We start from the raw sequence: 288,358 nt of genomic DNA on the forward strand, positions 1-288,358 counted from the left end.
ATAATTAAAAATGAAGAGGCTGGACACACTGGAAAGAAATACACATCGCGAACAATATGTGGACACATCCACAGTAAACATATGTGTGCAAGTTTCTTCTTGGAAGAAAATATCGCAGGTATCATATACTGTTACACTGAATATATAAACCAGACCTATCCTACTCCATGTGAATCATGCATACGAAAAGGTGCATGCGACTTGTGCATATGGTGGTAAACACGGATTTGTCACTTTCTTACGTCAGGGCCGTGGATTCAGGAGAGGATCCCAAAGAGTCAGAAGCCAGTGAGTCATCTCTGCAAGACTCCCAGCCTTGCCTTGCAACATTCCTAAGACTCCTGAGATCCAAGTGACAGCCTAGGCCAGGGGTAGTCAAACTGCGGCCCTCCAGATGTCCATGGACTACAATTCCCATGAGCCCCTGCCAGCATTCGCTGGCAGGGGCTCCTGGGAATTGTAGTCCATGGACATCTGGAGGGTAGCAGTTTGACTACCCCTGGCCTAGGATCACAAAATCTGATGCCATCATCCGTGGTCTTTAGGTTACCGCAGGCCTCCTGGTTGCTTTCCCAATGCAGTGAATATCCTGGCTTCTGCAAAGTTTAACAAGCCCCATCGAGGCTGGAACAGATCTGTGACAACCGTGAGGCGAAGTGGGCATAGAAAAGGCTGTCCCCAGACATCTTTCTTCCTCACAGCTCTTTGTGCGCAGCCCAGCATGTGTCAAACAGATTTTAGAAATAATATGTTTATGGCTTCAGCAGAGAGGTCACAAAATAATTAGCTATCAAAGAAGGAAAAACAATGGGACAATCTGTTCGCCGTTTGGCAGAGTTGCCCAGTAAATACAAAATCTGAATGAACAGATCTTTGTTGCTGAAGATGTACTTCTTGTATATCCGGCTGTATCTGTGTGTACTTTGCGTCTAAGAAAACTAGCAAGGTAGTGCAGTTTTGTGGTAACAAAAACAGTTTTGCAATTTATATGAGTTGTATACATTAAGCAGTTTCCCCCTGGTTTCTCTTATTTTGTTTCACTTTGTCTTTCTTGGGGGGGTCCATAGTTTACCTAATCCTGGGAACAACTATTAGATCTGCTCAGAAGGAAGTTCCATGTAATTCAGTGGGGCTTTCTCTCAGAACAATGGCCCGAGGATTGCAACCTTGCAATGTGATCCTAGTCAGGTCTACTCAGCATCCCACTCAGGTCAGTCCAATGGGGTTTACTTCTAAGAAAGTCTTCTTAAGATTGCACAGTCCTGCTTTTGCTGAGGGGAAGACGCAAGGACTGAAAGGCACTGAAACTCCATTACTAGTGAAAGGAAATGTCATTCAGCAGCTCTTTATGTTTCTGCCATCTTCCTAACTCTGCCTGTTTTCCAGGTGGACTTTGCATCTTTAGAACAGGAAATCTCCTTTTAAAAAAGAAGCAGCAAAACCAGAAATCTTTAGGAGCTGTGCAAGCTTTCCTGCCCACCTGCAGAATCCCAGCACAGACTTGGCCCTTGTGTGTCCCCCAATAGTCATAATAATTTTAAATTGACTTGAGTTTCTACCAGCAGGTGTAATTTGCTGTTGCAGAAAATATTCAGGTAAGTTTAGGAGACCTATTTGAACTTCTCCATAGAATCTCCTTCAAGAAAAAGATTTTTCTCTCAGGAGAGATGGCAAGCATCCGACGGACAACCACACTGCTCCATGCCACCGAGGGCTGTTGTGTGGCTTCGACTCTTCTTTGTTGCCCTGCAATAACTTGGCATGCAGAGCCAGGAATGCCAGCTCACAGCAAAAGGATGTGCTTTCTTGCCCGGCTGAATGTGAACGTTGTCCCACTTTCAGCAGCTGTCAGGGAACTGGGTCAGAGGACTCCTCCTTCTAAAAGGAAGAATTACCAATCTCTCTGGCCATGGCTAAGAAGGAGGCTTATTTATCTGTGGTTTGTCAGAAAGGTTTCCTTTACATCTTGTTTCGGGGATGCATTTGCGGCCAGGCTGCAGCTAGTGGAGTGCAGCGGTGGTTAAACCCAAGACTCAGTTCCCAACCGTTGCCAGGCTTCCTGGGCAGGGCCGGTATATCCATGTAGTGCACATAGCATGTGCCGTAGACCCTGCCCTTCCCGCACAGTGCCTCCCCCTCCCCATCGGTCATGGCCACACCAGCTCCCCCCCTTCCCCCTTTAAAGGACAACCCTTCCCCCTCCGCCCCCAGTCTGGCTGCTCCGGCCACCATTGTACCCTGCTGAGGCCCCACAAATCCTTAAACTGGCTCTGGTGCTACGAGCCCCGCGAAGCCTTAAGCCACTCCTATTCCTGGGTCAGTGATGCCCGCTAACCAACACCACAGGATTGTTGTGAGGATGGAGGGGGGGGGGTGCTTCAATTTCCCGCTTCATTGCTTCAATCTCCTTGGCAGAAGGGTGGGATAAATATATAATAAATAGACAGCTCTCTTGGGAAGGTGTCCTCTCCGGCCCCTTTTCAACACTGTTCCTGAACACCGGAAGAGGGTTGATTTGAGCGAGGGACTGCCATGTCTTTGCCACCTTCTGGCTGGGTGTAAATGAAGGGAAATACATTCCGCTGTGCCAGCAAGTGGCAGCTCACGTACAGTGACTCGTAAGGCAGGGGTAGTCAAACTGCGGCCCTCCAGATGTCCATGGACTACAATTCCCAGGAGCCCCTGCCAGCGTTCGCTGGCAGGGGCTCCTGGGAATTGTAGTCCATGGACATCTGGAGGGCCGCGGTTTGACTACCCCTGCCATAAGGTTTTCAAGACAAAAGATGTCCAGCCATGGCCTGCCGTGGTCTTCCTTGTAGGTCTCCCATCAAATACTAGCCAGGGTCAACTCAACCCTGCGTAGCTTTTGGAGGGTCATGAGATGGGCCGGCCTGGGTCACTTAGAGGGTGGAGTAGTGATGAAGGAAGTACTTACACCCTTCTAATTGATCATACAGTCACTGGCCACTGGCTTCCGTTCCATATTGCAGACCAAGATCTGATCTCTCTTTTTGTATTAAGACACACTGTTTGCCTTCTAACTACAATGGAACATTGGGGGAATGGTTTATAGATGTGCTATGAAATTATGATTTATTCAAGGTGTGAAGTCTCAGGACAAGATAGTTGCCAGCTCAGCTAGTCACCTGCAGGGATGTTTCCACGCTTGGGTGGAGATGGATGGGGCCAGCAACTAGTCTCTTTAAATTATTTATTTTTATGGGAAAGTGTCTGCCATTTTATGGGAAAGTGTCTGCCATTAATTACTGACATAGACAGTTTTATTTCTCCAATGTAAACTGCAACTGAACTCAAAAGGACTGATTAGCTGTTTTAGCAAAGAATTGTCATATGACTTAATTTGGATATTATGACACAGTTTACTAATTTACCACAATTTGCTTTAACCTTATATCACCTTAGTGTGAGGAAGAGTGCTTGCACTCAAAAGCTCCTGCCTTGAATAAATCTTTGTTGGTCTTAAAGGTGCTCTTGGACTCTATTTTTGTTGTGCTACTTCAGACCAACACGGCTACCCATGTTTGACTAAGATTCTAGGCTGCTGTAACTTCACATCCTTGCTAGAACAATGTCTGAGATCTTGGTACAAGCGGGCAACAGGAGTTTATGATTGCTTAGTATAAATTTGAAGGATGAGTTCTGACCTCGTGATCCCGTGCCACATCAGAGCTATGAAGGCAAGGCTCCAGGGCTCCTACTGTGAAGGAGTCACGTTATTGCATTGGTCCAGGTATCTAAGCCAGCCCTATGAGGCAGATATAGGTAAAACAAGAGGTAAATGAATAAAACCCTATGTAACCCCCTATTCTTTGCACAGGTTTGATATGTTCCCTGAGACATTTGTTTTTGTTGAGGCTAAAGCTTTAAAGAAAACATTACAAAGTATTCCAGTCTGGCATGTACTTGGGTAACTCAAGATAGATTCAAATGGGTTGCCGTGTTGGTCTGAAGCAGCACAATAAAATCAGAGTCCAGTAGCACCTTTAAGACCAACAAAGATTTATTCACGGCATGAGCTCACACCTTGAATAAATCTTTGTTGGTCTCAAAGGTGCTACTGGACCCTGATTTTATTGGGTTACTCAAGTTAGGACTTTTGGCTGAGGGCCAACACAGGTCAGGGGAATGACACAGCCTTCCCTTAAATGTAGTCCACTCCAAAAAATGGCTAGCAAAGAAGGGATAACGTGTTCTAAGTGTGTTCAAGCTACCCAGCAAGCCAACTTCTCCAAAGTTCTCTATGAATGTTTGACCTTGGAGGCATTCTCCAAAATGAGTGCGTGAGGAGACAGGCTGGAGCCACAGGAAATACCAATGAGCATTTTCGGTCCTTTGTCCTGAGCAAACCGTTGACAGTCCAGAATTCCTCCCAGCAATAATGGAAAGGAGGAAAGGTCCATAAACAATGCCTGGGAATGGGACACACGGTATCAGACCAGGAAGTCTGACCGGCCCACTTGATGATGGAGGGCTAGAAGCTTCTTTGACATGCCTGATGAATGTTTGAAGGCCATCAATATCTAAATTGGGAGACTAATTTGCCCCCTGTAACCTCTAATGCAGCCTTTCTTAACTTTTTTACCCTTGAGAAACCCCTGAAACTTTCTTCAGGCTCTGAGAAACCTCAGAATATGGTTGAGAAGCAGAGCTGTGTACATGCCCACCCAGGGCCCCTCCCCTTTCCACCACCCCCAGGCCCATCAGTGGCCATTATGGGAGGGGGAGGCGTGTCAACATGACCATATATGGTCATATCTCCCAATACATGTTTAACAAAATTTTAAAAATATAAGCAATTAATTACCCCCCCCCCCCCAATTTGGGAAACCCTTCCAGGGCTGTCGAGAAACCCCTGGTGGAGAAAGCCGGGTCTAAGGTCAGGGCTCCCTCAAATGCCACTTTTGGCCACGCAAGCTGAGATGCTCTTTCTTCCTGCTGTGGCCTGCAACTCCCACTATGTTAGTGGATAAAGTAGGTGAAGATTTCTCCTCTTAGAAATGTCTCCTTCCTCCACATCCAGACACAGGAAAGAAACAGGGACAGCCCAGCATGTGGGAACTCTCTTCTGCAGCAGTCTCATCAGACTGCCCAAAACCTCACTCGCCCGGAAGGGAAAGCACATGTTCCATTCAAACTGATTTTGAGTGGCCAGGGAGAGGGTGGGGTGCTTCACACCTTGTCGCCGTTCCCCTTGGGCTAGCGATTGGCAGCAAATACGAAGACATAAAGCAAGTTCTCATTTGGCTGGGGAGGGAGGCTCTTGGTTTGTGTGGACTTTGCCAAGCCTTGTTGAATCCAAAATCTGGCTCCTGTTCAAGGTTTATTGCTGACCTTGCGGTTTATAAGCTTTTTCCTCTTTTGAAATTGTGAAGTCTGAAAACAACCCAACCCATCGTTTCTCGAGTGTCCCAAAAGACTGAAAGAAAGCAGAAGGCCCAGGCACTGCCGTTCTGTCTTATCTGCATTGTCCGGGTAGTAAAGCAGAGAAAGGTGTTTATTCATAAATGTTGTATTCTTATAGTCAGATACATTGCTAAATCAAATGACGGAACATGGAAAGCAATTCATAATAATTCCCCCCCTTGATATGTTCAGAGACAATTATGCTGTCACTTGTTTATAGTTATATAACACTTTTTAAAAACACAGGTATACAGAGTTCTGATTTCATATTACCAGCAAACGGAAAAATGCATGCTGTCGTTTTCTGTAAAAGTTGTACTTTACACAAGCAAGTGGAACAGCTATGCGGACTAGAAACACTCTATCACAAACTGTCAAAACAGACATAAAAAACACCCCCAGAACTGATAAATACCTGTACAAGAATGACAAAACTTATTGAAACTTATCTTTGAAAAAACTATTAAATATTTTAACCTGTAATTCCACCAGTTGAATGTTTAAAAACAGCTTTAGGAAAGGGCATACAGAATAAAAGGGGTTCTAATTATAAACTTTAGAGCAGGGGCAGTCAACCTGTGGTCCTCCAGATGTCCATGGACTACAATCCCCATGAGCCCCTGCCAGCATTGGCTGGCAGGGGCTCATGGGAATTGTAGTCCCTGGACATCTGGAGGACCACAGGTTGACTACCCCTGCTTTAGAGTATTTGTTTTGGCAGGACAGCGCTGGCTGGTCAGCAGGACCACTGAGGCTACATTCCTTTGCCCTGGTCAGGTCTCTGCTGGGTTTCATCTGCATTTGCCCTCCCCCCATAATAGTGTGAAACGCCAATTGAGTCTTCCTTTATTTAGGAAAAATTAACTTCACTTCAAAGATGCTTCAGTGTATTGTATTTATTGCTCTGTTTACTGAAGCAGTGGAGGCAAGGACCGAAGCGTTACCAGGGAGGGAGGGAGGGAATTAAGCAGTTTCTCTTTGAAAAAGAAGAGTTGGATATTTATATCCCCGCTTTTCACTGCCCAAAGGAGTTTCAAAGCGGTTTACAATCACCTTCCCTTTCTCTCACCACAACAGACACCCTGTGAGGTAGGTGGGGCTGAGAGAGCTCTGACAGAACTGTTATGTGAGAACAGCTCTAAAAGAACTGTTACTGGCTCAAGGTCACCCAGCTGGCTGCATGTGGAGGAGCAGGGAATCAAACTCAGCTCGCCAGATTAGAGACTCTTCACTGCTACGTCATGCTGGCTCTTCCTATTAAACCATTCTTTGTACAGTTCTAGTTGGGTTGTCTGAGAATGCAATTAAGAGTGGAGGAAGTGCTGTCCAGAGCATTCACCCAGAGAGCAATCGGCTTGCAGTCCGTGAAAGCAAGTGCCCATTTCGATGCAAAATGCAGAGGAACCCACCAAGTGCCTGCTGGGGGGGGGGGGGGTCACTACCAGGAGGCAGTTTGGGTTGGTCTGGCGGGTTCCGAGTCGCCCAGGCCTGGGCTGCACCTTGGCCCTCACAGAAGCAGCGGTAGCCCTTCCCAAGTGCCTGCCCCGGTCAGATCAATTCCAGCAGAGCTCTGGCATAGCTTTAGCTCCCCACTGCAAAGACCTGCAGCTTACCCTCATCAGATCCAACCCCAGATCTGACTCCAGCAACCAAGAGAATCCCACGGATTGCGAGGGCTGCACGAGCCTCAAAGAGGGGGGCGTTCTGAGGACCCTTGAATATTCACCCCAAAGGGCCAGTGCTGCCTGCAGCTCAGAGGCAGCTGGGAAGGAGCACAGAGCATGGGCTGTGAGCCTCGGCACCTGAGGCATACGTGTGCTTTGGAATTCTTTGGCCCCAAGAGAGCCCCGATACATACCCGGACTCTGTAAGAGCAAGAAAAGCCCTTTCCGCAGTCTTCGATCCCCAGGGCCCAACAAAATATTTTGCTAACATAAACACTGCCATGCCTAACAACCAGCCAGGGGTTTGTGCAATCTCACAGGTAGGGTGATAATGTCCACCTGTCCTGGTCCCTGGCAGCCTCTGGCATCCAGTGGTATTCTGCCTCTGGACATGGAGGCTTAGCTTATCTGTCATGACTTTTAACTGTTGATTGACGTGTCCTCCACACCTCTGCGGAAGGCATCAGACCCTAAGGGCCATCCACACACTGGGCGGCACTGAATTCCTTGCCATAGGTTGAGGACGGGGAATGAAATCAGAATCATGTCCTAATCCTTTCCATGCTCCTCGGGAGTAAGCGCCGTTGCACACAGCGAAACTTACTTCTGCGTAAACATTCTTGGACTGCACTGCATGGATTCATTTAAAAACGTTGCGAGAAGTAAGGATTTTTGGTTTTACCAGTTTAGACTTCTTGTCATGCCAGGGTCCTTTGATGTTCTTCTTACAGTCACACCCTTCAAAGTCCGCTGAAGCCAAGAGGCTTAGAAGGTTGTGATCCTGCTCAGGGCTGCAAAGGGAGGAGAAGATGCAGTTTTCCTTTCTGCAAGTAGATCACATTCTGCTCCTTGGACCTCAGCAGCCATGACTGAGAGACGTGCCCACTTTATCTGCTATTCAGGGAAAGGATGTTTCTCCTCTGCATGACCTTGCGAGGTGGTGGGAAAGGAAGCACGGCATGGCCCTAGCAGGGCTCCCATTCATTTCAATAAAACTTTTGCAAGAGGACATCCTGGCAGGTTATAGTACTAAATTTTAGTTCCTCATCCCTCCTGCTCTCGTAATCAAATAACAAATTCACTACAAAGAGGTGTGGGTGGGCGGGAAACAATTCACGACTGGTGAGAATTGTAAAGGACTATTATTTCCAGCAAAAAATCACTATGAAACTACAAGTCCCAGAATGGAAAAACTGCTGACACTCATCGCAAACCATCTTTGGGATAAAAAAGCTGTTTCATTCATTCTCACTTGCTTCCCACTTGTGTTGTGCAAAAGAGACGGGGTTCTTGTGCTTGCGGATGAATGACAAATGCCACCCCAAAGCATCCAGGACTATTTGGACATATAGAGACGCCCCACCACATGGGAGGGGGGGGGCAGCCCAAGAAATTCCAAGAGGAAGGGGCTGCTGTGAATTGGGAAGAGATGGTGGGCGCAGGGAATCTGTGTGTCAAGCTTTAGGAAGGAGGGCACGTTCCCAGTAGCTGGCCACAGGCGTGTACAAATATGCAGGCCAAGGAAAAGATGGAGAGAATGAAAATACCCTGTTCAGAACTGGGAGGAGAGCATGAGCCAGTGGGCCTCTCTGCTCCGCTACAGTCCCATCCGGATAATGGCAAGGAAGCAGCACGCAGATGTGGTTTCCTCAGGTGGCCAGAAGCCCCTGGGAGACGGTTCCCCTGCAGGGAGCCCCCGACACTGTCCCTGGTACCTGCAAAGTGGATTTCAGGAAGTGGGAGAGGCCATGTTGGGCTTCCCCCCCCTTTTTGCCCAGCAGGCCTTCTGACTGGCCACTGGAGATTTGATTGGCTGTGCAGATTTTTAACAACATTGCTTTGGCAGCTGCCGCCACCAGAGAGCAAGGATCTGCACTGTGGGGCTTCAAGGTAACCCGTGGCTTCCATTTTGTGGCTACACCTGCCACGCCACGTCAGAATTCCAAATGTGTCTGCAGGCTCGAAACACCTAGAGATCCCGGAACGAGGGAGAGGTGGGCACAGCCGGCACACAGCTGCTCCTGACCTCCTCAGACCCCTTCCACCTTTCTTGTGTGTTTTTAAAGTGGGATAGCAGCCCTATTCGCAAGGGGTGCCTTTAAAACCAGACTTCCTTAACCTTTTCACCACTGAGAAACCCCTCAAACATTCTTCAGGTTTCAAGAAGGCCCAGAAGTGGCGTAATGGTGCAGAGTTATGGTTGGGAACCACTGCCGTGTTCAAGCCAACCCGGGGCCTCTCCCCTTCTCCCTCCCCTCCAGGCCAATGATTCGCCATTTGGGTGGGGTGGTAGGGTTGGGTGCTTCGGCCGAGGTGCGCCAAAGCGCCCAACCCTAGGGTGGGTCCACATGACCCTATATGATCATATCACCCCATAAACGTTTAACATATTTAACATATATTTATATATATAAATTAATCTCCACCCATTTGCGAAACCCTTCCAGGGCCATCCGGAACCCCAAGGGTTCATGAAACCCTGTCTTCAGCATACGCACTCAGAGCCAGCAGGCCTGGATAAGGATCGGGGTGGCCCAGGTTCAAGTCTTCCCTCTGCCACGGCACATGGCAGCCAAACTTGCCTCTTGGGGTTATTGTGAGGATCAAATGGGGGAGAGGAGGAGGAGGTAAGTCGCTCTGGGCAGGAAGGGGGAAACATAAATGAACTCACTAAATCAGGGGTAGTCAAACTGCGGCCCTCCAGATGTCCATGGACTACAATTTCCAGAAGCCCCTGCCAGCATTTGCTGGCAGGGGCTTCTGGGAATTGTAGTCCATGGACATCTGGAGGGCCGCAGTTTGACTACCCCTGCACTAAATAAAGGCTGAAATGAAGGAAACCGTGGGCTTCTGTTTAAGGGTTACCCCAATATTAAGAGCTAGTCCCACATTATTTCCTTTAATGTTTTGAACATGATACGCTAAGACTGAACTGGGATGACATCATTAATTTATTCTTTTTTAAAAATGGAGAGGAGCAGAAAGCACAGGGGAACAGCCAGGGATGCCACCCTCCAGGTGGGACTTGGGGAGCCCCAGAATGACAGCTCATCTCCAACGCTCAGAGATCAGTCCCCCTGGAGACAATGGGTGCCTTGGAGGGGGGGCTCCAGGGTAGTGTCCCCCACTGAAGTTCAGGGATGCCATTTTCCAGGTGGGGCCTGGGGATCCACCTGGATTCCATCTTCTTCAAAGGCTGCTTTGGAGGGGGGGGGGCTCTGTGGCATCGCACCCTGTCCTCCCCCAAATCTCCAACAATTTCCCATCCTGGGGAAACTCTACCCACCCCTCCCAATGGCCAGAGCAGACCTGGCCGTCCTAGAAAGAACTGTTCTAAAAACATATGCTGGCTTTGGCCAGTCCGCCTTTGTCAAAGCAAGGAAGGGCTGGGCAACTGGATCCGGGAGGGCCTGAGCCAGGGCTGCCTTGTGCTGTTTAGAAACAGGCCGTAAACTTGCCCTCGGGGCGCCCTGCAAGAGGTGTGCCAGCTCTAGGCTCTGTGCATGTGCATATCTTAGTATCTCAGTGTATGTGGCAAGTTGGCAGGGAGGCTGTCAAGGGCCCGATCCACCAGGAGCTTCTCCTGCACCAGGGCCACCGCTTGGCACCCTGCTCTGCCGCCCGTTAGCTGCCCAGAGCACGGAAGCTCCCAACACGTTAGGCTCCGATTCAGGAAAGTGAATCGACCAGTGGCTCGTTCGGAGCAAAGTTTTTATGGTGCTCCAGCAGACTTGTGAAGACAAGAATCAGCTTACGGGCGCTGCCAGAAAAAGGGCTGTGTGCCCTGATACAAAACTTACATTCTCCATGAAAAATAAATAGATCATTTTTGAGGTCCCTGCACACTTCCCTTACATTCAGAGGAGGAAAGGTCAACTACTGCAATAACACGAACACTAAAAAAGCTACAAACATGTCCTCAGTTGGATCTGATAATCTTATATATAGCCATCATGCCTCATTATTCTTCTTTACTTGATAGAGATATGAAGGCTATCATTTTTAACGCTTATAAAAGGTAAAGGTAAAGGTATCCCCTGTGCAAGCACCGAGTCATGTCTGACCCTTGGGGTGACGCCCTCCAGCGTTTTCATGGCAGACTCAATACGGGGTGGTTTGCCAGTGCCTTCCCCAGTCATGACCGTTTACCCCCCAGCAAGCTGGGTACTCAGTTTACCGACCTCGGAAGGATGGAAGGCTGAGTCAACCTTGAGCCGGCTGCTGGGATTGAACTCCCAACCTCATGGGCAAAGCTTTCAGACGGATGCCTTACCACTCTGCGCCACAAGAGGCTCATATTAACGCTTATAAACATGAACAATTGCCTTTTAACTCATCACCAGCCACCGCTAATTCCCCCCCCCCTTTCCAAATGGCAGCTGGGGGGGGGGGCTTCATATTCTACAAAGTATAAAGTACAAATCTGAATATAAATCTAGATTTTTACAAAATGAGGACAGAAATGTGCCCAGCAATCTACACACACAAACCTTTTCCTTTCTCGAAGACAGTCTGGTTTAAACGACTCACAGAAAAGTCACCTACCTGAACCAACGAACAATGCAATTTGCCAGCATAGTTTTCCTGTTAATAAAGAGGACATACCTAATTTTGCCCAGTGAACAGTCAGAATTCGAATTACTCAGAGGTAGTCAAACTGCGGCCCTCCAGATGTCCATGGACTACAATTCCCAGGAGCCCCCTGCCAGCATTCGCTGGCAGGGGGCTCCTGGGAATTGTAGTCCATGGACATCTGGAGGGCCGCAGTTTGACTACCCCTGAATCTGTGCTACTCAGGAATACTCAGAAATGCAAAAAGTATATACTGCAGATACACTGAGATTTCTGTGGTCAAAGTTTGAGTCCAGGGGCATACTGAAGACCAGCAAGGGATAAGCTTGTATGCATCTTGGTCTTCAAGGTGTCCCTGGACTCAAATTTTGTTCTGCTGCTTCAGAAACCGGTTCATGCCATGTGTTTGGCACCTTTTTGTCGACCCGAAGGCTACACCCCACCGTGCCAAAGCCTGAAACCAAACCTATTGCGGCAGCCAAAGCTTCTGCTCCGAGATCGAGAGACCAAAGGCCAAAGGAAGGGTCAAGGTCAACATTTCAGGGACCAGGCCCACTGTAGCAGGAGTCCACTACTATTATCAAGGGAATTCCCTTCTGCCCAATGAAAAACGGAGACGTGAAAACTTACAGGCTGTTAGACACACGAAACAGAAATTACTTGAGAGAAACCCTTGCAAATTGCACAGCCTAGTAGTGAAGAGAAAGAGTTGATGCTCCTTTGTCTTGTGTCCCTCCCTTCCGTTCAGCCATACCTTAAGCCTCCCTTCTTCCTAAGAGGCCTTCCACTGATGGAGGAGAGGTGGGAGCAGATCAGCCGTTTCCCTCCATATCCCCATGAGGCTTGTCAGCTCTGGGTTGGAGATTATTTGGGGGTCTTCGGGATGGAGCCTGAACAGCATGGGGATTGGGGGTGGCCGGGACTTCAGTGGGGTAGAGTGGCATCAAGGCCACCTTCCTAAGTGACCATTTCTCTCCAGGGGAACTGATCTCTGTCACCTGGAGATCTGTCATAAGTTCAGGAGATCTCCCGTTACCACCTGGAAGTTGGCAGTCCTAATTTGCACAAGAAGCAAGAGACATTTCAGGGGGTATTTTGGAAAGGCGGCCACAGAGGTTTTAAACCGCCCCCCCCCCCATTCTGTTAATTTGAACCATATAGCCTGGTTTAGATTGAACGGTGGATGAATCAAGTGTGCCACAAATGCTTCCCGGAGTTCATCTCAGCATCGGTTTGGGCAAACAGAGACATTGCTCATGTCTAGCAGGACACTGATGGGAATCCTCACTCGCCGGCCAAGAGTAAAGCTGGTTCACTGGACATAAGAGCAAGCAATAGATGTAAAGTAACTAGTTAGATTACAAATGATTCTAAAGTGGGTTTTTGAATCTCCAGGTGGGACTTGAATATCTCCCGCTATTACAATTGGCCACCAGATGACAGAGGTCAGAAGAAGAGGAGGAGTTGGTTCCTATATGCCGCTTTACCCGAAGGAGTCTCTAAGTGGCTTACAGTCGCCTTCCCTTCCTCTCCCACAAGACACCCTGTGAGGCAGGTGAGGCTGAGAGAGCCCTGATATTACTGAAGAAGAACAGCTGGTTCTTATATGTCGCTTTTCTCTACCTGAAGGAGTCTCAAATCGGCTTACAATCGTCTTCCCTTTCCTCTCCCCACAACAGACCCCCTGTGAGGTGGGTGAGGCTGAGAGAGCCCTGATATTCCTGCTCGGTCAGAACAGCTTTATCAGTGCTGTGACAAGCCCAAGGTCACCCAGCTGGCTGCATGTGGGAGAGGAGTGGGGAATCAAACCCAGCTCGCCAGATTAGAAGCCTGCACTCCTCACCACTACACCAAACTGGCTCTCAGTTTCCCTGGAGAGAATCCATGCTGTGGAGGGTGAACTCTCTGGCATTCTACACCTTGGAGACCCTTCCTCTCTTCAACAAATTCCACCCCAAATCTCCAACAATTCCCTAACCTAGAGATGGCAACTCTAGTGGTGCCAAACCATATTTTGGGCCTTAAGTCTGAAATAAACCTGTGCACTTGGTCCAGAATTTTGCAGGACATTTCAGAGTTCCAGGGACTGCATTTTCTGGAGTTTGTTGCTAAAACTACAATGACTATCAAGAGAATACAGAGTACTTTGCATTGTCTGCAGAGGAAAATGGAAATGTCCTGGGAATCTCCTGGAGTCATATCTGACCTCCGAACAACAGAGATCTGTTCTCCTGGAGAAAGCAGCTGTTTGGGGTGGGGGGTGAACTCTTTGCCACTGTCCCCTCCGCAGGCCCCCTGTCCTCCCCAAACCCTTCCTTTCCCAGGCTCTAACCCCAAATCTCCAGTTTTCCAACTATTATTAAAAGTTGGCAACATTATTAATAAGGGTCCCCCAAGGTGCTGTTTTTTTGGGGGGGGACAACTCTGTTTAGGATGGCACAGTGCATCGGTCAATCCGCTGGCCATTTCAGGGGCTTAGGCTACAACCCTGTTTATGGTTCAGGAGAAAACTCATGTTTACTGGATGGAATGTACAACAAGTGAACGGATACATGTATTGTACCGAGCAATGGGCTTGGCAGTATTTCAAAGAGCTTGTCACTATTTCCTACCCCTCATTGGGGTTTTGAAGCAGGGAGGGCCCCTTTTCCGTTGTCTGGCGAAGCCAAGGCCTCATGATTGTGAGCCCATCTAGAACCCAGATTAACTTTCTACAGAAACTACTTGGGAAAAGAATCCATTTGACCCTGTATTATTACTGGTTTTGGCTGGGTGTGTGTGTTATACCTGTGGAGATTGTTCGCTAGCATAGCTCACAGCACCGTAGCTTGGCAGGTGGCTTTCCTACAGTGCCCAAATCGCTGCTCACTAGCTTGCGGGGCAGTTCACACATCATCAGATCTACAGATAACATTTTAAAACATGCTTCAAATTGGCACACGTTTCCTGTTTCACCCAATCCAGAAGTTCAGCTCAGCATTTCTGGTAGTCTGGGCGACACACGGATCAGAAACATTACAAATAAAGCAAAACGTCTATACAAGTGCTAGCACATCTTCTTTGACAGATCCCATGCTTATTTACGCACATATCGCTTCTTTGTTTTGTAAACATATAGGACACCTCTCCAGAGTTCTGCTTGGCAATTCAGCTCTCCTGCCTCCCACCCCCACCCCCCCGCACAGAAAGCTGTCTCTTTGGTAGCTGCCAACACTGCCTTTCTCTCCCCTGCTCCACCACCCCCGCGATCTTGAATGCACTCTCCGGACAAAGAGAGGAGACAGTGCTGCACAACCTATACTCAGATCTGTTCCAAATTTGATTCTGCTGTAGAATTTCTTACAGGAGAGGAAGGCTTCCCAACAAAGAATCTCTGACGGCCAAGTTCTTTAGTTTCCTGTAACTGTTTGAAGTAAGAGCCAAGTTTTAAACACTGCCAAAATATTTGTGTGTGTATGTGCGTGCAAGTACGCAGGGATTTTTTTTAACACATCTGTTTCTGTGTTCAATGTCTTTACAGCTAGAATGGTTAACAAGGCCATTGAGTGGTGAAAAGAAACTTCAAAAACACATTTTGGGTACAAATGCCAGTGGCAGGCAACCTGTTGGGGAAATCATTTTTTTAAATTTAAATTTGGAAACCAAGGAAATCTGCCAATGGAAACAGCTGCAATCCAAATTCTAACTGTGATATTATGCTTATTTTGAGTTTTTAAAAAGTAAACACGTCAAGGGACCATTGACTCAAAACAACAAAACAGAATAGATTCAAATGGGTCATCGTGTTGGTCTGAAGTAGCACAATACAATCAGAGTCCAGGAGCATCTTTAAGACCAACAAAGATTTATTCAATATTTATTCAAGGAGTGAGCTTTCGAATGCAAGCACTCTGTGCTTGTACTTGAGAGCTCCCACCTTGAATAAATCTTTGTTGGTCTTAAAGGTGCTCCTGGACTCTGGTTTTATTGAACAAAGCAGAAGTATGTCCCCTTAACTGTGGAACTGAAGCTGGATCAATAGCTGTAGCTCCATAAGGCCCATTAATTTAAACGGGGTTTATACACATAGATCATCCAAGGATCCTGCCCCAAACAGTGGAAGACTACAAACCACTATGATAGGTTTCCCTGGTGTTCATGCAGTCATGGAGGGAGGATTTTAGAGTAATTCAGCTCCCAGTCTGCAGAAGCAGAGGGATTGATAAAATTCTTCTCACCTGTTGAAAGTATAAGACCAGCATTACCAAGCAGTCACATGCATGCCAAGCAGAGATGTCAAGCTGGTCTAGGTTGGTTCAACTAGAGCAGCGGTTCTCAACCTGGGGGTTGGGATCGACCCTTTCCCAGTGGTCACCGAGGCTGCTGCCGCACGTCTGCCACCATCATGGCGGTAGTGGCAGCGACCCAAAGGGGGTTGTGGCCTTAGGAAGGAGGAGAACCACTGGTCCAGAGGCACACAACATGCTAGGGGTCCTCTTTGTCCTGGGAGACACCAAAGATGTCTTCTTATCTGTTTTGATATAGTGTTTGGGTTGGGTCTGGCTGGCACGCAGGTACCCCCCAGATCGCCTCTCAGCAGCCCTGACACCATAACATACCACCCAGGAAGTGGTCACCTGTATTCACCCAGAGTCTGGAAATTTTGTTAAGATGTGGGTAGGGATGCAAGACACAGCAACCAACAGGTGGTGTACAAATGCATCATTGTGCACCTCGTTTATGGCTCAAATTCAAAATAATTTTAATAGTATAAAGCAGTGATCCCCAACCTTTTTATCACCAGGGACCGGTCAATGCTTGACAATTTTACTGAGGCCCGGGGGGGGGTAGTCTTTTTCCAAGGGACGTCGCCGCTGCCCGAGCCCCTGCTCCACTTGCTTTCCCGCTAGCTCCCCTGACTTTCTGCTGCCTGCTGGGGGGTGCTGCCAGCAGCAGCTGTGCAGTGCCACACTGAGGGGGAGCCCCAGCCATGGCGGCCACCAGAGAGCACCAAAGGTGAGCCAGCAGCAGAGTGGCAGGGCAGCCCCCGAGGCAGCAGCCGGGGAGGAGGACAAGGAGGAGCCGCGGACTGGTACCGACTCATCCACGGACCGGTCCTGGGGGTTGGGGACCACTGGTATAAAGCACAAAAAGGGTGATGCATGGGGAAACGATTTCTCTCTCTTACACACCTGCACACTTCATCATATGATGACTTCTACCTAGATCCATATTATGTACTCTACAACTTGAACTAAAAATCCCAGAGTCCAGCTCTGCAACAGACCTCAATGAGATCTGGAATGGAGAATATATGGGACAGGCCTGAATTTGGGGGTGCTTAACTATGGCCCCAGCCCAATCCTGATATGCGAAATCTGTATTTTTGGCATTTGAATGGTGGGCTCCCTTTCATGATGGGCTCTGACATCTCACACCTATAGTTCTAGCAATGTACATTCAGTGCTCAAGTACAACATTCCTAAAATATTTGATTCCCTCCAACATGAAAGATCCCTTTCAACGCAGTTAATCCCGTGTTGCACCATGGGGTAGATAAAGGCTATTTCGTAGAAATAGATCCAACTGGCTCCATTGGAGCTGCCCTACAAATACCTGGGGGAGAAAAATCAGGTTAGGTTCTGTGAGGAACCTGTTTTCCAAAGACCACCGACCGTACAGCCAAGGAAGCATTAACTGATCAAGTTAGGATGAACCCAATTTATTTCTAGAGGCTGCGGTCATTTGATTAAAAGAAGTGTTCAGAATAACCACTATTATTGATATGAATGGAAACCTCACTCAGGAGGTATGACGGTGGTGTCAAAAACTGTGGTTTTCAAACTGTCCTGTGGAACCTTGAGATTCTTCAGAAGCTTATAATGAATTACTTAATGAGAAACTTGGTATTACTGGCAGGCTGGCTTCCCTTCCCTTCCCTCCAGCCACCAATTTTCCTCTGCTTCCCAGAGCTGCAGAGGTGGTGGGGAGTCCTTGGGAACCCTCTCAGGTGAGGGCACAAACACCTCATCAGTTCCCACATGAATTCTGCAGCTCCCAGGGGTTGCTGGACAGATGTTCAAGGGTATATTGTGGAAAAAGGTTCTCTCAAGGCAGAACATTTGAGAACCACTGGCCTAAAACAATGGGGCAGACACATTAGAACTATTAGAACTATGTTTACAAAACAGTACCAGAGTATAGAACTTGGAAAAAGTCTAAGAGTGGTGTTTGGAAGAATTATTGCAATTCCTTGACATAGGAATGGTAACATAAACACCTGTGAGAGTATGACGGAGAGAAATCAACCCACTTGTCCTTTGTCTATTAAACTATGTCACCTACGAATGCTTGAGTCCTACCAAGGTGGCCACAGACCCATCACGTGTGCATCTGAGATGCAAGGAAAGCTCTGGAAACTACCAAGTAATCAAGCTGGCGTGATAAAGGGAGGTGACAGGTTGGCAAATTTTATTTCACACTATTTATCCAGATGAAATTAATTTTAAAGTAATCAGACTTAAAGGTGCAAACTGGTGGGTAGATAGATTTTCCCCTCAGAAATCTGCTTTCATCCCCAACACCTCTGACTGTGTGGGTCCTCTAGATATGACAAAAATAACTCCGATGTTGACGTCGCTGGAAATTCATTGTTACACTTCCAAACAAAACAGACATACAAGTAAAGCAGAAACACCCAGTGCTTAAATGTAACGGAGGTAGTCATGGTCCCATGACTTTGATTAACTGTGGAAATGGGAAAACGATTGGTGACTCTCCCCAAATTTCTCGTGTCTGCAGTATGAACAAGGCAAAATTATGACAAGATCCACAGGGGCACAGGACACTGAGTAGCAAATCTTTCATTGCTACTTTAGCTACTCAGTAGTCTCGTAGACATGGGCCATGGCTCTGGAATGCCCCAACCTCCAGGAGACCAGGGGATAATGCTAAGCAATTTTGGGACAGGCAACACAATCCCCCAGGAAGATTTCCTGAAAAGTGGCCTGTGAAGACGGCCTTCTTGGTGGATTCTGCCCATTCGGCTGCACAAGGGGGAAAAAATCCCTACCCAAGTCCAGTGTATCCTTTGCAGAGTGGCAAATTAGAACATCAGTAATAATATCTGTGCAAAATATGCCTTTCAGAAACCAGTGTCTACAACTAATGTTTTAAAAATAAAGTAACTCGACATGCCCTTCCCCCATCCCCAGTACACCAAGAGGCAGTGTCATGCGGCTGATGGAGTTTTAGTGTGACCCTGGACCACTTTGGTCCAGAGCCCGCCTGGTTCATTGGTCTTGGGCGTACCATTTTCTCTCTGCCTCCATTCCCAGCGGAAACATGGGAATATTAGTGACTCAACCTCATAAGATTGTCCTCATGGCAAAGAAGGTAAGGGTTGTAAAGTACTTTTCAAACTAAAAGTGCCACGGAAACTATTACTATTAAGAAACGGTAAGAGGTCAATCCAGGCTTTGTATCCAACCTTGCATCTCAAACTACAGAAAGTTAAAAAAAAACAGGACTCCACCTCCTCAGACTTCCATGGCTGGTAAGATGAAAACTATTGCTTGGAAATACAACAAACAACTTAGCCATCCACTCCTGATCTTAGGCATGAAACAGTGGCAGCGTTCACGTCTATAGGCTGCCTTTGCCGAGGGTTTCTGTTGAATCCCTCTGAGGGAGACGCTGTTTCCTGCAAGGAAGCCATTTTGTACTCCTATCTGCCATGTTTTCGTTCAACAAGCACAAGATCCACTCCAATACCAGGTACCTGGAATTGAGTTCCCACACCACCATTTCTGTCTTTTGAATCGTCCAATGAAATGGAGCACTCAGAAAGATAAGGAAGCTGCAAGAAAGGCTGTTGACCTCAGGTTGTGGGAGGAGAATGAAACAGATTCCTTCTGTTTTCCTCAAAAAAGCACCCGACAAAATATACCCTCTTCTTTGTAACCTAGCAATAGTCTCAGTTCATAAATTAGATAAGTCTCCCATTAAATAAGTTAAAAAAGAAGAAGAAGAAGAAGAAACGGTAGCAGTTCTGTTTCTCTGGCTCAGTGCCAGGTAGAAGCGAGTTCACTTAGACTCCAAGTCGCTGCTCACAATCTCTGAGTTTGTAAATCTTCATATCAGTGCAGGAGGTTTCCAGATATATTTTGTGTACGTGTGAAGGTTTCGGGAGAGGCTCGACCCAGACAGGAAGAGGGCTCGATGAGCAGCAAGGAGGGTGTCCTTCACAGCCTTCCCGGGGCACCCCCAGGCTGCTGGGAGATGCCCAACACTGTTCCTATTGCACAAGTAACGAGGGAAGATGCCTCTCAGCAGTCTCGTCCGCCCAATCAGTGATCTCTGCACATGGGCAAGTTCACAAACGTGAAGACGTTGAATTCCGTCAAGATGGAGAAACACAAAAAGATTCCGTAAAGGAAAAGGCACACGCCCCCCAGCTTCTTGTCCAGCTTCCACTTGTTCAAGTGAACACCAAACACCTACAAACACACAGGAAGAAATGTTGGTCAAGAAGAAGAGTTGATTTTGATACTATGCCTTTCCCCGACTTCAGGAGTCTTGGAACAGTTTACAATTGCCTGCCTCTCTTCTCCCCACAACACTGACCTCATGAGGTAGGCAGGGCTGAGAGAGTTCTGAGAGAATTGTGGCTGGCCCAAGGTTACCCAACAGGCTTAATGTGGAGGAAGAAGGGGGAATCCAGCCCACTTCTCCAGATCAGTGACCACTGTTCTTAACCTGGCAGCATAAACATACACCCTAAGCACGAACTGGCCTGGATTCATCTGGGGCCCCTCACAAAAAGGTCTGGTCACCATTTGGCTCAAGCAGTCACCCTGGAGGCCTTCAAGGGTGATCACCCAAGAATCACTGAACACATTTTTTGGCAGAAGATTGGCACTGAGGGCAGGTCTACCCCACCTTTTACATCAGGGTCTCACTTAATGTTTTACTTGGGTTAGGTTAACCCAGGGGTGGCCAAACTGTGGCTCTCCAGATGCCCATGGACTACAGTTACTTGGCATGACAATGCTAGGGTTCTTGCAGTTTGTTGGTGGCCCCACCTAGGCTTTGATCTTTGGCACGGGGTTACGAGTGGGTCTGGTTGCAGCCAATGCTGTGCCATGATCAGACCACTATGCCCTAAAGACCTGGCTCTATAGGCAGAAGGCTCATTTATGTCTGCCTATAGAGACGTCTCTTGTGGCTCAGGGCAGTTCACAGAGAACATGAAATCCAAGATGACAGATACCACACAAACTCAGCAACTGCATCAACATCAACAGCATTGAACATTTAATCATTCACTATTTAGCTATTAACATTTGGACCATAACCCAGCAGATTGGTCAGACTGAAATTGCGCAACGTGTCCAGTGGGCATATCTGATAGGAGGGGGTCCTGAAGGGCCCAACAGGTGTCGGTTCACTGGCTTCAACCAATTGGTTGGCAGCGGGGCCCAAATCTCCTCTGGGAGCTCATTCCACAAGGTGAGGGCCAGGACTGAGAACAACCTGGCCCTGGTCGAGGCCAAATGTGCTTCCTTGGGGAAAGGGACCACCAGCCAGTTGGAGTTGGCTGAATGTAATGTTCTTTGAAGGGCATATGCAGAGAGGTGGTCCCTCAGGTATGCTGGGCTCAGACTGCATATGGCCTTCAGGGTAATTACCAAGACCTTAGGCTTGATCTGAGATTCAACTGGTAACCAGGGCAGCTGTTGGAGCATGGACTGAATGTGGGCCCTCCAAGGTGTTCTCGTGAGAACCCTGGCTGCTGCATTCTGAACCAGTTGTATCTTCCAGAGCAGGGATAAGGGCAAGCATACATAGAGCAAGTTGCAGAAATCCAATCTAGAGATGACTGTTGCAAGGATCACTGTGGCTAGGCTATCCAGGGCTAAGTAGGGGTGAATAGTTTGGCTTGGCAAAGGTGGAAAAATGCCAGCCATGCTACTCTTGTGACCTGCGCTTCCATATAGAGGGAGGTGTTCAGGATCATGCCCAGGTTCCTGGCAGAGTGAGCCTCTCACAGGTGCCAGCTTGGTGTAGTGGTTAAGAGTGGCGGCTTCTAATCTGGCGAGCCAGGTTTGATTCCCTGCTCCTCCCCCACATGCAACCATCTGGGTGACCTTGGGCTCGCCACGGCACTGATAAAACTGTTCTGACCAAGCAGTAATATCAGGGCTCTCTCAACCTCACCTCCCTCGAAGGGTGTCTGTTGTGGGGAGAGGAAGGGAAGGCGAAGGTAAGCCGCTTTGAGACTCCTTCGGGTTGAGAAAAATTCTAGTGAGAGTTTGATTATCACAGGGTATGGGGAACATATACCTGCTGTCGGACTCCATAGTCCAGACCCCCCCCACGCACACACACACACACACACACACACACACACTCCCCCCTTGCCTCTCCCACCTACTTCTCCATCCTGGTCCCTCCCCTCTCATGCCAGCTCAGCTGGCATTTCTCCATTTTTGCCAAGCCAGACTACTAGTGCCCTATTTGGCACCGGAAGAACTAACCACAGTGATCCATATGACAGTAATCTCCAGACTGGACTTCTGTAACTATGTAAGCCTTCCCTTATCCCTGATCCAGAAACTGCAACTGATGTGGCAGCCCGGGTTCTGACTAGGACCCCTTGGAGGACCCACATTCAACCTGTGCTCCAGCACCTGCACTGGCTACCAATTGTATTCCAGGTCAAGTTTAAGGTGTTGGTTTTGACCTTTAAAGCCATATGTGGCCCAGGCCCTGTGTACCTATGGCCCACCTCTCCAAATATGTCCCCAGAAGAGCCCTGCACTCAGCTAATACCAACAAACTAGTGGTCCCTGGCCCCAAGGAAATGTTGCTGGCCTCAACCAGAACCAGGGTCTTCTCAGCTCTGGATCTTGCCTGGTGGAATGAGCTCCTAAAAAACATCAGGGCCCTGTGGGAACTCACTGCGTCAAGCAAAGCTCTGGTTGAGGCAAGAAAAAGCCACAGCTTCAAACTGTCCTGCCTCCTGCCCCCACCCTGGGTTCTGGTTCCATGCCTACAGAGAAACTTTAGGATTTTAGAACCAATTTAGAAATGCTTAACGGTGTTTTTAAGTGTATTATTGAGTACATGTTGCTCACCTCCCAGAGTCCAATCTGGTGGAGAGGGAGGTCTATCATCATCAATTTAAATAAATAGATAAAATTTAAAAAGCTGCCCTGAGTCCCTGACAGCTTGGTCACCCCTGGGTTAACAGAATGCAACTGAAACATTTAGAAAACCACATATAGACTATAAAGCTCTGCACATATTTCTAGTTCTGGCTTTGGGTTTTTAGCAGAGTTAGGATTCTACCCCTGCTGCGAAAAAAAGTGATGTTCTATCGCAACATCAACTTTTACACAAACTGGATCAAATGAAGACCACAGGCTTTTCCGCATTCCTGTTCTCCTTGCTTGCAAATTCAGAGTTTATTTACTTTACCACACTTGTTATGCTCTCTCTAGTGGTTGATTCAATATTACACCCCATTATGTCTGGCATATCTCCTTGCAGATTTAAGCAGCAGGTTTTTATGCCAGTCACGAAGTGATGTAATATCGAATCAACCACTAGAGGGATCGAAACACATGTGGAATACCCCCCCTGAAACAGGATTGCAAGCGAGGAAAATGGGAATGCAGTAAAGCCCAGCATGTGATTTGTTGTAAAGTAGTAATCCTATTTGTTTGTTGCAGCAAACATCCGGTGGCACCTTAAAGACTACCAAGGTTTATTTCAATATGGGATTCTGTGAGTCACAACTCACTTCCTGGTTTACACATATGCAATTAGCTTCCAGAATAAAAGAAGGAAAATGAGGCTGCAGGATTATAAGAGAACATACAGAATTTGAGAAACAAATATTACAGGATAACACACCTCTTGGGCTGAATATATAAATGTCAGGTACTGAAATAGAGCAGGTGAAAACTTGTATGATAAAATGGATGCAAGATTTTGGTGTGACTACGCTGTTTGATGAGTGAGAACATCTATGATGTAAGAATTTAAAGTTAAAATGTCAAATGCTACATGAAAACTGATATTTAACACTTAATCTCTGGAATAACTAGTCAATCAGATGGAATGTGTTGGGAGATGCTATGATTCTACTGGGTCTTTTTTTCTCCATGTGGTGGTCTTGTAAAGTTATTAAAAATTCAAGATAAAAGTGCATAAAAATGACAGGCTATTTATAAATTCAAGTTTTCCTTAGATCCAAAAATTATGCTGGATTTCCCCTGCAGACCTACCAGAACAAGTCAGAGATCTTTTCTGTCCTGCAACCACCACTGCCCGACTCCAAACTGCACCCCGAGGGAAGCAGCAAGAATCTCCTAGAGTAGACTCATGGACTGAGAAAGTTAGAGAACTCGCTGTCATGTCTAAACGGTTTAATTTAATCAACCGGACACCACCCGAAGAATTTAATGTTGGGATTGTTATATGAATGCCCTGTAACTTTCTTTTCTCTGTAATAATCTTTCTAATATGGTTTAAAAATGAAACATATGTATAAACCAGGGGTAGTCAAACTGCGGCCCTCCAGATGTCCATGGACTACAATTCCCATGAGCCCCTGCCAGCGTTTGCTGGTGGGGCTCATGGGAATTGTAGTCCATGGACATCTGGAGGGCCGCAGTTTGACTACCCCTGGTATAAACACTCGCCTCTTCAGGTGGCTAACATTTGATTGGACCACTTGTTCATCTCATCAAAGCAACAAACATCAGGATGGTTTACTTACAGTGACAAAAACTGATGCCAGCAGCAAGCCCACAGAATAGATGAGTCCCCGACTGTTCAATCGAATCTGAAAAGTTCATGGAAACAGTTTCTGAGTTACCAACTTATTTCCAAGTGACAGCACTTATAATCTGTAGAAATCTGTATCCAGAAAAAATTAAATTATGTGGGAAATGACACATCATAGCCTTTTCAAGCAAAGAGAACATTTGGTTCTCTTTTGCCCACAGCATGCTGGGTACCCCTCCTCCCCTGGTTCTGTCTGTAGTAACCTGCCTTGCATTTAACCTACACAAAAAGAATAAGAAAAATGAAATGCCACCTCTGTCTGCAAGGACAGTTTGTAGGAAAGAAGAAATATGCCATCTTCTTGTTCAAGCAGGACAACGGGATCCCTAGCCCCATGCTCAGCTCCTGGCACAAGCCTGTACTAGATTTCTGGGGGGAGGGGGTTAGTGGGTTGTAGACCGCCATGGTTTTTAAAAAGGTTTTAGGAGTCTGTTATTGAATATGGATGGAGGTCCGGAATTGTTTTCATGGGGTTTTAATGGAGCTTTTAATATGGATGCAAGGGTGGTTGGTGCAAGGCTGGCTCCTCCTGGGAAGAGGAGCACAACAAACCCATGGGACCCAACCTGCATGCTTGACAGAAAACAGCTACTTGGGGTGGGGGGAATGCCGACTGCGTTCAGTCAGAGCAGCCTTTCTCACCTTTTTTTATCGTCGAGAAACCCCTGAGGCATTCTTCAGGCTTTGAGAAATCCCAGAAGAGGCGCAATCGTGCAGAACAGGGTTGGGAAGCAGAGCTGTGGACACGCCCACCCAAGGCCCCTCCCCTTCCCACTCCCTCCAGGCCCATCATTGGCCATTTTGGGAGCGATGGGTGGGTTGACATGACCATATATGATCATATCATCTGATAAATGGTTAACAACTTTTAAAAATATATAACAAATGAATTAACTCCCACCCATTTGGGAAACCCTTCCAGGGCCATCAAGAAACCCCAGGGTTTCACAACCCCTGGTTGAGAAAGCCTGAGTTAGAGACAGGGACAGCTGAAATGGGCTGAGGACAGCTGCCCTCCCACTCGTGCCCATGATCCGAAGGAGCTTTGAAAGGAGACCCACTCCGTTGCTGGTTAGACTCTGCCTACGGTTGTCTCAGGTAAATCAGCTCAGTGGGGCTTTACACTGTCCCAAAATCCTGCCCAACTCAACTGACTGGAGATGACGGTGGAATCAACCCATTTGCTCCATTCCTGCCAAGCAGCCAGTCAATTTATACGAAACACAAACTTTCTTCTGACACATTCAGAAAGGGCACAATCTAAAGTTGTCGTGTGTGTGTGTCTTTGGGGTTTGTTTTGTTTAGCGTGTGAGAATATTTTTAATGGCTAGCTGCCCTTTGGTCAGGAGGCGCAGAGAACTAGCCGGGCAGTGTTCTTTCTCCAGAGGTGATGGGACGGCTTCCAGGGCCTGGTCTGACAGATGTACGGGCAGAAGAGAGAGGAAGCATTTGTCCATCACCAGAAAGTAACTGTGAGGAGGAAAGTTCATGCGCCCCCTCAACAATGCTGCCCTTGTTTCTTCAACAGCTGGACTGTTCTGTAAATTTGTCTTTAACCTAATGAGCAATTCAAATCAGAATTTTCTGCATCGAAGCAAGTTTATTGAGTTGCCAGCCCAGGGAATAATGCTCCACACACAGCACATCAGCAGCAGTTCCACTCATTGTTCAGTTAAGTTTGAAAAACGGCAAACTCTAAGAACAGCCACAAATTTGAAATTAAAATAATCCTTTTTTTTTTTTGCCTCACACACAAAAAATTGCCCAGCAACCACATCTGTCCCCAACTGGTGGGTCATCACCCCATGTGAGGCCATTTGTACTATCAGACTCTATATTTTGGTCAGGGTTTCTGGTTTTGTTTTGTTTTTTAAAGAGGCCGAGACATACAGAGAAAAGGAGGAAGATTCTCTTTCCAGGATGGCTTAGGGCAGGGGGAGTCAAACTGCGGCCCTCCAGATGTCCGTGGACTACAATTCCCAGGAGCCCCTGCCAGCGAATGCATTCGCTGGCAGGGGCTTCTGGGAATTGTAGTCCACGGACATCTGGAGGGCCGCAGTTTGACTACCCCTGGCTTAGGGCCAAAGGAATGTTTCGCCTGATGCATGCCAGGACCCGGGCCCTGTCTCACAGGAGAACAGGGCATCTTTCTCCAACAGTGCTCTGTTGTTCCGTTCAACTCTGGAGCATTGGGGGAGGGGGGGAGGCCTTCCAGTCTCCACCTGCAGAAGTTTTTACCAGCCGAAATGACTGCAGGGTGCCATATCCCCTTTTCTGGCTCCGTGTGTCCTAGGAAAGTATACAGCCTTGCCGAACACCCACCTGTATCTAAGACAAATAGATAATATTCCTGTTCTTTCCTATCACAACTAGATGTCACTCATACGAGTTCTAAAGCAGGTCCAGTACTATTAAGTTATTTTGTGGATTTCCTTGAAATATTGGCTATTTTTAACAGAGAGGCCGTGGGTGTTAAAGTAGATGAATTGGGTGAACTCAGAGAACAAACAAAAAGGGCCTCATTTCCCTGGGGAAAATTCTCCAGGGAGAAAATTTGCTGGGACGATTGGCAACAATAGATCTGAAGCTCTGGAATGCACTTTGTTGAAGAGCTGAAGGGCCTGCAACAGGCATCCCAGCTGTATTTCCTGGAACAAAGACAAGATTTCATTGGGCAAAAGCTTTTGTTGGCAAGCACCACCCAGTGTTCATCCAGCTGACCAACAGAGAGGCAATTCTCCTCCATTCAGGTGACAGTTGTGCCACGTTGTAGGCAGAGTCAGGAAAAGGAAAGAGAGCAATCCAAATGACAGTTGAAAAACAGAGGCCTTTTATGCCCTGGTGCTTCCTTTCGTTTTTGATGTGCATTCCCAAACAGGTGTACTTTTCCCTTCTGTTTGCCAGCTGACTTTCACTTTCCAGGTGTGTCAAGCCTCCTTTACCTTCTGGCTTTTGTGCTGTTCACCACTCAGTTCATTTTCTGTTCCTGTGTCTCCAGGTTCTTTGAGAGCACTATTGCGGCGGTTTTCCTCCTTGCTTCACTCCCAATGCAAAAGTGTTTTGAAAGCACTTTGAATGCTGGCAGGGGCTCATGGGAATTGTAGTCCATGGACATCTGGAGGGCCACAGTTTGACTATCCCTGGCCCACATGGTGCAGCATGATATGTCGCTCCTTATCGATCGGTTTCAGGCAGAGTGCCTTTTTTGAAATTGTTAGGATTCTTCCAGCTGCATTTAGTATCAGGTGGCCATCTTGCAGAATGCTCACTGCTTCTCCTGCCTTCACTACTGTTAGGCATTTAAAGTTTCTTTAAAAAAAATACAAGCTCAGAAGAATTCTATTGACTTAGCACAGTATCATTAAGTTCCCCAACCAACCCCAAAAATAATGCAGGAGGGATCCAGAGGCACCTGAGTTGTACAGAAAGACTCTTGGTGGGCTTCCTCTTTGTTCACTGAGGACTGGCCCACCTGGGGTGACCTCCAGCCAAGGTCTATCTTAGAAGCTGGTGGCTCTCCTACGCCATTCCTCAGGCCATCTCCTACACCATCCCTCTTCAACTGGGGTGGCCAAAACTGAACACAGTAGTCCAAGTGAGGCCAAAGAATGAAACAAACAAACAAAAAAGTGGTTTACACATAAGGATGCACATTCAGGATTGAATCTTGGCCCTGGACAGAATGGTGGTTCTTGGTTCCTTTGTGTTTTGATGGTAAGCTCCACGTCTGAAACTATTATATATTGTTGGGAGCTTGTTAGGAGCTTCACGTTTTATGATTCTTATGCCACCGACCAGGGCTGATTCTGTACTTTGTTTATTCTGTTGTGGATCCTGCTGAATTCAGCTTGATTTGAACTCGGGTCTTCTTCTACCCGCCCCCCCCAATTGAAACAGAAAAGTGTTCTGCATGCTGGGCCCGACCCCCTAACCGGAGAGGTGTGTTGCTTGCCAGGGGCGAAAATTAAAGATGTTTCAGAAAGGCTGCCCAAACTCCTCAAATCTACGGATCGCTACCCATTTGTGATGGTCCATGTGGGAACGAATGACATGTCCCTGAATACCATCGCTCCTATTAAAAAAGACTATCAAGATCTGGGGAGGAAGCTCAAGCAAATGGGGGCACAAGTGGTATTCTCTTCAATCTTGCCTGTCAAGGGAAGAGGAATGCGTCGGGAGAGGAAGATAATGGAGGTGAATCACTGGCTGCGTAGTTGGTGCCGGCAGGAGAGATTTGGTTTCTGGGACCATGGGATAGGCTTTCTTGAGGAAGGCCTACTAGCACCTGATGGACTGCACTTATCGAAACTGGGGAAGAATGTGTTTGGCAGGAACCTGGGGAGATTCATCAGGAGAGCTTTAAACTAAAGCCACTAGGGGAAGGAGACGATCAACATAGGGAGTATATGGAAGGAAAACTATCGGAGGCAGCCCAACCGGCAAGGCCAGCTCATAGGGAACCAAAAGTAAAAGGATTCAGATGTCTTTATACTAACGCCCGAAGCATGGGCAATAAAAAGGAAGAGCTGGAACTTCTCATGCTGATGGCAAGGTATGATCTAGTAGGCATCACAGAAACTTGGTGGAATGATTCTCATGACTGGAATGTAATGGTGGATGGATATGAACTGTTCAGAAAAAACAGAATAGATCGAAGAGGTGGAGGAGTGGCACTGTATGTGAAGAAAGGGCTTACCTGTCAGGAAATTCTAGTGAAGCAGAGCATATCTACAGTGGAAAGCATCTGGGTGAAAATAAGCAAGGGGAAAACAAACAGTGTGGTGGTTGGTGTCTGCTACCGACCGCCTGACCAACGAGAGGATGTGGATGCTGCACTTTGTGAGCAGCTTGAGAAAATATCCAAACGGCAGGACCTTGTCATCATGGGTGACTTCAATTTCCCAGATGTGTGCTGGGAAACAAACTCTGCGAAGCGTCCTCAGTCATGCAAGTTTCTGACCTGCCTGGCTGACAATTTCATTTATCAAATGGTAGATGAACCCACAAGAGGTTCAGCCATACTGGACTTAATACTGACCAACAGGCAAGAGTTGGTGGATGAGGTGAAGGAGGTGGGGACCCTAGGGGGAAGTGACCATGTCCTCATAGAATTCCTTTTGAGATGGGGAGCCAAGGAAGCTTGTAGCCAGACGCGGATGTTGGATTTTCGTAGGGCAAACTTTAATAAACTCAGAGACATGATGAGTGTCATACCATGGACGAGAATGCTGGAAGGGAAGGGAGCATGTGAAGGGTGGGCGCTACTCAAACAAGAGCTATTGCATGCTCAATCAATGACTATTCCAGAAATACGAAAACACTGCAGGAGCTCTAAGAAGCCTATTTGGATGAACAGAGAACTTCAAGAGGAACTAAGAAAGAAAAGGAAAATGTTCAGGAAATGGAGGGAAGGACAGAGCTCTAAAGAAGAGTACCTACAGGTTACTAGGCACTGTAGATCAATCATCAGAAAGGCCAAAGCTGAGAGTGAGCTAAGATTGGCCAGGGAAGCCCACTGTAACAAGAAAAGATTTTTCAGTTACGTGAGGAGCAAACGTAAAGTAAAGGAGGCAATAGGCCCGCTGTTGGGTGCGGATGGACAAACTCTAACGAAAGATGCAGAGAAAGCAGAAAGGCTTAGTGCCTATTTTACATCTGTTTTTTCCCACAGGTCAAAGTGTTTAGGCACATCTAGAGATGGCTGTAGCCAAAGGATAGTGTCTGGGTGTCAGGTTAACATGGATAGAGAGGTTGTCGAGAGGCATTTAGCTGCACTGGATGAGTTCAAATCCCCTGGTCCAGATGAAATGCACCCGAGAGTACTCAAAGAACTTTCCAGAGAACTTGCACAGCCCTTGTCCATCATCTTCGGAACCTCTTTAAGGACTGGAGATGTCCCGGAGGACTGGAAAAGAGCAAACGTTATTCCGATCTTCAAAAAAGGGAGGAAGGATGACCCGGGAAACTACAGACCAGTGAGTCTGACCTCCGTTGTGGGGAAGATAATGGAACAGATATTAAAGGGAGTGATCTGCAAACATCTGGTGGATAATTTGGTGATCCAAGGAAGTCAGCATGGATTTGTCTCCAACAGGTCCTGCCAGACCAACCTAGTTTCCTTTTTTGACCAAGTAACAGGTTTGCTGGATCGAGGAAATTCGGTTGATGTCATTTACTTGGATTTTAGTAAAGCTTTTGACAAGGTTCCCCATGATGTTCTGATGGATAAGTTGAAGGACTGCAATCTGGATTTTCAGATAGTTAGGTGGATAGGGAATTGGTTAGAGAACCGCACTCAAAGAGTTGTTGTCAATGGTGTTTCATCAGACTGGAGAGAGGTGAGTAGCGGGGTACCTCAGGGCTCGGTGCTCGGCCCGGTACTTTTTAACATATTTATTAATGATCTAGATGAGGGGGTGGAGGGACTACTCATCAAGTTTGCAGATGACACCAAATTGGGAGGACTGGCAAATACTCCGGAAGATAGAGACAGAGTTCAACGAGATCTGAACACAATGGAAAAATGGGCAAATGAGAACAAGATGCAATTTAATAAAGATAAGTGTAAAGTTCTGCATCTGGGTCAGAAAAATGAAAAGCATGCCTACTGGATGGGGGATATGCTTCTAGGTAGCACTGTGTGTGAACGAGACCTTGGGGTACTTGTGGATTGTAAACTAAACATGAGCAGGCAGTGTGATGCAGCGGTAAAAAAGGCAAATGCCATTTTGGGCTGTATCAACAGAGGCATCACATCAAAATCACAAGATGTCATAGTCCCATTGTATACGGCACTGGTCAGACCACACCTGGAGTACTGTGTGCAGTTCTGGAGGCCTCACTTCAAGAAGGACATCGATAAAATTGAAAGGGTACAGAGGAGAGCAACGAAGATGATCTGGGGCCAAGGGACCAAGCCCTATGAAGATAGGTTGAGGGACTTGGGAATGTTCAGCCTGGAGAAAAGGAGGTTGAGAGGGGACATGATAGCCCTCTTTAAGTATTTGAAAGGTTGTCACTTGGAGGAGGGCAGGATGCTGTTTCTGCTGGCTGCAGAGGAAAGGACACGCAATAATGGGTTTAAACTTCAAGTACAACGATATAGGCTAGATATCAGGAAAAAGTTTTTCACAGTCAGAGTAGTTCAGCAGTGGAATAGGCTGCCTAAGGAGGTGGTGAGCGCCCCCTCACTGGAAGTCTTCAAGCAAAGGTTGGATACATACTTTTCTTGGATGCTTTAGGATGCTTAGGGCTAATCCTGCGTTGAGCAGGGGGGTTGGACTAGATGGCCTGTATGGCCCCTTCCAACTCTATGATTCTGTGATTCTGTGATTAGGGAAGCTCAGAAGGAGAGGGGGGAGCCAAGCACTCTTTCTATTCTTGAATGGGGGTGGGGGGGAGAGGATTGGACAAAGCAGAGGAGGGGGAATACATCCAAGAGGAAAATCTCTGCCGAGAGAAGTTAGGGCTTCTGGAGCCTCTGCTGAGAGAAGTTAGAGTTCCCCTTTGAGGGAAACTCTAGCCTGGGAACGAGGAAGCCTTTGAACAGATGTCCTGGCCAATCAGGGCTTTTCTACAGCATTGGAGGCTCGAGGCAGCTAGTTAGTTCGGGACAAGCAGAGAGCTTTCAAATATCTTGGATTATATCCACTCCAGAATATTGCGGGGAAAAGGTTGGGTCACTCTGGATCAATCCTGCCTGTTGCAGAGGGAAAATTTAAATCGCCCAAAATCAAAATGGAAATCACATTGCGTGTAGATGGCAGGGACTGAATCGACCTGGGATTGGAATAAAATCTCCATGCAAATTCAGCCCAGGTCTCATTGTAATGCTGTATACGTCTGCATATAGCTTATTTGGCCAATGAAGACCCTCTGGGATGCCATGCATTTGTTCTATGATCATACCATGTGCTACCACTGAGAATGTACGTACAATATCGCACGGACTGTGTCTTAAGTTTTAATGTCATTTAAAATCATCTTAATGTGCATTTCAGTACCCAGCACCTGAGTACCCAGCTTGCTGGGGGGTAAACGGTAATGACTGGGGAAGGCACTGGCAAACCACCCCGTATTGAGTCTGCCATCAAAACGCTAGAGGGCGTCACCCCAAGGGTCAGACATGACCCGGTGCTTGCACAGGAGGGGATACCTTTACCTTTACCTAATGTGCACTTAATAGTAAATATTTGTATTTTAATATCTATTTGCTGCACCACCTTTGGGTTCCTGACTTGTTTTCTTGGATTGGGATTTTGCTCCCGTTTTGTTTTTCATCGTGCTCAGAGTGGTGAGCAAGAGTGATTTGGGAGTCACAGCTGGGACTGTGGGCAGCCCACTCTGGCCTGTTGGTGTGGGGCAACTTTCTCAGCAAGTGGAGCCGATCTCCCTGTGATGCTTGTTAAATCCATGGGTTCAAGGAAGCCAGGATGCTGGGAGTTCCATCAGCTCTTTATTGTGATCTCAGCAGGATGTTACAAGAGGCAAAACTAAACTGAGAAAAACCCACCAACGGCCACAACTTACATACACATCCAGAACAAAAAGATCTCTCCACCCAGTAATCTCATTGGTCCTAAGCGGAGACCTCTCATTGGCCGTTTATTTATTTGATTTTTTACCCGCCACTCCCAAAGGCTTGTGGGTTACAAGTGTCTGTATAAAACCCCCGATAAAATACCCCATTAAAACCACAGACATAAATAATAAAAAACTCTGGCATTTCTGTTAACTCTGGTATTTCATTGGGTACACAACAGCGGTAATCCTTGATCCCCATTGATTGTTCTTACAATCCCCAGTTGGGATTAAGCTCCTGATTGGGTGCCTCACGATCCCTGCTCAGATCTCAACCTCTGGTCCTCTGGGGCTCTGCATACACAACAGTGCCCCCCAATGAAACTTGACCTATTCCAGACCTGACTCCTGACAGTCAGCAGCAGAGGAGAAAGAAAGCCAGAACAAGATGGTCTCACAGACTGAAGCCACTGCGGCTGCTCTCCTTCTGATAAACGAGGCAAAGATTTCTGCTTCAGAGAGGGGGGGTAAAAAATTGGAGGCCCATCCCACTCTTTGCAGCTGAGAAAGCAACTCCCAGTCCTTGTGTGAATTACAGTTCTGATTGGGAAAAAAGGCATGGCCAGAGCTTTGAGCTACACAAAGTCTCTGCAGGGAGCTTCCTCAAAGGGCGGGTGATTCATGCATCAGGAGCCCTTGAATGCTCCAGCCATGCCCCATGCAGAAATATGTCAGAATATATCTTTAATTAATGGAGCAGAGCAGGAGCTATTATCAGCCCCTTGGAGAATGTGGAGGTGGATCAAGGAAAGAGTCAGAAAGCAAGAGAAGCCAAAGAGTGAAGTCCTGGAGTTCGAGGAAACAAGGGGGGGGGGTGAGGAACAGGAGGGCGTTTACCAGCCTCCTTCTGAGACGTTGGGCTGCAACCCAGGAAGGCCCTGTGGTGAAGTGGAAGGGGCATGTGAAAGTCCCACCTCCAGTAGGCGCATAGTGCATCATTACATACAACTCCTCCCTGTCATTTTTGCTTTATTGAGCCCACATGGTTTCACATAATTATGAGTGAGCGCATAATGCTTTTAAGTACCAAGCTTGAGCCCATGTTGTACTTTTAATGATATTATGCATTTCTCAGCACTGAGTATTCAGAGGCACTGCTATCAGCTGTGCACTCTGCTGGATATGCTGCACAGCTCGACTTTGCCCACACCATTATTTGGTCATACACAAAATCCATTCACCTTCAGTTTCCAGTTCGTGCCATTAATCCCATGCCTCACTGCTTGCCACACAACAGGGCAGCCTTACTGACTGGAGCTGGGCAGCCTTGTTGGAAAGAAGACCCCCCCCAACCCCCCTCAGACCACTTCACTGCACAGAGTTAGCATTTTGCACTCAAAACTGACCTTGCAGGCCAATCCTGACCCTTCCTGAGCTAGGGGGGAAATGCTCACTGCCTGACCATTTCAGCGTCCCAAGGGACTGTGCGCAGCCAGAGTGCTGGGTTTTTAGCCAAATCAGATGTGCCAGACGACTTCTGCGTCTGGAGATTCCACCTTAACTTTCAGGCATGCCCAATTGGATCAGGACCATATTGCTTGAGCCTTCCCATTGTTCTACTTGAAATGATCCTGGGGATCTGTTATCAATTTTTAGAGATTACAACCAAAAAACACATACACCCCCCAGCTTTGATCATGTGTCAGTCAAATGCCTTGAACAAACAGAGACGGCTACAGCATGACAACATCTGCTTCCCTTTGGACCGAGAGAACAGCAACAAGCAAGTCGCGTAAGCAGCTGTGGTGGGGGTTGGGCTTCCAAGGCAAGAGACATTCAGAGGAGGTTTGCCATTGCCTTCCTCTGAGCAGCAACCCTGGGCTTCCTTGGTGGTCTCCCATCTCAAGAGGAACCAGGGTTCACCCTGCTCCGCTTCCGAGATTCGACAAGATCAGGGTAGCATGGGTCATCCAGGTTAGGCTGACAACTTAGCGGGATAAAAAGGCTTTCCCCCAGGGTTTTCGTCCCTCTTCCCTCGCTTCATTGCCAGGCTTTTCCAATTGCTCCCACCCAGTTGTGGAACTGTCTTATAGGTTTGGCCCTAGCACGGATTAAGCCTGCAAGTCTGATCTGTTGCATCCAGCTTCTTCTTAATGGGAACAGATTTTACATTATGATATGGAATTGATTTTAATAAATGGGCCCGTAGTTTTTGGAACGTATGGTTCCTGAGACTGTACTTCTTTGTATAGGTTTAATGTATATTTGTTATTCAGAATACATTGGTCTATTTAACAAAACTGTCTAGTTCAAGCTTTGTCAACCAAAGATTCATGAAACCCTGGTGTTTTTTGATGGTCTTGGAATGGTTTCCTGAATGGGTGGGAGTTAATTATTTTTGATACATTGTTTTACATTTGTTAAACATTTATTGGGTGATATGATCATATATAGAGCCTCTTGTGATCCAGAGTGGTGAGGCAGCAGACATGCAGTTTGAAGCTCTGCCCATGAGGCTGGGAGTTCAATCCCAGCAGTTGGCTCAAGGTTGACTCAGCCTTCCATCCTTCTGAGGTCGGTAAAATGAGTACCCAGCTTGCTGGGGGGTAAATGGTAATGACTGGGGAAGGCACTGGCAAACCACCCCGTATTGTGTCTGCCATGAAAATGTCACCCCAAGGGTCAGACATGACCCGGTGCTTGCACAGGGGATACCTTTACCTCTATGATCATATATGGTTATGTCAAACACACCCCCTCCCAAAATGGCCAGGAGGGGGTGGGAAGGGGAAGTGCAAGAGTGGGTGTGTGCACAGCTATGCTCCCTAACCATATTCTGCATGATTGGGCCACTTCATAGAATCATGGAATCATAGAATCATAGAATCATAGAGTTGGAAGGGGCCATACAGGCCATCTAGTCCAACCCCCTGCTCTATGCACTTCTACACTTCTGGGGTTTGAATCACAGAATCATAGAGTTAGAAGGGCTGTCTAGTCTAACCCCCTGCTAAGTGCAGGATCAGCCTAAAGCATTCAGAATAAGTCTCTGTCCAGCCAACCCAGTGGGATGAGTCTTTTGAACAGACCTCCCCAAACCTGAGAGCCAAAGGCCACATATATATAATATAATTTAAAGGTAAGACTTGGTCCTTTAGTATAATTTTTATAATTTTTATAAGTTTTACGATCATAGCCAAAAAGCTGGCTTTTGATTTATATATATATTAAAGAAACAATGACTGTATGTTTACAAAAATTATAGGAGGTATGTACTATTGTAGACTAGAATAATGACTATGTTCAGTTAAATATGTTCTCTTCTGTTTTGTAAAAATGGTTGATAAGCCTGTATTAATTGTATGCTTTTGTATTTTAGAAGGACAACCACTGAGGAAAACAAAATTGAAAACGGTTTAATCTAGAGGCCGTTCTGGTTGTGCTTATACACAGAAATATATAAGAAGAGATAAGAAACGTTTATTTGTATTTATTGTGGAATTGTTTAATATAGCCCGGGATAGGTTCTGTTTTCTGTTACAATAATTTTGAACCGTCCCTTTCTTTTCGTGGTGTACTGCTTAAAGACTGCCAGTGAGGGGGAGCTCACCACCTCCTTAAGCAGTTGATCTTGAAGCCTGAAGAATATTTCAGGGGTTTCTCAATGGTAAAAGAGTTGAGAAAGGCTGGCCTAGTTCATAAGCTTGCATACTGTTCCCACTTTTATGAAAACTGGTTCCAGTAATTGACTTTATCTTACCGAGTACATATTTCTGATGTACTTGCCTGAGTCCTCAGCAACATCCAAAGTCTTCCTCCAGCCTGAGGAGCCCTTAAGTGGCTCTACCACCACATCAGGCTGGAGGAAGATGGTGGTGGTGGCTGGCAGCACGATACAGGACACTGCCTTGAAACGAGGGAGGGTATCCTTACAAGTAACCCAGAATTCCCTAGGTCTCTTCACAAGGACATCCCTCAAAAGGAAAGGAATGAAAAGCAATCAACGATAACCATGAAAAGAGTTTTAAAAGGGCATCTGAGAAAGAAAAGTTCCGGTAAGCACACAACTTACATAGGAGCCATAGTTTACCGCGAGGGTCTGTAGGGACCACGGAAGGCCAAGGCCAATCAGAATGTCAAAAACATTGCTGCCAATGGAGTTCGACACAGCCATGTCTCCCATGCCTGCAGAAACCAGAAATCACAATTATTTCCAGAGGGACTATGCAGTCCCAAACCAGATTGTTCTTGTCACAGTTACTACTGACACATGCTCTGTAAATGCATGCGCTCTCTCTCTTACATCATCATCATCATCATCATCATCATCATCATCATCATCACCACCAATCCTTCCCAGGCCAGGGCAAGTAACGTCAACTTAAACATTCCATAAAACAAAGTCCATAAAAGAAATACACACACAATATGCATAATTTAGATTTTAAAATTTTGTTTAAGGCTGCCTCCTCTTTACAATTAAAATAAGTTTTAGGTGAGCTGATCACTGTTTGGGCGGATTAATTGGATGGATGGGCTAAGCGTGGCCTGCCTTCCAACTTCAAGTGCATTTGCTTGGATCAATCACAATATTCACGCAATATTCCTGACACCCATAACCTGGCTCCTCTGCACACACACACAAGTACCATGGACAAAACATTCCATACCAGTCCAATTTGCTTATAGACATCAATGCTTTAGACCTACAATTTTATTTCAGTAAAAATATCCATGGCAGAGGCTACAGATTTTGATCATCACACCAAAGAAATACAAAGATTCCAAGGCCTATTGAGTTTCAGGTCCAGTCGGAAAGCACCAAAGTGCATCAAATCCAATCTTAGGCCACAAAACTCAATAAAAAAGAGAAGAGGTATTTAGGAGGCCCAGGGATGGAACAAATAACTGAACAGAAGTTAGTCTGATCAAATTCCCCCCCCCCCAATTGCCCTATTTATCAAAGAAGATCAGCATGAACTGCAAGTCTTGTTATCTGTGGTTGTGCACTATGTGGGTCCTTTACACATATGTCAGGAGCAAATATCTTCTTATTCATTCATATAACCTTCTGCCCTTGGTCGAAAGAGCAGGCAGCGGGCGCGAAGAGGAGGGGCCGCTGTGGCTGCGATGCCGGCCGACTTGGGCTTCGGTGATCACGGAGGCAGCTGAACCGCACCGAAGCACACAACCCTACTCTGCATCTCTAAGCAAGCCCAATGTCAGGTCAAGTAACTACTGAGCAGGTCACAGGATGGGAATGCTTGTTCTCCCAGGTGACTTAACCTACCTTGTCTTGCTACAATAAGGCTTGCCATGCAGTCTGGTACGCTGGTTCCAGCTGCCAGAAAGGTGATTCCCATGATCACATCTGGAATGCCCAACGTGTAGCCAATGATGGTGACCTAAGGAAATGAAATCTGGCTCATTAAGGGTGTAGTAGACTAAAGGCTCTCCCTACAGGAGCTAAGCGCTTGCTTTCTACTGGTGGGGGACAAGCACCTCCAGCTCCCTACAGATTTGGGGGAACAGTTTGGGGGGGGGAAGGAAGCTCAGTAGAAACGTCTTAAATTTGAGGCAGAATTAAAATTTTTGTGGCAGAAGATACACAGTCCCAAAACGTCAAGCCAACTCAGTCCTGAAACTTCAGTTTCAAGGCTTGTGCATGTGGGCCCAAATGCAGCGGCTCTAGAGCTCAAGAGAGGCAGCAGATTGGGGGCAAGTGTTCCCATGGAGTCTTCATAATCAGTTCGTGGAATGTGGTGCCACTAAATAAGGTGACAGGTTTTCAAAGGGGGAGTGAGACCAATTCATGGATCAATCCATGGCAATAAGACTCAATATCTAAACAGAATTTCAGCACTTTGACTACTAAAATTCTGCCACGGTCTACTAAAGGCAGAGGTGAAAAACAACGGAAGAGGATCCTATCCATGATCAAATGCTGGCAGGGGCTCATGGGGATTGTAGTCCATGGACATCTGGAGGACCACAGGTTGACTACCCCTGTTCTAGAGGCCTATGGCTGGCCATGGTTGGGAACTGGAAGCTGGCCTAGATGGACTTGTATTATGATTTAGAACAGGGTTTCTCAACAAGGTTTTTGTTGACAGCCCTGGAAAGGTTTCCCAAATGGATGGGAATTAAAAATCTGTTAGACATTTATTTACTGGGGCATATACAGTCAATGTTGACCTGCCTGCCCCCCCCCCCCAATGGCCAAGGAGGGGGTCCAGGTTGACATATACAAAGCTATACTTCTCAACCCTATTCTGCATGATCGTGCCATTTTGGGGGTTTCTCGAAGCCTGAAGAATGTTTCAGGGATTTCTCAGTGGTAAAAAAGTGGAGAAAGGCTAGTTTAAAAGAACTCTTGGAAGAAAAGGATATTTATGAAGCTCAACAGCTCTCCAACGACCCACCAGGTCCAATACGTACCATCCAGACCATCACATAGGAAAAGGCTGCAATCCAGATGGTAGAGGAAGCAAAGGTGACCAAGAACCATTTCTCCCAGCGGGGCTTACTACAGTTGGGGACCGTGAAGTACATAAGGAGACACAGCGGCCAGGAAAACAGCCATTTGGCAATTTCCATCTTTCCTGCTACAAAAACAGAGGAAGAAGATAAGCTGGCTTTCCTCACACCCTGCTTTCGTTGAGAAGGCAAAATTAAGACACCATGAGAAGAAGACATAAAGGCCAGATAGGCCAGAAATGCTGTTCTGAGGAATCCCGACCAGGGTTGGGCACTTCCGTCCTGCTTGACAGTCTCATGCTCGAGTTTAGAGCTGAGGGTCACTGGCCCAAGAGGGTATTAGGGTTGTGCGCTTCAGCTGCCGAAGCAGCCATTCCAGCCCGAAGCATCCAGCGCTGCAGTGCCGGGGGTTGGGGGGGGGGGGGTGGCGTCAGCACATTGCAGCTGTAACTAGCAGTCTAGGAGCATCATTTTGGGTAGCTACTGGCTCCTTGGAGCATTCATGTATTACAGCAGCAGGTACCATGGTGTGGCTCCTCTCCCCCACAGTTCTGCCTTATATTGGGAAAACTTCATCCTGGTGCAACTATAGGATCAAGGGGAAAGTAGAATAAAAGAGCCTCTATCTGGAGAACCAGGTTTGATTCCCCACTCCTCCTCCACGTGGAGCCAGCTGGGGGACCTTGGGCCAGTCACGGTTCTCTCTGAGCTCTCTCAGCCTCACCTACCTTACGGTGTCTCTTGTGGGGAGAGGAAGGGAAGGTGAATGTAAGCCACTTTGAGACTCCTTGGGGTAGGAAAAAGTGGGGCACAAAGAGAAATAGCTTTCACTCATTGTTCCGTGCAATGGTTCACCAAATTATGTGTCACTCTGCCCTAATGTGCTTGCACTCCTTCCACCCCCCCCCCCCCCCCCGTGGCACTCTAAGAACCATGATTTAAATCATGAGATCCCAGTGGGTGTAGACATTGTCAGGATAAGGTTTAATCCTGTCATCATTTTCCTTGCGGTTGCCTGTGGGCCTTGGATTGGGGACGGCCTGTGTGGGCCTGGAATATTTTTCATTCTCCCAGGAAGTCTTGCCTACTTGGCATCCCTGCTGCAATTGTGCCTTTTCCCAGGAGGGGAAACGGGTGGTAGATGCTCCGGATATCTCGTCTCAGCTCTAGGCCTAGAGAGATATCTGTGCTTCCGAGGCTGTTAGGCGTGCGGGAAAGAGGTTTTTGCTTTTAATATCAATTTCTCAGCATTTATATTGCTTTGTGTTATTTGTGTTATTGTTCCACAGGTTCCACCTGTAACCCTTTGTAGTTCTTTAAGGTTAGGAATATTTAGCATCTTGCATTCAGCTGTTTGTGCTTTGATTTCCTTGTGGAAGGCAGTGGCTATTTACTTATGTAAATACGGCAATGGTTAAGTTGCACTTACAAGATGGGTGCATGTCTTTATAGTCATATTTCTTTATATATTCATAGCCATGCATATAGTCATGTATGCCGTGCTTTTAGTTCTCAGGTAGAAGGCACTGCATTCCATCAGCTGGTTGCCATGGGGATGGCAAGGCCTGCTCTCTCCGCAAGGCCTGGGTTTGGGTGCGGCATGTTGGGAGCCTGATAAGGCCTGGGGCTCAGCCTGAGAACTGGGGGGTGGTCTCCACCATGGAAATTGCCCACCCAGGTACCACCTAGTTTGTGACGTATAGGGTTGGGCGATTTGGCGCGCTTCAGCTGCTTCGGCAATCACGGAGGCCCGAGGCAGCCAGCAGCGCGGTCTGGAGGGGAGGGGAGGGGCAGTGCCAGTGCCGGCCCCCCCTTCTGTGCCGCAGTGCTGGGCACCTCGGGCTTCCGTGATCGCTGAAGCAGCCAAACTGCCCTGAAACGCCCAGCCCCAGTGACGTATGACTGACATTTACACCTGTCATATGATGTCACCAATGGGCTGGCCTAGAAAACTGATTTAGTACCTGGCTTGTTTAGAAAAACTGTCTTCGTCAATGGCCTGACAGAGGCTACAGCAGGCTGTCTCAACCAGGGCATCAGGAAACCCTGGGGTTTCTTGAGGGCCCTGGACGGGCTTCCCAAATTGATAGGAGTTAATTAATTTTTAATATATTTTTAAAATTGTTAAACATATATGGCCATGTCAACCTGTGTCCCCCCCCCCCCCCCGCTCTGAAAGTGGCCAATGACGGGCCTGGAGTGGGAAGGGGAGGGGGCCCAGGTAGACATGTCCACAGCTATGCATCTTAATTATATTCTGCACAATTGGGCCCTTCTGGGGTTTCTTGAAGCCTGAAGAATGTTTCAGGGAATTCTCAAAAAGCTGAGAAAGGCTGGGTTACAGTGTCAAACCAGAACATTGGTTCTCAACTTATATACAATCATGAACTATGGATCTTCGCAACATTGGTTAGTTTTGGTTTAATTTCTGTGAAAGAACACTTGCATAATTTTCGGGTTGGGGGTCACCACAATATGAGGAACTGTATTAAAGGGTTGCTGCATTAGGAAGGTTGAGAACCACTGAACTAGAAAGTCGGTTCAAATCCTCACTCTGAGTGGGAAGTTTGCTAGGCCAAGAACACACTCTGAGGCACCCACCTCACAGGGTTGTTGTGAGGATAAAACAGAGGAGACGAGAATGGAGAGGATCCCCAGTGGTCAGAAGAGCAGGGGAAACATGAAGTAAATAAATAATACTCTCTAAAGGCCAATTTAAATATTCTTTCCCTTTATAAAAGAGCTGGATTTTTTGTACCCCGCTCTTTGCTACACAAAGAAATCTCAAAGCTACTTAGAATCCCCTTCCTTTCCTCGCCCTACAACAGACGCCCTGTGAGGTAGGTAGAGCTGGGAGAGCTCTGAGAGAACTGGGACTGTCCCAAGGTCAACAGCTGGCTTCATGTGGAGGAATGAGGAATCAAACCTGGTTCTCCAGATTAGGGGCTGCTGCTCTTAACCACAACACTAAGCTGGCTGTTATTATTCAGGTACCTCCTAAACCAAAATGCAGTCCAGTTTCTTGTTCTGCAACAAAAACACAGAACTTAAAGTACACAGAGCCTTTCTGCAAATAGATGTTTCTAAGACACCAAACTTGGCATTTTAGAGCCTTTGCCTCTGGACCCGAAGCCTCGCCCTTCCACCAGGGCTCATAACCAGCTGCCAACCACAGTCTGCAAACCTGGTTTGGAGGGGAAGCTTCGGGAATGTTTGAAAGAGCATGACTTAAACAATGTGCACCGTACATGGTGGATCAAAGGGTGTGAAAGGGCCACTGTCTTCTTCCTCTTCCTCCTCCTCTTCGTCATTCTCGTTGTTTTCATTGTCATCGTTCTCGTTCTCCGTTTCGTTCCCGGCTTCAGCTGCCGCCTCGTCTCTTCTGGTCCCGCTCGGGCCTCTGTCGGCAGGATTGCTGGGCCCAGACCCGTTCTCTACGGTCCGCCTTATGCCGATAGGAATCTTGATGGCCACCTCAGACTCCCCGTTGGTGTACACTCTGCTGTTTATCAGTCTTTGCCTCTGGGGGGGTGGGGAAGGAAGAATGGCAAAGCACAGGGATGCTGATTTTGAAATAATCATCATAGAAGCAAAATGGGGGGGGAGCTATGTAGAAATAAATGCCCTACTTAATCCCCCCTCCCCTGCAATGGCCATAGTGACTTCTTCATGAGGAGATGGGCTGCCTTTTGTTTGTGGGGGGGGGGGCAGGTTTTAAGCAGAGGCTAGATGGCTGTCTGACAGCAATGCTGTTTCTGTGGATGTAGGCGGACTGTGAGGGGGAGGACGGGAAGGGATGAGTTAGGGCTCGGCTCTTGCATGGGAATACTGGTCACCACTTTGGGGTCAGGAAGGAATTTCCCTCCAGGCCTAATTGGCCTGAGGATCCTGGAGTTTTTCGCCTTTCTCTGAGCATAGAACAAGGGTCAGTGGAGGAGTGAGTGGGAGGTAGCTGTGAATTTCCTGCATTGTGCTTGGGGTTGGACTAGTTGACCCCTGAGATCACTTCCAGCTCTTTGTTTAGATGTTTCTAATGTGATGCACTTCTTGGCCCTTGCGTTGCATGCCAATCACTGTGCGCAGGACACTCCTACTATGCTCCCATGCCAATCTGCCACGAGAAGGATTCTGTCCACCTTACATGACAGGAAAGAGCCACTGCCAGTGTGTGGGACAAACATGCTCATCCCTCATCCCCATAGCCAAGTGGTTGCTCTTGGCTCCTCTGTCCCTAGCAGATGAAGACTGCCACCAAACTGCTTCCAGTTTCCAGAAGATAAGCCCAAGCCAATGAGGGGACGGACGGAGCCCATAGTCTGAGATCAAAGTACAGAACGCACCTCGTTGATCAGCATGCGGCTGGCCATGGAGAGCCGGGTCCTGGGAGGAAAGTGACTCGTTATCATGATCCGGAGCCCAGCCTCTGAAAAGGAAAGCTGGTGCGGATACGCAGACAGCAATTCATCCACCATGATTACGGAAGCTTTACGATGGAAATTGCCTGTAAACAATTAACAGAGAAAGAAGGAAAGTGTTTGGGCATCATCTCTTATTTGAAGGGTTCCAACTTGTATGGGGAAAGGGGTGCTGTCAAGTCACAGCCAACATGGCCCGCAAGGGTTATCAAGGCAAGAGACAGGCACAGGTAGTTTCCCATAAGCTTGGCGTCCGAGATCTAATGAGACTGGGCAACCTGGGCCAATTAGATCCCCTCAAATGGCTTCCCCTAAAAGCCAATTCCAATCATTTCTTCCTAGAAACACTTTAAGGCTTGCTAGATCTGAAATGCTTCAATATAGAAGAAAGATGCTTCAATATAGTCTTTTATCACTGCTTTTCCCCCTTTAATTAACTGCTTCATTTATTAACTCATCTTTAATGGACTCTGACTCAACAGGTTCTGCACACTTTGAAGCCTGCAGTCAAACCTTGAAATGCCCACTTGACTCCGGAGCAGAAGACATGAAACCTGAAAGCAACCCTGCCTCTCTCATGCCAAACAAGTATCGTAAAAGCAAAGTTGGATTGTGGCTTAAAAAGTGGCTTGAAAATGTCTTCATAAGTTTGGGCAAACTGGACACTGAAGTCGTGCTGTTTGTTATATTACAATCATCATTACTAGCTACATTCTTCCAACAGCAATGGTTAGAGTTGTCAATTCCAAGTAGTGAAATTTCTAGGGATTTTGGAGGCTGAGCCTGGGAAGAAAGTGGGTCTTGGGAGCAGCCTCAGAGGGATAGAACATCCTAAAGTTCAAAGCAGCCATCTCCTCCAGGGGAACTGATCTCTGTCATCTGGAGATGAGCCAGGGGATCTCCAGGTCCCACCTGGAGGCTGGCATCCCTATTCACATTTGGTGTTTTGAAGCACATTCAATATTAACAGCAACTCAGTTTCCAAAACATGAAGAAGCTTCATATTCTTCCTACATCAATCTAGTCCAGCATTCCCTTTCAAGGGCTTCTGACCAGAGGTCCCCAGAAAGTCCACACCACCACATGAACGCAGCCCCAACTGTTGCCCCTGTCCTCTCAACTGTTTTATGATGTGACATATGCATGTATGTATGTGCATGCAAGTTGCAGTCATCTTGCTTCCACCCCAGCAAAGGGTTTTCAAGGGAAAGGAGCAGAGGCTGTTCTTCAAGGGAGATTCACAACAAGACCCTACTCTAAAAGAAAGTGTCCCTGTAATTCTGGCTGCATCAAAACCATCCTACATTGTCCACTCTATGCTATTATTCAATTCAATTTTTTTCCAAACAACAATGACTTGATAATGAGATGAAGATTATTTTCCTATCAGGAAACAAAAATTTTCAAGTTATTGATTCAGTTGCCAAGTTTGTACAGCTTGCTATGAGGTCTCCTAACTGTAAAACAATTTTCAATATAATGTATTTTTTCTTCTTCTGCCATCTTTCTTTATATGCCAATAAAGGTCTTCTGATTCCAATAGGAGCAAAAGTGGCCAGTCGTCGCCGTTACCTTTCTTGGCAGAGTCTTCCTTGATAGATGGCCATCCCTGCTTAGCTTCCAAGAGCTGATGAGATCAGACTCTGCTCTGCTACTTTCCCTCTTATTCCATGGAGTCCTGCCTCTGAATGCACTGGCTTTATTTAACCCCTGAAGCATTCATGTCCTGGGAACCTCTCTATTTCCTCATATCCCCCCCCCCCAGTAAAGCCAACTAAATCAATAGCCATGATCCTATCTTGTGCCAGCAAATCCCATAAGTTAATTATGCTTTGGGTATTTCTTTCCTTTGGCCTGAATCTGTTGGCTGATCTACTTGGCTGTGTGTGGCCCTGAGTTCTAGTGATATGGGAGATGGCGCAAAAGTTCTGTCATGCTTCCCACAACATTCATAATCGCTGATCATATTCTCCTAAACATTTGTAAGATCGCGAAAGTAAAGAAACCTGGACTTTCATAAAAGCTTGGGAGCGAGAGCTAGGGAGGGACATTCTTGCTACCACTATATTGAGAATGCACATGTCTTTTTCGGATGTGTTGCAGGTTGTTCTCAAGAGTCTAGCATTTTTTTAAAGGGGAAATCCACTTTTGTGGATTCCCCGAAAAGCGCTACAATGAAGCGATTTTTGCGGGAGTATTACAGGAGTGTTGCAGATTGTGTATGATGTCGTGTGTAATGTTAAAAAAATAGCATTACACAATGGTAAGACTTCAGCAACATTAACGCTGTGCAGAATGGACCATGCAATGCACTGACTCTTGAGACACTTAGGTGACACTCTAGCTGTCCTGCTGGCTGTTCTACCTTTTTCTCTGCTCTCCTTACAACGCATAGTACTTCATTTACTGAGGATTTTGGAACACATGTGCTGGTTTCCCACTCCTTCGTTCTAAACAGATACTGTTGAATATTGTATGTAACTTTATGCATACCTGGATACTGTTCATGAATTGCCTTCTGTTTGTATATATTTAATATACTCATTGATTTTCTGAATTCTTGGCTCTCCATTGTACAAGAGCATTTGCCTCATTATATTCAAACATTAACAAGGACGGACTCATTGTCACTGACGAAAGCCAAACTGAAAACGGAAAACAAATGAATCTAGAGACCGTTTTGGCAGAGTCAAAGTCTAAATAAAGGTGTTTATATTTATACAGTGGTCTTGCCTTCACTTTTTCTGTCCCATATACTGCGTATCCCCTTCTTCTTCTCACTCAAATCTCCAACTCAGCCTTTCTTAACTTTTCTACTGTTGAGAAATCCCTAAAACATTCTTCAGGTTTTGAGAAACCCCAGAGGTCATGTGATAGTGCAGAATATGGTTGGGAAGCAGAGCGGTGGATATGCCTACCCAGGGCCCCTCCCCTTCCCACCTCCTCCAGGCCCATCATTGGCCATTTTGGAAGGGAGGGTGGGTTGACATGACCATATACAACCATATCACCCAATAAATGTTTAACACATTTAAAAACTGTATAAAATTAACTGTCACCCATTTGGGAAACCCTTCCAGGGCCACCAGGAAACCTCAGGGTTTCGTGAAACCCTGGTTGAGAAAGGCTGCTCTGACTAATCAGGGCAAACACATTGCCACAGAGATCTGAAGTGGCCACAACATTAAATAGTCCTGCCTGGGAACCCAAATGTCTATGCATATGGCATGTTTGTTAGCCATACTTAATATACATGCTGAAGGAAAATCTGGAACAACAGTGGTCTACATGTTGCGACTGTGTTTCCCTTAGTCAATCTTTTCTGCGTTCTCATTTTCCTCATTTCTGTGTTCCTGATGCTTCAGGGGTTTCCCCCTGATCTGCTCATGTAGTCAATGCGCTATCATATTGCTTTATGTCTAGCATAAAAACCTGCCATTTAAACCTGCAAGGGGATATGTGGGACATACAACAGAACAATACTGAATTGACCACTAGAGGGAGTAAAACACAAGAAGGACAGACACCCCCACGCCAGAAGCAACAGGAACACGCAAGCAAGGAAAATCAGAATGTGGGAAAGCCTGAAACCATGCTCACACTAGCTGACTACTTCAGCAGCTGTTCTTGAGACTTGGGAGAAGATGAGATTGAAAGGCAACATGATTGCTCTCTTGAAGTATTTGAAAGGTTGTCACTTAGAGGAGGGCAGGCAGCGGTTTCTGTTGGCAGCAGGGGACAGGACCTCAGTAAGGGCTTTAAACTACGTATAGAATGGTACTGGCTAGATATCAGGGGGGAAATTCATGGTCAGATTAGTTCAGCAGTGGAATGGGCTGCCCAAGGAGGTGGTGAGCTCCCCCTCACTGGCAATCTTCAAGCAGCAGCTGGATACTTATCCTGGATTCTTCAGGCCGATCCTGCATTGAGCAGGGGATGGACTAGAATAGATGACTTGAATGTCCTCTTCCCACTCTTGGATACTATGAGTTTAGTTCAGCAGTGGAATGGGCTGCCTGAAGAGGTGGTAAGCTCCCCCTCCCTGTCAGTCTTCCAATTAGCATCTGGACAGATCCTTATCTTGGATGCTTGAGGCTACTCCTGCTTTGAGTAGAGGGTTGGACTAGATGGCCTGTAGGTCCCCTTCCAGCTCTATAATTCTACACTGGGAATGACTCAAAATGTCTTGGGGGGGGGGAAATCTGTCTGTGGTGGGACAGTGATAAGTATCTGTATGAAAGTCTGACACTAGCCCCACTGAAGCTGTGCTGTATTAAATTTTGTTGTGTGTGAAGGAGCCTTCATGGATAGTGGACATTGCAAAAATCGTGTTGGTCATCTTAAGGATCTACCACTGATGCAGATTGGCTGCACAACATAAGATACTATCATTGTAATCTATCTTTGCCTGGAATTATATTTCTTGTTGCTTTATGTAATTTCACATTATATGCCAATAAAAGTAGCTAAATCTCTAAATTAAATTCTAGACCAGGGGTGGCCAAACTGTGGCTCTCCAGATCTCCATGGACTACAATCCCCATGAGCCCCTGCCAGCATCCTCATGGGAATTGTAGTCCATAGAAGTCTGGAGAGCCACAGTTTGGCCACCCTTGTTCTAGACCAGGGGTATTCAAACTGCAGCCCTCCAGATGTCCATGGACTACAATTCCCATGAGCCCCGCCAGCAAACGTTGGCAGGGGCTCATGGGAATTGTAGTCCGTGGACATCTGGAGGGCCACAGTTTGAATACCCCTGGTCTAGACAGACAGCTACTGGAGTGGGGGAAACATATACTGCATCACATCATCAGCCTATGAGATGAAGCAGAATTTGACCAATCTATATGAGCAAATTGTGTTGTTGTGCTTCCTCAGACAGGAATGATGAAGACTGCACAAGTCTCTGCTGCACTCACAAAAATAATACCCATTTAAACCACTCAGCCTGACAACGGCCGTGCTTTTTTCCCTCTCCTGACTTCACCCTTGCAGACAGCTGGAATTAGTTCACCGGTTGGCAGTAAGGATGGAATGTTTGAGCGGCATTATTTTTGTCAAGGAGAATGTCAGGAACGTAATGGTATTGGCTGGGCTAGTTGGCACACCGCTGACACCAGATGAAAACTTAGGTATTGTTGTTATTATTAAAAGGGAGCTGAAAGAGGCTTTGCTCTCAATGACACGTACCTGCCATTCCTCTGCTTCACCATCACCTCTGGCCAAAAAGACCCCATACGTGTTATTGTGGGTTTGGTTGTTTTTGAAAGATGGGAAACCTTACAAAATCCATTTGCCCCTGTCCAAAGCGGAATGAGTATGTGCACCATTAACGACGATCCCTGTTTCAAACTGTTTCTAGATCTCTGGAACAACTGGCTGGAGAATGGCTCCAATCCCAAATCTCTAGGCCAGGACTTCTCAACCAGGGTGTTGTGAAACCCTGGGGTTTCCTGACAGCCCTGGAAGGGTTTCCTGCATGGGTGGGAGTTAATTAATCTTAAATTGATTTTTAAAATTTGTTAAACATTTATCTGGTGATATGACCATATATGGTCATTGACCTGACCCCCCCCCCCAAATGACCAATGATGGGCCTGGAGGGGGTGGGAAGAGGAGGGGTGCCAGGTGGGTGTGTCCGCAGCGATGCTCCCCAACCATATTCTGAATGATCACGCCACTTCTGGGGTTTCTAGAAGCCTGGAGAATTTCTCAACCATCAAAAAGTTGAGCAAGGCTGCTGTAATCTGTTTTCCTTCACGTAATGGTCCACTCACTTACTCTCTGTCTATTCCATCTCCCACTTTACTATCCACAACCCCGTTCTCCACCTTCCACTTCACTTATTCTCTACTTCTTCTACCTAGCTGGAATCACTTCTCCCCTTCCCTAAACTGATCTTGCTCTCCTTCCTGCCCCCCCCCACAGTAATATTCCTTCAAACACTTCCAAATATAAATAAATATATTTGCAGAAAATTTAGCCACTGCGTTCCCTTAGGGGTGTAGATCCACTCTGCAGATCCACTCTGATCTCCTGCAGGAGTCTCAGAGGTCGCTATCCCTCAGGTTCAGGAGTGGGGAGGACAATACCCATTCCAATTTTAGGGGAGCAACAAAACCAAACCAGAATCCAGTGGCACCTTTAAGACCAACACAGATTTATTCAAGGCGTGAGCTTTCGCGAAAGCTCACGCCTTGAATAAATCTTTGTTGGTCTTAAAGGTGCCACTGGACTCTGGTTTTGTTTTGTTGTGCTGTTTCAGACCAACACGGCTACCCACTGGAATCTAGGGGAGGTTAATTTACATGCTGGTTCTCCTTTCCTCCCAGGAGGGTAGGGTTGCGCACCACCATTCAGTTTGGTGTAGTGGTTAGGAGTGCGGACTTCTAATCTGGCATGCCAGGTTCGATTCTGTGCTCCCCCACATGCAACCAGCTGGGTGACCTTGGGCTCGCCACAGCACTGATAAAACTGTTCTGACCGAGCAGTGATATCAGGGCTCTCTCAGCCTCACCCACCCCACAGGGTGTCTGTTGTGGGGAGAGGAATGGGAAGGCGACTGTAAGCCGCTTTGAGCCTCCTTCGGGTAGGGAAAAGCGGCATATAAGAACCAACTCTTCTTCTTCTTCTTGTTCATTCTTCTTCATATGCTGGACAGTAAAAGTGAACATGGAATAATTAATCAGGTTCTGCTATATGGCAGTGGCAGCAGCATTGGTGTGGAGGTATTGGAAGACAAGCAACCTTGACCTCAGCTGCTGGCAATGTGCTGCAGCCACAATCACATGTGACCATCTCAATTTAGGAACTGTTTCTATGCTAAGGTACAAAGGCAGAACAAATTCAGCAGTGTATTTAACTCCGAGGTGAAGTGGAGAACATCTCTGCCTGGCATCGCTTTGAATGTCATCCCAATCATATTTGAACAGTTTCAGCATAAGGAGAGGTTGTCTTTGAGTTAAGCTTTTTTTTTTACATAATCCCAGATGTCTCACTTTAGCATCCACACCATCTTGACCAGTTGCATTCTTTTGCTGAAGACGCAGTAAGCACATTGACTCATCAAAATCTATATATATATACTAGGGGCCAAGCCCGTTGCATTCAGGAATACAAAGGGCACTAAATTGAGGGGTGGGGATGGAAGAACTCTGAGGACGGCCTCTTCCTCCCCCAGGACCTGGAAAGGCTGCAGGCAGCTGTTAGGGAACTCACTGGCAGAGGCAGCTCTTACGCAGCAGGGATCTGCAGCCTTTGCAGGAAGTGGAAGGAGGAGGGGGTGGTCAGGGGTGGGGGATGGAAGACAATTGGCTGGCTGCTGGACAGAGAGGCAAGCTGGTTGGAGGAGGGAGGCATTCAGGGGAAAGGACAGCCGTTCTGAGTGGGTGTTAAGCGCTGAGTGGCATGAGACACGCTCCTCCTCCAAGGCCTTACCAAAAATATATTATATGGAACAGATTATATATATGGTCTTTCTAAGGGTTTGAAAGTTTTCCACTTGTGCAGGTCTATGCACCTTCCTGCCAGCAGCCTGAGATTGTGAGAGGCCACTCATGACTCTTGTCAGTGGCTCCACTTCTGCATTCATGCAGTGATCAAAATCTTTATTATTAAGATCACTTGGGGGTCAAGAGAATTGGGTCAAAAAGCTAGAGTGCTTCTACCAGAGACCTGCAAATAAGCTGCATGAATTACTGGAACAGCTACCTTTCTTTAGCAAGACCACCGTAGCATCACAATTACTGTTGTCATCAATCTCGGTGTTGTTGGCTAATCCGTTCACCAGATTTGTAGCATTCTTTGTTCTTCTTTCGAAGAGGTGCTGTAAGCAGGAATTAAACCTATGCAAAGGGAACATAATTTTATTGGAACAGCTGACCCCACAGAGTCATCTTGATAGCCCTTCCTTCATCAAGTTGGTGCCTGACACCTTAAAGAACACAACCATTATCAGCAGTAAACTTCTAACAACAATAGTAATGTGTCATTTGGCCCTCTGAAATGTATGCAACGTGATATTGTTTAACAGTTATCTACGTGCAAAGAAAGACATCACATTTTAAGGGTCTGCAGAGGTACTTTCACTGCTCTGAAAACACATCTCTTTTAACAGATACAAGCTCTAGTCAAACTGCAGCCCTCCAGATGTCCATGGACTACAATTCCCATGAGCCCCTGCCAGCATTTGCTGGCAGGGGCTCATGGGAATTGTAGTCCATGGACATCTGGAGAGTGGCAGTTTGACTACCCCTGCTCTAGAAGAAAGAAAGAACAGTTCTGGAAGGCTCCCGCCCATAGGAGGGGTCAACCACTGGATGTGTCTATTGGCTTGGATCTGTGACATCACCAACATATCTTCTCCCACAATCCATGCACCAATCTGCAACTGTTATGTTGTTGCAGGACAGGGGAAGAGAGAAGAGAATAAGGGCTGCTGGTGTGAACAGCAGTAGGGAGGGGTAACCGGTCTCAGGAATCCAGCAAGGGATGGACAAAGAGAATGGTGCTGTGTGAATATGGCCCCATGAGCACCCTACCTCCAGCAACTGATGGTGTAAACCAGGGGTAGTCAAACTGCGGCCCTCCAGATGTCCATGGACTACAATTCCCAGGAGCCCCTGCCAGCAAATGCTGGCAGGGGCTCCTGGGAATTGTAGTCCATGGACATCTGGAGGACCGCAGTTTGACTACCCCTGGTGTAAACTATCAACGATGAAGAAGATTCCTTCCATGGGGGACTGACCTTCCACCAACTTCAAGAATGTTAAGCCTCTCCTGCTCTACTATGCTCTGACTTACTTTATAGTCTTGTAAGTTCTGTCACGTCCTAGATGATGTATGGCGACACCCCTCTCTAAGAGCATTAAGATAGAGCAACCAAAATTAAGATCTAAGAGCATTAAGATAGAGCAACCGGCCTGGTGAGATCAGGGCCCGCTGGGACTTCAAAGCCATTCCGAAGGGCCTGCAGGACGGAGCTGTTCCACCAGGCCTATGGTTGAGGCCAGGAAATAACATCAAAAAGACCCCCCCCCCCCCGGCCGTATTTCCTAGTGTGGCACTTTAGACCATCTTCCATTGCAGCTGTTGGGAGCAGCAGGATGTGATGGAGCAAGCAAGTTCCCTGGGGGTTCTGCAGTCACCTGGGCAAAACAGTGCCAAGGGACCCGAGTCCTGAGGAGGGCTTCCTAGCTGTCAGAATCCTGCTCCTGCCTGTTTCCCACCAAGGCAGCATGTCTGTCCAAGTCACTGAAGCCAACCGGGGGGGGGGGGGGTTTCTCTGAGGTCATATTATCAGCTTCTTGTCCCACGGTGTGACCTGGCGCTGAGTACGGAGCTACTGCAACTTTACCTGGTCTAAAAGTCTTCTAGGGAAAGGACATATGCCATCTCCTCTTTCCCCACATATCTCCTCTGGAGTTTGCCTTTTAAGAAACATGTCTCAAATATGCTGCTTTCTAGAGCCTCTTGTGGCGCAGAGTGGTAAGGCAGCGACATGCTGTCTGAATCTGTCTGCCCATGAGGTTGGGAGTTCAATCCCAGCAGCTGGCTCAAGGTTGACTCAGCCTTCCATCCTTGCGAGGTCGGTAAAATGAGTACACAGCTTGCTGGGGGGTAAACGGTAATGACTGGGGAAGGCACTGGCAAACCACCCTGCATTGAGTCTGCCATGAAAACGCTAGAGGGCGTCACCCCAAGGGTCAGACATGACTCGGTGCTTGCACAGGGGATACCTTTACCTTTATGCTGCTTTCTTCTGCTCTTCAGTCCTGTCCCTCCCTCCCCCCCCACCCACCTTGGGACTTTTGATCTGCCAAGCACAGATCACTGCAAGCAAATGGGCATCCTGACTTCTTGGTCCACCAGAAAGTTCTAAATCAGCATTAACACTCTGAATGGTCAACAGACACGGATCCGTTGTACTTACTTCATGATGATAATGTAGACAGCGTACATCATCACGAGAACCAAGGACTCCCACCTGCAACCAAACCAGGAAGGAAAGCAAGCCAAGTAAGCCAGTTGATCTCTGCCCAGGGTTGCCTCCTCCCCTAAAGCCCAGACCCAGGTTCAAGGGGCAGACCCTGAAAGCTACGTGTGGCGGCCAGCTAAGGTTGCCCCCAAAACTCCATTTCTGTGGCTCGTTCTCAGGGTGTCAGGGTGAGGCCCCAGGGCCATCAGTCAGCCCTCAGACCTCTACTGAGACTTCTCCATGCACTGTGGAGATGGGAAGCACTAATTCTGTCCTCTTTACGTTAAGCATAACATTCATTCCGCTGCTGCTGTTGGTTTTTTAAAAATGTTTTAGGTATGGTTAGATTCTGTACATGACTATACATAACCACAGTGGTTTACGGAAATACTACCCTTATTACTTTGGTTCATCTTGTCAACTTGGCAGTGGTGCTCCAGGATCTCCTGCACATTGCTTGACCCTTTTACCCGGAGAGGCTGAGGACTGAACCTGGGACCTTTGGCAAGAGAAGTGGATGCTCTGTCACTGAGCCACAGCCTTTCCCCACAGTGGAGCCCAGTGGGGAGGAGGAGGAGACTGCTGTGGTGCCTACATGGGGTGGGAGTGGACATCTATTGGGTCAGAGGAGAAGCCTGGCTGTGACCGATGCCTCATGGGTACAGCCTGATGCTGGCTGAAGCCTCGTGGACAAGGGTGGTGGGTGCAAAGTGAACAGAAGTTCTCAAGTTGAATAGTTAAGAGCTGCCTCTTGACCATGGCCTCCCCTTCCTTCCTGATGACTTTCGAAGGGAGCGAAGATCCTGAAACTGGAGGTTAGGCCCTGAGAACTGGAAACCCTCTGATGCTTCCTGCATTCAATTAATCCGGACGGAAGCTTCAAGCCATAGCGGGACTCTATGGAGTCACTGCTATTCATACCATCCCCATCAAGGCCAGTTCTCTTCTGAGCTCACCAGGATTCCTAAACTGATCTAATCCCTCATTGCGTCCATACCTACGTGCATAAAGAGATACTAAGGGCTTAACTGGACAAGATGCGAGAGACCTGTGATTGGGTCTCTCATCTTTAATTTATTTTCCTAGTATCTGTAAAGAAAGGACAATCTGGGGCTCATTCCGCACACACAGGATAATGCACTTTTAATGTGCTTTGGCAGCTGGATTTTCCTGTGCAGAACAGGAAAATCTACTTCTAAAGTGCATTGAAAGTGCATTATCTATTGTGTGCAGAATAGGCCTGGGTCAAGGCTGAGGGGCAGAAGCTCTGCGGGGAGGATTAACTCTTTGCCTCTGTGCTGTTGCCTGGCCAGAAGTCCCCTTACTCTGCAGAACCTCTCTGGCCCCACGGGGCAAGGGGAACCCGTCATCTACCAAAGCTAACCTGCATCCCCTTTCGTCTCCCAGAAATTCCTCTCTTTTCTTTGCTGCTGTTCTCTAAATGAGACTTGAGTAGGGCCCTTGCCTGGATCCCAAGGAGGATTTCCATAGGCAGAGTTCAGCGTAGAACTTCACAGGAAGTGCTTCTGTTCAAGGAAATCTTTGGTGGAGCCAAGCAAATTGTTTTTCAGAGACTGAAGGCTGGGCAGCAGCGAGAGTGGTACCCCCGCATACCGGCCCATGCCCTCCCTTCCCCCCACCCCTCTGTCTTCTCTACTCAAACAGGCTGAAGTCTGACCTGCTGAAGCCCAGATCCACAGGGAAGTCAAAGGGCCTTGCAACTAGACAGGGCTGGTCATCGATCCTGACACTTGTGGAGTTGCAGCTAAGATGACTTCCCACAGGGAGGCTATTTTAAGTGACTTCCCTGCAGAGACTGTAACGTGCCGTCCTGCTGTTAAACCCACAATAACAGCCATAAGAATATATGCCAGTCTTTTCATTCTGACAGCTTCCTTTGCTAACGTTCACTGCTGTGGCCTTCGAAGCACGCTCTTTCACAAAAGGGCCGCTGTGTTCATAACACACAGCTTGCTTTAACAAGCCCAGCACCTCCAGAGAGGCCTGCATGCGTGGGCAGAACTCGCTGACTAGAAAGGGATCGAAAAGTGTATATTCCTCCTCCACAAAAGTTTAGAAACGTCGCCCTCCTAATTAGGGATCCCCACAGAGAAATGCATTGGACCCCGAGCTGCTTAGCAAAGCTTTTGTTTCCCAGCAGTGGTACGCATACTTACCAGGAAACCTTTTCATCATAAATAAACTGTGGAGAAAAGGTAGAAAGACATGTTATCACGCGAGGTTGCCCAGGAAGCATCCCCCCCTCATCACAACTGGCTTCCCAGTACAGTCACCACCCTGCCCCATGTTTCACCCACATTGTGAGACCCCGGTTCTCCTTTTTGACACAGGTCATGTGTGCATAATCAGTGCATAGATCCTTTTATCATAGGATAAAGTAACAAACAGACAATTCCCAGAAAACAAGAAACAAGAAAGACTGGCCGGAGGAGCAAAACATGAATCTGCCATTCAATTTCAGCCCAGGCCAACACTTGCTCTCTTGTTTTAACATAGATCCATCTGCAGCTGTGGAAAAGAACCCCCGAAACGTTCTTCAGGCTTTGAGAAGCCCTAAATGTGGCGTGATCAGGCAGAATATGGTTGGGAAGCAGAGCTGTGGACATGCCCACCCAGAGACCCTCCCCTTCCCACCCCCATCATTGGCCATTTTGGGAGGGGGGCAGGTTGAGAAGACCAGGTTGACAAGATCACCCGATAAATGTTTAACACATTTTAAACAATATATCAAAAATAATTAACTCCCACCCATTTGGGAAACTCTTTCAGGGCTGTGAAGAAACGTCCGGGCTTCATGACACCCTGGTTGAGAAAGGCTGCTGTAGGTGACACAGCTCCGTGTGGAATCAGTCCATGTCAGGGCTCAGAAGCATTCTGCCACCCACTGCCTCAGCTCTCCACCGAACTATGCTGCGTTAGTCAAATGACTGTAACTTCATGGTGTGTGTGAAATGCTCAATCGCAGAACGGCTCAGGTTATAATGGAACAGCTACAACTCATGGACAGCCTGCACCGTGTTCCCTGAGGAACGCTCGCTCAGGGCCAGGAGTAAAGGTGCAGCTCTGCTCTGGGAAATACCTGCAGACTTTGGGGGTGGGGCTGGGACTGGGCGGGATTTTCGGTGGGGAAGGACTTCCGTGTTGCATAATGCTATAGAGTCCACCCTCCAAAGCAGCCATTTTCTCCAGGGGATCCCCAGGTCCTTAACCAAGTATCTAAATGCTCCCCCAAATTAAAAAGCAAACACTTAGGTTTGATTTCTCCTTAGAGCAGTGGTCCCCAACCTTTTTATCACTGGGGACCGGTCAAAGCTTGACAATTTTACTGAGGCCCGGGGGGGGGGTAGACTTTTGTTGAGGGACATCGCTGCCGCTGCCCGAGCCCCTGCTCCACTTGCTTTCCCACCGGCACCCCTGACTTCCCGCCGCCCACTGGGGGGGTGCTGCCAGCAGCAGCTGTGCAGTGCCATACCGAGGGGGGGCCCCAGCCATGGCGGCCGCTGGAGAACACCAAAGGTGAGCCGGCAGCAGAGTGGCAGGGCAGCCCCCGAGGCAGCAGCCGGGGAGGAGGACGAGGAGGAGCCGTGGTCCGGTACCGACTGATCCACAGACCGGTCCTGGTCCCTAGACCAGGGTTTGGGGACCACTGCCTTTGAGGGTCCAGGGTATTTTTTTAAAACCCTCTACTCAATGCAGGATCAGCCTAAAACATTCAGGATAAGTTCAGCCGCTGCTTGAAGACTGCTAGTGAGGGGGAGCTTACCACCTCCTTAGGCAGCCTATTCCACTACTGAACTACTCTGACTGTGAACTCAGCCTCCCCCCCCCCCCCCCTATCTAGCCGGTACTGTTCTACATGCAGTTTGAAGCCGTTATTGTGGGTCCTTTCCTCTGCAGCCAACGGAAAAAGCATCCTGCCCTCCTCCAAGTGATAACCTTTCAGGGACTTCAGGAGAGCAGTCCTGTCCCCTCTCAGCCTCCTCTTCTCCTGGCTGAACATTCCCTCAGCCTTTCCTCGTGGGGCTTGGTCTCCTGGCCTCAGGTCATTCTTGTTGCTCTGCTTTGCACCCACTCCTTTTTGTCCATATCCTTTTTGAAGTGGCCCTCCAGACCTATATATAGTATTCCAGGTGCGGTCTGACCAATGTTGTATACAGCAGGACTATGACATCTTGTGATTTTGATGTGATGCCTCTTCTGATACAGCCCAAAACTGTATTCACCTTTTTTATTGCCGCATCATACTATCAGCTCATGTTTAGCATACAGTCCACAAGTACCCCAAGATCTCGTTCACACACACTGCTACCTGGAAGTGTATCTCTCATCCAGCATGCATATTTTGTGATCCAGATGGAGAACTCTGCACTTAATCTTATTGAGTTGCATCTTGTTCTCATTTGCCCACTTTTCCAGCATGCTCAGATCTTGCTGAACGCCCTCTCCATCTTCTGGGGTGTTTGCTACTCCTCCCAATTTGATGTCATCTGCAAGTTTACGGAATGGTCCCTCCACCCCTCATCCAGATAACTGATAAAAAGTTGAAATACTTTAGGCTGATTCTGCATTGAGCAGGGGGTTGGACTAGGTGGCCTCTACGGCCCCTCCCCGCTCTGATTCTATGCAATGTACCAGACCAAGTAGCAAGTCCTGTGGCACCCCGCTGCTCACCTCCCTCCAATCCGATGAAGCTCCACTGACAACTATTCTTTGGGTACGGTTTTCTAGCCAGTTCCCTATCCGCCCAACCATCCAGAAATCCAGACCGCAGTCCTCCGGTTTACCCATCAGAATATCATGGGGAGCCTTGTCAAATGCCTTTCTGAAATCCAGGTAAACAACATGCCCTGAGTTTCCACCATCTAACAGGCCTGTCACTCGGTCAAAGAAGGAAGCCAGGTTGGTCTGGCAATCAAAAGTGCTTCCTCCCTCTTGCCCTCTGGAATGGCAAGTCCCGAATTAGTCAGCCTCAATTCTGTCCTGCTCAGCTGCAGTGCATCAAAGTCACCACTAGTCTGCGCTCACATCCTGTGCCTCAACTTGCCTTTCCTTTCCGATTCCACCCCACCAGCTGCTTCGGCCAGGATGGCTGCAAGAACTGCGCTGGGGAGATATGCGCTGTCACGCTTTCAGCAGGCCACGGCTTTGACGGTCATAAAAACAAAGCCCCAGCCATCTGCACTGGAACTGGCTTCCCTGCCAGCTCTTGGCGGATTCCCACAACTACAAGCCTTATGCTACAAGTAAAGTTTCCGCATTCCACTGCCAGGCCAGGCAGGAAGCGTGCGGCTCTTCCCCGAGGTTCGCCCTCCCCACCACCACCCCGGTGAGCTAGCGACTGGCGGGCTGCTGCATGCCGGGTTGTGAGCAGCGGTGTCCGAATCGGCCGTTCCAGGCAGACGCAGCCAGCACCACACCACAGGGGGGGGAAGCGCGGGTGCCGGTGCGTAACTCAGTGTACACACGCAGGCACAGATGCGCCTCCCCTACCCCCGCGGTGTTGGCTGTGCCGGCCTGGAACAACCAATTCGGACGCCGCTGCGCACAACCCATACAGCGAGGTGCTCTCCAATCCTTCAGGAAGCCCATCATGGAAGACTTATTTCTTTTTTAAAATGTATTTTAAAATAGGGAATATGAATGTTTTTTTAAACTTTAGATTTCTGTTCCGCCCTTTCCTGCAGGAATTGAACACGACAGCTGTAGGACACCCGGCCTCTCTGTAGGCATCAAGAACTACAATTAAAAAGCAGAAGGGGGGAGGGGGCATAGCTCCAGTGGGTGCTCAGTGAGCTGAAGTATTCTGTGGTCATTAAGTACCCCAAGTACCCCAAGATCCCTTTCTCTCTAGAGCAGGAGCGACAAAAACTGTGTCTCTCCAGATGCCTCTGTGTGCCGGCAGGGGCTCATGGTAGTCATAGTTCATGGACATCTGGAGAGCCACACTTTGGTCACCCCTACTCTAGACTCTCTGCCCAAATGAAGTCAGAACAGCCTTTGGCTCTTCAGCATTTTCCCTTGGTCTGTTCAGACATCTTTCTGTCCCCAATAATTGCTCATGGCCAAATGAGTGGTCGCCATTCGGTTCACAATCCAGCCAGGATCACACGGATGTGCTGATGGTAGAATTGGGTATCTATGCATTTGTTTGTTTATTACATTTGTGTACCACCCTCTCCTAAGGTTCGCTTGGTATATTATGTTCTGAATCCATAAGCGCCACAGAAAACCCACTGGGTAACTATAAAAAACTCTCAAATGGGACCGGCCGCCTCAGTCTCCCCTAAGCTTTGCCCAGCTGGCCAGTGCCTCCAGCAGTTCCATCCGGCCTACAAAACCGCCAGCACCACTATGCAGTACTCCCCCCTCCCTGGGGCACCACTATGCAGTACTCCCCCCTCCCTGGGGGCTGTATCCAGCCAGCAGTGGTATGGGCCAAAGAGGGGTGTGCCAGGCCTCTCCCCTCCCATGCTGCTGAGGGCCAGGAGTGAGCCCAGTCCATTCCAGGGTGGTATCCCTCCTCACTGCATCACCCCAAAGAGTTACTTGGATGGGACGGGCAGAGCGCAAGCCCAACCGCAAAGAATCCTGTGAGGACCAAGAAATATCTGAACCAGAGCCTTGATGTTCATCACAGCCCCAGTGACCGCTGGACGGAGCACCAGAGATGGCTGTTGACACAGTGGCTGCTGCTGTCAAACATTCTGCTGGTTTCAAGGCAGAGTGGGTTTCCTGAGGTGCCTTTGCTAACTCTGTAGGCTGTACTCTCGACAAAGGAACATAATGGCTCCTTTTTTCAAGTATGAGAACCGCTCCCATAGGATCAAGCACTGATTTTTCCCGCCTGTTTCCAAGCAATTTTATTGCATAATGTAAGACTCTTAATCGGACACAATGGAGGGATGGGGGCACCCACTTAGGGAGTCCCTAGATGTAGACCCCTTGGACCAATCATTTTAAAATTTGGAGGCAGGACAGGGAAGAGCCTCCCGGAGCTACCCTGAAAGTTTGGAGGCTGTACCTCACCCCTCTCCCAGGCCCCTGGAAAGGCAGGAATGACAATATTCCTATTATATTCTATGGCACCATTGACTTCCATGGGTGCTGAAGCTGAAGTGGTTGAATCGGGCCCCTGCAAAAGCCTATTCATGATCCCATAAGGGGTGGCATTCAAAAGCACTATGCATATATGATTCCATGCATAGGCACTGCAACGAAGTATAATTTAAAAAAATTAGTGGGCATCTTTAAACTGGAGAAAGGGGATTGGTTGACTGAATTGATTGACAGGCAGAAGCACAATGTGTATAAGGCGTGTTACTGTCTTCCACCTCTCCCAGCAGCAGGTGTGGAGGGTGAGATGCACAAAAAGAAGGCAGACAAAGGCAAGACAGCAAAAAGGTGAGGAGGGACTGGGAGGAGTGATATTATTTAACACTTTGCCATTCCACGGGCGTGATGCTATTTTTACTAATGTGTGGAAATGCCCTAAAAGTTTGACTATACTTTATCCAGGTTTAAAATCCCATAAGCCATACTCCAAAAACATTTCAGAATGAAAAACAACAGCAAAGAAGTATTTTGCCACATCAACCGTAGATGCTTTATGAAAGCCACCCAGAAAATTCTCCTATTAAAGTTTAACTTATGGGTGTCAGAACTGGCTAAATTGCTTAAGAACCATTTTACGAGAAATTTTTTCCTGGCAACAGTGTGGTATCAAATGTTTTTCTTTTAAAAAATCCAGAAAAAAATCTGGAAATGCAATATAATTTGATAAAGGAGACACAATTACTGAAATGTACCTCATGCAACAAGAAAAGCAATACAGGACACAGGAAAGTGGTCCCTCCAAAGTTCTTGCACCTTTCTTGAATGAAGAAACATTCAGTGGCAACTAACCCTACGGCTTCCCCACAGAGGTTTTTCTCTGCTTTGGCATCTAAATCACAGTAATTGGGGGGGGGGGGGGAAGCATACAGCCTTGTATTCTATTTGTTTTCTAATTGCCCCCTCCCTGATTCCAGCACACTCTTCTCCAAGCCATTGGGCTACAAAAAGATCCCATTCCAAGTCATGCCAGGTGGACACAAAGGAGGGCATGTTCAAAGGGCCCTCCCCCCCCAGCACCGTTTTGCTTCCTTTGGCCCTCTGGGGTCACCGTTCTCTCCCCTGCAGCACAGTTGTCATATGTAATTTACCACATTTTTAAAGCCTTCCATAAAGCTTCTAGTGGTGCAATGGGGGGAAATGCAGGGGAAATGGTGACTGCCAGAGGAAAGCATGCAAAAAACTCATCCGCATGTGCTTTGTTGCCAGTGCATAAGCCCCTGCTGTCACAGCAGAAACAGAAGCAAAGCAGAGAATCCCAGCTGTATGGGTGCAGCCTAATTTTCAACTCCTTTGGGAATGGAAATCAAAGTCAGAACAAAAGAAATAAAATTTGAAAGTGTAATGTGCAAACAACATTTGTTAAACAAGTGGCTGGGTGTTACAGCCACCCCCTGCCAAAAACCAGCAGGCAGTACACTGTTGTGGAATGCCCACCGTTTATTTACTCGATGAAGAGTTTATCCCAGGAAAGCAATGTCTGAACACTCACCAAAATTAGTGCAATGACAGACAAGGTATAGTAGACGGAATCCCTCAGGAGGCACCAGGAGGAAAGGACAACGACCTAAGAAAACAAGCCAGAAGCAAATGAACAGGACCCGGTTCCGTTTCTAGATTCATATTTGTCTAAAGATCAGTGAATTCTGTCCGGTTATCCTGATAGAGTAGAAGAAACACTTTTCCACAGACATAAAAATTTGCAGTTTTTGTTTTCCTTTAATAGTTTTCAACCTGCATCTTTATAAATGAGTAAATGTACATTCCGCTCTAAATGCTTTAAACATCTGTTCCCAAGCATCAGAATAAACAGAAAACTAAAGAAAGAAAAGGTTGAAAGAAAATTTAACAGTTTTGCAGGGGAAGCTGCAAACCAATAGGGGGAGGGGAGGGGAAATGAATGGGAAATGAGAGCCAAAGGTTAAGACAGGGGTAGTCAAACTGGGGCCCTCCAGATGTCCATGGACTACAATTCCCAGGAGCCCCCTGCCAGCGAATGCTGGCAGGGGGCTCCTGGGAATTGTAGTCCATGGACATCTGGAGGGCCCCAGTTTGACTGCCCCTGGGTTAAGACATGCCAGGTTGGATCCTAAGAACCATAAATGGGCGGAGTTAATGGGACATCTCTCCCCCCTCTCCCTTCTCCTGCAGCCCCCTTAAACTGGGTGACAGACAGATGGTCAGGATGGGACGTATTGTTTCAAAAGGAAACGGCTCTCTTTCCCTCCTTTTGGGATCTTCTCCAAATGGACCACAAGCTCACACAAGAGTGTGTATCTGCAAACTAGGACAGCTTTGGACAAGTTCCCCATCTCGTTCCAGCCCTCCGTGCTCTAGTTCCCTTGACAGTTTTTCAGGACAAGCAGGAGGAGAGATGATAATCAGGGCCTAACTTCCCATTCACAGTTCACTGGCTCCAGCCCATTACGCAGCCTCCTTACTGACAAAGGGTACTGAAGGAACAAGTGTAGATTTTGTAGGGAAGCAGGGCCAGCATTAGACCTTTTGACAATCCTTTGGGCAACAGCAACCTGCTGGCAGTGCCCACCTGTCCTCAGACACTGTTTTTCAGTGGATGAATCACAGTCTCTGCAGGGCAGGCACTTTCAATGTCAAGGAGTTGCCCATACAACCTAGGCCAGCCTTTTCCAACTCTTTCACCACTGAGAAACCCCTGAAATATTCTTCAGGCTCCGAGAAACCTCAAGAAGCCCTAGTGGTGGGATGGTGCAGAATATGGTTGGGAAGCATAGTTATATACATGCCCACGCACAGCCCATATACAAGCCCATTTTCGGAGGAGACGTGGGTCGACATAACCATATCTGGTCACATCATCCAAAAAATGTTTAACAAATGTTAAAAATATATAAAAATTAATTAACTTCCACTCATTCAGGAAACTCTGGTTGAGACAGCCGGGTCTAGGCAACCCAAATTTGATAGAAAACAAACAGGAAACCCTATCTTCATTAAAAAAAGGCAGAATGTAGCCATGTTAGTTACTGCCTGTGGGGATCTGATCTGAGAAGGGTCCCAAATAGTTTGCCAAAATATAAATTACTGAACAAACAATGTTCTTGGGGAACATTCAAGCCAAGTAATAAGCAGGGAGAAATCATTAAAAAGTTTTAACTTGAGTGAAGCTGTGAACCTGTGCCCCCCCCCCAATCACACATTCACACACAACAACTTGCAAGACATATATTTACTATCAGACAGTGGTACAGATTCTTCAGCAATTTCAACAATTTCCATGAGGGTCCCCCCCATTGGCATTGGTACCAGCTATTGGCTGTGACCATGAGCAACCCTCTCCACCCCTAAGCCCTCTGGCAGATGAACAGATCTCAGGAAAGGGAGAGGATGAGTCTAATTTTGGAGAAACACAACAACATCAAGAATGCCTTGCCCCCTCCAAGTGTCTTGATAGAGAGCCAGTTTGGGGCAGTGTTTAGGAGTGCGGACTTCTAATCTGGGGAGCCCGGTTTGATTCTGCACTCCCCCACATGCAGCCAGCTGGGTGACCTTGGGCTCGCCACGGCACTGATAAAGCTGTTCTGACCGAGCAGGAATCTCAGGGCTCTCTCAGCCTCATCCACCTCACAGGGTGTCTGTTGTGGGGAGAGGAAAGGGAAGACGACTATAAGACACTTTGAGACTCCTTCGGGGAGAGAAAAGCAGCATTTAAGAACCAACTCTTCTTCTTCTTCTTCTTCTTCAAACCACAAGCATCTGAATTCTCAGAAAGAACTGGGAGGGGGGGGGTGAGTTCTCACTGTAGGCATAACATGAGAAATCCCTTTCCGAGTTCTTTAAGTAGAATAGACAATATGAAAATTGAGAAATGGTTGGCTGCCAGACCTCCTGATATGTATTTTTTTAAAGTCTGCCCATCTGTTAGCTGGTATAATTGAGTCAATTGGGGTGGGATCTGTCATTTGTAGTTATCCTCCAAAATAAAGATCTTTGGCAGTTGAATCAGACTTCCCCAGCGCTCTTTCAGATGCTCCCTTTTCTTTGGGGTGACCAACTTTTTATACTCCTTTTTTTGAACCATAACCTCATTTTAAACCCCCCCTTACATATGTAGGTACATTGGTAAAACTTCCATATTGCTATGGCACATTCTTTATAGCACCTTTAAGACCAACAAAGATTTGTTCAAGGTGTGAGCTTTGGAGTGCCTGCACATTCTTTATCAAACCAAGGTTTTGAGTGCCAGTCAGAGCTCATCTTATCTCCCCTTCACTCAGTTAGACTGGTTCATTTCAGAAAAAGGAAAACTTAACGTCTACCTGTACTGAGGGAAAGAGTCCACTGTTAGGCAGGTTGCTAAATGTTGTGCCACTGCATATGGAGCACGCTTAAAGATAATTAGTGGTCTAAAATGGATTTCCATTATTTAAAGGGGAGAGCCTCTTGTGACACAGAGTGGTAAGGCAGCAGACATGCAGTCTGAAAGCTCTGCCCATGAGGCTAATTGTTTGTTTGTTTGTTTGTTTGTTTATTATTCTATTTCTATACTGCCGCTTGCCTTAGCCTCACGGCGGTTTACACATAGAATTCTAAAACAATAAAACCCCAATAAAATCCCCATTAAAATAACAATCACAATGGCGACCATAATCGCCATCCTTGTTCAGGGTGGGGCTCTAGAGCCGGGCTGAGATGAATTTGGGAAACAGTTGGAAAACCCTTCCCCCTTTAAATAATGGAAATAAAGGTAAAGGTAAAGGTATCCCCTGTGCAAGCACCGGGTCATGTCTGACCCCTGGGGTGACACCCTCTAGCGTTTTCATGGCAGACTCAATACGGGGTGTTTTGCCAGTGCCTTCCCCAGTCATTACCGTTTACCCCCCAGCAAGCTGGGGACTCATTTTACCGACCTCGGAAGGATGGAAGGCTGAGTCAACCTTGAGCCAGCTGCTGGGATTGAACTCCCAGCCTCATGGGCAGAGCTTTCAGACTGCATGTCTACTGCCTTACCACTCTGCGCCACAAGAGGCTCTCTCTTTATAGATGTACCTAATGCCTAAAGCTTTTAGTAAATGTCTAATCAAACTGATGTTAAATGTTGGACATGTCAAGAAGCTATTGGTTGGTTTGTTTTTTTTCCATACATGGTGGCACTGGAAACTGATTACAAGATTTTGGATAAAAGTACATGATAAATTGCAGACCATGTTCTAATGTAAATTTCCATGGTTAACCACAGACCACTGGAAGATCTTCAAAAACACGGACAAATATTTGAATTATCTGTAACCTTCTTTTTCTGTGACTGTCTGTAACTTTACTATTACTATGTGAAAAATAAAATAAATGGTTTTATACTTTTTAAAATGTTTCAGTCTATTAATAATCTATGCATGTACATTATGCTCTGCCTAACAGCTTAGTGTAGTGTAGTGATTAGGAGCACTGATTTCTAATCTGGTGAGCCGGGTTTGATTCCCCCGCTCCTCTTCCACATGCAACCAGCTGGGTGACCTTGGGCTGGCCACATCACTGATAAAAACTGTTCTGACCGAGCAGGAATATCAGGGCTCTCTCAGCCTCACCCACCCCACAGGGTGTCTGTTATGAGGAGAGGAAAGGGAAGGCAAATGTAAGGCACTTTGAAACTTCTTCTGGTAGAGAAAAGCGAAATATAAGTACCAACTTCTTCTTCTAAATGCTGTATTAAATAAATTCTGATTCAGTTGGCTGCCAGAAAGAGAAGGCCTGTTCTGGTACATGGGTAACGAAAACTGTGGATTGGAATGGTTGAAGAACACTTCTAAGTCTTGATCTCATACAGGATTGACAACTCCATCTTGGAAAGGTGCTGGAAATTTTGGTGGTGGATGGAGCTTGGAGAAGGAGCTCAGTGGGTATAGGATTCCTTTCTGTTCTCCAAAGCTGCCATTTCCTCCTCTGAAGCTGCCAATCTCAGCACATTGTGTAAGGCAAAGGGCACCTATGCAGGCACATGCCCCATTCCCCCGCCTAACCCACCAGCTGCACTCCTGCCCAGCAGTACCAGGAAAGGATGTGCAGGTGGCACCCAGCGACAGCAGAGCCGGAATGGCAATGGCACTGCCAGCTACAGGTACCACCCAGCACTACTGGGAAAAGTGTGCGCTGGCCAAGTATGTGGCTGTGAGCACAGGCTGTAGGAAGGACGTCGAGGCAGGTGGGGCATGTGGGTGGGCTGGAAAGAAAGCACCAGTGGAGGTCCTGGGCATGGTGAATCCTGGAGCTGTGAACAGCACCCTCCAGACCAAGGTCTAAGTCAGTGGTAGTCAACCTGTGGTCCTCCAGATGTTCATGGACTACAATTCCCACGAGCCCCTGCCAGCATTCGCTGGCAGGGGCTCATGGGAATTGTAGTCCATGGACATCTGGAGGACCACAGGTTGACTACCCCTGGTCTAAGTCACAGCCCCAGGCTTGCAAGGCTCCACTGATCCCGCCTTTTACAAGGGAGAAATCAGCCTCTAGGCTACGTCTCCGACCACACCAGAGGCTATATCGATAACTATTCTGCATGAGTCACAGACAAGAAATAAAAGCCCAACATTCAAAGCCATTTGCCAGGGCAGAATCTCATATGAACAATCATCTTAACGGCGGACCAGGGCTGGGCCAATTGGAATTACTTTTAGTCGGCAATCGGAGTGACTTACAGTTGGTAACATTGAAGCTTAAAAGATTAAGATGCATGCAAGCTAAACGACAGGAAAAGGCTGCATTAAAAATGTATCCGATCATTGCAATAAACAAATGGCTATCTTTCTTCAGAGTTACAGAGAAAGGGGGGAGGGAATAACAGAGGAATAATATAGAAAAAAGTAAATTAAGCACCACTTAGGAAAGGGAACTCATGCTGATGCAGAGTGTGCAGAAACATGTTTTGGAATCTGACTTCTTTAAATCAACCGAACAGAGGCAGGTGGGATGGTCACACCACATCCTGTGTTAAGTCCTGACTTATGGCAACCTTACATACTCTAAAACAGTGGTCCACAACCTTTTTAAGGCTGCGGGCCGGCGGTGGTGGGGAGGGCGACCTTGCGGCTGCGCATGCTGTGCAATGCGCGGCTGCAAACGTGCGCATGCGGCACTTCCGCGCATGCATGAAACTGACACACATGTGCGTTTGCGGCCACACATGGCACAAACGCGCATGCGCAGCCCTGCTTCCCTCCCCCCTCAAAAAGAAGCTTCTTACTGCAGGGGGGGGCGGGGAGAGGGAGCCGCGGCCCGGTGGTTGGGGATCACTGCTCTAAAACATCCCCTTGTCAACAGCCTTGCTCAGAGCTTGCCAACAGAGGCCCATGGCTTCCTCAGTTGAGTCAATTCATCTCATGCAGGGTCGTCTTCTTTTCCTGCGGTCTTCAGTTTTTTCCAGCATTACTGTCCTTTCCAGCGACTCTTTTCTTCTCATCATGAGGCAAAATACAATAACCTCAGTTTAGTTCATTTAGCTTCTAGGGAGCAAGCATGATTCCCTCCTCTCAAAAAGATATAAAAGCTCTGACTTTGCCAAGCCAAAACGTGCATCTGATCAGGATCCATTCAGGTCAACGTTCACGCTGCTGGCTGGTCATGTCGCCTCTCTGCCTCCCCGCTCTTCAGGACTGGTAAATGTACTTATTATAATCCTTTTCCCCCTTTGAATTTCCTATCCAATCGACTGTTAGTGTGCCTGATATATGTTTGTCTATTTCTTTTTAATTATTTTCTTACAAATAAAGACTGCTCGTTATTTTTCTATAACTATCTGTTGTTTGCCTTGAGTTCCAAAGAGTTCAGTTGCCTTGTAAACACTGGCAAACAATCCATTTGCTATGTTACCAACCTCTCGCAAGCCATTCCCCACTCTATAAATATACACATATCTTGGACATGTGTGTGTTTTTGGTAACAATGTCCTCCAGCGCCTTGCTTCCTTTGAATCAAGTTTCTTATTCTCAGCTTTCTTCACTAACCAACTTTCACAAATATACATAATTATTAGGAAGTACTGTTGTGTGGATGAGTGGCAAAGCCCGCTACCGGGCCACTTTGTCTCTGGAGGGGCTGCCTGTGGCCCGGCTGAGACATCTCTGCTGCTATGGCCGGCCTCCCTCAGTGCTCCCTTTGGTGAAGGGTTACCTGGGAGGCCAGCCTGGGAGGCCAGGATGCAGCCAAAGGCAGGTTGCCTGGGGAGAGCAGTGCGTTTGCATAGCCCTCTCTCAGCATGGTGGATAATCCACCAATAGAAAAAAGGCAGACTGGTTTTGGCAGCAGTTTGTTGGGCATATCCCCCAGACGCCGCCCACCAGCCCAATGCCTCCTATTTTAAGGAGTGCCTCGTGGGGCCACATAGACAGCTTTTATTGTGGGGGGAAATTAGCTTGATTTTAGTTGCCAGTGACACAGCCTTAAGAATCTTTTTCTAGCTCCTTCTAGCCCTTCCCAGTTTCAATTTCCTTCTGATTTCTCAGTTGCAACCTCCTTTTTGGTTGATGATGGAGCCAAGAAACAGAAAACCTTGAACAATTCCCATTTCTTCACCGTCAGCCTTAAAGTCCTGTAACCCTCCCCCCAGCAGTCATTCCTTTTGTCTTCTTGATGTTCAGCTGTAATCCTGTTTTGACCTTCCTGTACTGGGGTGGGGGGCAGATGACAAATCTGGACATGTCTTCACCCAGCCTTAATGGTGCTGTGCCAACCATAGGTGGCTTGGTCCCAACATGAAGAGTGAACGGTGCTTCTGTGGCCCTGTGTTGACAAACACAGAAGTGCTCAACAGCACAGCACACACATGCTGTGTGTCCACCTCCAGCCCCTCCACAACTTGCTGTGCTTCGTTTTCACATTTGGTGCTTTAATTCATTTATTTTACATATATTATTGGATTTATATCCCATCCTGTCTTCGGAAACTCCGGGCAGATTACATATTTCAGTTAATATAAATCCCTGTAAAACTCATAAAATTAATAACAGTTAAAACGATTCTATAATCTGTTTTTAAAAAATCAAAAAAACTAAATTTTACCGAACCCGAAAGTGCAGAACGAAAGTGCCCACTGTTCAGCCAGCCACTTTCTCTTTTCGAATTCATGCAAAATGCAGTGAATCAAATTTCCTGAGAGGGTCTCCACCCCTGCCCCCGGCCCACAGGCCGACGCTACAAAATAGACAGTCTTTAAAATCTGTCCACACTCCCGGCATAGCTGGCTCACGGTGATTTACAAATTCATATACATCTCCTAAAACATTTTGGGAGGGGAGGGCAGGTTGACATGACCATATATGGCCATATAACCTCGCAAGTGCTTAACATATTTTAAAAATATATTAAAAATTAATTAACTCCCACTCCTTTCAGGAAACCCTTCCAGGGCCATCAAGAAACGCCAGGGCTTCACGAAAACCTGTTTGGAAAGCCTGATTTAAACACTTGACAAATTGCTGTACGCATTCGGGGAGCTTAGTGCAGAAAAAGGCACCCCATGAGTGAAAATAACCCACTCAGTGGGTTGGGCGCTTCGTCATCCGAAGTGGCCGTTCGTGCCTGAAGCAGGCAGCACGAACGGCCACTTCAGATGACAAAGCGGCCAACCCACTAAGTGCATTGCATTTCTCACTGCAGAGGCCTGCTGGGAACTCCTTTGTGGAGTCACACGAGGGGGTTCCCTTTCCCCAAACTGGGACGGCAAGAGGAAGAGGCTGGTGGCCTCATCTTTAAGGCAGACACTCCTGAGACCATGGGGAATGCAGCTTCCAGGCTCCCTCCTTTCAACGGAAGATGTTCTGAGACTACATTTCCCATTCTCTGGCAAGGAGGGGAGAACTGCACCTTCAGGAGGAAGCTCTCTATGGAGCTTCAAGTGCTGCCCAACCCCATGCATCAGTTTTGAGAAAGGGGAGGGCCAGTAGAGGGGCAGTCTGGCAGGCAGGAGGCATCCTGACACCAGGCCTTACAAGCGGCCAGGGATGGCCTCAGTAGTTAATTGGGGTTGACTTGCAGGAGTGGTGGTGATGATGGTGGGGGTGGATTTGAACTAGACAACTGATTTCCAAACTCCCTCGCATTCAGCATGTTTGTCTATTAATATTTATTAAACGTGAAAGTCTGTTTTCCCTGTCCTGTCGGGCCAGTTTCCAGTCCTCCCGTCTCCCCCCAGTTCTGAACTCCGGCTGTTCTCAACTCCGTTGGCCTCCCTCATATTTATTAAAAGTAAGAGCCTCTTTCTCTTGGTGTATAAAACACATACCTGCCTTTGAGCGGAAAAGTCAGGTTTGTGTAATTAACCGTCTATTTGAGTGCCCAAAATAAATCAAATGTCGGCAAGATTACGGCACGCTGACGGGAAAACTGGTCTTGCGTAATTCCTGTGATTATGCCTGTTTGGTCGTAACAGTGCAGTGGACAGATGGCGTGGAGGAGATCAAAAGCCGGCTTCCTTGAGCTCTTTTCCTCTCGCTGAGGCCCGATTACTGTCCCTGTGAGTTTTATGTAAGAATTCCAGGGTAATGCGGCCGCTTTATTAACTGGTTATGTGACTCTCCGCACACACATTGAACGAACCCAGAACCAGAGAGGCAGCTTCAGTGGGGAAAAAAGGCTCTGTTTAGAGGAGAAGACATTTGTCAGGTACGAAGAGGAGTCACATGGGAATTCTTCACCCACAGCCTTCCTCGGAGGCTAGAAACTGGGATGGCAGGTGTCCATTCTCTCCCCTCCAAGGCTGGCTTCACAGCCGTGCCTCTCCCGGCACCACCCTTCAGTCTGGCTGCCTGGCTCATCCTCATCCTTCAAAGTGCCACGTGCAGGTTTATTCCGCTATGCAGTTCCTCATTAAAATCAAAACAAATGCTTTGAAATTGTGTGCAATGCTGTTCTTGGGCTTGGAGAAGGGGATGCTGGAAGGCCAAGCTGTTGAGGCCTGTTTCTGCAGCAAAGATGTCGGACTGCCTTTTCTGGAGCATGGCTCTGGAGAGAGCCATGCAAGGCAATTTAAACTGCATACCGATGAGCTCTGCATCTTCCCGCCTGGAGCGCTTCCACTGACACGCACCCCTGGCTCCAGGGTGACAGCTGAAAGTTGCCTTTTCCCTGGGCTGCAGGTGTGCTGCCTGCTTGGCTTAGCGTCCTGTCCTCCCAGTGCCTGCGTGCTTATCGCCCTTTAAAAGGTTGTTCATGGAGACACTATTATTTTAAAGGGGCTTTTCTTCTCCCATCATTTTAGCACTCTGAAAACCAGCAAGGAAGGGGGAGAGGGTCTTGTGGCCAATGAAAGGCTAAGCCAGAGGGAACTGAACACAAGCCTCCTCTGAGACAAGGCCATGTGATATGGCAATGCATTTCGGGACTGGCAGAGAAAGGGACCCCCCCCATTCACACACACACACACACACACACACACACACACACACACACACACACACACACAATATCTCATTCCTGTCGCAACTAAAGTGAGGGCAGTTCCCCAGAAGGCTTGCAGCTGAAAATGCATGCACAGCCTTGGGCTGAGCATTTTAAGGTCATCGTTCAGCCGTTTCCACGAGACATCAGCGGCGTAATCCGAAGCGGAGCTGCACTCTTAGCATGGCCTAAGCACACCCTGCAGGGGAGGCCCTGGGTCCCTGCCTCACGGCATTTCCAAGCCACATTTCTTCATGTCTCTGAACAAGTCTTTATTTCTGGCAGTGCATACAAAATTATTCATTTATTATCACATTTATAGACTGCCCCTATCAGTCCTGCCATCACAGGCTGGTTTAGGGCAATCCGTAAATACAGTAAACTTTTAAAACCAATAAAACCATTATAATTTGAAAGCACAAGTGCTTTTTAAAATGACACAATTAATACTGCTTTGACATGGAGAACAACCAAACCTGTGGCTAAAACCACCAGTCTTCTGAGGAGCCAGGGGCACATGGTTCCAGGGGGGGAGCTGAAGTATGGTTTGTTTGCTTGCTTGTTTTTTTTAAACGTTGCTTCTGTCCTCCCTTTGTCCAAATCCTAGATACCAGACCAGTATTTTCCTTTTGGTCCTGTAAAGCCTAAAGATGGTTCTTCTGCCAATTTGCTGGACAGTGGAAAGACAGCCTTGGTGGGCAGCCACCAATTCAAATAGCAGTTTTGATACCCAGCCTTTCCACTGGGGCTTAAGATGGCATGCTATCTCCAAAATTAAAAACATATAAAAATAGAGTATAACTCCATGAGTCCTCTCCCCAGGAATATACATACGGAAGACTCCCCAAATAAAACAGCCTTACTGCGCTTCCTGAAAACGTCTAACGACAGTGTCTCCTTCAGTGTCCCGGCTGTTCAAGGCATGAGCCACTGCAGAGAAGGAACGGGCTATAGAAGAAGACAAGCTGGCAGCCTTACAGAGAAAGGTGATGGACAGTAGGTACAGGATGAACAAATGGAAACACCTTTTTAAACAGGGAGTGATTAAAATGTGGAATTCGCTGTCTGAGGATGCAATAATGGCCACAGGAATAAACAGCTTTAAAAGGAGATTTGATAGTTTCATGGAGGATAATTCTATCAGTTGCTTCTAGCTACGGTGGCTGACGGGAGCCTCCACATTCAGAGGCACTAAGCCTCTGAATCCAGAAGTCAGGAGGCAACATCAAGAGAGGATCTCAGTCTCTATGCCCTGTTGCTGGCCCTCCAGAGGGACTGGCTGGCCCCTGTGTGAGACAGGAGGCTGGACTGGAGGCACGCCTGGTCTGACCCAGCAGGGCTCTTCTGATGTTCTTATGAAGGCCTAGGCCTCTCTGCCCTGTTGTTGGCCCTCCAGAGGAACTGGTTGGCCCCTGTGTGAGACAGGAGGCTGGACTGGAGGCACGCCTGGTCTGACCCAGCAGGGCTCTTCTGATGTTCTTATGAAGGCCTTGGCCTCTCTGCCCTGTTGTTGGCCCTCCAGAGGAACTGGTTGGCCACTGAGTGAGACAGGATACTGGACTAGGTGGACTCCTGGTCTGACCCAGCAGGGCTCTTCTGATGTTCTTATGAAGGCCTTGGCCTCTCTGCCCTGTTGTTGGCCCTCCAGAGGAACTGGTTGGCCATTGAGTGAGACAGGATACTGGACTAGGTGGACCCCTGGTCTGACCCAGCAGGGCTCTTCTGATGTTCTTATGAAGGCCTCGGCCTCTCTGCCCTGCTGCTGGCCCTCCAGAGGAACTGGCTGGCCCCTGTGTGAGACAGGAGGCTGGACTGGATGGACCCCTGGTCTGACCCAGCAGGGCTCTCCTGATGTTCTTAGGAAGGCCTCGGCCTCCCTGCCCTGTTGCTGGCCCTGCAGAGGGACTGGCTGGCCCCTGTGTGAGGCAGGAGGCTGGACTGGATGGACCCCTGGTCTGACCCAGCAGGGCTCTTCTGATGTACTTAAGGTGGCAACCAGAAGGCCGCACTTGGAGTGTGGGGACATATGGGGAGATATAATGGGCCGTAGGCTGTGAGGGACTTTAAGATCATGACTTACACTTCTAATGGAATTCAGAAACAAACTGACAACAGCCATTTTAAAATAGAGAAGAAGAAGAAGAGCTGGGGGGTTTGTTCCTCACTTTTTACTACCTGAAGGAATCTCAAAGCAGTTTACTCACTTTCCCTTCCACTCCCAATAAACAACCTGTGAGGTAGGTGAGGCTGAGAGAGCTCTGAGAGAACGGGGACTGACCCAAGGTCACGCAGCTAGTTGCATGTGGAAGACGAGTGGGGAATCGAACCACTACATCAAGCTGGCTCTCAATAGGCAAGATATATTCTGGTTGGCCAGCCCCCAACCATTAATATGGTTCTCAGATTTACAACCACTTGCAGTTTCTGGTTTGTCTTCAAGGAGAGCCAAATGAAGAACATTTTACAGTAGTCCAACAGTAGTCTGAATATTGATTCAGCATAGCCAGGTCAGATGCGTCCAAAATATTCCCGGGAACTCACCAAATGGCTTTAAACAAGCCACTTTTTACTCAATAAAACCAGAGTCCAGTAGCACCTTTAAGACCAACAAAGATTTATTCAGGCCGTGCGCTTTCGTGCTACTTCAGACCAACATGGCTACCCATTTGAATCTATCTTTTTTTACTCAGCGGTAGATTCAGAAAATAAATAAATACGAAGCCAGTAGTGTAGTCATTTACAAGATAGTTGTGAACTGAGCGAGGGAGGGGATACTAAAATGCAGAGTGAGCTCACTGCAATGCAGGTATATCAATAATGACCCCCACTTCATGACAAGATGATTAAACGCTCCAAATAAGTGCTAATTCATTACTATCCCATCTATTCCAGCTCCTTACCTGTCCGGCAAACAGGCCGCAAACCCCGATGATGCAGAGGATGTTGAATACAGCAGAGCCAACTATGGTTCCGACCCCCACGTCTCCCTTTGTGATAAACACACCTGGAGGGGAAACAGAGGCTGTCAAATCCCACAGAACTTCCCACAGCGAAGACCAAAAAGTGTCTCTCACCTGCAGTCTATTCCCTTCCTTTTGGACTCCACACCATCCCCCCTCATTTGAATGGCTCATGAGTTTCTTCATCTACTTACCTTGTCAGGCAGGTGAGGCTGAGAGTCTATGTATGTCTGGTTAAAGACCACCCAGTGAGCTTCCATGGCAGGGTGGGGATTCGAACCTGGGGATCCCAAATCCTAATCTGACATTCTAACCCCAAAGTCACACTGGCTGGAAAGCTTTCTTTGAATTTCCCAGCACCAAATAGTTTCAGGGCAACTTAATCAGGCCAGATTCACCTGTAATCACCATTGCCTCCCGATGCTCATAAAAGAGGGTATGAAAGTGAAATTGGGGACAGAAGACATTTGTTGAAATGACTTGAATGAATATTTGCTGCAGATTCTCTGAAGGAAATTCCTTTGCCAAGAACAAACCTCTCAGTCTGGCATGGACCTAAAAGCGAACATCAAGGTTTGGTGCTGCTGGCCATTCCCATGACTCGGTCCATCTTTGCTGGGCAGGCTGTCCCGAATACGAACTTCATCACAGTCATGTTCCCTGCATAATGTGGGCTCCATCTTGCATGGGAAGGCTGTGCCAGCAAAGAATCCTCCTCAAGTGTCTTGAGCTTTGACCAGAGCAAGAATCCAGCAAATTCTAATTTTCAAGCAATACTGGAAAGTAATTAAATTCCCCTACAAGTAAATAATAGCACCTCTATCTATTACTGCTTTTGTGATATAAGGCGTAAATAAAAACCACAATTTTTACCACATTTTATAAGGTTACAGGATACGGCACTTTACCTAATCTAGATAATTCCCTGAAGTATATCAGACAATTATTGCATATTATTCTGCCTTTACAATAAGCCTTGTGAGTTTATTGTCGATATGATTTCTATCCAGTGTGACTGGATAACTTTGTGTTACTGCAAAGAAACATCTTTTAACGTTGTGAGTTCAGCAACTGCTCAATATGCACATGGTTTTATTTACAAATCTCACATTATCACCGTTTCATGAATTCTGTTCTCCTTGGCCCATTAGGCACGGGCCAGAATGCCCGCGTTGGCGGCAGCAGCGCTTCGGGAAAAACCCTCGATGACGCGTGGGCGCCTCCTGGCCCAGGGCTACCGAAGGCCCGTGTTGAGGAAACACGGGATCTTCCGTAGCTTCCTGGGTAAGCCGGGGCTGTGGCAGGCTGACGCTGTGCATAATTGCCAGTGCCAGGCCTGTCAGCCCAGCTCCAACCCTACGGTGTCCCTGTAGGGACACCACATGCCCCTGCAGGCTCTGTGGAGCCCCGGAGCTGGCAGGGGTGACCCCTGCCCCCCACCTGGGCATGCAGAAGGGGCCTGGGGCCCCCCACTCCCCCCCGGGCCGTCCAACCCTCCCCCCCTCACTGCTCTGGCTTACCTTCTGGCCCTGGTGTTCAGCGCACGCGCGCTCCACCAGGGCAGCCCAGCATGCCCCGCCCCCGTGCATACACGGGGAACAGCACAGTGCCAACATGCAGTAGCTGCCGCCGTGCATAAAAGGCCTTGTGGTAACAATCAAGCTCCTACATGAAGTAAAAAATGTTGAGCACTCCTAACACAAAACTCTCAGCCTTATATCTAGCTTAGTCTGAAGTAGCTTCTCTTCCTACATTTTGAGGCTTTCGTCCGTTTGCTATAGGAGTATGAGGCATTTCAACTCAGCTGAGCACATGTTGCAATGAAATCCCTCTACTAATAGGAGTTGTGGCGACTCCCCAATCTCTCTTTCTCAGCTTTGCTGCTTGAAATCCATCATGGAGATGCCAAGGACTGGACCAAGAACTTCAGAAATGCATCTAATGAGAGCTCACGGTGTGGTGGATTCTCCCATGCTCATGATCTGTGCCCAGTTGGGCTTTGCCCAATTTAAGAACCTTGCCATAGGTCTTGTCCAATTTCAGACCTAATAGATGATGGTACCCTCACTTAGAAGAATCACTGGGATGTCCAAAGGACTTCATGTTTCTTTATGAATTTGCCTGACATTCTCCAAAAGCCAGTCTGATGTAGTAATTTAGAGCAGCAGCCTCGAATCTGGAGAAGCAGGTTTGATTCCATGCTCCTCCATGTGCAGAGAGCTGGGTGACCTTGGGCCAGTACAGTTCTCTCAGAACTCTCTCACCTCCCTTGCAAGGTGCCTGTTGTAGGGAGAGGGAGGGAAGGCAATTGTACGCCGCTTTGAGCGGGGTACAATAAAACCACTCTTCTTCTTCCATCTCTCTCACCTTCAGAGGCCAGGTGACTGCCCTACCTGGAATAGAGTACTGAGTTTTTAAAAGTGTCTCTCATCCAGCTTTCTTCATTTACTTATCAAGCCCTGGGGTCTTTGCTGGAGAGTAACAGTACAAATATATGTGCTGGCACTTTAAGCTTTTCCCCGTGGCATCAGGACATGGCGGATGTAATTACCTATAACAGAGGTAAAGAGTTCTGGAGCAGAGCTGCCGGCTGCCATGAACGTTGCCCCTGCAACATCTTCGCTGAGATGCAAACGCTGTGAAGAGAAAGAGGGAGAGGGCCTTGAGTGGAAGCCAAATAGAAATCGTTTCAGAATCTCCTCCAAAGCACTAGAGCAGGGGTGGCCAAACTATGGCCCTCCATGAGCTAGCATGGGCTGATGGGAACTGTAGTCCATGGACACCTGGAGAGCCACAGTTTGGCCATCCCTGCATTAGAAGATATGGTTGGTACTGGGGCTGCAGCAGAACCCTCTCTTTACCCACCTCCAGTATTTCTACATCATCCCAAAGTAGGGAGAAATTTGGAGGAAAGAAATATGGAAGCTGTCTGGATGCCTCCCTGTATCCGGCTGCCCAGGTCCCAAATGTTGCGCACCAGGCTTTTAAAATCATTTTTGCCAGGTGCAACAGTGAGCACCCTATCCATTAGCATCCTTGTGACTGTGATCCATGCAAGAGTCATCTCCAGACTAGATTACTGCCACTAGTTTTATGTAGGGCTACCCTTGAACCTGCTCTGGAAGCCTCAACTGGTCCAGAATACTTTAAAACAAGTCCTAATCAGGACCCAGTGGAGAGCACACATTCAACCAGTGCTCTCCCAAGTGCCTTGGCTCCAGATTAGAGACCGGGTCAAGTTCAAGGATTTGGTCATCACCTTTAAAGCCCTAAATTGTCTGGAGCACTCATACCTGCTGGACTTCCTCTCTCTGCATGGGCCCCAAACAGCCTTAAGAGTAAAAATTGCTCTGGATCCCCAGCCCAAAGGATATTAGACTGGCCTTGACCATGGCCAGGACTTTTTTGGCCATGTCCACAGCCTGGTGGAATGCTCTTCTGAATGGGATCAGAGCCTTGCTGGACCTTAAATGGTTCCACAAGGCTTGCAAGATGGCGCTGTTCTGCCAGGCCTACAGATGAGGCCTGAAACAACGGCTGAATTCTGTTGGCCTCCCTGTCAGGATCCACCAAATCATACTCCAACTGAGGCTTTCTCAACCAGGATTTTATAAAACCCTGGGGTTTCTTGATGGCCCTGGAAGGGTTTCCTAAACGGGTGGGAGTTAATTAATTTTTTATATATTTTATAAATGTGTTAAAAATTTAATCAGGTGATATGACCATATAGAGTCATGTCGACCCACCCATCCCTCCCAAAATGGCCAGTGACGGTCCTGGAGGGGGTGGGAACAGGAGTGGCTCTGCTTCCCAACCATATTCTGCACGATCGGGCCACTTCAGGGGTTCCTTGAAGCCTGAGGAATGTTACAGGGGGTTCTCAACAGTCAAAAATTTGAGAAAGGATGCTCCAACTAAAAGGTTCTGTGTAAATTCTCCCCTTCCCATATAATGGAGCGAACTGGGCAAACTGCAGATTTAATGCTCTGTGTTTAATACTGTAATAATTTATTTAATTTAAATTTTTATTTTTATATTCTGTTTTTTATATGTAATTTTATCCTTCTTGTGATTCTCCCAGAGTCCTTAGAGAGAGGGTGGGAAAGAAATGTAAGCATAAATAAATAAAGTTGTGGCATGAGATCTTTGTTAGAGTTGCCAACTCTGGGTTTGAAAATTTGGGTCTGGAATGTGGGGAGGGCAGGATTTGGAAGGGGGAGAGACCTTGGCTTAACAGGATATAATTCCCTCCAAAGCAGTCTTTTCCTCCAAGTGAACTGTTCTCTGTAGTCTCTAGGCCCCAACTGGAGACTGGCAATCCTAATCTCCATCGTCTCTTGGAAGAGACCAACATGGCTACCCTCTGAATTTGGAATACTTCAGGCATCACAGCAGCTGTTTCCCCAAAGTCCTCCTCTGCCCCCTACCCAGCAATATCTGTGCACCGGAAGTTCAGAACTGGCTAATGAGTCCGTATCGCTGTCGTTCCCAAGAGCAGGCCGTGTTACTTGTGGCTCGGCCCCAGTCCAGGCAGAGGCTGCATGAATCTGTGGAACAGAAGGCTCCACAGACAAGGCCGGCTGAGCAGAAGGTGGGGATGATTCAAGAAGCGGCTGCTCCAGGTAAGCCCAGGTCATGCCAGCGAGGTCTGCAAACCCAGAGTTTAGACTGTGGACTTCAGGTACACCTCTGTGGCACAGATATTGACTAGTCCTGCTCTAGGGAATTATATCCTGTTAAGGTCTCTCCCCCTTCCAAATCCTGCTCCCCCCCCACATTCCAGCCCCAAATTTTCAAACCCAGAGTTGGCAACTCTAATAAAGATCTCATGCCACAACTTTAACTTATAATGTATAAGAATATACATTGCCACAATTTAGAGTCGGTACATAAGTTTAGTGTTCGCGTATAGCCCCCAAATGCTCAAAATTCAGCAAGTATATTCTTCCCAAAGAGTGGGTGAAATGACTTCATTGATCTACTGGCAGAGTCTGCCTGAGTTGACTTCCACTCTTTTGCTTACTTACAGATGGAGCAGGGTGAAGTTTCTTTCCTTTTCTCCTCTCTCTTTCAGACCCCTTAACAATGATTCAAAGGGGCTTTGATTCAGTCAGCTGGTCTTGTACGATTTGAATTTTTTTGAGCCTGTATTTTGTGTATTTGTGTATCATTTAGTTTTATTTATTTCCTGCATTTTCATTAGTCCATCAGGACCCCATTGGCTGGATCCTGAGGAATCCTTTACGCTAATGCGCATGCCTCCAGATAGCAGAAGAGCTTCTCCCACCAGGAAAAGCTGCCTTGTGGCCAAGGTTGTCAGTTCTGGGTTGGGAAATACCTGGAGATTTTGGAGTGGAACCTGGGGAGGCCAGGTACGGGGATAGGATGGGCCTCAGCAGAATCCACCATCCAAAAGAGCCATTTTCTCCCGGGGATCTCCCAGGTGCCACCTGGAGGTTGGCAGACCTGCTTATGGTACCACCTTAGTGGAACATATCCACAGGAGCCAGCCCTACCTCTCTGGTAGTTTATCAGGAGAAGTCAAAAGAATACTAGCTGTGAGTAGTCCCTTAAATTTAGGAAATAATTATTGCTGCTGTTATAAACATATATTTGGCTGCTGGTAATTACACCAACAACCAGGGCCATGTGGTTCCTCTTTATACAGATGTAATGTGATTTATGTTAAAAGTTTTAAAATACATTGTTTCAGAGTCCAAGCATCATACACCCAGTGGTTGCACACATAATTTCTGAACTTCCTAATTTACTTTTGACAGTGATGGTAGGAGTATAAAGCAGGAAGAGTTCAGATATTCAAGGAAGTTACACTTTGCCATCAGTTACAATATGTGGATACCAAAAACTGCATAGGACCTTTTATTGACCGAAATATCTCAAAACAGAGGGCAATCATTCAAGTTCTCTGTAACTCCACAAGGATGGGTGTGCATTTTGTTTAAAGACAGAGAGAAAGAGTTGGGAGACAGAAATAAATGTTTTAGGGCACTTCATAGAGGCTCTAGGTCTGAAGCTTGCAGAAGTGCATAGAAAACGGAGGCCTTTGCAGATGTGTATAGCTTTGATACACATTTTTTAAAGGGAACACGTCTAAGCTGCATCTGTATGGAATATGTGGGTTTCCCTGTTTATACAAAATGGTAGCCATGAACACTCTCCCGTAAAGCACCAAAATCAAACATCTTAAAAGAACCGTATTGCAAACGTAATTGGTTCAGAGGTGCTAAGTACAAAACTGGTTTCTCATCATCAATATGCTCTCACTTACAGCCAGTCAAGCAATTTAGACATCAAAGATGATGGAAAGTAAATTAAAGATCGCAGTTCTGGCACACTGAAATCTGTTACTAAATATGTAGATATGTAGGCACAAGTAGATACTTACCTCACAAATCTTTTCCAACGAAGGGACAAAGAAATCATCACAAACAATCGCCAAAGCATAGAACATGTAGACAGCCTGGAAAAACAGAATATATTCTATGTAGCAGGGCTAGTTTAAACAGGATAGTATCCTAATTCAATTATTTCAAACAATTCTAATGTTGCTGCTTCAGAGGACTCGAGACTCAATTGCCTGTTGGTTTTGAAGGGACAGCAAAGGAATATCTACCTACCCAGCACACTTAAACTGGGTCAGCAGCAATTCCTGCTTCCAACTGTACCATGGGCATTGTAGTTTTGCAATGGCTGCTAGAGACTTCTCATAGTCCTCACTCTCTGAAGGAAGCCATGGCAATTTGCTATCTGTTCCACATAATGTATTTCTGGTAAGGGCTTGGAGGAGGAGTGTGTCTCATGGCTCAAGTGCCACTCTGTGCTTAATGACCACATAGGGCGGCTGTCCCACCCCTGAGTGCCTCCTCCGCCAACTGGCTGCCTCCTCCTCCAATGGGCTGTCTGTCCAGCGGCCAGCCAATCACCTTCCATCCCCCACCTCTGACCACCCTCCTTCCACTTCCCTCCGAGGCTCAGAGGCTGCAGATTCCTGCCACATGAGAGCTGCTCCTGCCTGTGAGTTCTCTACCAGCTGCCTGCAACATTTCCAGGTCCTGGGGGGAGGGAGAGGCCATCCACAGAGTTCTTCCACCCCCCCCCCCCAAACTAGCACCCATTGTATTCCTGAATGCAACGGGCTTGGCCCATAGTAAAATTAATAAAGGTAGGCACACTGTAATTGTAGACACAACCTATTTAGTGTGAGCTACTGGAGAGGAAGGTATGGAGGCTCAAACGCACTAAAATCGCCTGCCTTGTCCCGCCCTTGCACCTGCCTCCCTCTCCCTTGTTCCCAGGGATGGGAATTTCTTTTTAGAAGGTCTAACATCCTGGAGCAACGAATAGGTGGACAAGTATGCAGGCGATGCCAGAAATAACCCCCCCCCCCCAAAGTTGTTACACAAACCATGCTTCTCTAAAGTCCTCCCCCCAAAAAAAGAATTCAGGAATGAGATTAATTTTTTTAATATCAAAACTTGTGATTCCATAAGGGGTGGCGTTCAAAAAGAACTATGCCTCTATGATTAGACGCGCAGGCATTTAAACTGAGAACTATACATTTTTAAATTAAAAAATTAGTGGGCATCATGGGTCCTTTAAACCAAGGCGAAAGGGGACTGGCTGCCTGGTTTGATGACAGGTGGACGAGAGTCATGTGTAAAGTGCGTTGTTCTCTTCTCCCATTTCCAGCAGGTGATGTGGAGGGTGAGAAGCGCGAAAAGGTGGCAGACAAGAGTGAGACAACAAAAAGGTAAGGAGGGGCTGGGAGGTGCGATAATGTTTAGCGCTGCCATTTAGCTGGCGTAATGCTATTTTTCCCGATGTGCGGAAATGCCCTTGGTTACATTGGGTAGAATAACAGAGCAGTCCGTGAGTGGTGGTAGCTCCGAGGTAAATGAGCCACACTAAATAAAATATTTGTTTCCTCTTAAAGACAGAGCTTATTTAGAAGCATAACATCATAATGGTTTCAGAAAGTTTATACCTTTAATGGTTTCTGATAGGTACAGTTCTTCTTTCTCTCAAGTTCCTTAAATAGACTGAGCCATAATGCTTAATTTCCTAAATTCCCACCTAGGCTCATAACGTCAACACAGAACCTTTTCACTATGGCAACATACATATAAAATCCCACATTAAATTAAACAATAGAAATAAAACACACAATCTTTTCCTATGAAAACACCACGATCATCAAGACCTGTCCTGGCTGTCTGCTACTGTGTTGCACCCCCCCATGAAAGCCATCTAGTAAGAATTTCCTACTAGGATCTAGGACAGAGTATCCAACCTTTGGCTCTCCAGGGGCTCATGGGAACTGTAGTCCATTTGGAGAGTCACAGTTTGTTCACCCCTGATCTAGGAGATTCAGATTTGAGTCCCCATTCTGGAGGGTTTTGGACCAGTCACCTATGTTCAGTGTAACTTACTTCACAGGTAGCTGAGAAGATACAATGGAGGAAAGGAGAATGGTGTAAGCTGCTTTGGGTATCCATGGAGGAGAAAAATTGGATACAAATGAAGTAAATATTTAACAAGTATTGCTGAAGATGGAAGGCAGAAAGGATAGGTTGGGTGGGTAAGAATGAGAGAAGGAAACAAGGATATAAGGCAGGATATAGAAGGGACAAGAGGAAAGGGATATGGAGAAACCTGAGATGTCTTCATAAGGCCTTGAGTGTTCCCCAGGACCTCCCTGCATAACTGGGCCTGGACTGAGAACTAGTAGCATGCAACTAAGCCAGAATTGCTTACCCCAAAAGACTACCAGTGTAGGGAAGAAAGGGAAGCTGAAGACCCTGGGGCAGATAAAGGAAGGTTGGCTGGTGGGTAGAAAGAGAAGAAGAAAGCAGGAAAACAGAGATGCCACTGCGGTTGCTAGGGAAGGGAAAGAGGAAATAACACAGACAGGTTAAATGAGGGTTGCCATGTTTTGGGTGGTGAGTGGAGATTTCCAGGAACTACAGCTGGTCCTCACACAGAGATCAGTTCCCTTGGAGAAAATGGCTGTGTTGAAAGGTGGACTGTATAAATTATACTCTGCTGAGGTCCCTCCTCAAGCCCCACCTTCCAAGACTCCACCCACCCACCCCCAAAACTCCAGATATTTCCTAACCCATAGCTGGCAACAAACCACATGACCTCTGCAAATCCTTGCGGTTCTTCATCTATCTGTAATCCTTATAAGGGATGTCTCTATGAAGATGAGAATTCCGCCGAATGATCCCTGGCAGATCAGGAAGGGTTGCGGGTAGAAAAGGGGTTGAATGCAGCGTTACCTGGGTAGGGGGTGTTACTAGGAATGGAGCCTGGTAGGTCACATGATCAGCATGGCTGATGGAGTTGACCCCAAAAGGAAAGGGGTGTGGCTCAGGGGGAGCACCTTTGCATGCAGAGGGTCCCAGGTTCAATCTCCAGCATCTCCAGCTAAAACACTAAGGTAACAGGTGATGTGAAAGTCCTCTGAGGATCAGGAAAGCCACTGCCAGTTGGAGGAGACAAGGCCAATTTTGATCTATCATAGAATCATAGAGATGGATGGGTCCTCCAGGGTCATCTAGTCCAACCCCTTGAGAAATGCAGGAAACTCACAACTACCTGCCCACCCACAGTGACTCCAATTCTATGACCAGATGATTCCCCCCCCCCCCCAAAAAAAAAAAAACAGAATCCCTGGCCGGTCTCTGTACCTTCCTTGGCTAAACTGTAGCAGAATCCTTGGGCAGTCTGTACCAGACTGTACCTTCCTTACAGTCTTTTATAGTTTGAAGAGTTGTCAGTCTGCCATTAAACTATGAAGAAATGCATTTGCATGTGAACATTATCTAGAAGCTTCCTGGCACTTGTGCAGCAAAGGTTGTGTTGGGGTCCACTGAGGAAGCATTCATGAGCGACACACAGGATTTACTGGTTCCTCCTTTGGATTTTGGAATTTCCAGTGGCCTTCCTACAGCCTGCTAACATATTAATGTATTGTTTGTGCTTTCAAAGCATTTGATAAAAACTTTTCTTCCCATTGTTCCTATTCTTTTTCTTTACACAGGGGATTTTGTTTTTTTTATATGCATCTACAGAATCAGCATTTCTGTCAGATGGCTTTCTAGCCGCTGCTTAAAAACTTCCAAAGAAGGAGATCTGACTCAGTAGAAGACAGCTTCATATGAGCTAACAGCAAAATCCCCGTTTGAGCCAAACAGACCATATCCTTGGTTTTGGTCTTGTCTCTCCAGAAGTCACTCCTTCCCTTCAAAATGCTGAAAAGCTGCTAAAATCCTGAAACTTCAGGCTCAGGGGAGACCCTCGACATCCCTCTGTTTACCTTCATGTGGGAGTAGCGCAAGTGTGATATCTGAGCACAGCAAATAAACCTTTTCCCTGTTCCACTAGCCAGGCAATAATGCCCGGTTGCCTCGTTACAGCTTAGAATGTTCCATTACGAAACCTGGCACCTAATAACCAGCAAACTCCACCGGGGTTGCAGCCCGTGAGATGACTTGCCAGTTCTCTCATACCAGGGAAGTCATCTGCTAGGAATTCTTCTCTCACTGGCAGAGAGGAAATGCTGAGCACTCTGGAGACACAAATCGAGGGCCAACACAAAGGGGCAAAAACAGCGTGCAGTACAGCCCTCCCTTGATGGTGTCACTGCAGGCTGCAGGTGGGAGCTGGCTGAACATCAACTTATTGTGGTTTGTAGAATCCTAGAGTGGGAAGGGGCCACACGAGACATCTAGTCCCACCCCCTGCTCAATGCTCCAGCATCCAGGATAAGGATCTGTCCAGCTGCTGCCAAAGACGGCCAGTGAGGGGGAGCTCACTTATGGCAGTCGATTCCACTGCTGAACTACTCTGACTGAAAAATTTTCCTTTGATATCTAGTCAATACCAATCTACACGTAGATTAAACCCATTACTGCGGGTCATATCCTCTACTGCCAATAGGAACCTTTCCCTGTCCTCCCTGCCCTCCTCCATGTGACAACCTTTCAAATACTTAAAAGACAGCAATCCTGTCCCCTCTCAGCCTCCTCTTCTCCAGGCTGATCATTCCCAAGTCCTCACAGGCTTGGTCCCCAGAGGACCTGGATCACTCTCGTCTCTCTCCTCTGCACCCCCTCAATTTTGTCTACTTCAGTTTGAAGTGAGGCCTCCAAAACTGCACACAGGACTCCAGGAGGAGTCTGACCAATGCGGTATACAGTGAGACTATGACATCTCGTGGTTTTGATGTGATGCCTTGTTTACTGCTACATCACACTGTTTGTTCATATTTAGCTTACAGTACTCCAAGAGCACATTCACACGTACTAGTGTCTCTCCCATCCAGCATGCATGCTTCTCATTTATCCAGCATTTGTCTCCCACCAGTATGTATTCGATCACTTCTTAGCCTGCTTTTAGCCCCAATGCTGACAAAACGTGAATTCTGAAAAATGTCAATACAATTTAAATAATTCATTTAAAATTCTTTTAAACAAACTGAATACACCATTAGGCCCATTATGCACGGAGTGGAAGGCCTGCATTCGAGGTGGAATGGTGGCGGCTAAAATCACCAATTATGCATGCTGCAGGTGGCAACTGGGCGCAGAGTCAGAGTATGCTGCCGAAAAAGCCACGTTAGCAAGATGCGGAAGAAAGTGAAGCTTCCTGGGATCAGGGTGCAACCAGAAGCAGCTCCAGAGTAGCAGCGTGCATAATCGGATACTCTGGGTTTTGCCGCCATTGCGTCCCGTCCCGTGCGTAAGCGGTTTGCTTCGCTTCTTCCTCCTCTGCGTTCTCCATGCCACCGTTTCAGCGGCCGTGCATAATAGTCTTTAAACAAGCAGAGGAAACAAAAGGGCCCCAAATAATCATGATTTCTAATAGTCCACTCAGGCCAAAGGTGGCAAGCCCTGCATGTTGTATGCATTTCTTCTCTAACAGCCTGTTTGGCATTGCTGCCAGAAACAATGCTGATTAGGTACCTGACTGTAATATTTTAATTTCATTTGGTAACATTGAATCTCCCAACAGCTGTGGTGATGCCAGAATAACTGGGGCTGAACTATCCTGAACATTTATTATTTGAATATGCAGCTATTTCGGGTGGAAGGGAAGCATTGATCTGGCATGGTCTCTCCATGTGGGTGTTCCTATATTAATTGGCACAAAACACGGGATGATTCTGCCAGTCACTCGGAAATTTAGCCTCTAGAGACTAAGGGGAAAGAAAGACTTCTGTGCATGCTGACAACCTTGTAAAAGATACCTCCGTAAGGGAAATTAGGACCGTTTTTCTTTTTTTAACCAGGGACACGCACCTGAAAATAGGACCAATCCCCAGCGAATAGGGACAGTTGGAGTGTGCAGACGTCACGACCGGGAGGAAGAACATCTCTGATGGAGGGGGCGGGCATTCTGCATCTCAGTGGTAGCCCTGAGAGGGGTGGTGGTGGTGGTGGTTCAGAGCCCTCCTGCGCTGAAGAGTCACTCTGGGACAGGGGTGGGCAAACTGCGGCCCTCCAGATGTCCATGGACTACAATTCCCATGAGCCCCTGGCGGGGGCTCATGGGAATTGTAGTCCATGGACATCTGGAGGGCCGCAGTTTGCCCACCCCTGCTCTGGGACACGAAGGCTTCAGTGCAGCTTTTTAAATAGGTGTGTTAATATTTCATTTTGTTTCCGGCTTTTAACACAGGGCTTCGCTGCTGCAGGAATGCTTATGCAAGCAGCCAAGCAGGGAAACGGCAAGTGAGGACGCGCCCCGAACACGACCTTGCGCTGCAGAAAATCACACAGCTCTGCACAAAAAGGCACATGAGATAAACCAGGGATTAATTAATTAGCAGCCTGTTGGTTGGGACCGAATCCTCGTCATTGCAGCTGCTTCATTACCTAGAGGGCGTGGGGAACCCCGTCAGTGAGTAAACTGTCCCACAAAAACCCAGGGCTATTTCCTTCAGCCAAGGGGAAAGAAAGGCTAATGGCAAGAACGCCCACGGCTCCCCCCCCCCTGTATTTTAAAATGGATTTTAATTAAATGGAGTTGCCCGGAAGACTGTGAAGCAGCCACATGCATCCGTTCCCTAGCAAATAGGCTCAAGGTGACAGAAGCCCCCCACGTGGCTCTTTGTACCTTATGGCCGCCACCTTCACAAATGTCACCAGGGGCCTTTATAAAACCTCCAGCGCGACGTGAACATGATGTATGCCAACCATTTCCTTTTCAAGCAACAATCTCTCAAAGGTGGCTAGTAATTAAATTAATGGGGTTATTCAGTTAGAGCAGGGGTAGTCAAACTTCGGCCCTCCAGATGTCCGTGGACTACAAGTTGTAGTTGTGAATTGTAGCCGTGCTTAATTAATTTGCGACCGGTCTCAGCACACACGGGTTTCAGAACAGGCATCTGCTGAGGCATCAGCCATTCTGCTTCTAGACCAGGGGTAGTCAAACTGCGGCCCTCCAGATGTCCATGGACTACAATTCCCAGTAGCCCCCTGCCAGCGAACGCTGGCAGGGGGCTCCTGGGAATTGTAGTCCATGGACATCTGGAGGGCCGCAGTTTGACTACCCCTGTTCTAGACCATGGTTGCGATTTCAATGGTTGGAACAGGGACTGGGGCCTCGGGGGAGGCGTAGCACTGATAAGAGCGTCAGATGAATGAAGCTGATCTTGCAGATCCCCTATCAGATCCAAACAGTGGCTCCAGGCAAAGTTCTTCAAAAAAGAGGGAACGCTGACTAAACTTTCAGGGTGAAGATGGGAAATGCTGGTTTGAAAGCAGTGGAACTCTTCTGCAACCATCCACCTGGCATTCAGTCAAAAGGAATCTGTCTTCTCCAGGTGGGGTTGCCAGGCAACCCTGGGGAGACTGGGGGGGGGGGAGGAAACCATGCATGCATCACTATCACTGAGACGGTAGAATTTTGTCAATCTCCAATGACTTGCAAGATCCTAGGTCAATGAGGATGTGGCTTCTGGGTTTTAGCAGAAGTGGTGATTACACATACATATCTCTCCCCTCCCATTTCCGCCTGCCATTCATTTGAGCAGCAAACTGCTGAGTAGTTGCTTCCTTTGTTGTTTAGCTCATCTGAGGAGTGGCACAGCAGGGGCCTGCCAGGAGATGGCGGAGGAGCTGGCTGGCTGTAGCAGGTGAGTTGTCCAGCCTCTCTCAAGGACTGAGTTCCTAAATCTAAAGCACAATATTGATTGCCAGGCCACTGCGATGTCATCGAGAAATGACTATTACAATCCATCCCCAGGTCAGTTTTGCACTTGAACAAAGCTTCCTTAAAAAGGTAATTCATAAAATAATTAATAACAGAGTCAGCTCTGGTAGCTTTAGTCAATGACCTCTGACTTAATCTGCACAAAAGGCCATGCTTCTTGGTTGCTCCTCCAGGATCCATCTGCAGCTTTTGATAATGTGGATCATGCCATGCTATTAAAGCATCCGGAGGCAGAAGCAGAGTTTAAATAATTCCTCACAGATATAATGGAAGAGCTTCTCCGTTAGCGTCCTGTAACGCTTTGCCATCAGCAGTCTTTGAGGGCTATTACAAGCACATCCCTTCCAAAGATTTATGTTGTCTTTGTGGTAGAGAGGTGATAAGAGATGATATCCTATGTGCTGCTGTTCCGTAACCAGTGCAAAAGAGTGAGAGATCATGTAACTCTTGGCTACAGTACCAGCTGATTACCCTTTTAACCTTGCTGGATAAATACAGACAAAAGCAATAACACCCCCTTCACTCACTAGATTATCTCCACTGAGCTAATAAGACGGCAGGGTCAAAAACAAGGGGGAAGCCAAGGTGAAGAAGGCTATCCTTACCGGACAGCCCTGACTTCAGCCACAGGCCTGGCGGAAGGCTGCCATTTTGCAGGCCCTGCAGAACTCTGACAGCACCATCAGGGCCCAGATTTTGACTGGCAGGTCATTCTGCCAGGTTGGGGTCAGCCAAACGCACTGGCAGCAAAATCCACACCTTTATCACTTCCTGGATAAAGAAGGTTTTTTTTTTTTTCCATCCTGAATCCAATAAGAATATCCTCCCATAAAAGAAGATCTCTCCTTTGTGAGGAAGACTCACCCGACACTCCAAGAGTACATCCGGACAGCCAGTGGGGTGTCAAGGATGAGGTCAACACATTATCTTTTGCAACCTCACTGGCGGAAATGGAAGCTACGCCTAGGTTAATGGATAACTATTTGGTTGAATGTTCTGTGCCTCCCTCCCCCATCTGGACTAAGGATGAGCACAGCTGTTCTCAAGAATCCCTTGACAACTCATCCCTTAGGAAGGTGGGTGATTGTTTATCAACTGGGGGACATCTTGTGAATGCAACAGGAATATGCAGAAGGAGGCATGGCTAGGGATACAAGCAGCTACCGTGCCAAGGAATGTATGGATGGTAGAGAATAAGGAAGCAAAACAACACCAGGAGGTTGGAGAAGTACCTCTGGCTCCTTCAGGCAGCTCAGTGTCCAAGCACTAATAGATACCTCCGGCATACAAATAAATACAGTGCATATCTGTTCCTCTGTTCCTTTCTCCCTATGGGGAGGAGAAGGGGTGCCCAGGTGACTTGAGCATTCTCCCGAGCATTTAAAGGCTGAATTGGCCCATCTGCCTAGAAAACATGCCTGTTAAATCAGCATTCATGTAGCTTTGGCTCAAGATCAATTCAAAATGGATTCAAACCCCTCAACAAAGACTGTGTTTCTGCAAATGACAACCTTTAATGTAGCGGCATGAGAACTAATAAGCAGAAGCACAACAGAAGACCATAACTCAGGGGTAGTCAAACTGCGGCCCTCCAGATGTCCATGGACTACAATTCCCATGAGCCCCTGCCAGCATTCGCTGGCAGGGGCACATGGGAATTGTAGTCCATGGACATCTGGAGGGCCACAGTTTGACTACCACTTGCTGCAAGAATCCAAGCAAACACGCTGATTCCAGTGAGAACTGCTAAATCCAAAACAGTCTGCTTAAGGTGGTGGGGCATTCCTTTCTGCTGAAAGACAAAAACTTTACTCTAAAAAACCCTGGCGGTATTTCAAGCAGAAAGCTTGCTGCTGATTCACGTTCTGGATTGGCTGATTGGTTTTTAAACCTTCTGATTAATTTTAAAGGCTGCTTCATATTTTCCCTTCTACACTCTCCGCCGCCCCGAGACCTTTTGTGGGAAAACGAACTAAGATCATTCTGAATAGTCCAAGCAGTAAATATACACTCCGTATAGAAGAAAATGGCGACTCACACAGAAAGCGTGCAAGAATACTGCTCCGTGCCACCGTTCCTCGTTTGTGAAGATGTCGCTCGGGAATTCATGGAGGGCTGAGGACAAACAGGAGAAGAGTCAACAACAACAACAACAACAACAACAACAACCACCTTTATTGGCATAAAAATAAGATAAATCAGAATACAGTCAATTAGTTGTTACGTTCACGCAGCTTAATTGCCATTTGTAAGAATTTAGTCACTTTATCAATTGTATCTGGGTCCTGATTGGAGAGAAGGAATTGTTCCTTACATTTATCAGAGTAGCCAATATATTTAACTAGGAGTGAACTTTAGCCCGAATGGCATTGTGTATGGGACAGTAAAAAAAGACACGCTGTATGGCTTCTATAGAACCTTGTTTACATGGGCAGTGTCTCTGTATGTAAGGAATCTTCTGAAATCTCCCCGCCATAACTGCTGATGGGAGGATGTTAAACCTGGCAAGCATAAAAGCCCTGAGTTGTTGGGAAATAACAAGGTGAGAGAAATAGAATGCTAATTTATCGGACTGTGGAGAAATACCTAAAAAAAGTGGAGAGCACGTTTTTCTAGCTGCTTCATTCAGCATTTGAAATTCAACATCTAATATTCTGTGTTTTAGAGAAGAGTCAAGCCACTGGAAACAGACCATTCACATCGTCAACACACCCTAATGAAATGAGCCAAGTGCGACTATAGGTCGGTGATCCCTGTGTGGTCCCCTGCTGTGGACACCATTCTGTTCTTTCTTCTTACTTTTAATTTACTTCGTCTCTCCACAGGCCATTTAAAGCCTTCAGTGTTCTGTTCCAAGATCAGGGCAGAATTGAGAGACCGTTTCCCTCACTAAACCCGTAGTAATAAAAAAGGTCTTGTGGCACTTTAAAGGCTAACCAGATTTATTCAGGTGGATCCAAAGGCACCTTTAAGATCAACAAAGTTTTATTCAAGGTGTGAGCTTTTGTGTGCTGCCTACTTCCTCAGACAATGGAGCAGGGATCACAAGAGTGCAGAATTAGAAGTGTCTCAGTGTATGAGCTCATGTTGTGATCACTGGTGTTGCTGGGTCCCAGGACAGTGTGTGCCGGTGAGACCCATCATGGGACAGCAGTTAGAACATCAGACTAGAATCTAGGAGAGAAAGTTAAGAGTAGCCCATGATACATACAAAGTATAACAAATTGAAAACCAAAATTGATTGTGTGAAACAAGGCCACAATGAATAAATTCTCACAATTATTTATGGTACAATTTTCCGATCTGATGCTGTGGAGATGGAAGTCCTGAATACATGGTAAAAATATAGGCTCCGCATATATTCATATTGGATGATGACCATTTGCTCTGCTGGAACGTCACCTCTTAAATAGGGCCGAATCCTGAGATAGCCCTCTGGGTCATGTTCTTTCTCAAGTGAGGCAGACTCAGTTACGAAGCAGGAAGGTTGGCTGTCCTGTATTTCCTATAAGGTAGCACTTCACCACCTCTGAACTGTTCCCAAGCCACCCAAGACCCAGAGGCAGTTTGGGAGTCTATCAGGGAGTTTAAAAGGTGCATCAGCCCTCTCCAGAGCAGAGACCTCAGCAAAAGACATGGGCAGAGTGACAAAGACGACAAGAAATGGACAAGTATTCAAGAAACGGACGAGTATTAAAAATATTTTGATTATTATTAAATGTGCACAAAAACAAGTTTAATGCTAACATTGAATGAAAATGTTCCTCTTTACAGGTTTATACAGGCTAATTCATGAATAGCAGGAGCAATTCACACACATTTAGAGTGAATCCTTTACTCTTGAATGGAGCTTGTTTCAATTTCTGTTCTTAGCAATCTTGAGCATGTTTACATTAAAGTAAGTACCATTTTATTCAACCATTTACTCTCAGGGAAGTGGTCTTAGGACTGCAGCCATACTATCATGTACCTTCTGACCGGTTTTGGAGATGGTTCGTCTTCCCTTCTGCTGTTTGTAGTTCTGCCAGCTGAATGTAGCATGCAATCCAGAGATAGGAGCCATACGCAGGCAAAATAGATCATAGAATCATAGAATCATAGAGTTGGAAGGGGCCATACAGGCCATGTAGTCCAGCCCCCTGCTCAACGCAGGATCCGCCCTAAGCATCCTAAAGCATCCAAGAAAAGTGTGTATCCAACCTTTGCTTGAAGACTGCCAGTGAGGGGGAGTTCACCACCTCCTTAGGCAGCCTATTCTACTGCTGAACTACTCTGACTGTGAATTTTTTTCCTTGATATCTAGCCTATATCGTTGTACTTGTAGTTTAAACCCATTACTGCATATCCTCTCCTCTGCAGCCAACAGAAACAGCATCCTGCCCTCCTCCAAGTGACAACCTTTCAAATACTTAAAGAGGGCTATCATGTCCCCTCTCAACCTCCTTTTCTCCAGGCTGAACATTCCCAAGTCCCTCAACCTATCTTCATAGGGCTTGGTCTTTGGCCCCAGATCATCTTCGTCGCTCTCCTCTGTACCCTTTCAATTTTATCTACGTTTCTACAAACCTCAGACCGCAGGTTTGCAGAAAAATCTGAAGTTAAAAAAATACATTTGGAAATTAGAACCCCCCAAATGATAAAAGGTGCTCCTGTAGCTTTAAGAAAGGGAAGCCCTCAGTGGCCTTGCTTGGCAACCACAGCAGTTCTAGAGTTCCTTCCTGACTTGGTTTCTTTCCAGGCTCTCAGGTCCTTCACATTGCCTGCTGCCAGATCTTCTAACTGGAAACGCTGGGGAATGAACCAGGGACCTTCTGCATGCCAAGCAGATGCTCTACCCCTGAGTCACTGCCCCTCTAAATGATAAAATATATTCATAGATAATAAATACAGCTGAAGATGGGGCAGATAAAAGGCAGATTGGTGAGTGGATGGGGAGAAGAAATCCAGTAAAAGTGAGGACATGAGGCAGACAGGAACAGTGAAGAGAAATGAGGTGCCCTTTGAAGTCCTTCCAGGTTCTCCAAGGGGCAACTGGGCCTGACTCGGTGGCCAGCAGCATGCAACTGAGTCACTGTTTTCCAAGGACAGAGGCTGACAGGGAAAGCTGAAGATGGGGAGGACATGCAAGCAGTCTGGCTGGTAGGCAGGAGGGAGAGGCAGACACAAGTGCCCTCAAGATGTAACTGACTTATGGCAATCCCAGCAAGCGGCTTTCCGTCTGAGCAACAAGCATAGGTGGTTTGCCAGTGCACTGGCAGGGGCTTGTGGGAATTGCAGTCTACGGACATCTGAAGAGCCACAGTTTGGCCACCCCTGCAAGGTTTGGGGGGAAGGGAAAAGGGATAGTGGGGAAAGGAGAAACAAAATGCCCCAAGTCCTTGCAGGTTCCCATTCGTTAGATTATATTATCCTCCTGTCACTACAGTTAAAGATAACGGTCAATCAGAAATCAACACAAATACTTTCACAACTCACAAAGATAATAAAATGCATTGATTGAATAAGAGGAAAAATGCTTTCTTTTTATTTCGAAAGCTATGGGCACAAAGACATTCCTAAGTGAAGCCAGAATTTTGATAAGAAAATCAGGAAATCATATCTCTGACTCCTTTCTTCCTTTCCTTTATAATGTTCTTTGGCTTTAAGCCTTAAAACATTATATCTTATCACATGTGAGAATCATAAGAGTTTATTCATTTTAATTTTATGTTGAGTTGCCAAGAGATAGGATGCCAGTGACCTAGTAGTATCTGCGTCCACATCCCGAAACAGAAAGGCTAGATCTTGATTTACATTTATAAACTTGTTCTTCTCCAGCAGTTGGTTTATCCATCTTCCTCTCTCCTCCTTGAAGCTGGAGCATTCAAAAACTAGGTGAGCCAGACTACCTCTCTTTCCCGTGTTACAAAAACGGCTCCATTTTGAAAAAGGGATTCCCAGATAGCAGCTTTTCATTTCCGGGGTCATAACAGCATTTGATCTGGCATCCAAAAAACCCCCTTGATATCGGTGTATGGTCATAGATTTTAAAGATGCTAGTAATATAGCAGGGGGTTCAATTCCATTAAATGCCAAAGAATATATCTGTCTTGCTTGTTGGTTTGTACTTCTAAAATCCAATATCACTAGTTCTTTTTTGACCTTCCAAAATGTTGTTCTTTCACTCTCCAATTAAGATAACAAAACTGGAGAAAAAACAAGTTGATTCAGTCTCTGGTTGACCAACTTTCCACATTGACTTTGAGAAGGATCATCTTTTAACCCACGTTCAGTTCTGTTGCTGAAGAGAATCTTGATTCTGAGCCTCAAAATGTCCAGCTAAGCAGCTGATTCCAAGAGAGAATTGCAGATTCCTGATGGGTGGCTATGTCAGATGTACATTTTGGTGACCTAGTGGTTTCCCTCAAACGTATCTGGATGAATGAATCAACAATCTCTGAGACACCTTCTACCCATACACCTGCTTCATAAGTATTGCTTGGTTTATTTTACCCCAGGAAATATTTTTTGGGGGTGGGGAAATGTGTCAGAGCATTTAGATATGGGGTTATTTTATTTGAAATAGATTGGAATTGATCTTCCAAAGGTACATTTGGGGTATATAACACGTTGAAATATCTAAAGACTTCTCCAATACTGGCATTGGCCAATTTCCAATCTTTTTCCTTCAGATGGCAACTTCTTGCAAAGAATACGGCTCCTGACTTGTCACCATTTCTAGCTGCAATGCCTCAGTTCTCCGGCTTCATAATTTCCACCACAAAATGCCTCTTCTTCTCTCATGGCAACCAATGGGCTCACGTCCCCAGTGGAGAAAAGGGACTTGAATGTAGAAAGGAAGCAACGGTGTTTTTGATCCACGGACAACAGCAGCCTTTTGATCACAAACGGTTTGATCCCGAGAGAACAGATTTCTGACTTTAAAAAAGAAAACGAGATCAAACGCCTCTGTGGTTTACCATCCTCTTTCCAGAAGTGGCCAGCTGGGCCCCTCTGGATGTTTTGAAGCAGAAGGGTCAAAGATTTTGCTATTGGTACTCTGCATCTGTAGCAGGCTTTCTCAACCAGGGCTTTGTGTAACCCTGGGGTTTCTTGACAGCTCTGGAAGGGTTTCTGGAAAGGATGCGAGTTCATTGAATTTTTCCGTATTTTAAAAACTTGTTAAACATTGATTGGATGATATGACTATATATGGTCATGTTGACCTGCTCCCCCCCCCCATGGCAAATGATAGGCCTGGAGGAGGTGGGAAGGGGAGGGGCCCCAGGTGGGCGTGTCCACAGCTCTGCTTCCCAACCATCTTCTGCACAGTCGTGCCACTTCTGGGGTTTCTCGAAGCAAGGCCTGAAGAATGTTTCAGGGGAAAGGCTGATCTATAGGGTCCAATGCCTCTCCATACCAGTTATCAGTCACTGAATTTATTTTATTACCTCATTTATGCCCTGACTTTCTCCCTTCCTCCTTTTTATCCTCAGGACAACCCTGTGAGGTAGGTTAGGCAGAGAGTGCATGAGAGTGCTGGTTCAGAGTGATCTGAACCAGTATCTTGCAGATCTTTGTCCAACACTCTAGCCCAGGGGTGGGCAATCTGTGGCCCTCCAGATGTCCATGGACTACAATTCCCATGAGCCCCTGCCACAGTTTGCCCTTCCCTGCTCTAGCCCCTACCCCTTCCCGACTGATGTATCCCATGAGTCAGTCTCCTCTGATGTCACCCGGTTTCAGACATGGCTGATGCATTGGGGGAATCACTGATGTGATCTGAACCTCATGCCACAGGAAGTGGTGGTGGCTACGAGCACAGACACCTTCAAGAGGGGGCTGGAGAAACACACGGAGCAAAGGTCCATCGGTGGCTCTTAGCCACAAGGTCTAGACTGAAAACTCTGACTGGGGCAGTGATGCTCTGTCTTCTTGGTGCTTGGCGGGGGGGGGGGGCACAGGGGGAAGGGCTTCTGGAGTTCTGGTCCCTCTGGTGGATCTCCTGATGGACCCTTGGGTTTGGCCACTGTGTGACTCAGAATGTTGGACTGGATGGGCCACTAGCCTGATCCAACATGGCTCCTCTTATGTTCTTACATTTAACTGGAGAATCCACTGTGCTATCCTAAACAGATTCAAAATGGTTTGGTCTGAAGTAGCACAATAAAATCAGAGTCCAGTAGGACCTTTAAGACCACTCGAAAGCTCACGCCTTGAATAAATCTTTGCTGGTCTTAAAGGTGCTACTGGACTCTGATTTTATTATCCTAAGCAGAGTTATGTCCTTCCGTGCCCACTGACTTCAGTGGCTTTAGAGAGGTATAACTCTGCACAGGCTTCCACTGCCAGAGCATTTGTGCTCTTGAGAAGGAGAGGGGGGGAAATTCTCTCTCTCAGCTTTTTCCGCACAATGCAAAACCTCTGTAAACATCTATCATATCCCTCCCGTCTGCTGTCATTTTAATACATCAGGGAAGGAAAGCAAACTCATGTGCCCTTCCTCATGGGGAAGGTGCTCCAGATCTTTACTATTTTGGTTGACCTTGCCCATTTTCATAGCAAAGGAAGTGCACGCCATTTGCTGGGAAATACAATATACTCAGATCAATGGTGAGACTGGCTTATACTTTATTAAACTGTTAATTCGTAAAATTACAAACTAGGCACAGAGGGCAATTGCGCAAGGCGACAGACCCAGCGTGTCCTCAGACTGTAATCTATACGGTAGAAAAACACATCCAACGGGTTTCCCGGGTTATGCAACGACAGGCAGGAGAGAAGGCTGTTTGTTAATCAAAAGACATCGGGTGTCGTCCAATCAAACCCTGTTACACGGAGGCAGTAAGTGGGCTCATGAGCACATCAAGGCTGACATCTGTTTCTGTGGTGAGCATGGCACGCAGGCACGAACGGCAGACTGACTCCAAAGCCAGGCACTTGGGAAGCCAATTCTCCCAGAATAACACAACGTGGGATTCTGCTGAGCCTCAAAACAAGCTGCAGGTCGAGATGCTCCCCAGCCCAAATAATCCCACATTGCAATTGTCCAGGCCAGGGGTAGTCAAACTGCAGCCCCCCAGATGTCCATGGACTACAATTCCCATGAGCCCCTGCCAGCGTTCGCTGGCAGGGGCTCATAGGAATTGTAGTCCTTGGACATCTGGAGGGCTGCAGTTTGACTACCCCTGGTCCAGGCTTTGTGCGCCAGCCAATTCAAGTGCAGATGTAATGTAACGGTTCTGTTTAAAGTACAGATTCCTCCAGACTCCCAGCCTCACTGGCAAAAGGTGCAACTCTGAGCCGTTCTCATTGGTTGCCGAGTGCCCACCTAAACCTACCCATGATGCTGCCCTACCAGCCTCACATCCTCAACCTAACCCCCTTCGCAGGGCTGTTGTGAGGGTACAACGGAGGAGTGTATGTCCCCAGTGGTGTAAAGCAGTGGTCCCCAACCCCCGGTCCGAGGACCATTACCGGTCCGTAGATCAGTCAGTACCGGGCCGCAGCTCCTCCTCGTCCTCTTCCCTGGCTGCTGCCTCAGGGGCTGCCCAGCCATTCTGCACTTTGGTGCTGTCTGGCAGCTGCCATGGCTGGGGCTCCCCCTCAACGTGGCACTGTGCAGCTGCTGCTGGCAGCACTTCCCAGTGGGTGGCGGGAAGTCAGGGGCGCCAGCGGGAAAGCAAGTGGAGCAGGGGCTCGGGCAGCAGTGATGTCCCTTGGCAAAAGACTACCCTCCCCCCAGGCCTCAGTAAAATTGTCAAGCGTTGACCAGTCCCTGGTGATAAAAAGGTTGGGGACCAATGAGTGTAAAGGGCCTTGCATGTTAGAAAGAAAGCAACAGTATTGCTGATCCACAGGAAGCAACAGCGTTTTGATCACAAGGGTTTTGATCCTGAGATAAGAGCTTGGTGTAGTGGTTAGGAGTGTGGACCTCTAATCTGGTGAGCTGGGTTTGATTCCCTGCTCCTCCTCCACATGCAGCCAGCTGGGCAACCTTGGGCTTGCCACAGCACTGAGAATGCTGTTCTGACCGAGCAGTGATGTCAGGGCTCTCTCAGCCTCCCCTCCCGCACAGGGTATCTGTTGTGGGGAGAGGAAAGGGACGGCAAATATAAGCCACTTTGAGACTCCTTCAGGTAGAGAAAAGCAGCATATAAGAACCAATCCTTCTTCTTCTTCTCCTCCTGCACTTTGTGTGTGTGAGGCCCCACCTTCTTTGGCAGCCATTTTGTGTTTGCGCCCACCACCCTGCATGAGAATTCCTAAGTATGGAGACCCTATAAAAAGGCATGTCTTGGTCCTGTAGCACAAGGTGATTGGCGCAGCACTCTGCTTGAGGGAAATTTCCACAGAAGGCACAGAGGTGATTTTGCCAGGAGCTGGCTTGGCATATAAATGAGGGAATTCAATCAGAGTTAAGTTCACCTGGCAATCAAGCTCCTGCTTGAGGTTCTCAGAAAGCCTAATCTGCTACGGGCTGAAGTGCCTCCTGAGCAACAGAACAGATTCCTGCACCCAGCCAGGAGAGAACTGACATGGAAGTACAGCTTTGCAAGGGGAAGGAACACCAGCAACGGTCCCAGAACGTTCCAGGGATGCTGTCCAGTTGCCAACTCTCATGTCCAGTCTATTTTATTTACTTTACAAGCATTAAAGCCCATTGTGTGCAAAAAAAAAAAAGGGCTCCAAGTAGTAATCAACCACCAAAGCCCTACACACACACACAGTGTCTTGAAGGCCTTCTGGAAGCCATCTGAATATCACAGATTCCCACTGGAAGCTGGTTTCACATCCTAAGGACAGCAACAGAGTGTGCTAGTTCAGCTATGGCTCAACTTAGTGCTAGACATGTGCATTCAACTTCCGTTGTGGTGGGGCAAAGAGATTCTCTGTTCTTGTCTTCCCCCCCCCCCTCACCGTTGGAAATAATGGCAGTTGGATGAGGGTACCCTCTTTGGGTGTTCACAGAATCGGATCCCCCTGGTACAATCTTTTTGAAACTTGGAGGTTCTTCTGAAGAGAGAAGTCGCCAAACAATAAATAAGCAGGTCCAGTACTTCCCGCCACCCTCCCACTCACCAAACCCCTCGCTCTTCCCTCACTCCCCCAGTCCTGCCACTGCTGCCGCTCAGAAGACTCCCCTGCCTCTCCCCCTCCCTTGTCCCTGTGTCGCACTGTTCTCCACGTGGCAGATGGCCCAACAAACAAAATAGTGGTCATTGGAAACTGCCCACTGAGAGGTCAACGTCTTGCTTGTGACAGGAAGTAATGGAGCTGGTGAGGGTAGCTCTATTTAGAGCCTGACACTGATTATCAACCAGGTTGACTGACGTAGTATCAGAAGTGTAGATTCCATGGACTACAATTCCCAAGAGCCCCCTGCCAGCATTCGCTGGCAGGGGGCTCTTGGGAATTGTAGTCCATGGACATCTGGAGGGCCGCAGTTTGACTACCCCTGATCTAGATAATCTACTCAGGAGCATCTGATGTTCTTTAGCCACAACCTGCTCAGCTGTGGTTTAACTAAGGTTGGGCGCTTTGGTATCTGAAGTGGCCATTTGCACCCAAAGCAGCCTTGGGGGGGGAGGTGTGAGTGCCGGTGTGCCGGTAGGCAAACGCACACAGAGACAGCCTGCATGTGTGTGCCTGCCAGTGTGCCAACGCCCAAGCCGAGCCTCCCCCCCCCCCCCCGCGTTGCAGCGTTGCCTGCTTCGGGTGTGAACGGCCACTTTGGACGCCGAAGTGCCCAACCCTAGGTTTAACCCTAACTGCTAAAAAGTAAATATGTACTGGAAATATTTATGGAGGCAGTGACATTATTGCAGGGTCAATTACATTGCTGTAGATAGTTGCTCAGAGAAACCTAAGAACGCCGAATAGGAGAGGTGGTCAGGGCCCAGGCTGAGGCATATTGCACCGGCCATCTCTGAGAGCCAGCTGTTCCATCTACATGCAACAATAAGTCCTTCTGAGCAGCCCTTTCTCTCCTGGCCTTTGATCCCCAGACTCAAGTTGCTAGGCAGAATGTTTGCCAAGCTTGGACTTGCCATCTGCCTGCTCAGACTGGGCCATTTGTCAGCCTCTGGGGACAGGTTTCAGACGTGGGCCTCCAGCTTGGCTCACCTGGCTTAACTTCCTGGAACTTGACTTGTCTGCCAAACTAGATCCTTGTGCCTACCACGGGGGTGCCACCACCATCATAAAGAGGTTTAAATATGCGGGGAGGCCGAATCTGGCCCTCAGTGTGGTGGCTTGTCCTTTTCCAGTGCCAAAACAGATCCCCACCACATTTTTAAACCACACAGAATGCCTGTGGAGTCCCCATGACAGACATGTGGAAAGCATCACGTGTAGTTCGGCCCTGAGTCTGCCTGGTCACTTGGAAAGAAAACAAGGACGGAGTTTCGGGGTGTGGCTGTGGAGGCCTGCTTTTAAACAACAGTGGAGCAAACAGGCAGACTAGCTGAAGTTCATCCCTACTTCACACCACTACACACTGTCCACTGATATCAGCATGTTTCTCCCAACCTAGCTCTGACTCCAAAAGTCAACTGAGTGCAGCTAGGTCAGGTGGGGGGCAGGTTCCATTCCTCTAGTTCTTGTGTTCTGCTTTAAAAATAGACTCTCCCCATGCTTGGAGATCCTGGGAAAGGAGAACAAGTTCACACATCAATGTTTCACTTCCCCCCACCAGCATGACAAGTGAACCTATTAAAAGCCTGTTCAACAGGGCTCCTTTCTCCTTTCAGTCTGAGACGTGGCAGAGAACATCTACAGGCGAGAAGTTCAGTCCCTGCAGATTTCATCCCACTTGGATGATGGGGGAAAGCCAGAATTTGCTTACCACTGAAAACAACAGAAGCATAGTGCCTTTGATCACTGTCACAGACAGTTTTATTTCTCCCTTGTTTGTGTGAACAACAACTGAATTTCAAGGGGATTGATTGGCTGTTTTGGCAAAGAATTATCATTGGCTGTATTTGGATTTGTGACACAGTTTGTAACAGAATTAATTTTGGCTATATAATCCCATAGTCTGACGAAGAGTGCTTGCACTCGAAAGCTCATGCCCTGAATAAACCTTTCTTGGTCTTAAAGGTGCTACTGGACTCTGATTTTATAGTGCTGGAGGGAATCTCGCCATCTAGTCCCACCCTCCCTGCACAATGCATGAAATCCACAAGTATCTTCCCTCCTCACACCCCAATGACCCCTGCTGTATGTCCAGAAGAAAGCAAAAAAAGCCTCTGGGACCCCTGGGACAATTTGGGACAAATTTCTTCCTGACCCCAAAGTGTGGATCGTCATTACCTTGGCCACATAAGAAAGAAGAGCAGGGTTTTACAGTCTGCTTTTCTCTAAGCAGCTTACCCCCTCCATCCCTTCCTCTCCCTACCCTTGTAAGATAGGTGAGGCAGAGAGAGATCTGAGAGCAGCGAGGCTGGCCCGAGGTCACCCAGCAAACCTCCTGTGGAGGAGGAGGGGGAATCAAGCTCCAGATCAGAGTTTGCCCTCTTGACCACATCACCAAGCTGGCCATGAGAGCCAAGCAGGGTGTTCATTCCTCCCTGCCCTCCTTCTCATGGACTGTCTAAATTTGCAGAATCAGCATGAATTAATAATGACAAATAAAAAATGACGAATGACTAATTAATTCTTTAAAGAAGGAGTGTTTCCCTCGATAAGAAATTAAACAGCCACATACCTCTGTAAATACTGAGGCTATTCAACTAGAGTCCCCTTTAATCTAAATCTAGAAGGGCTAAATTAATATCTGAAATTAAATTAGCACTTGAAGTAAAGGGCAGCCTGAGAAGGAGAGGCATCTCAGCAGCTCCCTTTCAGCTAGACCTCTTGCTAACTAGAGGCTGACTCAGTCGTCCTCCTGTACTGGTCAGTGTGATTGGCTCGTGTTTGAGTGTGTGTGTGTGTGTGTAGGAGCATGGAGTTTTGAGCCCCAGCTATTTACTTAGGGCTCCTAGGAGTACGCGATGCTCTCCAAGGTAGCAGGCTCTGCTCCAGCAATGACACATTTCGGCTCTAGTGGCAAAGTGTCTGGAATAAGGGAATAAACAGGCAAATTCAGCAGATATGCGAGTTCAGCAGCAGGGTGAAGAAGCCAGGGCACTAGTCTCTCCAAATCCCGAAAAGGGGAAGTACACATTGCACAAACAAATTTACATAAATAGAAAGTTTTATTAAGAAGGAAGATAAATAATAAAAACACTAAAAAAGTAAAAGGCAATTATGAAGGTAAGAATGCCAGCCATGGGTTGGGGGCTCTGCAGGGTATTGCACTGAGTGTATCATGTATGACCATTTGCTACCTAGACAAAAGTCACGGGCATGTGCTTGGTGCAAGAAGCTTCTGGTTCTCCAGTGAATAATTGTGCACCCTTGAGATCAAGGTGGCTGACCTGGAGAAGCAGAGATGTTCACTTTGGCACACGGGTAAGACTCTCATAGACAGTTAGATGTGTCCCACTCTGAGAATGTGTCCCACTCTGAGTGTCCCACTCACTGTCAGGGAGCAAGAGGGTCAAGGAGAAGCGGCACAATTTGCTGATGGTAAGAACCATTCTTCACTTGGTGAACAGGTATCCATTCACACCAAGGAACCATCCCTGGGCATGGAGAGAGAGAGGAGGTCTAAATAAGCTGATAGACAGCAGTCATGGTACATGTTGGCAGCAACGGTATGGGGAAGTGTGGTCCAGGAGGAAAAATTTAGACTGCTAGGAATGAGACTCAAGGACAGGATCTCCAGGTAGCCTTCTCAGAAGTGTTGCCTGTTCCACACATGGGGCCCACTAGGTAGGCACAACTAGGAGTCTCGATGCATGGATGTGGGAGTCTGATATGCACTGAGATGCTTTTTGGAACAAAAAAAAAAAAGACAGACTCCCCTTGTCCTGAGAAGGTCACATGAAAAAGACTGCAGGCTTAATGTATCTAGGGAATTACAGATGTTTATATGCAAATTATTATTATTATTATTATTATTATTATTATTATTATTATTATTATTATTACTATTACTATTATTATTATTATATTTCTAGCCCGCCACTCCCCCGAGGCTTGCGGCAGGTAGCAACATGTAAAACCCCCATAAAATCCCTAGTACAGGGGTAGTCAAACTGCGGCCCTCCAGATGTCCATGGACTACAATTCCCAGGAGCCCCTGCCAGCATTCGCTGGCAGGGGCTCCTGGGAATTGTAGTCCATGGACATCTGGAGGGCCGCAGTTTGACTACCCCTGCTCTAGTACATAAAACACCTAAAACAATCCCCAACCCCCCCCGACCCTCCCTACCTGATGGCGGCGGAACTATCCGAAAAACCAGGGGTCATTGCTGATGTAGATGTAAATTCCAGAAGTCTTTAAGGTAAAGCGGGGAGCTGAAATGATTAGGTCATTTCCACACAGCTGTGAAAATACGTTATGCCAGGCGAATGGCGTAACACTAAATATCATTGCGCCTCCCAGGCCCTCCTCACCGTTGTCCTGTCCCGCTCTTGTTGGCAGCTTTTTCGCACTCCTCTCCCTCCACATCGCCTGCTTGAAATAGCGGAAGAGAGCAACGCGGTTTATACACGACTCTCTGCAAGGATATTGGTTTTTATGTGCTAACTATCGCCCAGAAGGGCCATACATCCTCTTCATTTTATTTTATTGCTTATTATTTCAGATAATAGAACTGAATCGGGATTGTAGTGTAACTATGTATAGCAGGATGTGATGTAATTTAGAATGGGAGATAGAAATTTAATTCTCAGGTCTGGGGACAGAACTCTCCATGCTTGGATGGAGACAGATTGAGCATTGTCACGGGTTCTCTCTTAATGACTCCCAGGTTCCACAACAGGGAAGGCATCTGTCCCTTAGCCTGTGATCTTGTCATTTTCATTTCCTTTACAATGTTTCTTTTACCCAGAACTGAACCCAAACAAAAGATGACCTTATAAACTTAGCCTGTTATTCCTGTAAAGCCCTGTATCTGGTAAACATCTTCATTAAGCTGTGTACTAATCTAAGGCTGACTTTTTCCTTATAGATATGGTCTGGTAACTTTCATTTCATTGTCTGATGAAGCGTGCTGGGCACGTTAGAGCGTAAAACGTGAATAAACTTCACTGGTCTTAAAGGTGCCACTGGACTAAAAAGAATTTCTACTATTTCTGATCAACATGACTACCCACTTGAATCTCTCTGTGGGATACAGTGATTTGTAGTTGTTGTTAGCTGCGAAGTCATGTCTGACCCATCGCGACCCCATGGACAATGATCCTCCAGGCCTTCCTGTCCTCTACCATTCCATTTAAGTTTGCACTGACTGCTTCAGTGACTCCATCCAGCCCCCTCATTCTCTGTTGTCCCCTTATTCTTTTGCCCTCAATCGCTCCCAGCATTAGGCTCTTCTCCAGGGAGAACTTCCTTCTCATGAGGTGGCCAAAGTATTTAAGTTTCATCTTCAGGATCTGGCCTTCTAAGGAGCAGTCAGGGCTGATCTCCTCTAGGACTGACCGGTTTGTTCGCCTTGCAGTCCAAGGGACTCGCAAGAGTCTTCTCCAGCACCAGAGTTCAAAAGCCTCAATTCTTTGATGCTCGGCCTTCCTTATGGTCCAACTTTCACAGCCATACATTGCAACTGTGCAAAAAATCCACAGAACCACAGTATCAGCACACATGCATAAACTGGACCATTTTAAAAAGGGGCAATTTAAAAGGGTCAGTGAACTTGCTTTGGTGAAAGTGCATAATCCCCCCTAGATATACATTATATCAGAAGGATGGGGGGGAAGGGTCAGAGATGGAGTGTCTCTGTATGTCAGCGACAGTATGCAGTATAGTAAAACTGACAATATAAGAGAAACAGATTCCTTTACACAGAAATGCTATTTGTGGAAATATGCTGAAAAGGGAGTTTAACTCTGGGAGGTTGTTATTGCCCACCAGATTAAAGGTTTCAGGATTATTTAAAAACAGCAAAAGAATTAAGGAAAACAGCTAGAGAAAATAACTGTGTCAAAACGGCTGATTTTTAACTATCCTCACACTGATTGAACAGGTGTTCAAGTCAGAAGAAAGAGATTTAGTTTCTAGAAACTCTCAATTCCTGTGCCTTGGAGCAAATGGTCACCGATTCTACCGGGATGGGGTGGGGGAGGAGGGGAAGTGACTAGGGTTGTGCGCTTTGGATGCCGAAGCAGCCTGCGCCAGTGGTGTTGGCGGCGACCCAAAGGGGGTGGTAGGATTGCGCGCATGCTGGTGATCATGGAAGGCTGAGGTGGCCAGCGGTGCAGAGCCCCTCCCCTCCACACCACTGGCCGCCTCGGCCTTCCATGATTACCAGTGTGCGCACAACCCTATGACCCCCTTTGGGTTGCCGCCACCATCCTGGCCACAGGGGGTCGTGGCAGCAGAAGGGTTGAGAACTGCCGCTCCAGCCATTTACGTAGGGGGAAAAGGCAGTCTGGCCCATACTGACCCCCTCACACCATTTCCCCCTCATGTTTTGGGATCTACTTAGGCCCATGATCACAGCAAATCTCCCACAGCAAATTTCTTGTATGAAAGAGCTAGCTTCGTAAAGAAAATGCAAATTGCATGCCTCAAGGATTGCTAATTAGGCACCCCGGAGACAAAACCCAATTGGCTAAAGTTAATACTTAAATAACTGTCAGGTAGATAATAAAAAGTTAGGACTGGTTAGAAGGTAATTCCATCGAAGGCGGTAAGGAGATGTGTCCTCCAGTCAGTTCCCGCTCCAGCCCCCACACTTTGAAAAAACTGACTCGCAAACATTCTTGAAGGCGATGGACGCTGGCAGAAGCAGCTTTATGAGATTAAATTAACAGAAAAGACACACTAAACAGAAAAAATTGATTTGGTAATTAAAACAGACACGCAGTGATTAGAAGAGTTTCAGAAATTAAACCTGTTTGCAAGACCCGTTGCTCCAGTGTCATGAGCTATTCCCTGGATTCTGCTCTGTTTGGTTCCATTCTCCTTTGAAGTAATTTGAACCCAGCCCTTTTTTGATGCACATAAAATGGGTAAATTGTCAGAGTAAATATTACAACACATTCCACATGCCTATATTTGCTTGCATTTATGTTGGCTAGAGAGAGGCTTGGCCTGGAACGACTGGCTCTGGGACAAGGAAGGGGATCCAGAAACATGATCCAAGGTTTCCATGCTCCCTGCCAACCAATCCGATTCCAGGATATAGAAACAGACGTGTCTGAACAAAAAGAGCTACATAAATATTACCTCTCCACCACTGGAACAGATCAAAGTGTGTCATTCTTCCCTGTTATTAGGGAGGTCAGGGAGGGCAACGCTTTTAACATAAACCTGGAGTCGCTCAGCACATTTAAAAGGAATTACTCCACCGTGAAGAGAGACGCCTGTTACAGTTCATGGCTAGGACTGGAACCTGCGAGGTTTGCAAAGGCAGCCCTTTGCCATTTAGGGGGCCAATTATGCTGCCCTTTTAAAATCGTCTGCGCTCCTACAGGACTTATCGACTCCATTTAGGTACAAACTGCTCTGCTCACCCATATCCATACAAAGATGCCTCTACCACACAACTGGCTCGCACTGTTCTCCCCCCCCCCTCCCCGCTGCTGTGCTCTTACCCCAACGCTGTCACGGGTTCAGGGCCATTCTATATGCAGTGACATCCTCATGTCCGCCATGTCGCCATTTTAAAGGGGTTTCGAAAGGATGTGAAGGCCTGATCCTGAGATGCCCTTGTGCTCCCCTAGCCTCTGCCATGGCAGTGTTGGCACTTAGGGTTGGGTGGTTTGGCCGCCGAAGCAGCCGTTCCAGCCCGAAGCAGCCAGCGCCGTGGTGTGGGGGGCGGGAGGGGCGGCATGCCGCCCCTCCCGCCTCCCGCACCAGGGCGCTGGCTGCTTCGGGCTGGAACGGCTGCTTCGGCGGCCAAACCACCCAAACCTAATTCACAATTTGATGGTGAAAGGGGGGAAGGGCAAAAGCACCTCAGCCCACCACACTCCTGGCTCAATCAAGAACTGGTCATGATGGCATTTTTAAGTCACGTGGATATGGTGTTGGCATCTCCGTGGTGGACACGAAGACCAGCCCTGTTTCATTTGGCTCCCGAGCCCCCGTTCTTCAGCACCCACCGGTCAATGGACACAGACAGGGATCTGTAACTTCATGGTTCGTAACTTTGAATCTGCTACTCCCTGCCAAACATGCAACAGAATCATCAAACATCCACCAAACTGCGGGTCAAAACTGAGCACGTGAAAACAGCCCTCCTTAAAGTTATGCTTGATTCCTAGAGGCTTTGTGCCACATCTGGAGGGGGAAGCAATCTAGGGTCTCAGGTTTTGTTCTCAGGGCAAGGTGAGTAGTATAAAGTAGCCTTCCCCGCTGGTCATCCATTGCAGGTGGGGAGAAGGGGCTCCCTAACATCCAACCTCCCTCTCACTTGCCACTAGAAGAAGAAGAAGAAGAAGAAGAAGAAGAAGAAGAAGAAGAAGAAGAAGAAGAAGAAGAAGAAGAAGAAGAAGAAGAAGAAGAAGAAGAAGAAGCCGTGTGAATTACAAGTCACCAGAGTCCTGTGCCAGAAACCAACAGAAGAAAGAAATTGATTTACTTGCCTTGGGAGAAATGCCTAGGTACCTGTCTCTTCTGTTTCCAGAAAAAATAAATAACTCCATGTAAAGTAGGGGTCCAGACTCAATTACTGCTGGTTGTGAAGAAACCTTATAGAGAGCTGCAAGAAAACAGGCAGCAGACAGCTTCCCTCCCACTCATGGTAATGTCTGCACTGCAAAAGTAATTCAAATAAAAATTACTAGAGAGAAGGAGTGTCTCTATGCGGACCATGAAGCAGAACCAGGATGATCAAGACTTCCAATTGTAAGGGATTCAGCTTTCCAATTTAAAATCCTTCGGTGTTTCTTTCACGCTGTCACTTATGTAACTATTATTCTGTAATGTTGGGCCTGGCACATTTTCTTACACCAGCAAAACAATTTATGCTACGGGCACCCTCTTTGTTTCTGCTCGGTTGTGTCACAATGAAATCTGGATGGAGCCAGGTGAGATGCCAAAGCCTTCCTTGGGGCAAACCTGACGGACATCTGGTGCATCTGAATCTTGCAATCCTTTGCTTTTAACCAGTCAAATCAATCGGGAATGGAGCATATGGCCCCACACTGAAAAATGTTTAAGATTCAATCCTCAGTTTAAGAGCTGGCACAAAGCTAGGAAACCCTGTTCCAAAAATTGCTTCACTAGGGAAAAATATTTCTAACTATAGTGGGATAAATTGTGACACCCAACTGCATACAGTGAAAAGGAATGCCCAACCTGAAGCAGGGATGCTTTGCAGACGGAAAGCACAGAAGCCGAATGCACGGCGTACTGTTCATCTGTGGCCAAACATTTGAAATTAATTCCATTGTGGGGAAAATATGACTGCAAATGCACAATCAGAGGCGGCTTTGGCCCTTTTGGCTGCCTACTCCAATGGTTAAAAAGTCCCATTGCCAAGAGGAAAACAAAAGTTTGGTCATTTTGAGATTATGCTTCCTGTTTACATGTCTCCACGTCCCTTGTGCCCTGACTAGCCTGACCCCATCAGATCTCGGAAGCTAAGCATGGTCAGCCTGGTTCGTACTTGGGCAGAAGACCACCAAGGAAGTCCAGGGTGGCCATGCAGAGGGAGGCCATGGCAAAGGACCCCTGGCCATCTTTTGCCTTGTAATTCCTGCAGCTTTTCCACAAGAGGTCTGCAGTGTAAGGACACTTTCCAGCACCACCTGCCTTGTGGCTACCTCACTTAAGGTCAGTCAGTGATGGTCAAGCTATCTAGATCCCTATCAGTTGCCCGGCTTCATGGGAACTGTACCGCCTCCCAACTGCAAAAAATATTGCTTTTAAAAACATAATATTTTACTAAGAATGAGGCTTCTCTAGGCTCAGCAGAATGCTCAAATCTAGGCCATGCATTGCCCACACTGAGAATGAAAAGAAAAGGCAGCCTAAGGATCCTCATCAGAGGTAAATTCCCTGCATGAGAGACACAGGTATTTTTCCGGGGAAGAGCTCTCATTCCAAAGTGTCCCGCTCTTTTACACTGTGCCTGAACACCTGGCAGATTTACACCCTACCCCTCCCGGCAGAATGGCAGAGGCAGCAGATACCAGGCTCCCACCCTGCCACACTGCCTGTCCCGTCTGTGACACAGCCCCTTACCCCTACCATGACACAACCCATGCAGGCACTAACGGCAAGACAGGCAAAATGCAGTGACAACAGTCTTGGCAAATGACAGTAAGCAAAGTAAGGAGCTGATGGAACAGTGGAGCAGCACAGTTAAATTCCAGGTAAGGTGACCTGTTCAAAGCAGGCAACAGGAGAGGAAGCGCCCAGCAAGGGAGCCAGGGTGGCAGATGTGGAACAAGAACTGCGGGAAGGGAAATGAGGTAGCAGAGCCCAAGCAGCTTCTGAAGAGTTTTACAACTGGCACTTGGGCTCCTCCTCTTCCTGGGCATTCAGCAGACCCAGTCCGTTCGTTTGTTCGTTCATACTTTCCTTCCATCCACCCACCCACCCACCCACCCATCCACCCACCCACCCACCCATCCATCCATCCATCCATCCATCCATCCATCCATCCATCCATCCATCCACCCACCCACCCACCCATCCATCCACCCACCCATCCACCCACCCACCCACCCACCCATCCATCCATCCATCCATCCATCCATCCACCCACCCATCCATCCATCCATCCTGCCCTCCCATAATGGCTCAGGGCAGTTTACATATAAAACTAAAACCCCTGACTCCATCCTTAGATAGGAAGGACTCCCTGGAGAAGAGCCTAATGCTGGGAGCGATTGAGGGCAAAAGAAGAAGGGGACGACAGAGAATGAGGTGGCTGGATGGAGTCACTGAAGCAGTCGGTGCAAACTTAAATGGACTCCGGGGAATGGTAGAGGACAGGAAGGCCTGGAGGATCATTGTCCATGGGGTCGCGATGGGTCGGACACGACTTCGCACATAACAACAACATATATGAAAATAATTTTTTAAGAATTTTGTCTTGAATTATGGTGTTAAGATTATTATTAATACTAGTCTTATGTGAAAATAGAATTTTTAAAATAATTTTTTAGTTTATTTGCCACTGAAGAAAATATGTCTGAAAAAGCTTAATAGTGTCAGGCAGGATGCTGGGCTAGATGGACCGCTGGTCTCTTTTATTTCACTGCCAGAGTGCTGAGCCCAACACGTCCCCGGTTGTGGATTTGCTCAGGACTGCTTTGAAAAGATACAAGACGGAAAAACTAGATTAGAGCCTCTGCGACCATATGTCTCTGACGGGGGGGGGGGGGGTCCCTTGTGTAATCAATCTTATCCAGCAGAAGTCTATTTTCCACGAGGCTCTAATTGAACTTTCCTTCTCTCTTTTAAGAAGCTGTTACTGAGATTGCGCCCATGGACCTGCTAGGGAAGGCATACTTAATTGAGCCGCAAAGAAAGATGGGCAGGCAGAGTCAAAGACTTCCTTCGCTGTGGCTCACGGCAGCCTAGCCGAGGCTATTAATTAAAGAGAAAAAGCAGCAGGACAAAGCAGATCGAGTTATTTACTGACAGGCTACAATTATTTAGCCCAAATGAGTGTTTGGGGCCGCTGCATTTGTACACGTCCCCCCAACACATCATTACTCCATCTTGGGCTTAGCCTTCAAAAAAAGTCTGCAAAAAAGTCACTGGTCCACAAACTTTTTAAAGAGCTGCTCTGTTTCCGGAGCATAAAAGAAGATAAAAATAATTAACCACATTTTTCTTGCTCTCCCCTGGGAAAAGGTGCAGAAAAGGGCAAGTAAGATGATCAAGGAGATGACGCACCTTCCCTATTAAGAAATATAAAAGAAGCAGGGGCTCTTTCACTGGGAGAAACGATGACGGAGAGGTGACACAACAGAGGAGAGCGAGAGAGAAGTCCGTTCTCCCTTTCTCACAATACCTAAACTTGTGGGCACTCAAATTAATGAGAAGTAGGTTTAGGAAGTACTTTTTCACCCAAAGAGCCAATATGTGGAATTCACTGCCGCAGGAAGTAGTGGCAGCTACAAGCATAGAAGAAGAGTTGGTTCTTATATGTTGCGTTTCTCTACCTGAAGGAGTCTCAAAGCGGCTTACAGTTGCCTTCCCTTTCCTCTCCCCACAACAGACACCCTGTGAGGGAGGTGAGGCTGAGAGAGCGCTGATATTACTGAAGAAGAAGAAGAGTTGGTTCTTATATGTTGCATTTCTCTACCTGAAGGAGTCTCAAAGCGGCTTACAGTCACCTTCCCTTTCCTCTCCCCACAACAGACACCCTGTGAGGTGGGTGAGGCTGAGAGAGCGCTGATATTACTGAAGAAGAAGAAGAGTTGGTTCTTATATGTTGCATTTCTCTACCTGAAGGAGTCTCAAAGCGGCTTACAGTCACCTTCCCTTTCCTCTCCCCACAACAGACAACCTGTGAGGGAGGTGAGGCTGAGAGAGCCCAGATATTCCTGCTTGGTCAAAATAGCTTTATCAGTGTCGTGGTGAGCCCAAGATCACCCAGCTGGTTACGTGTAGGGGAGGACTGTGGAATCAAACCCGGCTTGCCAGATTAGAAGATCTTGCCACACTCCTAACCACTACACCAAGCTGGCTCAGTATCAAGAACGAACTGGATAAATACACTGAGCACAGGTCCATCAGAGGCTATTAACCACAAGGTATAGATGGTACATTCTGTTTGGGGCAATCATGCCCTATATTCTTGGTGCTTGCGGGGGGGGGGGGGACTAATGGGATGGCTTCTGGAGTTCTAGCCCTGCTGGTGGACCTTCTGATGATACCTGGGTTTTTGCCACTGCATGACATGATTTTGGACTGGATGGGCCATAGTCCTGATCCAACATAGCTTCTCATATGCTCTTATGACCTTCAGAGGCAAAGCGTGGTCTGATGCTGTTCACACCTCCTCATTTATCCACAGCCTTGTGGTACATTTGTGCACCTCCTAAATTTTCATAGTTCTTGTACAACCTTTCCCAGACTTGCTTGTCTGCAAAATTCCGGGAATGATGTTTGGTGTAGTGGTTAGGAGTGCGGACTTCTAATCTGGCAAGCCGGGTTTGATTCTGCACTCCCCCACATGCAGCATGCTGGGTGACCTTGGGCTTGCCACAGCATGGATAAATCTGTTCTAACCGAGCAGGAATATCAGGGCTCTCTCAGCCTCACCTCCCTCACAGGGTGTCTGTTGTGGGGAAAGGAAAGGGAAGGCAAATGTAAGCCGCTTTGAGCCTCTTTCGGGTAGAGAAAAGCAGCATATAAGAACCAAACCTCCTCCTCCTCCTCCTTCTTCTTCTTCTTCATCTTCTTCTTCTTCTTCCTCTTATTATTATTATTATATTATTATATTATTATTATTATTAAATCAAAACCTGGATGGACGGTTGCTGTTGTGTGCAGGAATTTCCCAGTGCTGCCAGCATGGCAGCTACTCCCCCCCCCCCCCGTGCCTTCCACTGCCCTCTCCCTTCTGGGCCACAGGAGCCTCATTTAAGGCAGGCACGGCCAAACTGTGCTCCCCAGATGTCTAACTGGAATTGTAGTCCTTGGATATCTGGGGAAATGCAGTTTGGCCACCGCTGATTTAGGGTGTTCTTTAAAATTCAAAACTGACATCTTGAGATACAGATATAAACATATATTGTTATGTTAATTACCGATTTAAAAAAATCCCTGCAAAGCCCCCTGATGGCAAGTTGGAAGTATTGGGGTGGGGGGATGAAAACTTCAGAGATACCTGCCCCCCGGAAGCCCTGTTTCTGCTGGGCTACACTGGTCTCTAGCAATAAGGGGGCTCCCAGAGGGAAATGTGCCCTGTGGGTCAGCCCAATAAGTCACTAAAGAGAAGCCCAGAGACACAACGGACGGAGGAAGGCAGCTGTCATTTGCCTGTGCCGCTCTCCTGTCTTGCGGGTGCCTATGGATCTCAGTGGCTGAGCAGCCACGCTCTAGCACAGCTGGCTGAAATGACAGCCAAGTTTCTCTGCTGAACAAGAGCCTCCAAGAAATAAACTCCTGTGTGGAATCTGGCAACGGGGTGATGAGGGGCAGCAAACCAGCAAGTATTAGACGTTGCCTTATTAGTCCTCTCTTTCTCTGGGGGGGGGGGTAGGAAAGATGGGAACTACCAAATTTGGTTGTCTTCTTAATAACATTCTGTCCTGTTCAGCTTCCTTTCACCCTGCAGTTCTGTGAGATTCCCTGTACGTGTGCCAGAACTGCACGCAGCAACTGGGCTTCCCAATTTTGCCGGGTGCTTACAAGTGTCTCGTGAGGTAAGTACAGGAAGCTGCTGACTGGGGAGGCTTACCCCCCACACTGACAAAGCCTCTTCTCCAGGGCCAGAAGTGCTACGGAGCCGGACGTTCCAGGGGCCCCGCATGGTGCCTTCCCACCATGGATCAGGGCCGTAGCCTCTCTCGTCCCCCCTTTCCCCTCTTTAAGGACATTTAGAGTAACGGCCCTTTCCACTGTGGATATGAAGGAACAGGCTCTGCCACCTCAGGGCCCCATGAATCCTGAAACTGGCTCTGGTGCTAGGGGCCCTGCACATCCTTAACCCACTCGTGGCCTTCTCCTCTGAGGGGTCCTCATCCATGTGGGGGATCATGCAGACACTTGATCCGGGTCCGAGGGCCCTAGTTCCTTCCTGGAATAGCCGCCACTCTCTACCCCACAACCCCCCTCCCCCATCGCTCATTAAAACTACTTTGTTCCATAAAGTGTTTTCTTTTTCTCCTCAGCTTCTCAGCATCTAGTTAAGCTCCAGAGATCTTCCTTGGCTCAGCTGCTTCTAACCACTATATGCCTCCTCCCCACCAATTTTCCCATTTCTTCCCCAAATCTTACACATTTTGTAAGCGGGGGGAAAGGTTACGCTGCAAGGAGGTGGAGTTCCTCGGATGTCATCCACTGCAAATGAGGAAGGCCGCGACAGACTTCAACTTCAGGGTCACCGCAGCATTAAAAACAAGGCTTGCGGCTTTCATTATTAATTTCACCAACCAATTTGTCCTCATCAACTAACAATGAGCTTACAGATTCTCTGCCTATTTTTATGTAGGGGTTTAAAAATAGCTTTCCCATTCGGCTAATCAGCCCTTTGATGCCTTAGTGGAACTGCTGGGCCCCAAGCGTGCAGCTATTATCACAGGTGTCAAAGGTACACAGCGCATCATACTGCAAGACTGAGGGCCTTTCTTATTGGACTCTCCAACTGAGCAACACAAAGAGAAGATGAAAAGAAAGGGCAAAAATCTGCATTGAAAGAACAGCAAGGCAATGCAGGGAGGAAGCATTAATTGGCAGCCAAGAAAATAATGGAGATCTCACCAAACTGAAGAACAGAAAGGTTTTAATGAGGGGGGGGGATTAATTATGGGTAGTGGTGGCTATTCCAGGCAGGCACAGCAAAAGGTACAGAGCTAGGGTGGCCAAGTCTTCGGCTATGGCAGAAGCCATCCCACTGTCAATTCCTACTGCCGACCACTACTCCACTGGCTCCTGGGAGAAAACAGTCTGGCCAGGAGTGGCAGGGTATAAGTAATAAATAATAATTTTTTTTTTAAATCACCTTTGGTGCAAAGAAATTATGTCACTTCCTGGAGAAAATAGGAAATATTGTCATAGAGTCATAGAATCATAGAATAATAGAGTTGGAAGGGACCTCATTGGCCATCCAGTCCAACCCCCCGCACCATGCAGGACACTCATATCCCAATCGCTCATCTACTGTAACCTGCCACCCCTTTGCCTTCACAGAATCAGCCTCTCTGTCAGATTGCTATCCAGCCTCTGTTTAAAAATTTCCAAAGATGGAGAACCCACCACCTCCCGAGGAAGCCTGTTCCACTGAGAAACTGCTCTAACTGTCAGGAACTTCTTCCGGATGTTTAGATGGAATTTCTTTTGAATTAATTTCATCCCATTGGTTCTGGTCCATCCCTCCAGGGCAAGAGAGAACAACTCTGCTCCATCCTCAATATGGCATCCTTTTAAATACTTGAAGATGGTTAACAAATCCCCTCTCAGTCGTCTCCTCTCCAGGCTAAACAGACCAAGTTCCCACAACCTTTCTTCATACGTCTTGGTCTCCAAACCCCGCACCATCTTTGTTGCCCACCTCTGGACACGCTCCAGTTTGTCTACATCTCTCTTCAACTAGGGTGCCCAAAACTGAACACAGTACTCCAAGTGAGGCTGCACCAGAGCAGAGTAAAGCAGTACTATCACCTCCCGTGATCTGAACACAATACTCCGTTTGATGAGCCCAAAATCCCATTTGCCTTTTTAGCCACTGAGTCACACTGTTGACTTGTGTTCAATGTGTGTTCTACTAAGACTCCTAGATCCTTTTCACACTTGCTACTGCCAAGACAAGTCTCCCACATCCAATATTGGTGTATTTGGTTTTTCCTACCTAAATGCAGAACTTTACATTTGTCCCTATTGAACTTCACTTTATTCAGTTTAGCCCACTTCTTGAGCCTATCAAGATCATCCTATATTATTATTCAGTCTTTGGTGGTGTTTGCTACCCCTCCCAATTTAGTATCCTCTGCAAATTTAATAAGTATTCCCTCTAAACCCTCATCCAAATCATTTATAAATATGTTGAACAACACAGGCCCCAGGACAGATCCCTGGGGAACTCCACTTGTCACTCTTCTCCAAGAGTACCCTCTGGTTATGATCTGTCAACCAGTTATCGATCCACCTGACAGAATAAGGATCCATACTGCATTTTACCATTTTATTTTTCTCTAAGCAATATGGTTTTGACATAAGAGTTTACATCAATACCTAGAGAAGCATGACTTCTATTCCCTAGGTAATTCTCTAGGTGTCCCCCTGGAAGTGATGTGAGGCTGTAATGCTGATGATTTCCCCCTGTCTCTGCCCTCTCAGCTCCTGCCAGCTTCCAGCTAAGTGGGCACCAGACTTTTCTTTCTCACCACGTTTAGAAGTCTTCCTTCATATTGGCTTATTTGAATAAGGCAATTGTCTTATAAGGCTGGAGAGCTGAAGGTCCAGGAAGAAAAGGAAAATACTGGAAAATAGTTACTATAATGGTCCTCCAAGGTATCAGTTTTCATATTATTGATAACTCTGCTGAATTATGCAGCGCCAATACTGGAAACGGTTTGGGTAATCACACACCAGCAAGACTAATTTTTTTCTACGTTTTGGAAACAAAACATAAAAATCTCTTCCAGAAAGGTCCTTCTTGAAAAAGTTAACGATTTGTATATTTTACTCCAAATCGCAGCTTTGCGGCACTTCACAGGTTTACAATAGAAGGAAGTGTAGACATCAACTTTTGTGTAAAGCTAACTGGTAAGTGCTAATTGATTCAAATCAACAGGATAACAGTCTGGACTTAACTGAATTTTGTAGAGCAGGGGTAGTCAACCTGTGGTCCTCCAGCTGGCAGGGGCTCATGGGAATTGTAGTCCATGGACATCTGGAGGACCACAGGATGATTACCCCTGTTGTAGACTACCCCTGTTGTAGAGTCTTGTTTTATCTTTTGTTTTGTTTTGCCTCCTTTTCTTCTATGAATGAGAGATGCTTACAAAATTCTCCCCATCTTAATTTCTCCATGGATTTGGGGGTTCTGAATTACAGAGTCTCGTATCCAGAGCAGCCCCAATGTGCTAATAGCCAATCACTCTTCTGCTGTTTATTCCTCCCCCCCCCCCAAGAGTCTCCTCCACAGTTAGGTGGCTGAACTTTACATTTGGCTGTAACAGCTAAATCACCATACAAGAAACGAACACATCAACCTGGAAAAGGGAAAATGCCAATTAGAAACCGTGGCAACCTGAAGGTATGTAAATGCCAAAACTAATTTTAGAAATCTTCCCATAAAATGGGAAAGCAGGTAGAGTGGAAAGCTGAAGAGAATCATTGCACGAAACAGTAACAACAGAGGAAATCTACCTCATCCTTCCATTACGAATATCCTTGCATAGTTTGTAATTTAAACTCTCTTTCCTAGCCTGATATTGTAGTAAGAGGGAAATGTTGCTTATTGGAGATCAAGTCCCCCTGTAACATCTGTCACCAAGAGGACACCATGCACTTGGGAAATGATCTGAGATGTGGTGGTTGTGGGTTTTCTGGGCTGCGTGGCCACGGTCTGGCAGTTTTAGCCCCTGACATTTCTCCAGGAACATTGTGCCAAAGTGATTTGGCACAGAGAAATTCCCATTTTGCCATGTCCTATCTTTGAAGGTGCCAGCCAGTTACTGGAGAAACATCAGAGACCAAAGCTCCCAGACCACAACTACACAGCCTGGGAAACCCACAACAATCAGTTGACTCTGGCCATGAAAGCCTTTGACAAGTCATAGATCAGAGATTGCTTTCCAGCCACAGAGTCCCCGAACAGCCCGGATTCCTGTTTAATCTTCAACACAACATCAACCCAAAGGCAACACAACTGCCCTGCATGAGGTGAAGTCTGATTTGAACGAGAAGCAGACCTCATCTGCGCTTCAGTTTTGTTTTTCCCTCAGTTTGTCAAAAGACACCCTAATATAGGGCTTGTATTAACAATTATTTCATCAGCTGTAACCCTGGAAATGGATAAATTCATCAGACTGGCCCATTTCTAAATGTGGTAGATTTGCGGTCTGGTGACAGCTGACTTAGGGCATCCCCTGGTGGGGTTTTCAAGGCAAGGGACATCCAGAGATGGCCAGCCATTGCTTGCCTCTGCTCTATGACCCTGGTGTCCCTTGGAGGTCTCCCACCCCAATACTTGGCAGGGCTGGCCCTGCTTAGCTCCCAAGATCTGATGAGATCAGGCTCACCTGGCCTATCAACATCAAGGCAATCTGTATACTACAGAACATGGAAAGTCCTGAGGCTCGATTCTCCTTCTGCATAAATGGGATCTCCCATACAACAGACAGGAGCCCCTTCACTCACTCTCATATTGCACAGTTCTCCAGCCCACAATCCCCTTCCTTTCCTGACAACAACATCTTCCTGCACACAAGAATCATAGAATCACAGAATCATAGAGTTGGAAGGGGCCATACAGGCCATCTAGTCCACCCCCCTGCTCAACGCAGGATCAGCCCAAAGCATCCTAAAGCATCCAAGAAAAGTGTGCATCCAACCTTTGCTTGAAGACTGCCAGTGAGGGGGAGCTCACCAACTCCTTAGGCAGCCTATTCCACTGCTGAACTACTCTGTGAAATTTTTTTTCCTGATATCTAGCCTATAATGCACCATTTCACTCATTTCTCATGCTAGCAAAGTTATGCTCAAAATCCTACAAGCTAGGCTCCAGCAATATGTGGACTGAGAACTTCCAGAAGTACTTTCAGAAGTAACTATCTGAAAATCCAGATTGCAGTCCTTCAATTTATCCATCAGAACCTCATGGGGAACCTTATCAAAAGCTTTACTAAAATCCTAGTAAACGACATCAACTGAATTTCCACGATCCAGCAAACCTGTTACTTGGTCAAAAAAGGAAATCGGGTTGGTCTGACAGGACCTGTTGGAGACAAATCCATGCCAAGAACATTAGAAGAGCCTTGCTGGATCAGACCAGTGGCCCATTTAGCCTTGTATCTTGTCTCACAGCAACCAACAGCTACTCTGACAGGCCAACAGCAGGGCACAGAGGCTGAGATCTTGCACTGATTTGGTCTCCTGAGCATTAGTGCCTCTGAATGAGGAGGTTCCCTTTAATCACCATTGCTAGTTGCCAGTGATAGACCAATACTGTGTTGATCTGCCTCATCCCCTTTTAAAGCTGTCTACGCCTGTGAGTACCACTCTGGCAGCAAATTCCACATTTTATTCACCTGTTATTAGGGGCACAGTTTGGCCACCCCTTGGCCGTGGCCAGCATCTTCCCATTCAGAATCTCAGGCATCTGTCTCTCTCTCTACCTACCAGCCCTGCGAATACAGATATGCTAGTCTATACCTCAGGAAGAACCAGCAAGTAGGGATACTTCTGCATAGCAGCACAGGACAAAACCATAGGTCAAGGAGGGGGAATTAGCTTCGGTGAGGAGGACGGAAAGAGACTGCCCAAGGGCCTAACAAAATCTGGTGGTCTTTTAGAGAAGGTTAGACGGTCATTTCATGGAGATAACTTAAGTGGACTATACCTCTGGGGCAGAAGGTTTGACCAGTAACCTCTTAAGGTCACTTCTAGTCACATCTCCTTGGGTTTGGTAAGAACAGTTTTAGACAGTATATCTGCTTCTGGCAAGGGGTTGAACTTGATTACATGTGAGTTCCTATCCAAGGCAATGTTTCTTCAACTCTTCCTCCCGACGCAACAACTCTCGTCCCCAGAAACTGTGTAAGGTCATACGCATCCAAAATGACCTTTGACTGCCCTCACAGAAGCCGCCTATGTTGCCCGTCTGCTGTTAAACTGAGCCATCCTCTGCCATTCTGATAACAACATGGTTGCTTGCCCTTTCTTTTGAAGGTGCTGGTTTTCTCATGCACCTCCGCATGAAGACTGAGGTACAATGTCTGAGTCTGGTTGCACCTTTAAAACCAACAACGCTTAATTCTAGGTATAAGATTTCATGTGCATGCACAGCTCAAAGAAGACCAACAAAAATTTAATTCTGGGTATAAGCCCATGAAGGGTTAAATGGCTGGCAGCCATTTCACCTGTCCGTTTTGCTTTCCCCACTTGGAAGTAGGGTTGGGCGATTCGGTGCCTGAAGCGGTCGGTCTCTCCCAGCACAGCCAGCACCCTGCCGCAGAGGGGGAGGAGAGGCGTCCTGACGCCCGAGCCTCCCCTCCCCCCCTGCGGCGTGGCGCTGGTTGCGCCAAGAGAGTCCGGCTGTTTCGGACACCGAAGCGCCAACCCTACAAGTGTCTGACATGCTTTATGGCTCACAGTGGTTTAAATCTAACAGGTGATAGGCAGGTACACCCAACACCTATTAGGCTTCAAAGGCCCAGTATACCTGAGTGATCATCTCTCTGTCTATACCCCCAAAAGAGCACTACACTCTGCCACCACCAAAGAAGGACCTCAACAAGGGCCAGAGCTTTTTCTGTCCTAGCCCCCACCTGGTGGACTGAGCTTCCTGAAGGGATCAGGGCCCTGCCCGAACTCCCACAGTTCTGCAGAGCCTGCAAAACGGAGCTCTTCCACCAGACTTTCAACTGAGGTTAATCTGAACATCCAGTGGTCCCCCTCAAGTCACCCCTTCCCTAATATGAACAATTCTTACCCCCATAAGGGTTCTGTTCAAGTTGTTCTATTGAAACTGTTCAACAAATTAAAATTGTTATTGATATGTTGTATTGTGACTGTTATATAATGTATGATGTTCTATGTATCCCATGATGTTCCATGTAAACCGCCCTGGGGCGCTATAAAAATCTAAGAAACGAAAATAAATAAAATTAAAGAGATTCAGCTCCCCTATCCAATATAAAGAGCGACATTTCTGAGACAGGAGATGAAGGAAGAACTGGACGGGAGGTTTGGTTCCAGGTTGTTTTCTTTTGTTGTGCGCCTCCCTCCGTCATGAATTCTCGTCCTCTGGATTAGCCTCCTGCTGCCAGACTGTGGTGGACCGCCATTAAAGCTCTGCCATTAAATTCTGCCGCAGCAGATCGGACTGCAGGATTCGTTCACGATATTTCCTCCTCTTTTAGGGTTGGGCGCTTCGGCGTCTGAAGCTACTGTTCGCGCCCGAAGCAGCCAGAACGGCCGCTTTGGACACTAAAGCACCCAACCCTATCTCCGATGCATTAGTGGTTTCCAAGAAGTTCCCACAGCACAGTCCAGGGGTAGTCAAACTGCGGCCCTCCAGATGTCCATGGACTACAATTCCCAGGAGCCCTTGCCAGCATTCGCTGGCGAATGCTGGCAAGGGCTCCTAGGAATTGTAGTCCATGGACATCTGGAGGGCCGCAGTTTGACTACCCCTGGCACAGTCAAATGGAAGAAGGCTTGCTCTTGGTCCTACGGCCCTCAAACGTAAATCTGAACTCTGTCAGGGATTCACCAGAGAAGACAGATGAAAAGGCAGAACAGCCCTGAATTTTTGTTTCCTGCAAGCAAAGGGAGAATTAAAGCAGATTGCCTCTCAGAATGCTTGCAAGAGAGACCGGAGTCCTGTATTCGTATCAACAGCGGCTGAACACAGAAGCGAGCTGTGTCCTGACATGAACTGTCAAAACAGCCTCTTTGTTTGAGCCAAGAATCAAAGATCAATAACAGCACAGAAAGACGCAGCAGTCAAAAGGCAGCTCTGCCGGGACCTTCTCCCTGTGAAGACAAGGTGGCAGGAAGGAAGCGGAAGTTCTCTGTAGTCCTGAGAGAAATGGATGCACGAAATTTCTTTGGGGATAGATAATACAGGATTTGGTCGTTTTTTTTTTTAAACCAAGCTGACTTTAACTAAATATCTCCCTAAACAGTCAAGGATGTTCTGAAAAAGATCTGGTGCTTTATTGCAATGACTAGTAATCAAGCCCATTTTATTTTTTTAATAAAATGGGCGCTAGGGGCGACATTAGAGGGAAGGCCTGAGAGGCAGAAGGCTTCCCTGGGTTCTTGGATGGAGGGGAGAGAGCGGGTGGGAGCTCGGGGAGATGAAGGCTGGAGGCGAATGGTGGGGCGCGGCTCGCTGGGGCGGCTGTCGGCTACCGGTCAGTGGCTGGGCTTGGCGACAACTTACAGCGGCTTGGGGCGGCGGAGAGAAGACGATCTGAGGCGAAGATCTCAGCGAAGATCTCAGGCAGCGAGAGGGCCGGCGGCAGCGAGTAGTCATCGGGCGCCATGTTGGGGCCTGGAGTGGCTTGCTGGAAAGGTGGAAAGCCCCCTCAGGAGCTCGGCGGCGGCGGCGAAAGCAGCAGAGAGGAAGGCAAGAGGTTCTGGAAGGGCGTGCGTGGCGGCGAGCCCACCCAAGGCCGTTCGCCGCCCCGAGGCTCTCCGGAGGCTTCTCTCCGGCAGCGGACGCAGCGAGGCTGCTCCGCCGGCCGGGAGGAGGAGGCCAGGGCCACCCGCCGCCCCGAGGCTCTCTGGAGCGTTCTCTCGGCCGCTCCGGCAGCCGAGGGAAGGCTTCCCGGCCCACCCCCCACCCGAGGCTCTCTGGAGCCTTCCCTCAGCCGGCGGAGCGGCCTCACAGCGTCTTCGACGCTGCGAGGCCGCTCCGCCATATTCCCTGGGCGGGTGAAGCAGGCAATGGGGAGCCGCGCTGCTTGGGGCGGGATTGACACTCGGAGGGGCCAATCAGGAGCCGCTTTGCGGCTCCTGATTGGCCCCTCCGAGTTTTTATCCCGGACCGGTCCCGCCCTAACTCCTCCCCACTACCCCTTACTCCTTTGTGGTGGTGGTGCCACGGGCTGTTTACAGATAGTCTGGCCTTTATCCCAAATATATTCCAATAATGTAAGTCAGCTTTCTCAATCCAGGTTTCATGAAACTCTGGGGTTTCTTGCCAGCCCTGGAAGGGTTTCCTGAATAGGTGGAAGTTAACCAATTTTTATATATTTTTTAAATGTGTTAAACATTTATTGGTGATATGACCTGGCCCACCTGCTGCCTTGGCTTGGGACTCCAGGGCCTCTCCCCTTTGTAGGTCAGGGGCTGCTCCTCCCATGCTTGCTCCCCCAACTCCGCTTCCTCTTCCTTCTCATGTTCTCACATCTCTTACTCTGTGCAGTCCTCCACCTTCCTCTCCTTTCCTTTGCATCTGACCCCTTTCCATCCTTCCTTCTTTCCTTTTATTCCCCCCCCCCATTCTGCCTCTATCCACTCCTCCTTAAGCCCTCCTCCAGGTCTATTAAGGGCCGTCCCTGGTGCCCCACCCAACTCCCAGTGACTTTGTGTCCAGCCGGCACGTGGCTGGATCGTGGCATGCCCAGCCTGACTTCCACGTGTTAGCGATACTTTGGGTGAAGAATTACTTCCCTTGATCTGTTCTGAGCCTATTGCTCATCAATTTCATTACAAGCTCATGAGTTCTTGTACCGTAAGAAAGGGAGAAATGAAGCAGATTAACAAAGCCAGAAGAATAACCAGAGAAAACCTGTTGCAAGACAGGCCCAAAGGTCACAAATCGCTCTCAAGGTAAAACAGTTTAACACAGCATCAACAAATTATAGCCTCTATGGCAGTGGTTCTCAACCTTCCTAATGCCGTAACCCTTTAATTCAGTTCCTCATGTTGGGGTGACCCCCAACCATAAAATTATGCAAGTGTCCTTTCACAGAAATTAAACCAAAGCCAATGGCGTGAAGATCCCTTGTTCATGATTGTATATAAATTGTTTGTTTTCCGGGGTTTCTCAGTTCAGTTCTGCCTCTTGTCCCACTGGAGCGCCTGGCGGGAGACTGCTCTGCGCTGGAGGCACGGGTGGAGTGGCTGGCGGCTGAGCACGGGCACCTGCAGGAGGGGCGGCAACAGTGGCAGCGCCCCCCCCCCAACCAAGCTGCTCGCCCTGCTGCAACCCCTGTGTAAGGGTCATTCGACCCCCAAAGGGGTCCCAACCCCCAGACTGAGAACCATGGCTCTATTGGATAATGACAGTTCTCTTTCGCAAGTCCTGGGAGGCAAACCTTTTCTTGCACACAGGCGGCCCTGCAATCTCAAACAACTCCTCACTCACATTAGTACTTCATTTAACTTGAAGATGGACACGGGTACCAAAGCTTGCAATAAACTCGGATGCCAGCTTTGCTGCCAAACACATCCAGACAACAGTCATCAGACCTTACAACTACACTGTCCCAGGCTTAGTTGTATGCTCACCTGCATGCTCACCTGCTAACACTGAATATGCCATTAAATGCCACTAAATGCCCAACAATGCCCTTCTGTTCTCCGCAAGGGAAACAGGTCAAACCCTCCACCAAAGGATAAATGGGACATCAAGAACCACAAGACTGAGAAACTTCAACCTTCTAAGACATTCTTCAAGTGACCTCAAAATAACTGTTTTAATAAAAAAGAACTTCAAGAACAGACTGAAAAGGGAAATTGCATTATTGCAACACTCAAAACAATGGAATCCCTAGAACTTTATAGGGATATTAGTTTCTAATCTCCCTACATATGCTAACCTCACGTAGCCTTACATCTGCATTTCTAACAATCCCCAGAAGGGCCCTATGTCCACTTGTATTTATTTTATTTTATTTCTTACTTGGAATAATAATAGATTTAAATAGCAGATTGAAATGTAAGATAATGAACAGTAGAATATAATGTAATTTGGAATGTTATATTGGGATGTATTTTTCCAGTCTGGGGATTGGGGGGATAACTCTCAACAGCCAATCACTCCACTTCAAAGAAGAAGACACCATAAAGATGCCTCCACGTTTGAGAGTAATGGCAAGGTCTCAGTTAATTATTCTCATCATTTCACAATCAGGGATACATCTGCCCATTAATCTTGCATATTTATTTCCTTCACTATGTTTACCTTTAGAATTTAATAGGAGCAAATGGATAACCTTATAAACTAAGCTTGTTATTCCTGCTTGGTCCTTGACTCTGTTAAACATCTATGTTATGTTATGTTATGTTATTTTACTGTTAATTTACTGTTCACCCTCTACTTATATATATATGGACTGGTCATTCCCATTTCACTGTATCTGAGGAAGTGTGCATGCACATGGAAGCTTATCCTCATCCATTGTTGTTCCTCTATATATTTGTGAAACAGCCTAGGGGGTGGGATGTGTCCGGCTGTCCAAGTTGGAATAGGGCCAATCAGGGTGCAGCCAGCTTTGCCCTGATTGGCCCTGCCCGTGCAGCTCCCGCCCTCCGTCCCTGGACTCTAGCCTCTTTGCTCTCAGATGCCTCAGTACCTGGAGCCAGCAGCAGGTAAGGGGAGAGGCCCTGGGCAAAGGATCCTGGTGGAGGGCCTCCTATTGAGGGCCTCTTGGCCTGCTAGGCTGGGCCTGCTGACGAGGGCCTCCTGGCCTGCTGACTGCTCGTTAAGGACTGCTAAGGAGCTGACTAGCTGACTGCTATGGAGCTCTGTCCTGGCCCTGCTAACGAGCTGCCCAGCCCCTACCCGCCCCACTTAATCTGGCTGCCAGCTGCCACCCAAGGCCACCTTAAGCTGCCTGGCCAGGAGCCAGGGGAGGGGACCCTTTCAAGGCCTGTTCATAGGAATGGGCTTTGAAGCTAGTACCTTGAACTTTGGACTCAAAACACTGAATTGGTACTTAAGGAACATTACCTTGGTTTTGCCAAGTACTTCATTTTTTTTAATTTGGGGAAGGAAGGACACATCTGTCAATGGCTTTTGTTAGAGACTCAAGCAATTCTTTTCGGTTTTCAATTATGCAATGGAGGACTGGATTTCACACAGACGATCTGACCAAAATGAGCTAGTTCGGGGTGGCATAGCTCAGAAAAAAAGTTTGAGTCCAGTGGCACCTTTAAGACCAGGGGTAGTCAAACTGTGACCCCCCAGATGTCCATGGGGTACAATTTCCATGAGCCTCATGGGAATAGTAGTCCATGGACATCTGGAGGGCCGCAGTTTGACTACCCCTGTTTAAGACCAACAAGCAAGTATTTTCATTTGATTTCCCTTCAACATTCAGCACAGGATTTATGCCTTTAAGAGTCTGCCAAAGCTTGGCCCTTTAGACTGCCACCATGTAACTTTCTGTTACTGGACCAAACAGCTAATTCGCAACACAATTGTAGGAAATAATACACCACTTCCCATATACCTTCCAAATACATCCGGAATTGGTTCCGGAGCAAGCTGAGAAAGCACTGTGCTCTCTCAAGCCAGAAAAGATGGTTTTAATTCCCTGAATGTATTGTTCTAATAATTTGCAGCCATCTAGTTTGTGTCATTTTAATGCGTTTCGACAGAAGCCGCTTTGAGCACAGGAAAAACAGCTTATAAATGTTTCATTAATTGGCATGTCAAGATGGAACTGCTGGGGCCTGTGCAGAAACTAATCCCTGTTCGCCAACACAAGGTCAGGCTAGGATTGGTATTTCATAGGTGGCAAGAACTATGTGCCCCAACATGGCCGTCCCAGGCTGCCCTGCGATCTCGGGAGAAGAAGGGGGGTCAACACTGGACATTATTTGGATGGGAGACCACTGAGGAAGGCCAGGGAGGCTATGGAGAGGCAGGCAAACCGCCACTGAAGGTCTCTTGCACTGAAAGCACCTCAAGGTCACCATAAATCAGATGTGACTTGTTAGCAATTTTTTAAACCTCAAATATTCAGCAGTAAAAACATACATTCTTAAGAGCCACTGAGATGATTGTGCCCCAATTCATTCCAGTGGAGATGGCCCCGGGGAACATCCATTGAAATGCACCCGACAGTTAATCTGTGAGACAAAAATTCGATCAATAGGGTTAAGGGTATTCTTGTTAATTTTGGAGGCTAGGTTGGTCTTGTATGTATGTATGTATGTATGTATGTATGTATGTATGTATGCATGCATGCATGCATGTATGTATGTATATTATTATATTTATATATCACCTTCCCCTGAGGCTCAGGGCGGTTTACATAAAACAGGAAAACAATTATAACTTGTAAATTATAATTATAAATAGTAACAATACAGTCATAACAATAGAACGATATAATAGAACAGAAGAACACTGGTGAGGACGTTGATTCAACTTTAACATACTAACGGCCCCATGGATTGGATGACTTGGTGGTGGGGCCAACGGAATTGGCTCAGAGGCCCTTGGAAGGTGATTGGTTCAGGCCGGCCTCAACCAAATGCCTGGTGGAGGAGCTCCCTTCTGCAGGCCCTGTGGAACTGTTCAAATTCCGTCAGGGCCCTGATCTCCTCTAGGAGCTCGTTCCACCAGGTGGGAGCCAGGATGGATAACGCTCTGGCCCTGGTTGAGGTCAAGCGGGCTTCCTTGGGGCCAGGGATCACTAGCCGGTTGAAGGTAGCGGAGCGCATGGCTCTTTGAGAGGTGTGGGCAGAAAGGCGATCCCTCAGGTATACTAGGCCCAGACTGCGTATGGCCTTAAAGGTGATTACCAGAACCTTAAGCCTGATCTGGAATTCAACTGGAAGACAACGCAGCTGTTGGAGGATGGGCTGGATGTGGGACCTCCAAGGTGTTGCTGTGAGGATCCTGGCTGCTGCATTCTGTCCAGCTGCAATTTCCGGACCAAGGTTAAAGGCAGGCCTGCATAGAACGAGTTGCAGAAGTCCAGTCTGGAGGTGACCGTCGCATGGATCACTGTGGCTAGGTGTTCTGGGGCCAAGTAGGGTGCTAGTAGTTTGGCTTGGTGAAGGTGGTAGAATGCCAGCCGTGCTACCATCGCGATCTGAGCCGCCATTGAGAGGTAGGCATTAAGAATCACCCCCAGGTTCCTTGTGGAGTGAGCCACTGATAGTTGCACTCCATCCAGATTGGGTAGGCACGCTTCCTCTCATGGACCCTTTCTGCTCAGCCAGTCTTTGAAAGGTTGAGCTTCAGATGACTCTGCTCGAACCTCCCTGTTAATGAGGGTGTTGATGTGACTTCCAGGTAGGCGTGGCCAGTTGGCATCACTTCTGGGGCTCCCCGATGGTCAAAAGGTTGAAAAAGGCTGAGCTAGAGCATTCCTTTAGAAATGAAAGCTGGGGTTCAGAGAACAATAGTCTAGTGCAGGGGTAGTCAAACTGCGGCCCTCCAGATGTCCAGCTGGCAGGGGCTCATGGGAATTGTAGTCCATGGACATCTGGAGGGCCGCAGTTTGACTACCCCTGGTCTTGTGCTGATTATTTTAAAACAATTGCAAAAGCCCCCACAACCAGGGGGGTGGCTGCTTGGTGCGAGAACAGGGCAGAGAAACTGAAGGGAAACCTGTTGCTGCAGCACATTATCAGCTATCCCTCAAGCCCGTCCCTGCGTAGAAACCACCTATCACAGTATCATTGCAAACACTCTGAACAGGAGGCGGCACAAATGCATCTCCGTTGCCCAGGCAACTGCTTGGACTATGCCCGCTGCAGATGTTATGCCCAGACGCCTCTGCACAGCTTTGAAGTGGACGTAATGCAGGCTTGACATGGCTTGAACGGCGCTGAACGGTACTCAGGACTTTCCCTGGACTAAAGCATCTTAGCTGATCAGCAGTATTATATTTAATGGACCAATTCTTGAGAAAATCTGCACAAAGCCCTACATGTGAGAACAATAGTTGTGGAAAAGTGCCCTTTGTTACGTAATGGGCAGGAAGATGGAAGATTTGTGCATTACGCAACAAAATATGTGTGCATCTTCCCCCCCCTTCAGAACGATTGTTTCCATTTACATGGACATATATAAAGCTCTTGAGTATCAGAGAAATGGAAACTGACTGCTTTAAGATGCTAGCTACCCCCAGAAGTTTCCGAAAACGCAGTAAAAATAGTTGATGTCCTATACCCCATCCTGCATCTGCTCCCAGTTAACTGGCAGGATATTTTTAATTGATTAGCTAAATGTTGCACGTCTATCGTTAATGGGATTGGGTTAAGATGCTCTAAAGCTGCGTTTCTCTAACAGAGAGCTGAAGACACCCTCTCGGGGGTGTGGGCACAAGGAAATTCCAGGGGAATCACTTGTATGGACAGGGGGTGAACTGCTAATTGAAAAACAGAGCCCAGGCTAATGGGAAAAGATGGAGCTCTTGCCGTTTTCTCAAAATGATGGCCCCCCTCTTTTACAATGGGCAGGAATTTCCAGAGTCACACCCTACAGCAGGGGTAGTCAAACTGCGGCCCTCCAGATGTCCATGGACTACAATTCCCAGGAGCCCCCTGCCAGCGAACGCTGGCAGGGGGCTCCTGGGAATTGTAGTCCATGGACATCTGGAGGGCCGCAGTTTGACTACCCGTGCCCTACAGTGTCTGTGTATCCAGATCACCAGTAAGGTAGGCTTTAGGCTGTTTCTGGAAGCAATTCCTTCTTCCCACTGTTCAGCTGATCCCTAGCCAGTAGTTATTAAACAATAAAGAGATTTCTTGCTGACTCCTGCATAAAGTTCCTTCAAATCAAGGCATAAAGGTAACTACTCTTGGGTCAGTACCGTTTATGTTGCAGCCCTATCGTTACCCGGTCTCCAAAGCATGGTGTTTTGAGGCTATGCACAGACACTAAAAACATTTCCCTTAATCTCGCTTTTGACATAGGAAACAGCAAGAGTCTGCAGTACCAGGGGTGGCCAAACTGTGGCTCTCCAGATGTCCATGGACCACAATTCCCATGAGCCCCTGCCAGAGAATGTTGTAGTCCATGGACATCTGGAGGGCCGCAGTTTGACTATCCCTGGACTTAAGGGTGCCACTGTACTAAATCTGTTCTATTGCTTCTAATGTGTGGCTGATTCTCAGGGTATTGTTTTAAGAACAGGGACCTCTATGACATATGCAACACATCACACATGCACTACAAAGGGGCTATTTGGCACATGTCTCAGGGGGTTGTAAAAAAACATAACCTGAGTCAAAACATGAGTGTTTCCATTAGCACAGTTCCAGGGCAGTCAATGAAACCTGACTTCTTGGCAGCAAAATACAGATGACTCTGGTCCATGCTGAGAGATTCAATGGCCACTCACTGCAATAAATACAGTTGTGAAAGGCATAGATGGCAGAGAATGTGGAACACGTAAGTCTGTCAAGGAAGGCAAAACACGGCACCGTGTTTTGAGCTTTGCAATCTCTGCAAGTGTGTTGCTTTCTTGAACAGAAGCATGTGGGGGTCTTTTACCATCTGCAGGTTACTAGGAAGTGCAGGGCAGCCATCAGAGAGGCCAAGGCTGAGACTGGCCAGGGAAGCCCACTATATTAAGAAAAGCATCTTCAGATATGTGAGGAGCAAACATAAGGTTAGTGAGGCAATAGGCACACTGATGGGTGAAGATTGAGAGACACAGGGGCCAGAGAGAAAGCAGAAAGGCTCAGAACCTATTTTGCCTCTGTGTTTTTCCAAAAGAATATGGACACATCTAGGGGTAGTAGTTGGCAAGGTATATTGTCTGGGTGGTGGGTTGACATGGACACAGAAAAGTGGCAGGGGAAATGGTCCCAGCTGAAAAACTGCACTGTCATACTGTCCTATGATGCTCTAAGAAACTTCCAGGTCTCTATGGTATAAACTATAGAAATTGGGGATGGAATTCCTAGACTGTCATGCAACATGGTGACAACATTTCCAGTTTTTCAGCTAGAAATGATGTGGCATCATGAGAATCCCTGTCTCTGCCCAATCCGAAGAAGAAGAAGAAGAAGAAGAAGAAGAAGAAGAAGAAGAAGAAGACGAAGACGTAGAAGAACAAGAAGAAGACGAAGACGAAGACGTAGAAGAAGAAGAAGAAGAAGACGTAGAAGACGTAGAAGAAGAAGAAGAAGAAGAAGGAGGAGGAGGAGGAGGAGGAGGAGGAGGAGGAGGAGGAGAAGAAGAAGAAGAAGAAGAAGAAGAAGAAAAGTTGGTTTTTATAACCCTCTTTTCACTGCCCTACGTACAGATCTGGGCTGCAGCATCCAAGTAGAGGGGACTTTGCCCCTCCTTTCTGACTGCCCCTCCCCCAGAGCCCCTACTTGCCACCTTGCACAAAGATGCTGTAGCCATCGGGATAATGCAATCCACACCTGAGTGGTGAGCAAAACGTGGTGCGGCCAGAGTCAAGCAATTCCCTGAGCCCCATCGCTTTGCCTTACCGGATAAACCTGGCCATCTGTGCTTCTCTCTCTCAGATTTTCTAAATATGTAATCCATATTACTGTTTTGATGCAGATGACAGATGAGGCTTAAACTAAAATTTCACAAGCAGTGATCTGAGTGGTACTTCTCAGGAATAGCTAATTCTGGGTTACACGTTAAGCAGTGGGGCCTGGAGGGACTTTCAGGGCTTCTGACTGGCTCCTGGAGATCTGATTTTTAAAAATCCTGCTTTGCAAGCGGCTGCCGCTGATGGGTCGCCGTGTTCGTCTGCCTGCAGCATCAGAAAAGGGCGAGGGTCCAGGAGCACCTGAAAGCCTAACAAAATGTGTGGGCGGGAAGGCATTCTTGAGAAGGAAAGCTGCAGGTATGAATGCAAGAATGCAAGAATGCATTCATATATGTTAATGTTTATAGCAGGGGTAGTCAAACTGCGGCCCTCCAGATGTCCATGGACTACAATTCCCAAGAGCCCCCTTCCAGCAAATGCTGGCAGGGGGCTCATGGGAATTGTAGTCCATGGACATCTGGAGGGCCGCAGTTTGACTACCCCTGCTCTAACCCTTCAGCCTCCACCACCTTTCACATTTCAGTCCCTGCTTTGTTACCAGACTTTTAAAGGGGAGAGATGTGAGTGTCATCAATGGGCACATATTTCCTCCCTTCATATGTGAATATCAAAGCAGCCTGAGGCAATAAAGCCTACGATTTGAATTTTTTCCAGGTTCTTAGAGGCCATCAGTTTTGGTCCATCGCTGCCTGTCACTTTACTAGATACCGTCCAGTCGTACAACAAAGTATTTGCGGGGGCCGTAGCACCAGAGCCAGTTTAAGGATTGACGGGGACCTAGAAGAGTACGATTGTGGTGGGAGCAGCCAGACTGGGGGTACAGAGCCCCCCCCACACACACAGACAGTAGAAAGGGCTGTCACTCCAAGCGACAGGGGGGAAAGGGGGGAGGAGAGAAGCTACGGCCCTGATCCATGGGTGGAACACTCCCTGCGGGGCCCCTGAAAGGACGTGCTCCATGACTAAACCAGCCCTGACTATGCTGCTATGCTCGTGTTCAATGTCAGGCAATACAAGAATGTTAAGATGACTTAACACCAGAAACCTTTGCTAAGCTCCTCCCCCCCTTCTAGTTAAAATGGCATCCCCTCTCCTCAGTCAAATCAGAGGAGGATAGGTCTAATTCTAAAAGTTAAAACAGTCCCCCAGGGCCTGCCATGTCTGCCCACAGTTTAACTTCCCCCTATTAAGCATATCCTTTTATTTGGTATATATCTTCATCCCACTCTTCCTCCAAGGAGGTCCGGGTCCCGTTTCTTCTTTTGTGATCCTCACTGTCATCTTCTCAACAGCCCTGCTAGGAAGGCCAAAAAAAACCTGGTCCATGGTCACTCAGTAAGATTCATGGTGCGACTTGAACCTTGGTCTCCCTATCCCTCATCCAACTAACTCAGGGATTTCCAACCAGGGTTCTGTAGAATGCTGGGGTTGTGCAAGAGCTCCCCAGAGGTTACAAACCCTGAGGCAAATCTCTACCCACGGAAGTTACTGCTTCTGGGGAGAGAAAATTAGGATTTCCCCTTTAAGAAAAGCTTACATCCTGTGCAGCCTTGGCCAATCAGGACTTCTCTACCATGGCAAATGCGACGTAGCCAGAGATCCACATGCTTTCTCAATCAAATTCTGAAAATATTGAGGGTTATTTCCACTCCTAAATATTGCTGGATAAAGGTAGATTGACTCTGGATCAGTCATGTTTGTTGCCAAGGGAAAATTTAAATCGCCCCAAATCAAAATGGAAATCGCATTCTGTGTAGACGGCAGGGACTGAATCGACCTGGGATTGGAATAAAAGCTCCGTGCAGTTTACACCCTAGTCTCTTTCTCCACAATGGAAACGGTAAACGATTGACTGATCGATCAATTGGCTGGCTCCCGCATCTTACTTCCGTACTCATTTCTTTGACGCGGCATGTCACCACTTCCGGATTCCTCAAAGCCTGAAAAATATTTCAGGGTTCTTCCATGGCCAAAAGTTGAAAAAGGCTGATCTAACTTCTACACAGCACTACTTCACTCAAGTTCCAACCCCCTAGGCGATCTTGGTCGAGCAAAAAGAGTGGCTGCAAGGAAGAGTGGAAGGCAGTTCCTTTTTAGCTTCGCAACTGGACTCTCCAACCCCCTCTTCCTTTGTGGCTATAGGGTTGGGTGCTTCGGCGCCCGAAATGGCCATTCGCTCCCGCCGCAGCCGCGGCGGGAGCGAATGGCCGTTTCGGGTGCCGAAGCACCCAACCCTAATATAAATGCTCCAGTCTCCTACCACCCCCAGCTTTTTGCAACAGAATCTAAACTTTGAATTCCACTTCAGATGCGCTTGCTCTAAAAGTCCTCTCCCGGCACTCGATATTTGTTTATTCCAAAGCAGTCCATGTTAAGGAAAACAATCCCGAGATGCATCCGTAATTTCATCACCACCGGGAGGATTTTTATCGCACCTGCCATCCACTTCAAGTGAATCTCAAAGTAAAATCAAGAGGCACAATTTCAGAATGGAACAGGAGGCGTTTTTTCAGGGGGATGAAGGTGAAAATCAAGTCTGATTGTACAAGAAGCCATGTGGGAAAATCGTTTGAGTGCACAGCTGGATCCCACTTACAGAGGGACTGCTCAGAGATGGCAAGGCAGATGCTGCCTGAAAGAGTCACTCTGTCTGACATTTCTGACCCAGCTAGAGAATCTGAATTCAAGCAACCTCCACCATAGATTGCAAATGGAACTAAAAGCTCATGCTTATGTAATTAGCACACACACATGCGTGCAATTCTGAAAAGCAGAACCAAAATCTATGTTTTGAGAGCCCAGTGCTGTTATGGCTGAAATTTGTCCATAATTCATCCATCCCAAAAGCAGAATTGCTCCAGATTTTGAAAAGACGACCTTCATAACAGATATATGGTGAGATTCTGGGCAGATAAACCATTTGCAGATTGGTCTTCCTTTCGGCAGGAAGCTCCAGAACCATGAATGCAATAAGACTTGCAATGTCAAAAAGTCCCTCAGGTACGTGGGACCCAGCCACAAATGGCCTTAAAGCAGTGGTTCTCAACCTTAATTGTGCCGCGACCCCAACTTCAGTGCACGCACAGGCGCATAACAATCGAGGCGGCGTAGAAGCAGACATTGCCTTGGCTCTGCCTCCTCCACACGCCTCCGCTTCCACCCGCTGCCACCACCACCTGCCTCTGCACGCCACTGCTGCCCACTGCCAATGCCAGCCACCACCACTGCAGTGGCCAGCAACCTGGTGACCCTGGGGAAGGGGCCAAAGCGACTCCAAGGTCAAGAACCACTGCCTTAAAGGTTAATACCAAAACCTTGAACCAATGTAACTGCCTGAGAACATGGCTGCTTTTCAATGCCCACTGAAATGCAAAAGACTTCAACTCAGGGGGGCTGTTGCAAGGAGAACAACCTGACCCTGCGTGGCCTCAGCTTCCCTGCCAGCAGAGAGACAATTCCTGCAGCACGTGGGCCCTCCCCCCATGCCCCGCTGAGCCCCTCCTGCCAGGGATTTCAGTAGTTCCTCATAAATATTATTCCTTCTTGCAGGCTCAAATAAGGATCCTGCTTATCCAGCCAGCTCTTGTCCTCTCCCCTCGAGCTCCTTTGAATCTTTTCTTAATCAATTTGATCTGAGGTCCCTCGCTCTGTTACACCATGGAATCCCATGGGACTAACATCAATCGACAACAGAAACGACTTTTCTCAGATCTCTTGGCCTTTTATCTCCCTTTTCACTTCTGCCTGCCTCTTTTTGAGAAGGCTATTTTGGAAAGGGAAAGAAGAGGAATCCTTAGCAGGCTCTGCATATTTGCTTTGGCAGAGCTCAAGAGAACTTGTGCAGAACCACCAGGTTCACCACACCATCCCCTGCCCGTCACTGCTTGGCAATCCATCACCAGCTCGGCAAACAAACAACTGAGCACCCTAGAAGATGCCGTCATCAGAGCCAAATGATCAGAGTAAAACCGCAAACCGGAACACACACAACAAAGATTTTGTGGCCCAGAGGCTACTGTGGTTGACCTCACACACCGGTTGCTCTCAGAACCCCTTCAGCATTCATATTTTAATTATCAAAATCAAGATTGACCCTGGGGCTGAGCCCTCCCAGAGCTTTCTGTGCACCCTGAAAGGCAGAAGTAGGGCTGGCTGCCAGCTCTGGGCTATGAAATTCCTGGAGATTTTGGAGGAGGGGGGAGACCTCAGTGGGGGTACCATGCCCTAGAAGTCACCTTCCAAAGCAGCCATTTTCTCCAGGGGAACTGAGCTCTTTTACCAAGAGACCAGTTGGAATACCAGGAGATGAGATGCTGACGGAGAAGCACCAAGGCAGGTTCACAAAATCAAGGAATCCTCTTTATTTAGATAACAGAAAACATAAGCCAGAACGTGAACCGGTTAGAGTAAGCCTTTTCAACCAGAGTTTCTTTTGAGCTTCCACTTTAAACTACCACGAATTCCCTCCCATGGGACAAGGGGAGAAACTGGTTTCAGCAGCATTCCCAAACCACACAAGAAACAGCATTTGGTGCTGTGCTTAAATGGCGAGGTTTTTTGTGCAAAATGCTTGTAATTCCGTGGAACATTAAAACAGCCGTTTTTTTTCCAGGTGTGGAAAGGGAGAAGTCATTCATAACTGGGGTTACTCCAGATCCCTGGAGGAATTACCCCAGTTGGGGGGACGGGACTTAATTTTATATATATAATTAACCCGGGAGGAGTCAGGAGGGCAGAGTGACTTTCTGCTCATCTATGTGGTTTGCGATGGCCTTCTTACATTCACACGCAATAGAAAAGGAATGGGAGTGAAGAACTGAATCTTCTGTACTCCCTCCAATGGCTCCTCCCATTACCCCCCCCCAGAATTTCTTCTCAGAGCCCCCCAACCAGCAGAAAATGGTCAGAAGAAGGATTTGCAAGCAAAGGGATCCAGATATTCAAGCACCAGTGGGTTGTGTCAATGGCACAAAGTCTACCTTCCAAAGCAACCATTTTATCCAGGGGAACTGATCTCTTTACTCTGGAGATGAGCTGGAATTGCAGGGGATCCTGGCGGTGCCTGAGATTTCCCAAAGTTAAATGTGATCTCCAAATCGTATAGATCATTCCCCTGAGGAGAACTGCTCTTTGCTTAGTGGGCTTTATGACAGCTGAGATGAGATGAATGCTTTCTTGTTTTGCTCAGGCAAGGTACTGCACACTCAAAAAGGAACTTAAGTTCTTAATTAACAAGCATTTTATTTTATTAGTGCTGGCATGCACACTGTAAGCATGTCACTTCTTGGAGCATGGCTGGGAGGTTTGGCCAGCTGGCATTCACTTCTGGGGTTACCTGAAGCCTGAAGAATATTTCAGGGGTTACTCTAAGGTCAAAAGATTGAAAAAAGCTGATCTAAGCCTTCAGATCCATCCATCGTGGCTCTGAAACAATGTATTGCATCCACAGTTGAATAGGCAAGGGAGAACATGCTGAAGCTGTATCCAGTCCAAATAGATGGTTTTGCTGATCAGAAAAGTGGTTGTTTTAGGGTGAACTGGATCCACTTGTAGTGGACAGAGTAGAACTGGCATTCTCCTTGCATCCTGACAGGTTGGCAGGGGGCAGCCTTAAAGAGTCAGCAAGTGGCTTTCCCCCTTGCTGGCTCCTTCCCCCTGTGCCTTCCATTCAAGCTGCAAGGAGGCTTCTCCCTGCATGCTGCCAGGGCACCCTCACAGGGTGGCAAAGAGGGAAGGAGCCAGCAAGCACCACTACCACGGGGCAAGCTCCTTCCAAACTCTTTAAAGCGCCCCCTCGCTGCTCCATCAAGCTGCGGGGAGGTTAGTCCCTGCACCCTGACATAGCAGTGGTGGATGGGGGGGGGGGAGTTTAGAGTCGGAAAGCAGCTTTCTCCATCGGGTGAGCCATTTGCTGGCTCCTCCTCCTTCTCCTCCCCTCCCATGCCCCTTCAGTCAGCTTGCTGAATGTTCCAAAGCCTCCTTGCATGGGCAGAGCTATATTTGGAGGCTCTGAAACATTCTACATGTTGGCAGAAACATGGACCTTCTTTTGTCTGTCCCTAGCAATAAATCCTGTTGCATGCTGGAATGCAACTGGCACCAAGTAGGGGACTGGGCTGTGTTCATGGGCTAGGATGTGTCCAATAGTAAGGTGGGAAAGAGATATAGAATCATAGAATCATAGAATCATAGAGTTGGAAGGGACCTCATGGGTCATCTAGTCCAACCCCCTGCACTATGCAGGACAATCACATCCCAATTGCTCATCTACTGTAACCTGCCACCCCTTTGCCTTCACAGAATCAGCCTCTCTGTCAGATGGCTATCTAGCCTCTGTTTAAAAATTTCCAAAGATATTTGAAAGGAGCAGCAGAGGTGCCTAATAGCTGTTAGGCACCCTGGGTGCTCCCTTTAAATGTTCACCCCACCTTCACAGGCAGCTGTCCTGCGAAGGTGGGGAGGAGGAGGTGTGATGCGGCTGCCGTTGCCAGCTGGTAAGAGTCTGCCCACTCCTTTTATATGCTCCCCCTGCCTTCATGAAGTGGCCTTATACGGGATCAGACCACTGGACAGTTAAGTTCAGACTGGCAGGAGGCAGTCTCCGGCAGGGTCTTGGGCTGAGGTCTTTCACATCAGCTGCTCTCTGGTCCTTTCCTAAGGACACTCATATCTCCTGATCGTCATTCCAGGAGGCAGATCTCCTAACAAATTGCTTCCAATTAATCAGAATGTTTCCAGAGCCAGCAATTATGCCTTCCCCGCAGAGCTCCTGGTGGGAGTTTATTGGGAAACAGTTTAAAATCCTTATAGTCATTTCTGTTTTCCCACAATTTGTGTTTTCATAATATTGGTAACCTTTGTTTCAGATCTCCCTCCTTGAGCATTTGTGAGCCTGCTTCTACAAACAGCCAATGGGTACGTCATGAAGATTCCGAAAAAAGCTTATTTCAGGGGTAGTCAAACTGCAGCCCTCCAGATGTCCATGGACTACAATTCCAAGGAGCCCCTGCCAGCGAATGCTGGCAGGGGCTCCTTGGAATTGTAGTCCATGGACATCTGGAGGGCCGCAGTTTGACTACCCCTGGCTTATTTTGTAGCCCTTACTGTTCCCTTATTCTGAGCTGTGTATATCTTGTATGTCCGGCTTTCACTGCATGATACAAAGCTGGAAACACATATTTCCCCTGCCCAAATCCAGGTTTTAAGCTTAAGATTATCCACCTTTAGAAAGAGTGGTCTATCCTCATTAATCCTATTTCAGTTTAGTAGTAGTATATGCACTCAGAATTTCCACAATTTAAAAGTAAAATACATGGAACTATTTATTTATTTTTAATTTAATTTTATTACATTTAACTAGAGAAGGGATGTCCAGCTTTCTATAATAGTGGTCCACATAACCCATGGCAGCTTTATCCCTGAATGTCAGACTCAAGACGGTTCACGCTTGACATACCAATATTGGATGCGACTCAAACATGAATGGAAACTTTGTTCACAGCTATTTTCCTTTCCTCAGCAATTCTTCAAACTGCTCCAGTTTCACGCTGTGATTGCAGTGGCATTACATTGGAACAACTCTAAAAACTGCTTTGCTAAAAATCTCAGGTGGGTCCAGCTGACTGGATTTCACCCATACACTTCATGTTAGTTGCCCATGAACTAGAGCAGGGGTAGTCAAACTGCCAGCAGGGGCTCATGGGAATTGTAGTCCATGGACATCTGGAGGGCCGCACTTTGACTACCCCTGAACTAGAGCATCCTAGTATACATAACTTCTGCCTCTAGGCATTAACATAAATTCTAGAAGGCACAGGCTGCACTTAATCCCCTGACGTTTATCAGTACAGAAGCACCTGTTTCCCAAAATATTTGGTAAGGTCCATACCAGTTGTGGCCAGAATGACCAGAGTGAACTGCTGGAAGTCCAGTAGACTTCCAGTGGCACACCAAACGTGAGATGCTGCTGATATGGAGCAAATGACAGATGCTGGAAAACTGTCAGGAGATTAATAGAATTTAAGAGTTGCTTTAGCTAGTGGACCTAGCAAACCTGCTTATGGGGTATAAATCTTTATAGAAACCATTGTTTATATTAATTTAATACTATTTAAGGTCCCTGGGGGGATCCACAAGTGAACTCTGGAAAGTAATTACATCTTGCTCCTCCACTGTTTAAATGAGAATGGTGTCGATCGGGAAGTTTGCTTTTAAAAATTCTCAATAGCCTAAAGAAAACTGCCTCCTCTCTTTATGCTCAAAGTTAGAGCCCAGTGGCACCTTGAAGACCACCTTGAGTGTAATTCTACATGTCCACGAGATCTTATAACCAGTTTTAAATTTGGTACCACTGGAGTCTAAATTTGTTTGGAAGCAATAGAACAGTTGTTGTTAGTCTTTAAGGGGCTCTTGGATTCTTGCTCTATCATACAGACTTGTTGGTCTGAATAAATGGAACAAGGAAGGGCTGTGTGCATGTGCTCACCTGAATCAGCTGGTGTAGAAAATACCTACCTCAGTGGTCCCCACCCTTTTTGAATCTATGGACACCTCTGGCTATTATAGGAAGACGAACCAGCCACAAAATGGCTGCCACAGGTTAGCTTCAGTCAAACAGTGAAGATTAGGGTTGGGAGGCCGAAGCACCCAACCCTAGTGAAGATCCTTGTGCTGAGGTAGCAGCCGCTGCCAAAGCAAAGTTTGTAAAGAGCAGCACCACTAATCGAATCTCCAGTGGCTAAGGCAGGGGTAGTCCAACTGCGGCCCTCCAGATGTCCATGGACTACAATTCCCAGGAGCCCCTGCCAGCGAATGCTGGCAGGAGCTCCTGGGAATTGTAGTCCATGGACATCTGGAGGGCCGCAGTTTGACTACCCCTGGGCTAAGGTGACCAGAATAAAGGGACTGTAAGGCGGGACACGCTGGCGGCCATTGGTATAGAGACCAGGGATATAGAGATATAGAGGCCATTGGTATAGGCCCACCGACTCTGCTGCTGCCATGTGACCTTCTCCCGGCCCGGAACTCGCTGGGCCCGCCAAACTTGTGCCTGCGTGTGAGCCCCACCTCTCGCCGGTGCCACCATTCCGCGGTCTCCCCCCATGCTGCCGCCACCTTCTTTCACGCCGTCCAAGAGGATCGCTGCTGGATCTGGAGCGCCTGAGCAAGCCAAGGAGGTGACGGCAGCCCCCGTGGTGGGAAGGGAAGGGGCTTGGCCTGGCGCTCACAACCCCCACCCTATCAAAACAGCCGGCCAGGCCCCACCAAGAGAGCCCGCACAGCAGGGAAGTGCCCACATGGAGGCGGCCCAGAGGTGGCGGTGGCAGGAGTCAGGGTGGCGGGCCCGGGGCTCCGGGGCTGGCTCCCCCATGCGGTCAAGGCAGCTGCTGCTGCTGCTGCTGCTGCTGCTGCTGGGAAGCCGGTCCGCACACCCCGCCTTGCTCAGCCAGCTGACTGCCATATCCAGCGGGCGGGCACGCAGGGGGGGGAGGCCAGGGCAGGCAGGACATTTTTTAAATGCCGTGGGACATGGCAAAAAATCCTTTAAAGTCGGGACAGTCCCATCAAAGGCAGGATCTCTGGTCTCTATACCAATGGTCTCTCTCAGCAGCCTTGCTGGGCAACAGACCCAAGTGGTCCACTTTCTAAAAACACTTGACAGACACCAGGAAAAGTCCAAGTGGATGTCGTTGCACCCATGGGTGCCACACTAGATTTTATAATGCAGCTTGACTAAAAGCTGTGGAATATGACATGTCACATGGGAGAAATTACATTTGCTTTAGGAAGAAATTTGTAAAGAAGCATGGGAGGGCTCTAAGAGAGGTCATCCAATGCTCTTTTGTTCTATTGTTCCTTTGGTCAGAGCTAGGGATGCCAACCTAGAGGTGGGACCTGGAGATCCCCAGAATGACAGCTCATCTCTAGACTACAGAGATCACTTCCCCTAGAGAAACGGATGTTTTGGAAAGGGGGAAGCTATAACATTGTACCCCATTGAGGTCCCTTTCCTTCCCAAGCTCCACCCCCAGGTGTTTCCTAACCTGGATCAGAAGTCTTATTTCAACCATCCCATAATCCCTGACCAGTGGTCATCATATTTGTATTTGTTTCCATTCTGGAGTGTGGAAGAAAACTGCTGCCTGCCAACATCATTCCCAAGCACATGAGGGGACAGAGCCCATCTTGAAATGACAGATGGACCTGCCAAGAGGTGAGCATATTTTCATGTTTGCAGTTATGCAGAGTGCAATGCTGCTCAGGGATATCTTGTGTCTTGCGAAAAATAAAATTGGCAGCAATAAATATGGACAAATTCCAACTGTTAAAAAAAAAGCTTTCTGTCCATTACACAAACCGCAGACAGAAGTTACTCTACAAAACTGTGGGACAAGTGGCACACGCTCACTATCTGTATATATAAGCAACCATATGAGACTCGACACATCTTTCAACTACCACGTTTATTTTATTTTCTGCCATCGTCTATTAAGTCTGGGGGTTCAGCCAGAAACAAACATGTCAGCTCCAACCAAGAAGGCAACTTTATTGGACACAAAGAACTGAGCAGCCGGAACTGCTGGCCCTTAAATACCTGTTTAAACCACACCCCCAATACACGTCATAGATGGTTAACGTATGTTTGCGATTAGGCTTCTGCACTTTGGCGGCTGTTCGAACCTGAAGCAGCCAGTGCCGCAGTGCTTTCAACTCGAACAGCCGCCGAAGCACAAAACACCTCCTTGTGATTGGTTCATAGCAACCCTCCATGCGTCGTTTCAGCAAATCACAGCAGAGGGCTAAGAATCCAGGCCTGGGCCTCAAGCTCATATCCTCATAACAGACGAGTAACAGTCCGCAGATATAACCAAGTCACAGCTGACTTACGGCGACCCTTGGGGGCTTTCCAGGCAAGAGATGTTCAGAGGTGGTTCTCCATTGCCTGGACTTCCTTGGTGGTCTCTCATTCAAGTCCTAACCAGGGATGACCTGGCTTAACTTCCAAGATCTGATGAGATCGGATTAGCCTAGGCCATGCAGGTCAGGGCTTCCAGATTAGACAGAATTAGATAGATGAGACGGGCGGGGGGAGAGATGGACAGAGAGACACAGAGAAAGAGACACTGAGGGAGACAGGTGGATGCTGGATTTTTTGCACTCTGGGTTTTCATTTGAGAAAAGCAACTTAAAAATGAAGCTTGTTTTGCATTTTTATTTTAGAGAGCAAACATAAATTTTCCATTCCAAAGCACTACCGTTTTATACACTGATGTCCGAACTCACCTTTGCTGGAAGTAATCAATGAAAGGTTTCCACATAGTTATAAACGTTGCTCCTTGCAGACTCTCATCTCTTAAACGAACCCCATTTCACTCAGCCTGCAGAGCCTGGCTATTTGCCAGACTTTAATTGCCAAAGCTTAACATTTAACTATCAATTTCTCAGACAGTTTCTAATGTTCCGCAATTCACTTTTTCACAGCAGTAAGAAGGTCTGGAGCCAGAAGCTTCCTTCGACAGAGATGCGGAAATCAGAGCCCTGACAGACCTTCCACACCTCCGCTGGGCCTGCAAAAGGGAGCTCCTCCACCAGGCACTCCCTTGAGGCCGACCAACTTGGAACATCTGCTGGTCCCCTCCTTAGACACCCTTCCATGACTGAACAATCTGATCTCCCTAGTGTTGTTGTCATTCATGTTGTAATTGTTACCAATAGATTGTTGTGATGTTCTTTTGAAAATTGTATATTGTTATAATGTTCCGTGTAAATTTATGCAGTGTTCCATGTAAACCACCCAAAGCCATAAATAATGGCGGTATAAAAATCCAAACAAACAAACAAATAAATAAATGACTAAGCAATGGCAATAGCAATGAATATTCTTGGCAATAACAATAAATATTAGGCATGCAGTTAATTTCTTACAACTGCTTGCCAGAGCTCTGTATCTTTGGATACAACCATGTTGAGGGTTCAGGGTTCAAGTCCCTGTTCAGGCGCCAGATGAAGTAAACACGCACACTTGGTTGTGGTCTGTGAGCAGAGCTCCAATGCCTTGAAAGGCATATCTTTTTATTGATAATCTCTGAAGTACACGTAAGAATTAAGCAGAGAAAGAGGACGTAGGTGCACATGCCCATCTGGTTTGACATTTCACCTTATCTGATCAGTGTATGTAATGAGTTGCAAGCTCATGGACTCCTCGAGATGAGAGATTTCCATATGAGGGTGAAATTTCTGGGCTGAGGTGAAAACCTTGGCTTGGGATAAGAGTCCTGTGCAGATCTAGCTTGTTTGCACCTGGGTTTGCCCAACCGTGCAATTATGCGAAATCTGTGTCAGCACTCCTACAATATGTGGCTATTCTGGTGAGGGAGACCCACATTTTTCACATTTATGCACATCTACTCTGCCAATTTTAGCTTAATCGATGTGGTTGTCATACCAAAATGAGCCACCTTCCCCTCCCCCCCTTCAAGTTGGCACATTTTTAATTTACGGGGGATTAGGAAAAATAAATCTCCGTTCACCAGCCGAGACTACAATTGAAATGAATTGTAAATAAGTGAGAATCCTTCCGAGTTTTCAGATAAGTGAAACAATAAGGAAATGGTTAAAATATAAATAAATCTGGAAAGGTTGACAAGAATACTGCCCAAAAGCTGAAATGGGTTTCATGGGCTGTGCGGAAAGGCTGTCAAAATCTCACGAAACAAACATTAGGACCACTGGCATTTATAGCAGTGGACATGAAAGTCTAGTGCAGGGGTAATCAAACTGCGGCCCTCCAGATGTCCATGGGCTACAATTCCCAGGAGCCCCTGCCAGCGAATGCTGGCAGGGGCTCCTGGGAATTGTAGTCCATGGACATCTGGAGGGCCACAGTTTGACTACCCCTGGTCTAGTGCAACACCAAGAATAACTAGACTTTGAGCACTGTGTTTTGATACCTAGAAAGGTAGCGTGAATGCGACAAGCACATAATGGGAAAGAAAGGTATAATACCGGTAACAGATCAGAGATCTACGATTAGTAAAGTTTAGGGCTAGGAGCCAAGCTCTTCACATCAGTGGGGGCAAAATGGGGAGATGTAGGCCAGCCTCTCTCAACTTTTTTACCATTGAGAAACCCCTGAAACATTCTTCAGGCTTTGAGAAACCCCAAAAGTGGCCCAGTTCTGCAGAATATGGTTGGAAAACATACCTGTGGACATGCCCACCTGGGGCCCCTCCCCTTCCCACCCCTTCCAGGCCCACCATTGGCCATTGGGGGGGGAGGTCGACATGGTCATATATGGTCGTATCCCCCAATAAATGTGTAAGAAAATTTTAAAATTTATCTGTCTGGAACAGTTACTGGCTTGATGAATGCCTTCGTTTTGTTATTGATGTGTTCTTGGTGTTTTTTAATTTTGTATATCTGGGGTTTTTATGAGTTTTAACGCTGTATTTTACTGGGCTTTTTGTGTAGACTGCCCAGAGACAAGCTATATATTACAAAAAACAAACAAACATTCAGGAAACTCTTCCAAGATCATCAAGAAACCCCAGGGTTTCACAAAACCCTGGTTGAGAAAGCCTGCTCTAGGAGGAATCCCCTCATCTCTACACTAAAACCATAGACAAATCTTAAAGAGCAGTGACTGTGTGTGTGTGTGTGTGCGTGTGTGTAAGTCAGGGTGAGGGATTTCCCACCACAGCACACAATCTGATAAACCCAGCAACCCCCTGAGAGTGTTCTAAACACTAAAAAGCGCTATACAAAAGTTAAGTATTATAAAACCTGCTAGTTAGTGTCAATGCAACCATTTCCAGAGGGTGTGTGTGGAAATATCACTTTCCTAAAGCTTATTAATCATCTTGGTCACCAATCCAACAACTAGTCCAAATCAGTGGGGCTTATCCCCTGGTTCTACAGCTCAACTGCAGGCAACAGAGATCAGTTCCCTTGGAGCAAATGGCTGCTTAGCAGGATGGACTCCATAGCATTGTACTCCACTAAGGCCTCAAATCCCACCCACTCCCGGCTGCACCCCCAAAGTATCCAGGTATTCCCCAGCCCAGAGCTGGTAACTCTAGTCTGTCATACAAACTTCATCAATTCCTTGGGACATCCTACATGTATAGCAAGAAACAGTGACACAGGAATGTGGAAAATCCACACCGTGGTTCTGGACGTCACAGCTTCAATGCCATGTTGACCCGCCCCCTTCCAAAATGTCCAATGATGGGCCTGGAAGGGGTGGGAAGGAGAGGGGCCCCGAGTGGCCATGTACATAGTTGTGCTTCCCAGCCATATTCTGCGTGATTTCACCACCACTGGCATTTCTTGAAGCCAGAGGAACATTCAGGGGCTTCTCAATAGTCAAAGAACTCGAGAAGGGCTGCTCTAAGAGGATCCAGCAGTGATTCCCAACCAGGGTTCTGGGGAACTTTGGGGTTACGCGAGAGCTCCCCAGGGGTTACACGGCCTTTCCCAGAAGTTCACATGACCGCTGACACCCCAAGATGTCACTGGAGCCCCCTTCCCCTTCTACAGGCCTTGCCTCTTTCTCCACAATGGAAACGGTGATTGATCTATCTATCTATTGATTAGCTGGCTCTTGCATTTTACTTCCGTGCCAACTTCTCTGAAAGGGGCAATGCACCACATCTAGGGTTCCTCGAATCCTGACATATTTCAGGGGTTCCTTCACGATCAAAAGGATGAAAAGGGCTAGATTGCAGCACTGTCCCTAAAGGGGCACCACGGGAGGGATAGAAATCCCAGTTTGCATGACAGTGTGATTGCACTGACTTCAGGTATCCTGACAACCTGCCTGGCTCACAATCCACCCTGCTATTGCTCTGGAAAGCCCCAAAACGGTTTCTGGCTGTTTAGCATATAGGGGTACAGAATTAAGATTTCCAGGGTCCAGAGACAAAGAATCCTCTGCTTTGCATGGTGGACCTTGCCAGCTATTAACCTCAATCACCGCAAAAGATTTGTGGCTCAATAATGAACGGAATTTGGTCCAGCCCTCAGTGCCCAAAAAGAAATCCAAAAATGCTTCACATTCACAAGGCAAAAGGGGTTATGCTCAGGTAATCTCTTAATCCAGCCTTGCGATTTGCAATTTAGTAATTCATCTGAGACAAACTCCTGGGTTCTCAAAGGCAAACACCCAGAGTATGGAACACGCAGGCAACTGCTCGGGTGGTCAGGGAGGCCACGGGGGGGGGGGGGGGGGAGATGGGGGATGGGAGGTAGGGCTGCCAGCTTCAGGTTAGGAGATCGGGGGTGGAGCCTGGGGAGGCCAGGGACCTCTGGGGGGGGGTACAATGCCATAGAGTCCACCCTCCTAAGCATCCATTGACTCCAGATCTCTGTAGTCTGGAGATGAAGCTGGAATTCCAGGGGATCCTCTTACAAAATAGCTTTTGTCCGGCAGAATGCTTCCTACTCCAAAAGAACCCCAGTCTCTTCCCCTTGCTGACCCATGCTTGAAATTTTAAAACCTGTAACTCATTTAACCTTAATGAGGTCATGCGTCAAAACTCCTGTTAAAGCTCACCTTTCCCATGAAACTTGACCCAATATCTTAGTCTCTAGCTGAAAATGCTGTCAAAAATACATGTAACAACCTTTTGTTAACATTTTCACTATTTGAGGAAGAAAAAGAGCAGGCCTCATGTGTCTCAAAGGGGCTGACAATCACCTTCCCTTCCTCCCCCCAAAACAGGTAACTTATGAGATAGGTGAGACTAAGAGAGCTCTGAGAGAACTGGGCTTGGCCCAAGGTTTCCCAGCTGGCTGGACATGGAGGAGCATGGAATCAAACCCACTTCTCCAGATTGGAGGCCATCACTCTTAACCAAACACCACTCTTAATTTTGACTCCAGAATTTCTAACCAGGATTGGCAGAGTTCACACATGCCAAATGCCATCCTTTACAAGCCAAGTTCTCCAGATGCACATGGGATCACTTGAAGGCATGCATAGTGCTCTTTTGTTATTTGAAAAATTATTTGTTGTTGTTGTTATGTGCGAAGTCGTGCCCGACCCATCGCGACCCCATGGACAATGATCCTCCAGGCCTTCCTGTCCTCTGCCATTCTCCGGAGTCCATTTAAGTTTGCACCTATTGCTCCAGTGACTCCATCCAGCCACCTCATTCTCTGTCGTCCCCTTCTTCTTTTGCCCTCGATCGCTCCCAGCATTAGGATCTTCTCCAGGGAGCCCTTCCTTCTCATGAGGTGGCCAAAGTATTTGAGTTTCATCTTCAGGATCTGGCCTTCTAAGGAGCAGTCAGGGCTGATCTCCTCTAGCACTGACCGGTTTGTTCGCCTTGCAGTCCAAGGGACTCGCAAGAGTCTTCTCCAGCACCAGAGTTCAAAAGCCTCAATTCTTTGACTTCCTTATGGTCCAGCTTTCACAGCCATACATTGCAACTGGGAATACCATAGCCTTGACTAGACGCACTTTTGTTGGTGTCTAGATTTGCCGTAGCTTTCCTCACCAGGAGCAAGCGTCTTTTAATTTCTTTGCTGCAGTCCCCAACTGCAGTAATCTTGGCACCCAGGAAAATAAAATCTGTCACTACCTCCATTTCTTCCCTATCCATTTGCCAGGATTGAGCAATTTTTTCCATTTTTTTTTCAATTGAGCAATATTTGAGCAATTATGCAACTGAGCAAATTAGAAACAACATCTGAAAAGGAAATGTTACAAATACGAGGAGGCAAAGGCTTACACCTGCAGATGACGGCAGTGGATCAATGCAAAACTGACCATCACGTTATGAAGTAGGAACTGATTCGGACTTTTATATTGCCACGTCCAAGAATCTGTTTTTTCCTGCACAGTCTCTGATGATCTGGCCTGCACAGCACAAGGCAGCTGGTGGACCATAGCATGTGGCTGTTGTCATATAAGAGGGCAGCTGAAAATGTCACAAAAGGTCACTGGAAAAGGGTACATTTTAAAAAATTTATTCTTAGACTTGGTTCTATTATGCTGTGTTTTTCAAATTAACCATAAATGAGATTATGGTGCAACTGACCCACGGGAGAGTACTTTACAAGCTCCCCCATTTAAACTTAAATACTTCTGCACAGTCTAAGGTTGCCAGCCTCCAGGTGGAGCCTGGAGGTTTCCCATAATTGCCATCAGACTACAGGAATCACTGCTCCTGGAGAAAGTGGCTGCTTCGGAGTATGGAGCCTGTGGCCTTATACCATGCTGATGTTTTTCCACAGCATTTCACACATTCTGCCCAAATCTCCAGGAATTTACCAACCAGGAGTGGCAATCCTACTGTGCACTGATATTGTTGTCCAGCAGACTCCATCCCAAGCAATGTACTCAATGTTGTTAAAGTATTGCTTTGTAACAGATGGACATTGCTGTGATTGTGCATGAAAGCCAGCTTGATGTCATGGTTCAGAGCAGAGGGCTCTAATCTGGAGGGCCGGGTTTGATTCCCCACTCCTCCTCCATATGCGGCCAGCTAGATGACCTTGGGCCAGTCACAGTTCTCTCAGGGCTGTCTTGGCCCCATCTACTTCACAAGATGCCTGTTGTAGAAAGAGGAACAGAATATGACTGTAAACAGGTTTGAGATTCCTTAAGGTAGAGAAAAGTGGGGTACGAAAACCTATTCCTCTTCTTATTTCTATTTGTTGACCAAAACTCTATTAAGGGACAGTTCTTACATTATGAGTCTTCCCACCTGGAAGACTCTCAAGAGGCTTCCTGCAAGGTATTATAAACACAGAAAGAAGCTGTTAGCAGCTATGTGTGCCTCAAAGTAAAACCCAAAAATCAGAAATACAATCTCCATAATACCTTTGATTAGGACCAACCAAATGTCAGATAACAGTGTGAGATCTTTCGAGTTCAGCAGAACCTGAATCATCCAGTCAGATGATGTGAATTCAAAAGTGTGCATGCTGCTAGTTGACATTTGGCTGGTCCTAATAAATATTATGGTGATTGTGTTCTCATTTTTGGATTTCCCATGTGGTGGACAAAGAATATCTGGTCCTCCTAACCGGTAGCCTTTTGAGAGACTGATGTCTAAGTGAAATGACTCCCAAACAGAAAGGATGGGGATGGGCTGACGTTTGCTGGGCATGCAGAAGGTCCCAGGTTCAATCTCCAGCATCTCCAGTTAAGGAGGTCCGGTGATGTGAAAACCTCAGCCTGAGACCCTGGAGAACTGCAGCTAGTCTGAGACAATCCTGACTTTGATGGATCGAGGATCTGGTTCAGGATGAGTTCACGTGTGCAGAGTTCCCTAATCTCTTCCAGTCACTCATCAACTACTGCTGGATTAAAAATGTAAAAGGAATCTTAGTTCTGTGCTCCATATTGTTTTGGGAAAGGCCTTCTTGTTCCTCTGTTATCATCGTCATCATCATAATTTTAATAATGGCCTCACAAACTATCTGAAAGCAAACCATGAAGCTCAGTTTTTAGGAATCAGCGCCGTCCAAGTCCAGGGTTTAATAAGTTGAATCGGATCAAGCCAGCTTTCTATTTCAGGAATATTGGCATTCCAACCAATATCCAGTCTCATTTTGGGTGCTCAAAACAACTGAGTAGCCCAAACATTGTGGAGAATTCTCAGGTGACCATTCTATGCACTCTGAGCAGGGAGAAAACCCATTATATTCAGTGAGACTTATTAATGGGCATAAAATTGGGTTGTCGACAGATGTAAATTTGGATCCAGCACACCAGTCGCATGGGTGGCCCAGTCATGGCCCAGAGAAGGATCTGAGAGACCGGAGTCCTCACATGGCCATGGAAGCTCTATGGAGCCTTCTCTATGAGCATGGGGGAGGGGAGAACAATTTAAGCCACTTTAGGTCCCAACTGGACATAAAAGCAGGGTATAAATATCTGAATAAATACATTTAATGTGCAAATTGGCCTTCAGACCCACTACTCGGTTTTAACCTTTACATACCCCTGTCAAATAGGCCAGTCTTGGTATTAAAGAGGCTGACAGAAAACATATTTTATTTCTATTCCTTCTTTCTACCAGTGGGGGTGCAAGGCATTTCACACTGTTCAGTTCTTCTCCATTTAATCCTCACAACAACCCTGTGAGGTAGGTGCAACAGGCCCAAGGTCACCCAGCACTCTTCCGATAGCACAGAGGGTATTCCAACTAGATTCCCCAGATCCTAGACCAGGGGTAGTCAAACTGCGGCCCTCCAGATGTCCATGGACTACAATTCCCAGGAGCCCCCTGCCAGCGTTCGCTGGCAGGGGGCTCCTGGGAATTGTAGTCCATGGACATCTGGAGGGCCGCAGTTTGACTACCCCTGTCCTAGACTAATCCTTTAACCATGACACTAACAGTTTAACACTGGCTCCCTGAAACTTGGCGCCCTCACGGGAGAAAAGAGAGTCAGGTTGAGGGACTCCTCAGTCTGTAGGTCAGCCTCATCGTCAACACACGAGCTCAGGATTAGAACCATCCACCTCTGTTAAAGAACACCGTTTCCTCCTTGCCTTGCTCCGATTTAAGAATAGCTGGACCCATTTATAGGTGCCGGCGCAGAGCGCAGAGAATAAACTGCGACTGAAAGCCTAGCCAAGCTCCCGCCCGCCTGAGGATAATCTTTATGACATAACAGCGAATGAGCATAATGTGCACGCACATGGCTGGCTCGGAGAGAAGAGCGAACTGCGGCACAGCAAGGTTGCCCTCACAACTCCAGACAAGCTGGCAGAACTGTCTCAAGCACCGTTGTCAGGCTCCCTTTAACGCCGACAGCCGCAGACACACCAATATCGGGCCACTGTGATTTCCTCATTCATTCCAGTCAGCTGGGGCTGCTGAGGGATCCACAGACTCCCCCTCCCCGGTCGAGAAGCGCTCCTTTGAGGCTCTCACATGCCGAAGGTTGTCCAAGCAGAAGGATGACGAGAGGTTTTAGCTAAATTGCACACATGTGGTTCCTCTGCTGTGCCCACGGCCTCACAACTTGTTTACGGAGTCAGCTGAGGAGAGCATGCCCCAGGGCTCCGGGCCAGTTTGGAGCAGTGGGCAGGAAAGAAGGCTGCTGCTCAGGAAGCCGAACAAGAAATAAGTGATCTCTTATTTGGAATAATAGAAGAAGAAGAAGAAGAAGAAGAAGAAGAAGAAGAAGAAGAAGAAGAAGAAGAAGAAGAAGAAGAAGAAGAAGAAGAAGAAGAAGATTTGGTTCTTATGTGCTGCTTTGCTCTACCCAAAGGAGTCTCAAGTGGCTTACATTTGCCTTCCCTTTCCTTTCCCCACAACAGACACCCGGTGAAATATAAACATAAACATAAACATAAACATAAACATAAACATAAACATAAACATAAACATAAACATAAACATAAACATAAACATAAACATAAATATAAATATAAAGAAAGATATTGGTTTTTTAATTTACCACATCTGCTAACCTGCATTATTAACCATCTCTCAGAAAGGCCGAATGTCCCCTGTATTTTTATTTATCTCTTACTTGGAATAAGTGGTTTGAACAAGGAGATTGACTAGAAAAATGCAATGCAGTTTGGAATGGTATATCGATACGGCTTTCTCTGGTCTGCGAACAGCCCTGACAGAGAAGACGATGCCCTAAGACCCTTCCATGCTGGAAAGGAGAAGCAGGGGGCAGAAGGGCAGAGTCTCAGCAAACTACTGCCAGCAACTGATCAGATATTTGCTCATTGTTCCCTTAATGTGGACACAAAATGTTTCCATGCAATTCATCTCAAGTGAATACGTACAAATCGAAACTGCTGTTTTTTCCTGTTTATCTCAGGCAGCGGAGAGGCATTTAAAGTGCTGCCCAAACAGCTAATCTGTTAGAACAGTGGTCCCCAACCTTTTTTAGGCTGGGGACCGGCAGGGTAACTGCCCCGCCCGCACCACGCATGCGCGGCCGCACCCACGCACCGCGCACACACGGCCAAAATTGTGCATGTGCTGCACTTTCGCGCATGCGCGCATGCGCGAAAGTGCCATGCATGCGCGATTTTGGCCACGCATGGACGATGCGCGGGCGCGGCCCTGATTCCCTCTCCCCCCCCTCCTGCAGTAAGAAGCTTCCCGGGCTGCAAGCTTGCGGCCTGGGAAGTTTTTTACTGTGGGGGGGCGGGGAGAGGGAACTGTGGCCCGGCGCCTTGGCCTTTGCGGCCCCGCACCGGGCCATGGCCCGCAGGTTGGGGACCACTGTGTTAGAATACGCTGTTTGGTGGCTCTTCCCGCCCAGCCTACAAGGAGATCTTTGCTGCCTGGGAAGGCTGGAGTAGAGGAGGAGGCGTTTAGAGAGCCACCAAACAGCTGATCTATTAGGATTAACTGTTTGGCTCTGCCTGCCCTCTCCCTGCCAGCTCTCCCTTGCCTAGGAAGGCTCTGAGCAGCCTGGGAAAGGTCTGGGGGGAGGCATTTTAAGTGTATACAAAATAAATGATCATTGGGATCAGCTGTTTAGCTAGCTTTTCCCTTCCCCTGAAACTAGGGGTGTCCAGACTGTGGCTCTCCAGATATCCATGGACTACAATTACCATGCACCCCTGTCAGCGCTGGCAGGGGCTCATGGTAATTGTAGTCCACAGACATCAGCCACACCTGCCTTAAACTGTCCCAGTCACAGCTGAATTGCCAAACTGCTATTCGGATGCAGCTGATTCAGCCAGTTTAAACTACAGGGGTCAGCGATTAAGCAGATACGTCTTTAAAGTACCCGAATCAGCATTGATTTGGCTACTTCTGGGCTTATCTGCAACAAATCGCCTATCCCTCATTGACATCGCATTTTCAGCAGCCCATGCACTGAATATGAGAATTGCTCAAAGCATATACAAAGAAAAAAATGTTTATTTTATTTACATTATTCCTCCTTGGCCTTTCTCACTGGGTCTGAAGTTGGATTACGCAGAGTGAGGCAATATAATCAACAGGATAGGATTTTCGGTAAACAATCACATCAGATTTGGACTGTACGTCCAACCAGAACTCTAAAACTGAAGCAGAGCGTAAGTTTTAACAGAACACATTGAATGATGCAAAATTACATGTACACACACTGTACATGTGTTCACTTGTGATGTGTGAACTTCCCTACTGCTGCTGCTATGTTCCAGAGGTCCAGAGAGCTCACCAGCTCTCATTAAAAAAATCCCCCTAGCCACCTCACCTGCAACACTCCCATGCGGACAACGCCCTTCTCTCCCGCCAACACACACACACACAAACACAAAGGCCTCATTTTCACAGAGGCACTGCAGCTGTGTCTGGGTTGTCCCAATTCAGACTGCTGGCTTCTATGACTCAATTCACCTCCATACCACAGCAACAACAAAATCCTCCACATAAATTGTCAAGAAGATTAGGCCAAACCCGATTTTCACTGGAATGGTTCTTGTCTTAATGTGGAGGAGCATTTTATCTTGATCTCCCCCAACTGAAGCGCGCAGTGGTTTAGCCCACACATAGGATGAGCCCTTGAACAAGAACTAAGCAATCAGAGAGGGATATATAAGGTTTCCTACCTACTCAGGAGAGCCTCTTGTGGCACAGAGTGGTAAGGCGGCAGACATGCAGTCTGAAAGCTCTGCCCATGAGGCTGGGAGTTCAATCCCAGCAGCCGGCTCAAGGTTGATTCAGCCTTCCATCTTTCCAAGGTCGGTAAAATGAGTCCCCAGCTTGCTGGGGTGTAAACGGTAATGACTGGGGAAGGCCCTGGCAAACCACCCCGTATTGAGTCTGCCAAGAAAACGCTGGAGGGCATCACCCCAAGGGTCAGGCATGACCCAGTGCTTGCACAGGGGATACCTTTACCTTTACCTACTCAGGGTTGTGAAGTCCCCACTGCAACTGCCAAGGCCCTTATCTTCCTCACGGGCAACTCACTGACATGAAGTGATGTCACTTTGTCTCCAGAGACACTCTGGCCTTTTTGCCCAAAGGCCAGAGTCTCCCCACTGTCCTCCCACGATGAACACACATATCTTCTGAGCACACAGAGAGGAACTTCACTATGTCAGGCCACTGTCAAATAGGGTTGGCCCTTTGGCGTCCGTAGCGGTCGCAGTGCGGCGCTGGCTGCTTCGGACGTGAATGGCCTCTTCGGACGGCAAAGCACCCATGTTCCTCCCACTACCCTCCCCTCTCCCTCCACCCCCAGCCAGCTGAGCAGGAGTAGGAAGAACCCACAGAAGGGGCTTGGGTACGACCCCCAAACACAAGCCATCCATCCTGAAATGTGAGGCTACCGATACTTCTATGCATCATAAAGTTAACAAAAGGATGGAGAAAACAACTAGTAATCCACAGAAGTTACTGCAGACACGGAAGGGCAGAATCGCCTCATTCCCAGACTCAGCTCTAATGCTTTGTGGATGCTTTTAATGGGTCACTCAGGTTTAATGCCTTTGGTCGCCCCAACCCAGGTACACTCATCCTCTCCTGGCCCCTATCATGGGACAAGGAGAGATATTGTTATTGTTGTTGTTGTTGCTGTTGTTATTGTTATTAATTGAACTTACATCCCACTGCTTTCCAATCGTAATCGTAGTGGATTACAAACATAAAAACCCCTATATAAAAACCCCATTGCCTCTCATGAGAGCCAGCTTGGTGTAGTGGGGAGGAGTGCAGGCTTCTAATCTGGAGAGCCGGGCTTGATTCCCCGCTCCTACCCCACATGCAGCCAGCTGGGTGACCTTGGGCTCCCCACAACACTGATAAAGCTATTCTGGCCGAGCAGGAATATCAGAGCTCTCTCAGCCTTACCTCCCTCACAGGGTGTCTATGGTGGGGAGAGGAAAGGGAAGGCGAATGGAAACAGCTTGGAGACTCCCTTGGGTAACTACCACCACCTCCTCCTCCTCCCCCTTCTTCTTCTTCATGCTGCAGACAGCTGAAAGTCCCACAGTGCATCAGCACCCTCCTGACTGTTCCACCCCAAGAAGTGATCTCAGGTAGCTTGAAGGAGACCCAGCCGTGAGGCCACTAAAAGCAATTAGATTCCTCAAGGAAGCCCCCTGCTTCAGGGAGATAACCACTGCACACCTGCCACGATGTACATGCTAAGCATGAGTGTTCTGCTGCACTTTTTGTAACCTTTGAAGAAAGTTTGCCAGCTGGTCAGAGAACAGCCAGTTAATGTAAAGTAGAATCAACGCCTTTTAGTTACAAGTATTAAGCATCGCCTTTTAAACTTGCTTGGGCAGCTAATGGGCATTATCCAGTCTCTCTCTCCCAGCACACCTGTCTTTGATCTCATAAAATCTTTTGGAAGACCATCACTTATCTATAGAATCATCACACAATAAGGTTATGGTGCATCCAAATTACTGGCTGTCACGTTTTCTATGCAAAAAGCTCCATACCGAGTTGATCAGGCTGCTGAGACAAGACTGACAAGTGGATATAGCCAAGATTCTTGTGTGGGTGTTTGTGCGTTGTAAAGCATTCTGAAATACTAATTTAAATCTGATCTGCTTGAAAGCTCATATATTCAATTATGTTTAAGGAAAATCAAGACAACTTAGGGCATTTCTGTACATCGGTAAAAATAGCATTACAGCATTACAGCAGCTGAATGGCACAGCGCTAAATAGTATCACGCCCCCCCGGCCCCTCCTCACCTTTTTGCTGTGTCGCTCCTGACTGCCACCTTTTCACGCTTCTCCCCCTCCACAACTGCTGCTGGAAATGGCGGGAGAGAGCAACGCGCTTTATACGCGACACTCTTCCGCCTTTCAGTCAATCCAGGCAACCAATCCCCTTTCTCCGTGCTTTAAAGGTCCCGCAATGCCCGCTAATTTTTTTCCATTCATACTTCTCTGTTTAAACACCCGTGGATCTAATCGTAGATGCATCGTGCTTTCAAAACACCACCCCTTATGGAATCACGAGTCTTGATACGTTTAAAAATTAATCTCGTTCCTGATTTTGGGGGGGGGGGACCTTAAAAAGGCATGCTTTGTGTTACAACTTTGGGGGAAATTATTTCTGGCATCACCTGCACGCTTGTCCGCCTGTTAGTTGATCCAGGATGTTAGCCATTTTTAAAAAGACATTTCCCTCCCCAGGAACAAGGGAGAGGGAGGCGGGTGCGAGGGTGGGACGAGGCAGGCAACTCTAGAGCATTTGACCCTCCAGACCTTCCCTCTTCTGGTTGCCTGGGGGTTGCTCTCCCTTAACTAGCGCTAATTAAGTTGGGGAAGCCACTTTATGTGATTCCCCAACTAGCATTTTAAAATGGAGGGTGTAGCCAGCCAGTTACTACCCAGATACTGCATGTTGGCAATGTCCTATGGAGGGGCTGGAATATAATGACTACATAAGGTAAGCATTTCACTACATTTAAGGGGTGTGGAAATCCCCTTAGATTTTCCTTTCATACATTTTTTCAGTACTTATAGCAGCTTTTCTCAACCTTTCTACTGCTGAGAAACTCCTTCAAGCTTCGAGAAGCCATGGAAAACTATTTTTAAAAAATTAATTAACTCCCACCCAATTGGAAAAACCGATCTCAGGGTTTCACAAAACCCTGGTTGAGAAAGCCTGACTTATAGGGTTAACTTGGTCCTGACCCGGATAGCCCAGAGTAATTGATCTCACCAGATCTTGGAAGCTAAGCTGGGTTGACCCTGGTGAGTATTTGGATGAGAGACCACCAAGGGTCATGATGCAGAGGCAGGGTTGTGAGCAGTGGTTGTGAGCAGCGGTGTCGGCCGTTCCCCCCGTGGCACTGGCTGCATCGGCCTGGAACAGCTAATTCAGATGCCACCGCGCTCAACCCTAGTGGTAAACCCCCTCTAAATGCCTCTTGCCCTCTGGGGTTGCTTTAAGTCAACTGTGACTTGCTGGCAAAAAGGGTTAATTTGTCCTTGTTTCTATTTCTTATCATTTTCCCTAACAAAAAGAGTCATTTCCTTTTTCAATAAAAGATCCCTCATACACTGAAAGTTTCTGGCTAGTTTGCTGTCACAAGGTTAAAGAGCACAGAACTCACTTATAAATGCTCCACTACTGCAATAAAGTTGTCCTCTCAGCAGGCCGTTTCTACATCAATCTGTTTGAAGTCTCGGTGGCCACTTAGCTAAAGAAAATAATTTTTGTACGAGCTAATTGGTCCAGGCTTTTTAACGGGACGATTATGCCGGATGATGGCTCACTTCCTTCCTGGTGCAATGCTTTCTACTTTTAAAACTCTCTTCATGTTTTATAGTCGCTAAACATACCTTGTGGCTGTACTACATACGACAAGCACAATGCCCGGAAGAGCTCTACTCCAGGACTGATTCTGCACTCATGAAAAATGTCACTGCCGCCCCACAGAATAGCAAACATTTTACACTGAAATCTGGCTCTTAAGGTGCAGATCCAAATGGGATTCCTGTTTGCCATGCAGTCTAAGAACCCTCAGAAACCAAGATTTCTCCCCCTCCCCTTGGATGGGAATTTGCAGTTATCCCATGACAAAGCTCAGGATTCGAATCGGCTTCCTCCTCCATTCCCACCTCAATTGATGTCATCATTGATATGTATTAACTCCCGCCCGTCCCCCACTCGATTTCTTTTTTTAAATTTTGAACATGACTGCTTTACAAGGCGATTTGCAATAACAACAGCACCTGCATTCTAGAACACTCTAGAACAGTGGTTCTCAACCTGGGGGTCGAGACCCTTTTGGGGTCGAACGGCCCTTTCACAGGGGTCGCAGCAGGGCAATCAGCTTATCTGGGGGGGCGCCATCCACATAACAGCCTTGCGGGGTAGAACAAGATAGAGCGTTCGTCGGTCTGTAGCAACAGAAAAGAGCAAGATCGGCATGGTGGGACAAGAGGCAGAAGTGAACTGAGAAACCCTTGGAAAATAAAACAATTTATATGCAATCCTGAACAATGGATCTTCATGCCATTGGTCAGTTTCGGTTTAATTTCTGTGAAAGGACACTTGCATAATTTTATGGTTGGGGCTCACCACAACATGAGGAACTATATTAAAGGGTTGCAGCATTAGGAAGGTTGAGATCCACTGGTCTAGACAGTGAACCTCAAGTCACCATTCTTCCCCCTGCCTCCCCCGTCTCTCCTTCCAGCCACTAATTGAGTTTCATGATTTAAAGTGCAACGGGGCACTTCGCAACTTTCATGCAGGTCAACTGTAGTGTCGTGGCAGCCGATGTACTTTGCCTTCCATTATGCGTGGTGATTATGAGCCTCTTGTGGCGCAGAGTGGTAAGGCAGCAGACGTGCAGTCTGAAAGCTCTGCCCATAAGGCTGGGAGTTCAATCCCAGCAGCCGGCTCAAGGTTGACTCAGCCTTCCATCCTTCCGAGGTTGGTAAAATGGTAAAAAAGCTTGTGTTCTGGAGGGTAAAATGGTAATGACTGGGGAAGGCACTGGCAAACCACCCCGTATTGAGTCTGCCATGAAAACGCTGGAGGGCGTCACCCCAAGGGTCAGACATGACCTGGTGCCTTTACCTTTACCATGCATGGTGATTGAGCCCACATCAGCATAAGAAACGCCTTCCTTGCTTGGGTAATTCCAGTGCCACATTACGGCATGAGGGCAATATTGTGCATGCTCAGACAAAAAAAAGGGGGGGGAGGTAGGACCGTCCACTTTCCCAATGAAAATGTGAAACACATGCCACAACTGGAGTCCTCAGCAGTGATGGGAGATCACAGATACAGAATGTCAGCCGCAGATTCAGAGTCTACATTTAGACTCTGCAGTGAAATGCGGTGAAAACATCCCAGCAAATCATAACTGCAGAATCAGTGCAAGGGTGCACCACACTAAAAACTTAAAGCGGAGAAGGCTGGGAGCTGTAGAAAGAGCACAACTAGGCATGTGATAGCAAATCTTGAGCTCCCTGGTTTATTTTTTCCATCTGTATGTCGCCCTTCCCCAGGGGGCTCAAGGCAGCTTACAATAGTTGTAAACATAAAATAAGCTCATACAAAATAAGTAAAACCATATAAAATCTACAATTAATGTCATTAAAAGCAAATCTGAGGCAAAATTAAATTTCAAACAGGTCTACTCTTTCTCTTTAGTTTAGAGGGGGGGCACACTGGGGAATCCTCTGACCGTCAGTGGTGGTGTTCGTCTGCACATTGGGCATTAGGGGGGACAGACTTTTTATGTTATTTCTTGGCCTCAGCCATAGGCCTGGTGGAACAGTTTGCTACACTACAATTCCCAGGATACTTTGGGAGAAGCTATGACTGTAAAATTGACATAAAACTGATATATGTTAGATACCCATGTTATGTCTTTAACATAGGGGTCAAAGTGAGGGTATTGTGAGATTCATTTTACACAGAGGGGCAAAATGATCTCCGAAGAATGAAGCAGAATCCTTCCTGTTCTGTTGCATGTACATAATGCAGTCTTTGCCTACCAAGCTTCGCATTTCAGCAAACTCAACGCATTTTCATTTGTAAAACCTTTACTGACTGTCCAGCAGTTCAGAAAAACAGACACCTTCAGAAACCCGGAATCATAGAATCATGAAGCTGGAAGGGACCTCCAGGGTCATCTAGTCTAACCCCCTGCAGAATGCAGGAAATTCACAACTATCTTCGCACCCACAGTGACCTCAATTGCATGCCCAGATGATGCCTCCCCCCCCCCAAATAAACACCAGAATCCCCAGCCATTTAGTTGTGGAGGAAATTTACCTTTCAACCTCAAAGTGACTATCGGCATTTCCCTGGGCATGCAAGAAGGGCCATGAGAGCCAAGCACTGACAAAACCCTTCCTGCCCAACCACTCACAATCTGCCTAATGTGGTGTAGTTGTTAGAGTAGTTTATTGGGATCTGGGAATCCTGGTCCACATCCCCAGGCCATCACAGGTGCTTGTTGGGTAACCCTGGGTCAGTCACACCCCATAAACCTATCCTGCCTTACACAGTTATTGTGAAGGTAAAATGAGGAGAGAATTACAGGTCACTTTGGAATACAATGAGTAGAAAAGTGAGGTGTAATTGTAATATTGACACTCCATCTAGTAATCTTGAAAACACATGCAAACTAAGGTGACCAGATTGTCCCACTTTTGGAGGGACATCTGGGGGTACCTGGCAAATTGTACTTATGTTGAAATTTTAAAAATATATATTACAATACTATTTTTGCGTTCTATGCATTCTATGAAACATTTTGTTGCTCCATGAAGACCAGATTTTTAATCAAGAACCCCCCTGGTCATTGGTGTCCCGCTTTACCAATGTTAAAATCTGGTCACCTTAAACTTTCCTGCCAACAAGGAGATTTAAAATTACTCTGCAGAAGATCGTTTCCATTGTGAAACATGGCAAATTGCAGCCTGCACTGAAAGAAGGCAGATGGAAAACTGGAAAGAGAAAAGGTGGGCAATAGCAGAGTGTTTGCTTCTTAAGAAGCTACAGTTTCATTTTTCGATGAATGAATGAGAGGAAATTACTCTTCAAAAACAGAATGTAAAAAGCTTTTAAGCATCACTTAGCAGAACAAATAGTTTAAAGAATGAAGACATAATATTTTAAAAGTGGCAAAGTTGGTTTCATGCGGATGTTTCCTGCATTCGGGGCAAAGTTTTTGGGAAGAAATTTTTTGCCAAGTCTTCAGAGAGTGTTTATTAGTGAGCCTCTTTGGATAATCCCGTCTAAATGTGCCCAGACTCAAATCCCAAGCAGACAATGAGAGAACATCCCTCATGGGTCCAGGAAGCAGGGTGGCCAACCAGAGTTTGTGTTGCTGATATGTATGTTTGTAACACAAGATGCGAATGTGAGTTCACAGGGTGGGTAACGAACCTGTAGTGACCATTGTTGAAATGCTTGTCTTCACGCTTATGAGAACTCTCTGCCAAACAGTCTACAGCAGGGGTAGTCAACCTGTGGTCCTCTAGATGTCCATGGACTACAATTCCCATTAGCCCCTGCCAGCAAATGCTACCCCTGGTCTACAGTATTTTCCTTCTGATCCTGGAGCATATGTAACACACAGATGGACCTCCCGCTGCATCTTACATAATCTGATCTGTCTGAAGGTAATTCAGGATGTCGGAACCCTGTAAACATTTAAGATGAACAGAGATACAATGTATATTCGTGTCTCCAGCCATACAACAAAGAGGCCAAGGGCTTTAAGATGAACATAATTACAGGCAAACAAAATGAATGGAGATGTTCTTTTCAAATCAACACTGTAACTCCACTTAAGCCAGGCTGCAACTAAAAGAACCCCACTGGGAAGAAGAAGAGGAAAAAACCCACCAATGGCAAAATCACTTTCAAAAATCTGCAATGATTTTTATGCAGGGAGGGGTCAGTAAATGGCCCACAGGAGCCCTCACCATTTACAAATCAAACAATGTCAGCATCAAATCCCATAAATCAAACTGTGAGATAGAGCAGAATTACTCGTTTACTTCAGTTACAGAAACATTTCTTGTGTGTGATGTGGGATGAGCTGTAACGAACCCATTTTCATGGGGGGGGGGGGAGGTTGGCCAGTTATAAAAATTGTGCTTCATTCTTGTCTTCTTCAAGGCCAAGGAAGGGGTTCAACACTGCATGCATTTTAACTTGGACTTGCATGTGCAACTCAGAGATGAAATCACATGCTGTGAAATTAGAGTTAATTGTGTGGCGCCAACATATTGCCAGATTTGCTAGCTTCTGATCTTGCACAAAGAGAAACACACACAGTTCGATCTACTTCCACCCAGGGGAGATTACAGATAGATGCCTGTTGAAAAAAATGGGGCTGGTGCACAACAACCAATAATAGCAACTTGCAGGAAATGTAAAGGCATTCTACCTGTTTACCCCTGTTTACAATTCTTATACTTGCATTCTACAAGGAGTTAAGGCTGCTTTAAAAGCAGGCTAGAAGCTGCCAGCCCCCCAGCAGTAGCAGCGCCTCCCACTCCCCTCTCCCCACGGTCACAAGGCGAGGGCTGGGGGTGGGCTGGCAGCTCCTACCCCGCTCTTAAAGCAGGCATTGCCACGCCACCCTCTGCACTGGTCTCAGCATGCTGGGGATGGGAGGGTGGGAGTCGGTGGCAACCCCCCGCCACTCCCTGTTCTTGGGGCGAGAGTTTTGGAGCTGTCCAGAGCAGGCGGCAGCCCCTTCCCCTTCTCCACACAACAGCTGTGAGCACTCAGGGCTGGGAAGTCCACCCCACCAGCGCCACTCCTCGCCTCACAGGGAGGCAGGCAGTGCAGAGGCCTGTGGCGGGGTGTGGGGTCTTCTGGACCTTCCGGCTCCCCCAGACCGAGATGGGCATGCTGACGCCTGTGCAGGCCAAGGTGGGTTGGCTGGGCTGGGCTGGGGTTGGGTGCGTATTTGAGCCCTTTCCCGGTGGGGGGATGGGTTGGCAGAGGACTTTAGTGGAGCCTTCTAGGGCTTCCCCGAGCTTCTCAAATTGTCTTTGATTTAATGATTCCCAAATTGTCTTTGATTCAGTTGCTGGTCAGCAACTGAAGGGAATTTGCCTTCTCTGCAGAAGGTATACTGTGCTTCAAAAGGTGCCACCTGCTTCAGCACCACTTTTCCTGCCACATTGCCCATAACTACCATTTCCTCCTGTGTGCTACCAGGGGTGTATGTGTTAAAAACTGGCAATAGGGAGATTGCTGTAACATTATAACAGTTCATTTAGCACAGGGGGTCGCAATCCTTTTCAGCCTGCGGGCATATTTGGAAATCTGACACAACTGGTGGGCACAGCAACAAAATGGCTGCTGAAGGAGGTGGAGCCAGGCACATAATGATTGCCATAGCTTAACTTCAGTAACACACAGCAGATCCTTGTGCTGCAGATCCTTGTGCTGCAGGAACACCTGCTGCCAAAGCTACATGTTAGACAGCCAATCAGAAGCCTTGCTAGGCAAAAGCCCTACAGGGCCCCACCCACTTCCTTAAAACCACTTGGTGGATGCCAGAAAAGGTGTCAGTGGGCTCCATAGCATCTACGGGCACCACATTGGGACCCACTCATCTAGCAGATCCTCAGAGAGGGAAGACACAATGGTATAGCCCCACCTGAGCCAACCAGGAAGCACAGGCTATGCAAATTAAGTTATTATTATCATATTATCTCATCGTGACTTCTGGTTGGAGATGCTGAAGAAACAGACACACCACTTGCTAATTATCTTTTATTTATAACAGACTACTTACAACCATGGGGCATTTTAGCTGCTCCTATCATAAGACCTAAACTTTCCTAAGCATTAGTTGTGGATGCCTTGGTCACTGCAGCAAATTTTATCACTGAGCTATTCAGCTTGTGAAAAGAAATGGCTTGTCAGGACATCCCCAGGAAAAAAAGGAGCTCAGGAGCTGCCAATTTCCTTGCTGGTTGACTAATAAGTTTTAGTTGATAAACTGTTTCACTGCCAAATTATAAGGAACCTACCTTGACATCGGGTTGAATGGGGCTTTTAAATGGCCCCGGGGCCGGAGGAAATTAATAACTTGCCTGGCAGCAAACAACCAAGGGGCTAGGAGAAAGCCACAAATCTGTCTAGTAGCAAACAGAGGAGTATTGTAGGCTTTCTTATCCCAGAGAACACCTCTAGTTTTAACACTCCTGTTACAATTAAATATGCACCCTTGGTTAATGGTGGAGATAACACTCAAGGAGGGTTGAAGGCAATGGGAGAGGATACTAAGTGCAGTGCTGCAAGAGAAAAAGTGGCTGAAGGAGAAACCCTCAACAGCTATGCTGAGCTAACTGCCAAGACAGCGGAACTAATTTTTGCTAGTTTGAAAGGAATTAACACTCACCTTGAGAATCTGAGTAGATCCGTGCAAGGACTAGAAGAGGAGAGACAGCTAAAATTGGCCTCCAAGAATGAATGGTGCCCCACCCTTGTACAGGTGAGCCTTGTGGCGGAAACCATGGAAGCTTTGTTCAACATCTGAAGTTACAGCCCCAAAGATATGTATAGGGTTGGGCACTTTGGTGCCCAAAGCCGCTGGCCGCTCCTGATGGAGCCAGCACCGCACCGGGAGCAATCGGCCACTTTGGCGCCAAAGCGCCCAACCCTATGTCACCCAATTTCAGAAGCTAAGCAGGGTCAGTACTTGGACAGGAGGCCTCCAGGGAACATTGTGCAGGGCTGGGAAAACACCTCTGCTTCTTGCCTGCCTTGAAAGCACCTTGGTGGGATTCCCACCAGTCACTTGCCACCAGAGAGCACTTACATGTGTTGTAAGTCGTCCAAATTCCCAGCTTTCCTTTCGTTTAGAAAAAGGCCCCAAGGCCTATTCATTGCCAAGACACACCTTTCCCCCCTTTCGTCTCCGTGTGGAAGACTCCTTAGAGAAAAATGGTTTCGCAAAACAGTCATGTGGGTAATCAGAGGCATATGGAAGGATTCTGTGTCCACCTCCCACCCATTTCAATGTGTTCTAATTTATTTTAAAATCAGACAAGCCCTGCTTCCTAACAACTGAGTGGCAGACCCAGTTCTGACACACGGGCATGCTGCCACGGCATCTGTTTTTAGCCTTCACTGAACAACCGTCACAACAATTATCGAGAGAAGTATTCCTGATTCTGATTCCATGGAATGAATGCCTAGCCCTGCTTGGAAATAAACACACAAAAGGGGGGTCTGAGGGCACTCGCAGGGGAGCGAAAATTCAGTTCCCGTTGCTCGCTCATTGCCATTCCCTTTCCTCCTGTTCCGCTCTCAGCAATCAGGGTTTTTGTACAAGTCCAAAATGGCTGACAAGACAATTTTGCCAAAAGGGTCAAGCTGCAACAAATACAATAAATTACATTAAATATTGATTATATAGTGGGTACATTTGTAAAATTAAAAACATTGGGCATCTTAATATCAGACTGTACAATCTATAAACATTCCTAGTGGATAAGTATGTCCTACGAACCACGTGAAACCAGAAGCGTTTCGGCCTCTACAGCCTTCCTCTGTGATCAAAAATACCTTAAATAGGCAGAGCACACATTCAGAGAGTATTATATATTTTTCACACCCAGGTGTTGTTCTCTCCTATGCTGTGTAGTTAGGCAACAGATTCTTTATATAGAATAGGCCAAGGGTTCTTCCTCATGATGCCTATGCTCACACAAACGTCTGCAATCTGGTATGACATTTCCAATAGCTCTGGATGTGTGTAACATCAGCCAGTAGATAGAGTTAAGTAGAAAATTTATCAAGGTGTGGTCAGATATATGGTTGAAATATAAGACTCCATTATGAGACCTTGTTGGCCATTTTTTGGGGTACTGGGCAATCCCACACTACCTGGCTGAGGACCCCAGTATTTTGTTGGGGATATGGTCCCACTCATTCATCTGTCCATCCATCTATGCACCAATCTACCCCAAATCATCCTGAATTTTTGGGAAAACTCAACACCCACAATAGACATTCTACAAATGTATGGTTGTTGTTTTAAACTGTGACTGTTTATTTAAATTATAATTTTAAATGTAATTTTTATCTACTGAAATTTGTATTTTATATATTGTTGTAGACTGCCTAAACCAGCTTGCTGGGAGGGTGGTCTAAAAATCTAATAAATTAAATTAACAAAATTAAACTAATTTTAAAAAGAGTGTAATAATGAAGCGGGTTCAGCATTAGTGTCAGAAGAACTAAAGACGAGCCAGTCCTTGCCTCTAGCTGCTTCCTCCTCCCTTCTCTCTGTCAACATGCTCTTCACACTGTGTGTGCTGGGCTGAGGCCCATTATGCGTAGCAGCGGCAACAAGATGTTGCTGCCGGCCATTGCCCCAGCGCTTCCTGTGTATGCACAGGAGAGGGAATCCCCCAGCGTATACAGCTGACCTGGCATAGAACACGCATATGCACAAAGCGCCAGGGCTGGAAAGCCCAGCACGCTGTCTGAAGGCAGCAGCATCGGGGCGGGGAGCAGGGGGATAGGGCGTGCGGTGTCCCTGCAGGGACACTGCAGGTCAGGGGAAGGGCCGGTCTGAAAGGCCCGGCTCTACTGTTTATGCATGGTGCTGGCCCGACCCAGCCCCCACTTGCACCCACAGCATCTCAGGGAATGTTGAAAATTCTGCTTTCCCTTGCTACAAGTTTTCTGGGGCACTGTGCTGGGACAGGGCTGGCATGGCGGCAGCATCATGCATAATTGGGGCCGCCCTGCTGCCACCATCCCGGGGTTCCTGCCCCATACATAATCGGTTTGAGAAATGCTACTCAAGGCTGTCCTCTCTCTGTTCTTTTCCCCTGCATTTTTTTAAAAAACACACACTAAAGAAACTTTTATATAGGGCCTATAGGCTTTAAGCTACAATGTGGCTTAAAAAAAAAGCTACAACTTGGCTGAAATGGCTCAGTCAGTAAGGTACTAGCCTGGAGATCGCAGCTTTGTGAATTCAAGGCTAGCCATGGGTCTATATTTTTTTTTCTCACAAATAAGTTTTTTATTTGTTTATTTTTGAAAAGCTCTTGTTTTGAAAGTGAACAACCATTCCTATACAAAAGTTTCTCTGGTGCTTCTTGCTTTTAAAAATGCAATACCTCCTTAGATTTAAAAAAAGTATAATAAATCCTTCATTAAAAAAAATAAATTGCCAACTTTGGAGGGAAAGGACAGAGAAAAAGAACAGAGAGAGGGCAGCCCTGGGATGCATTCCTCATCCCCACACTCCCAGAGTGTGAAATGCATGTAGACAAAGAGAGGGAGCTAGAGGCAGCTAGAGGCAAGGACAGGCTCATCTTTGGTTCTTGTGACACTAATGCTGAATCCTGCTTTCCACAATACTTAAGGGGGCTTATAAAGAAGGGAAAACGTTTCTGCAGCACAGAAGTAGAGACAAAATGAAGGTAGTACTAAAGTGATAAACCTGAAGTGAAAGCAGTTTTAAGACTACTCTCTGCTTGCAGTTTCAAAGGAAGCCCCTGCCAGACCAATCAGTACAGACTGCAGCACAATGATGAGCAGGGAGGCGTGCCTTCTGCAGGAAGGAGAAAATTTGATCAAAAACTACATCTGCTCAAGGAAAAGCTGTGTGCCAGGTGCATATTTCTCAGATATAACAGTGAGAAAATCTGCGCTCAGATATCATGGGGGGGGAGGGGAGAGTGGACTGACTCTGTGGTCAAGCCTGAACTTCGGGAAAACAGTGCAGATGGAGGGGGAGGCAAACCGCATCTAAGCAGAATGCAGTTAGAGGTGCAGATTTTGTTTTAAAACACCGACAAATTGAATAAACTTCAAAACTGCCAGAAAACCCAGTGATAATAGAGTCAAGATGGGGAAATCAGACATATAAAGCAATACCAATAGTCACCTTTTTGGTGGGCACAGAAGTACGAAAATGAGGGGTAGGAGCTCCAATACAGAGTCAAAGCAGACAAGAAACATGATGGTGTGTTGTGTAATGATTTTAAAAAAAATATTCCACAGAAAGATGTGTTTCGCACATTGTCTCACCAGAAGATCTAAAATACACATAAACATATGTGTGGAATATTCTTTCCCTGCTTTGGTATTGAAGTACAGAAACTTTTCATTAAAATATCACCGTAAATTACATTCCACTTAAAGACGAGTTCTAAGCATCGGAAAACCTCATGTTTCCATTCTCCCTCACAAATTAGTCAAATGCAAAGGTATCGTTTCTACAAATATGAAATATTCATTTGAAGTTCAAACTTTTTCAGGGATCATTACAGCTAAATGTATCAAACTTTGTTTCATACCAATTTGATGACCTACCTGAACATATAAATGTTCAGTGTAATTATGAAGAAAAGGTACGATCTAATGGACAGAACACAGTTTTCATACTACAGTGCCAACCAAAAGGATGACTATTGCTATTGCTTTACAATGTCTCAATTTTACAATTGCTTTACAATGTCTTAATTTTAATTTTATTACTGTTTTTCCTTTTGTTGTGCACCTCCCAAAGCTGGTTCCCAGGAGGGTGGCATATAAATAAAATAAAATAAATAGTTAGAATCAGGAAGCATCTCTAATTAACCCTTCCTGCCAACTAACGCTGCCACACACATAATGTTCAAGGAAATCTGTTTCAATGTGTCCAAAGAAGTATGCATCCATAACTGCTAAGTCTGTCAGATCTAGCTTACATGAAGAACTGGATTTTGTTGGTCTTGGAGGTGCCAGGGGACTCCAACTTAGTTCTCACATTTTTTGTTAACTCTTGCATTTGTATGTTAATTTGCTGCTATTCACAGGGCTGTTATAATCCAATCTCGGTTACACTTATCACCCAGTTACTTATGCATCTTGACTAACTAGCCCTTCCTGGCAACTAACCTCTCCACACGAAACCCTATCTATCCATACGTAAGGCTTGAGGAAATCTGTTTTAATTTATTATTATCATTATCAATAATAATGAATAATAATGAATAATAATTAATCCCACCATTCCAATGCTCAGGGCAGGTAACAAGCTATCTGAAGAAGTCTTCCTGAACATCCTACCTCCTTGCTCAGCCTAGTCTGAATCCTTCCTCTCACTCAAGGAGCTTTCCTAATATGGAAGCACTTGGGTGGAAGTACCAATTCTATTGGCGGAAGTATCAGATTTGCCTTACGAGAGTTGCCAACTTCCAGGTGGGTCCTGAAGATCTTCTGGAATTACAACTTCTCTCCAAACTTCCAGTATAGTTTCCCCATAGGAAACAGCTGCTGGGAGGGTAGACTTTATGGCATTATACCTAATTGAGGTCCTTCCCTCGCTGAACTCTACCCTCTCCAGGCTCCACCCCCCAAGTCTTCGGGAATTCCTCAACCCGGAATTGACAACCACACCAAGTAAGTTCAGAATACAAGCTGAAGTTACATTGACTAATCAATCTGATACTTCAAGTGCATTAGGTTGAAGAGCTTCTTCAACAGAACCTCATTTCAACAGACTGGAATTACTCCAAGCAGGAAATATGGAAAAACAACTGACCCCAGAAAGAGGAAAATGATTATTACAGGCATCCTATTATTATGCAAGAAGGCAAGAGAAGATTGCCTTAGAGGGGAGTTTTTTTTTAAATGGCACCACCTTTTCAGCACTGAAAATAGAGCATACTCATCCAACTGCCTCAGCAATGTTATTAAGGATTAAGGAAGAAATTAGATGCACAACGGCAGAGTATGAACTGTACTTAACAAGACTTCCCTGAGCTTTTAACCTTTATAATCTGGAGAGGACTACAGAAAATCCTTTTCTGACTCTGTGACTCTGAAAAAGATTTCTAATTCCCTCTCCCCAATTTTATCATAAGAATTTTTTGATGCAAGGCTTGACCCTTTGGTTTTTATTGCTGTGGTTTGAGTTCAAGGAAAACAAACATTATTCATAATTGTGCATTTGAAATATGAAAGAAACCTCGTCTGCTTTTATCTATAAGAGGGGCTTTGATAATTCCGTGCAGAGCTGGAAAGGTTTTTATCTTTTAATTATAATAAAGGAGAAACAATTGTATTTTTTAAAAGTCAGAACGAAAAAACGGACACAGATAAAATATAAAGTAAAAAAAACCCACAAATTAAAAAAACAAACAAGAACAGAAACTCTTCCCAAGTAAACCCTTCCCCTAAAAGTCCATGTTTATGTTATATCTTACAGATCACAGGCAAGAGTGTTGAAGAGCTTGTTACATGAACACATTTTTCTCTGAGATCCCAGGGAAACATTTTTCACTCCCACAGTGCACCTCTTCATGTTCAGCTCTGAGTGACGGCTGCACAACCGTCTGACATTCTCCCAGCCTCCTCTTCTGGAGGTGACATTAAACGGAGGGGGGCGGGGGGGTTGATCAACATTCACATGCCATATGTATAGGCTTATAAACCCGAAAAAGGCACCGAGGCACATAAGCCGTGTTTCTGCTGCTCAGCACCAAGGTATTTTCAGCATCACTACCCATCTGAAGCCATGCAGGGGGGGAGGCCAAATCCAATCCTACCTGGTTCAGTGCAGTTCTTGAGATAGATGAATTCCGCCTCCTCGGGATTATCCGTGACATTTTCTTCGCCTTCCTGCAGAAGCCGCCGTCCAATCCACTTGTCATTCGTTCCCAAAGCAGAGTTTAGAACATTGTAACCTGGAAGACAAAAATACTTGATCTCAATGTCATACTCTGGGGCTGGAGGGTGGGACCACGCAGCATCAGATTCACACAGCTACATGGAAGACAGTCATATCGGAGCAGGGGTCCCTTTCTGAGTCCATGGGCACCTTTGTAGTTCTGGCAGAGGATGCTGGGCACAGCCACAAAAAGGCCGCTGCAGGAGGCAGGAAGAACCAAAAAGTGCCAGGGACTGAGGCCAGAGTAGCAACTCTTCAACCTTTCAGAAGCCCTTCTGGGCAGAAGCCCCACCTAGATCTGCCTTTTTTCAAAAGCACTTAGCAGGAACTTAGCACTTAGTTCCTGCATAGTGCAGGGGGTTGGACTAGATGACCCATGAGGTCCCTTCCAACTCTATTATTCTATGATTCTATGATTGTAACCAGGAAGAGGGTTGGCGGGTGCCCCAGCACTGTGAGCACCATAGTGGGACCCCAATACACAGATACTGTTGTGTGGATACAAGGATAAAACCAGGTGGAAAAGGGATGTGGTATGGGAGGAGGAGAAAAGCAGAGGCAGCACAGTTATGCTGTGCTAGGTCAGAGGTGTTTGCTTGCTCTGGTGGTCCTTCTGTAGAGACCACCCAGCTCCTTTCCAGGGCAGAACAATTATTTCAAAATTGCACCTGTAAACTGCATTATCTATAGCCAGGCATGCAGTCCCATGCTCTTGCTGGAGGAAGGCAATGAGTTGACTATTGATGAAGAACACAAGAAGAGCCCCACTGATGAGAAAAAAGAAAGGTTCCTGTTTATGTAAAGGCATCAAGGACCAGCATTCAGGTGCAGACTCTATGTCTTTAAAAATGGAATTTCCCTTTAACCACTGTAGCTAATAGTTGTTTTTGAATTTGTAATTTGCCCTGGTCCCTTTCCAAGGCCACCATTCTAAGCTGGTGGCCCTCATGCTGGCAACAATAAATTCATCACACACTCTACGACAAAGTATTTCCAACCAAGAACAAGCCGTCCTAGATACAAGGCACTAGCATTGCTGTTAGACCCTCCCCAGAGGATCTGCCTTGCAGGCGGGGGCTGCTTTTGGTATCAGCACTGCAATTGGAACGTCTCAATTTCCTCTTTTGACAGGGACATTCCATTACAAGAAGACGATCCTCAGACACGGTCGTCATGATAACCACAGCATAAAACACAGCTAAAATATAAGGTCAAAGCAAAAGGAGGAAATAGGAATGGCTGGCCAGGACACACAGTGTGCAACAGTTCTACAAAGGGGGAAAAAAAACAACTGTGTAAATACAACACAATAAGAATTTCTACAATATGGAGAAAAGTTTTATCCAATGCTTTGAAAGCACAAACAAATCACAGAAATGCTGCAAAGATATAAAGAAGCTGTCGGAATGCCACTGGAAATTCCAAATGAGGAACTGGTAACTCCTGCATTTTACTTGTGAATGCCTAAGTGGATCTCAACAGAAACTTTACTGCACAAGTACCAAGAGGCCTCTAGATGATATTCACATCCTGAGTTTCTTCATAGTTTAATTGCAGAGTGACAACTCCTAACTGTATGAAAGACTACCCAAACCTTATTCTGGCCTTCAGAGTTTTCAAACTCTCCTCAGTGTTTTGGGTGCATTTATAAAGAAGGAACAAATAAGGGACCAACTTCAGTCTCCTCAAGAGGAAGCAAAAATGTAAAAGACAGAAGCACCATTTCTTAAAGAGTAAACAAAGAAGATGCAGCTAGTGACTAGAAGCACAATAAGGGACTCGGGGATCTTGCATTTTTTAGGCTCTTTAAGTCTTGCATATCATGAGAGGCCCTGGAAGGTAACCAGATCTGCATGGACAGGTTCTATGACAGACCATGCTGTTGGTGCGTGGCCCTCCTTCCTTGCTTTGCTTTGGAGGGGCGCTGGAGCGGGGCACTAGCAGTGTCAACAGAAACACATGGCCCCTGTCCAAAGCATTTTTTGCGGAGAGCTTGTTCATCCTGGAAAATTGCATGTTGCTCTGATTAAGCAGAGAGCGCATGTTCATGCGCCAGCAACATCTGGCATGGCTGCAAACACTGAGGAAACAGCAGGGTGCCCATTGTGAGCTGCACAGCTCACGGCTCAGTCCGTCAGTAAAGAGTGAGAAAGTTCTCTGCCAAGTTTCCATTACAAAAATCGTACTCTTTTCTTGCTGCATTTAAATACGTTATAGTTCCTCCCTCCCCATATCTCTCCCTTCTCACTGGGCTTTTGCCTTGTCAGAGGGAACAGAACAAAAATCATCTCCAGAGTGGCTAGAAATGTCTGGCCACACACTCTCCAATTCACCCTAATACTTAAAACAACTCTTTGCTTTCCAAAGGTGCATGGCGAGATGTTCAGGGCAGCTGCCTTTTTGCCCGGACCTCCTCTTGGAGGTCCAGCAGGACAAGCTTCCCCCAACATTAATCTCCATGTCAGGAAAATGCTCCATCTGCCCAATACTTGCACATCCAGTGGCAGTTGGATGCACGGGAGAGGGGATGGCAAAGAAGGAAGAGTGTAGCTCTGTCCAATTAGTGCTGGATCAAAATGGAGGGTAGAAAACGCCATATGGCCTCCATTGCGTGAAGGCCAACCAGAGGACCGAGTGCTCCAGCTAGTGGTATTGTGGATGTCCTGGGACATGTATGATGATGCTGTTGCTAATACCTCCTCCTCTACCCTTGCAACAGAAACACTTCATGCTAGGGCTGTGCGTGGCGCCGTCTGAATTGGCCGTTTCAGGCCAATGGAGCCAGTGCCGTGCCGGCACAGCGGGGTTCTGGCTGCGTGAGCCTGGAACGGCCAATTCAGACACCACCGCGCACAACCCTACCTTTAATTATTGCAACACAGGTAGAGAGTCAATAGGTGTTGCTTTCCTCGTTACTCTGCCCTCCACAGCAGGATAGTTATGCGTGTGGAATCCGTGCCCATGACATAAAAGCTGAAGGCAAGGCCAGTTGCCAGGAAAACAGGGAACAATCCTAAACTGTAACAACCTAAAGCAGATGATGATTTTTGAAAAAGCAAGAAGCCACTTTAATGCTGTGTTATAAGAGTAAAGCAGCATATACATATAAATATGATACATAAATCAACTGTGTTGAGAACTCTGAAATCTACAACCCCATCTTAAAGGTTTGTACAGCACCGGGAAGCAGGAACCAGAAGTGACCAAGGCTGGAGTTCAGTAATAACAATGATTTGCATTTATATAGCACTTGTCTAATTTTCAAAGCACTCCCAGGCATTCTGATTTTGTAATCCTTACAACATCAAGTTGAGTCAATATTCCAGTACCCATATTTCAGATGAAGGGCTGAAGATGAAAGAAAACGGCTTGCCTTAATCTAGTGGGTTCATGACAGTCAACATTTGCGCCAGAGATTTCCTCCGCTCTGTTCCTTCTGTTTATGTGTGAAGTGTTGTCAAATCACAGCCAATTTATAGTCACCCTGTAGGGTTTTCAAGGCAAGAGACTAACAGATGTGGTTTGCATAGCAACCCTAAAATTCCTTAGTGGTCTCCCATTCAAATACTACTTAGTGTCATCCCTGCTTCGTTTCCATTTGTCTGTTACTGAAACACAAAAAGCTCACATGGACCGATTATGCACTGGGCGGAAGGGCCAGGTTGACAGCGGCAGGGCAGTGGGGCTAATCCCTGCATATGCATGACGTTGCTGCCATCCCAGCCCCCTCCCAGTCCTGGCCCACGTTATGGTCACTGATGGCCCACAGGAAGGGAAAGCAGATTACTCCGCGTTTCCTGTCTTGCTGCAGCAGTCAGCAGGGGCCCAGCCAGGGCAGGCCCGTGCATAAGGGAAGAGCCAGGCCTTCGAAGGCTGGCTCCTCCCCTACACCTACAGTGTCCCTGCAGGTAGCAGTCCCCAACCTTCTTGTAGTCGGGGACCGCCTCCGAGAGTGGGAGAGAGCCGGCGGCCTGGCCACAGCAGCTGCATGTAAACGCGCACGCGCAGTTGCCGCGCATGTGCGTTTTCGCCACTAGGTGGCGCTAACGCGCATGCGCAGAACAGCCACATGTGCACGTTTTCACCAGCAGGGGGCGCAAACACGCATGCGCGGCAGCTCCGCGCGTGCGCGTTTGTGTCACTGGCGTGCCAGCAGCCGCGCCTGCCTCTTCCCCCCCTCGCTGCGGGGGGGGGGAGGCAGGCGCGGCCGCTGGCGGCCCGGTACCGGGCCACAGACCAGGGGTTGAAGACCCCTGCCTACAGGGACACAAAATGCCCAATTTGGCTCTGTGGCACTGCAGAGCTGAACGTGGTGTTCCTACACCCCCACAATGGTGGGATCCCTGTGCCCCCTAACCCTCCCACCACCACTGCAAGGCTCAGTGGACCTTTCCCCACATCGGAGCTGTGCATGCACGCACCGGGGTGGACCGTGTGAGCCTGAAGATTTTGTCCCCCGTGCACTAGGAACCACCGGCAGCCCAGCACAGCCACCACTGTATATAATCGGTCATGGTAAACCAAATTTAATCCCAAAAGTGAAATAGCAATTCATGTCAACATAAACTATTTTATTTCAAATACTTGATGTTTGCTTTAGAACAGAATCTGATAGCTGAAAGTATTAATTTTGGTAAATAGTTAATACTTTCTGCATTTGAAGATCACCTCGCTTTGCTCGATATGTTTAGTCCCTGAGAAGGTTATGAGATTCCAAAGGAGACACCCACAAAAATCCAAACAAATCAACATACTCTGAACACTTTAATTGCAATAAAAGATCACATTCAAATTTTGCTATATAAAGCCCTGAAATTCTAGCAAATGTTATTTAAAAATCTGCAAATATTAATTTCAGGCTGGTGTTCACTAAACACCTTAGGAAACCTTTGCCAAACTTCTTCAGGGAAGTGTCTCTGGATAAAGGAAAAACTCATGAAAGAGAATAAAATAAATCCACTGAGAGACATTCACATCTTCATGGAGGTGCTGTCTAACCACAGCAATGTGACATATTCCATTTGTTTGTTTTCACAGGTATCATTTGCCATTCCTGTTTGGACAATTGCAGCTGCTAATCCAGAAGTAAAGCAGACACAAACAATCCCATGAGCTTCTTAGATTTTATTCACACCAGTCGTGTAACTCCAGACAGAATAAGAGAATACGATCTGCTTTCATGCGTAATCAAAACCAAATGCGCTTTCACAACCAATCCCCAATTTAGCATAGACCGTGGATTCAAAGGTGACAGCTGGATCTGGAGAAGGTACAAGCCCAATTCAAAGGCAAACTAAGCATTACCTTGTGTGTGTCTAGAAGCCAAATTGTGGCTTGAGCTTCCAAAGAAGCAACAGGCATGATTGATTGACCAATTTATTGCATTTGTACCTGGCCCTTCCCAGGAGCCTCAGGGAAACTTACAAAAAGATTAATTAAAATTAAAATACATAAAGAATGAAACATTCAATATTGTAAATTTGTGGAGAAGAATCACAGGCTCAGGTGCCTTGAATGTATTTAAAAAAAAACACACACACACAGAACCCAAAACATGCATGCCCTGCAGAGTAGATCTATGGCAGGGATCCTCAAACACCTTTTCTGGTTCCCAATTGTTTTTTGGAACATAGACAAGGCTGGACAGAGGTTTTGTCCAGCAAGGTTTCTGACTGACTGTGCAGGTTCTTTTTGTTCTTTGAATGCTGCTGTGCAGCTGCTGCCACCACGGCACAAGGATCTGCAGTGTGTGACCGAAGTTCATTTGCAGCAGCCATTTTTGTGTCTGGCTTTGCTTCCTGAGGCAGCCATTTTGTTGCTGGGCCCGCTGGACCGTGTGAGAATTCCAAAGACATGTCCTGCTGGTGCTTCTCCACTTCGGAAAGGATCTTCTAAAGCTGAGCAAGGTGCAGAAAAAGGCAACCCAAACGATCAAAGTGTAGGAGCAGCTTTCGTTCCAGGAAAGACTAAAGAGTTTGGGACAGTTTTGCCATCCCTGCTTTCAGTGTCCCTTCCATAATTTTAGGAGCTTCTTTAGATTTAACTTCTACAATATTATCTTCTAGCTCAGGGGTAGTCAAACTGCGGCCCTCCAGATGTCCATGGACTACAATTCCCAGGAGCCCCTGCCAGCGAATGCTGGCAGGGGGCTCCTGGGAATTGTAGTCCATGGACATCTGGAGGGCCGCAGTTTGACGACCCCTGAGTGTTTTCATTCTTGGGGAAGGGAATGGCATCTAGGCAGGTCCATCAGCGCACAGGATTTTTAAAGTGTTGGGTATTTTATGTATTTAATTTATATACAATTGAATTCATAACCTGCCCCTATTGGCCCTGCCAATCTCAGGGCACTTCCCAACAGTCAGTAGGTACAAATAGGTACAAATAGGTACGGTTCATTTCAGAACCTTCATGAAACTTTTAACTTCTCACTTTTTCTTCAATTTTTAAATTTTTTTTCTATTTTTGGAAATCTTGTACCATTGTTAATAGGTTTTCATTTATTCAATTAGTAGCTTTTTGCATTATTCCTTTTATTTAAACTTTTCGGGGGTAATCCCCCCCCCAAAAAAAACAGCCAAAAAAACCCACCCTGCCCCTTGTGCATGGCCTTGCACAGACATGGCCATGACTAATGATGACAAGGCAAAGGAATTACTGTCTGGAACATTTCAGGTTAAACCAGCAGAGATAGAGCCCTGGTTTTTGGGAGGGCCGTGCAAGCGGCAAGGAAAGAAAGCCACTGCTTTTCTCTCACTAATGGGAGCCAGAACTCGCACTTGTTAGCTTGCAGAACTCTGACTAAAGCTTGCCTGGTTCCTGCAGGCTTGATGCTTCCCTGGGAGTTAGAGATGATTCAGGAGATACAAGGCAATCTCTTCCTCCAAGTCATTCCTTCTGGCAGACGTGTCCTTTGGGAATTCATACAGCAAGCAAAAGATTTCAGGAGTTTCATGCCAGAGCAAATATTCTTGGAGTGTGCCTTCATAAAAGGCTTAAGCCGAGTCAGGACTTGCCATGGTTCAGCTGTCTGGGTTTCCAGAAAATGAGAATTGCACAAGGGGGAAGGTGACCTGTGACCAAGGAACGTTTTTGTAACTACCAAGTTAATACATTTTAAATGAGGCTGTCCTTGAAGGTGAACCAGAAGATTCAAAAGATGCAGCAGCCAGGTTATACCTAGAACTGGATCTCAGAAGTTAATGGATAGTATTTGGATGAGAAACTGCAAAGGAAAGCCAGAGTCCCATAATGCACAGGGGCAGGCAATGGCAAACACCCTCCAATAGCCTCTTGCCTGGAAGATTCTGAGGTCACCATAAGTTGACTGCAACTTGACAGCTCCTTCCACCAGCTCTCTCTTGGAATATAACTTATCTGTTTGCTTCCAGGCCCAAGAAAGGATACTGGTCTGCTCTTTCATGGTGTGGAACTCTCACACCAAATGGATCATGTCTCTAAATATACTCCCAAGCTCCGGTGTTCCTCAGATGACTTCCCCTTGACTTGGGCAACTGCCCTTTTGATCACAGGCCCAATAACCTCATATTGTCTCCCTGAGGATATGCAGAGGCTAGCCTTGCTTTTCTACATTTCAGAGGGCTTATAAAGATTCAGATCTTTACAGAGAGAGTTTAATAACATGGCAGATCTTTTGCTAGACAGTTACAGAGGACACTACACACAATGAAATGGCATAGAGCTAGTATGGCATAGAGCTGAATTAGCTTTATTATTCATTGTAAACGGGTGTTGTATTTGCAAGCCACTCCAAGAGCTCTGAGACAGATGGGGCACGCATATTTTTTAAACAATAAATTAACACATTCTAAAAATTGCAATCCTATGCACACTCACTTGGGATAAGTTCCATTGAACTCAGTGTGACTTCTGAGCAAACTTGAGCATAGATTTAACAATGGTTGATTACTTTACTTTTGGACTTGTATTAAACATTGCAGTAGAAAAACAGCGTAATTTGAAATATGTAAACCTGGGGAAGTCCACTGTAAAACCCTTTTAAAAGACATACTGTTTCTGTACAATATAGGAAATAGAAGATACAAAAACACTGCAAGATGTAGCTGTTTAAAATTACATTATTTACTATTCTGAAACTAAAGGGCCTACATATGTCATCTAAAGGCACTTGAACAATTATAATAAAAAATTTTATCACAGAAAGCATAACCTGCAAGACATGAAAGGTTAAGGACAGGGGTAGTCAAACTGCGGCCCTCCAGATGTCCATGGACTACAATTCCCATGAGCTCATGGGAATTGTAGTCCATGGGCATCTGGAGGGCCGCAATCTGACTACCCCTGGTTTAGGCCCTCTTCTGAAAGTGCTATATCTTGTACCATCTGTGATAAAGCAGGTGTCTGAATCTGATTTGCTCAAATCACCCATCGATTTGGCACCATTAAACTCTATGGGGATTTCCTCCCTTTCATATTTTCTGGCCTCTGGGAGGATAAGGGTTTGAGTTAGAGGCACCAAACGGACTGCGTGGCTGCAGAAGCATCTCCTCAAAAATACCTCCAAGACCTTTTCCGCATGGGGATTAGGGCACGGCCAATGCTTGTCTGGTGATGGGGCTAATACCTGCTTCCAGATTATGTTGCCACCAGCCTGGGACTGGCCCAGGGCTGGCCTGTCTCAGGCCCTCAGTTGTCCTGCAGCATGGGAACACAGATTCTTCCCATATCCCCTCCCATGCCGCAGGGGCCATCAGGGCCTATGTCAGGCCAGGGCCATCTGGCGGGGAAGAGTTAGGCCATCACGGCCCGGATCCTCCCCCCTTCCTGGGCCAACTACAGCGTCCTGAAAGGCATACAAAATGCCCTAGGCAACTCTGCAGTGCTGCCAAGCCACCTGGGACATATTTTTGTTTTGTTTATGAACGCAGTATTGCTACCATGTTCCTAAATAGAAAAAAATAATAATATCCCCCACCCCAGGGCGGAACCTTTCCACCCTGCCTGCCTTGTGTGGAGGCACTAATCCAGGGCGGACCAGGTCTGGCATGGAAAATCTTCCCCCATTTGGATCTGAGAAAAGGCAGGGCGAACTGCCCTGTTGCAAACACCCAGCAGCAGCTCAGCCCAGCACTGCCAGTGCGGAAAGGGTCCAAGTTTCAAAAAGATCGAACTGGGAAGAAAAAAGAGATTCTCTGGTCTGTTTGTAAATTCCCATCATAGGAAATAATGGCGGTTGGATGGGGGCACTCTTTGGGTGTCCCGAGAACTGGACCCCCTGATCCAATCTTTTTGAAACTGGGGGATTCTTTGGAAGAGAGGCTCCTGCAGCCATGCTGCAAGTTTAATGCCTCTACCTCACCCGCCCCCCAGAACCCGGAAAAGAAAAGGGGAATCTTTTCCCTTTAAAGTCTAAAGGCCCCTGGTTCGAATCAACAAGTTGCAATCTGGTGATTCAGACAAGGCTGATTCAGCCACAAACTTATTGGGGAATGGTGATTCACACAAGATTCAGCCTGGCTGAAGGCTGATTTGAGTACTTTTCAGCTAATCCAGATCAAACTGTACAACCCTATCCACGCATCTGAGAAAGGGACTCTTACAGCACACAGCAGTCAACTCTGAGTTGCGAAATTTCTAGAGATTTGGGGGCAGAGCCTGGAGAGGGCAGGAAGCTCAGGGGGGAGGGTGGTATAATGCCATTTCCCCCAGGGAAACTATTGTCTGGGGGCAAGTTGTAAGTCCCAGGACCAGACCTGAGGCTGGAAACTAGGGTTGTGTATGGCGGCATCCAAATCAGCCGTTCCAGGCCGACGCAGCCAGCGCCACACCACGGCGGGGAGGTGAGGGGGGGGGAGGTGCGGGCACTGATGACTTCTCCTGTATTTTGTTTGTATACAGCACTGAACTCCTTTTTTTACACGGGGAATGCTGCCACTTTTCTCTGATCCTCCTTTCAAGTCAATATCAGCAGGGAACTAAATCTTGCACAGCTCCTTGTAAACTCCCCCCATCATTTATTTTTTTATTCAGTGATTCAAGACTAGCAATAGTCTCATATTGATAGACTCATCCTGCTTGTAAAAACAACTAAAAATTTTAAATGAGGGGGAGGATGGAGTAAGGTGCAGAGCTGGCTGAGTGACTTTGATGTGGGCAGGGAGTAATTCTCAAGGGGCAGTGGGGGATTGCATCTGAGGAAATCTCTACACTTTTGAATTACCTATGGCTTGGAAGTGAAACCAGGGGGAAATTGAAATAAAAGCACTCTCAGAAAACCCAGGGGAAACAGCACCCAGAAAGCAAACGGAGTGCTGAAGGGAGGAAAATCAATTTAGATTAAGAAAGAAAACTCAAGTTATGCATGGTATAACCAAAGAGAAATGCTCATACATAATAGGTCTGACGAACAAATGCACCCCACCAGTCCCAGTGCCAGACTGCACACTATCTACAAGCATGCAAGGAACATGTACGCATTCACATATGCTCTTGCAGCCCTCAAAAAGACATTTTAAAATGCAACATTTCCCTTAGAAGATGAAACTGGTAAGACACAGAAATGCACTAGGATCTGTTCTAGTCAATCACATTTCCCAACCAGGCAGTGATTTTAAATGTTTGTTATATAATTTGCCTTTAGATCCACTGACTGTGTTGTGTGGATCATTGAACTATGCAGGACAAACTGAGCATTAGGAACTGATTTGGAACTTATTTGCTGCTGCTAAAATATTTATATATTTAAAATGAAACCCCAACTCACTGCTCTTAAGGGATGGATTGCTGAAGGAGATGTTTTAATTAAGAAAACTCTGTACAGCAAAAAAAAACATCCCCTAAAGTAGCGATCCCCAACCTGTGGGCGACGGACCACATGTGGTCCTTCGACTAATTGGAGGTGGGCCCCGAAGGACGCCTTCTCCCCCCCCGCCCCTTTACTTCATCCCCCCCGGCCCTTTACAACACACTTCGGGTGTCATTGTCTCCCATCACTCCCAGATGGGACTATCTCGTTGCAGAGAAACAAGCTCAGGGTTCCCATTGATTTATGAGTTAAGATTTCCATAAAAATAATGTTCCTTATGTTCATTGTTGTGGCATGTCTGTATCTTATTTTGAAGGGATGTTTAAACATTACCATAGCGATCAGAGAGCGTTAGGGCAGTGGTTGAGAGTAGAGGAGTAAACTACCCCCACACCGGGCCTCAGTAAAAGGCATTGAGTGGTCCCTGGTGAGTGGTCCCCAGCGTTCAGTGGTCCCCAGTGATAAAAAGGTTGGGGACCACTGCCCTAAAGCAGTGGTCTGCAACCTTTTCTGGCTGTGGACAGTGGCTGTGGGAGGGCGATCCAGCGGCCGCACAGGCGCATGCACATCGGTGCCATGCATGGCCGCAAACGCATATGCACGGCAGTTTCGTCCATGCATGCGCGGCCGCAAATGCGCGTGCGCATCCCGGTCGCATATGCATGCGCTAAACAACCACACATGCGCATTTGCGCATGCAGCCGCACTTCCCTCGCCCCCCGCAAAAATAAGCTTGCCGGGCCGCAAGTTAATCAGCTGCTTTGGCGGCCGATTTGCTTGCGGCCTGGGACGTTTCTCATTGTGGGGGGGGGGAGGGAGCCGCGGCCCGGTGGTTGGGGACCACTGCCCTAAAGCATTCTTTTATAATGATTGACCATTAGGGCTACCAGGTCTGTCAGACCAGCTTGCAAAGGATGGAATTTGGGGGGTCCCCAAGTCAGGGGACCCCCCAACCTGTACCAAGGGAGTCTGAGATTTACAATTCCATTATAGCAGAGTTATACCTTTCTGTTTTAGGAAGCTGTAATTCTGCTGTGTAATTCAGCTTGATTTTATCCAAAAAATATTTGACATGATTTTGACAGATTTTGTGAATTCTATTGATGCTATGGCCTCCTGATATAGCTGGATAAACCTTCTTCCTGCTATACATTTGTCTTCCTGTTCTTGAAAATATTTATGTTCCCAACAAAACATATAATTAAAATAAATAAGTGCTTGAGGCATGATAAGTCACTGTCACCACTCAAAATGCCAACTACACAGATAGGAGCAATCAGAAGATGACAAAATATAAAAAATTCTTTCCCACATTGGTTGTTAAGTGTCATTGCGCTTTCAGTAAAATCAAGTAGCCTTAATTTATTTGGCATAATCATTTTATGCTTTGCATGGGGGAACCAACTAAAATATAAAACCATAATTTCAACAGCTAAAACCAGAAGACAAGAAATAACAATCAGAAACCAAAAATCAGTAAAACCAAGCACAAAAAGCACAAAACATTAACACTCTGATAAAATGGTATAAAAGATAAAATAACAAAATGAACCCAAAACAGCCAGAGATAATGAATAAAAGAATCCAAAACAGAAACTGATAATACAACATTAACATGCCCAAATCACTAAAAGGAGGACAGGAAAAGATCTTACCCTGGCACCTAAAAGCCCAAACGGGTGACTCCATGGCAGAGCATCTATTTTGCATGCAGAAAGTCCCAAATCCAGAACCAGGTATCACCCCCAAAGTGTCCAATAACAGATGATGTCAAAGGCCTCTGAGACCCTGTTGCAAAGCTGTTTCCAGTCAAAGCAGAAAAGACTAATGGTCTGATTCATTATGTCACATTAAATAGCTGTGTTAAGTCACACACTCATAAGAACATAAAAGCATTAAAAGACCCTATTTTCTTTTGTCCGTCCTGAACCTACTGCCCATTAGCTTCCTAATTTTCATCAGTTCTCTCTACCTCATGCATAATTTTATAACCTCCAATGATCATGTCCCTCTGTATTACTGTACCAGTCACCATGGCTAGTATCTACAGATAGACTTATCCTCCATGAATGTCTTTCATCCCTTTTTAAAGCTGTTTATTCCTGTGTCCACCATCTCTAATTGACATATGCTGCAGTTATCATAAGCAGGCATGTAATGCGAGTCTTAGAAAAAGCCATTTATCTGCAAGAGAGCACACCATCAGCTACGGAAAGAAAAATGAGTTCTTTATGAGTCCTCTATAGATTTCATCGAGAAAGGAGGAAGAGAGTGGGGTGGGATTCAAAACTATGTTGGGAAAGACGAGTGGCTGAGGAAGATAGGAAATTAATCAGTGCCTTAATTACCATAATGGGAGATTCCTAAATTACACCTGCTTACAAATCAATTCCTCCAAACCAGAAATTATCCTACAGTACCACATAGATAGATGTGAGAGGTTATTACACAGTGAAGGAAGAGCACGCCCCATAACATGCGCGCTGATTGCAGTCTGCATTCAGAGAGCAGATTATTCTTGCCACAGTGGTACTTAGATTCTCCCGAGGCCTTATTTTTCTGTAGCGAGAAAGGACAAGGTTTCAAACTGTCTGGCTAGGAGGCACCCTGCAGCACTTCGGCTTCTTCTTGTAAAGTCCAGAATTTAAACCTGCCTAAGCATTCTCAGGGTGATCTTAAGCCATTATACCCTTCTAAATCAACGAGCTTGGGAAGATATATCTCTGGGATTTAGCCTTTCATTTATTATTAAGCTCACATGACCAAGGGTCCTTAAGCTTAAAAACAATACATCATGGCAGAGAAAAACAGACAAAGCAGAAAAATCCAACACAACATAACAGAAGACAAGAGAACAGACCAGAAGGTAAAATACCAAAGCAATAAAATACGTATATCTGAAAAAGTCTAATATTTATAATTTTTTAAAAAAACCACAGGATAAGATATAATAGTCAACAGCAGTAAAAGACAAGAAACCACAATCAGAAGCAAAAGACCAGTAAAACCTGAGCACTATCAGCATAAAACCTCAACAATCACTCAAATGAAGAAGAGTTGGTTCTTATATGCCACTTTTCTCTACCAAGAGGAGTATCAAAACAGCTTCCCTTCCCTTTCCTCTCCCCACAACAGACACCCTGTGAGGAAGGTGAGTCTGAGAGAGCCCTGATATTACTGCTTGGTCAGCTTTATTTAATCAATTACTCATAAGGTCAGCAAGATAATACTAATTTTAGCATTTTAAGGAAATAACTATCTGTAAAGCGCTCCGTGGAGTGGTAGTAATAAAACACTAAGGGCAACGTGGGAGGAGAAAGGGGGAGGGCGAGTCTGGGATAAAAATTCGAAGGGGCCAATCAGGAGCCGGGAAGCGGCTCCTGAATGGCCCCTCCAAATGTCAGTCCAGGAGGTGAGGGGGCTGGGGGAATAGTCTTCGCCACCTGGAAAGGAGCAGGGCCGCTGTGCCGAAGACCCTGCTCCTTTCCCGCTGCCGGAGCTGCCACCGAAGCTGGTGAAGCTGGTGGGAGGAAAGGCTTCCAGCCGCCAAAGGGAGGAAAGGCTTCCCAGCACCAAAGGCTTCCAGCCGCCGCAGGTGGGAGGAAAGGCTTCCAGCCACGTCCCCGATGCGGCGGGCCTGCTCCTTTCCCTGGGATGAAGCTGGGGCCTCCAGGGGGGAGGAAGGGGCCAGGGGGAGGAGGCGCCCAGCCCGGGGGGTAGGGGGCGGGGGGGGCCTCCCAAACCCAGCCACCTGCCCGCTAGCGCTCGCTGTATTTGGCTCCAGCGGGCCTTAAATTAAAGTGGTTTTTTTTGTAGGTGTGTGTATTTTTTTTTATTTGTGACTGAAATATGCTCAGAGGCATGCGTCCTTCTTCCACAGCCAAGTTCCAGTGAGACGGCTTCCAAACGATTAAAGTCAGATCCTGGGTAAAGCCAAACTGGCCAGTCTTATTGTGCTTCCTCCTTCCCTCTCCTGTGGCTCTGTCTGTTTTGGAGACCAATATTCCACAGCATCTCAGTAGTACAAATCTCACTCCAGGTGTTTTTCCCCAATACTCTGCCTGTTGCCATTGAGGTTACTAAAAGGGGAGTGAGATCAACTGGGCAGAAACAATGGACCCAGGGAGAAAAGGAGATGAGCAGATGAGAATGTTCTTGGTCGACAAAGAGCGAACCAACCTGCTGCTTCCCTGCCCCAATTGAATCCAGACTGTCCATTATACACGTGGGAAGACTTCTCCTCTCCTGTCACTAATGGAAGACAGAGCAAACCGGCATAAACACACTGACAGCCTTAAGAGGCAGCACTGAAATAGCTCTAATCACTGACATTATGGTCTGGAATAGGGGTAGTCAAACTGCGGCCCTCCAGATGTCCATGGACTACAATTCCCATGAGCCCCTGCCAGGAAATGCTGGCAGAGGTTAATGGGAATTGTAGTCCATGGATATCTAGAGGGCCGCAGTTTGACTAACCCTGTGTCTCTTATGAAACATATATAAGTGAGAGACTGCAAATTCCAGAAGGCTGTCTTCATATTCTACAGTACATGGTTGTTTTCTGAGGGTAATCCAAGATCAGAACTGCGCAATCCTTTCAGATTATCTTTCATTATAGCCTAACATGGACAACGGCTCCTTCCATAGACGTCAGTAATATGTGCCACATACATTTTTTTTTAAAGCCGCAAACTGTCTCCCGATAAACACAAGACTTTCATAATGAATTGCTTCGTATGTGAGCATTCCGGAGAGATCTAAGAGTCACTGGGGAGCAGATTAGGAAGGAGATGCAAATCAGAAGGAACCTCAGCAGGGATCTAGGTAAAGGTTGGAAGCAAATGTTCAAAGTGAATTTCCAGTTCAACAGAGTTAATACATTTTCATGCAAACATGAAACACTCTTTGAAATCTGCGCACTTTGCAGTCAGAATCAACATAGTGGTCAGGATTATAAATAGCCATTTTTCAGGCTGTGGCAAAAATTACCTTCAAACAGGGAAACTGTATGAAAACAAGTCCTCCTTCCTGTTCAGCCGTGTGAATTATGAATTATTAAGAGGGCTTTTCTATGCAATGAAGGGGGTAGCCAGCCGCACACAAAAGGACTCACAAAATTACTTGGAAAAATTATTAGAGACTGTGGCTATACGACTGTGCATGGTTCACTGTAAATTGGATCCCACTATGTAATTTTGCATCTCTGAATGTGTCCTCTTAACACTTAAGCTTTGCTTTGCTCCAGTTTCTATAATCTGCCTGGAGTACCAGTGATAAAAGCCAACTACAAATAAAGTAAATAAATAAATGCTAAATAACACATCTAATTGGATGAGTGACATATCTAACATTTCTGTGTCTGTTTAGGGTTGCTGGGCCCCTAACCGGGGGTACAGGATGCCCCATCCTGGGGTCCTGCCTCCAACAGTGACCACCTGGTCAGTGGAGGGACTTACGGGCCTGTGAAGGAGAGGTCCAGAAGACCGAGATAGAGTTCAACGAGATCTGAACACACACCTGATCATACATTAGTGAGTTTAAACTACGTGAAGGTATCGGATTCCAGAGGGGGGGAATTCAGAGTAGTTCACCAATGGTATCGACTGCCTAAGGAGGTGAGCTCCCCCTCACTGGCAGTCTTCAAGCAGTGGCTGGACAGATAATTTTTCATGGATGCTTTAGGCTGATACTACATTAAGCAGGGGGTTAGATTCTATGATTTTTTGACTAGTGTCACAGTGATGCACACGCCAGAACTGATTTTATTGTCTCACCAGCAACATAGGACACTCTAGTATTTGGGCAAAAACTCAATGGTAAAAATAGCTTCTACTACTGTGCTTTTGCCCGAATACGAGAGCATACCTGGCAACACAATGAAATCACTTCTGGTGCACACCAACAACATAGCTGCCATACTGGCCTAGGCTGGTAAGTCCCCCCCCCCACACACACACACACACACAAACATTGTCAATTGCCAGGAGGGACTAGGCTACCCTGGTCCTGTGTATATTTGCCATACATTTCAGGCCTCAAATGTGCCTTCCTTTTTTTATTTTTTTTTGCAAGTACAGCCTCAGGAACTGTTTCATCAAGGAGGAGAATGGGGTAGAGAAGCAAGGATTAGCACTCCCTGCCCTGCAAGTTTCTTACTGAAAAAAGCTCCCCTGCATTGTTCTTATTGCATGTCCTTTCTCTAGCAGAATAAAAAGCAGCTTTGGATAGAGTTTTCCCCTAAAAGCCAGACTCGCTATGAAGTGCGCAAGATGGGTCCAGGGTAAGGTGACCAGAGTTGAAGGGAGGTAAGGCGGGATGCGACAGGGGCCCTCCTCCCTCCGACTGGGCTCACCGTTGCCTCCCGAGCGCCTTTCCTGCGAGCCCGTCTTGTGCGCCTGCACGGCCTCTGTCGGTGCAGGTCAGGTGGGGGCCGAGGGTGGGCCTCCGCCTGGCCTGCACAGGCCAGCCACAGGGCCAGCCAGGGCAGAGCACCGCTGCCGGCCATCCTGCTGGCCGGGGGGCAGGGAGGGAGGGAAGCAAGGAGGGGGCTCTGGCAGAGGCGGGCGGAGGCTGAGCCATGGCTGCAGCAACAGGCAGGCGGCGGTGAGGAAGCGGGACTTGTAAGGACCCGGGCGGGTCGGGGGGCGATGTCCTAAAATGTGTGAATGTTCCGCGGAAGTCAGGACGGAGGGGCAGCTTGGGCCAGGGTCTCCTCCCTGTGACCTTTGCAAAAGTCCCTTGTTCCATGAGTGTGCAGTGACCATAACTCTGATGTACACAGAGAAGTGGCTTCAGTTTTCTCCCCACATAATTTTCAAAACCTCAAACAGCCTAGGAAAGCATTACATGGCCTGTCAGGGAAAGACGGCACGCCAATGAGACATCTGATAACGTGAAGTCTGGATGGCGATTGGTCTTATTTTTTAAACTTACATCCAACACCCAAAGCACCCCCAGATCACTGGCTGGTTCAGCGAGGCACAGAAATAAACTGATCAATACCACAGATATACTAATCTACTTTATACTAAAGCAGCCCAAAGTGCTGTAATATGCAAGATCTGTAATGTGTATGATTCAAGAGCATGAGGGATATCCTACAAGGAGCATTGGAGGAGATGAGTATTCAGCATAGTTAGAATAGGAACTCCCTAATATATTTTCAACATTTTCAAGGAATCTCCTCTAGTGTTCCAGTTTGAAACCTTCCTGCTCCTTTGAGAACTTAGCCTTGCTTGCCTACTGAAGGAATGCAGAACAATAGTTAGACAGTTAGTTAGGTATCTCTCTTTCTATACAAAGTTTGTTTCTCTTAATAAAACTATGCTATCATTTAAGCATCCTGGTGATTTATCCCTCTTTGTATATTTAAACTCTACAAACACAAAGGTCCATCATTCCTAGTATAGTCAGCAGCTGCCCAACTAGAGAGCTGCACCCTGAACAGGTGTATCATATGCCTTCTGGGGGTGAGATCCCGCCCCCTGCCTAGCAGCCCTCTGACTGCCAGTAGAAGGTTAAAAAAAATTAAAACATCACTGTCCTGCATATTGTTCCTTCCAGGGAAACCCAGAAGTGGTGTCAAGCCTCTCTAGAAATCATCAATATTTCTATGGTTTTACCGCCGTTTCTGGCAATCCCTAGAGAGGTGTCACATCACTTCCACAGAAGTTATGGCATGCCACTGCCTGGTATAAAACCTACTCACATGCATACCCTGGCTGGCAATCCTAAAACCTAAGAGGGGTTGCCCAGGAGTGAATTCAAGGAACTTTTTGCCTGCCAGACATCTGCTCTTCCACTTGTACCTCTTCCGCATGAAGAATTCAGCTCTGGTCAGTGCTCATTCAGTCGCTGGACCAATGCTCGCTTCCAGATAATGATGGCCTGCTTAATTATTTTGACTGAAAAGCTTGTGGTGGGGTGTGAACCAAATAAATAAATACATGTATACGTTAAGGAGTTTGCAAATGTGTCTCTTGTTTAGTTTACATTTTTAGGTAGACATCCTTGCTATATGTCTGAACCAGCCTTTCTCAACTTTTATATCACTGAGAAACCCCAGAAGTGATGTGATTGTACAGAATGTGGCTGGGGAGGAGAGCTATGGACATGGCCACCCTGGGCCCCTCCCCTTCCCACCAGGGCTGGCCGCCACGGGGCTGGCTGCGTCTGGCGTGAATGGCCTCTTCGGACGCCAAAGCACCCAACCCTACTTCCTAACTCTCCAGGTCCATCCTTGGCCATTGGGGGGGGGGGGCAACATGACCATATGTGGTCATATCACCTAATATATGTTTAACAAATTTAAAATCTATATTAAAAATTTAATTAACTCCCACTCATTCAGGAAGAGCCTCTTGTGGCGCAGAGTGGTAAGGCAGCAGACATGCAGTCAAAAGCTCTGTCCATGAGGCTGGGAGTTCAATCCCAGCAGCCGGCTCAAGGTTGACTCAACCTTCCATCCTTCCGAGGTTGGTAAAATGAGCACCCAGCTTGCTGCTGGGGGGTAAACGGTAATGACTGGGGAAGGCACTGGCAAACCACCCCATATTGAGTCTGCCATGAAAACGCTGGAGGGCGTCACCCCAAGGGTCAGACATGACTCGGTGCTTGCACAGGGGATACCTTTACCTTTACCTTACATTCAGGAAACTCTTCCAGGGCCATCAACTCTTCCAGGGCCCTGGCTGAGAAAGCGTGGTCTGAACAATGTGATGTATAAAATGGACTTAGAATTTCCATCTTTCCCTTTTCAAAAACTCCAGCCCACGAAGCAGAGTGCCTCTGAACATATTTATTTATTTATTTATTTATTATACTTCTATACCGCCCTCCCCGGAGGCTCCCCGGAGGCTCAGGGATATGCAGTCTGGATGCTTCTTCCATTAAGGGCAGGTCAGTATTTAGTACCCCATGAACTCCAAATGTAGTATTTAGGCTTGTTTCCCCACTGGTCACACAACTTTCCGAAGCCGTCTCCTCTGCAGCCCATCACTTTCTGCAGCCCATCCTCTGCAGCCCATCACAAGGCCCATCACTTTCCTTCCCTCAAAATCTCTGATGTTCTTTGCACTTTGCTGTCCACATCTAAACAAGAGGACTGCACTAACTCTACTAGGATAAGGCACTTCCAAAGCACTTTAGAAGCAGATTTTCTTGTTTCACACAGGACAATCCACCAGCAAGATCACATTAAACCCGAATTATCCAACATGTGTGGAGTGGATGCTGATGTCCTTCCTGGGTGTAGTCTGCACAGAGCTTTTATTCCAATCCCAGGTCGATTCAATCCCTGCCATCTCCACCGAATGCAATTTACATTTTGATATTGTCCGATTTAAATTTTCGCTCTGCAACAAGCATGATTGATCCAGAGTGACCCTACCTTTATCCTGCAATATCCTAGAGTGGATATAACCCTCAATATTTGAAGAATCAGATTGAAAGCATGTGGAGCTCTGCCTGCTTCAAATTTGTTCCTGAACATTGTGGTAGAGAAGCCTTGATTGGCCAAGGTATCAGTGCCTGGTTTCCTTAAAGAGGAAGCCCTAACTTTTCTCAGCAGAAGCCCCAGAAGCCTAAACTTCTCTCAGTAGAGATTTGCCTCTTGTTTTTTTCCCCTCCTCTGCTGTCTCCAATCCTCCCCCCCCCACAGTTCAAGAAAAGAAAGAAAAGGCACCTCCCCTTCTGAGCCTCCCTAATCACATGCAGAACACTTTTCTGTTTCAATGGGGGAGGGGGAGAAGAAGACCCGAGTTCAAATCAATCTGGATTCAGCAGGATCCACAACGGAATAAAAAAAGTAAGTGCAGATTCAGCCCTAGAAGGAAGGGGAAGCTAATTTAAATATCAGCATCCAAGTATTTTCAGCTATTACTATTTCTCTGCTACTCGGAGGAACGGTTAACTTTCCTACCAGAACATTTGTTTCTTTAATGATTTACATTTTAGAAACACAGAGCCTGGAAACTGTTGATATTATTCTTGACATTTGGCAGCTGCAGCATGTCAGGCTGGCTTCTGTCTGTCATGGGCTGCATCTCCAAGGTTTGAAGTCACATCAGCGTGGCTCTTTCCCAAATATGGTGCAAACTATCAGCTTCCCCGGAGAACCAGTTCATCGTGCCATTAACAGCCTCTAGCCATTTTAATTCTGCTGGGTGGAATTCAACCCATCTGGCTAATAGCCCTCCAGTTGGTCTCATAAGGAATGGTGTGGAGAAGACCCGTAAAGACATTGCTTCATGGTGGTTACAGAAGCCAGGGTTCCCCAGACCCCTCTGGGCTTGGGTGTTAATTCCCACACTCTCCTTAGGAATGATAACCAGGTCCCACTTTATTTTGAAACCAGGGTTTTCAGCAAATCCAAGAGGAACTGGTAAAGAATACAGCCCTGACTGAGGTCTTCGGCCACTTCCGTGATAGCCGAAGTGGCTGAAATGTGCTGTAGCACCCAACCCTACCCTTGACCACATTATTTGGTCACTGTGGCATTATTACAGACTAGCTTCAAAGCCCATTCTTTAGAACAGGCCTAGAAAGGGTCCCGTCTCCTGCCCCCCCCTGGGCAGGCAGCTTAAGGTGGCTTTGGGCCACAGCGCAGCCATATCAAGTGGGGCTGGGCAGCTCGTGAGGAGGCCTGGGACAGAGCTCCGTAGCATAGCAGGTAGTCAGCAGGCCAAGAAGCCCTCGTTAGCAGGCCCTCCAGCACAACCCTTTGCCCAGGGCCCTTTCCCCTTACCTGCTGCTGGCTCCAGGTGCTGAGGCACATCTGAGAGTAGAGAGGCTAGAGTCCAGGGATGGAGGGCAGGAGCTGCAGGGGCAGGGCCAATCAGGGTGCAGTCAGCAAAGCTGGCTGCACCCTGATTGGCCCTATTCCAACTTGGACAGCCAGACATGTTCCACCCCCCAGGCTGCTTCACGAATATATAGAGCAGGGGTAGTCAAACTGCAGCCCTCCAGATGTCCGTGGACTACAATTCCCATGAGCCACTGCCTGCAAAGATTGGCAGGGGCTCATGGGAATTGTAGTCCATGGACATCTGGAGGGCCACAGTTTGACTACCCCTGATATAGAGGAACCATGGATAAAGATGTGGTTTGATTCCCCCCCATCACATACTTGTGTGAGTGTGATAAGGACTAGGGTCTTTACTGAGTCTTGTATTAAGATATTAAGATATCATTTCTGTCTGAATGATCCATGGCTGATAATCCTTAGTGGGGAATCTGTCCCACTCAAAGCTGTGGTATTTGGCCTATGTATGCAATTGAAAAGTAGAAATGAAGAAGAGTTGGTTTTTATATGCACAACAGACACCCTGTGAGGTGGGTGAGGCTGAGAGAGCCCTATGATTGAAGAAGAAGAGTTGGTTTTTATATGCCGCTTTTCTCTACCCGAAGGAGTCTCAAAGCGGCTTCCGATCGCCTTCCCTTTCCTCTCCCCACAACAGACACTCTGTGAGGGAGGGGTGGCTGAGAGAGCCCTGATATAACTTCTTGGTCAGTACAGCTTTATCAAGTCTCCCAGCTGGCTGCTTCTGGAGGAGGAGCAGGGAATCAAAGCTGGCTTGCCAGATTAAAAGTCCACACTCCTAACCACTACACCAAGCTGGCTCTTTGTTTTCCACCACCAAGACTGAGGATATGTGCTAATCCAGAAATTGCTGTACCTGTGCCACTTTAACAGACTTATCTTAGTTGTTGTTGTTTTTTTTTCAATCTGAGAAATAGAACAAAACAAAGGTTAAAAATAGAAAACACAAATTTTGTAGCAAACAAAAGGAGATGCGTCATTTAGATTGAAACAGTCTCATACAGTCACAACAGGGCAGGTGCCAGGTAGCATGTTTGGATGTCAAGTTAAACTTTAAAACACTGAACTATTCAGCAGTGTATTTTCACTATGCTGAAATTTTGGACACAAATGAACTTGGAATTTGAACTGTTAAAAAAGAGCGTCATAAGAGCCCTGCTGGATCAGGCTAGTGGTCCATCTAGTCCAGCATCCCGTCTCACACAGCAGCCAACTGGTTCCCCAGGTGGCCAACAACAGGGTACAGAGCATAAGGCTTTCCCCTGATGTTGCCCCCAGCACTCACATTCACAGGTTTAGTGTCTCTGAACATTGACGGATCAAGCCTCCATGAGAGCCAGGTTGGTGTAGTGGTTAAGAATGGTGGCTTCTAATGTGGGAATCTGGGTTTGATTCCCTACTCCTCCACATGCAGCCAGCAGAGTGACCTTTGGCTGTCACAGTCCTATTAGTGTGATTCTCACATAGCAATTCTCTCAGAGCTCTCTCAGCCTCATCTACCTCACAGGGTGTCTGGTCAGAGGGCCTGGCTCCAAAAGGACTAGGTCAAAGACCAGCCATCTCCTACTACTACGTGTAGAATGATATCAGGTAGATACCAGGAAAAAGTTTTTCACAGTCAGAGTAGTTCAACAGTGGGATGGGCTGCCTGAGGAGGTGGTACGCTCCGCCTCACTGGCAGTCTTTAAGCAGCAGCTGGACAGCCCCTTACCCTTGATGCATTTGCTGGCAGGGGCTCATGGGAATTGTAGTGCATGTACATCTGGAGGACCACAGGTTGACTACCCCTGGACTAGATGGCCTACTTGACCCCTTCCCACTCTAGGATTCTATTCATCTAGTTCACCAATGGAATGGGCAGCCTAAGGAGGTGGTGAGCTCTCCCTCACTGGCGGTCTTCAACCAGAGTCTTGAGGCTAATCCAGCATTGAGCAGGGGGTGGAACTAGATGGCCTCTTATAGACCCTTCCAACTCTAGCATTCTATGATTCTACTGATACTGCAGGAATCAGAATGTTTGCACACAGTCATATTAAATGCTCCTCCACAAAAATCATACATGTCTAGTTTACGTTCTCATTGGTCAATAGGTTTATAACGTTGGAGAGGCTGATCCTAAGAATACTTTCCCAGGAGTATCCTCCACTAAATGAAATGATATTTCCTTCTGGGCAGGCCTGCTTAGACTTGCTCCCTTAAAGACACATGCAAATTAGATCAACCAATAGGAGCACAACATTGCCACAACAGTCTAGGCTCGTCCATTTGCTTGGGGAGTGGTGTGCATAGTTTATACAGTCTGCTGCTGCAAGTGAGATACTAAGATCATCATCTGGGCTCACACGAGTACTTTTGCTTGCCTCATTTCTGTTTCAGATCTCTGGTGGTTCCAGATTTCTACCTCCAAACCCCAGTCCCTATCCTGCTGACTGTATTGGCTTGAACCAGGTTTTCTCAACCAGGGTTTCATGAACCCCCCGGAGGTTTCCTGACAGCCCTGGAAGGGTTTCCCAAGTGCTCTCATTAATTAATTAGCCCAGGGGTAGTTAATTAATTTCCCAAGTGCTCTCATTAATTAACAGCCCAGGGGTAGTTAATTAATTAAAAGATATTTTAATGTGTTAAATATTTATCATGATATGACCATATATGGTCATGTCAACCCTTTCCCCCCCCAATCTCCAGTGATGGGTCTGGAGGGGGTGGGAAGGGGAGGGGCCCCGGGTGGGCGTGTCCGCTGCTCTGCTTCCCAACCCTATTCTGCATGATCGTGCCACTTCTGGGTGTTCTCCAAGCCTGAAGAATGTTTCAGGGGGTTCTCAATGGTAAAAACTTTGAGGAAGACTGATAATCGATGCAATCCACTTAATCGATGTAATCCAGCATAAAAAATAAGATAAAAATAACAAATTAAAGCAAACACACCAATACAAAAACAGTTCAAATAAAAGCACTATGCCTAAGAAACTAAGATCTGGGAGCTTTTCTGGTGCTAAATGTCAGCCCGCTGCCTGCAGCTCTCCCACCCTGGGACAAAAACAAGTTACCCCGAACCCCCTGTCCCTGGGTTTGTGACACTGCTGGCTCAGTTCAAGCCAAGACCTTGCAGCAAAACTGTGGGGCCTTGGCTTGGACCTGGCTGTCCCTGTCACAGGTCCAGGAGTTGATCCCAACCCCCGGCGTGGCACAGAGACCCTCCTCCCTGCAATGCCCCAAGCTCCCGCTTGGGTGGCTGAGATGCAGAGCTGGGCCCCGGCTCCCCTTCCGCAAGACGTGACATCCAAAAATGCCTCTCCATGTCCTGTCAAACGTGACACTGATCAATTTCTCTGTCTTTGGGGGGAGGAGTTTCTGTCCTCTCCTTTTCACCCCAGAAAAACATTCCAGGTTGGCAGCCTTTCTAAGCCTCTCTTGCACCACGGCTCAGCTGAACTTGGACGGACTCTTTGGTATCACGCCGAAAGTAGAAAAACCTGGCCATCTGCTCCTTGGCCTTTTGGGGTGCCAACTGGCTTGACTGTAGCCACCAGGTGACTTTTGTGTGACTGGAACAATCCACACTGGGGCGGCTTCGGCAGTGGAGGGTGAGTGGCTGGGCCTCCCTTTCAAGTACGTTCCTTGCACTTTTAAGAAGTTTTTGGCTGGATTTTAACAGAACACAAATCTCTTCTTGCTGCTCAACCTTCCCCAGGGAGAGAGACACAATCTGCTTGCAGAGCAAATTGCTCCAGATGGTCTGGGCATAAAAACATTTACTACACAATTTTTAAAAAGAAACACCCTGAAAAGATCTAAAAATAAATGTTTGTTTTTTAACACAGAGAAGCCTTAGAACTTGCAGCCTGTAAGTGCATACCTGAATGACAACAACAACAACAACAACAACACCTGGAGCACAATCAGAAAAGCAGAGCCCAGAGCCAACAAGGGCCACGAGGATTCACTTTCTTGGTTGGTTTGCTGCATTTGTAGGTCATCCTACGCACCCGAGGAGGTTGGGCCATCGTAAGCAAAGCTGGGAGCATAGTGCCAGGTGGCAGATCTCAGCAGAGTACCTGGAAGCTGGGAGAAGGAGGCCAATTCCAGGTTTCTTGGTCCTCTGGCAGTTACTTCCAACAGCCCAGGGGTAGTCAACCTGTGGTCCTCCAGATGTCCATGGACTACAATTCCTATGAGCCCCTGCCAGGAGTATGGGAATTGTAGTCCATGGACACCTGGAGGACCACCAGTTGACTACCCCTGCAATAGCCCACTGGTCCTCTCCTTACAGAGCGGAGCAGATCACACCCTGGGCAAAGCAGAACTGCTGCCATCTTTAAATGAGCCATGGCCAGTGCAAGACACCGCTGGAGAGGGGGGCTTCCTGTGTTTAGGAGTGGCTGCTCATACCCACAGCCTTTTTCAACCTTCTCAATGTGGAGGAGCCCCTGAAATAAATCTCCAAGCTTCGAGGACCTCCAGAAGGGATGTAAGCTAGACACGCCTCCCTGTCATGCCCCCTGGAAGTGACATGCCACTGGAAGTGACATCACCACCTGCACCTTCCGCCCTCCTTTCACTCCCCTACACACACCATTACTACGACTACAGCGGCTCCACCTTATGCCTGCTCGAAAGGATGACAGGAGCTGAGAAGACAGGCCCATGCCGTGACACACCTACTCTCCCCCCTTTGATCTTTACACCCACGGCCTACCCACGGAGCCCACTGGGTGGAGGCAGCCAGTTCCATCGCTTGTGGCCAAGTCCATTAAGGTTGAAGGGGAAAGGCCATGGACCCCTCTGGAGCTCCCAGTGAGTCAACAATACCAGAATCACAGGCTCATAGAGGGGCTATAGAGGCCATAGTTGGGAGGGGCTATAGAAGCCATCTAGTCCAACCCCCTGCTCAAGGCAGGATCAACCTAAAGCGGGCTTTCTCAACCAGATTTTTGTGAAACTCTGGGGATTTTTTACAGCCCTGGAAGGGTTGGAATTAATTAATTTTTAATATATTTTTAAATGTGATTGGGTGATATGACCATATTGATCCCCCTCCTCCCAAAATGGCCAGTGATGGGCCTGGAGGGGGTGGGAAGGGGAGGGGCCCTGGGTGGGCACGTACACAGCTGTGCTTCCCAACCACATTCTGCATGATCATGCCTCTTCTGGGGTTTCTTAAAGTCTGAAGAACATTTCAGGGGTTTCTCAACATTAAAAAATTCAGAAAGGCTGGCCTAAAGCAACCATGATGAATATCTGTCCAGCTGCTGCTTGAAGATTGCCAGTGAGGGGGAGATCTCCATCTCCTTTGGCAATCAATTCATCTGGTGAACTACTCGGACTCTACAAAGAAATTCCTGCCATCTAGCTACGATGGTCTGATTCTGCGTAAGACAGCTCTGTGTGTGTGTGTTCTGTTGCAAGAATGGTGGGGAAGAAATTATAGTTTGCCATTATTACACCTGCTAAGTGCCAGCTAGTGATGATATTCCCAGTGATAAAAGACCTTTTACATTTGGACTCCCAGGAGGAAATCGAGGATTTCATCCTAACACACCCTGACTAATTTGCAAAGCACTACAGATAAAATCAATTGCATTCACTTCCACTTGCGCACCATATTAATGAAAGGAGGAACGGCTGTTGCTAGGAGTTCCGCTTATCATGTTTCTACCTCTCGGTTGCTGCAAACGGAGAATGCACACAGAGCACGCTCAAAAGGATGAGACAGACAAACCTGTTTGTTCAGTATTTGCCCTTTCTGGCTAGTTAAAGCTGCCAAAGAGGAACCAGTCCGGCCGATGGGACATACTGCCAACCTTCCTTAGTAGGAGGAAGAGGGCTTTGGCCCTGAAGAGGTTGGCGGAAAACCATCATTTAAAAAAAAACAACAATCCTCAGTCACAAGGAACAACTCTAGGCTGGTCTCAAATTTCCCAGTTAAGTTACTACTTTTAAAAAGTGGTGGTATTTCTGTTCCAGATGTTTCTGGACAACACTCTTTATCCTTTCTGACGTGGTTTCTGACCTGGTTATGGGACATAAATCAACCTACTTGCTCTGCTGCAGGCTTTCTCAACGAGAGTTTCTTGACAGCCTTGGAAGAGTTTCCCAAACGGCTGAGAGTTAACTATATATGTGTGTGTGTGTGTGTGTGTGTATTTAATTTGTTAAACATCTATCTGGTGATATGACCATATACCCACCTGGGGCCCTTCCCTTCCCACCCACCCCTTTCCAAAATGGCCAACGATGGGCTTGGGGGTGGGAAAGGTGAGTATGCACGCAACTTATGCTTCCCAACGATATTATGCCCAATCGTGCTACTTCTGGGGAACAGTCAAGAAGTTGAGAAAGGCTGCTCTACTGGATGATCTATGCTAGTCTGCTGACAGGTTAAAACTATCCCCAGTTGGCTGCCCTGAACCTCTTCGTTCACCGTGGAATCCTTCTGGCCTAACTGAAAGAGATGGCTAAAGGGCACAGCATCTTCTAACTCAGGGGTAGTCAAACTGCGGCCCTCCAGATGCCCACAAGTCCCTGCCAGCATTTGGGAATTGTAGTCCGTGGGCATCTGGAGGGCCGCAGTTTGACTACCCCTGTTCTAACTGCACCATTCCTTTCTATCCAGTACGACTTAGAAGGCGATTCTGCCCTTGGACATATATCCAATGGAGAGCCACCGGTCACTCTGTTCTCCCAGGCCAGAAACAAGACTGATCTGACAGGGCCTCAAACCGTGGAATTCCCTTTGGTCCGAAGAATGCGCAACTCTTTGCTGGCCTCTGGCTACAATCTGAAGTTTTCTCTCTTCCAGAGCACCCATCACAGTCCTCTCCTTTTTTAGTGCACAGAGGCTGGCTGTAAATGTTATTGTGATGCTGCTCTTACTTTATTTTATACCACTGTCTTTTATGCTGCTGCTTTTACATACTTGCTTTTATATACTTGGGGGCTTTACGCACCGGGATCTTTGTAGCAAATTGGTCACTGAATGAAAAATCGCCATTTAAAATAGTGGAATTTGTCGTTATGCATACCTGCCTTTGTAGTGGAATCCAGTTGCGTTTTGTAGCGTTTCCCACAGGCTTCCGGTCTCGGCAGAAATTGCTAGAAAGGAAGCGCTATTGCCGAGCTCATCCCGCCCCTGGCCGTCAAGCAGCCAATGGGCAGCCGTTAGCATGCTCCCAAACAGCCCCTTTCCCTTTAAGAAAGGTTTTTTTTAAAAAAAACAGACCCATTGCAACGAATCTGTGTTAATTCGTTGCAACGGAGAGACCCATCCAGCTGCCTGGTGTGTTTGAGCTGTCGTTTGATCGTTGCCACGCTCCCTCCAAGTGAAAAAAAAAATCCCCCCCCCCCTCTCACGGGCCCGATTTTCGGCTGAATGAATGTGTAAAAAATAAAGTGACTGCTTAGTAGTGTGCTTAGTGACTGAAGTGTGCTTAGTGACTGAAGGGGAGGGACTGAAGCCGGGGAAGCCTCTAAACTGAAAGAGGCTCGCTGGTGCGTTTATCCCCGCTCGCACGGAGAAAAAAAAATGGCGATCGCTTCGCCGGAAGATCAGAGAAGAGAGCCAGGGGGAGAGACTTTGTAGAAACCGCAACAATGTTAACGCACAGGTCTTTTTCGCTAGTGTTGCAGATTTGTTGCAGGACTGTATCGCTTTCCGGAGGGTGAATCCACTTTTGGGGATTTCCCTGAAAGCGCTACAAGGAAGCGCTTTTTGCAGATTGGTTTCAGGTGTGTGGCAGATTGTCGACGACGTTGTGCAAAACAGCAAATCAGTAGCGTTTTCAATTGGCAACCATTGTGCTATTTTGAAGGCGTGCAAAAAGCCCCTTGGTTCTGCAGTCTAAATCTAAGGAGAACATTATTGTGTCCGAGGTTAATATTGTCATTTTTATAGCAATTGTGTTCCAATGTTTTGTTTTGTCAACTGCCCTGGACCTCCTTTTGGAGTTAAAGCATGGGATAATCGATTTCTAGGTGGATCGAGTTATACAATCTCAAGCCTTAGGCTTCTCAGTTCGCCCCCACCACACTCCAAAGAGCCCTGCAGGATCAGGCCTCCATCGAATCCAGCATAATTTCCCCCAGAGTGGCCAGCTAGAAGTTCCTGGTGAGCTCAGCCCCTTCTGGATTTGACTCCAACCACTAGCATGGGCATGGCAAGGAAGGCAGCATGGCCTAAGCTAAGCAGGGTCAGCACCTGGAAAGGAACCCACCGGGCAAGAAGCAAATCACCTCTGCTTCTCACTTGCCTTGAAACCTCCTTGCTGAGGTCACCATAAGTCAGCTGCAACTTGAGGGCACTTTGTACACACGCACAGCCAGCATGCTGGTGTGGGCCGAACTAAACAATCGTGCTACCCCCTAGCCTGCCATGGGGACATGGTGCCATTTTACAGCCTGGATTTTTCCCTTTCAAAATGCCACAGTGCCCTGAACTTGGAGGAGGGGGGGGGGAGCCCCATTCTGCCACGCTGCAGTCCCAGCAGGATCAGCCCTTCGTGCCATTTTAAAAGATAGAAATCCAGGCCACAAATTTCACCACACACCCCACGGCAGACTTGGGGACACAGTACCATCCAGTTTGGTTCTGAGGCATGCTGTCTCTAAATGCAGAAGCTATATTTAGCATCCTCGTCTGGCTGCAGGAGACAGCTACTCTCCGTGAACGTCTCTGATCTCCTTTCAAAGGCACTGTCACGAGTGTCCGTGTGACCTCATAGAGAGGTAGCCCCCAGTTTTTTAAGCACCAATTACACACCGCAATTAAATGATGGCTGCTTTCTGGAGCGGCTGCCTTCTGCAACGGCCCCCCCCCCCTAGAAGGGAAGCAAGCGGCAACATCCACTCCAGCTGCATGGAAATTAGTGGAATACAGTAATTAACTTCAGCTCCGCTGTCACCTTGAAATTGTTTTGGCTGGCCACGGAGATCGCCTTGCCCAGCCACAACATTTTCGTATTCTTTCTCAGTAAATGTCTTCACTGTAAAACGGAGGAAGGAGGCTTATTTAAAGAGGATTCAGGCCACCCCCAATCTACGCTCCTTGTACACAAAAGGGAAGCACAAGAACTCGAAATAGATGTCGACTACAAGGCTGGAAGCACCCAAATTTTCCAGAGAATACCAAGTGGTATCTAAGTATTTCAGTCCTCAGAGCCCCGACAACTGGGAAATGCTCCAGGGAACATTTAAAAGACAGTATAGCAGCCGGGAGGGACAAGGTGTAACTAGGAAAACCTCTTGCTCACCTGGATAGATTCAAATAGGTAGCCCTGTTGGTCTGAAGTAGCACTCGAAAGCTCACGCCTTGGATAAATCTTTGTTGGTCTTAAAGGTGCTACTGGACTCCTGGATTTTATCTTGCTCACCTGGTACATTTATATAGCATTTTTCTGCTAGCACCATTGCAGGCTTGCGATTTTTAATTTGTTTATAGCTGAACTTTTATTCTGCCCTGTCTCAGAATGGCTTAAAATCTGATAGATATAAAAAGAAAAATGGATCGCTGGGAAAAGGCAAAAGAGGAAAACTCAGGTAACCAACACTGCAATCCTAAACGGATCCATTGCATTCTAAGCCTACTGACGATACTGCAATTCGAAGAGCATCAATCTCAGGGGTAGTCAAACTGCGGCCCTCCAGATGTCCATTGACTACAATTCCCATGAGCCCCTGCCAGCATTCGCTGGCAGGGGCTCATGGGAATTGTATTCATGGACATTTGGAGGGCCGCAGTTTGACTACCCCTGATCAAACTGTTCAGGAGGGTAATGTTGTCTTGACTTTGTACCTAACGAGCAGGTGGGATTCCCTGAATTGTGCCGTGAAATAGGTGGCTAATTGGCTTGCTGAGTGGACTTCCATTCCTCTCCTGTCCACTGGTCCCACACTCCCCACACCCTGGTCCTCAGGGAAAGCCTGGCGTCGGCCACATTACAGCCTCAAAGACACCGCAAAGCGTCTGATTTCCCTGCTTCCTTTGCACGGCACCACTGAGCCTCATCATGACCGAGACATGTGGTGCTTTATGGCTCATTGCCTGCCAAAAATATCATCAACTGCAGCTAATTAAGACAGATATCTCAATCCTTTCAGCAGCAAGAAACCGTTTCCTGTCAGCTGACTTTGTCTCACACATCTCGGGTTTCCTAGCTAGCCTTTTCAGAAGTGCCCCCCCCCCGGGCCACCATCGCTTAGGATGGGATGAGGATGGCTCTACTAGAAACGCAGGCCAGAACGGAGAACAGCAGAGCCGACACGTCCGATAAATGAGCTATTTCCCACTCCTAATTAAACCTAGTCATTTTGCCACCTTTAATTCCAACAGTGTCATAACGGTCATAAACGTTCTGATGTAGACACACTTCTTCAGATGCATGCATGTGAAAGCTTCTACCCAGAATTAAACTTCGTTGGCCAGGGGTGACCTGACCGTGGCTCTCCAGATGTCTATCAACCACAATTCCCATGAGCTCCTACCAGTGCTGGCAGGGGCTCATGAGAATTGTAGTCCAATGACATCTGGAATGCCTCAGTCAGCCCCCCCCCCTAGAGATATGCCCCATTTCCCCAAGAGACTCCTTGACATTTGCCACTGGAATTGGACAGCTCCAAGCCATTTACCTGGACCAGTGGGATACACCGGCTGCACTTCCTGAATCCTCCACTAACACACACGGAATCCTCTTAGGCAGCAGTTCCCCACCTTCTTGGTAGGGTGACCCACAAGTCCAAATCTCCCTGGTATGGTGATCCATTTAAGACTGGCCCAAGTGGTCTGGCGCCCTGGGCAAACTCGGGCCTGGGCCCCCCTCTAGCTCAGCATTCCATTCCCTACAGGGCCCAACCAAACGCCTTTGAGAAATCCACAAACAGAGGGCCCAGCTGCCCCCACTATGAACCCCAAACAAGAGACATTCCGAAATAGACAGCCTCTGCATATGGAGGTTTCATTCCAGTCTTTGTCCACCCTCTGCTTCTAAGTAAGATTCGAATTTTGTCCTGTTGCTTCAGAAAAACACGATTACCCACCTGAATTCAAAAAGTGTTCTGTGGGTCCCTGCAGAACGAAGGACATCCTTCTTAGAACTGCAAGACAGCCCAGTTCTAAACGCCTCTGCTCCCCTCTGCCCAACCTCAGGGTTCTATGACTCACTCCACCTTGCCCCTCATTGTTCAGCTTCAGCACAGTCTATCTGCGATCATTGCTGGGACCTTATTCCCTCCTTCAGGATGATCCAGTTAATACACCAAGAGAAGAGATGCAACAGAATGCATTCTGAGATGCACAGAGTGCTGGAGGCAGGGCTGGTGTGAACACACCCTGAGGTGGTGGAGCTGACATGGCCCACCCAACCTTCTCACTCTCCCATGCCACCTGTCCATGCACCTGTACTACCCGGCTGCGCCACACCTACTCAGCTGGGGGGCCATAACAACTCAGGAGGCAACACTGAGTTCAGAGTCCAGATCACAGGGCCAGGAGCCAAGGGAGCCAGTTCACACGGAAGGCAGGTAGGGCAGGGAGTGGAGTCGGGCTGGGCCAGGCCAAGGTTGAGTCCTGGGAAGAGAGTCAAAAGCCAAAACGGAGTCAGGAGCCTGAACAATCAGAAGCCAAAGCCATGGGTCATGAGCTGAAGTCAGAAGCTGAAGCCATGGGTTCAAAGCTGGAACAAAGCCAGAAGTCAAAACCAAGGGTCAAGAGCTGGGACAAAGTCAGAAGCCAAAACCGAAGTTGGAAAACAGGAAACAGTTGAGCAGAGCTATGCCATAGCAAACCAGAACACAGAAGCGACTGGAAAGACAGGCACAAAAATGCAGGCATTGCACCCATGGAGGACCTTCCCTCAGGGTCCTCCTAAAGTACACCAGAACAGGATAGAGCCAGCTGCAAGCCCTCAGCCAGAGGGCATGCTGATCTTCTGACAGCTTTCAAGGTAGACTGCTGACACCAGAGTGGCAGAGCTAGATGGGGTCTTCTTCCAGGGTTTCACTTAGACAGGCATCAGCTGAGCATCAGTCTGACTGGGACCAGCTTTCCCATCATCTGGGGGAAAGGCCTGGTCCTGCTCCTCCATAAGATCTTTGCTGACCAGGCCTCCATGCAGTGCCTGGAGAGTGCTTGGCCCGGGCAGTACACCTGGGTCAGCTATGGCCTCTGGAGCACCCTCTGGGGGCTCAGCCAGAGGAGCAGCCAGTGCAGGCATAATAGCACCTTTCCCTGCCCATTTTCTTGTAAGCACTTCACCCATGCTCCCAGCTTCCCAAAACTGCTGGGAAGTGCATGCAGGTGTCATAGAAACAAACAACCCACCTTGCTGACCACAACAGGCACTGCTATGGGGGAGAGGGTATGAATGTGGTACCAGTGGCTCTTATTGCAATTCGTGAGAAGAAGAATTGTGAGAAGAAAGGGAAGGATTCGGAACACACACGGGTGGGTGAGTGGAAAGAGAGGCCTGGGGCATTGGTGATGGGCAAAAGGGGGCCCTTTGGGCAGAAGGGGGCCCTTCCCAGGACCTCCCACAACCATCCACTGCACGGATGCCTCAAACAGAGGGGTTGCTTGTTCATGGGTAGCAACACTGGTCATCCCGGCAAACAGTTCAGGACTTAAAGGTCACCATACTGTGATTGGCACACAAGATATGCCAAACCAGGAAAGGTCTCCACCTGGGATACTGAAGAGCCCCTTGCAATCAGAGAATCCAGCCTTTGCCATTTTTACTTGTACAGAATTCAGTTTTTCTCAGTGTGCAATTTGGGTTGCCTAGATGCAGAATTATTTTCTTTGGGTTTTAGGCCAGAGTTCACCCAACCCTGCATTTAGAGGACACTAAATGCTTTCTGCTTCTGATTACGCGGGACATGTTGTTTTTCAAAGTAAACACCTCCCAAAATCTCAATGTATGACACACTGCAAACCTATTAACAGATACAAGCAGCTATAGGTGAGAACCCGTCTCTACATAACTGCTTCCCTCCGCTCCTTTGCTTTATGCCTTAAAAAGGAAATCTGTGCAACATCTTGCAGTGACATGTTTGGAAATTAAAATTCACAAACCTGATGAATGCCAAGAATACTATTCAAAACGCTGGCAGGTCATTACAAAAGTTAGCCAATGTGTTTCAAGAGTCAGCACTCTTGGTGGGCCACCACCTAAGTGACTACAAGGCACTAACTTGGAAGTGGTGTAGTGAAAGATATGATTATATTTTTATTCCATTCTAGTTGGAATATTCCGTCAGTGATAGCTGCCTTGTAAAGCTGCATTACACATTGTGCAATTTTTTATAAACTGCAAAGGAAACTATGTTGGATCAAGGCCAATGGCCCTTCTAGTCCATCTCTGTATCACAGTGGCCAAAATGCAGGGGACATCAGGAAGTCTACCCGCAGGGCCAGAACTCCAGAAGCCCTCCCACTCTTGCCCCCCAAGCCCCAAGAGCACCACTTCCCCAGATGGAGTCTCCCATCTATACGTTGTGGCTAATAACCATGGATGGACTTCTGCTCCATGTATTTCTCCAATCTCCTCTTGAAGCTATCCATGCTTGTAGCTGCCACCACTTCCTGCAGCAGGGAATTCTATGTGTTAATTGCTCCTTAGGTAAATGAGGACTTCCAACATGTATCATGTCCATCTGTCTTATGCAGAAATCCTGCTTGCCCAGTAACGGCTGTTCGTCTCTATGAAGTTCCTGTACTTGTAGCTCATGCCCTGTATTCTGGAGTGTGGCCATTGTCTTCAAGCAGATAGTTCTGCTTAGTTTCCTTGCACACATAAAGAAAGGAGGAGGAGTTGGAGTTGGTTTTTTATATCCCACTTTTCACTGCCCCAAGCAGCTTACAATTGCCCTCCCTTTCTCTCCCCACAACAGAAACCCTGTGAGGTAGGTGGGGCTGAGAGAGCTCTGACAGGATTGCTCAGTCAGAACAGCACTATCAGGGCTGTGATGAGCCCAAGGTCACGCAGCTGGCTGCACGGGGGAATCAATCCTGACTCGCCAGATTAGAAGCCACTGCTCTTTAACCATTACCCTATGCAAGCCACCTAGAAATCCATTAGCTTCCCACCCCCAATTCCTGTGCAGATCCAACTGTATACTGCAAAGGTCTATTGGGTGCCTAGCCGGAAGCTCTGCCCTTAATCTGACTATTTTACTGAGCTGTCAAAGCTATAAATGTTTAATATTACAACAACAGATTTGTGTGTGCTCTTGTTCAAGAAATGCACAGTTCACAAACTAGCCCACTGACAATGCAGCCCTAAGCAGAGCTCATGGATTCAGAAGGGTGTTGGGCACTTTGGTGTCCAAAGCAGCCGTCCACACCGCAGTGCTAGCTCCTTCGGGCGCAAACGGCTGCTTTGGTCGCCAAAACACCCAACCCTACGTGTAACTCTGATTATGAATGCATCTTAAGTAGGTCTACTCAGAATACGGCTGCCTTATACGGAATCTGACCATTCGCCTACCCAAGCCAGGATTGCCTGCTCCTACTGGAGGCAGCTCCCCTACCTGAACCTTAACTGGAGATGTCAGGGATTGAACCAGGGACCTTCTGCATGTGAAGCAGAGGCTCTACCGAGCTTTTGGTCCTTCTCCCAGGCAATATTTGAGTTCCTGGGATTTTAAAAGCTTCACCATGAAATTCAGAACAATTCGAGGCCGAAGGTAAGAGAAGCAGAAGGAAATCGTATTCTAGAAAACATGGATTTGGCGAGATGCAAGAAAACTGACTGGCAAGCATACCTGGAGGCCTTTAATGTTTTTGGGAGCCCTTTCATGAAAGATAGCATACAGCACAGATAGAAAACTGGGGGAAACCCAAGCTTCCTGTGCAACGGGTTAAAAACTCAAGATGAGCCCAATAAAATAGAGAGCTGAACTGAGAGCAAACATCACAAGCCCGTGCGGCTTTAATTGACGCTGGCGAAAAAGGATCAATGAGATGCGAGTTCAAATCTCCAAGCACTGGATTGCCTTCATGGGGAGCCACAGCCTCTCATGCTGTCCTACCTCACAACGTTGTTGGGAGAGTAAAATGGGAATTCTTCCCCCGGTTACTTGGAGGAAGAGTGGCATATGAATGTATGAAAATCGGTACCCACCATAGAAGGTCGGTTGGCGAAGGCGATGGGATTTGCAGGGACTGATAAACTTGTTTCTTTGATTAAAGAAAAGACAACATCCATATTTATTACCGACTGGAAACCCCCGATGTGCTTTTTGCATGAAAAAAAGGGCTGTGTGTGGAAATGAATTTATGATTTGTGGGTTTGATGACTAGAATTTGGAGAACAAAAAAGAAGGGCTTGGTTTTAACTGTAAAGTAACTGATGAGTTTGTAACATTACTTATATTTGTCATAGATAAGATCAGAAGTCTTCCCTTTATAGCAGGGGTAGTCAAACTGCGGCCCTCCAGATGTCCATGGACTACAATTCCCAGGGGCCCTTGCCAGCATTCGCTGGCGAATACTGGCAAGGGCTCCTGGGAATTGTAGTCCATGGACATCTGGAGGGCCGCAGTTTGACTACCCCTGCTTTATAGATCTGTATTCTTTTTTCATTTTTCTCTCTCAGTATTGCAGATTTTAATCTTCTTTAAGAATTTCTTTCTTTTTTTTTTTTTAATGAATGCATGAAAACCAGGAAGTTGCACACGGAACTTAAGACAGGGGCAGCAGAGGAGGGAGCAGCCCTTTGAAGATTCAGAAATCCCACGAAGCACCAGGGACAGTCCAAATCAGCAACAGGATGTGATGATTCAGGGGGCGGGACGGCACAGGCCATGTCCACGAGAGCATCGTCTCCACATTCTGTTCAGTGCAGAACTGTTTGTTTCCGCTCTGTTCAGAACAACGAAGAACTTCCCAGGAGATCCACTGGGACCGGGTGAGCGGACCAGATCAACGAGGCTGACTCGGTTTAGGTATATGAAAAGGGTGTAGATAAAGTGGACTCTGCAGACTCCTGGTGGGAACAACAGCAAACCAGCAGAAGGATCAAGTTACCACACCTCAGTGAGGAGACTTCCTCTCATCCTTATGCACAGATTACATCAGGGCTTGACAAATTCAAGGGTTCTAGTCATTTATTGCAAGAGTCTCCTGGTGATTCTCAGGAGAAGTTCAACGCTTTATTTCTACTATTCAATACACTCTAATATTGGGCTCCATTTTCTTCTGAATTCCAGTGTTGATTTGTTGGGTATAAAATATGTAAGTTTTCACATTCTCAGCCTGGAGACAGCCATTCTTGCTCTTTCTTCCCCAAAGGGCAAAAGGCAGCCTGATTCCGGACCCACCTTCTCTGCTCAAACCAGCCCAGGATGTGAAGACAGAACTGCCCGATCAGGACGATGAGACACCTGGAGATTTTGGGGGTGCAACCTGGGGGTGCAAGGGTGAGCTTTAATGGGGTATAATGCCACCGAGACCCACCTTCAAAACCAGCCATTTCCCCCTGGAGAACTGATTTCTATTGGCTTTGTAATCCCAGGAGAACTCCAGCGACTACCTGGAGGTTACATGGATAAGTTGGACAAATGATGAAAATGAGAAAATAGTCAAAAGACCTTTGGAAGCAAAAAGCAAAACTGATTTTAATAATATAAGGTACAAAAATGTTTTTCAATCAAGCACTTCACAAATGGAGATAAAAAAATCTCCTAAAAATTGAATGCAAAACTCGAGTCAAAATAGTTATGCAGAAGCATCTACAACTTAAATTAGGCAGGAAAAAAATGAAAAAAATTTCCATTAACAACTTCCTAAACAGAGCCAATTTCAATCCGAGTTCATCAGGAATATTTCTATAATGTACAAAAAATACAAAACATTTTTACAGACAAACATTTTGACCACATTTTCAAAATAGGTTATGCATATTCCTAATGTACTCACAAATAGATTTCTTTGTGCACCGGTGATTCCCTGTGCAGGGGCCAAAACATCCTCTTTCCTCAACCCCCTTTTAACACCATGGTGAAGCTTTGTCAAACTCAAAATCTCACATACTCTTCGGTGTTATTTTAGTTCCAGGGTCCCCAAAGGGGCACCTTTGCAATTCTGCCAAAAGGATGGCTGCCATGGGAGACATAGAGCCAGCCACAAAATGGCGGCTCCCGGAAGGCAGAGCCGGGGAGAAAGGCCAAGGGTGGGAAGGAAGAGGGGAATTTTAAAAGATTCACTAGGGGAAAACAGTGAGAATAAACACTGAGGGGGAAGATGCTGCTGAAACAAGGTCATTTAAATCTGCGTAGCTGATCAGATCTCCAGTGGGGAAACAGAAGCCATGACGATGATGATGATTTCTGAAATCAATTGGTGGCAACAAGTAAGTTGTTAGCAGGCACCCAAAACCCATAAGCACCATGTTGAGGATTCCTGTTTTGATTGGTCCTTGTGGAAGGCATTAAATGGATTTCAGGCTTGGGTTGCGTTCCGTCTGCATTAGAAGCCCAGCTGCTCCAGCAAAGTCCATTTTTTTGCAACTGTAGAATAATGGTCCCTGGTCATCCAGCTTTTGGCCACAAGGACAATGCATTGGAGTTTAATTAACACTGCTGCAACTCATCAGGGATGTTGGACCTGCATATAGCATATGGGCAATTTTATATGTTTAAAAAGTATCCTGCAGGAAACCAGGACTCAGCCGAGGTCTAGCACAGAAGATTCTCCAAAATTCCCAAAAGCCATCGCACAGAGGATCAAGGAACAAAATCTACACAGCCTACTGTTAAAAATGTTACCTGTCTGTCTCGTATCTAAAACCTCCTTTGATTTCAAATGGGAAAACTACAGGAAGTCAGTGCAAAGAAAATCCACTTCAGGGATCAGGCTGTGCCCCACATAATCAGTCCCCTGAAAATCCAAGGGTATTCTTCTTTGCACCCTGATCTAGAAATTGCTTTTCAGCGCTGCTGAGTTGCAACTGTCCCCAGAGGTCGCTGCAATTCAGTGATGTTTAAGCAAGCCACTGAAAGAAAGAGGGGGGGGGGTACCAAATGATCTGTGGGTATTTATAGCCACAACTTATCCCTGTCTTCTTTGCCCACAGATTATTCCCTCAGGTTGGAAGGAATAGGGGCGTTCTAAAAAGAGAAGCATCAATGCAGCAGAAAAACTGAAATCAAAGAAATCAAAACTACAATAGAAACAAAACTAAGCTCTTGAAGTCACACCAATTTCAATATGCAATTAAGCATATGCTCAAATCTCTTAGAATTAATTCAACGTTTAAAAGTGCTTACCCACTGGTTTAGAGAGAGAGAAACCATATCTTCCCAACTGAAAGGAGGTGCCAAAACATTTTCGACACAAAAAAACTGATTTCAAAAGTAGTGATCCACATTAATCCATAAAGAGAGTTTCTGTGCATCTACAATAACTCTGTGTCCACCTGGCTTTACTTCCCTAAAATGTATCCCACTGATCCTACTCACATGCAACACTTTCAGATACAACACAGCTAACACAGGCCATTTACATTCTACTCTTATGCACAGGCATTCTGACACACATCCGACCTAGCCGCTATCCAACACTACAAGCTACTTCTGTGCTCCAGTCCTTTCAACCTTACATTACAATCTGTTCCAAGGCCTAGTGGGGCTGTGAAGAGGGTGAATGGTTCAGAGGATGGTCCCAGGCTCAGCCCCAGCATCTCAAGCCCAAAGGCTTCAGTGATGGGAAAGTCATCTGCTTAAAGACCAGGGACATCCCCTGTGGCCAGCAGGGGAGGAAGGGGTAGGGTTGCCACATCCAGGTTGTGAAACTCCTGGAGATCGGTGATGCTCCCCACCCACCCACCCCGGAGCACACACTAGGATCTCCTGTCAGCTCTGTCAATCATTTATTCAGGCCTTCACACATTCCACCAAAGAAGGTTGTGACTAATGCCCTTTCCAGCACACAAGCTCCCCTTGACCCAAAAGACCCAGCTGCTGCTGCCCCACCTAGAATCCTAGAGTGGAAAGGGGCCATCCAGGCCATCTAGTCCACCCCTTGCTCAATGCAAGATCTGCCTGAAGTATCCAGAATAAGCATCTGTCCAGCTGCTGCTTGAAGACCACCAATGAGGGCAGCCCCCCACCTCCTCAGGCAGCCCATTCCATGGATGGGCCTTTGCAGTACCATACATTACCATGGTTGGAAAATCCTGGGTTAGAATGTCTGATTAGGATCTGGGAGAGCCAGGTTCAAATCCCACTCTGCCAAGGAAGTGACCCTGGCCCATTCACACTGTAAGCCTGACCTACCTTATAGGGCTGCTATGAGGGTAGAAAGGGAATGTGAGGGGGTTGGGATCTCCATTGGATGGGAAATAAGTGAAAAAAAACAAAAAAAATCCATTATTAATGCTTTGTAACCCCATCAAAAATCGAGTTTCTGACAAGCCCAGCCTTACACAGTGGCTCCAAAACTCAACCAGGTAGGAGCCCACATGACAAACGCACCAAGGCCATTTTGCAAAGCTCACTCAGTAACTCTGAGCCAATTATACAGTCTCCACCTAGCCTACCTCACAGGGCTGCTGGCAGGATACAATGGAGAAGGGGGGAACACTGTAAGCCACTTTAGAAGAAGAAGAAGAGTTGGTTCTTATATGCCGCTTTTCCCTACCCGAAGGAGGCTCAAGGCGGCTTACAGTCGCCTTCCCATTCCTCTCCGCCATGGGGGAAAGTAAAAAGGTAAAGGTAAAGGTATCCCCTGTGCACCGAGTCATGTCTGACCCTTGGGGTGACGCCCTCTAGCATTTTCATGGCAGACTCAATACGGGGTGGTTTGCCAGTGCCTTCCCCAGTCATTACCGTTTACCCCCCAGCAAGCTGGGTACTCATTTTACCGACCTCGGAAGGATGGAAGGCTGAGACAACCTTGAGCCGGCTGCTGGGATTGAACTCCCAACCTCATGGGCAAAGCTTTCAGGCGGCTGCCTTACCACTCTGCGCCACAAGAGGCTCTATGGGGGAAAGTAGGCCATAAACAAAAGATGTGCATCACTAAAAGTATGCTGATTCATGTTTTTGTTAGGGCAGTTCCCATGACATAAAGGACTGCAATTTGGGACGTGTATAATCCAAGACATATGAATTATTAAGGCTCTAAAACTAGGGCATTTGTAAATCTGCCTCTCAAAATTGGTGGCTGAGGCATATGAATGACACCAACATCTGTAATTACCTGATTTGATGAAGGACTTGTCTTCTTTCTACATGCTTATGTGCAGTGGAAAACGGGAGGCCTTACCGACCTGAGGAAACGGTCTACTCTCCACGGAAGCCAAACTGCAGTCTCTCTGACGGCTGTGGATTATGAGCCGCAAGCAGAAGCTTTCTAGAGTCCAGCACGAGAGTTCTTCTGGGGAAGCATTTAATTAATCTTTCTTTTGTTTGTAATTTAAAAAAAATTCTGCAATGGAATGCTGCTAGCCAGTCGCAAAAGAAGAAAAAGACAGAAAGAAAATCCATGTCTCAAAGGAAAGAGGGTGTTTCATTTATCTTTTAACAAAGGTACGCCATGTATACATATATTATACAAATAATGTGGATCTGTAACATTAAAATGTGCGCTTTAATGTTTTTAAAAATCAATGAGTTTATTATTTTCCCCCGTCACGACCCGGGGATTCCTTGGAGGTCCCCCCATTCGAAAACTAGCCAGGAAGGACCCTGCTTCGCTTCATAGATCTGACAAGATCCCACAAGCTCAGGCTACATAAAAGCTATTGTTGTTATTATTGTTGTTGTTATTGTTATTGTTGTTATTATTATTATTATTAGTTGCTATTGGTCAAGCCGTCTCATGGCAGGTTACATTACATAAAAGTACAAATAGTTTTAAATCCAACATTTTGAAACATTTTGAAAACCTTACTGAAAACCGCATATTTTTAAAGAAACAACTATCTGAAAAAATGTAAACCTGCAATTATTACAGCAGGGCACAGAAAAGAAATTAAAGCAGCTTTTAAAAATAGCTTCCTCAAAATAAACTTTAAGACCCAAATACTGCATTATCAACATGTGCCAGGAGAAGGATCCTCTCTCAGGGAAAGGTAAGCGTCTTCACAAGAATTCTCCCAGAAAACTAAGTAACACGGAACTGATTTGGAAGTTCACCCAACATAAAGTATAATCCAAAATGGTTAAGACACTTTCCTGAAACAAGAGAGAGAACATCTGGCATGCACATGGCCACTGGCAGTGAGCACGAGGCCTAACAGGGCACTCCAAGGGTACTCCGAAATGCTTATATGTTGCCTGTCACCTCCAAATCCGAAATCTGCCACGCATATTTTAAAACTCTGATTTTAGGAAAGGCTGGAGGGGAGACAATGGCATGTTTCTCCCTAGAAACATCAGCTGTCTCTCAAAATGGCTGAGGTGCTACTAAGACATTCCCAAAAATACTAAATTGTGTGCACACAAAGTAAAGGCACCGTGATCCTCAGTATAATTAGAAGCAAACTGCATATCCACAAGGAAACATGGAGGAGAGAATGAATGATACAGAAACATCCCTCAAACACACCTCCCTCCAGGAGTCTATACACCAGGGGTGGGCCAACTGTGGCCCTCCAGTAGTGAGTTGCTAAGGCAGGAAGGAGCTTGTGGGAATTGTAGTCCATGGACATCTGAAGGGCCAGTTTGCCTACCCCTGCTATACATACACAAAGTTGCTTTATGCTAAACTGGACCATCAGTCCCGCAAGATCTGCTCAGAAGGGCAGTGACTCTCCAGGGTCTCGAACAAAGATCTGTCCTATCATTGCTGCCTGGTCCATTTTAACTGGGGAACGGCAGGATTTGAACCTGGGACTTTCTGCACTCAGTCAGAACTAGTTTCACTCCCCCTTCCACTCACTCTCAACCACTCTTAGTTTTCCACACCTCCTGGAATGCACTGAGTCCACGTCATGTAGCTTCCTCTTGGTTATTTTAGAAAGTCATTCCACCCTCCCCCTATTGAGAGGCCCTTCCATCGGTTGTATATGGCCTGGTTTGTCCCTTTCAAGACTGGCATGGTGGGACAATTTTGGCAAAGATGAAGATGGCATATGGGGACTCCAACTTTTGGTCTATCAAGGTCAGTACCTCCAGGGTCTCAGTCAGATGTCTTCCACATCTCCTACTGCCTGGTCCTTTGGACTGGAGATGCAAGGGACTGAACATGGGACCTTTTGCATGCCAAGCAGATACTCTGTCACTGAACCATGGTCCCTCTCTTCTCCCCGCTAGCACTGGAGCACAAAGGGAGCCGCGTGTGGGATACAATGTGCCGCTCTAATAGTCCATTTGCCTCTGTATCCCCTTCGCATTTAGAGAGGGCACTTGCAGCACCAGCCAGGAATGCCTGTCTACGCTTGCATTTAACAGTAAATAAATACCAAGTTCATAGTGCCCCTATTGAACTACTGCCGTTGTGGTTTGCACAACTGAACATTCTAGCTTTGCACATTCCAATTTCGAATGCAAATGTAACATCTAATGCCCCCACCCCCCAACAGAAAACTCTTCCACCAAAACAATCTGGAAAAGTAGTGAGTTGCTAAGGCAGGAAGGGCCAAACCGTGGCTCTCCTGATGCCCATGGACTACAATTACCATGAGCCCCTGCTGACAGGCCAGCAGGAGCTCATGGTAATTGTAGTCCATGGACATCTGGAGAGCTCCCTGCTTTAAGAAATAAGGTCTGCAAAGGCTGTTCCTGCTAGTCGAAGATGATGTTTTAAGTGCTTTTAATGTTTTAAATTGTTATTCATTGCTGATCTATTTTTGTTATGGATTATATGTTGTACACTTCCTTGAGCCAGCCTGCTGGGAAGGCGGCATATAAATTGAATCAATAACTATAAATCGCTTGCCAGAGTCTGCCTGGGCTTCCTTGTTCTATTCCTTTTGTAGCTGTGACTAGAAAGAAGAAAAATGGAGACTGAAATGCAAGCAGGTCCTCAAACTGGTACTCTGAATTTGAAGCTATCCTCATTTCCCCCCAAAAGAAAAGAAAAATCCTCTAGCATATTCTCAGAACCGCTCCGCTGTATTTCACTGCAGCACTGAGATATTAAACTGTGTCACACGGTTCACTTTCCCAAAGCCAAGCAATTCATTATCTACATACAAAAATCTGGAACAGCGCACCAGGCTGTGTGACTCAATGGCTCTGACTGCATGAAGAAAGAGACAATAGGTAAATTCAGAGGGATTTTCCTTTGTGCCAAAGGTGGGTGATGTATTCTGAAAAGACTTTCCGCTCACAAAGTCCAACTGCATTCAGGGGATTACAAAAACGAAAAATCTAATGAATAGCTCTTCCACGGGAGCGACATGGCAGCAACTCAGCCTGAGTGATATTTGCAACTCCCGAAAAATGCTTCTGTGACGTTTCCAAGCCAGATTGTAGCCTAGACTCTGCCATGCTGGCACCTGAACCCGGCTGGTGGTGGCATCGTGCAGAAAGGAGAAGACCCGGTTCCAAGCAAGTTCCGGCTCCAACAAACCAGCGACAAAGGGGGACAGAAATGCCAGAGCAGCTGGAGGGAATGGCAGAGAGATCTACAAATCAGGCAGCACTGGCCTGGCTCTCACCCCTGTCAACAATTCTCCGGGCCCCAGGATGCGCGGTGGGGAATGATCCTGCTGTCCTTGATGACAAGGTGGGGGCTCCAACGACCACAGAGTGACCCCTTATATAAATGCAACCAACCATGGCCAACCCAAATCCTTACTGCTCAGTCTCACTCTTATCTGATTATTCCTTTTTTAAAAAAAATCACGAATTAGCTGTTGAGTGTGTTGTCCTCTTTGCACAGGGCCAGCTTAGTGTGATGGTGAGCAGTGCGGACTTCTAATATGCCGGGTTTGATTCCCCGCTCCTCCCCCACATGCAACCAGCTGGGTGACCTTGGGCTTGCCACAGCACCGATAAAGCTGTCCTGACCGGGCAGTGATGTCAGGGCTCCCTCAGCCTCACCCACCCCGCAGGGGGTCTGTTGTGGGGAGAGGAAAGGGAAGGTGCTTGGAAGCCGCTTTGACTCCTTCAAGGTAGAGGGAGGCGGCATCTAAGAAGCACCTCTTCTCCTTCTCCTTCTCCGCCTGCCCATGCAGCTTGCAACGGGGCTGACTGCTGGGGGCGTGGGGGCTTTCCCGCAGCCTCGGAGCCACTGGCTCGGGACGTCTCGGCCGGGACCGCCGGGCTGCGCATCTCTTGGCTTCCCCAGAAACGCCGCTAACAGGCGAGAGCCATTTCGGCCCCAATCCCTGCCCTCCACGCGGCTTCCACGCCGGAGCCCAGCCTGCGTTCCTCCCTGCCGGCGCCGGAACTCGCCTGGCCTGCTGGGGGGAGGCGCGAGCGGGGCTCCCCGCGGCCGCCGCCCGAACACCGGAGGGCTGGGAAGCCGCTGCCGAAGGAGCCCGAGTCCGGGAGGGCACCTGGGCCAGACCCCCTGGGCGGTCCCCGGCGCCAGTCCGGCCGCAGACGTTGCTCGCGGAAAGAGACCCTGGCCCGGATCGGGACCCCCTCCCGCGGCCCCCCGCCCCCCTGGGCGGCCAGCTCCAGCGATGCGGCCCCACGCGGCCCGATCCCGGCAGAGGCGACTCCGACGCGGCCGCTGAGCCTCGGGGAGCCCCCTTGGGCCAGGCGCCACGTGGGCCCCGGCTGCCTCCTGCCCCGCGCCAGCCCGACGGCGCCGCACAGGGCGAGGGGAGCCCGGCTCCGGCGAGGAGCAGCGCCGCTTCTCTCCCCGGCCGCGGGCGGGCGGGCAGGCAGGCAGGTCCGCGCCCTCCTTCCCTCCCTCCCTCCGGCCCCCCACTCTCTCTCTCTCTCTCTCTCTCACTCACCGGCGGTGGCGTCGGCGCGGCCGGGCCGGGCGCAGGCGAGCAGCACGAGCAGCAGGAGCGAGGCCAAGGCGCACAGCTGGCCCAGCAGCCGCGCCTGCCTCCGTCGGACCCGGACCCGGCCCCGGCCAGGCGGCGGCGGCAGCGGCAGCAGCATCGCCACGGATGGACGGAGCGCCCGCGAGGAGCCGCAGCCGCTCCGGGGCCGTCCTGCCTGCCCGCCCGCCCGCCCGGGCTCTGGGGCAGCCGCCTCACGCCGCCTCGCCTCCGAGCCGCGCCGCGGTTGCTGCTGCTGCTGCTGCTGCTGCCGGGAGAGCGGGCCGGGCGCGGGGCGGCGCGGCGGGGGCGAGGCGCTGCGCCATGGGCAGGGCTCCCCGGCGGGCGGGCGGGCGGGCTGGCTCGCTCGGCCGCCTCTGGCTCCTCCGCGGCGGCGCTGGCGGACACGGCCCGGGCTTTGCGCTCCAGGCCGCCCGGCAGTGAGTGGCCACGACCCGCGCGCCGCCCGGCTCCGCCCCCGCCGCCGCCACCACCACGGCCGGGAGGGGAGGGGAGGGGAGGGAGGGGAGGGGGCCGGGCCGCCGCTCCCTCCCTCCCTCTGCCTCCGAAGGTGGCCGATGCCGCCCCGACCACGGCAGGGGGCCCCTTAGGGAGGGGGGGAGGCCCTGGGGATCCCCCGGAGAGACAACCCCTCGCCCGGCTGCAGGCACCGGTTCCCCTGGAGAGAGCGGAGGCCACCCCGCTGAAGTCCCTGCGCTCCCCAGGCTCCCCCCCGACGTCTCCAGGAGTGCCCCAGCGCATCTCCCCCGCTGGCCCCTGGCAGCCCTCCCGGGCTGAGCCCCCCCCCCTTCCGCCCTCGCTTAGGGCCAGTAGGAGCCGGGACTGTCTGGGGCCCCCAGAGTGGGCTCCCACAGGCGGGAGGTGGGCCTGGCCCCGCCACAGTTCATCAGCTTAGCGCTTGATGCTGCGTCGTCATCGCAGGCGCCATGGGCGGGGTGGGCGGGGCGCTCCATCCCCAAACGGCAAAAGATCCCAAGAGGACAGAAGAAAGGATGTTTTCGTCAGCAAGGAAGAAGAAAAAGAAGAGTTCATGGAAGGGGCCCCACAGGCCATCTAGTCCCACCCCCCCTCCCTGCAGGATCAGCCTCTTTCAGCCAGGAGAAGGATCTGTCCAGCCGCTGCTTGAAGACAGCCAGTGAGGCCTAGTTTGCCCAAGGCTCCCCCCCCCCTCCCCAGGCAGCTCATTCCACTGCTGAACTACTCTGCTGGTGGAAATGTTTTCCTAATATCTAGCCAGTACACATAATTTAAACCCCTTACTGTGGGTCCTCTCCTCTGCTCCAACAGGAACAGCTACCTGTCCTCTTCCAGGTGACAATCTTTCACATTCTTAAAGAGAGCCATCCTGTCCCCTCTCCGCCTCCTCTTCTCCTGGCTGGACATTCCCAAGTCCCTCAGCCTTTCCTCACAGGGCTTGGTCTCCAGGCCCCGGATCACCCTCGTCTCTCTCCTCTGCCCCTCTCCATTTTGTCCACATCCTTTTTGAAGCGAGGCCTCCAGAACCACACAGGACTCCAGGTGGGGTCTGACCAATACGGTATACAGCAGGACTAGGATATATTGTGATTTTGATGTGATGTGATGCCTCTGTTGATAGTTGTTTTGTATACCCTGCTTTTCACTATCCAAAGGAATCTCTGAGTGGCTTACAAATACCTTTTCTTTCCTCTCCCCACAACAGACACCCTGTGAGGGAGGGGAGGCTGAGAGATCTTCGAAAACTGGCCCAGATGGCTGCATGTGGAGGGGGAGCGGGGAATCAAACCTGGTTCTCACGGTTAGAGGCTGCCACTCTCAACCACTGCACCATGCTGTGAATTCACTGCCCGGTGACCAGGTGAATGCTAGGAGCCCACACCTGAGGAGGCGGAGGAGAGGTCTGTCAAGGGTTATCTTATGTAAGGGTTTTAAAAAATGTATTTAATGCATTTGTGCCCCGCCAGTGGGGCCCCAAAGTGGCTTACATCAGTGGTCCTCAACCTTTTTATCACCGGGGACCGGTCAACGCTTGACAATTTTACTGAGGCCCGGAGGGGGGGGTAGACTTTTGCTGAGGGACGTTGCCGCCGCCTGAGCCCCTGTTCCGCTTGCTTTCCTACCGGCGCTCCTGATTTCCTGCCACCCACTGGGGGCACTTCCAGCAGCAGCTGCACAGTGCCATGCCGAAGGGGAGCCCCAGCCATGGTGGCCACTGGAGAGCATCAAAGGTGAGCCGGCGGCAGAGTGGCAGGGCAGACCCCGAGGCAGCAGGCGGGGAGGAGGACAAGGAGGAGTCGTGGCCCGGTACCGACTGATCTACGGACCGGGACTGGTCTCCGGACCAGGAGTTGGGGGCTTATATCATTATCTTCACAACAACCCTGTATGGTAGGGCTGAGAGAATGTGCCTAGCCCAAGGTCACCCAGTGGGAGTTTCCATAACTTGAGTGAGGATTTGAACCCAGGGTCTCCCAAATGTACCTGAGGGACCGCTCCACCGCCACTAACCGGCTAATGGTCCCTGGCCCTAAAGAAGTCCGCCTGGTCTCGACCAGGGCCAGAGCATTCTCTGTCCTGGCCCCCATCTGGTGGAATGAGCTCCCGGAGGAGATCAGGGCCCTGACGGAGCTTAAACAGTTCCGCAGGGCCTGCAGAAGGGAGCTCTTCTGCCAGGCATTTGGTTGAGACCAGGCACAACCAACAACGAACGAAGGGCCCCCGCTATCCCCCCCTTCCTCCCAGAACTCCACCAGAGCACTCTGGACCTGTTGTGCCATTGCACTGTTGCATTGTTGTACTGTTATATTATACTGTTATACTGTTACAACCACTGTTATTAATATTATTGTATGATTATGTCGTGGTTCGGTCCTTGGTGGCTTGGGAACCGGACCGAACCCCGCCATCAGAGGCGCCCGCGATCACGGAGGTAGGGCATGGTGATCATAGGCAAGCCGGCAGCTGGGCGCCCCACCCGATCGTTGAGGTGGCAATGGCCGCTAAAGAACCTCAATGTCCCCCTCCACCTTTTGACAAGGGCCCGGAGATGGCCCTTTGTTCCAGGAAAATGGGCCATCAGGAACCCCGGAAAACCTCGCATATGTGCATGAGTCATGATTGTATCAGCATGTTTCCCTCCGCAAGTACTGGGTGGGGCAATACAGCCTAAGGAGGTGGGTTTTGTATAAAAGGGAGCTTCCACCTGGAGTTCGGTGGAAGCTCTTACTCCATACCAGCGGACTCCACGTTGCTGAAATAAAGCTTGTTCCTGTTGTATCGTTCACCAGGCCTGGTGTGACGTTTTCTTCAAAGGGGCACCCTGTTTTTTCAGTTAGCAAGCGGGTCCCCGACATCGTAAGAGCTTCCCACCGAACTCCAGGGTCGGCATCGCATCCGAGCGCTCATCGGGACGGATCCAGAGATGGCGTTTTCAAGCAACGGGGCGGTCTTGACCCCCACGAACCCCGGGAACATGAGTTTAATGTCCCCGGGAGATTTCCTCCGAAAATCGGGGGGCCAGGAGCAGCTGTCCGGGACCCCGAGACCCTCGGCAGCGGCGGCCAAGGGAAGGCGCCGGGCCATGGGGTTCCCAAGCACGGCGGGGAGCGCGCCGAGGTCTGGGGGGTTGGCCCCAACCTGGGACACCCAGCTGAGGCAGGCGCTTCGCCCGGTAGGACCTGAGGAATCCCTAGAGGACCTGCGGCGGGCCATGGCGGACTTGGCCAGGCGCTTGCAGGCAGCTGAAGCCCGTGAGCAAGCTCGGGCCGGGCCCGGAGGGACTGGTAATACAACGGCGGAGGGGATCGCGTCGAGTGAGGACGTCTCCAGCGACGAGGACGAGCCCGGCACTGGTGAGCAGGCCCCGGACCCCGACCCGGAGCAGTTTTCAGTCCCGAGTAAGCGAGACGGCCAGCGGAGAGGCGAGGCAGCAGAGGATCTCGGGGGAGCGGGGGAGCCGACGGGGCGGCGAGAGCCGGACCAACGCAGGAGTGACGTGCAAGGCAGGGAGCGGCACGGCGTCGTTGGGCAAGTTGGTAGCCGGTGGAGCGGAGCAGGACGAGACGGCGGACGCCGAGAATCCCGGATCCGGAGGGGGTCGGACTACTCTCCAAAACGTTCCCCCCCAGAGCTTAAGGCGCGTTTCGACGGGACGCCGGACGACCTCCCGCAGTTCCTCCTCCACGCGCTGACGCATGCCCGGAGGTATGGAGACCGGTATGAGGACTCCGAGGACTTGGTCTGGGGGGTGGCCTCGTGTCTCCAGGGCAAGGCGGGTCAGTGGTACCTAGGGTTGGCCGAGCGCGGCGACCCGGCAACTCGGGACCTGCAGGACTTCGTGGTCGCGCTCCGCCGACGATTCCAGGACCCCCAGGCTGAGGACAAGGCAAAGAGTCGGATCAAGGGACTTCGACAGGGTACTAGGGGGGTTATGGACTATATAGACATTTTCCGGAGGGAAGCAGGCAAGGTGTTCTCCTGGAACGAGGAGACCCAAATCGAGTACTTCCGGGAGGGCCTTAACCCGAAGCTCAGGGAATGGGCCGTGATCAAGGGGACGGAAGAAGATCTGTCTACACTGGAGGGGTGGTGTTTTGTGGTCGCCAAGCTGGAAGCCAGCCTGGGTTGGGCCGCCGCACCCCCCCGGGAGGCCAAAGGCGGGTCAGCCGAGGCGCCGAGACCGGGCCCCGACAACTCTCGCCCCAAACGACCCCCGAACCCCGAGCGGGAAAGGAGACGCCGGGAAGGTCTGTGCCTGAAATGCGGGGGGTCAGGACATTTCGCAGCAGCGTGCCAACGGCAAGGGGGGGAGGACCGCGGGCTCTCCCAGGGGGGAGGTGCGACACGCCCCCAGCAGGCACGCCGGGCGGAGGACCTCCGCAACGAACCGGGAAGCGCCCAGGCGACGGGAAACGGCCAGGACCTGCTGTAGACGGCGCCGGGCAGCAGGTCCCGCGGTGCGAGGGAAAACCCCTACAGCATGAGGCGCGACCTCCGAACGTGGTAATTTTAGAGCTCCGGAACCCGGAGAACGGACTAAGTTGGGTGGGGGAGGCTCTTTTGGACTCTGGATGCGACCACAGCATGGTCCACCCCCAGATAGCCCGGGCTTTGGGGCTACCGAAGCGCATTCGGAAGGTTCCCCTGGTTTTCGTCCAGATGGACGGCAGCCCGATTCAGGGGGGACCTTTCGGGGAGGAGGTGGGTCCTATCGCCATCCACATAGGGGACCACCAAGAGCTGCGGTGGCTGATCCAGGTCCCCGTAGCGGGATATCGGGCGGTGTTGGGCCTGGATTGGCTGAAGGAACACAACCCCGTGGTGGACTGGCGGGCGGGGACCCTGAAGTTCGACTTGACGGTGGGTGCACGGCATCGGGTCCCCCACGAGAATTCCAGCCACAAGAGGACGGCGGCGCGTCCCAGGGGAGCGGCGGCGGCGCAGCAGGAGATACCAGAGCCCGAGGTCCCGCCAGAGTACCGAGACCTCGCAGCCGTTTTCAGCGAGCGGGAAGCGGACGAGCTACCCCCACACCGCCGCACGGACTGCGCTATCAACATCCCAGAGGGGGCGGTACTACCCAAAGGGCGCATCTACAAGATGAGTGAGGGTGAGCTCAAGGACCTCCGGGAGTTTTTGGGTAAAAATCTGGCCCGAGGTTTCATCCGGCCCGCTTCCAGTCCCATGGGAGCTCCAGTCTTGTTCGTCCGGAAAAAGGATGGGTCCCGACGGCTGTGCCAGGACTACCGGGGCCTCAACGCCATCGCAGCGGGGAACGCTTACCCCCTCCCGCTGATCCCGGATTTGCTGGCCCGGCTGGGCAAAGGGACTCTGTTCACTAAGCTGGACCTAAGGGAGGCGTACTACCGGGTACGCATCCGGGAGGGGGATGAGTGGAAAACAGCGTTTAACTGTCAATTGGGACAATTCGAATTTAAAGTGATGCCGTTCGGTTTAAGCGGGGCACCTGGGGTTTTCATGAGTCTAATTAATGAGGTGTTGCAGGACCTTCTGTTTCAGGGGGTGGTTGTTTATTTGGATGACGTCCTGATCTACAGCCAAGATCCCCAAGAGCACGTGACCCTGGTGAGGGAGGTGTTAAAGCGCCTGCTGGCAAACCACCTATACGTGAAGCTGGCTAAGTGCGAATTCCACCGTCCCTCCCTGGACTATTTGGGCTACCGCATCTCAGCCCAGGGCATAGCTATGGACCCCGAGAAGGTGCAGGCGGTGCTGACCTGGGAAAGGCCCCGCACCCGGAAACAGCTACAAAGCTTCCTGGGGTTTGCTAACTTTTTTAGAGGCTTCATCCCCAGATACTCCTCCGTAGTGGCTCCCCTCACGGACTTGCTAGGTACCAAGGGGAGAGGTCCTCGCGCCACGCGGCCCAGCGCAGCGCTCGGCTGGAATGAGAAATCGGAGGCAGCGTTCCTGGCCCTCAAGCAAGCTTTCGCGTCTGAGCCCACGCTACTGCACGTCGACCCAACCCAGCCGATGGTGGTACAAGTCGACGCCAGCGACGCAGCAGCCGGGGCGGTTCTCCTGCAGCGAGACAAGGCGGGACAGCTGAGGCCGGCGGCCTACCTCTCACGAAAATTCGCCGAAACGGAGCGGAACTGGTCTACCTGGGAGAAGGAGGCGTTTGCGATTAAGTTCGCCCTCACCGAATGGCGGCATTGGCTGGAGGAAACAGAGGAGCCGTTCGAGGTCTGGACAGATCACAAGAATCTGGAGGCGCTCCGGCAACCGCGATCCCTGAACGCCAAGCAGATGAGGTGGGCGGAGTTCTTTTCGCGGTACAATTTCAAGCTTGGTCACATCCCCGGCAAAGAGAATTTCCTCGCGGACGCCCTCTCCCGTCTGCCGCATTATGGGGAGGGGTACGCTCCCTGCACCAGGTCCGTGTTTGGTGAGGAGCAGCTGGGACGGGGGGTCGTCACTAGGCGTCGGGCCAGGGAGGAATGGGAGCCCGACCCGGCGACCGCCCCGCTCCGAGACCGCCTAGTGGCAGCCTACGGGACAGACGAGGAGCTGGCTGAGCTCCGGGACTCTTTGATTTTGGACTCCGGTCTCTGGCGGAGGGGGGAGGCTGTCTACGTCCCGGAAGGGCTACGACGGGAAGCCCTCAGCCTCTGCCACGATGCTAAGACCGCCGGGCACTTCGGTTTCGTAAAATCCTGGAAGTTGGCCCGGCGGCGGTTTTGGTGGCCCAGTCTGCGGCGGGACACAAAAGCTTACGTCAGTGGTTGTCCTGTCTGCCTGACCTGCAAGCCGGGGGTTGGCAAGCCGAAAGGTCTGCTGCACCCGCTCGAGGTCCCGACCCGGCCGTGGTCAGTGATCTCCATGGACTTTATAACAGACTTGCCTCCCAGCAGGGGGAAAACGGTGATCTGGGTGGTGGTAGATCTATTTTCCAAACAGGCCCATTTCATTCCTTGCGCCAGTGTCCCCAGTGCTTCACAGTTGGCTCGGATGTTCCTGGATCACGTGTTCCGACTGCACGGGCTGCCGGACAAGGTGATTTCCGATCGGGGCTCACAATTCGTGTCCCGGTTTTGGCAAGCTTTCCTGCGCCTGTTAGACATCGAGCAAGGGCTGAGCTCCGCTTACCACCCCCAGACGGACGGGCAGACCGAGCGGGTTAATCAAGTACTGGAGCAGTACTTGCGGTGTTTCGGTTCCTATCATCAAGACACCTGGGTGCCCCTGCTCCCCCTGGCCGAGTTCGCGTACAACAACGCAGACCACAGCAGCACGGAGATGTCGCCTTTTGCCGTCGTCTACGGGACAGACCTGAGACACTTCCCGGAGCTTGGAGAGGTCCCCGCCCGGGAATCGGCCGACCTTCGCGAGTGGGGGAAGCGTGCCGGGAGCTGCTGGAAGTCGCTGCAGGAGCAGCTCCACAAAGTCAAGGCAGCGCAGAAAGAGGACGCCGACCGGAAGAGACGACCAGCTGAGGAGATCCGACCGGGGGATCGAGTTTACCTTTCCACCCGGAACCTACGGTTGAATTTGCCCAGCAAGAAGCTAGGCCCTCGGTTTTTGGGGCCTTTCGAGGTCTTGGCCCCGATCAACGAAGTTTCGGTCAAGCTCAAGCTCCCCAAGAACCTCCGGCACATCCATCCCGTCTTTCACGTGAGCCTTCTAAAAAAAACTCCGGACGGTGACGTTTGGCACCCCGTGTTTTCCCCGCCAGCGCCCGAGGTCCTGCCGGGGGGGGAGCACCACGAGGTGGCGGATATCCTGGACTCTAGACTCCACAGGGGGAAGTTGCAGTACCTCGTGGAATGGAAGGACTTCGCTTTGGGGGACCGGGAATGGGTCTGGGCAGCGGACGTCCTTGCGCCCCGACTCACTGAACGTTTCCACAAGCGGTATCCTGGCCGTCCCGGGGGGTTGGAGAATGGACCTTTGGGGGGGCAGAATGTCGTGGTTCGGTCCTTGGTGGCTTGGGAACCGGACCGAACCCCGCCATCAGAGGCGCCCGCGATCACGGAGGTAGGGCATGGTGATCATAGGCAAGCCGGCAGCTGGGCGCCCCACCCGATCGTTGAGGTGGCAATGGCCGCTAAAGAACCTCAATGTCCCCCTCCACCTTTTGACAAGGGCCCGGAGATGGCCCTTTGTTCCAGGAAAATGGGCCATCAGGAACCCCGGAAAACCTCGCATATGTGCATGAGTCATGATTGTATCAGCATGTTTCCCTCCGCAAGTACTGGGTGGGGCAATACAGCCTAAGGAGGTGGGTTTTGTATAAAAGGGAGCTTCCACCTGGAGTTCGGTGGAAGCTCTTACTCCATACCAGCGGACTCCACGTTGCTGAAATAAAGCTTGTTCCTGTTGTATCGTTCACCAGGCCTGGTGTGACGTTTTCTTCAAAGGGGCACCCTGTTTTTTCAGTTAGCAAGCGGGTCCCCGACAGATTATTAACAAAGATTGTTTCATGTATGGTTCATAAGTTCAATGTAAACCGCCCTGAGCCTCCGGGGAGGGCGGTATATAAATAAATAAATAAATAAATACACACACATACATACATACTCTGACAGTTTTAACCACTACACCACACTAGCAACACACATCCCTTTAGGTAACTCAATGGAGTTTCAATTTTCAGGGTCGCAAGCCCCTGTAACTCAGCCCCGGGAGACCTCTCATGTCCCGGTTGTGGGCCTCTGGTTGGCCACTGGAGGACGCAGGACATTGGACTGGAGCAGCGGTAGTCAAACTGCGACCCTCCAGAGGTCCATGGACTACAATTCCCATGAGCCCCTGCCAGCATTTGCCCTGCGTTTGCTGGCAGGGGCTCATGGGAATTGTAGTCCATGGGCCTCTGGAGAGCCGCAGTTTGACTACCCCTGGACTGGAGGGACCACAGATCTCATTTGATTGAGCACAATTAGGCCTCCAAGCAGGTAGGAGCCAAGCAGTTTTCCTTGAAGAAATTTTGCACTGACTGGCAAGAAAACAAAGGGATGAACTACTTTTAAATGGGAAAGGTTTTCCTCCCTTATGAAACTGGGTGTCCTCAGCTTCCCCAAGCAGTGGCACTGCCCCAGGGCTGCTGTATGAGTCAGCAGGTGATTCAAGAGTTGCATCCCAGAGTCCTTTGTAACAGCACCAAAGATGTTGGTGATTTCCAGTTCTGGGACTCCATGTAGCCACACGTTCCCTGAGAATGGCTTCCTAAGAGCAGTCTTTCCCAACCTGTGGGCCTGGACCCCAAAGTGTGTCACAAAGCCTCTGCAAGTGGGTCACAGGCCAGGCCTCTCTTACGGCTGTCCCTGCCCTTTCAGTTTCTCTCTTTGGACAGCCAGTTTGGTGTAGTGGTTAGGAGTGCAGACTTCTAATCTGGCATGTCAGGTTCGATTCTGCGCTCCCCCACATGCAACCAGCTGGGTGACCTTGAGCTCGCCACGGCACTGATAAAGCTGTTCTGACCGAGCAGTGATATCAGGGCTCTCTCAGCCTCACCCACCTCACAGGGTGTCTGTTGTGGGGAGAGGAAAGGGAAGGCAACTGTAAGCCGCTTTGAGCCTCCTTCGGGTAGGGAAAAGCGGCATATAAGAACCAACTCTTCTTTTGTGTTTGGGAAACTGAGATCTGACCCTGGAAACAGCGTCTTCCATGCAATAATAATTAGTTGATTTTTTTTTTCACTGCATATTCATGTTGATCAAGTAACACGTGTCCTGATGATTATGGAGTGAGGTCAAAGACTGGAATGAAACCTCCATATGCAGAGGCTGTCTATTTCGGAATGCCTCTTGCCTGGGGTTCATAGTGGGGGCACTGAAGGGAATGGAATGCTAAGCTAGAGGTCCGAGTTTGCCCAGGGCGCCAGACCACTTGGGCCAGTCTACAGTGGATCACCACAAGTAGGTCTTGTGGGTCACCATCCCAAGAAGGTTGGGAACTGCTGCCCTGGCCACGACCTGATGGAATGAGCTCCCAGGAGATTTAAGAGCCCTGCAGGAGCTCTCGCGGTTCCTGAGGGCCTGTAAAACAGAGCTCTTCCTCCAGGTATCTGGGCCCCTCCTTGCCACAGTAGGGACAAGAAGCTGACTCTCATATTTTCTTCCCCAAGGCATGGATAGAGGGGGTATATTGAGCTTGGAAAGTGGGTGGGTGTGATCTTAGATTAAATGCCACTGAGGTTTTCTTAAGGCAGGGGTAGTCAAACTGTGGCCCTCCAGATGTCCATGGACTACAATTCCCAGGAGCCCCCTGCCAGCGAACGCTGGCAGGGGGCTCCTGGGAATTGTAGTCCATGGACATCTGGAGGGCCGCAGTTTGACTACCCCTGTCTTAAGGGATTAGGATTTTTATGGATCTTATTGTGGGCTTTTAAGACTTGTAACACACCTCGAGCCAACCAGTCTGGGAGTGGCGGGTAATCAACCAATCATACAATCAATAGGAGGGTCTTGTGAGTGCCTTCCAAAAACCCCAAATGTCCACCAGAAATGCCAAATGGGAATAGCTGGATTGAGCTGGAGTTAAAGACTGGACAAATGTGAACTGCAGTTTAAATTTTTTATTGGTATAATGTAGATATTTTTAATGAGAATAATTGTTAGTATAGTTTATATTTTTGTATTACATATATGATGTTCACTGCCCTGAGCCATATGGGGGGTGGTATATAAGTTCTATTATTAGTGTTGTTGTTGTTGTTGTTGTTGTTGTTGTTGTTGTTGTTGTTGTTGTTGTTGTTGTTGATTCCGGAAGGGCAGCCAAAGTATGCCATTGGTCCACGTAAATCAGTGGTTCTCAACCTGGGCGTTGGGACCCCTTTGGTGAGGCAGAACTGAGAAACCCTGGACAAAAAACAATTTATAGGCAATCCTGAACAATGGATCTTCATGCCTTTTGTCAGTTTTGGTTTAATTTCTGTGAAAGGACACATGCATAATTTTATGGTTGGGGGTCACCACAACAGGAGGAACTGAATTAAAGGATTGTGGCATTAAGAAGGTTGAGAACCACTGACGTAAATGGCTTGGAGCTGTCCAGTTCCAAAGATAAACATCGAGGAGTCTCTTGGGAAAATTGGGCATATCTCTAGGGGGGCCAGACCATGGCTCTCCAGATGTCCATGGACTACATTTCCCATGAGCCCCTGCCAGCACACTGGCAGGGGCTCATAGGACTTGTAGTCCATGGACATCTGGAGAGCCACAGTCTGGCCCACCAGGAACCCTGTTGGTTTGGCATGTTTTGGACAGACAGGATATCAAAGGAACAAAGTCCAGTGGCACCTTTAAGTCCAGCAAAGGTTAATTCTGAGTACAAGCCCCCAAGACGTCTGCACGCGCACAAAACCTTATACCCCAAATAAAACATTGTTGTTCTCAAAGGTGCCATGGGACTCAAGACTTTGTTCTGAGGATATCAATTCAACATGATTTTTCTAGTAGCAAACTGAATAGAGGAAAATGCAGCCATCCTATATTGTTCTTTAATATCATTATCTTTTTTTATATGGAGAGGTTTCCTATGATGTTTCGGAACCAGCTTTTCTTCAGGTGGATCTCACAACAGAACACATGCGGCAGTAAATCATACACATGAGTCAGAATGTCTTTGAACGCTTTTCTTTCAAACGAAATTCCATCTTTTGAAATTTCAAAAGAAATTCCATCTAAACATCTGGAAGTAGTTCCTGACAGTCAGAGCGGTTTCTCAGTGGAACAGGCTTCCTCAGGAGGTGCTGGGTTCTCTATCTTTGGAGATATTTAAGCAGAGAGGCCAATTCTGTGAAGGTTCAAGGGGGAGGCAGGTGACAGTGGATGAGTGATAGGGTTATGAGTGTCCTGCATAGTGCAGGGGGTTGGACTAGATGACTCAGGAGGTCCCTTCCAACTCTGATTCTATGATTCTTCCTAATATCTTTGTTGACCAGAAATGTTGGGAAAAAGCAGTGTGGATTTTTGTTATTGATGTTGTTGGGTTTTTTGGCTTTCTAAGTACTAAAAATCATAAGTTTATATTCTGTTCTTTAGAATATCATATAAAATTATCCAGGGAACCTCAGTAAATAGTTAAATTTTGGAAAAGTCATCTTATAGACATCATACCTTTCAAAACAATCCATTTCTCCCGAGCAGATTTTTCTGTCTCTCTCTGAACCTTGAGCTATCATCTGCTTCCAGGACTGTTTGATTACTCTCTTCGCTGTAAGATCTTTCAGTGTTCAAACTACACTTATTATGTTTCCATTAAAGGTTCTTTCTCTTCCCTTTTTCCTCAGTTCACTGGGGTTTTCCCAAGGTTCTGGTTTAGGTCCTTTGTTTTAGATTCTCATATCCAGACATTTGACATTAATTATAGTGTGTCTATGCTGAGAATATTTAATTGTTCTCTCTCTGATTTGTCATCTTTTGTCCATCTTTCATCTTGGCTTCTTGCGATTTCCTCTGGCTGTCTTTCAAATTAGTCTTCCAAAGGCAGAAGGAAGGTTGGAGTCAGAGAACCACAGCTGGAGCTCAGCTGGCAGTGATGACCCTTCTGGGCACCTCGGGGCTTCTGCAACCCCTGACACGCACACCCCAAATGCTGCTCTGGAGGACTGGGGGCCACTTAGCCCCAGTTCGGCTGCATTGTGGGGTGGGGAGGCCAACTGGTATAAGAAACCCCACACCAATGGGGTGCCTCTTGGAAAGGCCTCTGGGCTCCAACCCAAGTTTAATTTTTCCCTCCCGGCTATCCCTGCTTCTTCTTTTCTCCATCTGTGTTAACATTGCTTCTTCCCTTGGAGCTTTTGGTGTTTTGATTTTTTTAAAAAAACTTTCTTCTCATATAATCGAGATTTATCCTTTTTGGCAATGGAACCTTGGAAGCCTGGCCTCCTTTCTTTCAATTATGCAATTCTAAGACTCTCTCAGCCAAACCTCCTGATTCCTGTATGAGGCCCCTTGTGTCCATGTTGCCCTCTGCTACTCACTTCAAGCGGGGGGGGGGGTGTCGTGTGCAAATATCTTGTTTCCCCATCTTTTCCATCTGTCTTATTGTCTACATTTTCCTTGTCATGTCCCACTTAGGATTCAGTTACTTCCTTCTACTGTATTCTGTCCTACTTGCTTTGTTCTCATCCTCACCCTTCACTGTCTTCTGGTCCTTTCATGGCTTGTTCTCCCCTCCTTATCTGTGAAACTCTCTACCTAGAAGAAATTCTTTACCAGCTGATATTTGTTCATTGAAACAAACACACCCTTTCCCCCCTCATGCCTTATATAGCTTTCTCCTCCAGCAGTTTCTGGTTGGCTTGTTTTATTCTGATTTGGGCCTGTCTCTTCATATGCATTGTACAGCAGAGCTTTACTCCCCCGCCCTGAAAAAAGCATTTTGCAAATAATGAATACTATTACCATTCTTTTAAAAACGTATGTCCATTATCTTATAATAGCTATACACTAAGTAGTGAGTCATGTAATCGGAGAACAATGTAACCTATTTCTAGCTCTAACAAATACATTAAAAAAAACAAGACCCTTTTCAGAAGGAATTGGGCGCAAGCATTTTCTGAAACGGACTTTGTATCAGATTCTGGTCTCCACAGGATCCCTTCATCAAACCGTTTGGGTCGCTTGTTGCTTCGAGGGAAACCATGGCAACAGCGCCTCCAGAACACAGTTCCTTTCTCAAAGCTTTCTCATCTGAGGCATGAGAAAGTTTGTGAGATGTTCCTCCCTTTTATAAACGCACAGTCTGTGGTTGTGGTTTCCTTTTTTACTATCTGTAAAATGCACTAGGTGAGGGTTCAGGAAGGCTACGAATAGGGTTGGGAAATATCTGGAGACTGTGGAGTGGAGGTTCTTCCTGTGGTGGAGGTTGGTGTAATATGCTACCTCATCAGGAATTCAGACAGCCATGGCCCCCCACTGTCCTTGAATGATCCAGGAGAGGGTCTCTTTCATTGTTCAGATCTTCCTTTCAGCCAGGCCATTGGTGGAGGGGTGGAAAGGTGCTAATGTGACGTGTCTGATTAGTTTGGCTGCCATGAACTTCCAGAAGTCAATTGACATGAACTGAGTCCCATTGTCTGGCACCACGGTGTCCAGCAGTCCATGGGTCGGGAAGACCTGACTGAGGGCCCATATGATGACCCTCAACATCATTGTAGAGACAGGGAATTTTGAATATGGCCCTGCAAAGTCTATGTGTAATCTTGACCATAGAGTTTGTATTGTCTCCTACTGCTGGCCAGGGACTTGAGGCATTTCAGGGTGGCTCTCCTGGCAGGTCTGGTACCACTTGACCCATCCTTCAAACTCTGTATCTATGCCAGGCCTACATATGAAACTTCTTGCCAGGTGGCTTTCATGCAGTGCCTCATGTAGAGTCTCAGCTTGGTGGGCACTGCTGTGTAATCCTCCCCCCTCCCCCAGTAAACATCCCTTGTGGATGGACAGTTCATTTTGATGGGAAGTGAAGGGTACAAAATTTAGTCCTGATGACCATCAGGCCATCCTCTCCTCACCTAGTTGAGGCCGCAAGAGAGGACTCGATCTTTGGCCAATGAGCAGTGATGTCAGACTTGTGCAAAGGAGGCTGTGCTGGTTCTCAGTGAGCAGCACCTTATGGGTTGCAGAAAGGTCTGCATCAATGTCCGGTAGCAGCAGTGATGCCGCTGGTCAGTGCTGCAAGGCAGAGCTGTATCCACTGAGGAAGACAGCCCAGTTTAGCATTCTGGGGCAGGTTTTAAGGCAGAAGTTTCAGGACGAGTGAGGTGACATTGTGTAGAACTGCCAGGAAGTGGGTTCATGCATAAAAGGCACTAAGTCAAAGTTGTCAAAATCATTGGAGAACAGTGGGTGCCATAGAGCAGCTGGAGGCAGAAAAGCAGAAGACGAGAAGGTTGTGGGCAGAGAGGACGAGGAGTCTGCAAGATGCCAAAACAAAGCATGATCCAGGATACTGACTGGTTGAAGACCTGGGCTGTTGTTGGCGTCTCAAAGGAGTGGGACTCCAGCCTTGTCTTTGGTTTTGCTTCTTCTACATTGTATGTATGTATGTATGTATGTATGTATGTATGTATGTATGTATGTATGTATGTATAACATTTATACATTTGTATATAAACATTTATATTGTGGTTTGAGCTATGTAAGCATTAAAGGTAATGGTGGTGCATGAACCTACTTTGTGGACCTCCTGGTGAGTTTCTCACCTCATAATCTTGAAAATCACAGTGCTTTGACACAGGAACATTTTTGAAAAGATCTTCATGAAGCATTATGGTCAGTAGCAATAGCCACAGTGCTTGATGTGGCTGTGCAGAATATGGAAAGGGGCTCTAGAGTTGTCCTGTAATGGCAATTGTTACAGAGTTGATGATCATGAGCCGGCCAAGTCCCACCTCTAATCCCCCTTGCAATCTGAGCAGATGAGGGGGGGCCTTCTCACTCGTGCGGGCTGCATTCAAGTTCCATCTGAAGCACAGAGCCTACTCATAAGATTGCCTTAAAGTTGGAAATTCACACAACAGGTTCCAGTGCTTATTCAGAAATATAGGAAAGATTCCTAATAAAAACAGAATTATTGTTGACATTTGGGGAGAGCCTATTGATATGTCAGTTATTCTGGTATTTTGGTTTCATTTTTCTGCACAGGAAGAGTAGCAATGGGAAAGGAATTCATCAGATATTTGCTTGACAGTGCTATTGTCCAACCAGAAGAATGAATTGATTTCCCCCCCAAATTAAATCTTTCTGACTGGAATTTCTATGCAATTTCTGCCATCATTGCACTGGGTGTGAGCTTTCTAGCCCTTTATAAGAACTGGTCCTATTAGAATAAACTATTTAGTTCTCTTGGACCATGCCTGATAGGCAGGATAAGACCCTTTGTTTGTGCACACAAACATGTTGGTCTCATGTTATGTTTCATGTATGGTTCATATGTTATATGTAAACTGCCCTAAGCCTCCGGGGAGGGCGGTATATAAATATAATAAATAAATAAATAAATAAATAAATGTTGTATTTCCCCTGCCCATGATAAAAAAGAGGCAAAAATCTGCTTGTGCTTTCTGGCAGATAGGCAAGGTTGCAGAGAACAGGGTAATATACATGTCTTAAAAATGGGAACAGGAGTTGAAGCCATGGTTTAAGGCCCATGCCTCCGCTCCCCCCCCCCCCTCAGTGCGGCACTGGCTGTGTCGGCCTGGAATGCCTGATTTGGATGCCGCCACACACAACCCTAGAGGAAAATGGCACCAAGAGCTGTTATTAGTAAACATGTGTACACACTCATTTCCATCTTATGGACTAGAAAGGTTACAGACTCAAACCTGGGTCTCGGCCCCGTTGTTCTTCTGGTGGGGGTAGTGGAAAATGCCATGAAGTGACAGGTGGCTTAGAAGAAGAAGAAGTGGATTCTATACCCTGTTTTTCACTGTTTTTCACTGCCTGAAGTAGTCTCAAAGCAGCTTACAATCACCTTCCCTTTCCTCTCCCCACAACAGACACCCTGGGAGGGAGGGGAGGCTGAGAAAACCCTGAAGAAGGAGGAAGAGGAGGAGGAGGAGGAGGAGTTGGTTCTTAGATGGCACTTTTCTGTACCCAAAGGAGTTTCAGAGCGGCTTATAATCGCCTTCCCTTTCCTCTCCCCAAAATAGACACCCTGTAAGGTAAGTGGAGCGTAAAGAGCTCTGATAGGACTGCTCTGTGAGAACAGTACTATCAGGGCTGTGATGAGCCCAAGGTCACCCAGCTGGCTGCAGGTGGAGGAGCGGGGAATCAAACTGAGCTCTCCAGATTAGAGGCCGCTGCTCTTTACCACCACACCACACTGGCTCTCCTTATGGCCACCTTGTTGGATTTTCAAGGCATGAGATCTTCAGATTTGGGCCAACCCTGCTTAGTTTCGAAGATCCACGGGATTGGGCTCATCTGAGGTCAGGCTGCAGTTCAATTGCATGGGCATAAACAGATTTGTCCAGAGATGGATCTTTTCGGTCCTGGCCACAACCCGGTGGAACGAGCTCATGGGTGAGCTACGGACCTTGCGGGAGCTTCCAGCATTCTGCATGGCCTGCAAAATGGAGCTCTTCCGCCAGATCTCTGGTTGAGGCTGGGGGTGGCAAGGAAGATCTGCAGGAGGGGGGAGGCTGGTGTACTCAGCAGTCAGTTGTCATCGTGACCCTCTTTATTTCCCCCTAGAGTTTTTTTGGGGGGGAGGTTGGGGAAGTTTTACTGCCATGGTGTTCTGTTTTTATTGTAATTTTTGCTGTCCGTTTTAATGGGGTTTTATTGGGGTTTTACCTTTATTGGGGTTTTACTGGAGATTTGTAATACGCCATGAGCCACTTCTTGGAGTGGCAGGCAATAAATTAATAATAATAATAATAATAATAATAATAAGGTAAAGGTATCCCCTGTGCAAGCATCAGGTCATATCTGACACTTGGGGTAATGCTCTCTAGCGTTTTCATGGCAGACTCAATACGGGGTGGTTTGCCTTCCTTAGTCATTAACGTTTACCCCCCAGCAAGCTGGGTACTCATTTTACTGACCTCGAGCCGGATGCTGGGATTGAACTCCCAGGCTCATGGGCAGAGCTTCAGACTGCATGTCTGCTGCATTACCACTCTGCGCCACAAGAGGCTCTAATAATAATAATATAGCTAATCAATTCAACTAGACAGCGTCAATTCTAGCAAATGTGGAACTGAATATATTCTATTTTGGCTGCAAGTGGTAGAAAAGTGATTTGATCCTGCCTGTTCCACCTTTGTTTTAATTTTCAGCCCAAATTGCATGGTAGAAACAAGGCTTCCCCACACATACACTTATCTGCTACAAAACGCTCAAATAAGCATTTTGCTTTTGCACTGCTAAATAATTCAACAAAAAAGGGACTGTTTTGGTGCCTTGCTTTGAGTTTCTAAGCAGCCTGATGTGCTGATGGCCACTGATTCCGGACGAGAAATAACAATTCCCTGCAGTCAGCGACTTCCTCAATTCAGTTCTACCCCATCTATTCATCTATATATAAAAGTGGGTTTTCATGAAAGTCTGCCTCAGCTTTCAGAGCAGCTGTTTTTGCACTTCTACAAGTTAAATTGCATCAGCCAGCACTCACCCGTCCATCTCCTTCTATAGATCTATGAGAAGGGCTGGTTTATCCATTTATCCATGTAGTACATGTAGCATGTGCTACAAGCCCCTCCCCCCTGTTTCCAGGGGCTGCACACAGTGCCTTCCCCCCATGGATCAGGGCCCTAGCCTCTCCTCTCCCCTCTTCCCCTCTTCCAGGATGCTCAGAGTGACACCCCTTTCCACTCTGGCTGTTCACACTGCAATTGTACTCTGCTACATGTCTTTAATGCTACATCTCTGGTGCTACGAGCCTGACGAATCCTTCAACCACCCCTGTCTATGAATGGTAGATGCACTGTGATTTGGTTAATATAGCAGAGTTCTGCTCAGTCGTGGAAGCGTGATGCTGAATGCAGTAAAGAAATCTCCCAAGAAGTACATTGTGAGAAAAGGTAAACTGACATGTATCCACATAGATAATGTCCAGGTGGCAGTCGAAAGGAGAGAGCTGAATCCAAACAGCACTTCCCCAGTCACTGAATGGCCATATTGTCCTGTGTGTGCGAGGATTTATTTATCTTCATTTGTTTATTATTTGACTAGAATTAAAGCCTGTTGTATCTGATAAAACGGGTGCTAGCAAGGGGAGGGGGGAAATAGCAAAGAGAGAAGGAGGTAGAAAGGAGGAGAGTGATTAAGCTAGAGGGAAAGAGAGGGGAGGGAGGGAGGGAGGGAAGGAAGGAAGGAAGGAAGGAAGGAAGGAAGGAAGGAAGGAAGGAAGGAAGGAAGGAAGGAAGGAAGGAAGGAAGGAAGGAAGGAAGGAAGGAAGGAAGGAAGGAAGGAAGGAAGGAGAAATTAGCCAGAAATATAGATAGTAGGAAAGAAAGAAAGTAAGTAAGAGAGAGATAGACAGGACAGGACAGGACAGAGAGAAATACAGAGAGAAAGTGAGAAGAAGACAGAGAATTAGAGAGGAAGAGAATGAAAGAGAAATTAAGAAGGAGAGAAGTAAAGGGCTAAGAAGAGGGAGAGAAATAGAGAGAGAGATAGAGAGAAAAAGTAAAAGAGTGATAGAATGTGAGAGAGAAAGAAAGGCTGAGAGCAGGATAGAAAGAGAGGAAGAGAGAAAGACAGATATAGAATGAGAGATGTAGGAAGAGGTAGAAAGGAAAGAGAGATAGAGGAAAGAGAGAAGTGTGGATGGACTTTAGCTGTGTCTCAAAGCCTGGTCAGGGCTTTTCAGTCCCGGCAAGGCTGGGAGAATCGGCGGCAGATAGGGGGAAGGGAAGCCATCCCTCCTCCCCCCATTCACCGTTGGGCTGGAGTGGCCGGGAGCGCAATGGCAGCAAGCTCCTGGCTGGGGCTGTTAGGGGCGGGGATTGTCCGGACTTTGGTCCAATTGGGACACATGCAACACGCCCCAATTGGCCCACTGGACAGTCCTCACCCACTCCCCGCCCACCTACCCCTTGCTCAATTATTTTAACAATGCAAGTTGTTAAAGACGTATAGACTGGTCCTCTCTGCAAGCAGGCTTGGGGCAGCTGGCATCAATATACAAAAACATTCATCAATAGATGGAAACATCCTAAAAGTTAAAAAAAACTATGGCTCTAATATTCATTCAAGGAGAGTGTCATGAAAGGAGACAACCCCTATACACATAGGGTAATACAGTGACCTCCTCCCAACATCTAGGCATGCTGAGTTGCTCACTCCACCAAAACAAGACCACATCTTCCTGCCTTTTCCTTTCTAGTCTTGTTGCAAGTATTAAGCACAGTGGCAGCTGCGCCTCTGGATGCATAACATGCAGCGGCAGAGTAGGCTTACTGAAATGTCTGCTCTTTCTCGCCTCACTAGAGGATTTCACTTGCATAGCTGCATTTCCAAGATGTTTCCCTGGGAAGCCATTCACTCCCCTGGGTTAGGGCTGATACACAAGATGGCAATGCTGACCGGAATGCCGTTTCCTGGTGGCCCCAGAGTCAGGAACCACACAGGCCTAGCTCAGCCATGCTTTTCTGCTGGATATGGAAGGATGTACCATCAAGCAGCAGCTGGCCTATCGCAATCCCAGCAGGCGGCTTTCAAAGCAAGTGAGAAGCAGAGGCAGTTTGCCATAGCTTTCCTCTGCAGAGTCTTCCTTGGTGGTGGCCCCCCAGCCAAGAACTGACCCTGCTTAGCTTCTGAGATCTGACAAGACAGGGCTACCTCACACTCCAGGTGTGGTCTGACCAGTGCCGTATACAATGGGACTATGGCATCTTGTGATGTCCACACCGTTCCACGTTTCTGCTGTGTTATAACATCCCTTTCCGTGCAGCTGCTATAAGCAGACAGAAATGCCCGCTGTCACTCAGGGCATAGTGGGATGCTCTCTTTTTACTTCATGTGCATTAATTATGCACCAGATTGCATAATGAGTGATAAGTCACTGCTGTGCTTCTGAAGCTTATGGAGAGTTTCACGGACTACTTTGGTGCTTTCTAGTTCTGATTCAGGCAGCTAATGGTGCTGGATGGGAATGAGCATCGGCATAAAAAAGGCCCATCAGTCCAACGAGGGCTGGCTGAACATTCTGATGCGCACCCCCCCCCACCCCACCCAGAAGTCTGCTTCCGAGTGCTGACTGAGGCACCACTCTGGATTCTGCAGGAAGATAAGAGACTATTTGTCCTGGGCCAAAAGAGAAGGTTACCAGCAAGACAGTAAATGATGTTTGCAGCTCTCTCTCCTTAAAGCCATCCTCAGAAATGTTTCAAATGCCCTTTTCCTTCCTCCAAAATTTCTATTTTTATTATTATTGTTGTTGTTGTTGTTATTGTTATTGATTTATTCCCCGCCACTCCCTGGCAGGCTCGTGGCAGGTTACAGCATCTTATAAAATCTCCATTAAAACACCCATTAAAACATAAAACCCCACATGACGGAAAAACCCACTCCCACCCCCACTACTAGCGGGATGGAGAAGGAGGGCTGCTGATGTACTCAAGTTCTGAGGGGGGGGGGCATCGATCTACCTCGCCAGCCCCAGCCTCAACCATAGACCTGGCGGAAGAGCTCCGTCTTACAGGCCCTGCAGAACGCTGAAAGACGCTGTGGAACTTCCTCATGATTTGGTTTTGATGAACAATAAACACATCGGTATGCATGGCCTGTAATTTAATTAGCCTCCATGCATGACTGCAAGCACTGGAGAATAGCATGGGCCTGGGTTTCTGTTGAGGGGGAGTTCTCTGCATTTGGAATAATTGGCACGGTGAGCCTGAAACTGTAAAGGAAGCCTGGATCCCGAGGGGTGGCAGATTCCACAGACAAGTGTCCAGGACACAAGAGGGGCAGAGGATAAAAAAGCAGAGCTGTTTCTTACGAAAAGAGTAATAGTGACAGCGCTGCCAGCACGGTTCTCCCACCCAAAATCTTCATCACTCCCTTATTTTTCAATCTCTTGGAGCCTGGTTCTCAGCTCACCTAAGAGAATTGCCAGAGGACTCCATCCCTCGGCTTTGGATTTTCCTTGCAAACCAAGAGTGCTCAAGACTACCAAAGTTGCTCATGCAAGTCCATTGCTCAATGGATCATCCCTGATCAAACACACTGATTTGTCAAGAAGAGCCTGTTGTCGCACAAGATCCTGTTCTCCTGTCCTTGCCGTGAGGCTTTCATGTTCTGTGTTGCATTTTATTTATTTTATATGTATTTATATTTAAATTTTTATACTGCCCCTCACGACAGGCATTTCACAATATAAAATACAACATAAAACCCCTTAATTATACAAATAGAAATAAGAATAAGTCAAAAAACTAAAAAAAAAAACCCAGATGGTGGCATAATCTCTCCAAACCAATTACTGTTCCAGCCAGGTCACCATAGATTAGGGGCTGGCAGGGGCTCCTGGGAATTGTAGTCCATGGACATCTGGAGGGCCGCAGTTTGACTACCCCTGCCATAGATGATCCTATTAATCCAGAGGGCAGATCGGACGCATATGGCAGGATCCACAAAGGCCATCTCTGGTCACTGCCCTGGCCTCAACCAAATGCCTGGTGGAAGAGCTCCATCTCAGTCAGTCAGTCAGTAACCTTTTATTGTCATAAAATGTATAAGACATATAAAAATAGGGTTTAAAATTTCAACAAAATACTAAAATGGGGTTACATAACCAAACAGATCTTAAAATGATTAAATAAATTATAAAAGATAAAATACAAGGTAGGCAGCATATTAGAGCTCCATCTTACCGGCCCTGAGGAAACCAGGGAGCTCTGTCAGGGCCCTTAGTTCTTCCAGGTGCTCATTCCACCAGGTTAGGGCCAGGGCCGAAAAGGGTGAGGCTGGGCAAATGTCTCAGGGGCCCAGGACAACTAACAATTTCATACCTGCAGAGCAAAGAGCCCTGCGGGGGGCATGAGCAGATAAGTGGTCCCTCATATAGGTGGAATCCAGGTTGCATATAGCCTTGAAGGTCAAAACCAAAACCTTGAACTTGAACTGGAAGCAGACCGGTAACCAATGCAGCCGCCGCATCACTGGCTGCATGTGGGCCCTCCAAGGTGTCTTAGTGTGGACCCCCACAGCTGCATTTTGAATCACCTGCAATTTCTGAGTCAAAGATAATGCTAGGACTGCACAGAGCGAGTAAAAGAAGTCTAATCTGGAAGTGACCATTGCATGGATCACTGGCCAAGTGTTCTGAAGGCAGGTAGGGTGCCAGTAGCCGTACTTGGCAAAGGTGGAAAAACACCATCTGGGCTACTTTTGTGATATGAGCCTCCATTGAAAGGGAGGCATCAAACATTACTCCCAAATTCCTGGCAACCGTTAATTTCACTCCATCCAAGCATGGAAGACCCGCTTCCTGATCCCACCCCCTTCTGTCCAGCCACAGGACCTCCATCTTGGAGGGGTTGATGGCTCTGCCTGAACCATCCAGCCCCTACTTACAAACAACTCGCAGATGTATCCGGGGGGAGTCTGGCCTACCATCCATCAGGAGGTAGAGCTGGGTGCCATATGCATATTGGTGACAACCCAGCCCAAAGCCTTGAACCAGCTGGGCTAGAGGGTACATGTATATGTTAAAAAGTGTAGGGAAGAGTATCATTTCTTGAGGTATTCCACAAGGGAGCACAAAGGGGTCAGATAACTCTTCACCCCACTGCAACTCTCTTGAGTTCAGTTCTGGATAAAGGACATCAGCCATTTCAGAACAGTCCCCCTAATTCTGGTCCCTGTGAGGCGATGGACCAACAGCTCATGGTGGACCACATCAAATGTGCCCAACAGGTCTAAAAGTACAAGGATGGTCAAACTGTCCCGATCCAACTGGCATCAGATCTCATCTATCAGGGCGATCAGTGACCTCTGGCCAGGATGGAAACCAGACTGGTATGGATCTGGGGCTGAAGTTTCCTCCAAAAATGCTAGGAGCTGATCTGCTCCGACCCGCTCAACCACGTTTCCCAGGAACGCAAGATGCAAAACTGGGTGATAGTTGGTCAGTCCAGCAATGGTTTTTTCAGAAGAGGGCGTACCACTGCCTCCTTGAGACTCTCGGGGAACTCACCTGAAGTCAGGGAGAGATTAACAATCTCCCTTAAGTGGCCTATCCGTTGGTCATCTGATGTGAGCAGCCAAGATGGGCAGTGATCTACGGGGCAAGTGGTTGCCCTCACTGAACCCAGCAGTTTGTCCACTCTATGGCCGACACTAGAGTCTTAAGAATGGCACATCTCAGCGGACACTGACGTCCCTGAAAATTAAAAGTTTTGGGTACTACAATGCCCAAGCGGCCATGACCTAAGGCAGGACTAGCAAGTAATCTGGAGGTGCCGTGGGTAGACCACCCAGATAGCCATGTTCTCAATCAACTCCCAGCCCAAACCAACACATTCTACCCCAGGAATCGATGGTGCAGGGAGAACCCTGAAGGAGAATGACTCCCGGATCAGGATGACCACCCCTCCTCCCATATCATGAAGCCTATGCTGGGGCAAGACCAGAAACCCAGACAGAGCCAGATCTTTCAGGGCAACAGTCTCACCCTCTCGTGCCCAGGTTTCGGTCACACATGCCAGATCAACCTCGTCCCTTGAGAAATAATTCCTCAAAATTGAGATCTTATTTATAATTGATCTGGCATTACACAGCATCAACAATGGTTCCACCCAAATCTGGGGATGGGATGGAGGTTTGAAGGGCAGTGCATGTATTGATCAGTCTGTCGAACATGGGGCCTTATTAGACCTCTGTACTTCGCTGCCCCCTATTATTGAACCTCCTCCTACTGCTATATCTCCCTCGGCCCAGAATAGCCAGAATCTGTGCCCCAGGAAAGATTTCTTCCCTATTGCCCCCATCTTCACTCATTGGCAATGTTGTCATATGAGGATTGCACAGAAGATTAAACAGGCTTTCTTTGTATCTGTACTACATTTATCCTTTGTACTAGTAAAAAAGCCCGCTGTACTGAAAATACAGCGGGGGCTAGCAGCCCCCAGACCCTTCCCGGGGCATGTGGCAGGCTTGGCGGAGCCCCCCCCCCAGCAGGCGATGCCGGCCATGTGTGGTCCCATGGCTGCGGTGCGGCCTACCTGCGTCCTCATGAATGGAGGTTCCTTCCAACAGAGGAGTGCTGTTCCACTAGAGGATCAGGCCCACGGCATCCAGCCTAAATGCAGGGCTTGTGAGGATGTGCCATGGTAACTGCAGGCCATGCTGCTAAATCTGGGAAGGTTATGACTGTTCTGCTGCTCTTCCTAGGCAGGCCGTGAGAAGCATGAATTCCTTTAAGCAAACAGCCTGGCCTTTAAATGGCATCTCCATTGAAATTATAACTGCATTAAACTCCTTATCCACATCCCCAGCCTTTAAGTCAGCAACTTCATTAAATCTTCACTCCTTGCCAGCCAGGTCCAGTCACCTGAGCAAAGGCAATCTGCATACACAAACTTAGCAACGTGAAAATACAGCATAGTGTCCCCTGTAACCATTCCCTGCCCACAACCAGGTGAGTCCAGCCGGCTCTCTGCTGGCTTCTTCTGCCTGAACTGGTTTATTTACACCAGGGTGGGGCCCTGAAATCTGAAAGACCGGAAGGTTTGGGGAACCTGTGAACTCCCAACTAGGAAAAGTCTCCCCAAATGTTCTTCCTCAAACGAAGGGGGAGTTTGCTGCTCAGGAACACGTCTGCACTTTGTGACCAGTGATGTGCAGCGGGAAATTTTTCCAAAATGGAAACTTTTCTGGTGCTATATTTTTCCATGGAAAATTTTCCGTACCACGTGTGCCAATATGGTCGGTTTATGCCTAAGTGACCTGGGTGGTTCTGCTGCATGTCCAGCATGCTAAGATAGGTAGCCCGGTCTTGTCAGATCTTGGCTGCTAAGCAGGGTCAACCCTGGTCAATATCTGGAAGGGAGACCTGCAAGGGATACCAGCCTTGTGGCGCAGAGGCATGAAATGGCAAATGACATCTGAATGTCTCTTACCTTGATGACCCCACGGGATATGATGGCAAAACCAACCAACCAAAAAGGTGGTCTGAATGCAGGCTTTGGAGCATGGCCACACCCCAGTGCATGTAGCAGGATGCAGTTGTCTTCTTTTGTTAACGCTCCTTCCAAACACTATTTAAATATTTAAATTATGTATTTAAATTTGGACCATAAAATAATTTGCTTCCAAATTTCCTAGAAAGTCCACATTGTGGCTCGTGGCATCAGCAACCCTCGCTCCATGGTCTGGCTCAGTTGCAGACTTAGGGGCATCCGGCACAAAAGAACCAGCCAAGGCTCTGTGGTGGGGGAGCTAAATCCAGGCTGGGAAACTCCAGGGGATTTAGAGATGGAGCCTCATGAAAACAGGGACCTCGGTGGGGAACAATGCCATGGACTCCACCCTACTCAGCCGCTGTTTTCTTGAGGGGAACTGATCTACGCATGCTGAAGACGACCTGTAATTCTGGAGGAGCCTTAGGTCTGACCTGGAAGCTGGCATCCCTAGTTACCAGACTGTCCTTGTTCTTCCCTAATTTCCTTCGCCTAATCTTGAAAGGAACAGGTATTGTTTATGCTTCTAAAAATGATGTGAGTGACAGGTGTTTTATTCCTTTCATAAGTAAGCCCTTAGTAATGGAACTATAAAAAGGGGGTGGGGGATAGTATAGGTTTTTATCAACTACCCCTTACATATATGCTTCCTGCCACCTTTTATCTATTTCTTTATTGGATTTGCCAGTAATTCTAAAATCGTATCATTGTAAGTTATGTTAAAGTTTCTTTTTGGAGGATTTGTCTGCACCATTTCCTACAAACCTTAAAGGGAAAGGACTTAGGTTCCTGGCCCCTTTTCTACTCTCCTGGCTCCCCTGTTCTACTTTCTGCTACATCTCGAGCCCCCGCAGAGCAGTCTCCTTGTGTTTCTTCCCAGAGAATGAGGTGTCAAAATCCCCTTTTCCCCTTAGGCTGATGCTCCTGGCAATGTACCAGTCTCGAGTATGGCAAGTCCCATCAAAGCGGTGACCATGGTATGCGCCCAGGTGTGCCGAGCCACATCCCAGGAGACCAGCCTCCCAGCAGGGAGCACCAGGCCTGCGCATGCCAGCGTCTCTTGCGCCCTTGGCCTCTGCCGGGATCCCAGGAGGAAACCGTGATTAGAAGTGACATGTGGCCAGGCCACAGTTCCGCATGCAACCGACAAAGCCCCTGGGGCAGCTTTCCCCATGGATGCCCACTGGAGGCCCTGGGAGTCAGTAACGCAATGTTGACTAAAGGTCCATTTTTCTTTTCCAGATTACACTTGGACAACACAAGTCCATTCCAGTGCAGTAAGGCTTTCACCTGGTCTCACCACCCCAAAATGTATGTCTGGGCAGCTGGCAGTTTCCACGAGTCTCGTGAAGCACAGCCGATCTTCTTGTGGAATAAAGAAACAGTCTTCTATGCAAGCACGTGTCCTGCAGAGCAAAAAAGGGAGTCCTGAATCTAAAACACTCCCCCTGCCCCAAACACATAAACATCTGGTTTTACAAGGGGAGAGGGGCATTGTCTTATTTTCCAATAGTTATTGGGATGCATCTATCAAGTAAATAGCTTCCTTTTATTTCTCACTATGTTACAGGATTGCCAGCTAGGGTTGCCAGATTAGTGGTTAAGAGTGGCATCTTCTAATCTGGCAAGCCGGGTTTGATTCCCCGCTCCCCCACATGCAGCCAGCTGGGTGACCTTGGGCTCACCACAGCACTGAAAAAGCTGTTCTGACCAAGCAGTGATATCAGGGCTCACTGAGCCTCCCCTCCCTCACAGGGTGTCTGTTGTGGGGAGAGGAAAGGGAAGATGAATGTAAGCTGCTTTGAGATTCCTTTGGCTAGAGAAAGGTGGTGTATAAGAACCAACTCTTCTTCCAACCTCCAGGTACGGCCAGGAGATCTCCTTGAACTCCAAGCAATCTCCAGACTGCAGAGATCAGTTCCTCAGGAGAGAAAATCTTTCAATTTTCAGAAAAATGTCTGAGTAAAAAAATCTTTGTTTTCATTCTCCCACACACACACCAGTTACTTCCCTACACCGGGATCTCACATCTGTAGTCCTTGTTACTGCAAAATCTAAACCCCTTTCATTGCCCCTCATTTTGATCAAGTTATGACAAAAGTCTTGTTGTCCATTAGTAATATATAAAGGTACCCCTAGGTGCCATAACAACAACCAAAAACTCAAAACCTAACTTAACTTCTTTCTGATTTCTCATCAGTTTATTACTGCTTTTAAAAGTTCCATTTAGTTGCATGTTGGAGCCCGTCCAGACAGCAAGGACCCTGATCAGGATGGCTCCAGGCTATCTTAGTCCTGAATAGGAGACCAGCAAGGAATATCAGGGTCACTACATAGAGGTAGGAAATACCAAACCACCTCTGAAATCTTTTTGCCTTAAAAGCCCTATGGCAGGGTTTGGTCAGCTGTGGCTCTCCAGATGTCCATGGACATGCTGGCAGGAGCTCATGGGAATTGTAGTCTATGGACATGTGGAGAGCCAGTTTGGACCCCCTTGCCCTACGGGGGTTGCCAAAAGCTGGCTGCAATTCAACAGATCTTCCCATCACCGCATAGAAAACAACTGGTTAAGAAATGAATTTATCCACCCCGACACTAAATCATGTCACATTAACGGATAAATTAGCAGTGACAAGAACTTCACACCAATTTGTTTTGAAGCCATACAACACGACATTCCAATGTGAAATGATAGATAAGTTTCGTAGTTTTACTGAGGATTAGCGATGAACGCTGTAATCAAATAATTGCAGATATTTCTTGATGCCATGGCAACCAGTCTGGGATTTGTCAAGAACAGAGGATACCAGAGACCAGGCCATGCCAGTGCTGGCACCTCTTTCTTGGGGTTTACTGATGCCTGCTAGGTTGTCTTTTTGGTGTCTGGACAAACAAATTTTTTTTTAAAACCCAGGCTTTTAATTAAGTAAAAAGCCTTTCAAAAAAAATCTTTCAAATAGTTTTTACAATTTGCTTTTAGTGTGAGAACTGTTTGGAAGACCATTTAGGCTGCCTACGTTTTTATGCTTCTGGGTTTGAACGGTTGCTAATATTAAGGACTGTATGTTTTCCTGACTTGTGGGATTAATTGCCAGAGGGCGTGGCAGTGACCATAGGAAAAAGCAGCTTCTGAGATTCTTGAAGTGAGGCTACTGGCCATGGTGACTGAGGGGAACTGTCCACATTCAGAGGCACTAGTTTTCTGGGTCCCAGAACCAGGAGGCGACCTCTGCCCTGTGGTGGGTCCTCCAGAGGAAATGGGTGTCCATTGTGTGATCCAGCAGGGCTCTTCTTCTGTCATTATTTCATGAGCCCCCTTGTGCCTGTCTCAGGTGTGGCCCATAAACATGCTAAATAAACTGTCCCTGTTCCTGCAGCAATTCTCTACCCCAGTAATGGGGCCTGTGTGATGTGGACCTCAAGACCCTTTATCCAGCTAGGGCAAATCATGTGGGGCAGCCGATTTACAATGGTACAGGCCCTGCCTGCAGCCGCAACCATTTGGATAATTTTTCCTTGGCTGTTGGGAATCAGCAATACATTTTTATTTGGAAAAGGGTTACCACCTTCCGGGTGGCCCTTAGAGACCTCCAGCTATTACAAATGATCTCAAGACAACCAAGATCAGTTCCCCCGGAGGAAACGGCTGCTTTGGAGGGGAGACTAGGGCAGAGGTAGTCAAACTGCAGCCCTCCAGATGTCCATGTAGTCCACTGGCAGGGGCTCATGGGAATTGTAGTCCATGGACATCTGGCGGGCCGCAGTTTGACTACCCCTGCTCTAGGGCAGTGGTCCCCAACCTTTCTGAGGCTGGGGACAGGCAGGGCATCGGGCTGCGCCCGTGCGGACCGCACCCGCTCATCGGGCCGCGCCCGCAGGCCGCGCCCCCGTGGGCCATGCTTGCGCATCAGGCCCCACCCGCATGGGCCACGCCCGCGCATCGGGCCGCGGCCCGCGCCCGCACGGCCGCGCGGCCCGTTCCTGATTCCCTCTCCCCGCCCTCCCGCAGTAAGAAGCTTCCCGGGCCGCAAGCTTGCGGCCTGGGAAGTTTTTTACTGCGGGGGGGGGCGGGGAGAGGGAGCCACGGCCTGGCGTCATGGCCTTCGCGGCCCGGCACCGGGCAGCGGCCAGCAGGTTGGGGACCACTGCTCTAGGGCATCACACCCAGTGGAAGTCCTTCCTATTGTTAAAGTCTCCCCTTCCCGGCCTCAACCTCCGAAATCTCCAAGTATTTCCCAACCCAGACTTGGGCCTCAATTTGTGGAATTAGCCATTTTCTAAAGGATGGAGGGACTAGCTTTCCCTTTGACCCCACTTGTTCTTCCAAATACCGTCTCATATGTGGTGCCCAAAGAACACATGAAAGACCTGCAGGTCTCTGCAGCTGAGCCTCCTCAAGAGAGGACAACTGGCAGTGGCAAAGGTCACGGCTCTGAACGCCTTTTCCTTCCAGTCTATTTTTCCTCAAAACGCTCACCACAAAGGCAGCTTTCCACTTGCAGGGGTTCGGCCCCACAGTCTGCCTAAGGAGTAACATGCTCAGGTCACAACTGACTCATGGCAACCTCATCCGCAGGCAGTTCAAGGCAAGAGAGGAGCAGAGGAGATTTGCCGCTGCCTCCTGTATTCCTTGGTGGTCTCCCATTCAAGTTCCAACTGAGATCAATCCTTCCAAGTTCTGATGAGCTCCAACTAAGCTGGACTCTTTAGGCCGCCGTGGTCTCTAGAGGCATCCCCAAAAAGCTCCAACCTGACAAAAAAAGGCTAGTTGACCTGGTCTCCTGCGAGGTTTAAATTATATCAAGTTCACATCAGCAGAACTCTGAACTCAATCCAGAGGAATTCATCCTGGGCACACAGACATACATAAAACATAGAGAGGATTCAGCTCCAGGTTACGCCTGCCTCCCTGAAAACACTGAAAACAAACTAGCTGTGACTCACTTGAATCCCATGAATTTAAATGGGTCCTTCATATGGAATGAGGGTGTGATGTTTATTCAGCAGTAGGCTCTATGGGGCTTCCTACTAGGGGTGTGCGCGTGGGCCGAGCCGAAGCACACAACCCTACTTCCTACTCGCTGTCTCTGTGTTCGGTGCCATCAAGCTGCTTCCAGTTTAGGGCAACCCTCTTAATTAATGATGACATCTAAAAGTCATGTCATTAACAACCTTGCTCAGGTCTTGCCAACAGAGGGCCAGGACTCCCTTGGTAGAGTCAATCTGTCTCATGATGGGTCTTCCTCTTTTCCTGCTCCCTTCAGTTTTTTCTGGCATTGTAGTCTTTTCCAGTGGGTCTTGTCTTCTCATGCAATGATCCAAGTACAACAGTTTCAGATGAGTAACGTTTACAGAGAATTCAGGCTTGAAAAGACCTGCTCTTCTGGTGGTCTACAGCAGCTATCTCCAACTCCTAGTCCAGGGACCAAGACCGGTCTGTGGATCAGTCGGTACCGGGCCAAGGCTTCTCCTCGTCCTCCTCCCCAGCTGCTGCCTTGGTGGCTCCCCTGTCAATCTGCTGCCAGCTCACCTTTGGTGCTCTCCAGCGGCCACCATGGGCTTCCCCTCGGTGTGGCACTGTGCAACTGCTGCTGGCAGCGCCCCCCAGTGGGCGGTGGGAAGTCAGGGGTGCCGGCGGGAAAGCAAGTGGAGCAGGGGCTCAGGTGGTGGTGGCGACATCCCTCAGCAAAAGACTACACCTCCCCGGGCCTCAGTAAAATTGTCAAGTGTTGACCAGTCTCTGATGATAAAAAGGTTGGGGACCACTGGTCTACAGTATCCATAAAAACTCAGCCTCTAGCATCACATTTTGTATAGTAACAGCTCTTAGCATGTTATACTTTCTCTGGATTAAGGTCTACGCTTAGGGCTGGGAGTTCTCCAGGAATTACAACTGGTCTCCAGAGATATGTCCTCCTGCAGGAAATGGTAGCTTTGGAGGGTGGATTGTATGGCAGGACAAGGATGTGGACAAAATTGGACATCAAAAAGAACATGGACAAAATTTAGAGGGTGCAGAGGAGAGCAACAAGAATGATATGGAGCCTGGGGACCAAGCCCTCGGAGGAAAGGTTGAGGGACTTTGGAATGTTCAGCCTGGAGAAGAAGAATTGATTTCATATGCTGCTTTTCCCTACCAGAAAGAGTCTTACATTCGCCTTCCTTTTTCTCTTCCCATAACAGACACTCTGTGAGGTCTGAGAGAGGCTGAGGTGAGGCTGAGAGAGCATTCATATTACTGCTCGGTCAGAACAGTTGGTTCTTATATGCCACTTTTATATACCCAAAGGAGTCTCAAGGCGACTCACATTCACCTTCCCTTTCCTCTCCCCCCAACAGACACCCTGTGAGGGAGGTGAGGCTGAGAGAGCTCTGATATTAATGAAAAAGAAGAGTTGGTGCTTATATGCCGCTTTTCTCTACCCAAAGCGGCATACCTTCGCCTTTCCTTTCCTCTCCCCACAACAGGCACCCTGTGAGGGAGGTGGGGCTGAGAGAGCCCTGATATTCCTGCTCAGTCAGAACAGTTTTATTAGTGCTGTGGCAAGCCCAAAGTCACCCAGCTGACTACATGTGGGGGACTGGGGAATCAAACTCGGCTTGCCAGATTAGAAGCCGCTGCTCTTAGCCACTACCAAGCTGAGAGGAGACATGATTGCTGTCTTTAAGTATTTGAAAGGTTGTCACTTGGAGGAGGGCAGGAAGCAGTTCCTGTTGGCAGCTGAGGACAGGACCTGCAGGAAAGGGTTTACACTATGTGTAGAACACTAGCATGGTACCTGTTAGATATCTGGGGTGGGGGGATTCACAGCCAGAATAGTCCAGCAGTGGAATAGGCTGCCTAGGGAGGTGGAGAGCTCCCCCTCACTGGCAGTCTTCAAGCAGCAACTGGACCGAGACTTCTCCTGGATGCTTGGGGCTGACCCTGCATTGAGCAGGGAGTGCGACTAGAGGGCCTGTGTGGCCCCTCCCACTCTAGGATTCTGTGAATCTATTATTCTATTCTAGGTGCCTACCTTTTCCATACTCCCCCCTTCCCAGTCTCAACCCACAGTTCTCTAGGAATTTCCCGTCCCAGAAGTGGCAGACCTATTTCTTCCTAGTGTGGGGATTTTCCTATAACTTGTATTTTTTAAAATAGAGTTTTATTTTTCAAAAAAAGAACAGAAAGAAATAAAATTGTTATCATTAGTACATCATATTACTTATACGCACTATAATAACAAGATATTAAGAATAACCTTCTTCTGATTCAACTTCAGCTATTTAAATTGATGGATTTGTTTTTGAAAGGCCTCTCCAGTTTTCCCGTTGACCATCAGTATCAGTTCTGCCATTTTGGCCAGATCCAGCCAGTCTTCTATCGATTGTACCTTCCATTTTCTAGCCGTTACTAATCTGGCTGCCATCGTCACGTAAAAAAATAGTCCTCTGGTACATGTCGGGAGGCACTGCGGTGGTTCCTATAACTTGTTGATTCCTATCAGGAAGGGTTCCGAATTCTGCACTGAGAAATTCCTGAGATTCGGGGAGGTTGCTTAGCAAGAGCATTTATCCACCAAAGCTGCCTCTTTCTCCAGGGGATGTGATTTCTGTAATTAAGAGAACTCCAGACCCTACCTGGAGGTTGGCAACCCAATGTTATTCATGATAAGGGGCCGGATCCTGCATTGAGGAGGGAGTGCACTTCATGGCCCCTTCCCCCTCTAGGACTGCATGGCTTGAACTGAGGCCCCTCAATCAGAATCACAGAACTTCTTGCATACAACAACCGGCTGGCCTGTCGTTCTTGTCTTCTACTTGGAGAAGGACTTTGTAAATGAATGCCCCGCGGGCAGACTGGTCCTGTGGTGAGAGGAAGGACTAGATCAAAGGAAGCTATCCAGGCTGAGAATTGTCAGCTTGAAATCCTCCTGCCTTTCCTGGTTCGGCTGTCCTGGGCCCCTTCTGAGAAACCGTTACCCCCTAAAGAGAGCAATTATCATTCACAAAGCCATTAGCAGACCTTCAATTCTGTAGGCCCTGAAGCTTGAAACTGAATGCACGGAGCAATCTTGCGATATCAACATTCCCAAAACAATTCTGGGTGACGAAGAGAAATAGGCAGCTCTCTGTTGAGCAATTAAGAAGAGAAAAGGTAGAATTTTTTGTACCCCGCTTTTCATTACCCAAAAGAGTCTCAAAGCAGCCTACCCCTCCTCTCCCCAAAGCAGGTGGATGACACTGAGAGAACCCTGAGACCACTGTGACTGGCCCAAGATCACCCAGCTGGCTGCCTGCAGAGGAGTGGGGAATCAAACGCAGTTCCTCAGAGTAGGGGCCGCTGCTGTTAACCATGACCCCATGTTGGCTCTTGCCATGGAAGTCACCCTCCAAAGCAGCCATTTTGTCTAGGGAAACTGATTCTGTGGTCTGAAGATCAGGTGTAATGGTGGGAGATCTCCACGGACACCTTGTTCCAGAAAAAGCGGATGTTCTTTTTGTCCCCATTTCCTTGCCTCTTTTCAAGAACCTGCTGACCAATTATGGCGAACTTTCCCAGTGGGAGGAAGGGATGCTGGAGAAGGCAGAAGAATATACTGTCAAGCTCAAAGCGAGTACTTGGAGGCAAGGAAGAAACAAGCAGGTACATAGGATCCCTTTAACCTTTAAGAGAAAAGGCAGCATGAATAAGGCCGACAGCAGGCATAAATTCTGCTGCCTCTTCGTATCTCACAAGGGCAAATGTGAAAAGCTAAAACTAGCAGCATGAAACATCCCGCTGCAGGAAATGGGATGGCTTCCAGCCGCCGGTTGTCCTTGGGATTGCCTACTGCTAATATGTTTTTCTTTCTTGGGCCCTGTGTGCATGCAGGCAGACGCTAAACGGGATATTGACTGCAAATATTATTAGAAACAGAAGTGATTCAGCAACAGCTATCTCTGAACTGCAGGGCTTCCCACACCAGTTAAAATTAACCACTGAACTCTCAGAGAGGTGCTTGAAGTCCTGCCCATGTGTGTGGGGATATGTGCCCAAGAACAGTGTTAAAAGCTGATCTGCGATCTTCCCATGGGCCTTGCCCATGCCTGTCAGGAGCACCACTGGCAAGAAGTCATAGTAACTGTAGTCCATGGACATCTGGAGAGCCACAATTTGGCCACTCCTGCACTAGCTCTGGGACAACCCAGTTAGGATCTCCACTCTGCAACAGAAAGTCACAGAATGGCTTTGGACCATTTATTTTGAACTTGTATTTATCTTAGTCATAGTATCATGATGAGGAGAATGGGGTCTTGTGTGTGTTTTATATTTTACCTCATTTTCCACTGACATCAGTGCTGAACTTTTTATTTATACCCTGTTCTCTTGGTTTATACACGCCCCCCCAAAAAAAGACAAAAAAGACAGCCATTGATGCTACAGTATAACCAAATCTAAAAATGTTTCTTAACCAACTGACTCTTTAAAAGGAATATATGAATACTTATTGGGATATTTCTTATGCCGGCTCGCCTTCTGCTTATTGCGACTAACCAAGATGCCACTCCTTTTGACAGTCCTCTTCCCTAATGCCTCCAGACCTGGAGTAATCAAACTGTGGCCTGCCAGATGTCCATGGACTACAATTCCCATGAGCCCCTGCCAGCATTCGCTGGCAGGGGCTCATGGGAATTGTAGTCCATGGACATCTGGAGGGCCGGAGTTTGACTACTCTGCTCCAGACAGCAGCCTCCACCCAAAGTGAATGCTGATGAGACTACATGGAGCGAGGGATTCCCCCCTGGTCAGCTCCCTGAAAATGCTAGAATGAGGACACCAAAGCACTGCTCTAGGATGACTCCACTCCCTCCTTGGCTGACTCTTCCAGACTCCTCTTTTTCCATTCTCCTTCTTTGTCTCAGTTCCCCTGCCAGATCACAGGTGTCTTCCTCGAGATACTTTCTCTCCATTTCTTGTGACTGCAACTGCTGGATCTTCATCCTCACACACCCTGATTCTAACTCTGATCAAGCTGAGGCTGGCCTTTTATTCTCTCCCACAAGACCCTTCAACCAGTGGAATTTTCCTCTGTCTCAGTCCCTTGGCTCATTGGCTACAAGCTCAACCCCAGGAAATAGGGACACCTCAGGGAGAAAAGCCAAGCCCTTGTCCCTGCTGAGGTGACTCCACCAGTGTGAGTCAGGCTTCCCAGAGGCCTACAGATTTTGCCGTTTTGACTTTCCTTGTGGAGGTAAAAAGGTTGCCGGTCGAGGGCATGGTCTTTATGGGACAGAGTTTGAGACTGTTCCTGCATAGAGGGGTAAAACGCGCATGGTTTCCTGCTTGCAAATGTGGAATGGTAAACCTCATGTATGCAGCCCTCCTCACGGGAGACCCCTCTCATGTTTCTCCTCTGCCCCATTGTAGCTTTTTGCCTCCCGATGAGCCTGCAAGGGAAAACAAGCCAAACTTCTCCCCTCCCCTGATCCTTGGCTTGTCAATCACAGCAAGCCACCAATCACAGCACTGGAGTTATCTCATGGACTGAAACTTTGTCCCCACCCCCCAGCCCCGAAATTCATTTTTAAAAAGGCACTTCTGCATTGCTATGCAATAACGCTATGGAGTTGCTATGGAGAAATGCCAGAATGGTATTCTCCTCCCCCTTTGGGATTTGTGTTCTTTTGGACTATGTCTGGGTGGATTTCTGAGATGCTGAACATGGTCTCTGGAGCCCAAAAAGTCCAAAAGTTGCTCATTGCTCATTGATGGGATATGAGATTTTTGCAATTTCCCTCATCCCAAGACAAATCTGGACAATAGATGAGCCAGCTCCTGGACAGCCTTGGGATGCAGGCAACATCATGTGGCTCTAAAACCCGCCAGCAACCAGAGGCTGTCCAGGGGCAGATTCTCCCTGAAGAAACAGTCTGAGAGAAGGGGCAAAGTGGGAAATGGAGCTGCAGCCCTGTCCATGGTACTGATTCTCTCCCTCTCTTCCCCCCCATGCCCCCAAACTTGGAAGAAGGGTAAAAAGTCTGCAAAATCCTAGTAATTCTTCATAATCTCCCCCTTTCTAATTGCTGACATCTGTTCTGAAACAAAACCCTCTCTCACCCCAAGAATGCTGTGCGTTAAGCCGAGTACATGAACTGGACAGACAACTGAAGAATAAAGTGTGGGGTGATATGAGTCCATTTTCTAATGTTGCATCCTCAAAGAATGCCGCTACAAGCCAGAAGGTCCCCTTGGACAGTTTGTCCGACTGAGATCACCAGCAAACAGTTCTTGCGAAAACATTTCCTCTGATGTTCCATTTTATCACTGCTGGGCAACCTTTAGAAAACTTTATAATGTTATACAGTAACAAATCCCATTGAAAAAAATTAAGATCTGGAGACTTTGAAGGCGCACACACGCTGCAGACATCCTTCTGGGTTGTGCGAATCAGTTCTTCAATTCTGGTGGGGCTCTGGAGAGCGTAGTGTTCACTTGCTATGGAACAGACACTGTGAAATCTTCTTTGTGTTGTGGGATCGAAAATGCTACAAGTCAGAAAAGTACATGTTCAGATAAGGCAGTGGTTCTCAACCTCGGGGTCTTGACCTCATTTGGGGCTGCCTGGCCCCATCCGTGGGGTCGCCAGGTCGGTGGCCGCAGACGCAGCTGGCAGGCGGTGGCAGCAGGTGGAGGCAGCCTGCGGCGGTAGCAGACGGTGACAGGCGACAGTGGCAGGCGGAGGCGGGTGGCAGACGCAGGCAGCGGCAGCCCATTGTGGTAGCAGGCAGCAGAGGCGGGGGGGTGGGCGGCAGGCAGCGGAGGCGGGCAGAGGCAGGCGAAGCCATGGCACTGGCTGCCTCCACACCACTTCCCAATTGTTATGTGCCTGTGCACATGCACGCCCACACCCACCACACCGCATGTGCGTGCACCGCCCCTGCAGCTGCAGTTGGGGTCACGGCATGACAGCATTTGAGATCCACTGAAATGAGGCTCAAAGATGCTTCAGGAGCTGCAAATTCTTGCACAAAGTTCAACCAGAGGCATCTAGCGCAACCCAGGATGTGCCGTGCCAGAGAAACCCCAGAGAGAAAAATCAACAAGGAAAACAAGACTCAGAGAGCAAAAATCTTGCTGTGACTACCAGCAGTGCTTAATGGAGAAATTAAACATGACAGGCCATCCTGGCTTAAACAGAAGCCGTCCCTCGGTAAAATCTCCAGTAGCTCTACGGGATCTGCCTTTCAGAAAACTTAATTTGCTGCTCTTCTATCAGACTCCAGCCTTATATTTATATCAATTAATTTTCACTTAAACTATCCTCTTTTTCTGCATCAGTTTGCTTATTTATGTGAACCTCTGGTCTCTCTCATCATCCCTTAGGTGTCACTACTAATTCCACTGATTTATGATGAGATCTGCACCTAAATGTCTTAACTTTTGAACGTCTCCCTTTCCCCTTTCCCTTGGAAATACACGTGTGAAAGATCTATGGCAGAATTCATGCCATTCCTCACTTCCTCTGGGGCAACTCTGCTGAATTAACTTCATCCCATTGGTTCTGGTCCATCCCTCCGGAGCAAGAGGGAACAACTCTGCTCCATCCTCTACATGGCGGCCTTTTAAATACTTCAAGATGGTTATCAGATCCCCCCTCAGTCGTCTCCTCTCCAGGCTAAACAGACCAAGCTCCCTCAAACTTTCCTCATACGTTTTGGTCTCCAAACTCCTCACCATCTTTATTGCCCTCATGAAGTGGGGAAAAAATTAGTGAGAATCAGATTGTCACAGATTATGTGGAAACACATAATTCACAACCATCGGGTGGCCCTTGCTGGCAGCCACACCGTCAGGGCTACCCCAGCCCCTTTGGGTGGAGGCCAGGGCAGCCAGAGGACAAAGGGGTGCAGCAGCAGCTGGCCAAGTCCGGCGATGAGCCTGGCTTGCCCCACCACCTGTCTTCTGTGATCGTCTGCTGCCACCTCAGCTGCCTGCCCTGTTTCTACCTCATTCAGAGCTGTCGGCCTTGGGTGGAGCCTGGCATAGGCAGTGGTGGCAGTGAAGCAAGCAGGACTCAGCACTGGGCCTGGCCAGCTGCCTTCCACAGCTGGAGGATGAAAGGGTACAGTGGGGGCTGGCCAGGGCCAGCACTGAGCCTGGCTCCCACTGCTGCCGCTGCTGCCCAACTTCTGTGGTCCTCCATTGCCGACTCTGCTGCCCAGCCTGTGGTCACCTCCTTCAGGACCACTGGTCTCAGGTGGAGCCTGGCATGGACATGGGCGGCACAGCGAGTGGGGCTCAGCACCAGCCGTGCTCACCCGCCGCCACCACCCGTCTTCCTTTGAGTCTGCTGGCGTGCTCCCTGACTGCCTGTCCCAAGTGTGGGTGGGACAAATGGATGTCATATACGTTATCATTTCTGTTACAGGGAATGTGCCAGTAGATGTGTTTCCACATCAAAAATTGATAGAGACAATTTGGTCTCTCTCTTCCAGAATACTATAATTTGCATTACAGTATTCCAGTGAGCCTCTTGTGGCGCAGAGTGGTAAGGTAGCAGACATGCAGTCTGAAAGCTCTGCCCATGAGGCTGGGAGTTCAATCCCAGCAGCCGGCTCAAGGCTGACTCAGCCTTCCATCCTTCCAAGGTCGGTAAAATGAGTAAACGGTAATGACTGGGGAAGGCACTGGCAAACCACCCCATATTGAGTCTGCTATGAAAACGCTGGCAATGCCAAAGAATGTTCAAACTACCGCACCATTGCACTCATTTCTCATGCTAGCAAAGTTATGCTCAAAATCCTACAAGCTAGGCTCCAGCAATATGTGGACCGAGAACTTCCAGAAGTACAGGCAGGATTTCGAAGAGGTAGAGGAACTAGAGATCAAATTGCCAACATACGCTGGATCATGGAAAAAGCTAGGGAGTTCCAGAAGAACATCTACTTCTGCTTCATTGATTATGCTAAAGCCTTTGATTGTGTGGAGCACAACAAATTGTGGCAAGTTCTTAAAGAGATGGGAATACCAGAGCATCTTATTTGTCTCTTGAGAAATTTATATGCAGGTCAAGAAGCAACAGTGAGAACTGAACATGGAATCACGGATTGGTTCAAAATTGAGAAAGGAGTTCGGCAAGGCTGTATACTGTCGCCTTGCCTATTTAACTTGTATGCGGAGCACATCATGAGAAAGGCGGGATTAGAGGAGTCACAAATTGGGATCAAGATTGCAGGGAGAAATATCAACAACCTCAGATATGCAGATGATACCACTCTAATGGCAGAAAGTGAAGAGGAACTAAAGAGCCTGTTGATGCGGGTGAAGGAGGAGAGTGCAAAAGTTGGCTTGAAACTCAACATCAAGAAAACAAAGATCATGGCAGCCGGCCCTCTCAATTCCTGGCAAATAGATGGGGAAGAAATGGAGGTAGTGACAGATTTTATTTTCCTGGGCTCCAAGATCACTGCAGATGGGGACTGCAGCCAAGAAATTAAAAGACGCTTGCTCCTGGGGAAGAAAGCTATGGCAAATCTAGACAGCATCCTAAAAAGCAGAGACATCACCCTGCCAACAAAAGTGCGTTTAGTCAAGGCTATGGTATTCCCAGTTGCAATGTATGGCTGCGAAAGTTGGACCATAAGGAAGGCCGAGCGTCAAAGAATTGAGGCTTTTGAACTCTGGTGCTGGAGAAGACTCTTGCGAGTCCCTTGGACTGCAAGGCGAACAAACCGGTCAGTCCTAGAGGAGATCAGCCCTGACTGCTCTTTAGAAGGCCAGATCCTGAAGATGAAACTCAAATACTTTGGCCACCTCATGAGAAGGAAGGACTCCCTGGAGAAGAGCCTAATGCTGGGAGTGATCGAGGGCAAAAGAAGAAGGGGACGACAGAGAATGAGGTGGATGGATGGGTCACTGAAGCAGTAGGTGCAAACTTAAAAGGACTCCAGGGAATGGTAGAGGACAGGAAGGCCTGGAGGATCATTGTCCATGGGGTCGCGATGGGTCGGACATGACTTCGCACATAACAACAACAACAATGAAAACGCTAGAGGGCATCACCCCAAGGGTCAGACATGACTCGGTGCTTGCACAGGGGATACCTTTACCTTTTATTCCAGTGAAGGTAGAAATGCAGTTAGTCTCCACATAGATAAAAGGAAATGATTCTCCACTCAAAATGCCATCAGCCTGTGAAATTCACTGCCTCAGGCTGTAGTGATGGTGCTGGCTTCCATTGGATAAACATCTGGATGACAATTACACGTGATGAGGAAGTGTCGTTGTCGGGTCTAGAGCCTGTACCAGGTCACCTAAAGAGGGAGGCGTTGGCCTTGGACATTGCGGGCCACCAAAAAGGACAAATGAGCGAGTTCTAGATCAAATCAAGCCTGAAGTCTCCCTGGATGTTAAAATGAGGCTGCCGTACCTAGGTCACATTATGAGAAAACAAGAGTCAATGCAAAAGACGATTATGATAGAGAAAGCTGAAAGCAGCTGGAAATGAGGAAGACTCAAAGTGAGATGCATTGGCTCAGTCAAGGAAGCCCCACCTCTCACTTTGCAGAACTATTAGTTAATAGATTTTTGGAGGTCAGTAATTCATAAGGTGATCCTAAGGGAAGTATACAAGAAGGGGGTGGGAACACGTGTAAGGTCAACGAAAAAACTTAGCCACGTCTTCTTGCTCTATTGTAGTTTATCCCTTTTTACTTTCAGATATATACAATTATTTCCAGTTCAACGATTTCCAGAACCAATATACCAGAATAAATATTGATTTTCCCAAGCCTGAAAAACAAATTAGCATTTTTACTCAACATAAATTTATAATATACATGAATGTCTACTATTACATAGTAACACAAAGCTACAGTTACTAATGACATCATAGTTGTATTACATCATCATCATGTTTTTACTATTACTTTACCATTATTTTACTAACAGCACTTAACATGCACGCACCCACACACATTCACAATGTGGTGCTTCTCCCCAGTAATTTAGAGAGAGATCCAAATGAAACCGTGGAGAGAGGCATCGGCATGATGGCGATTACTGTGCTCTGTTTCAGTGGCGCAAACTTTGCACTGGCCTGCGTCCTCTACCACTAGGGAAGGACACCATGTTGAGCTGAAAACTTTTACAGGATTTATCCCTTTGATAGTGCACAAGATTTGCAGCTATTAGTTTACATGAAAGCATGCAAAACCATCTGAGTAATTTACTAGGTTTTCAGCTGTCCGGGCACTGGGGTGACATCTGGACATGCAGTATTCAGATCCGTAGTCATTTCAAGGCAGATGAATAGGATCAATGTATTATGACTGATTAACTGGGCTTTTTTGTTACTCTTAGGAGCGGATCGTTCTGAACAATGGTCCATCCAACTCATTATTATGCCATTAAGCCTCGTGAATTATTGCTACTAGGAATGCTCTTCTGAATAACGAGCTGTACTTTCATTAGTTTTAGTTTTATGGAGTAGATACATTATTTACATTAAACATATTTACTAAACTGAAGACTAATGACCGCATTATAAATGTAATCCGTACCAGTTTGTTTTCCATTGGGTTCTTACTCTTGCACAATTTCAAAACCACAAGGTCCTTCCCAAGAGCGACAGGGACCGGCCATGCTTCCGTTGGAGGGTCATTTTGCAACAGCCGCGTTGCTTGACCGAGCAGGTGGAGGCTTTTGTTTCGCTTTAAGGACAGCTGTGCTCAGCAAATGGACCAAAAACAGACCTTCTAATTTTGGTGCTCAAAATATGCTCCAGTGCTGGTCTGCTGCTTCTCGATAAAGAGAAAACATCTTTACGAAAAGCACATTTCCCTCACACCTCTTGCACTATCATCCTCTCTAATATAAAAATGGCTGAGCCCTGTGAGGGGGAGGAAAACTGAAACTGGGAGGTTTAGGATCTCCATATACTTGAAGGGCACTGACTTGGTTTCCCAGTAGGGCTGAATTTGGAAATGTGCCTGTTTTCAGGTCAGAAACAGCAACAGCACTCTTCAAAGCTCCACACTCAAATATTAAGCCCTACAAGTAGGAACACGCAGGGAAATGCAATGAATTGTCTTTCAACGCCAAGGTCCATGCCCTATGGCATTCGCTGGCAGGGGCTCATGGGAATTGTAGTCCATGGACATCTGGAGGGCCACAGTTTGCCCACCCTATGGTATAGCCTATATACCATATACCAGTATACCCTATGGTATAAGTTCCAAATAGGGCAGAATGTAAAGGCCTTGTGAGGAGTAAACTAAGAACAATCCACTTGTCATTATGTTTAATACTCAGCTGCCCGCCCGGTGTAAATAATGAAAGCAATAGAATGGGGTCTACACATGGACACGGTAGGAGTCAATCTACAGCTATGTGGACAAATCCTTGCAAACTGGTAAAAAGACACCCCCACCCAGAAACAACTTGATGAGAACTAAATATCCCCCAGAAGAGGCAGAATGCTAAGAGCAAGAAAAGAAGGGAAAGGGGAAGAGAATAAATTAATCCTGATGGGGTGACTCAGTGGAGAAGGCTAATTTTTAGGGACCAAAATCACTCAGAGATCACTGTAGTTCTCTTGCTGAGTAGCTGGAAGTGGGTATATGTCAGGGGACACTACAGTGAGTAAGCAGGATTCCCTGGGAGTATGTACTCATGTGTGTGTATTAAGTGATATCAATTTGCTTTCAACTTTTGGTGACCTTTTGAATTAATGTCCTCTGAAACCTCCTGCTGTTAACATCCTTGCTCAGGTCTTGCAAACTACCTGACCTGGATAGCCCCATCCCAGCCTGATCTTGCCGGAGCTCAGCAGAGCCAACCCAGAGGCAGGCAATGGCAATGGCAAACTACCTCCCAATGTCTCGTGTCTTAAAAACCCTCTGGGTTGACCGTAAGTCAACTATGACTTGAGAGCAAAAACAAAAAGATAGATGAGGAGGGGGGGTGTTGAAAAATGATCCACCAAGTAGACTAGGTACACCACTGTCTAGAACCCACTTATTTTTCTTTTGGGCGGTCCATAGGATCCATAAAACTCTTCTCCAACACCTTGCTTCAAATGTATCAACTTCTTCCTATCAGCTTTCTTCATTGTCCATCTTATTGTCCCCTTACACATAATATGCATAATAATGGGGACCCCTATGGCATTAAGAATTTACTTGATCTTGATCTCCATCTTTACATGAAAGTATATTATCTTGCATGGACCCATCCCCCACAACTCAAAACTCATGGTAGGATTTTCAGATTCTTCTCTCCATGCCGTGCAATGTTGAGTTAGTTGTGCTATGTTCAAAGGTGAAACACAAGTCCTCTGTGCATGTGTACATGATGTCTATGAGACCTCAGGAATCCAAGTTCAGTGGGTTTTTAAAATGTGTCTACTATGAGCCTTAAGAGCCTTGTATATTAAGAGCCTCTTGTGGCACAGAGTGGTAAGGCAGCCGTCTGAAAGCTTTGCCCATGAGGCTGGGAGTTCGATCCCAGCAGCCGGCTCAAGGTTGACTCAGCCTTCCATCCTTCCGAGGTCGGTAAAATGAGTACCCAGCTTGCTGGGGGGTAAACGGTAATGACTGGGGAAGGCACTGGCAAACCACCCCATATTGAGTCTGCCATGGAGGGCGTCACCCCAAGGGTCAGACATGACGCGGTGCTTGCACAGGGGATACCTTTATACTATGAGCAATTATTAATTTAAGGCAGGCTTCCTCAACCAAGTTTCGTGAAACCCTGAGGTTTCTTGAGGACCCTGGAAGGGCTTCCCAAATGAGTGGAAGTTAATTAATTAATTAATTATATATACTAGATTTTAAGCCCATTTTAAAAAGGAAGAAAATGGGCGCTAGAAGAGGGAGATAGATGGCACAGTGATGTGCAAAGAGTTCTGTGTGGGCAGGGAGGCAAGGAGAAGAAGGGCAGAAGAAGGGCAAGGGGAAGAAGGGTTAGAGTTCTGCGGGGGAACCTACCTGGGCGAGGCATCTGCGGCGTGAAGGAGGCGAGGAGGCGTCCGCGGCCATGTTGTGGTGGATGGGAGAGCGAGGACTGAGCGCAGAGCAGGGGGCGGCGCGGTGGATTGCGGGCGGCGAAGCAGAGGGCGTGCGGCGATGTCTGGGGCCGCGCGTCCCGCAGAGCGGCTCGGCGGCGGCCTCCTCCTGTCGGCGGGTGGCGAAGCAGAGGGCATGCGACGATGTCTGGGGCCGCGCTTCCCGCAGAGCGGCTCGGCGGCGGCCTCCTCCTGTCGGCGGGCGGCGAAGCAGAGGGCGTGCGGCGATGTCTGGGGCCGCGCGTCCCGCAGAGCGGCTCGGCGGTGGCCTCCTCCTGTCGGCGGCGATCTTCGAGGGCGTTGGCTGGGCGCGGCGGCGTCTGTAAAATGCTCCTCGTTCCGGGGGCGATCGTGGAGGTCGCAGGCTGGGTGCGGCGGCGCCAGCGAAGGTGGGACGGCGGGGAGCATGCAGGCTGGTCCCGGCAGCGTACAGTTTCCCGCGATGGGGCTCGTCAGGGTCCAGGCTGGGCGCGGCGGCAGTGGAGACTGGCGGAGGTCAGGGAGCGTGTTTGCTGAGCGGCCATTGAAGCTGGCAGCGGGTCGTCGGCGCGTTGGTGGTCGGCGCGGCCATTTTGAACTGCGGGCGGCGGCTCGGCAGCGTCATTGTCTTGGCGGCGAGGAGGCACCGTAGGCGAGCAGGTAGGACATGGGGTCCGGCGTCGGGCGGTTGGTGGCCCCATCATGTCGGCAGCGGCCTCTCCGTTGTGGTGGAGAAGTCAGAGCGCGGGTCATTCACAGGCGGCTGGGCTGTGCATCGTTGTTGGAGGTCGGGCCGCAGCGGCGGCAAGCGCGGTTTGAGGGGGCGAGCGAGGAGAGTTTGGGAAGGGCCTCCTGTGGGCGGAGGGGAAGCGATTTTCCCTGAGCCCAGGGAAGTGGGGTGAGGCTCCTGCGTGGTAGCCATCCGACCAGGATGGCTGCTCGGGGAGGACTGGAGTGTGTGGCGCGGCGTCCGGGAGACGGGCCAAGTGTCCAACAGGGAGGCGCGCTTCGCGCGCCTCCCAATTGGACACTTGGCCCTGGAGTGCCACTCGGAGGAGCCAATCAGGAGCCGCTTTGCGGCTCCTGATTGGCCCCTCCGAGTTTTTATCCCGGACCGGTCCCGCCCTAACTCCTCCCCACTACCCCTTACTCTTTTATTCAGTCCGTGGCGCCCGTGGCGCCACGGGCTGTGTACAGATATATATATATATTACATTTATTCCCAAATGAGTGGAAGTTAATTAATTATATATATATATATATATATATATATATATATATATATATATATATATATATATATATATATATAACATTTATTAGACATTTATCAGGTGATATGACCATATATGGTCATGTCGACCTACCTTCTCCCAAAATGGCCAACAATGGGCCTGGAGGGGGTAGAAGGGGAAGGGGTCCCAGGTGGGTATGTATCTAGCTATGCTTCCTGACCCATATTCTGCATGATTGCGCCACTTCTGGGGTTTCTCAAAGCCTGAAGAATGTTTCAGGGGGTTCTCAACAGTAAAAAAGTCGAGAAAGGATTATATAAGGTTGTGATCCCTACTTCAATATGTGTACAGCCTTGCCAAACAAATGGTTGACTACTTCAGGATCTATTGACCTGTTTCCCTCAAACCTGCATGAGGGGAGGTAATTTGCTTCCTAACTAGCCAAAATGTACAATATTAATTGGTTTTAGTGTGATGGGGGGCTGTATTTACTCCCTATTCCATTTTATCAGGATTAAAACAAAAGTCATTAGGCAACATCAGTCAACATTTGTTGGCCATCAATTTGGATACTATTGGTTAATCATTGCTTTAACAGGAGACCACACTCACATGGGCAGCATGCCTGCCACCGCTGAGGCACACCTGCCTTATCCCACAGCTGTAGGGTTCTCAGTAGGGATTGGAGGAGCAGGGTTGTCAGCTCCAAATTGGGAAACTCCTGGGAATTCATGGATGGAGGCTGCGGAGGACAGGGACTTCAAAGGGGTCCAATGCCACAAGAGTCTGCCCTTCCAGGGAAGCTGATCTCTGTTGTCTGGAGGTGACCTGAAATTCCAAGGGACCACAGATCCTACCTGGAAGCTGGCATCCCTAGTTGCCAAAGTCTAGGCTGAGCCTGAAGAAATCCTGGTATTGTCACTGCCCTCCACACAACATCAGGAAATAATGGCAGCGTTGAAGGATGGACTCTGGCATGTTACCCACCACAATATCATTCCTCCCCAAACCCCATCCTCTCCAGGTGTGTTCCAACCTTGAGTTGGCAATCCTGCACTGCAGCAGTGACTCCTCCTCAGTTCAGGAATCGATCGGCTGGGGACGGACGGTTCCTCTGCATCTTATGGGAGAGAGGAGTGTTTTTACCCATTTCCTGGGCTCTCAGTCAGATTTTGCAATGCTTCCCTCTCCATTTTGAAAGCAGGAAAAAACCATTTGTGCACAGCAAGCTTGAGCGGAAGGGGCGAAACGGCCGGGAGCAAGTAGGTCAGGCAGCTGTCATCTGGTATTACCATAGGCAGCACTGGGAAAATCCCCGGCTGGTGCTGAGCAAAATGAGGGCGGAGGGGGGGGGGAGCACTCACAGATGTCCGATCCCCATACATGTTCAGAAGCAGCCCAATGGGGGCAGAATCGGTGCTGGCTGGTTTGTATCTTTCACAACCTATGACAACTCGTAGCAGTGGTGAGTCACTGCAGGAAGAATTCCAGAATATTTCAGCCTCGTGCAGTAGGCGTGTGTATGTGTGTGTGTGTGTGTGTGTGTGTGTGTGAGAGAGAGAAAGAGAGAGAGAGGCCTAGTTTTCACAGAGGCAGCATAGATGTAACTGGGCTGTATCATTTTGACTGCTGGTGGAAGCTCATGTACGTCCTTCTGTGCACAACAATTCCCTGCACACAAAAAACTAGGCATCTAGCTAGGGATGCCAGCCTCTAGGTGGGACCTATGGATCTCCCAGAATTACAGCTCAGCTTTAGGCTACGGAGATCAGTTCCCCCTAGAGAAAATGGATGTTCTGGAGGGTAGACTCTATGGCAGGGGTAGTCAAACTGCGGCCCTCCAGATGTCCGTGGACTACAATTCCCAGGAGCCCCTGCCAGCGAATGCTGGCAGGGACTCCTGGGAATTGTAGTCCACGGACATCTGGAGGGCCGCAGTTTGACTACCCCTGCTCTATGGCGTTGTATCAAACTGAGATCCCTTCCCAGCTCCCAACCTAGAGCGGCCAGCCCTATTCATCCAACCCCCACCAGTGGCCCTAGGAATGCCAGCCCCCAGGTGGGACCAAGGAGTCCCCTGGTTTTACAATTCATCTCCAGGCAACACAGGTTCTTCCCTCTGGAGGAAATGGCTGCCCCATAGCATTATACTCCACTGAGGTTCCTACCCTCTCAAATCCCGACCACGCCTGGCTTCATCCCCAAAGTCTCGAGATATTTTCCAACCCAGAACTGCCAACCCACAGCCAAGAGGGACATGGCAACCCTCATGTGAAGGTATTGGGGCCTAGGAGTGATTAAAACAACAATTCTCTCACTCTAGGACATCCTTCCATCCTTGGTTCTCTGAGGAAGGCTAGGGACGGCTGGAATTTCTCAGCTTTTTCATCATACTACCTTTCCCATGAAGCCATGTCAGCTAAGTAGGCCTGAAGCCTGCCCAGGAGAAACATTCTGATAGGATATGGCTTGTCATGGAGATCTAGAAGGAGCTGGAACTGAACAACACCAGTAATGCCTGGCACCTCCAGTCGCAAAGAGTGGATTCCCCAGTAAGGGTGAGGGGAGATGTGTGGACACTGGCACATTGATTACCCTTGTGATAAACTCTGAAGGCAGAACTGTTGTCCCCTGTTCCCTTCTGGACTAGCAATAAATGATTCCTGACTATCACAATGATTCCTGACTACCTCCCGGGCCCTCCTCCCTGTGCCACTTGGGTGGCTTGCCCCTACTAGCTATGCTTACATAGCTCCCTTGGGTGCTCTAGGCCTCTCAGCTTGGATGGCAAAACGAGGAAGGTGCTAACACATCCCTGGGTCTTGGCCTGCTTCCAGCTGCCAGCAGCATGGGAGGAGCTGGCATCACCTAGACCCATCCTCACCACCTGGACCAGCGCCAGCCCAATCTGGGCATGAGTTAAGCCCCTGTGGTGGTGCTGTCGCTCAGTGTAATGTAAATATATGCTGCTAATAGTCTGATTGTGCAGATAAATGTTGAGGTGGAAGGTGCTTCAGGGCTAGCAATGTCTAAGTCAACCCCGCTGCATTCGCTCAACTGCCCTGAAGTGTAGTTGGTAGCAACAAACACATCCATGAAGGAGGTAAATTGTAAGGTTGCCAGCTGGGGGGTGTATGTGTTTGGCTGGGAAGGGAGGAGTCTGGAGGGAGACTGTGATATCACCTCTTGGTAACATCCAGGGTATTTTCCACTCCTATGATCAAGATCATAGAGACAAATGGAAATTCCTAGAGTGTCACTAAGGAGGCCATTTTTTTCTCCTGCTTCTTGAGGGTAGGAGATTGTGCCAAAAAGTAGGGGGTTTACCCTGGGTGGGCAAATAGTAAGTCTAGTGAACGTGGTCACTTCCTCCAAGAAAGGATGGGAAATCATAATGGTTCCGATCTTTAACTCGGCTTTTTGGTATTTGCAATGACGTCCCAGGGATGTGTTCCAGATGCAAGGTCCTTGTTCCCAGGGCTCACCTTATCACACTCAACAGTAGTCATGGTCCATACCTTTGGTTTCAGTAGAACTTCCTTGCTCCTGTTGTGACAGACCCCAGTGATGCCCACCCAGCTCTCCTCTTTGCTTCTCTCGCCACCCTCGGGGGGGGGGGGGAGAGAACTGTTTCTTAGGTCAAAGGGGGCCACAGGAACAATCTACATTCATTACTGCTTTCCAGACCAGGATGGTACTCCTGGGCCTCTGCAGCCAAAGGGGCAGGCAGACACCGTCTTGGATCTAACAAGAGAGTCGTGATGGTAATGAAATGCCATAAAATGCCCTCTCACGATGAGGCAGCCAGGCCTTCACCAGAAATGCCACACTCCATCATCAAGGGCTGGTTCTGTGACTCCCCAGGATCTCCCCACGCCCAGGCTCAAAAGAACAAGAGATGATTCTGTGACAATAGCCTGTCACTCATCATGGAGCATCCCAAATAATAAAGGCCTGTCCAGCAAATGAATCAGACCATCAGTCAGCAGAACAATTTCCTCGCCTGCTTCTGGCAGCAGAATGCCTTGTTCCTGCCACAGGCAGAAAAGGGCATGAGTTTTGGGTAGTCATAGATGCCCTTTTAGCCGGGTATTTCAGACTTCCTATCAACCCAAGCCTAAACTCTTCATAGAAACTAAAATGACTAAACAGAGGCTCTTGTACTTTGGGCACATAAAGAGAAGACAAGAGTCAATGGAAAGCTGAAGGCTGCAGGAAAAGAGGAAGAAGAACAGCTGCTTTTTTATACTCCGCTTTTCACTACCTGAAGGAGTCTCAAAGCAGCTTACAAAAACCTTTCCCTTCCTCTCCCCACAACAGACACCCTGTGAAGTAGGTGGGACTGAGAGAACTCTGACAGAACTTCTCTGTGAGAACAGCTCTAAGTGAACAGTGAAGACCCAGCGTGAGAGAGACTGACTCCATCAAGGAAGCCATGGCCCTCTGCTTGCAAAATCAGCAAGACATTTGTTTGTTTGTTTATTTTATTAAATTTGTATGCTGCCCTCCCCTCAGGCTCAGGGTAGTTCACGTAGAACGTCACAGATACATTAAACTGGCTGATTATAATATATCAATATTATAATAACAAGAAACCAAGTAAACCATCTAACAGGCCCATGGTTGGTCAGATCTCTCGCATGGGTTCCAGGGAGGGAGGATTGCGGGTCCTGTAAGTGTTGTTTGGTTTTGGTTGACTTCCACCCAATGCCTGATGGAGGAGCTCCCTTTTGCAGGCCCTGCGGAACTGTTTTAGTTCGGTCAGGGCCCTGATCTCCTCTGGGAGCTCGTTCCACCAGGTGGGGGCCAGGACAAAGAAGACTCTGGTAGTGGTCAAGCAAACTTCCTTGGAGCCAGGGATCACTCACCGGTTGGAGGTGGTGGAGGTCAGGGCTCTTTGAGGGGTGTAGGCAGAGAGGCAGTCCGTCTGGCACACCGGGTCCAGACCACGTATGGCCTTGAAGGTAATTATTTCATTTATTTATGCTTGCATTTATCAAGCACCACTCCCAAACAATCAGCTCAAAATGATTCACAATGATTCACGACGTGAATTACCAAGAATTTAAGCCTGATCTGGAATTTGACTGGTAGTCAGCGCAGCTGTTGGAAGATGGGCTGGGTGTGAGACCTCCATGGTGTTCCTGTGAGGACCCTGGCCATTGCATTCTGGACCAGTTGCAGTTTCCGGGTCAAATTTAAAGGTAGACCTGCGTAGAGCAAGTTGCAGAAGTCTATCCTGGAAGTGACCATCACATGGATCACTGTGGCTAGATGTTCTGGGGCCAAGTAGGACACTAGTAGCTTGGCTTGGCGGAGGTGGTAGAATGCCAGTCATGCTACTCTTGTGACCTGGGCCTCATGGAGAGGGAAGGATCCAGGATCACTCCCAAGTTCCTGGCAGAGTGGGCCACTGATAGTTGCACTCCTCCAGGTTGGGCAGACACACTTCCTCGCTTGGACCCTTCCTGCCCAGCCACAGGACCTCTGAAGGATTAAGCTTCAGACGACTCTGCTTGAGCCACTTCGTCCTGCTTCCAGGCAGCTGGCTAATGCTTCTGGGGGAGAATCAGGGTGTTCATCCGTCAGGAGGAAGAGCTGGGTGTTATCCGCATATTGGTGACAACCCAACCCTAATTTCCGTACCATTTGGGCAAGAGGGCACACGAAGATGTTAAATAGGATTGGAGAAAGGACCGCTCCTTGTGGGATTCCACATGTGAGTTGGGGGTGGCTTAAAGATCTCTCCCTAAGTGCTACCCTCTGTCAGCAACCCCGAAGAAAGGAGATCAGCCATTGAAGGGCTGTCCTCTGAATTCCGGTATCGGCAAGACAATAAGCTAGAAACCTATGGTCAACTGTGTTGAACACTGCTGAAAGATCTAATAATACAAACAGTGCTGACCCACTTTGGTCCAACTGGCAACGGAGGTCATCTGTCAGAGTGACTAGCGCTGTTTCTACCCCATGGCCAGGCCGGAAACCTGGCTGGGATGGGTCTAGAAGCTTCTTCCAGGAATGCTGATATTTGGTAAGCCCTTTCAACCATTTTTCCCATGAACACTAGTTGTGAAACGGGTCTGTAGTTGTCGGGCTCTCGTGGGTCCAGAGATGTTTTTTCCAGCAGTGAGTGAACCACTGCCTCTTTCAGCCCCTCTGGGAATTCTTCCTGTATTTTTAGGTCTGGATTGGGTCAGTTCCGCAGGCCAGCCATTGCTTGATGTCACACCAATAGAGAACAGCAGTGCCCTTGCATAGTCAAGGTTACTGTGTGCGCCACCAATCAAGGCTCACCCCAGCCAATCAAGGAGGGGCAGTGGCCCAGTGCTAGAGAACCAGCCTGGCAGGCACAAGGTCCTTGGTTCAATCCCCAGCATCACCACTTAAAAACAGCAGGGAGTCGATGTCAGCTTGAGATTCTGAAGAGTCACTGCTGGAAGTCTGATGGTCTTATGCCGATGAAGGCCGCTTGCTGTATTCATGCATGTCCACAGAGCAAAGCCAGTTCTGTTCCACAGGCAACGACTGATGGATTGCCCAGATCTAGAGGGAAATCTATACAGGGTTCCCACTCTCTGCACCCAACCGTCTTCCTGCAGCCTCAAATACCTCTTGTCCGTGGGAGCCAAGGCAGTAGGCCCAGGACCTGCCCCCTTGGCTCCTCCTCCTCCTAAGGAGCTAGGACTTTGGCGTTGTTCCCTGCCCAGGGCTGGATTAAGGACAACGGAGGCTCTAAACTAGCGATCCACAACCTGTGGGCCGCAGACCACATGTGGTCCTTCGACTAATTGGAGGTGGGCCCCGAAGGACGCCTTCTCCCCTTCCCCCGGCCCTTTACAACACACTTCGGGTGTCCTTGTCTCCCATCACTCCCAGATGGGACTCTCTCGTTGCAGAGAAACAAGCTCAGGGTTCCCATTGATTTGTCATTGTCATGAGTTAAAATTTCCATGAAAATAAAATGTTCCTTATGTTCATTGTTGTGGCGTGTCTGTATCTTATTTTGAAGGGATGTTTAAACATTACCATGGCAATCAGAGAGCGTTAGGGCAGTGGTTGAGAGTAGAGGAGTAAACTACCCCCCCCCCGGGCCTCAGTAAAAGGCATTGAGTGGTCCCCAGTGATAAAAAGGTTGGGGACCACTGCTCTAAACATCTCAACCGTGGTGTCCCTTCTGTTGCCAGGTTTACACTCCACGGAAGCGAAACTTTCACACCATGAGATGGAAGGAAATGGGAATCCCGATGACACCTTCAAACCAAACTTAAACTTTTGTCACGTACCACAGAAAACATTTTTTAAAAACAACAAAGCAGATTAAAATCAAACACAGCAGATATAAAAAATCGACTAAAGTCACTGGTGGCAGGGAAAGCGTTAAGGCCATGCTAGCTGGGGGTGGGGTGGACAGCTGTGGTGCTCTAAATTTGGGTTTATAAAATCAGAGTCCAGTAGCACCTTTAAGACCAGCAAAGATTTATTCACGCCTTGAATAAATCTTTCTTGGTCTTAAAGGTGCTCCTGGACTCTGATGTTATTGTGCTCCTTCAGACCCACACGGCCACCCACTTGAATCTAAATTTGGCCTTCATGGTTAATCCAGGGCTGTCCCTGCAGAAAGACTGCCAGAGGAGCACCAATTTAAGCCGCTGCCCTACAGCCAAGCGCTGCATGCCTTGTGGCAAAGAGCATGCATGATGCTGCAGTCCAGTCAGAGCCCCTGTTATCTGCATTGCTTGGCACGTGCTGGGGGGCTGCCTGAGCCCACCCTTTGGGGGGAACGATGGAGCATTAGCAATGCAGGAACTTAAGTGTTCTGTCAATAGCAGCCCGCTCTGGTGGGTTAGCTGCTTAAAGACACAAAACAGCAGAGCTGTTGACTAAAGGGAGCGCGGCTGGAAACCTTGCCGATCAATCCCACACACACACACACACACACACACACACACACACACACACACACCCTGTTCTTTCAAAACCAGCCCTTTCTGCTCTCGCATTTCCCCTGGATACAGTTTAAAATAAATGACACAAAAGTGATTCGCTTTTGATTGCTTCGGTTGGATGCTGTAATCAAAGACCTCACAAGTTAAACACCAATGAATTAAAAACCCATTAGACGCCCACACATGCATCGCTGAGGCTTTCTTGTAGTGCCCCATGCAGCTTCCAATGCAACGGGGAGCTGGACGCTCGTTCATGAGAACACGCCCAGCTGCACTTGTGGGGCCATTGGAGCTCAAGGGCCAGAGGGCTCTGGCGTGTTGGTATCCAAATGACCCCAGGGCAGGGCATAATCCAGGAGAAAGAGCTCCTGCCCTAACCCGAGAGAAAGGCAGGGGATCTGGGAAAGAGCTCCTGCACAGCTCCTCGGTACTTCAGGAGTGATTGGTGGGGGAATTGCCAGATTATTATTTAAAAATGGGCTTTGAAAGGGGCGGCAGGCAGGAGGGCGTGAGAGGGTGGCCGCGGCTCCCTTTGGCCCACAAAGCAGGCTAAAGGGAGTGAGAAGATCCCCTCCCCCATCCGTGGCGAGAGTGCTTCCCGGGCCAAAGGGAGTGGAAAGCCCCCCCACACACACACTGATTGCAACAGGGTTTTGCGGCCTGCAGGGAGGCTACAAATCCCCCCCACCCTCCCTCCCAGCAGTAACGTACCTGCGGGCCACAAAGCCCTGTCGCTGCCTCTCACCTCATGGGCAACAATGGAGGCCGCAGCCACAAGGCTTCTTGCAGGCAGGGAGGGAAGGTGGGAGCTGGAGGGGGACGGCCAATCAGGGCGGACCTGGACAGACAGGGCCCTGGACAGTCTCCTCCCAGGAGGCTGTTTCCCAAATATAAGGGAGCGAAATAGTGTTAAGGATTTATTTGTTTCATCACATTTATAGGCCACCGCTCCCAGCCCGCCGGCTCGCGATGGCTAACATCAGATTCAAAATAAAGAGTTAAAATTTAACCTAACGTAACCCCCACCTCCCACCCAGTAAAGGAGATGTTACCCAGATGTGAGTCCTGGGGGCCACTGGAGGAGGGGCCCAAGATGTCCCCTCAGCCTGGCCTCAACCAAAAGCCTGCTGGAAGAGCTCCATCTGGAAGGCCCTGTAGAACCGCAGTAGTTCCTGCAGGGCCTTCACCTCTTCCGGGAGCAGATTCCACCAGGCAGGGGTCAGGACTAAAAAGGCCCTGGTTGAGGCCAGGTGAACCTCATGCAGACCGCGAATCACCAACCGGTTATTATTGGCATAGCAAAGTGCCCTGCAAGGGGCACAGGGAATCATAAGGTCTTTTTTTACTTGCTGGCACTGACACGATCTCTGACAGTCTTGGGCCGTACAATACATCTCTACGCTTTCCTTGATGGCCTGAGCTGCAAACGCAGTGGTAGGACCCTGTGGTGACCTCTCGAGGCCAAAAGCCCCGCATGAAGGATGTCAGCTAACCATTTAACTGAACATCCTAGGTCCTTAGTGAGGAAATGTCGCATTTGGCTTACAGTCTCTTAAATCCTGATGGGCCATTTTTGGTACAGGAGAAAACCCAGCCATGACCCACTGGTCTTTCACACAGATGAGGTTTGGGTCACTAGCTGACCCTTGGATGCTGTCGGTTTGGTCTGCAGGCTGTGAGCAGGTGACATGATGTGATTTCATGCCAAAGGGGAGCTTTAGCTGCCTATTTTCACTCAATGAATTACTATTAAGAGAGCTACCTGGCAGTGCCTAGCAACCAGCAGGCAGTTTGAGGGGAAGGAGGGACAAGGAGGCATGATGTCACTTCTGGGGAAAACCCAGAAGTAACATGGCAGTGCATGAGACATCGCCCCCCTGTTAAAGACAGAGTTGCTCTAGGAATGTCTGGAAATTATTATTATTATTATTACTAGAATTAAAGCCCGTGGTAGCTTATAAAACAGGCGCTAGCAGGGGGGGGGAAGAGAGAGGGAGGTAGAAAGAAAGAGAGTGATTAAGATAGAGAGAGCTTGGCAGTGGCAAGAGGAAGGGGAGGAGTTGTCCAGTCTGTAAGGGCATGGGGTTGAATGTGTGTGTTGTGTGGGAGGTTGTGGTGGCGTGGTGGCAAATGAGGGCATGGGTGTGGAGATATGGGTGTCAAGAACCTGTGGTTTGGAATGTTCGTTGAGTGTGGGAGAGGACTGACCTTTGGGAATTGTGGCATAGTGGTTACAGATGAGCTTTCCAGAGCCATGTCTTCAGATATGTGAAGGGAAAATCAGACTGGAGACTATTCTTAGGGGGAGATTACATGGCAACCAATTCTTCCCAGTTCTGTGGCCCTATTCATTCTGTTTCCATTTTTTTTACTGTTGATATAATGTTATGTGCCCACATGCTTCTTTCACTGTTGCCCCTTAGAAGATGGATTTTTGTACATTGCTGTTTACTACCAAAAGGGATCACAAAGCAGTTTACAAACACATTTTCCCTTCATCTCTCCACCATAGACAACCTGTGAGCGATTTGGGGCTGTGAGAGCTCTGAAAGAACTGGGAAGTTTCTTACTGGGGGGGGGGCAGGGAGCCGCGGCCCGGTGGTTGGGGACCACCGCTGTATAGAATCAATTACAGTTTTTTCCATTGTCCATTTCATTTCTCGATCCGAGCTAAATTTCTTAATGCACTTCTGTGTAAAAGATTCAGATGACTTAAGATTCAGTTTCCTTTGACATCCCAGAACCCTGATATAATTGAGCCAGTTGCAAAGTTTCTATATCTTGCCATGAGAGATCATGAATGTATTTTGTCCTACTCTAAAGCATGATTTCTGCCTTTGTTTACTCTTATAGCAGTGGATCCTTTTGCACTTTCTCTCATTATATTGTACTTGTATATGCCAGTGGTTCCCAACCCGCGGGCCGCGGCCCGGTGCTGGGCCGCGAAGGCCTTGGCGCCAGGCCGCAGCTCCTTCTTCCCTCCCTCCCCGAAGCGAGAAGGGGAGGGAAGAGAAGCTTGCCGAGCCGCAAGCTAATCAGCCGCTTCAGCGGCCGATTTGCTCACGGCCCGGAGGGGCCGGGAGGGGAAGCCGCGGCTGCCGGCATGGCGGTGGCGCAAACGCGCGTGAGCGGCAGTCCACGCATGCGCATTTGCGCTGGGGCTGCCGCGCGTGCGCGGGCCCCCGGGCCGCCCTCTCCGACCACTACGCCGCAGCGGTCCGCAGCAAGCGGAAGCTTGCGGACCGCTGGTATATGCTATTAAAGGCTTGTTGTTGTTGTTGTTGTTGTAATGTGCTAATATTTGGAGCAGAGGCAGGCATGGGAAGCCTTACAACCCAGGACATCCCCCCCCCAACCGCACCCCCGCTTCCCGCATCCAGTCGGCAGACTGTTGAGGCGCTGCCTAGCCTGTTCTGAAATGATCTGTGTGACGGGAACGGAGAAGATCCGAAGAGACCGTGTCCCTGCTGCTCTGTAACGAGCCCTCTGCCTGCCTCTGAAGGGCCCTCCTTCGCCAGCAATAAATCATCCCGAAAGCAGGTCATTCTGAGCAAGCGGGAAACATCTTGTTCTTCAGGGCTGGATGTTCATGAACTCTCCTTGCACCGAGCCAGCTTTTGCAAGCAATGTTTACCGGAGCACTGGTTTGCAGATCTTTCCGAAGGTTCACCCACATCCCCATTTTTATTCAACAGCAAAAGGGGTCATTCTGCTCGCCTCCCCCCACCCGAAGCACCAAGTATTGAAGATCACAGCCGGGTGTTGTGTGTGCCTCCGTTCTGACATGTATCAGGCAGCTACAGGCCCTGCAGGGTGGAGGAGCAGCAGGGATGTCACTTCCTTGGATCAGGCACCTACATGATGTGGGAGGAGATCTGAATTTAGGAGATCTTTCTGCACAGTCATGAAAGGCCTTTGGGGTACAGCAGGTTTTCTCAACCAGGTTTTCGTTAAACCCTGAGGTTTCTTGACAGCCCTGGAAGGGTTTCCTGAATGGCTGGGAGTTCATTAATTTTTTATATTTTTAAAAGATTTGTTAAACATTTATCTGGTGATATGTCCATATATGGTCATGTAAAAAAAAAACCCAAGAGGCCAATGATGGGCCTGGAGGGGGGTGGGAAGGGGAGGGGCCCCAGGGGGGCAGGGACACTGGGGTTGTGTGCAGCAGTGTCAGAATCAGCTGATTTGGACGCCATCGCACACAACCCTAATTTACACAGCTCTGCTTCCCAACCCTATTCTGCATGGTTACGTTACTTCTGAGGGTTCTTGAAGCCTGAAGAATGTTTCAGGGATTTCTCAACAGTAAAAACCTTGAGGAAGGCTAGTATAGAGGGAAGGGGCACCTGCACTGGTTCTCCGCTATGCGGAAGCAAAAAATGCCGGAATTGGACATGTGATAATTTGGCCAGTCTCTTCCTGAGGTGGCAAATAGGGTGAAGGGCTCTAGCCTGACATGCTATTTCCCCCTGAATACTTTGCATGGAGGAACAGCTAATCCCAGCTCCACCTATAGTTTGAAATGATGCAACCCAGACACTGGTTTACAAGCTTCATGAGGGTCCACACAGACAAGATAAAATAAACAAACTGCGGCCTCCTGCAACCTCCCTTTGCCTCAGGCTGTACACAGGATTGGCGAAAGTCTTTCAGTGTTCAGCCCCAGCTCAGTTTTATGACCCAAACCCAGGCTCTCTATCTTGCTATTGACATTAAATAACAGAATAGCAAAACTGAGAGGCAGTCACAAAGTTAACCCCACCCGCACATACACAATGTTTTCCCTGCATGCCCTGGAGGCCAATTGAGGCTGCATGCACTTGTATGAATCGACGGGGTGATCTGTGTCTTGTCTATTTGAGCTTTGGCAAAATTCCTGATTCCAAATGCAGGACCAGTCTCAACAGTTCTAGAATGGTGCAATTGACCTTACCCAGTTGTTCCATCCAATAACTGTTGATCTCCCCAGGTCACATGATGAGACAGTGGGGGGCAGGTCCCCCACTATAGTGGGCAGCCTCCCGGCCTAGGGCCTCCATTGGACAAAGTGGCAGTGGGGAAATTTTGGGGAGGGAGTTTCAGTAATGCACCAAACAGGTCATGTCATTTCTGGCATGAAACTGTTAAGTTTTGGGTGAATCCTAGAATGATGACATCACTTCCTCTTTCACACTTGAAACCACGCCAATGTGTCGGCACAATGCTGAAGGTTGTGTTCCTTTCCCCACATTCACTTGCCAGCCTAGATGGCAACCCTACAAAACTGGGAGGCTGAGAAATCAGGAACTTTGTCGGTTGCCGCTAGGATTCATCTCAGTAAATCCTCTGGGCACAAAAACAAGAAAACAAACACTTTCCCCTCGCAAGTGCCACTAAAGGGCCAAATTTATAAGGTTCGTCCATCAGTTTAGGATGTAGTTCTAATTCTGTATTTTAACTTTTGGTCATTCAGTTTTCCATTGGTATATGCAGCAGTTTGGGGAAACCTTTAGTTCAAGCGTAGTCAACCTGTGGTCCTCCAGATATCCATGGACTACAATTTCCATGAGCCCCTGCCAGCATTCGCTGGCAGGGGCTCATGGGAATTGTAGTCCATGGACATCTGGAGGACCACAGGTTGACTACCCCTGCTTTAGTTGAGAAGTAGCATAGCCGTGCAAATTATTAATAAGAAACTACACCACTGAGCTGCCTAGGACTATTACGCCACTTGGTTTTGGAGGATTCTCTAGCTCCAGGGCAGCACAGAAGGGAAAGGTGTGAGCCACATCAGTCCTTGTACCTGGCTGGCAGAATGCGGCCTCTGGCTCAGCCTGCTCCAGCATCCCTGCCAGGGGTTTTGCCCCCTGCCTCATGGCTGGCCAAATAAGCTACATTTTCTCCTTGCTTCAAGTTCTCATTTCAACTCCGCTGCAAGCCCAGTCAGAGACACAGGATGGCCAAGTCCCTCCTGTCAAGCCTTCGCCATGGAGTGTCTGGATTCAGATTGCTGATGGTTCTGGTCGCATTACTTCATGGGGGGCAGCTCAGGTCTCCCATAAACATAGCTTGCTAACACCTGGACCGTGACCCCCTGGGGATGTGAAAGGGCCAGTCCACCGCAGCTAGGGCTTCTCATTGCAGTCTGGAGGCTGTGCTGAAAAACAAGCTGCCTTCTCTCCCAGACTGCCCCTGGCCCAGCGTGAGTAAGATGAATGCCTGGGCCAGCAACAGCTTTCCTTTCTGTGCTTGACCGATGCCTGCGAGGAGACCTGGCGGTTAACACCTCCTCTCCCAGCAGGCTCTCCCCCCCCCCCGCCGGAGAGCTTTTCTGGGGCTGCACAGCCTCCATTCCCTCCGCTTAGCTTCTGGCCTCCCAGTTTCCCAAGAGTTAAAGTGCTTGTATAGGGAAGAAAAATAAATGAACTTCAGCTAATTTGTTTTTCCATCGCCAGTAGGCATTGCTGGGAAACTCTATGGCGGAGATCAAAGTGATAGGGTTTGGAAGGACAGTGTAAATGTTTATGCCCTGCAAAGGAACAAGCCGCATTCCTCCGGCTCAGGAGGAGATTAAGGCTGCCATGCAATGCACGTGGACTTGGGAGTAAGTCCCATTGAACTCAGCTGGGCTTGTTGCTGAAGGAAAACACGGATAGGATTGGGCTGCCTGAACGTTTCCCCCTAAAAAAAAAACAGAGTCCAATAGCCCCTTTAAGACCAACAAAGATTTATTCAAGGTGTGAGCTTTCGAGTGCGTGCACTCTGTGCACGCACTCGAAAGCTTACACCTTGAATAAGTCTTTGTTGGTCTTAAAGGGGCTATTGGACTCTATTTTTGCTGTGCTTCTTCAGACCAACATGGCTACCCACTTGAATCTCCCCCTAGAAAGACAGACATGGCCAAGGTGATATCACAAGGCACAGGGGCTAACCAAAGGCTGGCACATGTCAGTCCCCTTGGTCTCAACGGTCCAGATTTAAGCACGTGTTCCAACCCCTGGGCCTTAAAAGCGTGTCGCTGCAGCTGGATCAGGCCTACAACTCATGTGTTGGACTGGCTACAATCTCTTTGCAGTTTTCACGCAGGAAAATTTGATCCTCCCTTTGTGTTTAGTCAGAGCAGAAACTCTGTGACTAATTATAACATCGGCTCCCCTTCCAAAGAGAAAATTGACTTTTCTGTGATATTACTGTTAGGTTTGGATGTATTTTTAGCATTTAAAAGATACTGTTTCAGTTTCTAATTTTTAATAGAAAAGAAAGGTAAATAGGAGAACAAGGTACAGGTGCATGCTATAAAATGACCAATGGTGTGGATAGATATTTTGTACTCAAACACACATGCACAAAATGGGGATCCCAAATAGAACTACCCATTTGGCCATACCCCTGCTCCTGACGGGTGTAAATTTAAAACCCTGTTTGCCCCAATGATGTGGACAAGAGTTCACCCAGGATGACGGGGTTGTCCCTGCTGGCTCTTGACCTTGCCGTCATCCGGTGAAACCGATGGCTCGGTAGCAGCTTCAAGAGACAATGAAAGATGTAACATCCTCACACCACATACAGTGATGGAAAGCATGGCGCTGACTTCTTGCTGGGATGGTTCTAAAATGGCATTGACACATAAATGATGCACAAGTCTAGAAAAGCAATCAGTCATGGAGCCTCCAAGCAGACCCACAATCGATCATTTTGTCTCTTGTCACCTCCGTCTCAGTCTCGACCCAAATTTCATCAGTTAAGCCTTTTGACACATCTGGCTGTGGCTCTTCCTGTCTAATTTCTGTCCCCAGGACCTACACCCAAATTCTGACCTCCGCTACATTCCCTGCCAGTAATAAGGCTTGAACCGGCTCCCCAAGCCTCCTCCTCGCAAAAGCTATTCCAATCCAATCAAACTTTACTACAGTTGTTCAAACCAAGTTAAATGAAGTTGATACATAAGAGACCAATATGAGATTGGATTGGATTGGACAAAAACAATTCCACTTTGACTTTATTTGGGCTCCCAATTGCCCCTCCTGAAAAAACCTGGTACTGACCCATGGGACCCCCACGCTGTAATCCCTTTTACAATCGGAAGCCTTCCTTGGGATGTGCCCTTTGCTTGCACTCCTACGACCTGCTGTGTGGCTTGTGGAGTCCCCGTCTAGCACAATGGGTGGTTCTGCTCCTTCTCCCCTTTGGATGGTCTGCTGCTTGGTCACCGGGCATCGGGCTCTGCTAGCCTCTGGACTGCTTGGCTCTGGACCTCCCACTTGCGTAGGTCTTGCTTCTTCTCCTGCCTTCCTCGCTCTGCAGAAGGGACCACCTTGCGATTGAATGGATGCGGAGAGCGCTTGGTACTATTTTTATTGCATAAACAGGCTAATTCCCTTATCTCAGGAATCTATCATCCCTATTAAATTTATTTTCTGGTTTCATCCTAGTTAGATGTCTGTATTCCTTCTTAACCTCTAAAGGTGCATTTCTACTTAGTTACAGAATTAAGTATTGGGGTTTGAGAGGAGAATTTAGAATGTAGAATTCGCTTTCTGGGCTTTGAAAATCAAAGCCCTCCCCTGAGCCTTCAGGGAGGGCAGTATATAAATGTAAATGAATGAATGAATGAATGAATGAATGAATGAATGAATGAATGAATGAATGAATGAATGAATGAATCCTCAGCTCCTTAGGCAGGGCAGATTTTCAGGGCAATTTTCCTCTGGGCCTGTAGCAGCCAAGAACAAGTGGCGTTAAGATGCGGGGGGAGGGGGTTGCTTGGCTCAGGCCTTTCAGCCATAACATGTCAGCTCACCCATTCCCTCCTGCTGCAAGACCACCAGAAGCAACAGGGGAACCTATGTTAATAGTGAGCAAGCTCTGAATGCACCTCAGCTGAGTGACCCCAGCAGTGCTTGCTCCCAGAATGGAAAGGGCAACTCAAGGAGTGAACAACCATAGAGAAAAGGGTCATTTCTTGAAACTGGGATGTTTTGGTGTGGAGTGTCCTAGAAAAGGACACGATGTTCCTTCCTGAGTTGCAGCAGAGTGCTTCCCTGCCTAGTCACTAATCCCGAGTGTCAGAGGATCCCAAGTACTCCTGGAAGGAAAGTGAAACTTTCCACCACCAGGGATGCCGGCATGTGTCTCGGGCACACGTGTCTTCTTACCATATGCAGCCGTGGGACAGCAACACCCTCCAAGGAAAAAGTAACAGGCTCTACATTCATAACATCCAGCATCACTAGAACTGCCAGGCCCTGCTCCACAAGGAAGAACGCAGAAAAGCTGTCCTCTGCACAGGACAAGGGTTGGGCTCTTCGTCAGCCGAAGCACCCAACCCTAGCCGACCCCTTGCCTGGGTAGCCTTTTCCCTGAGCCGTCTTTGGTCTGAGCCACTGCAGCTGCAATTCCCATCGCCTCCTGGCTGGGATCAGGAGGGAAGACACTTTGATAGCGGCAGGCAGGTTTATAGGTTTTCTAATGTCCGCTTTGTGCATTTGGCACAGAGTCCTTCTTTTCACATTCCATTTTACAGTAATACAGCAATACAAAAACTAAACCTGAATGATGAGTCCAAGAGCTGCAGACAAAACATGCTGAAAAGAAGGTGCAGTGTCAAGGGAGCATCAAACAGGCCTGGCCTTTGGAGGGGGAAGGCTTTGTCCTAGCATGGCTTCGTGGAGCCAAGAGAAGTGCCAGGCATTCTTGGTGCCTCAAAGAGACAGCAACAGACACGGGAAGAGGCCTGCTGGATGAGCAGAAGGGCCCATCTAGTCCGGCATCCTGTTTCCGCTGGTGGACACCCCTGTTGCATGGCTTGTGAGAACATGGAACCATCTACCCTTGGCATCATCCTTTTGGCATTCACTGAAGTGTGGCCTTCTTGCCAAGGGAAAACAAAGGTGGGAAAGGTGTGTGTGTGCGGCAACAACTTATACCGAGTCAAAAAATAATTCCCTGCCATGACCATTTCTAGTCAGTCTCCACTTAGATCTGAACAGAGAGAAACAGACCTATCCACTGGCAATATGATAAATAAAGAAAAATGTCCTATTTTTGTGGTTTTCCTTGTTTCTTTATTCTTTAGAACTTCTGTCAGAACGGAATCCAGGTAATCTCCGTTTTCAGTTCTTTCATCAGTGACAAGTCCTGAACATTAAATGAGAATTATTATTACAATATCAAAAGAAATTATAACAATAAATGAAATAAGAGAGCTCCCTACCTCTGAGTCTTCAGTATACTTATCCACTTAGATCTGATTCAAATGGGTAGCTGTGTTGGTCTGAAGTAGCACAATAAAATCAGAGTCCAGTAGCACCTTTAAGACCAACAGAGATTTATTCAGGGCGTGAGCTTTCGAGACGAACCATCAGATGAAGAGTGCTTGCACTCGAAAGCTCACGCCCTGAATAAATCTTTGTTGGTCTTAAAGGTGCCACTGGACTCTGATTTTATTCCACTTAGATCTATTTCTTTCATTTCTTTATACCAGCCTTTCTCAACTTTTTTTACCGCTGAGAAACCCCTGGAACAGCCTTCAGGCTTCAAGAAACCCCAGAAGTGGCACGACTGTGCAGAATATGGTTGGGAAGCAGAGCTGTGGACACGCCCACCTGGGGCCCCTCCCCTCCCTACCCCCTCCTGGCCCATCACTGGCTTTTTTAGGAGAGGAGGTGAGTCGACATGACCCTATATGGTCATATCACTTGACAAAACTTTATCAAATTAAATATATATATATATACAAAATTAATTAACTCCCACCCATTTGGGAAGCCCTTCCAGGACCGTGGCAAAATCCTGGGTGTAACCTGCACGGAGCTTTTATTCCACTCCCAGGTCGATTCAGTCCCTCCCGTCTGCACTGAAATCGATTTCCAGTTTGATTTCCATCGATGGAAATTTTCCATCTGCAACCGTCATGCCTCGACCCGCATTCACCGTACCTTTGCCTCGGAATATCAGGGAGCGCTTATTTTCCGGAATATCCACCAAGTCACACCGGATGCACCAAAGGATCCACGTGTAGATGTCCTCGGCACTCGGATTAACCGGCATTCCTACCCCCGCTCCTCCCCAATGGTGACGTTACGGAACTATCTTTTGCTGATTGGTCAACCAACCCCCGCGTTTCCAATGCTGACTGAACGTGTTTATCTCCTGCTGTTTAGTCGACTTGCGGAGTCGAAAGAAAGGGGGAATAATTGTTTCATGGGTAAATACGCTGTTCAGCTCTGTTTTGAGAGCTTAGATTGTTTGAGACACCACAGAAATGGAAAAGTGTACAAATACGGTAATAAAAAAACATATCCAGGCGCACTCTGGTGGGAAGTACGTCAGAACGTCAGGAATCAATTTAAACTAACGTGATGCAGATGACGCAAGTATGTTAAAGCTGTTTCGTTTCGGAAATAATGTTTGTTGCAGATCACTCATAATGCCCGAGCCCGAATCGGGTGGAGATCGGCAAGAATAAAAGCGGGAAAATCAAGAGATGCAAAATAGGCCCTGGTTGAGAAAACCTGGTTTAGATGCCGTCTTTCTCCCCCATGTGGATCCGAAGAGGCTCCCATCAGTCTCCTCTCCTCCATTTCATCCTCACCACCACCCTATGGTTAGAGACAGAGTCCTTATCCTGATCCAAGCTTCACTGGATGATAAGGCCTAAAACGCTTTGCACCAGGTTCGCAAGGTTTTCGGCAGCTGACACTGATGAAATATTTCTGCTGTTGGCATCACCAAAGAGAACAGGAAGCAGCTCCCTTCACTGCTGATATTGGGCTGTTTGGAAATAACCCATAGGCATGTTTTTGTTAGACTTATCGTTTAAGGAGTGGCCTTTGGCCACACACAATGAAATCCACTTGCCTAAAATAAGCTTCAGGTATACCCCTCACAAGAAGGTTTTTCTAAACCTTCTTTGGATGGGCAGTTCTTTCCTTGCTTTGACTCAGCACACCAGAAGTGTCTCCAACACAGAAGAAGGCACTTTTCAACTTCAGCGAAAGTGAGTAGTGTAGCCACAAAATGGCTGCTGGGGGAGTGGCCAATCTCTAGCCCAGGGGTAGTCAAACTGCGGCCCTCCAGATGTCCATGGACTACAATTCCCAGGAGCCCCCTGCCAGCATTTGCTGACAGGGGCTCCTGGGAATTGTAGTCCATGGACATCTGGAGGGCCGCAGTTTGACTACCCCTGCTCTAGCCAGTCAGAGAGCACAGGGCTGTAACTCCTTTACCTGGGCTAAGCTTGGCACTTGGCTAGCTAGTCAGCTTGAGAGGAAGCAGCCTGCTGTCCTTTGTTCCCCGCTCCCCACCATTCCACTCTGGACACTCCAAGTTTTATCTTCAAGACTGAAGACGCAGGTGAGCATCAAGACATATGTCAGTCGGCACGATAGCATCAGGCGGGGGAACTGCAATATTAAACAATGGAGGGAGCCTCCAGCAGGGAAGCCACTTATGTCCCCAAGTCCCTTGTTCTGATGAAGTATTCAAGATTTGCTTCTAGTTGTTGTTGTTGTTATTATTATTATTAGATTTATTTTCCGCCACTCCCTTGCGGCTCGTGGCGGGTAACAGCATCCCAAAATCCCCACTAAAACCCCATTAAAACAATAATAACGTTACCAATATTACCGGCATGGCAAGAACGGCAGCTCAGCTTCTCTCCCCCCCTCCCCACTACTAGCGGGTGGAGAGGAGGTCCTGATGATGTTTTGCTTCGGGACTGAATCCCGAGTCCCTGGGGGGGGGGGCATAGATCTATATTATCAGCCCCGGCCTCAACCATAAACAATGGCGGAAGAGCTCCGTTTTGCAGTTATGAGGGAAAGTACATCTGCCTGCAGTTTAGAGATGCCAGCCTCCAGGTGGGGATCCCCCAGAATACAGAGAGCAATTCCTCAGGAGAAAATGGCTCCTTTAGAGGGTGGAATGATGCCACTGTGCCTCAATGGAGTTCCTGTCCTCCCCAGGCTCCACCCCCAAATCCCAGGAATTTCCAAACTTGCATCTGGCAACCCTAACCCCTATCTCTTGCCCCCCCCCCCCCATGGCCAGGGATGGCAGAACATTTCCAGTGCAGAACATTTCCAGTCAATTCATGGAGCTGACTGAACACTTGAGTCTGTGGTTTGAACTTAGTCCCTGACATGGAGGTAAAAGATGGGAACCGATTTACAGCTTCAGAGAACTGTCAACCTCTGGTGTTGAGTGATGGACCTTCTGCAGTTGAGGCATTCCTGCCCAGAAGGTCATTGCTGGCTGTTTTACTAGCTAGAAATCAGCGTTTCCTAACTTCTCTATAAAACCATAAATCAGGCTTGACCCTACCGTTAGGCAGACTGAAGCCGCCTCCCCCGAACTAAGATTTGGGGGCAGCCCCATTAAAGTAAGAGACATCCAATGGTTGCTACTTAATTTATATTTTCTCTTAGGACATGTTAAAAAATTTTCAGGCTCCATTCTGTCCTGACCCAGCCCTCTCTTTAATCTGTTTTCTCCTGTATCGTGACCAATAAATATATTTATTGTTCAAATAAAAACTGTTCAGGGATGGGCGGATTCTGACAGGCTGACTTACTCTGAAGTTGTACCTCTGCTATTTGCTCAAAAGAAATGCTGGTTCCTGCCCCACCGAGCCTGGGGTGTTTGCACTGAAAACAAATTGGGGGAGCTGAAATAAATAAGTAGTACTCCAGTTTCTGTTGTCTCATATTTGTCTTTCTGTCTGTTGTTCAAAACTATCCAGTGGTGATTTTTATTGCTTTGTGTGAGCGTTATTTTAGTACATTTTGATCCTGCCCTTCCTCTAGAGCAGGGGTAGTCAAATTGCGGCCTTCCAGATGTCGGATTACAATTCCCATGAGCCCCTGCCAGTGAACACTGGCAGGGGCTCATGGGAATTGTAGTCCATGGAAATCTGGAGGGCCGCAGTTTGACTACCCCTGCTCTAGAGGCTTTCAAGGCCCTGAGTGTGGTTTCTCCCTCTTCTCCTCACAACAGCCCTATGAGGCAGGCAAGAATAACTGGCCCCAGACCACTCGGTGAAAGTGCTTCCGTCCTACAAGCAGGGCCCAGAGGTTCCCAGAATAATCATTGATTTTCAGACGATAGATACCAGTTCCTCTGGAGAAAAGAGCTACTTTGGACAGGGGGCTCTATGGCATTTACCTTGCTGAGGTCCCTCCCCGAAAACTCCCCCCACCCCAGATCTTCAGGTAACCCCACCCTATGAGTTTCATAAAGAGTGGTCCTCCCTAGGTGTCATCTGAGACTTTTACCACCACACCATCCTTCAGTGGTCCTGGGAAGCCTCTCTGCCAGGCCAGACCACTGGTTCGTCCAGCCCAGCACCACCCTTCCCAGCCGATGGCCGCTCTCTTAGGCCTAACCAAGGTATTCCAGCCCTGCTTCCAGTGTTTCTGTTAACTCAGAGAGGCCAGAGGTTGAGTCCGGGAGGCTGCACATCAGTAGTCCTCAATCCATGTGTCATAATAGCCAGACTGGCCACAGAGCCCTACTAACTGGGTCATCCACCATGACCATTTGCACAGCTGCCATTTTATTGGGCTCTTTTTTAGAACGATTTGTGCGAATGCCTTTGTGAATGCCTAGACAGCAAGGGTGCCGTGTCTCCTTTTTCTTGACATGATTGCTGTTAGGCAACTGGGCAAAGTCATCCAGAGGAATCCACCCTGGCCCCTAACGTTGGCCCTCACTACTGAATGTCACCCAGTGCTCTGCTCATGTTTCCAATTCTTGGCTGCCGGAAACCTTGGCCTTGACACCAGTGAGTTCATATGTAGGTTTCCCAGATCAAGGTTGAGAAATATCTGGAGATTTTGAGGACTGGAACCTGAGGTTGTCAGTTTGTGGAAGGGAAAGACTTTGGTATGGTATAATGTCATAACTTCTACCTTTTAAAGAAACCATATTCTCCTGGGCTGATTCTGCACTTACTTTGTTTATTCCAGTTTGGATCCTGCCGAATTCAGATCAATTTGAACTCGAGTCTTCCTCTATTCCCCCCCCCCATTGAAACAGAAAGTGTTCTGCACTCGATTGTAGAAGCTCAGAAGAACGGGGGGTGGGGGAGCCAAGTGCAGCAGGAGTCTCTTTCTTTTCTTGACCGGGGGCCAGTGGGGTGCGGGGGGAAGATTGGAGACAGCAGAGGAGGGGAAAATAGAGGCAAATCTCTGCTGAGATAAGTTAGGGCTTCTGGAGCACAGACATCCCTTGGGAAGACTTTGAACTGACACCCTAACTAATAAGGGAGACTTCCTTGCTACAGTGTACAAAGCACAAAGCAGAGTTATTTCGCAATGAGCACAAATCTGCACGTTTACTCATGTGAGTTTTTGAAATATTGAGGATTATATCCACTCCAGGATATCGCGGAGGAAGGTAGGGTCACCACGAATTAATCATGTTTGTTGCAGAGGGAAAATGTAAAGGCGCCCAAAATCAAAATGGAAATCGAATTCAGTGTAGACTGCATGGATTTAGCTGACCTGGGACTGGGTAAAAAGCCCCGTGCAGACTACACCCTGGTGAGCTAATCTCTGTTGCTTAAAGAGCAGTTGTAATTCCAGGAGAATTCCAGCCACCACCTGGAGGTTGTCATCTCTATTCTGATGCCATGAGCTCATAGTTGTTTTCTTCATTTATACCCCATATTTCCCCCCCATTGGGGCATCTTTCCTCTTTTCCCCATTTCATTCACATAGACACCCTTGGCTTTTCTGCTCCGGTGTTTTCCTTCACTTTCACCTGCATTATTGTCAGGTTTTTTTCTTTCTGCATTTCATCCATCTTGCCCAGGGCACATGTGTCAGGGTTCCCCCGTTCTGCACTGATTTTCCTTCTTTCAGCACTCAGTTCGCATTCCATTCACTGTTTCTCCAGATTTTTAAAGAGTGCTTTTGCAGCAGTTTCCTCCCCTTTCTTTGCTACTGAGCCAGAGTTAATTAAAAAACATAAAAGTTCCTCCACTACCCACATTGAAATTGTTCCTCCCATTCTGTTTCTTCTGTTTCCACACAAGAGCAAACCCCCATGCTGGCATTCTTAGCGTATTGAAGGATTTCCACACAAAATGTTGCCTTCTCAG

The 288,358-nt window shown here is 47.9% G+C and overlaps 1 protein-coding gene across 1 annotated transcript; it reads right to left on the reverse strand.

The window, feature by feature from the left end:
• Window positions 1-18,093: 18,093 nt before the first annotated feature.
• On the reverse strand, window positions 18,094-218,437 carry SLC24A3 (solute carrier family 24 member 3). The gene is made up of 17 exons (XM_077309599.1): window positions 217,956-218,437; window positions 171,384-171,521; window positions 91,656-91,732; window positions 81,786-81,860; window positions 77,931-78,015; window positions 75,320-75,423; window positions 62,506-62,580; window positions 56,060-56,085; window positions 53,838-53,891; window positions 51,617-51,750; window positions 43,832-43,992; window positions 42,740-43,013; window positions 39,453-39,619; window positions 38,305-38,419; window positions 37,087-37,199; window positions 24,427-24,492; window positions 18,094-20,137 (listed from the first exon to the last, which is right to left on the reverse strand). The coding sequence occupies exons 1-17, from the start codon at window positions 218,107-218,109 to the stop codon at window positions 19,988-19,990; spliced, it is 1,968 nt and encodes a 655-aa protein (XP_077165714.1). The 5' UTR covers window positions 218,110-218,437; the 3' UTR covers window positions 18,094-19,987.
• Window positions 218,438-288,358: the final 69,921 nt, after the last annotated feature.

This window comes from Paroedura picta, chromosome 14 (genome assembly GCF_049243985.1).
Source record: "Paroedura picta isolate Pp20150507F chromosome 14, Ppicta_v3.0, whole genome shotgun sequence".
Classification (NCBI taxonomy): domain Eukaryota; kingdom Metazoa; phylum Chordata; class Lepidosauria; order Squamata; family Gekkonidae; genus Paroedura; species Paroedura picta.

Excerpts from the sequence above, each read along its gene's own strand:
- SLC24A3 (XM_077309599.1), bottom strand. The coding sequence starts at position 218,109 with ATGCTGCTGCCGCTGCCGCCGCCGCCTGGCCGGGGCCGGGTCCGGGTC. Across the intron at positions 81,861-91,655 it reads TATTCTTGCACGCTTTCTGT|GCTGTCTACATGTTCTATGC; the intron begins GTGAGTCGCCAT and ends CTGTTTTTCCAG. Across the intron at positions 53,892-56,059 it reads TATGATGAAAAGGTTTCCTG|GTGGGAGTCCTTGGTTCTCG; the intron begins GTAAGTATGCGT and ends GTTTGGTTGCAG.